General features: G+C 36.7%; 10 protein-coding genes, 2 long non-coding RNA genes and 1 other non-coding gene across 26 annotated transcripts in view; 8 read left to right on the forward strand and 5 right to left on the reverse strand.

Moving 5' to 3' along the window:
- Window positions 1-25, reverse strand: part of sftpbb (surfactant protein Bb) — a 9,017-nt gene extending 8,992 nt beyond the window's left edge. Inside the window, exon 1 of the mRNA XM_052556786.1 lies at window positions 1-25. This exon is cut by the window's left edge and continues 115 nt beyond it. The gene's annotated coding sequence lies outside the window, so the exon portion shown is untranslated.
- A 5,600-nt stretch (window positions 26-5,625) lies between these two features.
- Window positions 5,626-10,190, forward strand: spaw (southpaw). Its single transcript, XM_052557475.1, has 3 exons — window positions 5,626-6,183; window positions 8,812-9,596; window positions 9,740-10,190. The coding sequence occupies exons 1-3, from the start codon at window positions 5,907-5,909 to the stop codon at window positions 9,890-9,892; spliced, it is 1,215 nt and encodes a 404-aa protein (XP_052413435.1). The 5' UTR covers window positions 5,626-5,906; the 3' UTR covers window positions 9,893-10,190.
- Window positions 10,191-11,350: 1,160 nt separating this feature from the next.
- On the reverse strand, window positions 11,351-135,596 carry ank1a (ankyrin 1, erythrocytic a). 9 transcript variants are annotated; one of them, XM_052556628.1, is made up of 45 exons: window positions 135,371-135,596; window positions 84,414-84,506; window positions 70,064-70,165; window positions 67,029-67,127; window positions 65,867-65,965; window positions 65,527-65,625; window positions 64,586-64,771; window positions 63,176-63,274; window positions 63,001-63,099; window positions 62,822-62,920; window positions 61,480-61,677; window positions 61,273-61,371; window positions 60,773-60,871; window positions 60,486-60,584; window positions 59,396-59,593; window positions 59,199-59,297; window positions 57,033-57,131; window positions 56,713-56,910; window positions 55,902-56,000; window positions 55,698-55,796; window positions 55,473-55,571; window positions 55,288-55,380; window positions 55,108-55,180; window positions 54,978-54,998; window positions 53,525-53,621; window positions 53,191-53,269; window positions 52,209-52,321; window positions 51,858-52,082; window positions 51,623-51,777; window positions 49,027-49,238; window positions 46,160-46,364; window positions 44,605-44,701; window positions 44,239-44,467; window positions 43,509-43,637; window positions 42,685-42,804; window positions 42,493-42,577; window positions 42,274-42,348; window positions 41,110-41,241; window positions 37,217-37,378; window positions 27,564-28,215; window positions 24,261-24,600; window positions 20,112-20,195; window positions 19,250-19,387; window positions 17,435-17,532; window positions 11,351-15,148 (listed from the first exon to the last, which is right to left on the reverse strand). In XM_052556628.1, the coding sequence occupies exons 1-44, from the start codon at window positions 135,494-135,496 to the stop codon at window positions 17,458-17,460; spliced, it is 6,078 nt and encodes a 2,025-aa protein (XP_052412588.1). In that variant the 5' UTR covers window positions 135,497-135,596; the 3' UTR covers window positions 11,351-15,148; window positions 17,435-17,457. The 9 variants fall into 9 exon arrangements, with proteins under 9 accessions (XP_052412588.1, XP_052412581.1, XP_052412580.1 ...); XM_052556621.1 differs by lacking the exons at window positions 84,414-84,506; window positions 135,371-135,596 and adding an exon at window positions 75,673-75,837; XM_052556620.1 differs by lacking the exons at window positions 84,414-84,506; window positions 135,371-135,596 and adding an exon at window positions 75,673-75,837 and having other exon boundaries at window positions 52,209-52,324.
- Window positions 128,797-132,471, reverse strand: LOC127957926 (uncharacterized). 3 transcript variants are annotated; one of them, XR_008153894.1, is made up of 4 exons: window positions 132,257-132,471; window positions 130,690-130,858; window positions 130,254-130,407; window positions 128,797-130,035 (listed from the first exon to the last, which is right to left on the reverse strand). It is a non-coding gene; the product is annotated as an uncharacterized LOC127957926 (long non-coding RNA). The 3 variants fall into 3 exon arrangements; XR_008153896.1 differs by lacking the exon at window positions 132,257-132,471 and adding an exon at window positions 131,213-132,072; XR_008153895.1 differs by lacking the exon at window positions 132,257-132,471 and adding an exon at window positions 130,953-132,069.
- A 6,580-nt stretch (window positions 135,597-142,176) lies between the features above and the next one.
- LOC127957922 (cytochrome P450 2J2) lies at window positions 142,177-147,109 on the forward strand. 2 transcript variants are annotated; one of them, XM_052556637.1, is made up of 9 exons: window positions 142,177-142,405; window positions 143,136-143,298; window positions 143,432-143,581; window positions 143,739-143,896; window positions 144,084-144,260; window positions 144,627-144,768; window positions 145,317-145,504; window positions 146,569-146,710; window positions 146,805-147,109. In XM_052556637.1, the coding sequence occupies exons 1-9, from the start codon at window positions 142,181-142,183 to the stop codon at window positions 146,978-146,980; spliced, it is 1,521 nt and encodes a 506-aa protein (XP_052412597.1). In that variant the 5' UTR covers window positions 142,177-142,180; the 3' UTR covers window positions 146,981-147,109. The 2 variants fall into 2 exon arrangements, with proteins under 2 accessions (XP_052412597.1, XP_052412598.1); XM_052556638.1 differs by having other exon boundaries at window positions 145,317-145,426.
- A 386-nt stretch (window positions 147,110-147,495) lies between these two features.
- On the forward strand, window positions 147,496-159,103 carry LOC127957925 (solute carrier family 25 member 45). The gene is made up of 6 exons (XM_052556641.1): window positions 147,496-147,851; window positions 148,803-148,846; window positions 148,944-149,015; window positions 151,975-152,163; window positions 152,260-152,500; window positions 158,151-159,103. The coding sequence occupies exons 1-6, from the start codon at window positions 147,815-147,817 to the stop codon at window positions 158,432-158,434; spliced, it is 867 nt and encodes a 288-aa protein (XP_052412601.1). The 5' UTR covers window positions 147,496-147,814; the 3' UTR covers window positions 158,435-159,103.
- Window positions 159,104-167,828: 8,725 nt separating this feature from the next.
- ganaba (glucosidase II alpha subunit a) lies at window positions 167,829-197,742 on the reverse strand. 2 transcript variants are annotated; one of them, XM_052556629.1, is made up of 25 exons: window positions 197,614-197,742; window positions 197,194-197,283; window positions 196,558-196,666; window positions 196,136-196,263; window positions 193,639-193,818; window positions 192,045-192,110; window positions 188,433-188,490; window positions 188,181-188,262; window positions 187,995-188,091; window positions 186,844-187,024; window positions 186,479-186,632; window positions 185,163-185,398; window positions 184,654-184,780; window positions 184,491-184,570; window positions 184,233-184,373; window positions 173,901-173,997; window positions 173,713-173,814; window positions 172,986-173,229; window positions 172,518-172,582; window positions 172,364-172,440; window positions 172,187-172,261; window positions 171,879-171,992; window positions 170,656-170,768; window positions 170,440-170,540; window positions 167,829-168,321 (listed from the first exon to the last, which is right to left on the reverse strand). In XM_052556629.1, exons 1-25 carry the CDS (start codon window positions 197,631-197,633, stop codon window positions 168,212-168,214), a joined length of 2,847 nt encoding a protein of 948 aa, XP_052412589.1. In that variant the 5' UTR covers window positions 197,634-197,742; the 3' UTR covers window positions 167,829-168,211. The 2 variants fall into 2 exon arrangements, with proteins under 2 accessions (XP_052412589.1, XP_052412590.1); XM_052556630.1 differs by lacking the exon at window positions 192,045-192,110.
- LOC127957915 (uncharacterized) lies at window positions 176,594-184,096 on the forward strand. The gene is made up of 2 exons (XM_052556619.1): window positions 176,594-176,736; window positions 177,148-184,096. Exon 2 carries the CDS (start codon window positions 177,346-177,348, stop codon window positions 183,433-183,435), a length of 6,090 nt encoding a protein of 2,029 aa, XP_052412579.1. The 5' UTR covers window positions 176,594-176,736; window positions 177,148-177,345; the 3' UTR covers window positions 183,436-184,096.
- Window positions 197,743-198,206: 464 nt separating the features above from the next.
- Window positions 198,207-198,865, forward strand: LOC127957928 (uncharacterized). The gene is made up of 2 exons (XR_008153897.1): window positions 198,207-198,288; window positions 198,635-198,865. It is a non-coding gene; the product is annotated as an uncharacterized LOC127957928 (long non-coding RNA).
- Window positions 198,394-198,526, forward strand: LOC127958929 (small nucleolar RNA SNORA57). Its single transcript, XR_008154182.1, has one exon. It is a non-coding gene; the product is annotated as a small nucleolar RNA SNORA57 (small nucleolar RNA).
- Window positions 198,866-212,904: 14,039 nt separating the features above from the next.
- her7 (hairy and enhancer of split related-7) lies at window positions 212,905-214,300 on the reverse strand. Its single transcript, XM_052556640.1, has 3 exons — window positions 214,118-214,300; window positions 213,902-213,997; window positions 212,905-213,792 (listed from the first exon to the last, which is right to left on the reverse strand). Exons 1-3 carry the CDS (start codon window positions 214,160-214,162, stop codon window positions 213,295-213,297), a joined length of 639 nt encoding a protein of 212 aa, XP_052412600.1. The 5' UTR covers window positions 214,163-214,300; the 3' UTR covers window positions 212,905-213,294.
- A 7,673-nt stretch (window positions 214,301-221,973) lies between these two features.
- her1 (hairy-related 1) lies at window positions 221,974-224,238 on the forward strand. The gene is made up of 4 exons (XM_052556639.1): window positions 221,974-222,075; window positions 222,256-222,351; window positions 222,465-222,564; window positions 223,066-224,238. Exons 1-4 carry the CDS (start codon window positions 222,034-222,036, stop codon window positions 223,848-223,850), a joined length of 1,023 nt encoding a protein of 340 aa, XP_052412599.1. The 5' UTR covers window positions 221,974-222,033; the 3' UTR covers window positions 223,851-224,238.
- A 2,080-nt stretch (window positions 224,239-226,318) lies between these two features.
- mepcea (methylphosphate capping enzyme a) lies at window positions 226,319-233,066 on the forward strand. Of its 2 annotated transcripts, none has more exons than XM_052556635.1 (5): window positions 226,319-226,875; window positions 228,006-229,890; window positions 230,801-231,019; window positions 231,633-231,756; window positions 231,846-233,066. In XM_052556635.1, the coding sequence occupies exons 2-5, from the start codon at window positions 228,037-228,039 to the stop codon at window positions 231,896-231,898; spliced, it is 2,250 nt and encodes a 749-aa protein (XP_052412595.1). In that variant the 5' UTR covers window positions 226,319-226,875; window positions 228,006-228,036; the 3' UTR covers window positions 231,899-233,066. The 2 variants fall into 2 exon arrangements, with proteins under 2 accessions (XP_052412595.1, XP_052412596.1); XM_052556636.1 differs by having other exon boundaries at window positions 226,325-226,731.
- Window positions 233,067-236,262: the final 3,196 nt, after the last annotated feature.

Consider the following 236,262-nt stretch of genomic DNA (forward strand, 5'->3'; position numbering starts at 1 on the left):
CTCTGTGTTCAACTGATGAGCCGCCCACATCTTTTTATAGTATTTTGATGAGGAAGTAGCAAGTTTAATTGCCAGCCAACCAACAATCTTCCTGATTCGCTTGATTGGTCTATTTGCATAGGAAGCCTTACATGACATAAAAAAACATCTAGTTACAGTATGTGTGGTAAGAATAAGATATGCAATTTTTTTGTATTTTTTATTAATTACTAAATAGGGGCTCCATGAACAGAGGGAGGGGATAATTTTGGAAGTTACTGGCAATTTTATTTACAACAAACCCAGTACAACACTGACAACCACCGTCCACACGGTGGAGCTCCACCACCGGCGCTGTTCTACAAAAATTCTATTCATCAAAAAAATCTGAAAAATTCTACTCAGCTATTTTCAACATAATAATAATAAATGTTTTTGAGCAGCAAATCAGAATATCAGAATGATTTATGAAGGATCATGTGACTGGAGTAATGATGCTAAAAATTTAGCTCTAAAATCACAGGAATATTTTAAAATACATTTAAACAGAAAACATGCATTCACAAAAACATTTTATCTTACCACTAAGAGTTATCCTAAATAGCAGTAAAAGTTTTTAGCTAGGAGTTTCCTCTTAAAACCTATTCACAAAACTGACGAGACAAGCTTTTACTAAGGAATAGAGAGAAGTCTTAAGCTAAGAGTAGGCTAAGGGCGGGGTTGACCTCGTTGCTATGGATGATGTTAGCATGGTAACTATGCACACAGTGATTGGCAGGTAGTCTCACAGTAAAAGAAATGGACACAGCGACCCCATGGGATTCAACGGAGACAAGTGAAGTCAATTAGAAGCACACACTTCCTGGGGGTCGAGCTGCGTACTGCGCAGACTCAAACTGACCTTGATGACGTAGATGTCACGTGATCAACCTGTCTGACAATTGTAAGTCTTCTAATCGCTGTGCCAAGAGAAATCTGAATACAGATGTTGTTGAATAATTTTGTCCCATTGCTTTTATGGACTCTCTATGGGTTTCTCCCTTTTTCTTTATACCTCGACGTCCCCCCCGATAGTATCATAGACGTTAAAAGATTACCTGCGAGCTTCTCCTCCTGTCTATACAGTAATTTTTCTACTGTGAGCCTATTTTTACCAAAACTGCTTCTACGGGGCCACAATGTAAGATACAAGGTATTGGGGCCTTTTATACATTTTCGTGTTTCTTTAGAAATAATGAATGGACAAATGGAGTCTTTAAACGCCTCAGATGTAAAGTTATTCGCTGTCAAAGTGACGCAAAAATGAATGGGAGTCAATGGAATGCTAACAGTAGGTGGGGGTCTGCTAGCCAATGGCGGCGCCCAGGGATGCTTCAATAAAATATGAAACCCCGCCCCCCTGGGTAGTCTCTGTCAGAGATTTATTCATGAAAATATCGTAGAGCACAATATTATGTTGCTGTATTCAAATAAAGGTTTAAAAATAAAAAATGTTAATTGCCACATTCAAATAAAGAATTTAAAATGTGTCACTAATTAAAAAAGGATATGTTCATCTTATTGTCAGCCTCTTAAATAATTACTTCTCAAAAACAATTAGCAGATATGCATATAAACAGTCATTTAAGTAACAGAGTAGAATAATCATGGCTGATAAACAATTTTTTTTTGGATGCAACACCAGCTGTTACTTTATGCCCAAGTGGTTCATGAAAACAAGGATATACACAAAGGAAAATTAGCAGTTGTGGTAACTTCCAAAACCAAAGGTGATACCTTTATAAGAGGTCATTTTCATCAAATGTTTCAAAAGATTTTACATTCAGAGGATGATTGCCTTCAACAGCCTGTTTGTTGTTTGATCCGTTTCACTACTCCTAATGATTCACAGATTTAGGAGCTAGTTTTAGTGCTAAAAAGTTTTATGAAATACTCTTAGAGCAAAAATTGAGGAGTCCTTTATTTAATAATAATAATAATTATTATTATTATTATTTTCTCCTAAATCTGTGAGTTATAAGCTACATTTAGCCTTAAGATGTTTTGTGAATATGAGCCCAGTTTTTTAAATAGTAAAAATATTTACAATTTTACTGATTTGGATCAAATAAATGCAGACTTGGTGAGCAGAATAGACTTCTTTATAAAACATGAAAAATCTTACTGTGCAAAAAATTTTGACTGTTAGAGTGTTTGTGTTTGTGTGTTACGTCATCAAACACACACACATATAGTATGTATGTTATGTTTGTCTAATTTGTACAATTTCTAATTGTGGTCCCTCAGTAGGTCAGAAGAGAAGAGGGCCAGCCATGTGTCTGGTGGGCTGACACTCCATCACTCCAGCCTTAGCATCCTGCAGGGCAGGCCGGCATAGATTTTGTGTCGTGCCTTGACTTGAGGCACTAGATCACCCAGAGCTCCCTGTCAAGGCCATCCACAAGTTCTTCTCACTGCTGCTCCATTGGTTCCTGCCTCTGGCTTCTGGGTCCCAGAGATCTGTGTCATGGATAGATCAGAGGTTTCAGCCATGCCCACAGGGCTCCCTTTATTTTTTAGATATTGTCTGGGCCGCTCCAGAAATCACTGTTACCCCCCCCCCCCCACCCCCAGAGGTCGGAGAGAACAGAATCAAAAGAACCACAGAGGTTACTTAGTGCACATTTTCAGAGCCACCATGCTCTCAGAGCTTCTTGGCCTGGCCTGCATGTTCCTGCTGCTGCCAGCCCAGAACCTGCTGCATTTCCAGAGCTCCTCTCTCCTCTGGTCCCAGATGTTCAGTTCCAGAGCTACTCTCTCCTCTGGTCCCAGATGTTCAGTTCCAGAGCTACTCTCTCCTCTGGTCCCAGATGTTCAATTCCAGAGCTCCTCTCTCCCATGGTCCCAGATGTTCAGTTCCAGAGATACTCTCTCCCATGGTCCCAGATGTTCAGTTCCAGAGCTACTCTCTCCTCTGGTCCCAGATGTTCAATTCCAGAGCTACTCTCTCCTCTGGTCCCAGATGTTCAGTTCCAGAGCTACTCTCTCCTCTGGTCCCAGATGTTCAATTCCAGAGCTCCTCTCTCCCATGGTCCCAGATGTTCAGTTCCAGAGATACTCTCTCCCATGGTCCCAGATGTTCAGTTCCAGAGCTACTCTCTCCCATGGTCCCAGATGTTCAATTCCAGAGCTCCTCTCTCCTCTGGTCCCAGATGTTCAGTTCCAGAGCTACTCTCTCCCATGGTCCCAGATGTTCAGTTACAGAGCTACTCTCTCGTCTGGTCCCAGATGTTCAATTCCAGAGCTCCTCTCTCCACTGGTCCCAGATGTTCAGTTCCAGAGCTCCTCTCTCCCATGGTCCCAGATGTTCAATTCCAGAGCTCCTCTCTCCCATGGTCCCAGATGTTCAGTTCCAGAGCTACTCTCTCATCTGGTCCCAGATGTTCAATTCCAGAGCTCCTCTCTCCCATGGTCCCAGATGTTCAATTCCAGAGCTCCTCTCTCCTCTGGTCCCAGATGTTCAATTCCAGAGCTCCTCTCTCCTCTGGTCCCAGATGTTCAGTTCCAGAGCTCCTCTCTCCTCTGGTCCCAGATGTTCAGTTCCAGAGCTACTCTCTCCTGTGGTCCCAGATGTTCAATTCCAGAGCTCCTCTCTCCTCTGGTCCCAGATGTTCAATTCCAGAGCTCCTCTCTCCCATGGTCCCAGATGTTCAGTTCCAGAGCTACTCTCTCATCTGGTCCCAGATGTTCAATTCCAGAGCTCCTCTCTCCCATGGTCCCAGATGTTCAATTCCAGAGCTCCTCTCTCCTCTGGTCCCAGATGTTCAATTCCAGAGCTCCTCTCTCCTCTGGTCCCAGATGTTCAGTTCCAGAGCTCCTCTCTCCCATGGTCCCAGATGTTCAGTTACAGAGCTACTCTCTCATCTGGTCCCAGATGTTCAATTCCAGAGCTCCTCTCTCGTCTGGTCCCAGATGTTCAATTCCAGAGCTCCTCTCTCCTCTGGTCCCAGATGTTCAATTCCAGAGCTCCTCTCTCCTCTGGTCCCAGATGTTCAGTTCCAGAGCTCCTCTCTCCTCTGGTCCCAGATGTTCAATTCCAGAGCTACTCTCTCCTGTGGTCCCAGATGTTCAGTTCCAGAGCTCCTCTCTCCTGTGGTCCCAGATGTTCAATTCCAGAGCTCCTCTCTCCTCTGGTCCCAGATGTTCAGTTCCAGAGCTCCTCTCTCCTCTGGTCCCAGATGTTCAATTCCAGAGCTCCTCTCTCCTCTGGTCCCAGATGTTCAGTTCCAGAGCTCCTCTCTCCTCTGGTCCCAGATGTTCAATTCCAGAGCTCCTCTCTCCTCTGGTCCCAGATGTTCAGTTCCAGAGCTCCTCTCTCCTCTGGTCCCAGATTTTCAGTTCCAGAGCTACTCTCTCCTGTGGTCCCAGATGTTCAATTCCAGAGCTACTCTCTCCTGTGGTCCCAGATGTTCAATTCCAGAGCTCCTCTCTCCTCTGGTCCCAGATGTTCAGTTCCAGAGCTCCTCTCTCCTCTGGTCCTAGATGTTCCTGCTAAAGCTTCTCTGGTCCAAGGTGATTCTGTCAGAGCTTCATCACAGGATCCTCTCACAGCCCCATTGTTCACTGTCATAGGCATGATTCCATATTACACCCGTGTGCCACATTAAAAACACTTTGTGACTGTGAAAAAAAAAAAAAAAAAAAAATATATATATATATATATATATATATATATTATTTTAATAGGAAAACATCTGGAAACATTTTTATGCATCAGTTCTTGAGAGGTAAAGCCTTTTATTTGTATTTATAATTTGGAATATAAATTTTAATGATAAGGAAATATTTCTAAAGAAATAATAAAAAAAGGAAATTTCTATCATTCAGTTGTTCCGTTCAACATTTCTATCGTAAAACAGTTTAGCTGCAGTATACCTTGTACCTAGCATTCTTTCACCCTTAAAACTGCATCGCGCTGGTTATTCATGCCGGGTTTTGTAAAATAGAGGTTCTACTAATTTCTACTTTTTATATTTTTAAACTTTTTGTAGTCCTAAAAACATATAGATCCATGCTTTGCAGCGTGAAGAATATAAAATATTGGGAACGTGCCCCCCTTAATGTTTACAGTTATTGCGTTCATTTAAACAACCATCACACAACAATATCATTCATTGTCTTTTTATTCAATAGTTATATTCGCACTATTAACCTAACTACAACTTGTGTCTCAATAAACTACTAATTTGCTGCTTATTAATAGTAAAGTAGTTTATTTGGGATCAGGAGATCTAAAATATGGAAGAATAAGACATTATTATATGCTTTAAGTATAAACAGCCACTTCTAGTAATATGTTGGCCAAGCCTATGCTAGTTTAAATGAGAATTGGTCCTTAAAATAAACTGTTACCATTATTTTAATATAACAGAACACCTGATTGCCATTTAAAATATAAACAAATACCTAGCTAATTGTATTTCAAAGTAGTCACATTCGCTGTTAAAACATATTGCATAATAGGCTAATTCGTTTTATTTGATTTATTATTAGTTTCATTTATAATTTAATTTGGCCTGTACAGAATTCATATAAAAATTTGAATGAACATGATCGTCTAACTTTGGGTGGCCCAAAATCAAAGGATGTCGCTGGCACGTTAAAGAGCACGAGAGTGTCGCGCCTCGCGCACATAAACTGTCACTGCCTGTGTCTGCACAGTTTCGAGAAGCAGTGAACTTGACAGCTCTGCTCTCCTCTGATGTGCCTCCTGGATCAGAGGGATTCCGCGGAGACCACAGGATGACAGGGGTCATCAGGGGCCAGCTGCACACTTTAAAAGCACTGTCCACAGCTCGGACACCTCGATCACTCGGACCTCAGACGAGCCAGGAGGAGGAATCGGACGCGATCGATCGGTTCACAATTGAAAACTTTATTGATTCGCAATGGAAACCCAGCCAATCATATTGCTCGCTGTCTTGGTGGTTTCCTTGATGCACGCTGGATGCGGAAAGATCGATAATGACGGCGCACTCACGGGAGAACATCGTGAAGTTTTCATAGGTTCATATTCCGACTTAAGTCTCCAGTCGTATCCAAGATACCCGCTTTACATGATGCAGTTATACAGAGACTTCAGCGGTACGATGGCAACTACTCCAGCCAGTGTCGACAACCCAACTCTTCATCAGTCTGACTTCGTCCTAAGCATGATTGCACAAGGTAAAACACGCACTACAACACGCATTTTTCTCTAACCTGCCTAAATAATAGCCTATTTGTATGCAAACTTTACTCGATACAACCATGCAATTTAGACATGTGCTATCTTGGAAGCAGTCTTTCCTTTTTAATGCATGCAAATGGCACATGAAATAACTAATCATTCATCAGTACCATAGTTTGTTTAACATTAGCCTACATTTTTGTATGTATTTGGCAGACTATTTTATTCAAAGCGACTTAGATTGCATTCAAGGTACATTCTATCAGTAGCCTATACAATTAGGCCTACCAAAGTACCATGGTATTGCACCCGCCTACCAATCCTATAGGTAAGTTTGTAATTTGTCAAGAATAGCCTATATGTCCGAATACAAGCAAGCAAGATATTTTGTTAGTAACTAGCATGTAAATATCTTAGGTTTTAAATATTTTTTTTTAAAGGGAGTAAAAGCTACATCATCTGGGGTAGGACTGGGCTCATTATCAGGTCCGTCGCTCTCGTGCTATCTGACCCTTAGATTTTACAACTCAGTAGTGTCACAATGCTTATTCAACTTTAAAGAGCCGGCTGTTTTATGTACACGGGTGTGTGTATTAGCCCTTCAGACGTCTGTTTGAACGCGAGGTTCAATACACATCGCTTGTCAAGCAGCTCGTCCTTCCTGACAGTGTTGACATTTGGCCGCGCTGACAGAAACTGTTGTCGCGCTACTAAAGTTAATGGAAAGTAGAGTAAAACTTTATTAGCCTACAGTATAGGCTAATTGAGAAGATGTAAAGTTATGCTGGCACAATTCAAAAGTTAGACATTATACATTTAGGCTTATTTTGTAAAATGAAAATATAATTTATTAGACTATATTATTTATTTGAAATTTTGTCAATGACTTAGAGGACATGCACGCTAATAAAAGCAAATAGATGCAATGATCAAGTCTGATTTTTTTTAAGGAAGATAATAATTTTTTTTCTTTTCAGAAAATGTCACTTAATTAATATGTTAATAGCCTATTGTGTTTTTGAATTCATAATCTCTATTAAAAATTGTTTCAGTCGAACTGTAACATTCATCTGATTGCTTCTATCATGTGAAAATAGGGGAGAGCAGGGGCGAAAGTACCTTTTTTCAGATAAACATAATTGGAAAAGATAATGTTGTATACAGACATATATTTCTGCTGTGGTCAGTAACTCATAAGTGTGGTCTAACAATACCAGGTGGTAGTTTGTAGAAATGTAGAAAGACTTCAGTATAATTTCACTTTGAACATAAGTTGCACATTGTTACTTTCGACCCCATCGGTTGGGACGAAAGTAACACAACAATATAAGCTAGATTTTTTTCTGTTAGTCTTATTTTTCTTAAGTAGGCCTATACCTGATTGTGACCTTGTTAATATGTAACTGCAAACATATTTAGTCATTTATCTTTGCAAAAAATGATTAAATTACATGTTCATATTTTTATTTTAAATTTAAGTTTCATCAGATGTCTTAAAACCTGACTGTATTTTTTATTGTCAATTTCAATGTATTTTTATAAAACTTTTTTTCTACAGAATGCACAATATAAATATTTGATCACATTAGCATAATAAAAAAAAAACCTCGAAACATAATGTAACAGTAGGCCTGTTACATGTTTCCATCCAGTTGTTTTTATGTATAAATTGAAAAATGTGCATTAAAACGTCTGGAAACACTGCAAATTCATAGGTGGAGGTGTAAAGGCTAAGATATGACTAAAACCTAAATATAAATGTGATGTAGCAGCTGCCCAGAGAGTGATGTTCCTCTATGTCCAGAAACACCCTCTCAAAAACATCTGGATAAAACCAGACCTCTGTCTGTCTTTCTGACCCTCACTAGGACATATTCTTTTGGTATAATATGACATAAACATTTGTAAGAAATAATGCAAGACACAAAAATTCACATTATAGCTTGCACTGGAAAAAGAGAAATACTTTTTGTGACTGTAGCGGGACGAAAGTAACAATTGTTAATTTTGTCCCGCTTTTGTCCCGCTACAGGAACTCCTGACATTTAAACTCGATTTAATTTTATATATAAAAAAATTGAAAATGCAAACTTTAGGATGTGTTAAAGCACTAAATAACCTGTAGATTGATCATTACTGTGACACATGAAACAAGAAAAACAACATGACTAATAAAAAAAAAATTACTGCTTCAATAATTTACTTTTTGTACTCGAAAACAGTTTTACGGATCTAACTTCCGGAAACGATGAGGAAATCACATGATATTTCTCAGCTCCGTCAAGGATTGCATGCTGAATATGCTGTCATTATATATCATTGAATATGCTTGGAATGCAAATGCAGAAAGAGACTCGGAGAAAATCGCTTTGTTACTTTCGTCCCACGTTACTTTCGACCCCGCTCTCCCCTACTTTCAGTGTTCCAGGGCTTATTTTATTTTAATTGTGCCATGCAGCCTAATTCTTAAAATAGTTGGGAGCATTTAATTGTGCATCGTCAACCTTTGAAAGCAAGAAATTATCTTTTGTGTGAATGCTCAATTAATTTATATGATGCTAAGTAATTTATTTGATACTGTGTAGCTAAAGAGGTGACTCAAATATTTTCTGTTTATTTTCCAGACTGTCATCAAACTGGTGAGCGATGGTCGGTCACTTTCGACATGTCTTCCCTCTCAGCGAGAGACAGCATTCAACTTTCAGAGCTCCGCATCCGTCTGCCAGCGTTTTCTGCGTCCAGACGCGTTATTGTGGACATCTTCCACTTACATACACAGGATTGTGAGTTTTGTCACCATAAGCGACTTTTTATAGGCAGCATCAAGTCAGTGCCCGGCAGTTCAGCATCGTCCTGGAGAGTTTTCAATGTCACGGAGTTACTCGAGCAGTGGTTGAATCAGAGGACCGAGGCACCTGAACAGATCCCGACACCTGACGCCGGAGAGGACACCGGGAGCGGGGAAGACTTACCTGAACCTTTTACACGCAGCTGGCGAACAAAAATCCAGCATCCCACAGCAGAACGAGTTATGATTGTAGTGTTCTACAAAAACAAACTTTCCCACAGTGGCCAGCAGCGTGCCTCCAGCTTGATCAATACAGTGGCCCGCTCCAAATATGTCGTCCTGAACCGGGCAGCAGACACAGCTCAAGCTCGTCGCCACAAAAGGAACCGGGTCGAAAGGATGCGCGCTACGGATGATAGAAACGCGACGGGAGTAGTATCGCCTCGAGAGCAACATCAAGGATCACTTTGTCGTCGAGTTGATATGTGGGTGGATTTTGATCAGATTGGATGGGATGAATGGATCGTGCACCCTAAGCGTTATAATGCGTACCGCTGCGAAGGAGAATGTCCAAGTCCGTTGGATGAGTCTTTCAATCCAACAAACCATGCTTATATGCAGGTGAGATACTACTTAACAGTAGGCTACTTAATTCAATGTCAAAAAAAATAAAGAAAAGAAAAAAAAATATATATAGGCTATATATATGTGTATGTTAGTGGTACAAAATGGGTGCTAAAACATTGCTTTTTTTCTTTTTCCAGAGTTTGTTGAAGCTTTACCATCCGGAGCGCGTTACCTGTCCGTCATGTGTCCCGACGCGCCTCAGCTCACTCTCCATGTTGTACTATGAAGGCGATGGTTTGGTCATGCGGCACCACGAGGACATGATCGTGGAGGAGTGCGGATGTCATTAATGAAGTGTGTTTCTGTGTTGTCATAGAAGACGAATTTCAGTGTGCTACTCTGTTAACTCTTAAACGGTTTAATAACATTCCATTCCATTATGATGAACAAAAGTACGCGCTTTCAAATGAGAACCACTGAAATGCTGTGCAAAATATGAGAATATTTAATATTTAAAATAAATAAATGTAAATATTTTGTATTAGGAATTTTTAAGGAGTGTATATTTTTACTTAATGTACATAGGCTATACATATATTTCATTTAAAGAAATGCGATATATATTGTGATAAAATGTGATGTAAAATGTGTTCATGTTTTTTTATTTTCTTATCAGCAGGCTTGATAAAATTGTATATACTACATAAAAAAACCTAATAAAGAAAAAAAAATGTTTTCTTATTTTATTTAGTTGACTTTGCTCTTTGTAGTTTGTATAATCAGCATTTTTTATATATCCCTATATTATAACCAGGGAGATTAATTTGGAAAAATTTATCATTACATAATTTGCTTGCAAGTGGATCCTTTGCAGTGAATGGGTGCCGTTAGAATGAGGGTCCAAACAGCTGTTAAAAACTCAATAATCCACAAGTAATTAATTTCACACCACTCCAGTCCATCAATTAACATCTCATGAAGCGAAAGGCTGTCTTTATAAGAAACAAATCCATCAAGACATTTTTAATAGCTGTTGCTTCCAGCTAAACTATAAGTCCTCTATCCATAATATTCATTTTTCCAGTGGAAAAAGAAATGTAATCTGAATCAGGAGAGAAACATACACAGATATAGACAAAGACTATTAGAAATGCATAGTTCTAGACAGTGGGTGGATTTTGGACTTGGACTTTTTCATTGTAATTATGGATTATGAACTGGAATTTTGACCAGAAGTGAGAGTTTATTGTTAATATAATGATGATTTGTCAGCCTACAGATCCTCTCCACAAGGACGGGAGCTCTGGGAATGTGTACTAAATTGTGCCAAGAAGGAAAAGTATTTGAAAGGTGGGTGTTATTTAGAGGTGTCAGGATCGTCACATTGTATTTAGATGTCATTATTAGAGTTGGGTGGTCTGTGTCTGTGAGGTTGGTGTGCAATAAAGCTGCTGTTAGGCTTTGTTTTAGATTTAAGCATGCTTACATGTTTATGTCAAGTTGCTTCACTTAAAAGGGCTTCAGGATTATATATTAAAAAAAAAAACACACAAAAAAACAAAACAAGAGAAAACAAGTATTCAGCAGTTTGGACTCTCATTCTTGACAGCACCCATTCACAGCAGAGGATCCACTGGTAAGCAATTGATGCAATGCTCCATTTCTTCAAATCTGTTCACATGAAGAAACAAACTCATCTTGGATGGCCTGAGGTTGAGTAAAATGTAATGGGTGAACTATTCTTTTAATGCAATATATTGCAACTGAGAACAGCAAGTAAAAAACGAAAAGAGAAGGTGACCACAAAATTCAGTTTGTCAGTTTTTATTTCTTTATTAATTCTGTAAATGTATCTTCAGCTGGTGTACAGGGTTGAATATTTATATATATATATTTATATAGACATTTAAAATCTTGTCTAATTCAAAGACCTATAGTAGCAATAAAAATAAATACATAAATAAAATGAAAGAAACTTTAAAGAAGCACGATGCTTCTATATTCCCACAGGCATCCCCTTGTTTGATGCTAGAAGATGCTTAGATGCTATAAGTACATCCATGACATTAAAGTATTCCCAAGTTCCCAAATAGCAGATCATAAATTCCCATTTGCAAGTGCAAAGCATTCTAATTAAATATAATTATATATACGTACTAGAAGATGTATTAAAAACATCTTTTCTGTGCAAGTGTGCATTTTGCATTCCTTTCTCATAAGTAATATGCTGTTGTGTTTATATTGATTTCAAATCATTCGGTAGTAGATAGGAGTATAAATATTCTGTCATTTTGCAACAGTTCACATTTTTGCAAGAGGTTGGTTTAAACCAGTGCTTAGACATCAAACAATTGCCACAACTTTGCTGCCATACTGGAATAGTCCGGCCCAAATACGCAGCCACTGTAATCTGTGAAGGTTTGTTCAGGGATGGACTCGAAGGAGGACCCATCTCATGCCAGCAGAGTGGCTGCATTTATTTTTCCTAAAAATTCAACCTTAAGTACTGGAAATCTCAAACCACAGAAATGAGAATACCTGAAACTTAAAAAAAAAACTTAAAAAAAAAAAAACTTAAAAAAAAAAAAAAAAAAACACACACACAACTCCCCCTCTCCCACAAAAGCATATGAAGGATATGAATAAAGAGCTTGTTGAATTTTAAATGCAAGCTTAATAAAAATCTTTTAATAATGCATCTGTAAAATAGAAGATTAAAAAACAATATAATATAAAATAATACATTTTAATGGAAGACATTCATTTATTGTTTATGTATTTATTATTAATGTGCATCCTTATTTTAAATGATTTAATGAACAACATAAAAATGTTAAAAGTGATGCTTAAAAATTTAGATTTAGTTTTATTCATGTGACTTGAATGTGGTGCACAAATAACCTCAGACAATGCAGATTTAAATAACAATGCTACGGTATAAAATAAATGCTACAATAAATGGCCTATTTTTGGTATTATGCTCTCATGTTATCAGAATCTGAATTTTATTCCCATACATATGAGATGCTTGATTTGAGTCATCCTATAAATTCACAGGACACTTTCAGGCCGAAGTCTGTATTTTGTATAGTATAGTGTCCGTAGAGACGCCAACCAGTGCTGCAGTGATCACTGTTTGCATAATATAATATAATGAAGAGAGGTGCATACAATTACAGCTGTTGTTTCTAAAAACCTCCGGAAGAGAATATACGAGTGGTTGAAGTGCTGGCAAAGAATAACCTAAGTGCAGACCAGGTAATCCACATTATATTTAATTTGTGCATGTGTGTGTGCAAGTCAGCTCTGTTCTGTTGTGGGACAGTAAACAGTCTGATCACAGTGCTCAGTGGCTACGTGTCTTCATCAAGCTTAAGAAAGGCAAAGAATGTGTCTGGAGTGTTCACACCTTTTTGTCAAGCATGTGTAGAGTGTCTGAAAATTATTACACATCTAATTATATCAGTGAAAATGTTTGGCATCAAAAATGAGAACCAATACAGATTGTGTTGTTTTCCCCTAAAAGCAATATATAGTGCACACCATGAGTATTAGCATCATCTGTATAAATAAACAACAACAAAACAAATAAATAAATAAAAAATACTGTCAACAAATTTTATCTGTTATGCTCAAAATATGAGAAAAAAATCTAACCTTTCAGTAAAGTAAAAATATTGCTATTATTTACTATTATTATAAATATTATTATTTGTTTAACAAATTTCGCAAACCAAGCAATCTAATTGCCATTCGTTCATTCAAAGATTATTACAAATAGATATGGAATTAATATTGTGTAAGAGTATAGAAAAGACTAAGTATCCCGAGGAAGACTGGACATATGGCCTCAGAAAAGAGAAAACTGAATAGAAATCACTGGAAGGGCGATAACTGCAGGGATGGCTATAATTGTGACATGTCTAGGAAAAACAATGTTGATTTTTGGGCTCCCAGAGTTAGTGAGTTTAGTGCCATTGATTTTGAATATATAGAACTGGTTTCATTCTCCTCTAATGTTAAGTAGACTTGTTTTTAGTAATTTGAAGTTATCAATAAAAAATTTGGTAACACTTTACAACAAGTAAAGTCCTATTAGTTAACACTGATAATACATTAACTAACGCTGAATAATTTGTTACAATATTTATTAATTTTTTAATAACATGAATAAAAAAACTATTCATTGTGGACTCAAATATGTTAAATATTATGAAAAGATACAAGCTGTATCTTAATAAACTATTAGTAAATTGAAATTAACATATACTAATAAATGCTTAAGAAGTAGTTTTCATTATTTTATGTTAACTAATTCTTATTAACAGATGGAACATTATTATAAAGTGTTCCCAAAAATCTTCGGAACATAACTTTTTAGGTTTTTATAAGTTAATAATGAATATGCTGAATTATTACCTACAAAACAAACTACAAGTTTAGTTGTGAGTAATAACTTGAATCTACTGACAGCCTTTATCTACATTTTTACTACTAATGAAAGGTTAGACTTTTTAACTGTCATTTATAACAAGACAAATACAAATTATTGCTTTTTTGGTTTTAAGGATTCAGAAGAAAGTCTTCCCACTAGTGGTTATTTGGAATAAAGCAAATGCTGAAGGTGGATGATGCAAATGTTAATATAACGCTTGTAAGCTCCTCTGTGCATATCGAGTTATTAAGAGGAAGCTCAGGGTTTATATACACAGAGGTATGCAATGTATATAGAACAAAAACAAAAATTTTGCTGCAGCGCATCAAACGTGTACATACTAGAGCCGCACAGTGATTTTAAAATATGTCCAAAGTACTGTATCCCACTGAAAACATTTAAACTGCACAAATTGTAACCCTTGAGCCTAGTACATCTCAGGCAACACAGGACTTCAAAGCTCATTTGCTACACAATTATACCTTTACAATACACAAGACACATACTATTGGACTGAACAAGAATTCAGGAGCAAGTATTGAGACAGCAGCATAATCATCGCATAGATTGTTGTCTTTTTTTTCTTCTTTTTTTTTTGGCTGTGAAAAAGAACACACGCACACGGAGAGTGCATTCACATCATATCTGAGTGCATATTATGTATAATACCAGTACAAGAGGGTCAAACTCCTCCTAAGTGTGTTCTGGACTCGCTTGGAAGACAACATTTTGGGAAACTTGCTGGATTTGACTAAAACTTGTGTCCCATGTGCTCCACTTGCATGATGTTAAGTGCATGCATCCAGTTGGCCAAAGTCCTTCCTCCCACTATTTTACAGCCCTTGCAGTACGACAGTATTTTCTCTCCTCATAATTGCTTGCAGTCAGTGCTGTATGTAAAGGCAGGCCATGCGACAGCACTTTCACATGCTGATATTGAGATTACAGGAAGCACTTCTCAAATGCTTGCTTTTTTTCATTATTTGGTTTCATTTTATAGGAAATCATGCCTCTAGCCGCTAGTGTTTGCTTTGCTTGTTACAAAAAGTCTGAAAATCTCTTTTTGTAGTTGATATCCATCGCCTATCGCCCATGCTCGAACTCAATTTTCTTCTTTATTTGACACCCATCATGTGTCAGTGAAGGATGGTTTGGATGAAGGTGTCAAGTCCTGGGTTGGAAAAATAGAAAGGAAGGTTACAATGAATCTGCGACCTTACAAGAAGCATGACATTCAGACCAAAATAGCAGCTTGACATAGTGTTTTGCAGCATGGTAGCTGGTCCAAGTTGGTCTTCCAGCTCTTACCAGCATGATTTACCAGGTCAAGACTAGATCTACTACAGCTGGTTGTTCAACCAGATAGTTGGCATAAATGACCTTCCTGTATAAACTGTACCTTCATATTAGAACAAATACAGCATGCTTTTATACAGGTCTGAATGACACCAAATACCAGTTATCAAAACTTGAAGAAATGTGTACAGGATCTTTGAAAATCTGCAATAGTATAAAATATCTCAGCAGAAAATCAAAATTATTCTTTAGAAATTTAGGAAAAATGTGTTCTCTTATTCTTCTTAAGGTTCTTTATTGGTTTCAGTAGTTCCATGAACATCCATGGCAGGTCCTTAGTAGAAAAAGGTTCTTTAGATTATTAAAATATTCTTCACTAAGAAAGAAACTAGTTCTTTTAACAACTGCTCACTGAAAGGTTCTTTGAGGAACCAGAAATTCTTTAATGGCATTGCTGTGAAAACCCATTGTGGAACTCTTATTTTCAAGAAGGTAGCAAGACATTATTCCAAAACCAAAATAATTTTCATAAACATTAAATAACATCCAAAAAGAATTCAAATGTCAGTAATTTAAATATATGATTCATAGAGGATTCTTATTAGATCCCATAAGGATTCTAAATTCTGAGAGGACGGGAATATGATCCTGTATAAATTCCTTTATAGTTTTCCTTTTTTTTTCTGACCATATGAGTTATTCTGTAGCTAAAAGGGAGGGAGGGCAGACAAATGCTAACTGGACACTTTCATATATTAGTTGGAAATGGATAAGATGTCAGAGGAGTTCAGGAATTAATGGTGATAAGGGGATTTTTAATAAAGTACAACACTTAATAGCATAACTGAGGACACGCATTATACAAAATTAGTAGATGTAACTCTATGTTTGAATAGTTAATTTTTTTTTAAGTCCAGCTTTTACTACAGTCTCGCTCAATCAGCTGATTTATAGGCCCCCATTGCTTTCATTGTCCAATAAACTATCAGAGACATTGTTTCACTGAAACACATGGACTAGCTGTAAATAAAGTTATCGGTTATCTTATATTATTTAGAACTATTTATATATTTACAAAGTTGGATGTGATGGCTTCAATACTGCTGGATAATTAAATATTATGTTTTAGTTTTCTATATTTTGATTCATCTTCTAAGACATCTAAATTCAAACAACCTTAAACTAAAATATCTGGTTCATTCTCAAGAACAGTGCATTATGTTTCCATGACTTACTATTGATATTAACAAATATTCTTTAAATATTCTTTTATATCAGTGCATTTGTAATTTTTTTTAATCAAATTTATCAAACCTTGCAATCTACCAAAATTCTTCATTTAGTGAAATTATAATATTTTATATAAATAATTATAATAACTGATACTAAAATAATTTATATAGTTGTCTAAAGTATATCTTTATCTGTTTAGAGGTTTATGGATTCCATATTTTCAGCTAATGTACTGTAATTCAAAAGTTTATTTATTTATTTAATTCAGCAAATATGCATTAATTTGACATTTATAATGTTACAAAAGCGTTATTTTCAAATACTTGCTGTAACAAAAATGTACCATAGCTTCCAAAAAAAATTCAAATAAAAAATAGGAAGCTGAACAACTGTTTTCAACATTGATAATAATGTTTCTTAAGCAGCAAATCAAAATATTAGAATGATTTCTTAAGCATCATGTGACACTGAAGACTGGAGAAATGATTAAGAAAATTCAGCTTTCACATCACGGTAATAAATTACATTTTAAAATATATTCAAATTATAAATTTAAATAATTATCAAAATACATTTAATATTTATTTCACAAGATTACTGTTTTGATATGTGTTTATCAATCAAATGCAGCCTTGGTGAATTTAAGAATCTTTCAAAAACATAATAAAATCTTTAAACCCACAAACATTTGAACAGTAGTGTAGTACTTTAGGATAAGACTTAGTAATGATAAACAACTGTTGGTACTTAGGAAGACTCAAACTGCATTCAGGATTAAGATTAATGGTTTAAGAACCTTACACTGAAAAAAAAAACATATTTGTTGAACACTAATGACTGAGCTGGAAAAATATGATTTCATGAAATTGGATTGGATCCCGTTGGTTAGCAGGATTACATTAGCACAAAGTGCATCAATGTCCTGTACCTGCAGGGAGGAGTGAGTCAGACTCACTGCTTTACTCTCCGCAGACTCACACATTTGACTATTTGAGCACCTCCCCTCTTCACATTCACAACATCCGGCTACGACGGAGAGCAGGTGGGGCGGGAGAGGAGCAGCATCCAGGGGAGGACAGAGAAATGAAGGGACGGGAGTGTGAATGAGTAGAAACAAGGAGTAACGGAGCAGATGGAGAGGGCAAAGTGAAACAGTTAGGTGATGTGTTAATGGAAAAGACATCAAGTTCAATAAGCAGAACGTGCAATAACACAGAAAAAAGCATGGAAAAGGTGATGAATGAGAGACACGGTTCAGGGGAAAATAAATAGGAGAGGATAAAGAGAACAGGAGAGAGAGAGAAAAGCAAATAGCATCAGAAAAGGCCAACACAGAAGGACGGGCACAGTCTGGGCAAAGAGAAGTTTAATTCAAGTTGAGCGTATACAGGGAAACTTGACATCAACCATAGAGAAATGAATGATAATGAACATCAAATGAAGTTATCAATGAGGGTTAACTGGGACGCCCATAAAGAGGAATCACATATGAACCAACCTGGTGATGCAATTTCCTCTAAAAGATCTACAAGACACAAGATATACAGTGCATAGTGCTTACTACACTGTAAAAAGTGGTAACCTGCAATAATTACAACCTTATAAAAGAGATATTTCTGCCTGCTTTCAAATTGTTTGGCTGGTATAAATGTACATACGTTGCTTTAATGATGTTACAGAATATATCTGACTTTAATAAAACTGGTTATTTTAGATGTTACCACATTTAGGTTCCTATTTTTTTCAGTGTATTTTAAAAAAGTATGTAAAACAATATGATGTATTCTTTAACAGTAGTATGCAACACATGTAAAATTTATTTGAATAAATGATTTCTGCAAATGTCTCATCATTTGTCAGTCAGATTAAATAAATGGATACTTCTGTATACTGCCATTTTGGGCAGACGTAATAGGTCAGTATTCCGTGCACATAGATGTTTGCATAATGTGTACAGTACATACTGCAGAAATAGTAGTATGAGTAGAGTAGCATGAATATAGCATATTATATTTAGTCCAATTAAATGATACCACATTAGGCCTACGAAATGCAGCATTGATAACAATGAGCATCATTAATCCTGGTTCTGACTGATTCCTCTTTTTGGAACCAAAAGAAATTCAGGATATGAAAAAAGTCCCCAAAAGAAAGAATAATGATACACTGGGGTGAAATTAAGCACCATAATCAAATGATATGATTACCAGTTCTTCACAATCAATTAAAATCTGACTGGAGTGACATAAAGTGATACTAAGCCATCACTTTTTTTAATTAATAATATAAAGGACAATTATAATAAAGTCTTAAAATTCTAATATTAAGGACAATTTTAAATAAAGTTTCTAAAGTTTAAACTAAAGTGTATCTATTGTATACAGGCTTACTAGATCCTCACATCATCCAGAGCATATTTTGTCCTCCCAACACTTTCAGGACCTTGGGACATGCTATTTTTTTTCCTCAATAAGCTGAAGAACTCTTGTTGCATTTCTTAAAAGTGAAGTGTTTAATTTCCTTTAAAGGATTCATAGAACATTCTTGCAGATACATTATCTTCAGGCTGCATTTATAGGCTGCATCTTCTATAAGATCTAAAAAAAAATTAAAAAAAAAAAAAAAAACACGGAAAAGAGAGACAAAACTTTGGTGTTTCCTGGTCTAAGCCTTCAAGCATCTAGCAGTTTGCTTAATCTCCTTCAAAGCACACTCTTTCAGCCCAGCGAACTCAAAAGCCCACCTTGCTGTCATGGCCCAGGACGGCATATCTCATGAACAGTTCTCCATCAGCGTCTGCCTCATTGATATCCTGCCCTTCTATGATGAGCTCCTGACCCCCTTCATCCCCTTTTCCTCTCCGGACCACCTTCCTTACAATCTACATCATGGATGAATGAAAAGCAACGAAGGAGAGGAAATGAAGAGATGGAAAACAGTGTAAGATACATGCAAAAGTAATGTCTTCGGATGTTTGCCAGAAAGGAAATGTACTTTAAATTTGCTTGCACTTAAAGTTAAATTGCGCAAACCATCAACTCCGGATATGCTGAAGGTCTCAAAAGCATCTCAACATAACAGTGCATTTCCTTGTCAGTTATCATTAAAATTACACTGTTTAATTTTTAGGTCAAGTTGACTTTACGAACTGTTTCAAAACTTAGTGAGCTGTCTTGCTGTGTGCTATCTTCGCAGACACTGTCCTAACCCCATATATGACATATTTAGATCGCTTTACATATATATTTTCTCTTTAACTTTTAATAACTGCAAATGGTCTGTGAAAAGGGTCAATTCCTAGTTTCTCTCTGTGCCATCTTGGGTGGACTTTTACATTTTTTTAAATTTGTCATAATGTATTCTGGGATTGTCTTCTCCGAGAACAATATGTGAGATGCTTCCTTAGAATTTGGTCTAAATGAGGTAGCAAACTTTTGGCACAGCTGTTACATCATTTGAAATGCTGTCTATGTGGGCAGCTCATTAGGCTTTGAAACATAGCAACAAACCCAACCATTTGCACAGTTTAACAAAATGATTGTAGAGATGCATTTGAAATGGATTTCATGAGTGCTAAATGAAAAAAGCAGGATGAGACTGCTGACCTTTTTGGTGACGATGTTGCCATGCTCATCTGTAAATTGCTCCTCGCTCACTTGCTCTCCTGGAAGATCCTCTGCCTCATCACCCTAGGTGAGATATGACAACAGCAACTTGAAAAAGGTTCTGATTTGAACCTTCCTCCGATTTGACATGTTCGCAATCGTCCTGTCTATAGTCAAAAATGGTGACCAAAAGTCAAAATGATACGCGATCATGTAAAAGCTAAGAATTTGATGTAGAGACTTAGGTATCTATCACGAGTAGGATACCTCTCTTTTTACCAGTGTTTCCAGCTGGAATCGTGAATTTGTGATGCAGCGTGCTAGAAATGTCACAATTTAATGAATACATGTAGAAACATTATGTGAAAAATTATGTAAAAAAAAGTTTTACATATCTACAAAGTATTTTACCTTTGTTACTGTATTTTATTTTTTCAAGTATCTAAATATATATCAGAATATTTTTATTTTATAATTTACTACATTCCAAAGCATAATATTAAACTTTTTACTCCATTACATTTCATTAAAATATTAAAATACTCCTTAAATTGAGGAAACAGACAGCCACTCCCAGATAATGATAATGATGTAAAGAACTGATTCTTTTCAATGAACCCGCTGAACAGGTTCGCAAATCGCTATGAATGATTTATTTAGGAAAAGTGATCTGATTGCAGATGTTGTCGATGTAAATCAATTACATTCTTCCTAAACCGTTAACATATTTTGCCCCATGTTATATCTGTTTTTATATTGTCACCCCACAGTTCTTAATTTTAAAATAGTATATGGTTTATTTTCACTTATGGTTTTCACACTTGAATTGTAAGTAACTTAATTAGATATTATAATATACTGAAGATTAATGTATGTTTTGGTATTAAAATTTATTTATTATTTACAGTATTTATTGCAAAATTGCAAATCAATTCCACTAATGGCTTAGTGTCTTCTTCCACTAATCCTCCTTATTAAAATTTCCCCTAATAATCTAAAGAAATACATAAATAAACATTGTGCATCAATCAGTATGTTTTTCAGTATGTAACTGTACTTTTACACAAGTCTTTGATTTATGTACTTTGTCCAGCACTGACATGGTCTAAAGTGGCCTTGAGATGAGTAATGCATTTAGTATTAGGCTATTGGGAAGTTGTGGCCTAGTGGTTAGAGAGTTTGACTCCTAACCCTAGGGTTGTGGGTTCGAATCTTGGGTCGGCAATACCATGACAATACCCTTGAGCAATGCACCGAACCCCCAACTGTTCCCCGGGTGCTGCAGCATAAATGGAAGCCCACTGCTGTGTGTGTGTGCACTTTAGATGGGTTAAATGCAAAGCACGAATTATGAGTATGGGTCACCATACTTGGCTGAATGTCACATCATTTTTTTGTATTTTAAAAACAAAACAAAACAAACGTTTCAGACCTTTTTAGACAGGTTTTAAAGGAGACAATACTCCACAAGATATCATTATATTTTTGTGCCCAAAATTGCCAAATTTACAAATGAACCTCAAGACACATATTTAAAAAGCATGTCATGTCCCCTTTAAAAGTATGTCCTCCAGGAAGTCAGCAAACAGAAAAGGTTGGCAATCTCTGTATAAAACCAACCCTAATTTATAAAACAGTTGATGTAAAAAAAGCATAAGAATGTGTATGAGGAATGCAGGAATGCAACATGTGTCAATGACTAGACTAACCTCAAATACAGAGCTGGTAACATCCATTGTTTAGTACCATATGGCTGTTATGTGTTAATATTCATCCTAATATACCATAAGAACAATCTCATTTTTACTCACACCGAGCCAACAATAGTTGTTCACTGTACTACTGGTTTTACAGGCCACTGGAATTTCATGCTTGTTTGTAAGAGTGCACTCAACGAGGTCAAATGAATCTGAAACCAACCACCGAAGTATCACTGTAGTCCCATAGACTACAGCTGAAGTCTCTGCTATTTCCCTTTTATGGCACTGTCTTTAAGAAATATCCCAGATTATATTTCAAAAACAATTGTCTGTACCTTCAGTATAACTCTGCGGCGCACAACTCGAGTGGTGACGTTTTCCTCTTCATCAGCCACACCTTCATTCTCACCCAACTCACGATCCAGCTGAGTGTGAATGTAGGCCAGCACCGATCGGACAGAGCTGCTGGCAATATTCAAGACGTTTTGGCAGCTGATGACCATGAAGGCCAACAGCACGAAGCTGAACAGCAGCTCAGTCACCAGTGCCCACATAGTGTGGCAGTCGCTGACTCACAAGCACTCAGAAACCCACTCCAACAGCGAGAAGAGGTCCGGAGATTTGGGGAAGGATGTTATCTTCCCCTAGTTTCCGTCTTCCACTCTATCCACAGCTTTCATTTAAAGAAAGCAGGCAGTTCTTAATCTGAGCCTATTCCTTCCTCTGTCATTTCCACATTCAGAATGTGGTTGGCTTTAGCTTCCTTTTTTGACTGCACTCCCTCTCTCTCTCTCTTGCCCTCTCTCTCTCAACCTTCCAAAAACATCTCGCTTCTGTCTAGTGTCTGATTGCACATGTGTTCTGTAAGCTTTAAATACCCACAATGTGAGGACAACTCTCTTGTTGTAGCTCTTAGTTTGTGAGTGAACGAACAGCTGCTAACATTTCAACAACAGCGTTTTCACACCAGGTGCCTCCTTTGGTTTACCTGTAGTATTACACAATTTAACTAAGAAGATATTTGATTAATTCTATGGTATTCAGCAACTTGATACCAAATACCAAATTAATCTGTCAGGTATTCAAATAACTTGACTTTAACTCAAATATTCCTTATAAAATGTTCATCTCCCCAGACAAAATGTCATTGGTAAATCTTTGAGAAACCATTGTAGTTTATGACCTTACTGTCCATGCTTTCCAAATCCATATATAACGTTCCTCCCCCCAATGGCCAGTGCAGCAGGAGCAGCTCTTTGGATGAAAGAAGGAGACAAGATCTATTTTTAGAAACCAATGGGTTGTGTCCTTCTAGGGGCTGGCTATACTGTATGTGTGTGTGTGTGTGTGTGTGTGTGTGTGTGTATGTATACACCTGGTATTCCCTATGTTATGTCCTCACAAGGATCGTAATACCAGTAATTTTAGATTTTGTGTGTCCCAACAAGGAAACAACATAAATCATAAATCATACAGAATTAAGTTTTTTGAAAATCCAAAATTGGAAGAAAAAAAAATAATTGTGTGAGGGGTAGGTTTAATTGTGCATACTTGTAATATGGTCTGTCACAGATGGCATTTTGGGCTAGCTGGTGCTTGTTGTTAAAGTCATTATTCCTTGTTCTACCATTTCCTTTTACTTTTTTTACATGCACATTATTTTTCAAATCTAGTCACAGAATATTAAAACGACTGATGTAGGCTAGTAAATAATTCACCTGAAGTACACTATGCAATATTTTGTAATAGTAAACAACAAATCAAATCACACAAACAAAGCCTTCACTACGAAGGTGTAATACAGAATTTTTCTGAAGAAGCAAACGTTGGCTAGAACAGTGGTTCCCAACTACATTCTTTGAGGACCCCCAACACTGCACATTTTGCATCTCTCATTTGTCTTACACACCCATTTCAGGTCTTGGAGTCTCTACTAATGAGTTGATTAACTGAATCAGGTTTGTTTGTTTAAAGAGACATGTAAAACATGCAGTGTTGGGGGGCCTCTAGGATAGAATACCACGTAATGTAACTACAAATTACTTTTATGTTTGAAAATGCTTAGTTAACAATGCTATGTCAACTTTGTTTTTGTTTTTTTATGTGGAGATACCAACCTTCATGGCTCTTCCACTGGAGAAAGTGTAACTATCAACTTGGATAACATCTGCCTTGATAGCCAGTCTCATTATAGCCTTGAGTTCACTGAATTGCTGTCATAGTTGTATGACAGTCATTGTCATAGAATACCAAAACAATTTGTAAGAATTGTCATAACATAATCGATCCTGTAGAATTGTTTGTGACTTATGTCAACCTCATCTCATCCATAGGTCAAGGTGAAAACAAATAATCAATATTTGATAAAAAAAAAAATGTCCATGATATGTGACAACACAAATTAAATCAGATGAAATGAACCTGAATAAAGTTCCTTCCCAAATCTTACCTGTCTTCTAAGACTCATGTCCTCCCAAGCCCGAATGTTAGCTGCTCTGTGCGGGAAGCCTAGTCCTTTCTCAAAAGGTTGAGTTCCTTGATAATGCCCGTGGATGATCTCAGAATGCCCCATGTCCCGCACTGGTTCAATAAGGGCTTCCTGGGCTAGGCAAGACTGCTTAGAATCACTGTCCACTGTGGCTCGTACTGATGACATCATAGACTCCATTGCCAGTCTAGGAAGAAAGCACTGTAGAGATCCCACTATGTTCTGGTTTTGTTCTGGGGCAGAGTGCCAACCTGGAGTCCCCTGATCCTGTAGATAAGATAGGAAGGACCCACCACTTAACCTGAGAAATGAAACAGAAAATTAGAAAGACGAAATGACAATGTAGTTGGCAGTAATCACTATGAGTGGAAGTAACATTACTCTGTTCCAAAGAACCACATTAAATAATCACAGGCCATGCAATTTATCACTCATGTAAAGACTCTATAAAAAAGCTTGATGTACTGTATGCAGTAGTCTTTCCAGTGTTGCTGTACTTCCTATTGCAGGGGTGTCAAATCCTGCTCATGGGGGGGCCACTATCAGAGTTTAGATCTAAGCTGCTCCAAAACACCTACCTGGAATTTTATAGTTATCCTGGAGCCCTTGATTAACAGGTTTAGATGTGTATAATTAGGGTTGAAGTAAAACTATGGCAATCTGAACCTGGAAGGCCACTGGCCTGCTGAGTTTAGGTCCAACTATAATTAAACAGATAATCAAGGTCTTCAAACTCACTAGAACAGTGTTTTTCATTCCTGGTTCTGGGGACCCACTGCTTTGTACATTTTGTATGTCTCCATTATATAACACTGATTCAGATCACCAGCTCATTAGGTGAAAGCTCCATAAAATCAGCAGCGAGTGTCAAATAAGGGAAATGTTCAAAATGTGCAGAACAGTGGGATCCCAGGACTAGGATTAAACACCACTGCACTAGAAACTTCCAGGCAAGAGTGTTGTGGCTGGTTGGAGCTAAACTCTGCAGGACAATGGCCCTCCATGACACCCCTGTCCTATTGCAATATGAATAGGATCACTAGAAACGTCCAGGTAGGTGTGTTAGAAGTAAATTATGCAGGAATGTTCCCTCCAGGAGCAGAATTAGACACCCTTTGTATAGACCTAACAACTTTCAAAACTGTCTTGTCATTCTATAGGCCGAAACTTTTTATAGTGGGAGATCATTGGTCATTAATATTTTCAGCCCATTTTCCCAGAAGAGAAAGAAAAAAACTCTGTGGCACTATTAAAACATTGCACTGTTTGTTTGAGCATCTCTACCTGCCCAACTCAACAATGAGTCTGGAGAGAATTCGCTACTAGGGCTGGGGATTGTTCGAAATCTTTTGATCCAGTGCCAATTTCGATACCTCAGTTTCGATACCGGTTCATAACGATACTTTTTTCGATACCATATGTTTTAAAATCCATTTCAACATCAACACAAATAAATTAAACACAAAAAATTTTTTTTTTACCTTAATTAAAACAAATTCTGGTAACACTCAGGATAACATTATTAATACAACTGGTTGTGTTTTTTGGATAGGGGTTCCCCATTCAGAGGCGGACTGGGACCAAAAAGTTGCCCTGGACTTTCTGGCCCACAGCAGTTCACCACATCATAACGCAAACGCCCCTGTTTCGATGTAATTTATTAATTTAATATTTAAGTAAACAGGATTTTAACCAATACGGCAACTGATCCTCCGTTGAAAAAAAAAAAGAACAGCAGCTGTTCATTTAGCGACTCCTAGTGAGCGATACATGCTCATCAAGACACTAACATTCTTCTAGAACTCACAATTTGCATTCAGTTAGCAGATCCATACGAATCATGCATGAAATAGAAGTTTATAAACTCAAACGATAGCTTTATGTGCTTTACAGATGAACTTGAAATCTTCATTCATTAGAGATGTTCAATAATAGATAATCTTTGGCTCGGTAATACAAGTTCATGATCCGATTAGTGAACCAATGATTCTTTTGAGTCAATCTTTTAAAATAATAATTTATTTTGTTTAACGAAACCAGTGTGGAAACCAGTGTTTCACAAACTGGATATATCTGAGGTGCAGGGCTCGCAAAATCGTTAGCCCCACGTCCCGGGGCTATTGTGTTTTCCAGTCCGATGGGCTATCGTGTATAATGATGTAAAATTCCTAACTTGATTCACGTTGTTCACTCGCTTGAAGGGTTGATGATCGTAGAGGATCATTTGCAATTGTTTCTAAATATTGCTGATTCAAGCGTTTTAAACAATTTGCGTTCGTTCGGAGCTTGCACTCACTCATTCAAAGCACGCGCTGCAAGCAGCATTTCAGACAATGCGCGTACAGAGAATGAATTCATCTTTCACGCATCGTAACTTCTGAATGAACACATACACACAGAATTATATCAAAATAATTGTCTCTGCAAGTATTCTCGTAAACACAGTCGGTTATGTTTAAAGTGAACTTATACAGTGGCCTGATGCTTAGAGAAATTCGCTGTACCAGATTAAATCTGTCTCTCTCTCTCTGTTTTTTAGACGACGTGAAAGGGGGCATGTTTCTAGATATGCAAATGGAGTAGACCAAACTAAACCGGGAGGGAGGGCAAAACACTCATCCAAACAAACGCTTCATTAAATTGGTGGTATTGCCACCTTTGGTTGCAATACTATTATCACATATGTTGCACTTTGCTGACTCGGCATCCACTTTTATAAAGTGTAGCCACACTTTAGACCTCTTTGGCATTGTAAAACGGAAACATTTTGAGAAAAAACAACTACACTTGTGTTGTGTGACTGCGAGTATCTTCAGAAACCACGTGGTGGTGGACAGCCAATCATGGCGAATTAAGGTCCTTACATTCACGTATGCTACAAGCTCACACAAACACAGCCACTTGCCAAAAAAATAAAAGAAATGGCCGCTTGGCTTTTGGAACCGAAATTTGGCACCGAAAGATAAATCATTTTTCGATACTCATAGTATCTAAGTTTTTCGGTCGATACCATAAAGGCATCGAAGTTCAGAACCCAGCCCTATTAGCAACAGTGCAATTTTTTGCAATTACATTTGGTAATGCTTGTAGCATGTAAATGACACACATGAGGATGATGCATATTCCTGGTGGGCCCGTAAAAACATCTGCAAGAGTCTTTCAAATCAAGAGTTGAGAATGATTACCTGATGATACTTCCTGAGGTATATATAACAGAGTCCCTACTGGTCAACAAAGTAATTTAGAGTCTAATGGAAAACTCACCTGTCATCACCAGGATCTGCCCGTCTTCTTAGCACAGGTGACTCACTCAACTGAGCATAAACTCGCTGTTGCCCTGAAATGAGAGATATGCTATCTTCTACGTTTGTGTCATCACCTACTCCTTCTCCCAAACCTCCACTGGAATCATCTTTAATGTTGTTGACTTCTTGGCCTACAGCACCTTCTAACCTCTCCGACCCCTGACCTCTGTCCAGAGCATTGATGTTGACCCCTTCGCTCAGACACAGCATCCCAGCAGCACTGTAATCTGAATCCGCCCCAATGGATTGATCCTCAAGTAGCTCAATGGAACCACTTAACCCTCCCTGAGTAGCAAGTCCCACTGGTCCGTTTGCACCAGGAGTACCGCTCCTCGAGTGGCCCAGGCTCCTGTTCAGTAGCGCCTCGGAGTCATCAGCATTGCTGCACTCAAGTGAGGAGTCCTCTATGGCCACAATGGAAGGACTATTGCCTGAGGGCCAAACCTGTACCTCAGACATGTCCATGAGTGTGTCCTCTTCAGTGGTAGCGATTGGTGCACACTCCATGCTTGACACTTCCTGCCAGTATGGCTCATTGCCCAGTGGTGAAGGTAGACTGTACTGCATGGAGGCTGGTGAGACTAGTTCTTCCTGTACCACCAGCCCGTAACCTGGAGTGACAAAGAGAGAGGCACACTGATACAGGCCCCCCACTGCGCCCCCCCAACCAGCTCCCCACACAAGTGAGCCCTGGAGGGATGTGCTCCAGACCGGGGGTTAGGGAAGGGGGATTGGAGAGCAAGCTGCAAGATTGGAGATGGCCAAGACTGCTGTAAGCCATTTCTTGTCCCAAGTACCTGACAGATATCAATAAAATATGCCCTGAAGTTGTCTATGGGCACTTGAGTGCATCTTGCACACAGTAACCAATCAGAGAACATATTTCACATAGTTGAGTTGGCAGACATTGGATTTGCTGCTAACAGCAAATGCAGTGGTGCAGCATCATAAATATCTGGAGGAAGTAGGGAGGTCGGTTAGCATTGCTTACAGCAGTTTTGGGCCAGCAGCAAGAGCACAGGCAATTGTTGTAGCACCAAGTATGCAATTTTATAAGACTGTCACTGCCCCACTTCTTGTCACAAGAGATAAGGGGGGTTAAAGAGAACCTTTCAACTGTCACCAACCAGGAAGTAAAAGACACCCGTCAGAACTGTGGAGTTGGGGCAGAGCACCCTGTACACACATGCTTTATCTTCCATGCTCTCATTCAATGAGTCATGAAATTTTAGCCTCTTAGCCTCTATCAGACGAGCATGCATGCAAGCAACCAGCAAAGATCAATGACCATTGTTCTCATGAAGAAGGGTAATGTCTTACACATACACAGCTGTTTACAGTACTAAACACATACAGCAGAAATTAATTCATTACAATTCATGTAACTTTGATACAAGTCCTAAGTTATAACTTAGAAATTACACACGTCTCCTTTTTAGTAGTAGACATTGAGTGTGTTTTTATGTTAAGCCAACATTATGTAAGGTCATGTAAGCATCTTAGCTCTACTTTATTATTCATTGTCTGTTTTTATAAAAAGCTAATGGTCCCACTTTATATTAGGTGGCCTTAACTACTATGTAGTTACATAAAGAAATAAGTACAATGTACTTAATGTGTTCATATTGTATTGTAAAACACTTTTGCTGCTATTGAGGTGGGATAGGGGTAAGGTTAGGGAGAGGGTTGGAGGTATTGGTAAGTTTAAGGGTGGGTTAAGGTGTAAAGTATGGGTCAACAGTGTAATTATAAATGTAATTACAGAAATTACATACAGATGTAATTACATGTAGTTTTTTAAAAATATAAGTACAATGTAAAAACATGTATGTACACAATAAGTACATTGTACTAAATTATTAATTAAAATGTAAGTACATAGTAGTTAAGGCCACTTAATATAAAGTGGGTCCAAGCTTATTTTGGTCAAGTCACCTTTATTCATATAACGCTTTAAAGAAAAAAGATTGTGTCAAAGCAACTGAACAATTAGGAAAACAATAAGTGTGTCAGTAATGCAAAATGACAGTTAAAGGCAGTTCATTATTGAATTCAGTGATGTCATCATTTCAGTTCAGTTTAAATAGTATCTGTGCAATCATTTTGGTGGTCATAAGTGTTCTATTGGATGTGTAAACACATTCATTGAGACAAATATCAATAAACTCAAGTGACACTATACTCTAAAGAGAAAGATGTGTATTGTCAGAGAGAGAAAGTTATGTGTATTGTCCAAAATAACATTCTTACTCTGACATAAACAATGGACCTTATTGACTAGCCTGTTTCCTCTCCCCAGCTTACGACCCCCGTACAGATAAGACCTCTCCTACAGAGCTCACTACACACGCCAGAGAGATATATTAACCACATGGCACTGGAATGGGAGTTCAGAAGGTGGATAAACTCAATCATGTGACCTCATGCCTGCATAGTTTCTTTGAAAAAACCCAAACACTTTACAGTATGGTTCCATTTGTTAACATCACTTCACTACATTAGTTTATATGCCTTAACAATTAAAACTACTTCTAAAGCAACTATTAATCTTAGATAATTTTAATTTTAACATACTCATGAATCATTAAAATCAAAAGTTGTAATGGACCTGAGCTACTGTTGCAAATGTACTGCTAGTTGTTTCTTCATGCTAATTACTGCATTTACTAATGTTAATTTATGGGACCTTATTTATAGTTTACGAAAAATAATTTAAGGTTAAATGGATATTAGTTGATATTAGTTATTTAATAAATCCAAAATAAATAAATAAATAGAGATATATAGTGATCAATAAGTAAGTGCGGAAAACATTTAGTATGTTATTCAGCTAAAATATTATGTACAAAAGCCCTTAAAATTTAGTATGTACAGTCATGCCCAAAAATATGGACACCCTTGGTAAATATGATCAAAGAAGGCTGTGAAAATTAATCTGCATTGTTAATCCTTTTGATATTTTATTTCAAAAATTCACAAAAAAAAATCTAACCTTTCATTGGATAATAAGAATTTAAAATTTGGGGAAATATAATTATGAAATAAAAAATCTCTAATACACATTGGCCACAATTAAGGACACCCCTAGAAATTATTATGAGTAAAATAACTCTGAAGTATATTCCCATTCATATTCACAATTTTGAGTACTCCAGGGTGATTATGAACATGAAATTATCCAGCCATTGCTTCCTGTTTCACAGAAATATAAAGAGGAGGGAAAGCAAAGCCCAAAAGAGAAAAACCAAAGAATATATTTCTGATGTGCAGCAAAAGATAATTGAGCTTCACAAATGAGTGAAGTGGCTTTAAGAAAAGAGCTAGAGCAGTGAAAATTCCCATTTCCACCATCAGGACAATAATTAAGAATTTCCAATCAACATAAAATGTTATGAATCTGTCTGGAAGAGGACGTGTGTCTATATCATCCTAATGCACGGTGAAAAGGAGAGTTTGAGTGGCTTTCAAACTCTCAAAGACTCTCCAAGGATCACAATTGTAGAAGTGCAGAAAATAGTTGAGACTCGGGGTCAGAAAACCTTAAAACAGCACCTTTATCACCCCATGTTGTTTAGGAGGATTTCAAGAAAAATTCTCTTAGCTCATGCAAAAACAAAACTCCAGCATATTAATTTTTTTCAGACATGACTGGAACTTCAAATGGGACTGGCTTCTATGATCAGATGAAACTAAAGATGGGTTTGGTGAAAATAGGGATAAAAAGTACCCCATGTGTACAATGAAATATACAGCTGTATTTTTTATGTTGTGGGCCTATATTTCTGCTGGAGGTCCAGGAAGTCTTGTTTAGACACATGGCATTTTTGATTCTATCAAATACCAACAGATAAAAAATAAAAAAGTGACTGACTCTGTTAGAAATCTTATAATGGACCATGTTTGGATCATCCAACCGTACAATAATCCAAACACAATCCTCAAAAACAACACAAAAATGGGTCACTGGGCACAAAACCAAGCTTCTGCTATAGCTATTCCAGTCCTCTGACCTGAACCCAGTAGAAAATGAGAGGAGTGAACTGAAGAGGAGAAGCACCAACATGGAGATGGGAATCTAAAGGGTCTGGAGTTATTCTGGATGAAGGAATGGTCTCTGATCTCTTATCAGGTGTTCTCTAACCTCATCAGGCATTATAGGAGAACATTTAGACCTGTTTAACTGGCAGTTGGAGGTTTAAAGAATAATTCAATAAAAGGGTGTCCTTAATTGTGGCCAATGTGTATTAGAGAAAAACATTTATTTCATAATGATGTTTCCCCCCCATTTTACATTCTTATTATCCAATGAATTGTTCAAATAAAAGATCAAATGGATTTACAATGCAGATTTATTTTCACAGCCTTCTTTTATCATATTTACCAAGGGGTGTCCATATTTTTGGGCATGACCGTATACTATGAACAGGACAGCATCCATTTGAGTACATATATTTCAGTACTAAATTAGCTCTTGTGCATTTTGTGTGCATTAAATGCCTTTTATGATAGACGAAGAGTGGGAAACAGACATAGACATACAAAATACACTCACAAAAACACAAATGAATAATACACAATCACAAGCTTGTGAGGACAATAAAGTAGACACAAAAGAAAAAAACAACAGGAAAAAAAAACAAGCCAATCCATAACATGATATGTTTAAACAGAAACAACATCCAATATCACACAGAAGATGCATAATTGTGAACAAATAGAGAAAAATACTTATTTGTATAAGTATATATATTTATACTTATACAAATAAGTATTTTTTTAGTTTTATATATATAAAACTAAAAACTTATTTTGAGGAGTTTACCAGAACCCCTAAATTCACAGATAATAGACAGACATAAAGAAAATGACAACATTGAATATAAATAAGTGATTGTACAGTGACCAAGAAGGTTAAAAAGAAAGGTAACAAAGAAACAAACATAATACTGTGCTCCTCAAGCAAAGAGCTTCACAACTATCAAAGACTGAATAGCACCAGCAAAGACTTCATGCAGCATGCCATGCAAGTTCCATTGTTGGGCATCATGCCAAAAAGTGATATTTTATTTGAAGGGCATCACACAGGGAAGATAACCTATGCCATAAACACATTTTAGTGATAACAGAATAGAATTACTCCCTGAACTGGACTGGATGTGACTATTTTGTTTAACTTATCTTTATGGTAATGCATGCACCATGTGAATTGTCATTGTGTCCAGTTCCAGAATCTCCAAGGAGAAGCATTCATGCTTTATGCCCTCATGTGACACATGCAGGCAGGGTCCAAAATTAACCTAAGAGCCAACTGTGAGTATAACTGGATTTGGTGAATAAAAAGTCACTGACCAGCTTGTTGGATACCTAATGGTTTAAATATAATAATCAGAATTTTGCAAATATACATCATATAAGTCTGCGAAACAAAATATGTCTTGTAGTATATTAACGTTTTTTTCTCTATGCGGCAAAACATTTATAAAATAATGCTTGTATTATGTCACCAAAGTTAAAGTGGCTAAATAATTTGTCATATAGGGTCAAACAAATTTGAATGAAATTAATTTAATTTATAATAAAAAAGAGAAACATACAGTTTCATAAAGATGTATGGCCAAAACATTTTTATCAGCCACTGGCAGATGTTGCAGACAGTTACTTTTGGACCCTGCATGCAGAGATTATGGTATGAGGTACATCCAAGAAAGTGCCACAAGAGCATGTAAACAGGTCTCATAGCAGAAAGACAAGAAAGGGTTGTTTGGGTGAAAGGAGACAGATCGAGAGAAAGAGAGAGAGAGAGAGAGAGAGAGAGAGAGAGAGTCAGAAACACCTCCCTCCTGTAGGGGGTGCTAAGCATACGACTGATGATGGAGGGGGGTGATCACAGAACAGAGCAACAACTTTCCTTTTTTTAGGGGGTGAGGGGGTGGATTGGCTTGGGGTGAGTAGGGTGGGTGACACACGACTGGACAGATAAATGAGGGCCAGAGGTCAACATGATGGCTGTATGAGGTCAAAGGTCAGAGAGGAGGTGCACAAGAGGAGAAGGAGAAGGAGAGGAAGAAGGCTGGGCTGGGCTGCATGTGACATATCAAGAAAGGAAACAGGTTTAATCATCTACTGAATAAACAGAGAACTGCTATTTTACCCACTATTCCAAGACGTCACACCAAAAAAGCATGGTCGTCCCTTTTAAATTTACTAGGGTTTTGTGAACTATTCTTGATAGAGATAGAGACCATTAAAATTATGCTAATTTAAATTGCTTCTATTTTCAGTATCACACTATGGATACAAGCATTCATTGCATTCCACTGAAGCCCCTACTTCATCGATGCTTGTGTCTAGGAGTCACTCCACACCCCTGCATAACAATGAGTGTGTTCCACTTTGGTTTTAGGGTATGTTTACATTTTGAGTTCGGTTCTGTTGGTTTTGGTATGGACAAAAATGTTTATTCGCAATTCGCTTAGCGAAGTATTATTTTTAACTAATAATAACTAGCAAGTCTTTTAACTGGGTAAAGGAACTGTCAGGTTTAGCACGCCATTATATTATTGACCATCTTCACCAATACTTTACTCTGCTCATAACTAAAATCTAAAGGTGACCAAGCCTTTTCTGTGGTAGTCTGGATTTTTTTTCCTTACCATGTGAGGTAGGCTCAACCAAAATGATCCAAGATCCAAGGGAGATCCATGCTCTGGGTTAATGAGATACTCCACATTACCCAATAGGGCCTTTATTGAACAACTCAGGAGTACAGACTCCACAAGGTCTACATTCCCATCAAAAGCAAACAGTTTGCTCAACTAAATGGTCTTTCCAATGCATTTACTGTCTTTCAGGGACTTGAGCTCCACTTTATTGCTCACCAATTACCAATTATCTGGGACAACTACCATGCCAGAAAAGACACAGTAGGATCATGCAGTGAAACTGGTGGGTGTTGTTAAAGATGTCTTCCCCAGACTTTAGAGATGCACTGTGGCATGGAAAAAGACCAGAGCCTCACGGTCATAAAGGAGAAAAGGTGGCTGCTTAATCTCAGTCTATTACACAAAGGAAGAGTCCTGGATGTATCAGTGATCCCAGTGGGGATTTTCTGTACAGTTTTGATATAGATGCTGACACAATGTAAGGAATAAGAGGAATGACGAGGCTCTGCAGCAGCTCTGTCTACCAAGGAAGACACAATCTGTCCCTCCCACATCACCCTGCCAAACTGGTGTATAAGCGGCAATAAGCCATATGTATACTTGTTGGGTCAGAGTGGGATCCTATCCAAAGATCTGTATACTTGCTACACCACTGAGGGACAAACCAGGATAGAGGAGTGAGGAAAAAGAAGAAGGTAGCTGGCTGGGTTCCCTCTGCAGGGCAATAACCAAAAAAGACACGCAAATAGTGCACTCACAATGCCCACAGTTTCACAGTGTTTATCTTTAAAATAGAAAAAGCAAAAGAATCCAAACTGGCAAAACACGGGGAGAGCTACTGCTCCCTTTGAGCTGGTGAGTCACTCAATAGCTGTCCCAACACAGGCATTGTATGTTCATAGTGCAGTGCACAAACTCTCTTGCAGCTCCACCACTAGATGCCACCACAGTGCTGTGCATAAATAATGTTGCGCATGCATCAAGTCTCAGGCTACAGTCAGGTCTCTCTCTCAAATGCACAGGGAGTGGAAGCAATAGGTTTTACAGGGAATAAAACTGAGACTAATCTAACAGATTCAGAACCATTGGCCAAAGCCAAACATGGGGAAAATAACCACCAAGAATAAACTTTTGCACTGTATAGAGGAAGTGGTGGTCTTCCTTGCATATTTCAGAAGAGAAATGCATGGACACCCTAGCTTTCATAAGAGGTCTTATCTGGTTCAATGAGCATTTTCAACAAGGGAATGACTCCTTGAGCTCAGTTTCAGGGGTTGCATTATAGGATGGCTGTGCAGCGGCGTGGTGTTTACACAAAACAAGGCTTTTGAAGAATAAATCGAGGAAGAATAAATACAATGATGATAAACCCATTACTTAGAGGCAAGGGGGTCACTAGACACAAGCATTGTATTTGTGAGTAAAAGGGGCTGACGTAATGAAACTGGCAATTCACAGAAGGGGGATATAAAATAATGAAACACCTCATTACAGTAAAGTTCTCTCTATACACAGTTCATATATTGTGACATCAAATGAATGGATCAAGCGCATGACTGTGTAGTAGTATTGTGCAGAGGTGAAGTATTGTACTAAGGAAAGGGCAGGACAGGCACTACTATTTCTATCAAAGGTGCTTCATGCAGGATTTGTGTCTATTTGTGTTGTTTCTTATTTTTTTCCCCTTATGCTACTGAGTGATGATTTACCCCCTCAGCATCTGTAGAACTAACATGTTTTACTAAGGCTTTCTGTCGCAAAAGAAAAGTGCATCTCTCTGTACAAATAAAATATATGCATATGATAATGGTTCCACAAAAACACATGAAGAATGCTACTGAATAACTGATATCTGGAATTATGGTAAAAGGAACCAAATTACATCACATATCAGGTAGCCAATGCACAGAAATTATAACTAACAGACTATATAACTGGGGAAACAGTAAATACAACTTAAGCTGTATTAACAAGATCTGTTGCATGCTGTTGAAAATGTTTAATGGTCAAGTTATCTAAACTGTCATTGTGAGGTGGGACTACTTTTCTTTATGGACTTTGGATTACCTAAATTCTTCTGACGGGTGGAGCTTTTTTCCCATGTCAACATTATGGATAGTTTTATGGATAGTCAGACACTGTCTTCTGCTGTACAGTAGGTGAAATGTCTTGAAAACAGATTTCAGTAACAGGTGAAAAAAAGGTTGTTGTGCCTGATTGTACAGTAAGTGATTAAAGGAGATGCAACATATGCCATCATATGGTCTATGCAGATATCAAATAGCTACTGTCTGTAATAAAAATTGGGAATAGTTTCTATGATGTCAGGGACAGGGTATTTATATACTTGGTGAGTGTATACACTATATACACCACAGTGTTGGTAAGTGATTCCAACATATTTCATATTGTGGACATACACTATTTATATGTAAACATGCTTTCACTCTTTAGAAAACATGTATACTGCAAGCCACAGATACTGTCAGAGCCTGAGTTGTATTTTACCCATTAATATAAATATAACTGAATAGATAACTCAGAGTCAGTCAGTAGTGTGACAGCCTTCATGGTTTGTCTGATGCTAAATGTTCATTTAGACTTTAAATAATGTCTCCTTAATCTCAAAGATTTCCCAATTTCAGTGGGAAGAGAGGATCTTTGAGGAATTTTAAAACATTTCCCTGAAAATTAGTTAAAACATTACGACAGACTACATAGAATAGCGACATAACATAGTTCTGGAGGGGTGTCTTCAGTTCTGGTCCTGGTGACAGTAGAATTGGAAGAGGAAATGTTAGGTTCATGGCCAAAATATAGGTGGACAAGGGTTTGAGCAGAAAAAACTGGAGCAGATTATTAGCTGGATTAGAGGAAAAGCCAGCTCTTGGAAAAAAAGATTATAAGGAACAAGTGAGGAAAGTTTCACAAAGCAGTGTCTCTCACTTACCATTTGTGATGCCAGGAGATAGATGGTCTCTCTCATGATGCCTAGACCTGGAAGCATCTTGTTCCCAGCCTGCCTGCTGACCTGTTGGTGGTCCCTGGCCCTCCAACATGTTCACAATGTCCACTCGGTCGATGCTCTTGAGGGCCACGTACAGGCTGTCCACTACAGTGGTGAGAGACACACAGATGGTGGAGAAATGGAGAAGGGGAAGACAGGGTAGTTGGACATAAAGGATGAGGACAGAGACACACCACTGACAAAACCAAAGGATTTCAAGACACTATTAGGAAAGACATCCAAATAACAATAATTTCCAAACGACATTAGGGTTAAGTGTACAAATCTTTATTTACTCTTGAAATTCATATTTAGTAGATACTGTGCAAAAATCTGTCTCAGTCACGTCAACTTTTCTTTACAGCCACCATATTTACCACCATCATGTGGAAAGCAATGGCAGAGAATAAAAAAAAAATCCCACAAGCTGTATCAAGACATAGGGCCCTATTTTAAGGATCTAAATGCAAAGTGTAAAGCGCAGGGCGCAGGTGCACTCAGGGCATGTCCAAATCCACTTTTGCTATTTTAACGATGGAAAAAATGGTTTGTCTAAACTGGTTCCATTCGCTTTAAGAGCCAGTTGCGCTCATGCCATGACGGATTTGCTATTTACACAGTGGAATTTGGCAAGTGCAAAGACAGAACGCATCTCCGAGATAAAACAGAGCTGTTTGTGTGCGAGCAAATGGCCTAAGTAGGCATAAATATATATACAAAAAAAAAAAAAGCCTACAAAAACAAAAAAAAATCTTACGCATTGCAATCCTTTTATTTGGAATATTTGGCATGTTTGTGTGCTGCTGTGTGTCCCTGTGTTTAATAAGCAGCGTGTACGCTCCTTAAATAAAAAAATAAAAAACATTGCACCAGACTTTAGACCAGACTGAGTTGGTCTATGGCGCAGTCTATTTTCAGCTCCTTAAAATAGCAATGTGCCAGCAATGCGCCTGAACACACCTCTTTTTTAGACCAGGGCAAAATTGAAAGCAAATTCATTTGCTAATTAAACGGCATGGCGCTGGATGGGAAAATGCGAACAGTGCTGGGCTGAAACTAGCAAACACACTTGAGCTGTGCCTTATGTCGCATTGCGCGGTGTGTATTATAGGGCCCATAAAGTCAATGCTATATACAGTAGGAGAGTACAAAGTCATTTGACCAGTGAGTTTTTTCTAATTTTCACCTAACAACACTGGGAGCCCCACACCTGTATGAAGTTAGTCAGCAGCCCATTTTTCACTCTTAATTGTCTGTGTTTTTCTAGTTTCATTGAGAGTTGTTCTCTTTCAGGCAAGGTCTTTTTTTTTTTACAGTTTCAGCATTTTGCAAACCATGTAACCCCTCCAAGATAAACATTCAAAGGTAGGATGTGCACCAGTGTGGCAGTGATCAGTGTTCTTGCTTTGGGAAGTTTTACTTTGACAAAAACTTGTGAGGCTGATGGAATAGGGCCTAATATTTACCCAAAGAACTTTGGAAGTGGGAAGTAAGGGCAAGCTATCACTGGCTTCACTCCTCTTAATACACTGTAGGGAATGCCGATTGGGGGCTGTCTATACCCATAAGGTGGGGCTGAGGTGCGGAAGAATGGTGAGATGGCACTAGAAGTGTGCAACAGGCAGACTGTTGCCTGGATTTACCTGGTAGGTGCCTAGTGATAAGATAAGCTTTAAAGGAAAACATTTACCCAAAAATGAATATTTTGTCATTAATTACTCACTCTCAGGTTGTTCCAAACCCAAAGACCTTCATTCATCTTCAGAAAACAAATAAATATATTTTCAATGAAATCTGGGAGCTTTCTGACCCTCCATAGACAGCAACTACCACGTTCAATGTAAAGAAAGGTAGTAAGGACATCGTTAAAATAGTCCATGTGACATCAGTGTTTTAAGCTTAATTTTATGAAGCTTTGAGAATACTTTTTTGTGCACAAATGAAAACAAAAATAATGACTTTATTCAACAATTTATCTTCTGTGTCAGTCTTCAATGCACATTTACAAGAATACCACAATGCATGGTACGCAGGTCCAAGTATATGTTTTTTACACATTTGCTAACGTACGTGCACAGTTGTACACATAGCCTTTCAAAGTACACAAATGTAAGTGGTCCACATATGTGCTTTCCAGCATCTGCTCTATTTTTCTCCAGAAGTTATGACCTATCAAAATGTCTTTGTACTCTTTTAATATAAAATTGCAGCCCTCTCATAACCCTCTCACACAAGCACTTGTCAATGTAGGTATCCGTCTTTGTTGCAGTCCCCGCTATCCTGCTTGGACTGGGAAGGAATAAGGCATGGAAGAGTAAGCTGTGCATTTAATTTAGCTGACTGGGCCTAGTCCTCTACAACTGTCATTCGACTGGGGCAGTTAGGAGACTCATTGCACCACTTCTACACCACAAGCAATAGCAGTCTGGGTACATTGAATGATTCCCAAACTTGTTTTTGGATCCCTTCAACACTGCACATTTTGAATGTGTCATTTGTATAACACACTCAATTCAGGTCTTGGAGTGTCTTCTAATGAGCTGTACACAAGTACACAAATATCACAACTTTCTGGTAACTGAATGATTTCCTCAGTGCTTCCTCATTTTTTTATAAAAATTTTCCTTATACACTAGCAATCAAGAGCTTGAAGAGTGAGTCTTGAAGAGCGAAATTCTGAAGAAGAATCGGGATGCTGGCCAACTTTATATGGATATAGGCAATTCTCACTGCCTAAAGACATGCTTAAAGATCCTCAAGTACAGTCGTACAAAAACACAATACCCACAGACTGTCTGTATTGAAATTATTTGACTGACAGAACACTGACAATTACTGTCATGCTCTGATCTGAGCCTGGTTCCTCCTCAGGAAAACACACATATCACAAAAGCAGATCGTTCTTCATGGTGATTCTGTAACCAAGCATTTTTTGGTGGGATATCCTACCCAAATTATTAATAAAATCATTTTAGATTGAAATAAAACATTTTTCATTTCCTCAGCCTGAATCGAATAGTAACTGTTTCTCATGGGTACATAAGCAATTTCCAGCATTTACAGGGGTTAGTCTGTTATTTTATTGCCGTCTGAATCTAGAATGCAGATATTTTTCTTCCACAAACATTTTATTTACACTGGACAATAATGCGACTGACCACATGAGCAGCATGTTCCTGTGTTCACTGGATCACAGACTTCTTCTGCTGTGTATAAATCGCCATCCGAATCCATGAGTTTTATTACAGACGTCCACATGAGAAACAATTACCGTCCAAATGGGGCTATTGACATCAGACCTAATCACTGATATTTTAAGCAAAAACAATCAATCAATGTCACATTATTATCTCAACAAGTGGGGTGCAGCCATAAAGTGACATGAAACCCTCTTAATTCAACAACAGTTATTTCTACCTCTGATTTGAAAAGGGTTCAGATATGGGGGCATGGAAAGCGTTGGTAAGATGAGAAGGTAGAGCGTGGTTAGAGAGAGGAGACTGCATGATAAGAGGAAGGGGCCTAAAGCACAGCAAGACTGCTAATCTGCTAAAGTTTTATAAAGAGAAACAAAACTTTAGCTACCTTTGTTGAATACCATAGTACTGCACATTAAATGCTGATGCTGATACTTATAGCAACAAATATGGCAGCATGTTCATATAGTTACGTCACATGAGACAGATGAATACATTTAATTAAATTAAAATGTTAAATGTATGCATTTAGCAGACGCTTTTCTCCAAAGCGTATTAGAAGTAATATTAAGGTTCCATTTGCTCAAAAATAATCTAGGTATTCTTAAGATCATTGTGAATGGACATTATGTCACTTACTTTTGGCTTTCTTCCCCTCTCGTGTGGTCCACAGGTTGAGCAATGTTGAGCTCTGCTCTAAAAGGGAGTTGGGATTCTCCACACGGATCTTATTTATTTCATCTACATTAAACTGCAGTTCACGTCCCAGCTCTGCACAGGAATTAGATATGATGCATTATACCCCGGAATGAATTAATATGTTCCTTAATTACCATTAAATCACTAATTTTAGACTAAATTATAATTTGCTTAAGTATGAGGGCAATATTTGTGCCACTCAATAAAAGGCTATTATAATAACAAATTGACAAATCAATATCAATCAAATATGAATTATATAAATTGGTGAATACACAGATGCATAAAACAAAAAGTAAATGATTCAACAATCAAACTATGGATCAGCAATCCGATCCAGCAATCAAAATAAAAACAAGTAGACAAAGCGAACATTTTGAAAGCAGCGCGCATTTATTTTATTTTTTCCTCATAGATTCATGTTGTAGTGCTGTATTTATGCTCCACTTTTCTTGAATATGCAAGTTTAAAATATGTTCAAATTTGCATATGCAAATTAAGTGAAGGCAGGAGCGGGTTTATTGACAAAAACTGCAGGCAATGAAATTGCAGTCAAATAAGAAAAAGGTGCATTTATTTGCATTTATGATATAGAAGTATATGACATGATTTGACATGCCTCCTTCTAATTCTCTCATCATTGCAACATTTTGTATTTAGAATATATTTAGTTAATACACAGAATGTTAAATCTTCTTTAAATGTTAATTTATGTAACTACTCTGCAAAAGGATTGCAATAGATTTACTAATTTAATCAATGTATTGATATATCCATTAATTCATCACTTGGTTATTACGTTGCATGAATGGGCCTCCATATGAAGTCCCTAGTATGATAAAAGATAATAATATTTTTGTAAAGCCAAAAAAAATAAAAAATAAGTCAATGGTAGTCCGTATTTAATCTCATCTGCACATACTAGACATTGTGAAATGTTCTTGAGCTTTGGTAAATTTTGACCTTAAAGTAAATGACTTGTCAAAACATTTTGTATTCTATATATAGCAGAGAAATAACATTCAGATATGCCTTGACAAGACATGACCAGATAAGCATTCTGCTTGTTAAGCAAAAGAAGTGCATTCAAAACCTCACACTCACCAGCCCAGCTCAGGCCTAGCTGTTCAGCTATTAAAGCCATCTTTAACTCCATCCTTTCCATGGCGCTCAGTGATGCTGCAGAAACCAGACCATCATTGGCTCAAGAGTTCAGCAATCTGATGCTGCAGCTCACATCTTATTTAAAGCAGGGTCAGGCAAAGGTTGTATGAGATTTGGGGGCTTAACATGCAGGAGATGTCAGTGTGGGAGCAATCTTACCCATGGCTGGTTCATTTAGAGCACTGTATCTTTCCCTCAGAGCTAAAGGAGTCAGAGTTCTCCTTCGCTCATCACTTCCTATAATCTGTTATAAAGAAATAAACACTGTTAGAGAACAGCTGTAGATTTAACTATATATGTGAGTATCTTTTTGTGTAGGAAATGTAAACATATCAACATTTGACATGGTACCTTAATGCAAGGCGGCATGGTTACGTTGAGGTTGCACAACACATGTTGACTATCTTCGTATTTGGTTGATTTGCGCAAGAAAGACAACAAACCAGAGGGATCTTTACTGCTGTCCCTCACCTGGGGAAAGGAGAAAGAGGGTGATAAACCAAAATATATACCAACATATACCAAGACAACTATTTGTTCAGAAATATTAAAGAAAACTATTCATCACGCAGTGTCTCCTTTCTGGAAATATACTGTAGTCATGTTTTTTTTTTTTCATGATATAATTATTTTATTTTCATGACCTTGATATATATATATATATATATATATATATATATATATATATATATATATATATATCAAGGTCATGAAAATAAAATAATTTTCATGACCTTGATATATATATATATATACACAGTATATTTATACAGGTGCTGGCCATATAATTAGAATATCATCAAAAAGTTGATTTATTTCACTCATTCCATTCAAAAAGTGAAACTTGTATTTTATATTCATTCATTACACACAGACTGATATATTTCAAATGTTTATTTCTTTTAATTTTGATGATGATAACTGACAACTAAGGAAAATCCCAAATTCAGTGTCTCAGAAAATTATAACATAACTTAAGACTCAAGCTGTTTGGACTCTAATTCTAACGGCACCCATTCACTGCAGAGGATCCAGTGTTGAGCAAGTGATGTAATACTACATTTCTCCAAATTTAAAAAAGATAAACTAATCTAGATTCTAGTTCACTATCGGTGAAATAATATATTTTAGAGGAAATAAGGTAAAGGTACTGTAACTGGCTGTGAAGACTTTACCTTGACAGACACAGGCAGTCTGTTGTCCCTGAAGGCTTGGAAGCTGAAGCAGCGGGGCTGCTGTGCTGCCTTCCTTATGGGAAGCAAGTTTCCTGAACACTCCAAATACAGCGGCATTCCCTCCATCACCTACAGAACACACGGAACCAGAAGATGCAGCTTAAATTAAACATTTGATAATATCTAGCAAAGTCAGTGCGAAACATCATTAACAACACATTTGCTTCTGTAATGTTCTGTAATTTTTATATTTAAGAATATTCAAAGAGATAAAAAACAAAAACAAAAAACTGTTAGCTTGAATTTGACTGAATTATGAAAAACCTGTTTTAATTCCAGAAGGTGCAAGTTTGCGTATGGTTATGGAGAACTATTTTTTTTTTAAAATAATTCACAATTTCTGAAAGTAAATTGCTTCTGCATCCAAATTGAGTGAGTTACTATGTTTATATGATAAATTATTATTGTTAGTACTTTAGTTTGGAGTAAACAAATCACGTACAGAAAGACCAAGAATGTGAGTTGAAGTTAATAGGTTGCATTTTTATTTCACACTGACTTCAATTAAAATAGATTTCCCTGTTCTTTCAGATGCTGTTTTAGGTTTTAATTTAAAAAATAGTTTACTGTAGAAATAACAGCAGTTGCTATAAACACATGGACGAAAAAACAATAAATGCATTATTTTGTATCGTCTATATGAAGTCTGTAACACACTATATCATATGACCTCGATGTCTCTACTGCGAGCCACTTCAGTAAAGTTCTCGTGCTGCTCCAGGGTTTTGTCCATTTTGTCATCAGTCATGCAGTAACAGCGGAGTCGACCCTCCCGTGCTTCATTCATCTTTGCAAAAACTACAAACTTGGCCATGTACGGCACGGCTGACAGCTCACGGTACAGAAGGTTGGCAAAGGACACGGCCTCTGCAGTCCGAGGACAGTCTGCCAGCCAGAAACTGTGGGAGAGCAAAACAGATCTGAGTCACATTTTTAATATGACCAAGGTTGAATAATAACATACTGCTGTGAAGACCACACACATCGAGAACTTCTGAAATAACCTAACACGTGATGTACAGGTTATGATACTTACCGGGCAGAGACATTGGTGGTGAAACTGGCACAGCCATTGGCATAAATAAGTTTGGTGGTGCCAGTTATATCTTCCCACTGAGCTGGAGCAGTGCCACCTATGCAATGTAGAGAAATGCAATAGATTTTCAGTGTCTTTATTTTAAAGGTTTTTAAAAAAAGAACCTTGCTCAGGAGTATTTGATCATTCTGGGTAAATTATGATAAATTTATATTTTTTAACCTTGAAAACCTAATGCTTACATTGATCACTCTTGCACAATTGCTGAGCAGTGTAATTTCTTTAATAATGGAATTTCTTCCGAATGGACGGAATAGCAAAAAATTTTTTTTTCTTTGCTCAACATTTTCTAAGGAAGTCTCTTTTATTTCTTCATCTTGAAAACAAATATTTTAAAGCACCACATCCTCATTATTTAGTCTATGAACAGCTTCCTTAGTTGTATGCGCACATTATACTGGTATAAGAAATATATTAACATTAAAGCAAATAATTTCACCAATTTGAACTTGTTCCTATTTCCTATATATTTGTAATTATGATATAAACTAATTTTCCCAATCAGTATTTTTCTCGTTTGACAGTAAAAATATTTAAATATCCTAAAATGAGATTATCCAGAAGGAAAATTCTTATCGACTTACAATATTATTACTATTCATATAGAACTGTAGAATTTGTTACTATATATTATTAGTTATAGCATTATAGTATTTATTAATGTCAAATTTATTTTGTTAAATATATTTTTTAGATTTCAATTGATTTTAAGTTTTAGCATTTTTGTCATTTTTATTCCTTATTGTTTTTAATATGTATATTTAGATTTATTTGTATTGTAGTTTGAGTACTTGTTGAGTATTGTATTGAATTTTAGTACTAAAAATGTTATTTCAGTCATTTTCTAATTTTCATTTTCTTTTAGAGTTGTGTTTTTTTTCATGTAGTATTTACATTTTCTTTTATTTATCTTTTCCATGGACAAAAACTGTTTCCTAAATGTTTTAGTTAAAGCTGCGGTAGGTAACTTTTGACGCTCTAGCGGTTAATAAACAGAACTGCTTGCGTCTTGCGGAAGAACATCGTAGCCGGAACTACTTCTCTCTGTTTATGTCTATGAAGAATCACAAAGGTACTGGGTTACTCCGCCGCGGTATCCCCGAAGCAATCTAAAATAGTCAGAATATAAACACTTATTATAGGTGCACCCTAGTGATTCAGGACAAGCCAAAAACACGGTTTGGAAAATTGATTCATGGCGTACTCGCTTATTATATACATTTTGTATACTTTGAACAAAAAAATAAGTTACGGACCACAGCTCTGATTGGTTGTTTCTTACCGCTCCCTCAATGCAAGAGCATCAAAAGTTACCGACTGCATCTTTAAGAATAACACAATTGCATAAATCAGAAAAAAAGAAGAAAGATTTTCTATTTTCTAATAGGGCAAGAAAAATAAACTTAAAACACATTAACGTAAAGAAAATCTGCTTAAAGGATGATTCGATATTTTTACAAGAATTTTTTTTTTTCCCAATGTAATTTTTTTTTACCGATGACACTGCAGAGCAGGCGGAGGCTGGTGGTGTCGCCCTCGCCAGCGTCCCGTGGACTTTCCCTCCAGGAAGGAGGCAGTGGAATCCTCAGGCCGATGGGACGGTGAAACTTACGTCGACGAGGCTCTACAGTCACGACAGGACTGAATGTGGCTTGGTTCCCTAGAAGCTTGGCCACCAGCTCATCAGGGACGGGCTGTGCCTGAGTGCCGAGGATGGAGGAGGAGAAGAGACCACGACAGAGTGGTAGAGCACAAAGTAAAAGATAGGGGTGGGGAAGAGCAAAGGTGAGAGAGAAGAACATGGAATGAAAGTCAGAAGAAATAGATTTGGCAGCGTGAACAATGCATTCATATTTACATATGAATGAATGAGAGGGAGATTCAGCGTGGAAATGTGTACCAAACAAATTTTCATGAGAGAAATCAGGGAAAAGAAGAGACAGAAAAGATCTCAATATATTTCTGGTTTCTTATTATTGCAATTACTGCACAATGCAATTCAAGACACCAAATTTAACTTGTCAGTCAGTCTTATTTATTAACTGAAAATAGAGTTACAAACATTATTGAGTCAATGCTGGTGCAAAATTAATTTACTTGCAGTACAAGACACAGACACAACAAGTTGACCCTGTATTGTTGTAAAGCTTTTGAAGATCTTTGAGTGTGCAGTTCATTATAATAAATGTGTTATTTATTTATGCTCACCTTCAGGCCATCCAGTATATTATAGGTGCATTTTTTCATAAGAGGAACAGTAGATTTTTGATGAAACTGTGGTCCTTAGGGATTCATAAAATGTAATTTAGTGGCTGCCATCAATAAAAGCATATACAGGCAACACAAAATGAATACCCATGGCTCCTGATGATATATTGAGGTCTTATGGAGTGAAATGATTAATCTTTACAAGAAACTGAACCTTATTACCTGTAATCTGGAGCGTCAGGCACATGCTCCGAACAGTTTGCGGCTTGAAAAGCACAGATCTATGTTACTCAATAAAACTCACTTTTGGACGCCCCAGACTCACTCCGACTCGAAATTAGCTGAAATACTAGTGAATCTGATCGCATAATGCATTAACTCATTTAGTGCTCCACTTCCTCCAACAGTTACTGAATGCGAGAACAGTTAGCCTCGGGCCGTAGAACTCAGCCTTTGGTATGCACATGTGTGAACCAAGCACTCCAATGAAGGGGCAAAATGTAAGTTTTTATAGTTTCACTTTATGTAAAATGAGGGTTCACTGAAAATAATAGAATTTCCTCATTTGCCTGAGGTTATGGATTACAGGCAATAATGTTGTAAATAATGTTCTGTTTCTTACAAAGATGTTTACAAAAACGTTTTGCTTAATAAGACCTCAATATTTTGCCAGAAGCCACAAGCCACATTAATTCTGTGTTCTCTGATATGCTTTTATATTCTTAAATACGGGTAGCTGCAGGCTAGCATTTATTGAATCACTAATCACCATGGCAAAAATGTTTTTTTAAGACAAAAAGTCACTTACATCTTGAATGGCCTGAAGGTGAACAAATTAACAGCAAATTGTCATTTTGGGGAGAACTATTCCTTTCAGAACATATTTATTTCACACTGTCGGATCAGGAGAGGAGGAACTGAGCAACATTAGACAGAAAGTCTTTCTCATAGAGCTTGGTATATAGTGTATCATGGTCCAACATTTAAAGTTCTGTTAAGAATCAGTGGTCAGTGCCAGTCAGTGTCATTGAACCGACCTGAGAAATCTTCCAAGAATATGAGAAACATCTCAAAGAAAACTGAAAAATACTTCTGCACATTATTGCGGCAAAATATATGAACTATTAAGGTCAATTAAATGTTTTGCCACCTCAAAATAACTGACTTCCTGACATCCAGCGTTTTAAAAAACACAAAAATTATAAATGAACTGGTTAGAATTCAGCACAAGGGGAGTTTTCAATTATTAGGTCAATTATCAAAAAGAAGAAACAACAAAAATGAATAAAAAAAAAAGAATAATAATAAATGTAACAAATGACACAGATTATTAAACAAATGATAGGTTAAAAACAAGAAAAAAAATCAGCTTTGGTATGGGTTGTTACACTTGCAGGCCAAAGAAAACAGAAATAAACACATTCATGAGTCCTGCACAATCATTTCATTCTAAGTTCTAAGTTTTGACATTTAAAATATAAAACTGCATTTAAATTAAAAAAATATATGTTTGTGTAGCTAATAATGTTTAAAAAAATCGAATAAAAATTTAGTACAGTAATTCAGTAAGACAATTTGTCTTATGAAAGTTTGTGTTTATAAGGTGCTTCAGATATTTGTAATTGATAGAAAATGTTTTCTCAATTTTAATGAGCTTCAACCTCCATGTCTTTTATCCTCCTCAACTTACAATTTCTTCAATCAAAACCTGCAAATCTTTTATCAATTCTCAACTTTTGCTGTTTTCATGCACTACTTTTTACTGCACTGTAAACGTGTCTGTATATGTTCATCTGTAGAAATAAGCTATGTTTAATTTAAGCAGGAAGTAGAGCGATAGCATGCCATCACATACTATACCATATCTCATCATTCATTTTTACCATCATCAAGCTCAATCATAAAGATCTAAAAAACTTACAAAATTACATTCATTCACATACATTCCAAAGAAACAAGGTTAAATTAGCTGAGCCCATATTTCATTTTGAGAGATGAAAGATGAGATGTTTTGTCACGTTTGATGTGTCTCATGACCAGACAAGAAAAAAACAACAAAAACTAAAAGCTGTCAGATACATTATGATAATATGCAGGAGATAAGCTTCCTCCATTTTCCATCACATCTTCCTCCTCATCATCTTCCCATCTCACCTGGAGTCCGAGACGGACACGCTTGGTGACAGCTGTCTCAGGAAAACTGGCCTGGACCATGGGCACCAGCTTACTGGTGAGATAACCCCCTTCTGGGCCAATCAGATCATTCTCCTGCTGGATACGGGAAACCACGGCAAAGTAGAGCGGGAAGTCGGTCGAAATGATGCGCCTGATTCTTTTCTTCCCAAGTTCCTCCTGACTCTCAAGGTCTTAATAGAGAAAGACGTTATGAGACAAAATCATCACAATTCACTGAAAGTACATCATATGCACTGTACATTTGTGACCCTGGACCATAAAACCATAAGGGGATATTTTTCTAAACTGAGACTTTTACATCATCTGAAAGCAGAATAAATAAGCTTTCCATTGAATCATGGTTTATTAGGACACGACAATATTTGGCCGATATACAACTATTGCAATATATCTGGAATCTGATAATGTGAAAAAATTCTAAATATTGAAAAAAGAAATTGCCTTTAAAGCTGCTCAAATGAAGTCCTTAGCAATGCATATTACTTATCAAAAATTAAGTTTTGATATATTTATGGTAGGAAATGTACAAAATATCTTCATGGAACATGATCTTTACTTAATATCCTAATGATTTCTCGCATAAAAGAAAAATCAATAATTTTGAAGCATACAATGTATTTTTGGCTATTAATACAAATATACCTGTGCAACTTAAGACTGGTTTTGTGGTTCAGGGTCACAGGGACAATTTTTTTTTTAATCAGTTGTAAATGTACTCCTACTCTCAGGCCATCCAAGATATAGTTTGTTTCTTCATGGAAAGAAGACATGTAGCATTACATCATTTGCTCACCAATGAATCTTCTGTAGTGAATGGGTGCCATCAGAATGAGTCCAAACAGCTGATAAAAACATCACAATTATCCATGAGTAATCCGCACCACACTGGGCCGGGTTTCCCGATAACGATGTATCTTAGCTCTTAAGAGCGTTTTCTACGTGCAAACTAACGAACGCTCGCAGCAATTCCACGAGCGTTTCCCAAAAATGCACTTAACATGAACGCGCGAGAACGCGCTCTACGTGCTACTTACGAGTCGCTGTCCATTCGCGAAGTGCTGAAATTTAACCTTATATGGAATCGTATTCTGAACGTTTAACCTAATAATTGTCATCTGTTTTGGATTACCAATAAAGACAATCAAGTCTTTATAAAGCACCTACATACAGGCGGAGACACTGACAAAATGGCTGAACAAAAAACAAACAAGAAAAGATACCTTTCAAAAGGATGAAATTAATGTCCTCTTAGAGGAGATAGAGAAAAACAAAGATGTGATTTTAACCAGATTTAAAGGACACCATACTAATAAAGAAAAACAAAACATCTGGGAGGACATTGCTACCGAACTAACTGCAACCAGGGGTGTTCAAAGGTCAGGGAAGGAGGTCCGCAAGAAGTGGCAGGATTTTGCAAGCCTGGCAACAAGGAAGAGGGCACTGCAGAGGACTGCAATTTAAAAAACAGGTGGTGGACCCTAACTCAACCTGAGCCTGAGCCTGAACCTGAGTCAGGTCCTTCATGCTCAGAGGAACCATCAGTTTCATCTGCCATCTCCGAGCACCTACCATCTCCTAGTTCTCCAAAAAACCCTCCCAGGCCACAGCCTCCATCTTCAGTTCATTCAGTTCTTTTGTTCATTAATTTAATTTAGATGTGTTTTTTATCTTGTTTTCCCCTTTTTTTTATTTCATTTATAAATTCATGTAAACACAAAAACGAGTACAATAAAGTGTACAATAATACAATCAAAATATTATTATATTACTCGCGTTGCAGTGTGTTAAATCTAGATAAAAGTGTAATCTGCCGGTTGTCCTGCAGGTGTCCTCATAAATCTGTCTTTTTACGATGCACTTGGGAATGTACGATTACTCCAGAGCACTCGTAGATCTACGAAGATTTTCAAGTGCTACTTAAGCTACGATGCTTTTGGGAAACAGACCGTAATATTAAGATCAATCGTACGATCGTTTTTACGATCAACTTAGGCTTACGATGCTTTTGGGAAACGCAGCCCAGGTCGATAAATTATTATCTTGTGAGGAGAAAAGCTGCATGCTTATAAGAAACAAATCCATTTTTAAGATGAGATGACTTTTTCACTAGATGAACCAATACTATGGATAGAGGATTCATATTTTTTTTTTGCCAGAAGTAATAGTCTGAAGTAAAAAAAAAATGTCTTAATGGATTTCTTATAAACAAGCAGTGTTTAATTTTTACTAGATGTTAATCAATGGACTGTAGTCGTGTGGATTATTGTGATGTTTTTATCAGCAGTTTGGACTCTCATTCTGACGGCACCCATTCACTGCAGTGGATCCATTGATGAGTAAGTGATGAAATGCAAAATTTCTCCAAATCTGTTCTCATGAAGAAACCAAACTCATGTACATTTTGGATGGCCTGAGGGTGAGTACATTTTCAGCAAATTTACATTTTTGGGTAAACTATTGCTTATAGAGATCAAAATGAAACAAAATCTGCAACTGTCAATACAGTATAACCTAATCTATATAACTTCAAATTACAGCAAGAATGAGTACACACCTTCATCCATGCCATTGAGGATGGTCTCCAGGACCTCGTCACCATATCGATCACGATGCTCCTTCCAGACTGATCCGTCCTCACTCCTCAAGACGACTAGTTCATGATCTCCCCGACCAAGCGCGGCAAAATGGGGAATCTCTACAATCACAGGCCTTCAGGAGCAAAGGGAGTCATGTTAGTTTGCAGTCTCAGTTTAATAGATCTTGTTTTATTACAAAACTGCTTTCCTCACCCTAAGAACTGCATGCCAGCTGGACCAAGAGAGATGATACGGCTGGCGAGACCCTCAGCCTCCACCAGAGGAGGTGGTGTGGCAAGCTTCTGCGGCTTCACCAGGCGACAGGTGATGCGTGTTGGAGCGGCACAGGTACGAGGAGGAATGATGACACGCAGGCCGTTATGTCTGCTGCCTCTCATTGAGCCGCCACGAGCATCTACCATGAAGCTCACCAGGAATCTGCAGAACCACAAGGACAAAGACCATGCATCGTCAATCAATGAATTCATGATATTTCAATGTCATCTACTGTATCTAGTTCCTCAAAAATGTGCACAATATTTCAGGCAGAGGCAAGAAACTAACCCGGTGTGGATGGGACTTGCTACTGGACTGACATTGTCTGACGTCTCTGTGGCTGGACTGCTGGGGATCAGTGAATCTTCATCATACTCCTTGGCCAAAGGAAGTGGCGTGTGCTGCTGTACATGTGTAAAAAAAAAAAAAAAAAAAAAAAAAACATTTTAAATAGCTATTAAAAAGTGTTTTGGTGGACAGTAATGCCATTGTATCTAAACTCTTCTTTATGCAGTACAAACTATACTACCATGATAAAAGTAAAAACCAAAAAAAAAAAAAAAAAATTGTATAAGCATGGTATTATATGGTAATCCAGTGTACTTCAAAGAACGTTATGATGTGGAGCCTCTTTTATTTTAGGTGGCTGTAACTACTATGTTTTTACATAGGAACATATTTACATACACTACCATTCAAAAGTTTGGGCTTCGTAAGGTTTGTAATCGTCTTTGAAACGCTTCTGCTCAAAAAGGCTGCATTTATTTGATCAAATAGACAGTAAATACAGTAATATTGTAAGACATTCAAATTTAAAATAAAAGTTTTTTACTGTAATACATTTTAAAATATTCCCGTGATTAAAGTTGGATTTTCTCCATCGCTGGTCTAGTTAACATTGTCACCTGATCTTTGAGAAATTATTCTAATATGATGATTTGCTGTTCAAAAACCATTTCTTCATATTATCAGTGTAAAAAACAGTTGTGCTGCTTTATATTTTTGTGGAAACCGTGATGCATTTTGCAGATATCTATTTTAAATAAATGTTCTTTTGAACTTTCTGTTCATCAAAGAATCGATGAACAGAAAGTTCAAAAGAACATTTATTTAAAATAGATATCTGTTGTAACATTATAAATCTCTTTACCGTCACATTTGATCAATTTAATGGAATTGATATATATATATATATATATATATATATATATATATATATATATATATATATATATATATATATATATATATATATAATAAAAAAACTGACCTGCTCCAGTTCATGTTCTTTCAGCATGACTGTTTCAGGAGACACACAGGGGATCCTTGGAATAGCAGGAGAATGATTCCTAAGAAACACAAGTTAGAAATAAGTCTGACACAAAGGAATATGTAAATGACAGTTCCCCAGTCCCATTATTATTCATCACGGTGGACTTTCCTCAGTTTGGGCTCTGATCTTTTCTATTCAATCTAGTTTGAAACATTCTTGGTAATTTCTTCCAGCAACATTGTGAATTTGGCTCCCCTCTACTTTATACATGTGTCTCTTCTTGTTAAATCTGAACTATCTTCAACATCATTACTGCGACTCTCCCTCGTACTCTAGAACATTCTTGGGGGAAAGGAAATCCTCATCATGATCCTTTAAGTCCTCCATCTTCAAATACCTGGCACCTTCGTTCCCCAGCAGCTCCTCGCCTGCCGCAACGAGGGGATGAGAAAACAAAAGAGAAAAAATAAGATTTAGTTAAAAACATGCTGTCAACTGGAAATGAACACTGAATGAACACTGACTGGACAAAACGGAGAGGATACAAATGGACTGAGAGCTGTTGAGTGAGTGTAATATGTTATGACAGTGACAAAGAAGTACCATAGTACTAACACTGTTCTTTTTTTTTAAGGTAATGTAATCAGATTACCATTTCTTGTAATGAAGTGAGATAATAATTTTCAGTAATCACTGTCACAATTACTTTTGTTTTGTCATTACATTGCATTTACAATTTTAATGAACAATGATTAATTTATAACCTAAATGAACATTAAACTATAAATATTTATTTGAACAAAGTGATAACGATTCCTTTCAACTAGTTGAAAAACCTGTAAATGAAACAAATACAGAAGTGAAGGGACAATTTGGTAGGCCTTTGATCGTCCAAAAGTTGTTTAGAAGTTAACGTGACATGATTACTGTTCGAAAGTCTTTTGTTACAATGTTGAAAAAGCAATTAGCATGTAATAACTAATTACTTTTTGCAATAACCTCCCCAACACTGACTGCATATGAGTAAGAATGAAGAAAAGGGCAAGATTTGTGATGGACATGCTGCAACGAAACATACAGTATAACATCTTTAAAAACCTTTAAAATCCTTTGTTACACAAGAAGCTGAAATGCATTACCGTCCACAGTATAAAACCAGATTTTATATGACAAGTTGATTCTATATAAATACATATTTATTCTAAAAAATAAAAAAAAAATCACTGATTTAGCAAATTTAAATTCTGAAGAAACCTCAAATGCATACATATAATGTGTTAATGTTATATTTATATTCAATATTTCTGTCTTGTACATTTATTTCATAATCAAAATTGCACAAGATAACACTTTCAGAGACTATATCTCTAATTAAATTTGTTCTTAGGCAGTTTTGCTTCTCAAATAACTTTATAAATATGTTACTGGACAAAAAGACAAAAACACTATATTGTTCCCCAATACTGACCATGAACCACCACTCATTTATACCACAGAGCATGATAACTGTTTTACGGAGAGAACTAAACTAACTTGTGCTGCTTCACCAAAAAAAGGAAAAGGAGATGTAGCAGGTTAGTGGGACAGTTAAGTGTTCAGGAACAGTTAGATACATCAATGCACACATGCTAATGACACATCCATTATCATTTTCAAAGTGCACCAGAGAATGAGAGTGTTTGTTGTGTGTGTGTGTGTGTGTGTGTGTGTGTGTGTGTGCGTGTGCTTGAAATGAAGTCACTGACAATGGTCACCGCACAAAGAAGAAAGAGGAAAATTCATACCTAACGAAAGCTGTGCAATTCCTAGAAAAACCAAAAGCAGGATGCTCCTTAAATGCCCATTAATTTAAATAAATTATTATGCTAACAACTCTCAAACCAAGCATGACATTAAACCGATAGCTGTAGTTACCTTCATCTTCAGACACATCCAAGATCTCATCAACTGTCTCGGGGAAACTCATGCGATGCTTTTCTGTGGTGCTCTTAAAGGAAAATCTTCATTACAACACATTACACAACTTTCTACATAGTCTTTTTTATTTTACAGTAGCCACTGTATGAGATTAATTTTGTGAAAGCTGCAACTCACCATAGTACCTGTGTCTTCAGTGACCAGTTTGAGCACATCAATGACTGAGATGTATCCAAGGCGCTTCGCGATGGCAAGAGCTGACGTGCCATTCTGCAAGAAACGGAAATGTTGTTGCGTGCATTTGTCAGCGTCTAACATATTTTAAAATGATGGTAATCAGTTAAAAGAGGTTGGGCTCTTACAGACGTAATTTCATTTGGTTCTGCACCATGTTGCAGGAGAAGCGTCACAATGTCCGTATGGCCTTGCTGAGCAGCCTGATGTAGCGGCGTATATCCCATCTATCAGTCCCAAAAAGAGGACAGACTCAAGGAAAAACGTATTCCATGGTATAGCAGACATCTACAGTCATTTTAAAATGATACAATTTACAATGCTGAACAAAGCAAAACCAATCTTTCATTTACCCTGGTCTTGCAGTTTACATTGGCCTGTTGCTGTAAGAGGAACTTAACCATCTTGACATTGCCATAATGACAAGCCACATGAAGTGGAGTGTAACCCATCTGAAGAGAAATCAACCATGATTATCATCAATATTTATGTGCATCATTATGTACACTCTGTAGAAAATAACATTGTGTTTCATTGTAAGAGATGCAAGCTTTTACTCGTGTGGCAGCGTAGACAGACGCCCCATGTTTCACTAGTATTTCAGCAATGCCAACATGACCCTCCTGAGCCACGAGGTGAAGAGGAGTCAGTCCGCTCTGAGGAGAGACAAGAGACGTGTGTCAATATAATGCATTAACTACTTTAAGAAATTAATTTAAAAATTCATTACTATATTAACAAATTAACATTAAATACCGTTATATGAAGATGTTATTCATTAATATTAACAAATGCATGAACTAACGTTAACAAATACAATTGTGTGTGTTACCATAATGTCAATGCAATATTTGCATACTGACGTGTGATGTTTTGCATGTATTTTTCAAATTAATTGCCATTTTCTTTTTTAAGCTATCTTAGAGAGGTGCAAATTTTACAATCTGACACAGAAGCGCAATTAATTAATTTTTAGAATTTTTTTTTTTTTACCTCTCCATCCGTCAAAAGCTAAGAGCAGTAAATTAAGCCATTTCATTTTTCATTTGCCTTTCATTTATCAGTAGGCAGTGCATGAATCACTAAATAAGGTACAAAAGTGGACATTGTCAGCTTTTGTTCCCTTTTCTCTAATAGTGTACCTTACTTTATACGTCAAGTTCTTTTATCTGCACTGATCAAGAAAAAATTTGAATCTTTATGATTTGACTCCTTTAACTTTATCTTTTTTCTGCCATGCAAATACTCCCTTCGAAAAATATAAATTTGTTTTGTTGCTGCTCTTCTCATCAATGAAATTGCTTTTGGAAAGGGGGATAACTTTGATTTATAAAAGGATAAAAAAAAATCGAAGTGCAGTAATCTTACCTTATTTCCCAGATTTACATTGGCCTGCTTTGAGATAAGCAGCAGCACCATATCTGGTTGGCCCTCTTGCGAGGCTAGGTGTAACGGTGTGACCCCTTGCAATGACTCAGCATTGGGAGAAGCTCCATGCTGCAGTAAACTGCTCGCTACCTCCACCTGGTTCTGTTTGGAAGCAATGTGGAGCGGAGTGTAGCCATTCTGTGGAGAAAAAAAATTAGCTACAGGTTAATGCACTTTCTGGCTAGAAAAAATACCGCAAATAATGATTAAGACTGATAGTGTTTTCAGTGTGTGAAGCAGAGCGATAAATAGTGTCATACCCGAGCAGCGTTGTGTGGTGATCCGCCTTTGCTGAGAAAAAGATTGACCACATCGAGGTTGTTATGATGGACAGCCACGTGCAACGGTGTGAGTCCAACCTATAAAGATGGAGACGTCTTACTTCACTACCATCAATAGAATTAACTGAAAATGCAATAGATACAGTAAAATTAATAAAACAATCTTTACAATTTATATTATATTTGTATTTTTACATTTTAGAATTATATTTAATATATACTAATATACTAATAATAATATAATATTTAATACATACCTGTTTCAACAAAAATGACATTAAAGGATATTTTAATATACCATACATGCTTGTTAGTACATTCATCAGTACACTTGACCTTTATTTCAAAGACAATGGAAGTAGTTACTAAATTGTATATACATATGCCCTTAAGGGGTTTAAAAAGCCCTCAGCTGAACAAAAGGTCAGCTAACTGCATGTAACATAAATGTAAAATTTATTAAATGTTCTTTTTATTGCAATTAACATTCAATTAAGTGTCTACATTAATTTCACTCTTAAGTACATTATTTCCATATAACCGTATTTTCCGGACTATAAGTCACACTTTTTTTCATAGTTTGGCTGGTCCTGCGACTTATAGTCAGGTGCGACTTATTTATCAAAATTACTTTGACGAACCGAGAGAAATGAACTAAGAGAAAACATACCATCTACAGCCGCGAGAGGGCGCTCTATGCTGCCAGAGATGCTGCTCAATGCTCCTGTAGCCTACACTGAGCAGCATATAGCGCCCTCTCACGGCTGTAGATGGTAATGTTTTCTCTTGGTTCTAAAAAATTGCGACTTATATATGTATGGGTACCGAAACCCGGTATTAAACTGGCCCCGGGGCTAAATTATGAAAGACCGTAGAATCAGTAAAATCTGACGATATCGGTTCTGCTTTCGGTATTGGAGGGGAAAAAATTAGTGTACTATGTATTTTTGCTTAATAATGTTATCGTGCACATTTTATCTCACCAAACATTTCTAATGTGCGATCATATTAAGACGTTTGTCTGTGAGATCTGCGAGATCTGTCATGCGCTCTGCGGAGGCTGTCTATCAGTCACACACACACACAACAAGAACGAGCGTGGCGCACGCACATGCATAAGGTGCCGTTCACATATCACGCGCGCTCAAGTTCGTTATTTCAAATGTAGGCACGCGGTATGAGCGCTCACAATGGAAGCAATCCGGTGACAAGCTCGTTTTTTTTCCAGGCGCGTCTACAACACATCGAGTTAAAAACATCTTAACTTTTCAGAATGCCGCAAGCACACCACAGGTCATGTAACTTCCTCACCTTTTTCAGTAACAACATTGAAAGCTCAGCCAAGATGAAGGAACAGCTGATAGCTGTATGTGGATTTTTTTATTAATTTAGTAGCAGTGCTACTGAAAGCAGTTTTTAGTGCTGCAAATCCATTTATCCATTGCTGAAATTTTTAATACAAAGAGTGACGATGGCGGAGACAGCAAAACGTTCCAAAAGTGTGGTTATACTTCACTAGAGTTGATGCACATAATGCTGGTTGTCATAAGTGCAACAAAATTTTTGCATGTAAGGGCGGAAACACAAGCAATCTGTCAAAGCATCTTTCAAAAGTGCATTATGTGCAGACAGAGAAATGCAAAGTTTTCGACTGCCTAACACAACACAAAGTAACACAACACAAAGTACCGATAAGAATACCGTTAAAGTACTGGACCGTTAAGCAGTATCAGTAAGAGTAGTAATACCATTAAAACCTTAACGATACCCATCCCTAATCATGACGTATTTTTGACTGATGTGACTTATACTCAGGTGCGACTTATAGTCCAAAAAATACGGTAAGTATTCTTTTTAAAAGTATGCTAAAGCGTACTTTTTCACAAGGGTGGTGACATTTTAAAATGATTGGTTTCAAAATCAACCAACAGCCTCGTCAATGGACAGAGATAGAACTAATATTCTTAAGTCGCTAATATACGTGGTTATTATTGTAATTAGATTATAGTTGCCGACTTCATTTTAATTACTTGGTTGTGTGTGTTTACTCATTAGGTCAACCATTAATGCTAATAACATCTCATCAAACAGAATAACATTCTATGAATACATATAAACACATGCATGCGTGCAGCTGATTCATACTTTTCCTGCAGCGTTTGGGTTGGCTCCTCTCTCTAAAAGCAGCACTGCTACATCCAACTTTCCGTATTTGGCTGCTACATGAAGGGGGGTGAAGCCTTTCTGCATGGCACCAATCAAACAGCATTATGGTTTCAAGAGAGAGTTTCAACCATTTTAATACAATAAGCAGGTGATCTTGACTTTGGGTGGCACTGTACCTTGGTCATTTTGGTGAGCTGGGCGTTCATGTCCAGTAGGATGCTGGCGGTCTGTGTGTGTCCCTCACGAGAAGCGATGTGCAGTGGAGTGTGTCCTGCTGTTGTGGTGGAGTCGGGGTTTGCCTTGTGCTCCAGCAGTAGCTTCACCATCTCGTCGTGGCCCATGCGGGCGGCACAGTGTAGCGGCGTCTGGTCATCCTAAAGGAAGTACAGCTTGATATCATGTTTTCGATAAGTGATGCATTTCAAACAAACACACTTAAAAAAAAAAAGATTAATAAAAAAATTGAGAAAATGTTTATTGACATTGTTATAGTGTCGAATTTAAAGCAGGTAAAACCATCATAAATATTTTTTCCCTCATTGATATAATATTGTGTGGGTTAATCAAAATGATTTACTTTCCCAAAGACAAAAACATTTGTATAAACTTAAATTCATACAGAGTATGCTATATGGTCTTTATTTATTATAAAGAAATATGTTTAGATATATTTTCTGTAGTCATAAGCCACAATGTTACTTAATGTAGATCAATGCAATAGTTTGGGGCTTTTTACAAGTTAACTTCACAATAAACTACAGCGAAATTATATCTATAATATGAAAATAAAGAAGAAAACTCATAAAGCTCTTAATGTTTGTTGGGATGTCTTTTTGAATCATGCATCATATTTTCTGTTATGTAAGAAAAGGAGAAGAATATAACAACAATTTCTACGTTCAGTAAAGTTATCCAGTGTTTGTTTTGCACATCAACACCATGGTGTCAACTGGAAATACTATTTAAACAAAATTGTTTATTTTATTTTGTTCTATGGGGAGAAATATTTGCTTTTAGACATTTGAACAATAACAGATTTAAAATGGAAACAATGATTTTCAAATAGACTAAAATTAAAATGTACTTTAATAAATGCCATGGTTATTTTGCTGTTTTCTGTGTACTATTGTATTAATTAAACAGCATTGTTTTTCTCATTTTGCTTGGCTAAGCTTTAATTAAAGCCCATTTATACAGTAAAAACAAACCAACATTTCATTAAATGTTAAACTAAATTAAACAAACTGAAATGAAAATGAAATGCACCTTGGCTTTGGCGTCCACTGGAGCTGCATTCTGCAACAGGAACTCAGCAACTTCACAGTGACCAGCTCGAGATGCCATGTGCAGAGGTGTTTCGACTTTCTACAAATACACATTAACATACAGATATGTGATCACATACAGTAAGATTACAGTACAAGTACAGCTTGCAGAAAATAAAATTCAATCAGAAGTAAAAGAAAATGTTGCTTTCAAAACATGAAATGCAATGTTTTTTGTGGCCTCATGACATACTTCAGTTTGCATCTATAACTCTTGATATTGCTTACCACATTTGAGGCATGTGGTGAAGCTCCTTTTTCCATCAGTATCTTCACTATATTCAGATGACCCATGAAGGAGGACACATGCAGTGGGGTCAGTCCTGACTGTTGGACAGAAAGCAAACAGACGCAGAGAACTGAACATGTCAGAGCTTGAACTATGGCTGCATGAAATGTTTACATAGATCTCTATACTAGACCTTTTTCAAATTAAAAAGTAAATGCAACTTAAGGGAATATTTCGCCCCCCAAAAAAGAGCATTTGCTAAATTGTGTGGATTACTTATTGACATTTTTATCAGCTGTTTGGACTCTCTTCCTAATGGCACCCATTTCTTGAAATGGATCCACTGGTGAGTAAATTATATAATGCTACGTCTCTCCAATTGAAATGAATTGAAATGCAATCATAAATGACCACTGTATGTGTTTTATGTTTGGCCCACTTCTGATCCTTGTTTTTTGTCTTAATTTATGCTAGACTGTGAAATGATCCTATTGCTCACCTCGGTTACAGCCTCCAGGGATGCAGAATGCTTTAACAGTAGGTCCATCACACGCATGTGGTTCTTCTTACAGGCAATATGGAGTGGCGTGAAGCCATTCTAAGCATGTCATGAGATATTTATATGTAAGCAAACAGCTTATATGTATTTAAAAACAACAATATTATCATATACATTAGTTGTTTATGCTTTTAAATGTGTACTAACCAAAGCACGGGTGTTTGGTTTGGCTCCTTTATCCAGGAGCACCTTGGCCATGCGATGATGTCCACAGTGTGCTGCCACATGCAGCGGGGTCAGGTGGTCGAGAGTGATGTCATCAATCTCAGCATTGTACTGTAAGAGCTGTCTGATGCATTCCAAATGATCGCCCTGGGCTGCCATATGTATTGGAGAAAGACCATTCTGTGCAGTGAACATATGGGAACATTTAGAGCTGCCAGCGGTATTTTCTTTCAAATTCATGGCAGTCAGGTAGGGTTTTGGTTTTTTTCCAATCTTATTAGATGTCCTGTCTTACATAACCTTTTTGATGTATTTTAAGATTGTTGAATATTATTACCTCATTTGAGATTTATCCATTATTTTATTTGAATTACATCTAAAATATCCATCCATTTAGATTATACAGTTTAACATAAGCAAACGTATAATAGTGTAATGTATATTTTGCAATAAAACAGAAAGGAGATGGGTCAGAATTCTGTAGAAGTACTAATAAATTGCATGTATTTTAAATTCACAGTAACCAGATGAATATATTTTTTTGTCAATAAATGAATTTTCAATCTCAAATTTTAACTACAGTAACTGAATATTGATTGTTCCACAGCTAGCAATATTTTAACCACCTTTATACTTTTCTAACTATATAAATGTAGTTGGTTTCGTGATAAACACATTGATTAAAGTTCACATTGAACTGATTAAAGTAAATTGAAAAAAAAAAAGCATTTAAAAAATGTGATTATTAATATTAAACCATTTCTCACCTGTTTCATTGAAGCACATTTTGACTATAAACTGACAAATATGCATCACATTGAGTTTATTAGTTTGTTGAGGTTAAAACTGTGGAGTCCAAATAGATGGATATTTTATATGCAATTCAAATACATAAATCTTAATTTTAAGCCTAAATATTATTTTTCAAGTTGTTTTTAATTAATGCATTTGATTAAATTTGCAATGCTGACACAGTATATTGGGAACCACAGTTTCAGTAATAATTTCAGTCAATTTAAATTTTATTATCAGAACAAAAAGTCATTCAAGATATGTACAGTAACTCCTTTCAATTTCCTTCTCATTTAAAGCATTGATTTTTATAAAATAAAACACAATAAAGCCAAAAATGTCAGGTTTATAGAGAAATTCTTACTAAATAAAAGCCTCATAAGAACAATAGCTTAAACTTTATGTAATAGACCCATATGAACCAGAGGTTGATACACTACCAAATTCTTCTTCCAATTATTCAAAGTTGCTCAAGGTCTTTCTTTCTTTCTTTCTTTATTGTGGCTATATGTAATTTTGTGTGTATGCCTACTTTAGTCTTGGCCTGTATTGGGGCTCCTTGGTCCAGAAGGATCTCAATTATTCTCACATGGCCATTTCTGGCAGCACAGTGAAGAGGAGTCAACTCATCCTGTGATAAGAATGAAAGAACAACAATATATATACAAATTCTCTGTCATTAAAGCTTAGAATTGTAGCTTTAAAACATACTTTTGTCTTGGCATCAATCTTTGCTCCTCGGTCCAGCAGAAGTCTGACCATGATAACATTTCCTCTCCTGGATGCAATATGTAGAGGCGTGATCCCATTCTGAAAGAAGGCCACACTAGTTTGTGTTTAACTGTAAACAGCAGAGGTTCAGTGTAGAAATATTTAAAAGACAGACCTTGGGCGTGAAGTTCACATCAGCTCCTCTGTTTAGGAGTAGCTGGGCAACATTCAGGTTTTCATAGTGGGCTGCGATATGGAGCGGTGTGAAGCCTGTCTGCAGGGGATCATGGGAAACTGAGTTAGTAACTAGCACACTTTTCCTTGTAAAATACAGTTGATACTCTGATTGCTTTATCTTTGCAGAAATCCATCAACTGTATGCACTACTGTTCAAAAGTTTGCTCATGTTTTTGAAAAGAGTTTCTTCTGCATTTATTTGATTAAAAATACTGTAAAAATACAAAATATAATGAAACATTATGACAATTTGGAATAGCTACTTTCTATTTCAATATATTTTAAAACACAATTTATTCCTGTGACACAAAGCTGAATGTTCTGTATCACTACTCTTGTCACATGATTCCTTCAGAAATCATTCTGATATGCTGAGAAAAAAAAATCAAACAATAATATTGCAATCCTGAAAACAGTTAAAACAAGTTTAATCTTACCATATCCAAAAACTTGCTCGCTCTGCTGCTATTTTATAGATCAAATGCACTAGAATTTTACTGAATAGTACATGGAGATGTGGTTTTAATGAGAAAATTCATATTAATCATTTATTGACTTTTAATAGGCCTACACCTTATTTTGAAATGTACTGAAATATGTGCTTTCATATGTCCTTTAGTTACGATTATTTCATTTATTCACTATATTTATAATTAATATCTCACTTCAGTTTTAGTTTGGCTCTAGTTTTTTATTTATGCATATTTATATGAAAAGGTAATATAGCATGGATTAAAATTCATATACAGTGTAAATCCTTTTCATTGAACAGGTTAAAAATAAGTTTGGAAAGTTGCCGGAAGCATAGTGGCTGTGTTGTTGAAGGTGAGCATTTGGTTATAGCCTAAGTTTAGTTTTTTGTTGTTGTTGTTGTTATTTTTATGCCTTTTTATTCATATGGGACAGTATAGAGACAACAGGAAATTACTGGGAGGACAGAGGGGAGCCAGATCGGCAAAAGACCTCAAGGCGGGAATCAAACTTGGGTCACCGTTAGAGCAGTAGCACTATATGTCGCCGCACTATCCAAAGGGCTATTGGCACCGATAAGTTTAGCTTTTAAGTTCTGGCACTTTTATTTAGTTTTCAAAACTCATAAAAGTTATATTATTTTGTGAAGAATATCTTGATGAAAAAAAAAAAAAAAAACGTGTAAGTTTCATGAACTATGGTTGAACACAGAGCTTATTTTTTGCTATAACATATGGAAAAATCCTACTGGCTTTTTGTCGAGGGAACCAGTGTGATGCTAACAAACGATTGGCCTACAAAGTGACGTCATAGTAGAACCATAGATTGTATAATATGAAAATAACAATAAAAAGGTTTACCATCAGTTTTCACGAACCTTGCTTAAGACATCAGGATTTGGGTCATTCTGTAAAAGCACAGCGGCAGTCCGGGTGTCATCGTTTCGGGCAGCTATATGCAGTGCAGGAAGGCGGACCTTGCCCTTGGTACCGTGGTTGATGAGCAGGGCCACCACATTCTCATGGCCCTGCTGAAGAGCCACAGCAAGAGGGGTAAAGCCATCCTGCAAGAAAGACAAACACAAGACACATATTTTCAGATTTTTTTTTTTTTTATGTGAACATGCATATTTCTCTCAATAACCTGTGTGAAAATGCCAGGTTAAGGTGAAGTCTGCAATCTCTGTTGGCTTAATGTTAAAAGTTTATACATGACGTATGGTTTTAATAAACTGCAGTTAAGTGGCTAAAAACATTGCACTTCTAAGTACTTAAGTATTTAAAAGTATGCTTAAAGCTGCAGTAGGTAACTTTTGTAAAAATATATTTATTACGTATTTGTTAAACCTGTCATTATGTCCTGACAGTAGAATATGAGACAAATAATCTGTGTAAAAAATCAAGCTCCTCTGGCTCCTCCCAGTGGCCCTATTGCCATTTGCAGTTACAGACCGCTCCCGGTAAAAAATAACCAATCAGAGCTGCAGTCCGTAACTTTGTTTGTGTTCAAAATGTAGAAAAATGTATATAATAAGCGAGTACACCATGAATCCATTTTCCAAACCGTGTTTTTGGCTTGTCCTGAATCACTAGGGTGCACCTATAATAAGTGTTTATATTCAGACTATTTTAGATTGCTTCGGGGGTACCGCGGCGGAGTAACCCAGTACCTTTGTGATTCTTCATAGACATAAACAGAGAGAAGTAACACGCAAGCAGTTCTGTTTATTAACCGCTAGAGCGTCAAAAGTTACCGACTGCAGCTTTAAGTGTACTTTTTTTCTTTTTTCTTTTCTTTTTTTTACAAGGGCAGAATTACTTCAGTTGGAATGGTCTGATTGGCTCCGTTATCCAGGAGAAACTTCACAACCTCCAGATGATTCTCTTGTGCAGCCATGTAGAGAGGAGTGAAGCCCTTCTGTTGCACACAGACATAAACACACATATGCAGATACAATACCAAACTAACACAAGCACACAAATACACAGATGACAATACAAGCAGACAGATTTTAGTTTGGAGAGCTACACTATATACAGTCAAAATCACTGTATCATCCAACTGGGGAGAAGAAAACATACATTATGTTGCTTTGGGTCAACATTAGGTCAATACTTGCAGATATTAGAATACAGTAATCAACCCCTTGTTTGCCCACCTGAGACTGAGCATTGACATTAGCTCCATAGTTAACCAGCTCTGTGACCACCTGTTCCTGTCCAGCTAACGCAGCGATGTGAAGAGCAGTATTTCCTTTCTATGAGAGAAATATTTATTTAATGAAACAATTTTTTTTTTTAAATAAATAAATCATTTCCAGGTGAAAAAGTATGTGCTTAATTGAAATAAAGTTTAAGTATATTCTAGTTCACCATATGAACTAGATATGAACTTGTCAGTACAATCATATTTCAAAGACAACAGAATTATGAAATTACATAAAAAGATGTACATATATCCTACTAAAGTGGCTCCAAAAAGCACTCTAAAGTTCAGCTAATTGTATGAATTTAAACTATAATATAACTTTAATTAATCACAAATAACATGCAGTTAAGTGGCCAACAACAATGCTTTCCATTCACACTTAAAGTATATTAGATCATACTCTCTTTAAAAGTATGCTAAAATGTACTTCCTTTACATCATGTGTTTTTTAAGGTACATGTGATAAGATTAAGTTCTTGTAACTTCTTAACTGCTTCATGAATGTGAAAACTTGAATACTTGAACATCATACGTCATACTTGCAATAGATACATAAGATAAACTATCCCATTAGATAACTTAACTAAAATTAACTAAGTATGAGAAATACATATGTTGTTTGTAATGTTGGTTAATAAAAATACAATTGTTCCTGTTAGCTCAGGGTTATTACAAAATAGTTACAAAATTTGATTTAAAAAACATATTAGTACATGCTGAAATCAACATTAAGATTAATAAATGCTTTAACGCATTTAATTTTTCTTTAGTTCTTTTAGGCCGGTCAGTGTATGGTAAATAGTAAACTAATGTTAACAAATTATTGAAACGTGTTAAAACATCAAGTGGAAAAACAGCACAAGCACAATATTAAAAAAATTTAGGGAAATATATAACATATGAACATGTTCAAACTCAATGTGATGAATATATATTATGGTTACTCTGCTATGATACATGCACAAAATTGAGGGTGACTGACTTCACCTTCAGATCAGTTCGTTAAATGTAAATGTAAAACAACTCTGAAAATGTATTTATAGAATTATAATTTTTATTTATTTATATAACATTCAAATAGTTTTCATGGCCATCGCAGCTCTAACTCTTACCTTTGTGGATGTCTCAAGGACAATACCATGGTGCAGTAGTTCCAGCACCATTTTAACATGGCCTTCTTTCGAGGCCAAGTGCAGCCCATTGAGTCCATTCTGTAAAGGGAAAGAGACATCAGAGCAAACTCACTCTGAAGGTGATCTGATCTCAAACCAAATTGTCAGTACAGTCTTGTAATGTCACAAAGAGACAGGGGATGTGAGGGGATTGTAGATCACTCCGCCTTTCACAGAAGCATCATCAGATAACATCAACCAATGATGATGATGATAGTGGTGGTGGTGATTTAGATGGATGGCAGGCTGGTGGTCTCTCTGCTGGGAAGAATACGGGCCATGTGGGATAGGTCTAACCTCACACAGCCTTCCTTCAGCCTCACAGGACATGTGAGGTTGGACCTTTCTCACATTGCTGATATTATCCCCTCTGAGTGTAGAGACCACTCACCCCATCTCAATGTGACTCAAAGAAAGAAACGAAGGAACAAAAGAAGAAGAATGGATGGATGATGAAATTCCAAACAGTTATAAAGCAGCATCAGAATATCATACAACAGATGTATCATGAGATGTCAAACTCTGGGTTTCTGTCATTGGGAAAGGTGTGATGATCGATCAACTTGCATACCTTACACGGCCAGTCATACACATAAAGACACTGATTTCACTGAAATATGTGTTTTTTATATTAGTCAGTAAATAGTTAATGGAGATTTACATTATGTGTCTGATTTCACCTGCTACTGTAGTTTCCTGTAAATCAATATATTAAATACTGAGAGAACATTTTTTGGTCTCTTGGTTGGTACATACAGCTGAAATAAAATTAAATATAAATATTAGGTGAAAAACTAATGTCAAATTAAAATGAGAAAATTACATTAAAATTGCAAATTGGAAATAAATAAAAAGTAAACTGAACTAAATCTAAAATTTGAATAAAAAAGTAATAATAATAATAATAATGAAAAAACGAATATAATTTCTACAATTTTAAAATGTAAACTGAAAACTGAAAATACAAAACAAAAGCTAATTCAAAATATGAATAAAATCCATAATATTTTTGAAGAAAAAAAAGCAAGAATACAGTAGTTCTAAGCAGAATGCTATTGTGTTCTAATACAAACAAATGCAAATATAAAAAAATATATATATTTTCTTAATTAGTAAATAAAAAGATAAATGCATCCTTAATTTAATGGACAATTACATTAAGACAGAGAATATAGAAAGTATAAGTATACATATCTATGTACTGTTTGTTTGTTTTTCTTCCGAACTGACACATTTTTTTGTCAACAATTATTATTTTTTTAAATAGATTTTTGCTAAAAACAAGACAGCATTACATGAGACTGATATATTTACCAAAAACAAGTCTTTATATCACACACAATTTTGTTTGTCAAGTATATCTTGCTTTCAGAAGGTTTAGATATTTTAATTTAAGCCAAGATAATAATACTGTTTTTGCAGGATAGCCTACACGTGTCCTCGCTCCAGGGTTTTGTAGCAGGTTTTTGAAAGAGCTCAGAAGTGCATGTAGTCATGGTCACTCTCCAGAGAGCTCTGTGGACCTGTTCACATGTTTGCTTCAGTATGACGACTAAACTGTATAAAGTGCTGAAGTCTTCACTCGCAACACATGCAGTCATTAATCAAAGGGCATTATCATTTCAAATACCTCTGCTGTTCTGATGCATTCAGGCCCACCACACAGCAGAAAATGTCATTGTTCAAATAAGCTAAAGTGAAAAGAAGTGGACTTGATTGCATCTACTGCACACACACAATAAAGTCTGTGCACATGTCAGGCACAGAAACACAGAATTATTTTCCCCATTTTTCCCCAGAGGTCCACTAAGGTAAAGTAGGTACTTTAACACAGATATCAGGTGAAACCATCCGGCTTGCACCATGTATGCATACTCTTAGATGGCATGACATTTAAGTTGAACCAAAGATGTTCATCAAAGAACAGCAATTATGAAACCCTGAACACTTAGCTGCTCTCCATGAGCTGTACTCAAAAAACATTGTAAGGTTAAAAGTAGCTCCTATATCACCAGATTTTTGGAGAAACTCCAAAAATAGACATGTCAGTCCTAGAACCGGCTCCTAAATCTGTGAAAAGTTCAGGATTGTTCAATTCTACTGCTATTTAGGAGAACTCTTAAAACTCATTGTGCATATCTCTCCTCATCTTCATCACCCGAGAATAGCATTGATGGCATCAGTGTTTTTGTGGCGTTGAAAATCACTCGTAGGTTGGCCGGGAATAGCGTTCAGTACCAATCAGTTTCTCTCTGCCCAGCGCCTTACCATCTCTGGAACAAAATCCAGGAAAATATGGACCTTCTTCCCATTATAGGTGGTCCTTCTGCTCAGCAGATCTTCTGTACCCTCTTAAAAATAAAGGACCTTGGCATTGCTTCCATGAAGAACCTTTAACATCCGTGGAAGCTTTCCACTGTACAAAAGGTTTTTATAATAGAAAAGGCTTTTAAAATGTTCTTCACACTAAGGAAAAATAGTTATTTTAAGAATGGATCACTGAAAGGTTCTTTAAGGAAGCAAATATTTGGAGAACCAAAAGGAACCAAACTTTTGAAACATTTAAGGGTTGTGGAAGTTTTCCTTTCAAAAAGGTTGTTTATAGTGAAAAAGGGTTATTAAAAATATTCTTCACACTTAAAAAGTGAAAACATTGTTTGGGGAACCACAAATGGTTGTAAAATGGTCTTTCTGAGAAAATTCCCTTTTGGACACTTTATTTTTATGTGTTTAAAAATTGTTGTTGCATCACAGAAATAATGAAGTGTGTAAAGTGGCCCCATATGATCTGGCCCTGTGTGCTCTAGATGTATCTAGAAACTAGAAATAACACATCTTTCTAGAGCTCTGAGAGCACATTTTGTCTTTTAGAGATATGTCTATAAAAAGACTGACTTCTACAAACAGATATTTCACCTCTGAATAAAGCCTGGCTGGGACTCATTCAGACATGTTTATTCCTGAGAAAGTCTTACCTGATTGGCAGTGTTGATGTCGATGTCATTCTTGATGTGGTCTAGGACCTTTTCCAGATTACCTGAGCGAGCTGCACGGAGGAAACTGGTGGCAGCATCCGCCTGAGAAAAAACACAGGAGGTAATACAGGAGGATAGAATTGTAAAAATAAGACTTCGAATTTTTCATGACTTAATTGCATCGTGAGAAATATTTGCGTTTTGCCAACCATCTGTATATAATAGACTTGTAACTTCATATAATATCACATGTGAAGAGTGTTAAAAAAGATAACAAATTTGACAAAACGTTTGGTTAATAGTATATTTTTTTCTTTCTTTTTTCTTGTTTTTTTTTTTTTAAAAGACTGACATTGAAGTAAAATAACAACAACAAAAACAACAAAACTGAAAACACTGAAAATTAAAACAAATGAATGGACAAGCTTTTCAACATTAAATATATAGTTCATACGTATTTATAGCATGCATTCAAATTACCTCAAAGAACAGACACTGACTATATAATACTGCAAAAAGAAAGAATAAAAAGGATCTCACTCTAAAAAAAAATCAGACCCCGCCAACTAAAATGTTTCTATTGACTGATCACATCTACATTTTTCAGTTGGCCTTACTGAATTTGTGTGAATTGGTGATCTTATCTAAATATTTCAATTGGCCAAATTGAATTAGTGTGAATTTAATTTTAGAAATTCTATTAGGCCTATTGAAAAATTCACTAGAAATGTTTGAGTTGGAGAGGTTTTTATTTTATTTTTTTTTACAGTGAGCAGTGGTTAATTCATATTTTATCGACAGTTAAAACTAATTTGTTCAAATCAACCGATTCTCATTAAAACCAAAGTACAAAGACAGAAAGAGAAAAATGAAAGATGATTTTTTTTCGAATTCGATTTCTATTGCTGTGATCTTCCTAACTTTATCACATTCATCTAAATATAGAAAATGTCTTTCACTAAAAAGCAGAGAGTTTTTTTTTTCTCTCTCTCTCTTTTCAGAAGTGCATCTTCAAAATCTTGTTTAAAACATTTGGCATAAACTGTGAGAATTGAACCAAACGATGGTTTCTGAAAAACACACTCAGTGTAGAGAGGTTTACACACTTTCAGCCAAACATCAAATTATTTCTAAAAAGCCACTTTATATACAATATATAATTCCAGAGCAGCTCCCTTAGATTTTAATCCCACATCTGGATTCAATTGCTTCTGTGCTTTAAGTGCATTGAACAGGTTTCCACATCCTTAAGACTGAGATGTTTCTTTTAAATCAGTATAAGTTGATTGTATGTGTTGTGTTGTTGCTGTGGTGGAAGCACTGGGAATGTGTGAGAGTGTGAGAGTGTGTACCTTCACGAGCAGCAGGGATGGTTCACTGATCAAATATACTTGACAAGTACATGGAGACATGAGCACACTCAAAGTGTGAGTTGGGATGGGAAGACTTATGACCTCATAATTTTTCTCCCCCATGTCTTTGGCTGTGTCAGAGTTCACATACTACACTAAAGGGGTTTTGGGTCAGCAAGATGTTTTCTTTTTTTTATAAAAAAAATAAAAATAAATAATTATTCAGCAAGGATTAAATTAAATCGATAAAAAGTGACATTAAAACTTTTATAATGTTAAAAGATTTCTATTTCCAATAAATGCTGTTATTTCAAACTTTTCATTCATTGAAGAATCCTGAAAGCAAACTGTATCAGTTTCCACAAAAATGCTAAACTGTTTTCAACAAATCAGCATATTAGAATGATTTCCGAAGCATCATGTGACACTGAAGACTAGAGTAATGATTCTGAAAATTCAGCTTTGCATCACAGGAATAGATTAGATTTTAAAGTAGAATTTTAAGTAGAAAATAGTTATTTTAAATTACAGCCGAATAATATTTCACAACATTACTGTATTTTTGACTACATAAATGCAGCCTTGGTGAGCATACTGGTAAAACAATTATAGCCTGAAGTCGCTTTGGATAAAAGCGGCTGCTAAATGCATAGATGTAAATAAAAGATATTCAAAAATCTAAAGTAATCTTAGCAACCCCAAACTCTGAAACCATTAATGCACAATATCATAAAAAAGCATGGATTTTGCTGGACATGGGACACTCTATGTAGTAATAGTGTGAAGTGAGTGTAAGTTTTGCATATTTTTTTTGCATATTTTGTTTTGCATACACACACGCACATGCACACATAAACACATACATACACACTTATTTTATTTTTTACAGTTATTTATCCTAACACCACATGCTATTTTACACAGTCAAAGCAAAAGGGATGGCATCATAAAAAATGTATTATGTTTCAATATTTTAAAAATCTATTTTAAAACAATGTAAATGTTAAATAAATAAAAAAATAGAACAAAAATAATGTATTTAATCAAAATCATATGTAATTACTACCTGTTCAAGTAATACATTTTTAACCCTGAATTGAGTACCCAGTTTTGGAGTCCCCTACATGTGTAGAATGTGAGGTCACTGTACATGAGCGTGTGTTTGCAGCAGATAAGACGCTGGAGGCGAACATGTAGACCACACCTAATTCTTAGCCTCTGGCTTGCTAAATTCTCCACACCTCTTTGCAGTGAACCACTACATGTCAAGAGAACAAACAAAACATGGCAAAAGATGCTGTCTTGACCCTTCCAGTTCAAAAAGAAACCTGCCTTGGTAAAATAAAGCATAAATTAATAATGAAACATAAAATAAACCTCCTCATACTCAAATTATTAATATTGCATGATTCATAAACCAGACTCCCAGAACTGATAGGATTTCTTGGAAATTACATCAGGAAAGAAGTACATTAGAAACAAAATTATATTTTTGTCTTATACAGTCTCAAATGATATTTAAAGCAACAGTTAAAGAGAAACCCTTATAAAATGATATGAAAAAATATCAATAACCACTTCAGCACCCATCCCCAGCTTTCCTCCCCTCTCTAAGAGCAGAAGTACTGCAGCAGACAGGATGACATCATCTCTCAGACGCAACACTGCAGTGTGTGTGTTTATGACTGCATATTCAATTCACCTCTACTGAGAAACACACACAGAACAAAGAAAGGCAAACTCACAGAGAGAATGTGATCCATCACAATAACTGTGCTTGCACAGCAAACAACAGCCGCTCATACGAGACCAGGTGGTGATGCGTAATTCCCACGGAGGGAAAGTGAATGGGATTATACGTCACAACAACATAAAATTCAGCTCACACACATTAATGCGCAGCTATGTTCGTGTACACCATATATTCTAAATCTATACTTAAATCCTGTGTGACCATTTCCTTCTCCACATCAGAAGTTCAGATGATGCACAGGAAGCTTTTGTGATGTGATGTTGGTGTGTTTTGGACTGATTTAAAGAGCATGCATTGCTGTGGAGAGGTAAACTATCTCTCATCATAAATATTCAAATGCTAAGATATTTGCTAAATGCATAAGTATTTTCATGCATGCATGGGGACACAAAAAGAGAGGTTTCACTGACTATTCCTGCATTATATAAGATGGTGAACACATAAAAAGTGCAAATGTTATAAAAATTATGTTTGTGGCGATGTTTGCAACTGAATGTTAAAAGAAGTATAATCTGCTGGAAAAATAGCCAAAGTCCATTTAATTTTAAAATACAGTTAGCTGTAAGTCACATTTTAGCAATACTTGTGATTATTTGAATGTTTTGTTCCATAAGTTTAATTTTTACTAACAGTATAGTATGCATCATTTCAAGAAACTTAACACTAAAGCAAATCCGAACCCTAAACTTCGTTAATTACAGTAACTCAGTACTTTTTTTGTGTAGTTTCAGTAAGAAGGATATGATAAAATAACAGTGCTCCCAAAAAATTATATTTAAAATTAATCTAATCTGTAAGTCACATTGCATTATATCCAATATCAGATAAATATTAGATAAAATATCAAACCAAGTAGCATTTGTTTAAAAGATCAATATTACAAACAAACTTTACAAAAAAAGCATTTCACAAAATAAAAAGGCTGTACATTTTTAAATATTAAAAATAGGCAAATGTGCATGTTGTTGTTGTCCAACATTTGTGTTCATAGTGTGATGGAGTATACTGTAGCTGTAGTGAACTTGAAGGGAATCGATTTTATACATCCTCTAAAATCACTTTGACATCAGCTGAATAAAGTAATTGCAAAATGGCTCAGAAAAAAAAACATTTGTTTGGAGACACATTGTTTGAGATTTAGCAAATATTTGTAGGACCATTGAAATCTGCATCAAAAAACATATGTGATGTGAATTTCTTGTTATTCTTGTAAGAACGAAGGTGAAACTGTGAGTTCCTCCTTTAGAGGTTCCCTGTGCCCTATTAAGCAGTCTATAAACCAAGTGCAAAGATGTTTGTTCGTTCCAAAGCTACACAGATCACAAGCGTGAAAGTCTCCATTACTACCTTCTAACTTTTTTAATATCATGCATAAATGTGAATAATTTTATTCTTAGTCCTTTTTTTTCAGTGCTTTAACCTTCCTTGCACAGTATGTAAAGAAAGAAATCTTTATAGCATCTTTTGAGGGAACATTTTGCAACAATGCAGTTTCCTCTCTCTCTTGACTACAGTAAAATACATTTTAAATTTAGAGAAAATATGACTGCATATAATAGTTTGGGTTGGGACTCAAAGACCAGATTATCTACAAACGGGGCAAAGCCATTTTAAAATATAGCTGACTGGATGGCTGCTTTATAAATGTAGTCACATTTTTGTAAACAATTTGCCTATATTAATGTGTCTTGTTGCACAGGCTGCATGTATTTACTATAGTACAGTAAATGATGCATTATTTCAAGCAACTAATGTTAACACTTTAGTATAGGGACCAGTTCTCACTATTAACTAGTTGCTTACTAGCATACCTATTTTAAAATATTGACTGTTTATTAGTACTCATAAAGCACATATTCTGCATTTTAAACCCCTAATCCTACCAAATATCTGAATTGAACAACTACCCTGCTATCTAATAAGCAGCAAATTAAGAGCTTATTGAGGCAAAAGTTATAGTTAATGTTTTGTTCATAGCGAGAATTTGACCTTAAAATAAAATGTGACCCAACTAACACTAAAGAAAACTCTAACCTTAATGAATATTACGCAGTACTTTGTGTGTGTGTGAAATTACCGTATAATAAGGACACATTTAAATAATTGTTAGACTTTATTTTAGTGTCCTTGTTACAAAGTAATTATACATTTGTAATGAGTGATACATTTGTAACAAGTAATGAGTAATTATGAAGTAACTACATGTATTTACCACTGTATATGGTTAGGTTTAGTAATTAGTTTTTTTTTTTTTTTTTTTTTTTGCATGTGATAATGTATAATTTATTTCTATTACTAGTAAATACATGTAACACTGTAAAATAAAGTGTTTCCAAAATAGCAGAATATATTTAGTGGCCTAAAAACTTGTTTGCATGGAGTATTTTTAGGCATAAAAAAACAATCAACTGGAAACATGAGCAAGTTTCCACAATGTTCAATTTTGCAACATCTAACAAAAACAAGAAAGAAGTTGAAGGAATCTTCAGGAAAGTTGTACTTACTCCACAAATGATGGTCTTGGTTGGCATCCCAGTACACCCTTTCTCTTTCACTCTCTCTCTAGTTCTTTTGCCTCACTGCTTCCCAGTGTTACACTATCTGGGTGTAGGGGTCTAGTTCCCCCTGCACGCACACATACACACTTGTGAGGAGCTGGGTGGGGCTGGGGCCTTTGAGGTCAAAGGGGTTTATCTCCAGAGGAATGCTGTCAATATCGTCACACACACACTTCTACCCAAAACTAGATAATGGCATAAGTCTCTCTCCCCATTTTTCCATTCCGTCGAGTATTCTCGATCTGCGTAGACCTGTCTGATGCATTCTGACAAGCAAAGGGCCCTTCTGAATGAGCTTTTGGGAAAAGGACACATTATGTGTGTGTGTGTGATTGTGAGGTTTGGCACTGTTTCAGTCTGCAGAAGGACTTACAGTGACAAAGACGCTTGGAGGGCTGGGGTGGGGGGTACTTCAGGAGTACCAAGCCTGGTGACAATGGACCAGACACGGATGGGGAGGGCATGGTGTGTGTATGTGTGTGTGTGTGTGAGGGGGCCCAGTCTCTTTCAATAAAAGATCTGTCACTCCCAGCCTGAAAAAGCCCCTCCATCTTCTCTCTCCTAGGCCCATGCTGGGAAAAGCACATCTACGCCAGAGGTATTCACCCCAAATAATGTGCGTTGTAGAAGCGGATGGAGCAAAACTACATCTAGAGCTAGGAGAGTTTTCTAGTGAGCAGCTTGACATGGAGGAAGTGGGATTACTATTGTGATTCCCTCTCGAGGGGATTTATGGCAGAGGCAGTGAATCACACGGCCCTTTGAGGGAACTCAGGAATCAAGAGGTGATTCAAAGAAACTCTTTCAAAGAAATAACAAGAGCTATTCCCGTTCTGCAGTTATTTTTATGACCCATTAATACACTGTTGTTGTTGTTGATTTTTTTTCTTTACAAATCTAATTTAATAAAGCAAGTACATTAACAATAAAAAAGTTTTACAACAAAATACTACCCAAGTCTTTCAAATTCTAAATTTCACATTTCATTAAATGTGTTTTTGATTGTGAAATGTACTAGCAATTTCTAAGTAAAAACTGTTTCTATTTTTATTTTATTTTTTGTTATAAGCTGGTATACATTTTATTTTAAGGGGGTCCATTTTACAATGTAATTATACATTTAGGTACTAAGCCATATTAATTAACTACATGTACTTGGTTAGGGTTAGGATTAGCATTAGTGTTCAGTTTAGGGTTACTGAGGATAATAAGGGTTTTTAATTATGCATAATTCATTGTTATTATAATATTTAGTACATGTTATATGTAACAAGGACACCTTAAAATAAAGTGGTACCGTAAATAGCATAATATTGATGATATTTAGTTGCAGTTGCCTTCAGAATCCAGTCATTTCAATAGGAATCGATACAGTTTCACCTGAGAACCAAAGAGTTCCCATTTGAATCAATTTAGTCACTTGAAATTAATGTCCTGACCAACAGAAAGCTGCTTGATTTGAAATCGACTTCAGTGTGTGCTGTGCTTTACACTGCAATGCTATTGAAAACAGACAATATAAAATATTTCAAACTATCAATACTACAATTTAGGGGTCAATTTTATAAATGTACTGCTTTCGTTTGAGAGTTTGTGGTTCGTATGTTGTGTTTCTTAAGTTGAAATGTTTTCAACAAAATTATTTTCCCTATAACACCCCCCCCCCCATGTTTTGATATCACTTTCGATTACTTTTTGTTAAAAAAGTCAGTTGCTTAGATAATTTAAAGTTTAAATTTAATTTTTACATTTTTCCAATTTCAAAATTAACCATGTACTGTAATCTAACATTTTACATATATACTAGGAAGTTCAATCACAATCCCCACTGTGCAGTGGCTACCTTTTTTAGGCCCCATCCCTTACCCTGCATCCTGTTCAATTTATTTATTCATTTATTTTCATTTTTTTAAATAAATCAAATAATAATTAATAAAGTGTAGTATTCCAAAAATATAATGTTATACTTAATTATTTATATATAAATTACCAGCAAAGTTAACCAACCAGAAATGAGCTATACAAGAATGAAATCTGACTACCTTCAATGGGGTTTTTAGGATAACAACTATTTTAATAAAGTACATTTAATTATCACAATACATTAATTTAAGTTTGTAAACATGTCTTTGTTTTCTTTTAGTGTTAAAACTCACACTGGTAATGGGGTAGGTTGAAATATCTACTATTTGTGCCTGATTAATTATGCAGTTTTGTAGTTAATTCTAAATTACTGAATTAATTTGTCACATAATTATGGGAATATTATAATACAAATCTTGGTAATGCAAATGCACATGTAACTATAGTTTCTCACCTGTTTACCTGCAATGCCCCGAAATACCAGATTTATTTCATAATAAAACTTAAAATACTTGTTCACTCCATATTGAAAATTATGTAATTTTTAATTTGTAATTAGACTGTTGTTACTTAAATTGTATATTAATACAACAGCAAAAGGACACATAGCATAATATTGGTCAAATAAATAAATAAATGGAATAAAGACTTCGTAATATCAGCCACTAGAGGGCGCCGCATTTGTTATGTGTGGCTAGTGCAAGCAGAACTCGATGAGTATCCTGTGCTACATAGATGCAGCATTGTCCTCATGTGTTGTTTCAAATTCATCTCAAATCATACCCGTCAAGTAATTGACTGCAATGCTAGATACTTACATATTAATGTGAAAATAATACTCTTTGGTTGTCTTATCCATTATGTCTTAACGTGCATCACTTATAAACACGTCAATCAGAAATTGTTACATAATCATAAAAATATGATACAAATTGAATTATTTTCAACCCTCACATGTATATATCAGAAATGACTGCAATCCAGCTGCAATGTAATTATAGCATTCAGTCCCCAAATCATGAAAGTAGCCTACTTCTATAAAAGTGACTTGAATGCATTCTACTAGAACTATCAGCAGCATTGAACATTGTGAATTCTCCTTTTTACTACCGATGAAGTAGACATTACAGGCTCAGAACAGAACTAACCAGATACCATGAAAAGGATCTGCTTCATCTCTATACCAGCTTTGTGGTAGTACTTGGATCAAATGTACTCTGCCTTCACACCAAATCTCTTAGAGGAGTTATCACCTGGAAATGTATCTGTGCATGGATGGATAAATGCCCATCATCTGAAGTGGAATTTACTGAAAACCACTCTGCTGTTCATCCTAGCCACAAAACATCCTTGCCAGGACCTCGTCATAGACAACACAGTCATTTCCCAACATAAAGCCAAGAACCTTGGCACCACACTGGACAACGGTCTGTCATATGCATCCCACATACTATCCACATTCAGTGTGCAAAAACAACAGGGAACAACATCTCAGCAACAACTCATCACTGGGGCAGCACCCTCAAAAGGATTACATAAGGCCCATTCACACTGTGTAGCTCTAGAAACTTGTCAGCAGGGTTGTTCCTAGAGAACCAATTTCTCCCTCTGGCATTTTCCTGCTTGCATTTGCACTGACAGCAGGAACTCTGAAGTGGCTGACAGCAGCATCTTTATTCCTTTCGTATGCCTTTGAAATTAGCATACACTATGTCACTGTTAATTCCTATTGAACTGTTTTAGACCCTACTCTGAGGTATGAGCTAATTTAGTTCCCCTAAACATGCCAAAAAGCAGTAACTTACACCAACAGTTTGAAAACACCTTTACTTACCCCTAAAAGGTTCATAGCAGTACTTTAAGAATATATTTTACTTCTACAAACATGCAGATTTTGAGGGCAGATAAGGTACAAAGTTATAGGTCCTACCCCAGTGACAAGCTGTTTTACCTCTAAAGGTAAAAATTTTGCAACAAAAAAAAATTCTGGCGTTGTGCAGTCAGTACAGAGTCAGAACGTTCTAGACACTACTGCTAAGCCCTAGTCTAAGGTGTTATCTCTTTTACTTTTAGATAATTTTCTGAATTGCTGTTGAGAACAATTATCTTACATACAGTACAGTATGAAGCTAAAGAATAGAAATCATCAGCCACTATGTCAACATGCTCTGAGGTCCTGGTAAGGAGTTAAAAGCGGTTGATAAGACTTCCTCCATGTTCATCCTTACGCCAGGAAGATCATACAAAAGAGTTTAGGTGGAGTTTGCTTGGTGGAAACACCCAGAATACAACGTTTGATCAGTTTAATCCTCCTTGGAATTGTCTGGTGTCTTCAAAGTTGCAAAAAACAAGCAAAAATCAAAACTATCTTCATGTTTTCAGCTTATAGATCAGCATTTTTGTTTTTTATATTCCACTTTCTTCAGCTGAGTGTCTCAATCAGCTGTTGGTAGTTTAACCCAGGGGTTTCCATACTGGTCCTGTAGGTTCTTGTCCCAACATACCTGCCTTGAAGTTTTTTAGTAATCCTGAAGACCTTGTGTGTGTAATTGCGTTTGGAACTAAACTCTGCAGATCAAAAGCAGGAACGGGCAAGCCTGACCGAACCCCTCTTGAGGGGTTTTTTTTTTCACCACTTGTCCTCCCCATTCAATATTGATACACTGTTTCTTAAATGAGTGGTATTTCCATCTTTGGGACACGTATACAGCAAAATATCGTCCAGATTTTGAGCCCACTTGGAGTAATGAAAGGTTTGGGTTGACAAGAATGTTGGAAATGTAGTGCACTTGCTCCTTTCAGGTACTCTGAGGACATCTTGATCCATCTCTTCAGAGGAGGCATGTTCTGAACATAGTCTTCTATTCCAAGACAGTAAAGGGTTCAGATGAGGAACCAGCCTGAAGTTTAAGCAAGGCTAAACGTAAAAAAAATCAAGAGAGGCATGAAATCCTCATTGGTCCTGCTGTCATCTCATCCTTTATTTACTTTGTTTTGACATTTTACCACATGCAGTTCTAAAATACAACTACCATCACATACTCCTTAACATTGAACTACAGCAACAACTTTAACATTACCTACAGTAGCTTACCCCGGGAGAGATTCTGTAGAATAAAAGCAGAAAAATATGTAACCATTGCACAAACAAACATCATGGGAGTTTCATGCATGGCAACCACCCCTTTGTAGTATCCTGTTAGTTAACATCCAGTCCATGGAAGGCAAATGGTGCATATTTCAAACCAGGGTTAAATAATAGGATATTAAAGACCGAAGCATTGACTCCCTGATCATGGTTGACTTCCTTAATCTGGCTCCCTTGATGTTGGATTTCAGGTAGAACATGGATCCTGGATCAGCCAACTTTGCTTCTCTTGGTGCAAGTATTACCATTATTTATTGTAGCCATTTTACTCAATTAAAACCTCCAAAACAACCTCTAACCTCAACACATATATTAACCCTGACATCGAAAAGCCATCTGGTTTCAAGACATAAAAAGATAATAATATAGGAATACTTATGTTTGGCCTAGACCACACAATATAGTATTTGTCAGTTGATTCATTCTGTGTTCATCACTAGAGCTAAATTAAACAAAATGAATATAAGAGGCCTTTTTCTTAGCAGTTAGTGTGACAATACAAATATCACTTGCCCAACCTGGTGTGCTGAAACCCGTGTCTTCTCTGAATCTTCCCTGAATTTTATCTTTCTGTCCTTCCTCAGCTGTCCTTGTGAAATCTATCCATGGATTTGCTCATCCATCAATTCATCTGGCCGACTGATTTCCCGTTTCTCCATCTATCGTCTATCTATCACAATATCTGTGCATTTTATAACAGTCCTTAGATTCTACACATGCAAATTTTGCCATTTCTATTGCCTATATTTCTAATTCAAACTAAACTTCAAATGAATCAGGAGTTTTAGTAATTGTAGAGAGGAATGTTGAGCACAATATTCTTTAAATATAAAAAAAATCATCAGTGAGGTTTTTGACTTGGCTAATAACATTGTAGAAAAGAAGTACACTTGAATGCACACTTGTAATGTACTAAATTGAGAACACTTTAAAAAGCGCACTTTGAAATATTGTAAAATAACTTTTTTCTTCAAAGTATTTTTTAATTAATTATGTATTAATTATCCTTTGAGTACTTGAACGTACAGTAGTACACTTATTTTAATATGTCGACTAGCATACGAAAAGCAAATGTAAAGCACTTGATTTGATTTAAAGTTCATAGCAACTTTTTAACAAATGTGTAATTACTAATGCCTTTAAATACATTACACACAAGATTAGAATGAAGTGTACTTGTTTTCCACAAGAGGACTCAATCACACATTTTGTAATTTAAAATGTAGCTCTTGTTGTAGATATTTGTACATTTATAAATGGTACTTAGGCATAAGCATAAATGTGACGTGAGTCAATCAGTACTCATAATACACAAGTATCAAAGAACTTTTGTAGTTTTGAAATTTAACACTGACTTTGATAAATCTTCCTTATGTTTGTGTTAGAACACAGCTAACAAAGAAACACATGAAAACACAGAGCAGTTTCATATTTGTACAGAATTAAACCATTGGAAGTGGCCAACATTTGATCATGTTGCTATAAAACATCTTGGGAGGCTGTACATAACTTCAGTCACTAACCAGAGACTAGCTGTGAGCTTAAGACTAAACCTGGCAACAAAAAAATGGGTGATTTTTTTTATTTATAGAACAATTATTATTTTTTAACAAAAATTTTGTCCATCAGCTGCAAGCAGGTAGTTGACACACTTTTGAGAAGTCGACACATAATATGTAATGCATCTAAAACTATTTTAAACAGTTTATTGATAATTATTTTATAGTTATTATAAATTATATGCAGCTTCTATGATTATCAATATATTAATTCACAGACTGTATGGAATATTTGAAAATTACTTCCACAGAACTATTGTGAATGGCTTTTTTGGTAATAATGGATGTCCAGAGTAGACCTCTTTCAGCCTCTAAAACGTGTCGCTCACACTATTTTGAATTTTGTGTATTGTGCTTGTTTGGATGGATAATTGAAGACTAAAATTGAGAAGAGTGGGGTAAGATGTGCCACTTTTTTTTGGCAAATTTCTTCTAAGCAAGGAAAAATGAGAGGTAAAATGGGTCACAATTTATTTCAGGGTCCAAAACTTGCTATTAACAAACTATTAACTTTTACTCAATAAAATCCTAATTAGCTGCTTCTTAATAGTTAGTGAGATCATTGTTACGTTTAGGTATTGGGTAGGATTATGGATATAGAATATGGTCATGTAGAACATGTACTAATATGAATAAGTAATAATAAACAGCAAATACTGTGTTAATAATAGGCATGCTTATTAACTATAACTGGTGAGAATTTGTCCCTATTCTAAAGAGTTAACGTAAAATGAATACACCTCTATACATTTTAGGACGTCTGTTATAAACTGAAATAATAAAGATTGAGCCTAAAAAAAAAGAAGAAAAAATAATAATAAACATCCTAGTCTTCTTTTTCTGCACATTATTCACATTTCCTGTCAAAATCAGTCTGAATATTTGAATACAGTCATATAAATGTATTTAGTATTTAGTATTTCTTTTATTAATTCTAAATCTATTTCTAGTACCGCATTTAGAGGCTATGGAGACCCTGAGGGAACAAGATGATAAAAAAAAAAAAAAGAGATGCACTTTTGTCATGTGCAAAACATCCAGCAGTGACACATCTTACCCCACTCTCAACAACCTTGAGCTCATGACCACAATAAAAACAAAACTATTCTAACATCTCAGCAGGGTTTAGAATTAAGATTAGAAGATGTCTTGAAAATCTGTCTCAATCTTCCTTTCATTCAGAGAAATATATAGAAAAACTGGAGACTTACCTGAGTCCCAGATGGTCAAAGCATTCTTTAAATAGAAACACTAACACTACACTAAACATCCAATCCACAACACAGCACACACACTATGAGATGAGCACCATCACAACACAAGAACACGTACAGCACAAACACAGAAGCACAGATGAAACAAACTGAACCTCACTCACCACACAGATTCAGCTCTCACGGCCCAACACGGACAGATGTGGATAGTGTATAAACATCAACACACGTCAGTGCATGCAGAGGTGTCTGAATACAAATGTGTTCACATGGTCAAGTGTTTGTGAGTAACACATGTGCAAAGTACACTTAAGAACCCACAGGTAAAATAGCTTTGTTTGACTTCATCCTTATTGTATCCTACTCATACTGTGCATGTAATTTATGTTATGTTAAAGTGATGTGTTGGTAATTTTTAATAATTTTTTTTTTTGCCCGTGGATGCCCGTTATGATGTGAGTACACTGATAAATGCAAAAATAATCCACACATCACAAAACAGAACTCAAAATCTGAACGCAACCAAAAAAATCTCAGAAAACGACCAGGTGAAACAAACAATAAACAAAGAAACCAACAACAACAACAACAAACTTGTCCAGCCTGGACCACTACCACATCTACCATTACTTAAAAAACAAAGCCAGCTCAACACCAAACAGTAATACGAAACTCTCAAATAAAACCACAGTTTTGTTAAACTGAATCTTACATAAAAATGTTATGGTGCCAAAATCAAATTCACAAGAAAAAGAATGCAGATGAAATTAGAACCACTACACCAAAAACACTAACAACAATGACAGAAGCATATCCAGTGACAGATAATGTCCATATACAATATGTATATGTTTATAAATATATGTGAGAATAAAAATTTAGATATATGTTGCAGATATTTACTGTTTCATCATAGTGCCACACTCCCTGGCCATCCGGCAGCTCAGAGCTCACACTATTGTCCTGATCGATTAGCCAGCGATGAACGACGTGGGCCTAAAAGGACACACGACATAAAACACAAGAAGCAATTAAACCTTCGCACTCTTGAGGTAAAGAGAGAGAACGAGAGACAGATACAGACAGAGCAACAGAAAGAGACAGAGTTGGAAGAGAAAAGAGTCCCATCTATTGCTTTATATGAATGAAAGAGCGTACGCTTGAATTAGTCAGGTCATATAATGAGAGAAGGCAGACAAACGTGAAAAAGAGAGGCAAAATGAGAGGAAAGTGCGGGAGAATAAAGGGGCACAAACAAACCCGGGGGAAATTGATAGCTTAAAGGAAATTTCAAATTTTCTCCAGTAGGTGTCGGTTAAATATTAACGGTTTCTATCACAAAAAATTCCTTAGAAAAAAAAAAATTCTATGAGAAAGAGTTGAGACCTGAATTGTGTTTTTCTGCTATAGGGATATAAATTATAATCATCTTCCTACTGTTGTGTAAACTGGATATAAAGATTTTTGCTATGGAAACTAACAGACAACACATTCACACCAGTGAGATAGTGAACATGTTGACAAGCACTTGTGTAACTCACTGACCCAATATAATCTCATTTGAGAATTTGCATGGATTTTATAAAATACATATGTAAAGCTTTCAAAATGTAATACAAATACATTTATGATAAAATAAAATTTATGATATTTTACATTTCTATTAAATATAATATAACTGTAAGATGCTACCAGTACATTTACAATGTCATCAGAATTTCAGAATGTACCCAAATGTACAAAAAAGTAATTTGTTTTACCTTTAAATGTTACATACACTGTTAAGCAATGAGATCAGGCTGACTGTGTGTCTGTGTCTCCATGGGGTTACTTGCCATTTAGCAGATGCTTTTCATTTGCAGTGGTTTAGTTAACATTTAAATTAAGTAAGGTTCTATCTGTAGCTGACTGAACCTTGTACGTTAATTTACCCAAATGTTTTCTTAATAGTGGTAAACGAACCCCTTAAATTAAGAAAACCATAGAACATAGTGTACAGTACATAATAGAAATGATGCCCTTGTAATTTTTAAAAGTGTTAATATTTGTGTGAACAGAAAGGTTTTTTTTTTGTTAAGTTTGGGCGATTCTGTCCAGCAATGGCAAACTTCATGATTGAGTGTTGCAAAACATGGAAGAAGCTCCAGAGATGAACAAAAAAACAACAACAACAGCAAAAAAACACCTTTAGATCACCTGATTTTACAAATAACAGAAAGCTTGGGTAAGTAGATGACAATATATTTTAATATTTAGGCAAAGTTTAAATGCAAACTTCTTAAATGAGTTGATAACAGCCCCAGAGTGACATCATGGGATTGAGAATAAAAGTACATAGGGTGACATTTTTTTTTTTTTTGAAAAAGAGATTTCTAAAGCCTTTAAATAACTCGAAAAGTGCATATTTAGTTTCTGCTTAGCCTAATGAAGGCTCCACAAAACTCTTTCGTAACCTTTAGGGACATTATGTTCATGATATGCAACACAGTCACACACAAAACATTCCTCAACAGAAAATTACTCAAAATACCAAAATTCTCTCACACTGCAGACTTCAGCAAAGGACAGTCACAGTCAGCCAATAAGGTCAATGAGAGAACAGAACACGAGGATGAGATAGCTGAAACAGCTGCAATAAAGGACGGTGGCAGCTTCTCATTCAAATATTATCTAAAGAGTATAAAAATAATAGCTCTAAATAAAGCAATAGCTAAATATCTCAAAATCCTGGTAGCCCCAAATTCACACCATTGGTTGAGTCAGAAGTTGAGATGTCAGACTGTTTAAACAGTCTTAAATTCAACAAATGTTATCTCCGATGGAAAAGAAGAAAGCACTTGACTGAAAACACTGAAATAAAAAGTTTCTTCTGATACACTTTTTAAATGTTTAATTCAATTATTTTGTCTAGATAAAATGACAGTGTAAAAACTGCATAAATTTTGTCAAAAAGTGCAGCTTTAATATTGATCAGGTTCAGTCAGGTGGTGTGCTTTGTCTGTATAAATTTTCAAAAACAAACATTATTTAAACTATATATATATATATATATATATATATATATATATATATATATATATAGTTGAAATAATGTTTATTTTATATATATATATATATATATATATATATATATATATATATATATATATATATATATATATATATATATATATATATATATATATATATATATATATATATATATATATATATATATATATATACATACATGCAGTTACAATGATGGACTACTAGAGCCTTCAAAAAGGATGCAAAAGCAGCATAATGTTATCATTAAAATGGTCCAAATGACTTGTACATTGTTCCAGGTCTTCAGAAATATCAGTAGCAGTTTATTTAGAGCCCTGTTCCGTGTGTGTATACAATGTACTTGTTATACCAATTACAATAACTGGTTAATAACTGGGTATTAACCCCAAACCTACCCCTAAGCTAACTTTGTAACTAATCTTTTATTTCAATTACACTTTAAGCTGTCAGTGATTTTTTTGGGTAGGGTCCACCACTTTATATAAACCTCACATGTGAATGACAATGTACCACTGCAGAAGAATATGTATAAGACCTAGTATTTTGAAGTTCGTCCTATCATATATACATATATGCATTTAAAAGAAAGTACAGTACAGATGCCTTCTATATATATTTTTTAACAATACTAGTAAAAGAGTTAATGAAGATGCAAAAGGTTTAAAATAAGAAGATGGGGGAGGGACTTCACAGATTTCCATGCAGTCTTGCTGCATCAGCAAACAGTTCAGAGGTACGGCAAGCTCACAAACAGACAGTGAAGAGAGAGAAGGGAGAGCTAATATAAGTTTGCCTTTAGATATTCAAACTTACAAAAGACTTCAAGTAGAGCCCCATCTGACCAGAGGTTCTTAAGTCAAAAATTATATTATTTGACATCACTGAGTGATACAGTGATGTATGCCAGCAAAACTAATTTGGTAACACTTTAGATTAGGGAAAACGTATTCACGATTAACAATGAATTTTCTCTCAACGCATTTCTAATTTGCTGCTTGTTTATAGTAAGTTAGTTGTAAGGTAGTTGGGATTTAAAATATGGTAATGCAGAATAAGGCATTGATATGTGCTTTATAAGTACTATTACTATTACTATTATAAGTACTAATTAGCAACTATTTAGTCGTGAATAGTGTTTCCTAATCTATTTTTATATATTGCATAGAAATATCTCTTTGAAGTAACAGTTGCAAGTTACCACTGTTTATAGGACAGTAAACTAAATGCAAGTTTTTATTCATTCATTGCTTAATTTTCTTTAAAATTATGTTATCATGCATTGAACGAGGTACACTATTTTCGTGAAAAGCCACTTAGTCTTTAGTGTGAAGAGGGGCTAATGAAATTTATATTGTGGAAATGATCATGTCCACATTTAAATTAACTGTCTATAAACTTGTGTTTAACAGTCAAAAACAAAATATTGTAGGCTATAGTATACTGTAAATCAGATATTCATGGAATTATTTCATGTCTATTGGCCAACATCAAATGACATTGCCCTGTTTTCATATAACAAAAGTAGAGAATAACACTAATTCTTGGCCATTTCTTTTAGGGCCATTTTTACTAAATAAGGCAAATTAGCAGGTGATTTACTAACAATGCGCAAATTAAAGAACACAAACTCAACATCTCTTTACATCAACGCAATATACCCTCAACACTCCTAGTTGAGGGTTCCAAGTCTTCTTTTATTTCCTGAAGCAAATTAAAAATAACATGACTTGGCAAACTATATTTTCCTGTTCTTCTTGCATTCCAAATAATTTACATGTGGGAAAAAATCCTCTCCCTTCTCTTTCATCCATGCGTTGCCTCCTCCTAGCAACACATTGCAACAATTTAAAGTGCAAAATAGTTTTAAGACATGCTTTTTTGGGCATTAAATAATGGCGCAAATACCAGTAATCTTAAGAGTGCAAATATTAGTAAAACACGTTGCGTGATTCATTTGAATACTCTCCTCCAACAGATTTTGTGTCTGAAAGGGAAATTTTTTGAAATGCATATTCAATAAGATCAGGCACAAAAATAACTGTCCACACTTTTTCAATGCTAATTCTTCACTGCGTGTCTTTAGTAAAACCTATACTATTCTAACACCAAAAGACAGTTTGTGCTGGCGCAAGCTGTTAATAAAACTGTCCCAAAGTCTGCAGTTGGATCCTGAGAACTGAACCAACAGATCAGTCTGATTCCTGAGTGGTTTATTGGAAAGATCTGTCACAAAAGAAAGATTCGTACACAAATCAGATTGATCCAACTCACTGACCAATGGCTTACTGGAGGAAAGATAATCAGTGGACAAAGCTATCACACAAAGCAATCGTTTATATAGCAAAGTCATAAGGTACTTTTTTTTATCTTTATTGATTTCTTAAAGATGAAAGTGCTAAAACCATGCAAGTAATGAAACCTAAAGGAATGGATGTTGACAAACGGGATTGCTGAATACAGAACTTGAGTTTAGCCATATCCACTGAGGATATAACTGTTATGCTGGTCTGAGCTATTCTTTTTAGAGAGTGTCAATGGCAGCAATGTTTTTAACGCAATCCTTTTATTATCCTAAATTTAGTAAAACAAATATAAAAATAGACTTTATGCACAGTTAAAAAGTTTGGGGTCATTACGATCAAGACTCATTAGACCAGGCAAAATTTCTCTAGTCTTCAACTGTCCAATTTTGGTGAGCTCATGCAAATTGTAGCCTCTTTTTACTATTTGTTGTGGAGATGAGTGGTACCCTGTGGGATATGTATTTATGTAGGGGTTAGGGTTAACCCTGCAATTAAGCACTGCAAATTATCATATTTATATATTTATTTATATATATATATATATATATATATATATATATATATATATATATATATATATATATATATAGGGCCTACTATAACATACTGTATATATAAAAGGTTTTTACCCTGAATTAGCTGTATAATCCAAATGGAGCAGATGGTTCTGTTAGAAGAAAAAAAGAGTTGCTGACAGAGGATGAGAGGAATTTCTTACAGCAGTTGTTTATGATTTATCTGTGACTTACAGAGGCGCGCTTACCCTCCCTGACACTCTAATCGAGTTCTCAGGCTCTTTTTTTCAATTATTATTATTTATTTTTTTACATGAAGGAAACCCGTCTTTCCCAGACTATTTTTATCAGGCAGGGCATTAGCATGATAAAACATTGGCAGAAGAATAGACAGTAACAAAGAACCAATGCACAGAATTTCAGAGCATCTTTCCTCCCATTTAGCATGAGAGGCCTGGGTATTATTCCTGTCAGAGCATCATAATTGCCTTTCAGACCACCTCTTTTGTGCTTGCTCTTGAGTCTTAGCAAATGCCTTTTCAGTCTCTCTCTCTCTCTCTCTCTCTCTCACACACACACACACACACACACACACACACACACTCACTACTACTTCTTTTATTTTCACATATACACACGTAGCACACACACACACACACACACACACACACACACACACACACACACACACATACACACACACACACATTTATACACATCTTTACACACATCTTTTATAAATGTTTTTATTAACTCCATAAAATACTTTTTTTTAATTGTATGGTTGAGTGGTGGATGTGACTTACATTTTAGTAGGTCTGAAAAAGAAGTGTTTAATTGTATTTTTAACACTTGTTGTGTACTTCAAATCTTACAAGTGCTTTTAAAAAACTGTACTTGCATTTAATATAATACTGATGAAAAAAAGACACTTTCACTAAGTTTCTTTACACACTTTAAAAAGCGCATTTCTTAAATCCGTGAAATGAAAAGTATTACCTTAACAGACATTTCAAATAGTTATATTTTAATAATCTTTTATTAATATTTAATATAAATTAGCCATGCTTTAAAAAGTACACTTATTTTGATGTATTGACTAACATACTATATGTATGTAAAATACTGGATGATTTACTATGATTTTGATTTCATACTACAGGCCTGTTGAATGCTTCAGTGTGATTGGTTGATGAACATTCTAATGTGTGCATATCTCTTTGAAGTAACAGTTGCAAGTTACCACTGTTTATAGGACGGTATAATTGTTTTCATGTATTGAAGAATGTACTGTACAGTATCTTCCTGAAAAAGCCATTTAGTTTTTAGTGTGAATAGGGGCTAATGAGATTTATATTGTGTAAATCATCATGTCCACATTTAAATTAACTGTCTACAAACTTCAGGACTACAAGTGTGTTTAACAGCCAAAAACAAAATATTGTAGGCTACTGTATACTGTACATCAGATTTTCAGGAAATTATTTCATGTCTATTGGCCAACATCAAATGACATTGCCCTGTTTTCATATAACAAAAGTAGTGAATAACACTAAATCTTTTCCATTTCTTTTAGGGCCAGTTTTATTTAATAGGCCAAATTAGCAGGTGATTTACTAACAATGCGCAAATTAGAGAACACAGACGCATCATCTCTTTACATATCGTCCAATGCAATATACCAAGTGCAGCACAAATATTTTGAGTGAAATGCATAGCTAAAGTAGTTCCAGGCAGGCCTTAACCACATTACATGTCCATATCACTTTACCAAATGATTTCTGTTATTTAAAATGTCCTTACAGCTTACAACAGCAAAATAACCAAATCCCACAATGACACTGACAAAGCAAAGAAAAATAGACAAAGAATTTTTTTTTTGAGGTACTGTAAGTTGATCTAACATTTTTATTTTGTTTTATAATTGCATATTTAATTTCATGGCAAATAAAGTACACAGTGGACCCAAACTGCACTGCATTGATCACAACTGAGATTCAGCTACCAGATCAAACATTGTATAGATTTAAAAATCTTGCTTATTACTTATAAAGCCCTGAATGGTTTGGCACCTCAGTATTTGAATGAGCTCTTATTGCACTGTAGTCCTCCACGTCTGATGTGTTCTCAAAACTCTGGCAATTTGTAATATCTAGAATATCAAAATCAACTGCAGGCGGCAGATCTTTTTCCTATTTAGCGCCCAAACTCTGGAATAACCTACCTAACACTGTTCGGAAGGCAGACACACTCTGTCAGTTTAAATCTAGATTGAAACCCCCCCCCTCTTTAACCTGGCTTACACATAACACATTAACACATTTCTAATATCCAAATCCGTTAAAGGATTCTTAAGCAGCATTAATAAGGAAATCCAGAACCGGGAACACTTCCCATAATACACAATGTACTTGCTATATAGTTAGAAGAAAGGCATCTATGCCATTAGTCTGTTTCTCTCTTATTCTGAGATCACCTTAGCACCAGATCCAGTCTGTATCCAGATCAGAGGGTCACTGCAGTCACCCGGATCCAGTACGTATCCAGAACAGATGGTGTATCAGAACCTAGAGAGGACCGCTACATCCCTGAAAGACAGCGGAGACCAGAACAACTACAGGTGCATCTAAAAACAAATGAATTTTTTGTAATTTAATTTAAAAAAGCAAACTTTCCTATATTATAGATTTATTGCACACAAACTAAAGTATTTCAAGAGTTTTTTGTTTTAAAGGTCCCGTTATTCACGCTTTTTTGAAGCTTTGATTGTGTTTACAGTGTCCAATATAACATGTGCTCATGTTTCGCGTGTAAAAAAACAGTATTTTTCACACAATTCACCTATCTGTATACCTCTGTTTTCACTGTCATAAAAATGGGCAGATGAATTCCTTGTTCTATAAAGTCCCTCCTTCAGAAATACGTAACGAGTTCTGATTGGGCCAGTGGTTCCTGTGTTGTGATTCGACAGCAGCTGAGCGCACGCGGCCCTCCTGCTAACGTGATTGGAATAGAATGCACATGCTGAGATATACTTATAATCACAGGACCGTTTTTACTGAAGAGATGCGCATGAAATCGCATTTGTTTTTTTGCACAGCCCTAACATCTAGTTAACAAAGCTAAACAGCGTTGCCCTTTGTGTAATAAGTTACAGAAACTGTTAAACGCACCAACTTAAATAATAAAATACACTTACCGGTTGTGGTCCATAAGCAACGCCTTCTCCAGACAAAGAGGGAACTGCTCCATCTTTCAAGAATAATCTTTGTGCTAATCCGGCATTAAACTGATTGAGATTGAGGAAGTTGTCCTCAGCAAGCTGTCCTCAGAAAAATGTGCTGCACATAGTTTTACATGTGGATTATAACTTTCAGGAACCGAGTTAAACATAAATTGTAACCATTAATATCCAAGTACAGCGTCCCTGGGAAGCCCAAACAAAGATGATTGGACTCAGAGATAAAAATAACAGCGTTTCAACGACATGGCAAACAAAAACGCAGCTCTTCCTTCTTTGTCGGAGCGCAACAAGACCGCACCCCCCTTTTTGTGAATTCATGTGGGAGGAGGTTAGTCAAAAAACTGTTCTAGTGACGTCATTACTGCAGGAACTAGAGGGATGTAGTCCAAACGTTTTTTCTAGGCGAATTCTGTTAAATAAAATATCTTGCTTGGCATTGAACTTTGAGCTTTAGAATTTTACAGATAATATTTATACTCTAACAACAACATTACACACTAACTAAAGTTTAAAACATGGGATCACGAATAAGGGGACCTTTAATTCTGATGGTTATGGCTTACAGCTTAGGAAAATAAAAAATTCAGTATCTCAAAAAAATAGAATATTCCATTTTGAGCTTGATTAGTTTGATTAATTTTGAAAAAATTTATTAATTGAGTATAAATACTGGGTACCTCTTGGGCTAGTTTAGAACATGCAACCACAATTATGGGAAAGATTACTGACTTGACAGTTGTCCAGAAGACAATCATCAACACCCTCCACAAGGAGGGTAAGCCACAGAAGGTCACTGCTGAAAGTGCTGGCTGTGCACAGAGTGCTGTATCAAAATATATTCCAGTCCCTCCAGAAAAACGTGATTATGCGATCGCCTGATTTAATGCATAATCAGCCAAGGGCCGCATATTTATGCGGGGGTTGCATTTTTTCAAATACGCCGCATTTTTGCCGCATAAATTGCCGATTTCAGGAAGCAAAATATGCGGGGGTAGCATGATTTCATAATCCCTGTATTTTCGTTGCAAAAAAAGTCACATATATCTTAGCAGAAAGTTGAAAAATGTTGTGTTTACTTTACACGAGTAAATCGCCATTATTTCCCAATGGGAACCTTATGAAGTGACATAATTACGCAACGTGAACATCATCTGCGAACCCTGCGGTGAAACCAGGGTGAAGCACGCAAATCACTCTCATTTGCCAACAAAAATAAGTGCCAAAGACCACGCAAAGCAGTTAACCGGTATGTTACATGACAGTGGGGGCAAATTATTTTGAGAGAGGGATGAGGATGAAGATGGCGAATGATAGGCCAGTGTTAGAGGCTACGCAGTTAGTTTCCATTTTCACAGTGGACTGTTGTAGTTTCGTTCAAAAGTTGATTCACCTCTACAGTTGTAAGATTGCACTTTTTTTGTTACAGAATAGTACCAAAACTTTACAGTTGTAAGTATATTAGTAGTATGTAAAATAATTTACTTTGCAGTAAGAGATTGCACTTTGCAATTCCTGTAAAACAGCATTTTTTAAATATTTTATTTAGTCATTTGTACAGAAGTTGTTGAATATTCCTTTTGTAAAGCTAGAGAAATTGTTTGACTCAATGTTTTGTAAGTTTGAGCAGAGACTGTCTCTGGTCATGTGTTAATTGAGGTCTGAAATAAAATAGAATGAGATCTTAAATATTTTGTTATCTAGTATGCTTGCTTATCATATTTAGTCATAAGTAATGACTCTTTACATTAAAGTAGTAGTGAAAACAGGGTGTTGGGGGGATCACCTTTTTTTCTTTTTTTCATCAAACCGCAGTTTTTGCAAGTTCCTGCAATTACATTGCATTAAGAAAACCTGCCGCAAAATCAAGGATTTTTGCCCGCAACAATCACAAAAAAATCCGCGTTATTCTGGAGGGACAGATATTCATAGAAAGTTGACTGGAAGGAAAAGGTGCACAAACAACAGGGATGCCCACAGTTTTGGGTAAATTGTCAGGAAAAGCAGATTCAAGAATTTGGGAGCGCTTCACAAGGAGTGGACTGAAGCCGGAGTCACCACACTAAGATGTTTTTAAGAAAATGGTTACAGCTGTCACATTTCTAGAACCAAGCCACTCCTGAACCAGAAAAAAAAAAAGCAAAAAGCATTAAGGAGAAAGTAAGGAGAAAAAGAACTGGACTGTTGCTCAGTGGTCCACAGTCCTCTTTTCAGATGAAAGTAAATTTATTTGGAAATCAAGGTCTGGAGTCTGGAGGAAGACTGGATAGGCACAGAATCCAAAGTGCAGTGTGAAGTTTCCGAAGTCAGAGATGACTTGGGTGCTGTGATGTCTGCTAGTGTTGGTTCATTGTGTTATATCAAGTCCAAAGTCAATACAGCCACCTACCAGGAGATTCTGGAGCACTTTATGCTTCCATCTGCTGACAAGATTTATGGAGATGCTGATTTCATTTTGCAGCAGGACTTTAGCACATGCCCACAGTGTCAAAACCACTTCCAAGTGGTTTGATGACCATGATATTACTGTGCTTGATTGGCCAGCCAACTCACCTGACCTGAACCTCACAGAGAATCTATGGGGGATTGTAAAGAGGAAGATAAGTAACATCTGACAAACAATACAGAGGAGCTGAAGGCCGCTATCAAAGCAACCTGGGCTTCAATATCGCCTCAACAGGGCCACAGGCTGATCACTTCAATGCCACGCTCCACTGAAACAGTTATTCATGCTGAAAGGAGCCCCAACCAAGTATCGACTGCATAATTAAACCTGCTTGGAGATCTTGAACATTTCTGTTTTGTAAATCTTTTTTTGATTGATTTTTGAGAAAATATTCAATTTTTTATTTTATTTTAATTTTCTCCCTAAGTCATAACCATCAGAATTGAAACAAAAATATTGTGTGCAATTAATCTAGAATATAAAAAAGTTTGCTTTTTTAAATTAAATTACAAAAAATAAATAACTTTTCCATGATATTCAAATTTTTTGAGATGCACCTGTAGATGACCCCCAGAGACAGATCCAGTCAAAACCTAGCCTCCTAGATGGCCATCTGGACAAGACCACAGGAAACAGATGATTCTTCTGCACAATCTGACTTTGCTGCAGCCTGGAACTGAACTGATGGTTTCGTCTGGTCAGAGGAGAGTTGGCCCCCCGACTGAGCCTGGATTCTCCCAAGGTTTTTTCTCCATTCTGTCACTGATGGGATTTTGGTTCCTTGCCGCTGTCGCCTCTGGCTTGCTTAGTTGGGGTCACTTCATTTCCAGCGATTTTGTCGACTTGATTGCACAGATACTATTTAAACTGATCTGAGCTGAGCTGGATGATGACATCATTGAATTCAATGATGAACTGCCTTTTTGCCTTACTAACACATTATTTTCCTATTTAATGCTGTTCAGTTGCTTTGTTACAATATGTACTGTTAAAAGCACTATATAAATAAAGGTGACTTGACCAAATTTGCTTGGACTACTGTAACTCAAACATGTATAACTTTAACTTACTAAAAGCAGAAGAATGCAGAAGTTCATATGAAATGCAGTTATTAAATATGATATGTGGGTGCTAGGGTGTTCCAGGTGGCTGTTACTGGTTCAAATCCAAAATGCCCATTCCAATCTCAGTGATACTTTAATCTATATGGATCATACCCATCCTTCAGTGCACATTTATGAGATTTTGTCTCACACCAAGTGTAAATTCTGAGTGCTTAATAGCATAGTTGGTCTTTGTAGAAGACAGATGATATATGTGTTACACCATAGTATACACATTCTGTATTCAAGATAAGCAGCGACACAGACAGAAATACTTGCATATTAGGTATAATAATGCAAATTACTTCTCTCTAAATAACACTGTTCAGCCAAACACATCTCTATCTAAGCATTTCCCGCAGTTCTTTTGACCTTGCTGACATGGCCTGCATGTATATGAAGAGCATTTCTAGCCATCCTAAAGCCCATCCATCAGCTGCTCTCCTCTTACAGTTATACCCTCCATGGATTACACACTCAACACATGCTGAAATGCACACACACATACAAACACACACAGACACACACCCATTCACAACACATAGCACCCCACCAAAGACACAAATAATCAGTGAGGAACTCATAACTCAACAAAAAACAATGAGAAAACATGCTCAAGTAAACTTGAAACAGAACATATCAATATTATTATTTTAAATTTGATTATTTATAATTATTAATTATTAGTAGTCTTTTTTGACAGTTCTGCAGCTATCGCCCTGGATGGGATGAAATTTGATTATTTATTATTATTATTTATTATTATTATTTTTAATTAATTTGCGTAAATAGGACTACTTTATTATGTAATTATTTGTTGTAATTATTTTGATCTAAATAATGTAGCTTTTGTTATCTTTTTTAAATGCTAAATTGTATATGACATATATGATTATTCATTATGTATATTTTTATGAGTAATATAAATGATAAAATTAAAAAATAGGGTCTAACATTAATTATAATATATTCATTCATCTGTCTAATCATGTCTAAAGAATATAATAATTAAGTCTACCAAGCTCTGATAATGTATGGAATATTACATTACCAGACTATCAACTTTTTGATAAAACAATAGGCCAATTTAGAAGCATGGATGTGCCTGTTACTTAAGATATGGTTCACCCCAAAATAAAGACTCTGTCATAATTTACCCAGGCTGTTCTAAATCTGCATAAAGATATTTCTTCTGTTGAAGAACAACAACAACAAAACCTTGGTTACTATAGTTAAACCATGGCAACCACAAATTAACCATTGTTATGCAACACTAAACATAGTTTAACCATGGTATTTGTAGTAAAACAAATGTTAGTCAATATGGCAAACAAATGCCAAAACACACAACAAAAACAGCTCCAATCATGGCGTACTCCCTTCATCGTTTGTTGATTATGTAAATGCCACAAATAAAGATGCACTGTCGGCCGTTTCAAAGTTCCTGCTGTCGGTGTGAATACAACCAGGAAAACGGCACGAGGGAGTAATTGGTTCTCTAGGAACCACCCTGCTGGCTAGTTGGTGTAAAAACTACTTGGTGTAAAAGTTTAAGAGTCAGCATTCTGCAGACTCATAAATAAATAGAAGATGGGAATAATCTGGATTTAGAAGTTGTTCTGAAGCAGATACAGTAGTGCATGGAGTCACAGACATACTCTCGTTACATACAGCATATTGAGGCATATTCATGTCCTTTGTGCTGCAGCTATTTTAGACCCCTGCAGTGAACACAAACTCCATACATCCTTATCAGCATTTTCTGATCACCACTGAGACCATTGTCACACAGATACTCACACACATGTGTGTTAAACACTCTACACACCTGCATACAATACAGTACCGATGAATATTGACTTCCTGATATATCGAACCGTTCATGGAGCCAGAGGGATGGATCTGATTACCATGCTGACAAACACAATCAGCAACTTTCAGTGAGCAGCCTCCCCTACCACACACACACACACACACACACACTGCAGATAAAATTCTTGGTCCAATGTGACTTCAGATCCGTAGATACTGTAGAAACTAAGCTTGTTCTTCGGTAGGCATTTCTGATTGGCCTAACACCTTTTACCCAAGTAACCATAAATGATCTTAAATAAGGAATTATACAAACTAGTTTTTGCAATGTGATTTATTCTCCATTTGTGATCTGTTATGTACTCCTTTGTATATAAATGTATACTCTCAGTGAAGTCTGCACTTGTGACAATTAAGCTGATTTCCTTCTGAAATTCTCATTACTGTAATACATACTCTTTGTTAACACACCTAATTCAGATAATCAGTTCATTAGAAGTGAGGTCCGTTCATGAACTGTCTTCAGGTTGACATGGTCTCTACACAGTGTTCATTGCTCCCTTCTCCCTGAGCAGGGGAAATCTGTTGAAGTTTACCTCGCTTCGGAAAATTAATTCATGGATTTGCGCTGCACAACGTCTTCACACACGGACAAGTGTGACATCATATACCTTGGTAAATAAATACAATTTAAATTCACTTCTCACACAACTTCTGCTCTACACTACTCAAAACTCGCGTTTGAATCATCAGTGGCAAATACTTTACATATGTATACCTACTAGCAGACTGTTAGTCAGAACAGCCGGCATTGTAGTCTTCTCTCCCAGGATCAGGAAACAGTTTTCCATATAATGTGCTGCACACACTCAAATGTTTTTGTTGAATTGTTCTGGAACAGTGTTGTAAATACAACTTAACCACTGATTTCACCTTCTTTCTTTGCGTGAACATTTGGCAGGCGTTATGCAAATCTTCCCACATCGTGATGTAGACGTGGGGGCATTTAGACAAACTGTTTTAGGGGGTGTGGGTGTGGTACAGATCTTCTTTATGCACCAAGAGCTTGTAACACTTCAAAGAGAAATGAAAACTTGAAATCGCATCATATGACCGCTTTAAAGATGAGACTACCTTGATGACACTGTAGTGTTCAGATGACCAGCGCTGTCAGCTTTAAAGGAGGAACTGCTGACAGTGTTGAAGTCTAGGTGAAGTAAGTGAGGAAGTACACTGTGAGTGAGTTTAGCTATGAATTAATAATAAATAAGCACTATCGCTGTCCTTTTCCTCCTTCTCAAACAAGATGTCTTAAAAATTCATGTACCAGTCAGGTTCACTTAGATACTGCAGATTTACACTGAACACGGTCACAGTCTGTTTTTTCTCAAATCAAAACTACACTAATTTTAATTTCAGATTAATTAGATTAATATTCAGTTGTAAAAAAATATTAAATTAATACAGTATACATTTTTAATTAATTAATTAATTTATGCATTTAGCAGATGCTTTTATCTAAACCGACTTACATTGCATTCAGGCTAACAATTTTCTCCCAACATGTGTTTAGCACTTGAGCTACAGGAACACAACTGAATATAAATTAATTTGTAATTTGTATGAAATGGATACAAATTTTCAATCTGTTTAGGAAAATTACAATAACAAAGTATTCCGATCACTGTGTTAACTGTTTTGAGAACAGTGACCTGAGTTTGGAGAAATGTGTTAAATCGCTTAAGAAAAACTCTAACAGAATAATGATGAAAAAAATGCATTAATAGATTTTTTTTTTTTTTTTACTATTTTGTCATAACTTGTGTTGTAGAAATTGGGCGATAGATTTCAGCTTTGCACACTTTGAATCAATTTTCAATCAGAAATGGATAGTAAATACCACAAATATTTACAAAGAAATTACATTTTTAAAATGAAGATTGAAATAGTATATACTTGTAAAACAGACATTGAACAACTCAATTTTTTAATAGTGCATAGGACCAGATGAGGAGAATACATGTTGAAATTAAGTATATTTTAATTTTAATGATTATATTTTAATGCTGTTACATGTAACATTTAAAAGAGTTTCTGTTATGTTGAAGTTTTTATCATTTAGGTAATGACTGCTTAATGCAAATGACAAGTACCGGTAATATCTTAATCGTTCATTAAATTTTCAAGGTAATTAAGTTCCTCATCTGCTATGCTAGCTGTTAATTTTGAACTGAAATAGATAAGATTAATTGTTTCTGGGGTCACCACTCCACTTACGAGTAAGCTATGAGTGAATTTTTGATTGTTGGTTGTTGTCAAAATCTCCAACTAAACCATTACCTGACGACCCACTGGACTTGTAAACAATCACACAAGTACACTTCCTATCTAATGTCACAGATATTGACTAAAAAAAGCCAAATAATTTTTGTGTTGTCAACATCTTACTCATTTGCCGACATTCAGGGCTGTTGATGGTGTATTGAATAGCTGCCAATACTGTGAGCCACGGCGCCCAGACGCCAGATAGATCTGCCTCACTTCTCCTTCTGTTCTTCCATATGCATTGCTGCTTTTTCTAATTAATATACACCTATTCCTTTGGGGATGATAGCTTTGTAAATCATTACATACTTTCCTAGGTCCACCTTTTTCACTCTCGTGTCAGATGCCAGAGGTTAACATTTCTGCCAAATCTCCAGGTGCACTTTGCCAGCTATCAATCATCATCAGATAGGGTTGGGTTAATATACATATCCAAATAGAGTGTTAATTTTTAACCACTGTGCAGCAACTTAATAAAAATACACAGAAGTCCTTAGAAGACAATAATAACCAATAATATTTTTTTGGAAATAATTATTTTTAAAAATATTTTTATATACTTAAGTCTACAGAATATAAAAAGTATTTATTTATTTATTTATTTATGTTTTAAGCTACAGAAGCTAAGAATGGGCCATGGATGGATCTTTATGCAGGATGAAAGAGGTATGCCAATAATCTGTGACACGTTCAGAATACTGTCCATCTGTTTGAGCTTTTTTGAGGGTTTATCTTTACATTACAACACTCCATTTGAGATCATGTCAGAGATAAGCCTCTTTAGTTCTACAATCTCCTGACATTTGATGGAATGCATGGTGCTTAATAATGCTGCCTTCAAGAATTAGGAGAATATATTTTTATTAGTTCATAGCTTGAAATGTTAATATTGTGCTACTTATTTGTCCCATATTTGGTATTAATAACCAAAAAGTATTCTAAAGTGTTACTGTGTTACTGTGTTTTGTTATCACATGGCTCATAATATAACAGAATACAGCAAGTAAAACAATCTTTTAATTTGCTTATAATTTATTTTCATACACTGGCACAAACGGAAATGAGATGAAATTAAGAAACTAAAAAAACATATCATTTTCCACCTTGCCTTCAACCCTCCTCCTCTGTTTTCACTCTAAATGAATAGAGAAATCCATAACTCTACATAATTTATGGCACTGCATAAGATGATTGCAGTTTTGATCACTGAAATAGAGGGAAATAGTTAAGCATTAAATAATTGCTTAACTGCTTAACAATATTTTGAGAAATCATCTCTTTCACTTATTCTCATCTGCAAAATTCACATTCACTGGTCAAAATTCAAAGGAAAAGTGCGACATAAAATGGCATTTTTTTGTTAAACACGAAACTAAAGTCTAAAATCTAAATTTACCAAAATACATTAGCACTAATCTTAATTTTCATTTTAATTTCATTGTTTTTTTTAGATAATTAATTTAGATAATTTTTTGAGAACACACACACACACACACACCTAATGGCAGTTTTAGTTTATTATTTAGAGTGTAATTTCATTAAAGAAATAATTTTATAATTTCATCGTAATAATAATAAAATTATTCGGCTAGTTCACCCAACCAAAAATGACAATTGTCATAATACTCACATGGTCCAAAAGAGTATATGTAATAAATTGTATCAAACAAAATATATCTAGCTGAACCTACTTTCTGTAATCTTAGTTTGATGCTTTGCACAACAATGACTATAAATTATCTTTTCAGAGTAATTTCTCCAAATTTGATGTGCGATTAATTTGCTTAATTAATCACCACATCAGGAAATTAATCAGATTAAAAATTGTAATCGCTTACAAACCCTTATATAATATATATTATTATTATTATTCTTTTTTTTTTTTTTTCAGTGTACAAGCCCAGTAAGTTCAGGTTGATTTGGACCCTCTTAAAAGTTCAGCACTTTGCAAAGCATTGCACTTTCACTGACTGCATTATATTTAGGATCTAGAAACACTGTTTTTTTATTAGCTTCATTGAATCTTCATAAAAACAAAAACACAAATCAACTGCATATAACCAAAAGTATGTGATAGTTATATGGTCTGGCGATTGCAGTAATATCATTAAAGTTGAATGCTACACAATAAAATAACATCTGAAATATTGTGTGCATTACACTTTTTTGCAACAGCTCCTATAGGAAGGGGTTTTGTTGCAGAATCTTTTGTTCAATATTTGAACGTCGCTGAATGTTATAGTATTCTAATGTTTGTCAAACCAATTAATAGAAATGGTTGCCCAAATACTTTCAGTGCTCTCGTCACACTGTTGGTTCTACTGTATGTTTAACTCATTGAACCAGACAGGACTGCATGCCATAAGAAGAGGTTTTGGCTTTTCTTTATATATTGTTCCTCCTCAATAAGTAACTGTACACATCAAGTACACATATGACCATTCATCTGTGATCAACGGTGCTCTCACGCAGTTCATTGCTCAAAATTTGCACTTAATATGTGCAAAGTTTCATTTTCTCATTGTAAGCTGTTCCTGATGTCCTATGTGGGCAAGTAACTAAAGTAACTCAAATGCATTTTTTCTAATAAATAATCTCCCCAAAAGCAACCACAGCCTGATAGAAAGTTAATATAAAGCGAGGAAGCAAACTTTAGAATTCAGAGGTCCACAGAGGAAAAGTCTGAATAAAAAGGAACTGTTTGGTTAAAGGAATATTTTCTCCATGCTTTCAAACAATCAAGTTTATAATGAATAGATTGGATAATAAAATGTCACATGACTGTATTATTAAACTGGGTCTACTACACTATTAATGTGACAAACTAGACTGTTTTCTTTGTTTGCATTGCACGTGAGAGTGATAAAAGAGCAGAGTCAGATAGAAATCAAGAATAATTGTGGGAAACAGTGTATTGTATATTCGAATGGAATGGAATGGAATAATTAACAAATCTCATAAACTTATATTTTATTCACAATAGCATATAGATAACATATCAAATGTTGAAAGTGAGACATTTTGAAATGTCATGCCAAATATTGGCTCATTTTGGATTTTATGAGATCTACACATTACAAAAAAGTTGGGACAGGCAGCAATAAGAGGCCAGAAAAGTTACATTTACATATAAGGAACAGCTGGAGGATCAATTTGCAACTTATTAGGTCAATTGGCAACATGTATAAAAAGAGCTCTCATAGTGACAGTGTCTCTCAGAAGTCAAGATGGGCAGAGGATCACCAATTCCCCCAATGCTGCGGTGAAAATAGTGGAACAATATCACAAAGGAGTTTTTCAGAGAAAAATTGCAAAGAGTTTGAAGTTATCATCATCTACAATGCATATTATCATCCTGAAGATTCAGAGAATCTGGAACAATCTCTGTGCGTAAGGGTCAAGGCCGGACAACCATATTGGACGCACGTGACCTTCGGGCCCTTAGATGGCACTGCATCACATACAGGAATGCTACTGTAATGGAAATCACAACATGGGCTCAGGAATACTTCAAGAAAACATTGTCGGTGAACACAATCCACTGTGCCACTGGCTAAAACTCTATAGGTCAAAAAAGAAGCCATATCTAAACATGATCCAGAAGCGCAGGCATTTTCTCTGGGCCAAGGTTCATTTAAAATGGACTGTGGCAAAGTAAAAAACTGTTCTGTGGTCAGACAAATCAAAATTTTAAGTTCTTTTTGGAAAACTGGGACCCCATGCACACTTCCGGACTAAAGAGGACAAGGACAACCCAAGTTGTTCTCAGCGCTCAGTTCAGAAGCCTGCATCTCTGATGGTATGGGGTTGCATGAGTGCGTGTGGCATGGGCAGCTTACACATCTCGAAAGGCACCATCAATGCTGAAAGGCATATCCAAGTTCTAGAACAACATATGCTCCCATCCAGATGTCGTCTCTTTCAGGAAAGACCTTGCATTTTCCAACATGACAATGCCAGACCACATATGTGACCCGTCACGGAAACCAGTGACACAAGTCGGCAGCACAACTTTCGAGCAAAATGAGAAAGAAGCGGGTTTTTTTTCAAAATTGGTGATTTTCGTTTTTTTGCAGAATCTGTTAGTTGATATCACAAAGAAGCCTCTCCGTGTTTGAGATAGCAGTATTGGTATATTTTTATATTTACATTTTGAGGTTGAAATCAGCTAGTTTGTCGGAGATTCTAGAACGTAGTAGGGGCGTTTCATTGTCTGTGTATTTCCATACTGGATAAGCTGGATTTTGTTTCTTTTGTTATTGCCCCCGCCCTCCGAGGGAAGCATGGCTACTTAATATGCAGCGCTCTGGTCGGCTGTAGCTGATATCAAAATTCAATGAAGATGGACGCCGCAAAGATGAACGCAGACGAGCTGAACCGTGGCCGTTACACCGAAAATGTTTTGAAGTATAAACATTTGCTTATAAACAAGCGCTCACTGATTCTGAAGATGATCTGAGCGACGATGAAAGCGGCATAATAAGACTGTATAATATCCCTAATCTACAACTGAGCGAAGATGATGACGAGGAAGAATGTATTGGACTGGCGTCAGACGAGTTGGACAGTAAGATATCAGAGGCTATATCGATAGTAACATTTGATGGGGATAGAGACAGAGAAATGGGGAAAATCCATAACATTTAGAGGCAAACAGACGCACAGTGCAAACTTCGGAGATGGTTATATCCACAAAGAAGACCCCGACAAAGAGAAAGTGTGCCCGAACGACTTTTTTTATTGGAGGCATCGAGATCTGCGAGAATATTTTTCTGTTTCTTATGGGGTGAGTTTCCATAAACATCAAAGTTTGTCGTTTTGTGTTCATTCTAAGAACACGTACACGTTATCTCATGTTTAGTCCATGTTTAGACCTTCCCATATCTACCTATTGTTATTAGCTAGCTCATAGCTCATCGGTTATCACAGAATCCTGTTAAAAAAATCCTAATGCTACACAATGAAATCAATTCACCAAGTTTTATGTAGAAAACCAGCAAATAACAAATAAAATTAGCATCAATATGTACTTTTTGTTTACATAAACATTAAAATAATAACATTAAAAATGATGGCCACATTTGAAAGATTAAAGATATTTAATAAAAAGATAAAACTCACATATTTCAGCCTCTAAATCAATTTTAAAAAAGTCAAAAAAGATAAATTACTGACATTTACAATGCACATTCTCCTTTATTATTAATAGTATGCTGTCCGATTTTTCCTGTTGTGTCTGTCGTTGCTATGCAGGGGGAATGGCCCTTTTGTCACTCGCAGCAGTGAGAACTGCACAATCTTCACAGGCTATTTCTGCTTTTTGAGCTTTTTTGAGTGCCTACCTTCAAATGGCCACAACTTCTCCAAATATTATCAGATTTCCATGTGTTACACATCGTTGGAAAGCTTGGAGACAACACATTCAGAATCTGTGAATAACTCAAAATGCCCCAGAACCGACTTGTGTCCCTACTTTCCGTGATTGGTCACATATTGCATCAATTAAAACATCATGGCTGGGTAGAAGAAGGATCCGGGTACTAAAATGGCCAGCCTGCAGTCCAGATCTTTCATCCATAGAAAACATTTGGTGCATCATAAAGAGGAAGATGAGACAAAGCAGACCCAAGACAGTTGAGCAACTAGAAGCCTGTATTAGACAAGAATGGGACAACATTCCTATTCCTAAACTTGAGCAACTTGTCTCCTCAGTCCCCAGACGTTTGCAGACTGTTATAAAAAGAAGAGAGGATGCCACACCGTGGTAAACATTGCCTTGTCCCAACTTTTTGGAGATGTGTTGATGCCATGAAATTTAAAATCAACTTATTTTTCCCTTAAAATTATAAATTTTCTCAGTTTAAACATTTGATATGTCATCTATGTTGTATTGTGAATAAAATATTGAAATTTGAAACTTCCACATCATTGCATTCTGTTTATACAATAATTTTCAATAAGTGAAATGACATCCACTTTAAAATCTGCACTGATAAGTTAAACCTGTAACAGGAACAAGTTACTAAGAGAGGAAGGCAGAAAAAGAGTGAAGAGGATGGAGATAAAGTTGATCACATTTCAGCGATTCAGCAGAAAATGGAATCACATAGAGCCAGCAAAAATGAAGATGAAGGGAGGGGAGCTGGGGGAGAGAAAGAAGGAAAAGGAAGAAAAACAGCCTAATATGGACACTGCATATGTTCGGTTTATAGTTAGAATCAAATGTAATTCTCAATACCTGCAGTTTCAATGTTACCATTTTTGAGTGTAGTAGCCAAAAACTCCAGCATGAACAGGAAAGCCTTGTTTAATTTCTGTAAGCAGCATCAGAAAGTTGCACAGAATAAGTTGCACCAATTTCATTTTCACTTAAAAAAATAAAAATAAATAGGAAAAGCACCAACACATACACAGAAATACTCTAACCTTCATGCAGGTTAATGTTCATGCTGAGCCAGATGCTCAGTCTGAGGGGGTGAATACCAGCTTGTCATGGTACAAGGACAAAGAAGGACATTTACAGATCCTAATGCATAAAAATATATTGTCTTTAAAAGCCACAGTGTAGACTGAGAATATATCAAGTCTGAGATCGAGTCAATAGATTAAACGTTAACACACATACTTTACAAGTACAAGCATGCAACAAGAAACAGATCCATCAAGTTGCATCTCCTCTCCATCTCCAGCATGAATCCACCTGTGAGGCAGCAGCGCGCCTGACGTAAGCAAGTGCCTTGCACCGATCAAAAGCAGTGTGAGGCACAGAGATATCACCAGGACCATCTGGAGACAAATCTACTACTCCTATAAATGTACACAGAAGATTTGTAGGGATAGAGCTGGTTCATTTGCCAAGGCAAGATGTCCTAAAATATACCAGCAGAAAATCAAAGAATGTGGGGCTATAGCCATACAATTAAGAACCTGGAACTGCTAAAGGGAATAAAATGACAGTTCTGAATGTTATCTTAATATTAGTTCACACTGTTAATCATTAGTGGTTTTTGTTGTTGCACATTCTTAGAGTTGGCAATTTAAACTTAATCCAAATTACAAAACTTTGGCATGTAACTAACCCTACAGTATGTTCTTGACATATATCTGATATACATACCTGCAGTTGTATGCAGGGCTGTTAAATATTTTATATTGAAATCATAAAAAAAGTATTATTTAAAAGTTCAAAATGTATTTCGTATAATATATAGAGGCCTAATGGTTAGAGAGTTGGACTCCCAATCGAAAGGTTGTGAGTTCGAGTCCCGGGCTGGCAGGAATTGTGGGTGGGGGGAGTGCATGTACAGTTCTTTCTCCACCTTCAATACCACGACTGAGGTGCCCTTGAGCAAGGCATCAAACCCCCAACTGCTCCCTGGGCGCCGCAGCATAAATGGCTGCCCACTGCTCCGGGTGTGTGTGTGTTCACTGCTCTGTGTGTGTGCATTTTGGGTGGGTTAAATGCAGAGCACAAATTCTGAGTATGGGTCACCGTACTTGACTTTCACTTTTTCACTTCTGTTTTAAATAAATGCTGTTCTTTTGATCATTTATATTATATTTTAACAAATATATTCATTTTCATGAATATTTTAATCACTGATAATAATACAACTTTTCCTTGAGTATGTTTCTTCTGAAGGATTATGTGACACTGAAAACTAGAGTAATGATGCTAAAAATACACCTTTGCATTGTACAAATAAATTAATCCTTAAAACATATTCATATAGAAAATTATTTAAAATTTTAACAATATTTCACAAAATTACAGTTTTAATTTATTTTTGGTCACATAAATGCAGTCTTGGTGAGCAGAAAATCAAACTTAAAATCATTACAAAAAAGCATATACAGTACAATCATGGGGAATCAAAGGTACAGAGACGTAGTGAGTGGCCATTAAGCCCAACCCAGCAATCATTCAGTACACCCTAAAAATCGCATAGCAACATCTAAAAAACAATGCTCAGAACAAACTTCATAGAAACACCCTGGCAACCACCCAGAACACACTGGCATTGTGCACAGGCAAGCACACATTTTGTTTAGAACACACAAAAACCTAGGTATTGTTTTTCTTTCATTTTAAATCACCTAGTACATTTTGTTGATGTATATTGCTGTTTGGTGTATTTTGATGTTAATTAAGAGTATTCTGCCTTAAATACATCTAAAGCTTTATGGCAAAGTAATTTTGAGCCTACTTCTGTGCATAAGTTGAAAATTGATGTGACGTGGAAGACACATTGCCAGTTTAACCCATATTTTAACACACAGCAGGAGACAGATTTGTTAAGTGCCAACCTCATGTACAAGCAGCAGATCAATTTCACTGCAGACACGGCAGCTGGAGAGGAAAGCACTGCGTTTACCTTGAGGGAACTCATTATCTGCACCATATGTTAGGATAAGGCAGGGTGGAAAAATCTGAGAGAATTCAATTTGGCACTAGCATGAATCAAAATCTTTTGCCTTAATGGTTTTGGTAGATTCTGCCATCTTGACAGAGGTGTTGAGAACACTGAAGGAGCTTCACTATTTCGTCTACAGAAACATCAACAAAAGGAAAATGTATATGTGTGTCTTTGTGTGTGCTGTGTTTTATTTAACTTGAAAAGTTTCCAACTTTCTACTCATAAAATTGAATGCACTTCCAACTTTCCCTGAAAATATCAAACTTCACTGTTCTGAGATTAGTTTGTAGGATGGTGCCATCATGGTTATGGTTATTGATGTTCTCTAACTTTTTTGAAAAAAAAATAATTAAACAATGAGGCAAAATTTTATTGTTAAATTATAAACAGTTTGCATCAGATATCAGGGAGCTATCAAGGAGAATATGCTTAAATCATGATAGAAATAGTTTCATTTCACAAGGCAATATATCACAATTTATTTACGATTTTTTTTATGCTATATATTGAAACAATTAAAAAAATTCAGAATTCATTGATCAATTTCAATTTGACATAAAATTAAGAGGCCTGAATAATACAAGTAAAAACAAACAAAAATCCTGAACTTACTTTAATCTTAAGTTTACAATCTGAGAAAATAAATAAATAAATGTGGAAAAACTCCAAGCACCAGAAAAATTATTTGCTACTTAAAAAATATTGTTCACGGTGTAAATTAAATATATATTTATTTCTATTGAAGTTAAAAAGTGATTTAGGTGAGAGCAGCAAGGTTTTCTGTCTTTTGTTGTTTATTTTGATTAACATTAATGACACAGACAACACCAAGTTTATTAGGCTTCGGTCACTTTAAGACTGAATGCACAGATCTAATACTAATACAATGCACTCTCCTTCTGAACTGTTTACATTCACTTAAACTTTGTTTACGAGGAGACAGCAATTTGGCATATACAGTAAGTGTGTATATTTGACAGTTCAAGCCCCAAAAGAACTCAGTTCAATACTCAGATGCTGCTGTGAAGCTTTATGTTTAATATTTTACGTGTTTAAGGTGTGTGCGCTCATATTTTAGAAATCATTATATTTTAGCTTTGTTTTGCTTGGCCTTATCAAACAATAACAAATAAACAAATAACATGAAAAACTAAAAAGTAAAATGAACTATACAAAAATATTACTGAAAGTTCATTGTACTTAAAAGAATAGGTTGCACAAACTCATAACTAATTATATTAAACTGAACTGAAATGGAACGAGTTGTGGCAGCATCTTTCAAGGGAACTCACACTGCATCCTCTAGAAATTGCTATTGGGAACGCCAGCAGCATGACTGGTGTCTGAGGCCGGACATTATGACGTCACAACCAATGTGACCAAAATATAAAATGTATGCACCAGAAGAGCACATCATCCTCTTCTTTGTAATCAAAAGAATGTTTGCTTGTGTACATGCTAAGAATGTGACTACTATGAAACACCCAGCCAGTTGGCCAACTGGCCTCCTCTATTTTGGTCCATTTTTCCATTAAGTTGTAAGGCTCTTTGTAAGCCTCATTGTTGGAGGGCCCTAAGTTGAGTTTAGCTAGTACTTATTAACTCTTAGGTGTGCTGTTCCCTGGGGCTAGGAGCTTGATTGTACTCCCTTCTTGCTCCTGGGGGTTGTTTGTGAGTACTTCACTATCCAGAATGGTGCTACGGTTACTCTATTCGGTTGTTAAGTGATGAGGTAAGAAGCGCTGCTTCCGGGTCCAAGCCTCAACTCGCTTCACTTGAGAATACTACCCCAGCAGCCGTTTATGAGCACTGTTTATTCATATTAATCATTTAAGCTAAACGCTTTCAAACTTACAGTATACACTACAGTCTCCGTGCTCACAGCGTCCCAAACACAAATAATTTATATATATATATTTTTTGTATTTATATTTTCATTGTCTGGCTATCTGGGACTTCAGTATGGAGTTAAAGGTTAAGATTATAACTTTTTCGCTAGTATTCTATCACATTGTGAGTTTATATTAGCACCTTTTGTTGTTTTCTCGTGCTAACTGATAGAGCGTTTGGACACGGAAGCGCTGCTACGTAACGTCAGACTTAACAAGCGAATAGAGTTCTTTTTTTGTGGAGGACAGGCTGCTAGCTCTTTACTTAGCCTCTCTGTCTTCCTGAAGCTTGGACATGGCAGCAGTTTGATGAGTTGTTAGGCTCTTATTGAGGTCTTATTGCAGGTTGAGTGTGGTAGTCCCCTTGTGTTATCTCCATGCTATCAAGTTAAATGATTCTTTGTGAAGCCTCCTTGATTAGCAAACCTCTGTCTATTAACGTTGGAAGGTATTCCAATGTCACTAGCAATGACAAGGGAACATCTCAGGTTACGCATGTAACCATGATTTCCTGAGAGGGAACAAGACACTGTTTCCCATTGCCATGCCTCTTGGATACCTGCTTTGTTTACTTTAACCCTCTGAGGTCTAAGGGTATTTTTGGGGCCTGGAGAAGTTTTGTCATGCGCTGACATTGGTGCTTTTTTCAGTTTCTTATAAATATCTAAATGGATAAAGTCTAATATCACTGTAATCAGCACAAACTGGGCCATGTTTTTGAGAAAAAAATGTTAATGCGTGGATAGTGAAAAAATAAAAATTGTAAATCACTTGAATAAAGCCATAAAACACATACAGAACATTGGTTCCCGGGACTTTTGAGAACTGGAGCTTGTAGCCTAGAATTCTTTCTAAATAATGTGAAAATCATCTTGTTTACTCACTCACAGAAAACAATATATTGATTTAAATTTTCTAAGACACTGTTATTAAAAGTCATATGCGAGTAGGCGTCAACTATCATGAATATCATTGTGATTTACACTTCAGAAGACAAAGGCATGCATAATGAGCCGTTCAGTCAGGTTTGTATCTGAGAAGGAAGAGTTACAAGAAAGAATGTGAGGACAAAATAAATGTATATAATTGTATGTTTGTAGGTTATTTAGAACATATTTAATAGGGCCGGGACTTTAACGTGTTAATTGAGATTAATTAATTACACAAAAAATATAGCGTTAACTAAGATTAATTAATTACAGAAAAAAAAATTCCCGCATTTTTAATAACTTATTTTTGCACCGCGGAACGTTTCTCACTGGATTTGTTTCGGCGGACCGATTATACTGAAGCACCAACTAGAGTTCGCATATCACCGCAGCAGCACATCGAGCCCCAAGTATCACCTCAACGCAAAACATATAGCAGTTAGCGTGGACTTTACACTTTATGTTGAACTATGTATTATTTTGTTGGTGCAACAGTTTATGTTGAGCTCTTTATTGTTTTGGCCAAGGGTATTGAGAGTTGGACTTAGTATGTTATGGCCTCTGAAGCAACAGAGAGATGTTTTCTAATAGTCAGTGTTTCCAATGTTCTGAATGTAATTGACAGTATTGTGTTTTACTTAAAAACACTTTACAGAAGGTTCCAGCACCTATAAGCTTCCTGAATTTCTGAAATGTACTATTTCTAAATTGTTTCTAAATATGCTATTGCTACACTTCATGGCAAAAATTGCACTAGTCTGCTAGACTTGGTTAAACAATATTTTGTAGCTTAAGGTCATTATTTAATGGTATACTATAAATTCATGTGAAAAAAAAATTACTTCTCACTGTTCTCAGGTCAAATATTTATATGCGATTAATTTCGATTAATTAATTACAAAGCCTTTAATTAATTAGATTAATTTTTTTAATCGAGTCCCGGCCCTAATATTTAATTATCGCACATAATAATGTAATATTCACTTGGGAGTGCAGTTAAACAGTTTATTAGGAACAATCAAAGCTGACTTTCAAAGCTGAATTTTTAGCATCATTGCCCCAGTCACACAATCCTTCATATATATATATATATATATATATATATATATATATATATATATATATATATATATATATATATATATATATATATATATATATATATATATATATATATGAAGAATTGTGAAGTGGTCAGTTGGATTGTGGATGATGATTTTAATTGCCCTCTGAAAGCAAAATCAGGTGTGAGATGGATGTTTAGAAGGCTGTTAATCTTATTACTTTATAGAGAATGGGCAGATGATACAGCAGATTCTCTTTTTTTTCAGTCATAAGGGGTCAGATTAAGTTGCATGTGGTGTCAGCGCTGTGGTTAATACAACAACAAATGCTACTGTGGAAGGTCAGGATCGTACATTTGTCAGATTAATCCTCACCATCTCTTACCACAATACATTCACAATAATACATTCAGAATCTCAGTTGAAGAATGAATATTGTTGAAACCACAAAATAGAAATTATGTCTGTTATCATTGCTAGAAAAAAATTACCAGTCAGTCAAGCTAGTTAGAGCTAGCAACAAACCAACAAGCATTATACCATGAACAGGGTTGCCAACTCTCACGCATCTGGCGTGACACTCACGCTTGGACTTGGACGTGAGATTGATACTGAAAGCGTGAGTGTCACGCCAGATGCGTGAGAGTCGGCAACCCTGCCATAAACCATCTTACCCTGGTAAGACTTGTTCAGCAGGGTTGAAGTGACTAATGGTGAATTACTGAAATGACACAACAATCACAATAGTAATAGTAATATATAACTCAATAAAGCCAAAAGCAAACAGTTTTACCTCTGATGCAAATTTCATTATTATCATAGCCCGTGTCGTGTGCAGTCAGATTTTTTACGAATGTTGAAGGCTGATACGGCCAAAAGTATTAAAACGGAATATCATAGAGCGCCCTCTCGCGGCTGTAGACGGTAATGTTTTCTCTTGGTTCTTGGTTCTAAATAAATGCGACTTATAGTCCAGTGCGACTTATTTATATTTTTTTCCTCATCATGACGTATTTTTGGACTGATGCGACTTATTCTCAGGTGCGACTTATAGTCTGAAAAATACTGTACAAATACATTTTTTTCATCAGCTATATCTTCTGGAGAGAAATACTACAGACACCAAATAAAGATTCAACTTGCTAATGCTCATTGAGCACTTTTGTTCACACCATGTGTGCCTCGCATTTCCTGAAATGTGAAGCCAAAACATTTTGATCACCCTCTGGTGACTGGCTACAGATTAGGTGATAAACTTTGGATGTAAACAAATGGGACATAAACCAACCTACAAAAATCTAATTACACTTCAGAAACTTTTTTCTCAAATATGGTTTCTGTCATTGTAGGTAGTTCTTTTCACACTGATGTATATTCAAGTTTATGTTATACAGTATATGTTCAAGTGGACCCACTTCATGTTAATGGACAGATTTACTATTTTATTGCAATTTAGCATGAGAGTGCAATTAAATATAAGTGTTGATAGGAGGGTAAAGTTCTGCTGGTTATTACTTACAAAGCCAAATCTTTTCTATAATGACCAACACAATCTAAAACATGCTTTTTTGGCATTAAACAATGATACAAATACTAATAAATTAACTACTGCAAAACTTTTATAAATTGCATTATTCATTTAAATAATCTCCCCCAGCAGCTGGTTCCTGCACATTATCAAATGCAATATATTTTGAAACTCCGCTAGTTCAGCTGTATGCAAGTGCTTAGTGTTCGCATCAAAACTGAAGTCTACTTTGGGTTTTACAGTAAAGCAAATGTTTAAATGTTTTATGTTAATCATGTTTCTAAAATATTTCAGTATATTAACAAAAATGTCTGTAAATACAGCAGTGTGACCTTGAACACACATGGTCAGATGAAAGCTGATGCTGAAGAAACTGCTAAATGATGAATTCTTCACACCGGTCATAGTATTATTCTCCACTCCCCTCCTCCACCATGCATGATGTCTCCTGTTAGCGACAGATCCATGACGATCTGTTTTGGTCAGTCTAATCTCTGTGTTCTTAATGCGGAGCTTTTTGAAAGGACTGTAATATCAGAATACCATTTCTAAGGAGGGATTATCATCGCCTGGCAGATGGAGTCAGAGGGGGTTGAGAGGGAGACTGATACAAGACGACATGGGTGAAATTGTCATGATGTACAATATAAAAGTGGATTCAGACAATGTTAATGAAGCCAAGCTAGCTACTCATAAGTAGCTGTTCTTTTAAAAACGCAGATTTTAAATGACAAGCTGACAAGTTTAAATGAAAAGTAGCTCTCTACACTAAAGGTAATTGGTTCACCCCAAAATTGTAATTTTATCATAATTTTCTCACTTTCATTTCATTCTAAACCTTTAAGATTTTCATTAATCTTCGAAACACATATTAAGTATTTTTGTAAAATATATTTGTGGCCCTCCATTGAAATTCCATTATAATAATATGCGTTCATGCTTTAAATAGTTCATAAAAACATTAGTCTTGTAAAAATAATCCATAGGTTGGCTGTTTAAAGTTATGAGATGTTCAAATGTGCTTGAGAACTACTATTCTCTTTATATTCTTTTATTTATTATTATAGGTTTATTCTCTTGAGTCAAACAAGTATGGATGATATTTGCTTTACCATATTTGATGTTCTCTGTGTCCAACATCTACATCAATGTTTAAAATGAAAGCAAATCTGTTCATCATATAAAGGGATTGTGTCCCTTCAGAAGAGTTGAATTAAACTGATGGATTCATATGGGCTTCCTTTACTTTACTGTTTTCCTTTACCTTTATGAACATCAAAGATTTGGTATACAAATTTTTTAATGAAGGTACTGAAATCTTTCAAGTTTCAATTAAGTTTCATTAAAGTAAAATATTTTCATTTTTGTTTAAATAATCAAAGATGATCTTATGGGCTTAAAATGACATAAGGTGAGTAATTAAATTACTCACAAATAACTTTCAATTTTTTGGAGGGGGGGGGGGGGGGTTGTTGGGTCATCAGTTTGAAGATAAGGTATGGAATTTTTCACCACTGGTGTCACAAACTAGACAAAAAAATAATAACTGTTTTAAACAAGTTTCCATTTGGTTAGTTATGTGAAGACTAGGCTGGAACAAATATAATGTATTAATAATAATATCAATAAAAAGTTAATTAAAATAAAAGCTGAATCATATTTTGTCAAATCAATTCTGAAGTGCATTAAGGCCTTCCAGAGGAAAGTATGGCACCAAAAAAACAATAATCATATGTGACGCCGAGATCAGATCCAAGTAATCAGAGAAACTGTTTTCCCCTGACAGCTGTCATACTGAGCTTTGATTACATTACTCTTGATATTTTATTGACTCAGTATGATGGTGTGTGTTTTGAACAAGGGAACTGCATTTTTTTAAAGGTATAGTTCACCTAAATATGAAGACCTGTCACCAATCCTTTCATAAGATAGATTAGTAAGAGAAACAGACCAAAGTAGTTTTTTACCGATAATATTGTCTTGCCTGGAATTCTCAATAAAAAATCTTAATAAAGAATGAGATTTGTTGCATTTATGCCACCTCCATATTCAAAAGTGTGCAAATCTTTGTATTCAAACCACAATTTTAGCATGTTGTGAATATACTGTATGCTGAATGCACAGAGAGTAGAAGGCAAGATGACAATTTATTTAAAAAAAAAAAATTCTAAATTTTTTTTTCAGATCTAATTCCTATTTTGCTATGTTCATGCCTTTTTGAGTAAACATTCTAAAGCATTTATTCATTTTATTGTTAATTTCAATATCCACTAATAAATTATTTTAAAAAGCTTATATCTAAATGACAAACATAAACTAAGAATGAGCAAGTTAATTTACTGTGAACTTACATGAACAAACACTGAACAGTTGTATTTTTAACAAACATTAACAAAGATTAATAAATAGTGTAATAAATGTATTGTTCATTGTTCGTTCATATTAGTACATTAACTAATAACAAATGGCACCTTACTGAAAAATGGTACCCATTAACTAATGAGACATTAAAGTGTTTTTCCCGTTTTTCGTGCTTTTTTGAAGCTTTGATTGCGTTTACAGTGTGCAATATAACGTGTTCATGTTTTGTGTATAAAAAAACAGTTTTTTTCACACAATTCACTTATTTGTATACTGCTGTTTTCACTGTCATAAAAACGGGCTGATGCCTTCCTTGTTCTATGAAGTCCCTCCTTCAAAAATACGTAACGAGTTCTGATTGTGCCAGCGATTCCTGTGTTGTGATTCGATAGCAGCTTAGAGCAGGCTGACCTCCTGGAAACGCGATTGGGCTAGTTTTGGATTAGTTTTGAGAAGCAAGTGGGCAGGATTTGTTTTGAAAACCTGGCAATCCTTATCTGAACACACATGCTGGAGATTTACTTCTAATCACAGAACACCTTTACTGACGAGATGCGTATGAAAATTGCATCCGATTTTTTGCACAGCCCTGTCACGCTGTCTGGTCTGTGTTTCCCTGAGTCTCCACTAGTGGTCTCACTTCCCCAGGCACTATAATTCCCACAAAGCATTGTCACTTCAGTAATTTCACTCCTATTAATTGCACTCAGATGTCTTCACTTGATAGTCATTACCCTGCATATATTAACCGGTCTTTTTCTGTTTGTCTTCATGGAGTCCTTTCATTTCATCACCCAGTTTCCTTGCCTTCCGAGTTTCCTCGTCTTCAGAGTTTCCTGTTCCAGTTCCTATTCCTGTTCCTATCCCTATTGTTTGTTAGTTTGGATTGATTTCTGGTTTTGACCCCTGCTTGTTGGATTCTGATTTGGATTACCCATTAAACCACACTGCGTTTGGATCTCTCGTCTCCTGTGTTTCCCTGGGTTCCGATCGTAACATAAGGACTCCATCAATGTCGAGATGCAGCTGTGTGTGACTTCATTCCCGCTCCCCAGCCAGTATGGTGGAGCAGAGGGCAAAATTCTTAAGATTAACCACCCTCCGCCAAGAGGGGAATGAGGTGGGTGCTATGGCACAAATGTTCTGGACCCTGGCAGATGGTATGGGATATAATGATGCGACCCTAAAGGACATTTTCAACACCAGGCTGGATGACTAGGTTCCTAGAAATTAAATGGATCAGTTGGACGCTTTTAATTTCTGGGAATTTGTGTTCTACCCACAACATCTGTCTCCGTGGAATACCCCAGCCACACCTGTCTCTCCCGGTGGGATGGCAGATTCTAGACCGGGGTCTACAAACAGGATGACCGCCAGCCCAGCACCACTGTACAGTATGGTCGCCAGACCAGTGCCACAGCACAAGGTGGTCACCAGCCCAGCGCCACAGCACAAATTGGCCGCCGGCCTAGCGCCACTGCACAAGATAGCCGCAAGCCCAGCGCCACTGCACAAGGTGGCCGCCAGTCCAGCACCTCTGCACAAGATGGCCGCAAGCCCAGCGCCACTGCCCAAGATGACCGCCGGCCCAGCGCCACTGCCCAAGATGACCCCCGGCCCAGCGCCACTGCCCCAGATGGCTGCCGGTCCAGAGTCATGGCACAAGATGGCCGCTTGTCCAGCGCCTCTGCACAAGATAACAGCCACAGTTGACCCTCCAGAGTCAAGTCAGGTTCCCGTTGACCCTCCAGAGTAAGGTCAGGCCACCGTTGACCCTCCAGAGTCAGGTCAAGTCACCATTGAGCCTCCAGAGTCAGGTCAAGTCACCATTGACCCTCCAGAGTCAGGGCAAGTCACCGTTGACACTCCAGAGTCAGGGCAAGTCACTGGTTTTCTTCATGGGCAAAGGCAAGTCACTATTGATATTCATGGACAAAGGCAAGTCACCATTGATCTTCATGAACAAATGCAAGTCACCATTGATCTTCATGAGCAGAGTCAGGTCACCAATTATCTTCATGAGCAGAGTCAAGTCACCAATGATCTTCATGAGCAGAGTCAAGTCACCATTGATCTTCCTGAATCCAACCTAAACACCACGGAATTACCAGAGTCTTTCCACGTCTCTGCTGAACTACCAGAGCCTCTCCCCGCCTCTGTTGAACTACCAGAGCCTCTGTCTCGACCACAAGGATGTGGTGGTCTTCTGGGCTGCTTTGGTGGGCCTCTGCCTCGACCTCACGGAATTGGTGGTCTTCTGCGCCACCCTGGTTGGCTTCTGTCTCGACCGCATGGATGTGGTTGTCTTCTGCGCTGCCCGGGTGGGCTTCTGTCTCGACCGCACGGATGTTGTGGTCTTCTGCGCCACCCCGGTGGGGTTCTGTCTCAACCGCACGGATGTTGTGGTCTTCTGCGCCACCCCGGTGGGCTTCTGTCTCGACTGCACGGATGAGGTGGTCTTCTGCGCCGCCCTGGTGGGCTTCTGTCTCGACCGCATGGCTCCAATTCCACCTTGCTCCTCTCTGGATTCCTGCCCAGTCGGTTCGGCCCTGGGCCACTGAACGTTATGTTCCTTCCTGGACTTGTGTTTTGTTTTAGTTTTTTGCTCTTCTTCTCTCTGTTTCCCTCTATGGACCTGGCCCTCCGTCCCTGCCCCTGATCCTCCGCCGGTCCCCCTCCCTCCTTATTAAATAATAAAATAAACTTAACGATTGTGGTCCATAAACACCTTCTCCAGACAAAGAGGGAACTGCTCCATCTTTCAACAATAATCTTTGTGCGAATCCGGCATTAAACTGATTGAGATTGAGGAAGCTGTCCTCAGCAAAATGTGCTGCACATAGTTTTACATGTGGATTATAGTTTTCGGGAACCGAGTTAAACATAAATTGTAACCATTGATCTCTAAGTACAGCGTCCCTGGGAAGGCCAAACAAAGATGATTGGACTCCGAGATGAAAATAACAGTATTTTGACAACATGGCGACAAACACAAACGCAACTCTTCCTCTTCTCTATCGGAGCGCAACAAGACCACGACCCCTTCTTTGTGAATTCATGTGGGCGGAGGTAGTCAAAAAACTGTTCTAGTGACGTCATTACTGCAGGAACTGGAGGGATGTAGACCAAACGGGTCGTTCAATGTAGGCGAATTCTGTTAAATAAAATATCTTGCTTGGCATTGAACTTTCAGCTTTAGAATTTTACAGATATTATTTATACTCTAACATTACACACTAACTAAAGTTTGATAAATGGGATCATGAAGAATGGGCCCTTTAATGAAAACAACATTAATTAATACATTAACTAACAATGCCTAATATATTTTTACAGCATGTTTTACCCTTTGTTAATTTTGATTAATACAATGTTCATGTTCATGTTAGTTCACAGTGCATTAACTAACGTTAACAGATACAACATTTGATTTGAAAAATTTAGTAAATGTTGAGATTAACTAAGATTAATAAAAGCTACAGATGTATTGTTCAGTACTAGTTTAAGTGAACTAATGCAGTTAACTTAAACACTGTCAACAAATTAAATATCGAAACACTTTTTAGGCACCGATTCTAGCATATTGGCTATATATTAGAACTTATAAAGCACAAATTAATGCCTTGTTTGGCATAAAATATTTTAGAACACTTAATCCACCCAGTACCTAAACTTAAAAACTACTTAACTACTATTAATAAGCAGCAAATTAGGTGTTTATTTAGGCAAAAGTCATAATAGTCAATAGTGAGAATAAGACCTTAATCTGAAGCTTATTGTACTGTTACCTCTTTTCTAAGTGCATGAACACAATCTCCTCCATTTCCATTCCAATACATTTATTCAAAGTCAGCTTTCCCTTTCTCATAAATACACACATTCGTACAACACACACACACACACACACTTCACTCAATTAGAAAGGTTGGTAAAGGTGGAGTTTGAAAGAGGGCTACTCTCAGCTATAAATATGAGTGATTCCCACAATGTGCTGAGTCATGTGTCTGCAGGCTGAGCACAAATCCCACTTGACCACTAACAGAGTGACAGAACCTTGCAATCAACACTGATATATACTGAAGTGTGCACCATTCAGAAAATATGACTATCTATCTATCTATCTATCTATCTATCTATCTATCTTGAGGAGAATGTGAGGCCGTCTGTATAAAAGTTGAAAATTAACCTAAAAATGCAATATTTAATATTGACAACTATCAAGTTGAAATGGGTACTTTAATTCAAATTCAAAATACTGGAGAAAGTTGTTTCTTCTGCCCTCTCCTCCTCAGACTCAACTCTCATACAGGTTGCCAGACTGAGGACTTGCAACATGAACAGAACAGAAGGTGACAAGCCTTGCATTTTAAGTTGATGAGATTTATCTGCATTTTTTCCAAAAACAAAAACAGACATTCTGAAACGGAACACACATTTCAAAGCACAGTTACTGTGCTGTTTTCTGGAGAAACAAATAAGTGAACTTAACTTGTTTCCTCAATATCTGCAAAAATATTTGAGTACTTTTATGCTTTAGTACGGTCAAATTATATACAGCATTTTTAAGTGGGCTTTTCAACATGAAAATGACCCAAAACTTGCAAACAAATCAACACAGGAAAGGTTTAGAACATCACATATTGAGTGGTGCATAAACATAGCCACTACGTTAAGACCATTTCTTAAGAATAAGTCTGATTAGTCTTTTCAGATTCAAACTAGACCAATTTAACTAACAATGTAACTGACATAAAGAAGTTAAAAAAAGAAAACCAGACAATGACAATGATAATCTCAGGTACTGATTAAATGCTTTATTTAAAGGGGTCCTTGGATGCCAATTTTGACAAAAAAGTTTATATGATTCTTTAGGGTCTTAATAAAAAGTCTGTAACATAGTTTGGTTAAAATTTCTCAATGGTGGTGTAAAACAACAATGTTTTTACCTTGTCAAAAACAGCTCTGTCTACAGCAAGCTGTTGTTTTGCATGTCACTGGAGGGGCCTGTCTGTGTAATGTAGTAAGATCTGAGTAAAAGTGCATGTTGCATCTGATGACCCCTTTAATGTAGGATGTGTCTGTTGTCTAATGTGAGTTTGAATATCATTTTGTGTGATCTTTGTAGCTATACTGAAAATGAATGATTAACCTCTTCTGGCAGAGGCAGAGACTGGATTTTTTCGAACTGTGTACAAGTGATTTCAAAACATTTCAGCTGGTGTATATATATCGTGGATATATTATTTACCTGATATAAGATGCATTTGGTTTTGAGTCAAATGCTTCATTGTAGTACTACGGTGATACCTCTTCAGCGCACAGCGCGGGCAGGACAAACTACAATGCAGAATATTATTACCTATGAATGGGACTGTTATATACACAATATCATAATGAGAAGACCATTATACTAAAATGCTGTGAATTTTTAGTTTAGCTGCCGTGTTTCTGCACATTGTTTTTGATTGTTGGAGTTCAATCAGAGCCCGCAGATGTGTTCATGTGCATTCTGACCCTTTTTGCAGATAGCCTATAAGTTTTAATATTAACCTTATGTTGTATAAATAACGAACCGTATTCTATATGAAATTATTAGTTGAATCCATTGATTAAAACTTGCTATCAAATGCTTACTCTACTGGTCATCTTCAGCGCATGCAGCAAAAAAAAACAGAAATGCAGTACATCTGCTAACGTTTTAGACTAATGTTATAATGAGAGTACTATTGTAAAAAAATGTATAAAAATAAAATTGTTAATTGTAATGATTTAGCCGATGTTTTGTGTTAGCTATCTGTTCATCAAAACATAAAACATTATTTACCTCGTTTATATCTGCAAGGTGTTTGTTACAATTTCCCTGTATGTTAACATCAGTAATTAGTCAAATGTCTGACTTGACTCTTGTTAATGTATTCTGCCCCGCCTTATATGATTCGACTATCAGTCGAATATCGGCAAGATTTGAAAATTCCGATTCGACTTTGAAAATCCTTAGTCGGGGACACCATTAATTTTTACATGATTTTTTTCCAGTTAATGAAAACATTGTTGACCAATCACAATCCATCTTGCTTAGAATTAGCTCCAGCATGTAAAGTGGAAAATTATAAAACTGCAGATTGATTATAATAAACAGAATGTTATAATGCATTAATGTGCATGCTAATATAGTTATCATTACAGTTATCTTCATAGTTATCATTCTTGGTGAATGGGCCATTAGAGTCACGTTGGAACCATGATTCATTCCTAGTATGTAGTATGTAAAAAACACTGTCCAAATATGTAGTACTGATAAAACAGTATAGGTGAAAGGCATACAGATGACCTAGTGCTTCTGTTAAAACTCTGAAGTGTGCATCTGATGGACACTTTACTATCCCATGAGGTCAGTGAGGGCAGTGAAGCAATGACAATGTCAACATGACAAATGTAGTACATAGAGATTACTACAGTACATGAAGTTTGCACCTTGATAGATAATGATAAGAAATGCCTACAATAAGTTATTTCTGCCAAAGAGGGCAATACCGGCTTCTAAATGCAGTGTATTTTGTCATTGTTATTTAAATCATATCACCATCACCCATCAATACTGTCCAAATAAAATATTTTATAGCACTGTATGCTATTATTCAGTTTGCTTGTCTATCCATGACAGGAAAACAGGCTAGATTCAATAGCGGATTACACTGAGCTTTATTTAAAGCAGAGGAGACAAAGCAGGTGAATGATCGTTCCACAGTCAGCTCGTATGGACGAGGAATACCGTCACCCGAGCGAGAGATGAGAAGAGGACGGCGGGTCGGATCGCTACATCGAGCAACAGTTTGCTCGTTAACCGAGACCAGAGGGATGAGAGCTGGAGGACTTCTTAAGACAGTGCGTGCACGAGACAGGAGGCAGAGAATAACAGCTAAAAGCACGGGAGCCTGATGACAAGACAAGACACGACACGACTTGGTGACACTGACCGATTTGGAGATCTGAGCTATTGGTACGAATAACAACAGTCTGACAACGGACAGAGAAACACAGGGAACTATATAGGGAAGGTATTAGCAGAAACAGGGACCAGGTGGCAAACAATCTATGTAACAAGTGGAGAAACAAGAAGGGTGGGGGGAATCAATCAAACAGACAGACGTGGTGAGCTGTCAAACCATCTAAACACAAAACACACACATCAAAACACTCAACCACAACCCCAAAAGGCAGGTGATTAGCCCAGCGACCCGACAATCCATCCATCTATCCAGGTATAATAATCAGCAGATGATGTAGTATTTAAGCTACATATTATTGACAAGTCCATCAGCTTCAGTAAGCATTATCTGCTTCAGAATTGATTATCGTGATGCTTAGCTCAGCACCGAGGTCTTCTGGAATTGTCTATAAACGCAGAGAAGGCTGAGGTGAGGAACACTGCAATGTAAATAATCAGTCAAACATTCCAAAGGTCAAAAATCTCTTAAGATGTAAAACGTGACTTGCCTGGAAAATATGGAAACACTAGGGACTAGACTTTTACTTGAGTTGCAATTTTTAATGCGCAGAGACAACTGTAAGTATGCCATTGATACACAGAAAAAAGGTACAAAAGCTGTCACTGGGCCGGTAACCTTACTAAAGATACTAATATGTACCATTTGGATAATAATATGTACACTGCAGGCAATAAAATATACACTTAAATTACCAAAATACATTATTTATGGTAAATTATGGTACAAAGGTACCACTCGCACAGCTTTTACACTTTTTTTTTTCTTCTGTATATTGATTCTTGAACATTTCGAGCACTGTAACTCTGTGACACTTTCAAAGCATTGCTCTATTTAATTGTGCTGTTCAATTTGTCTGCTCAACTAATGGTGTGAGTTTGAGATTGTTTGGAAGACTTTTAATTATGTTTTAATTACATTCAAAAGCTCAGGTGTGTTCCCAAGACATTGTAGAGATATACCTGGAGATATACCAAATAATGAAAACAATATAGTTAAATCCAAATCCGGGGGATAATTTATTTCATTCTTGTACATCGCCATATACAGCCCTAAAATGTTCTCCCTTGAAGCATTAAGTCATTATAAACATAACAGTATGACGTTCTGTAAAGTTTTATGTAAAGCACTAAAATAAATTTTACTTTGATTCTGAGAAACCTATTGAAAGTCATTCATTTTGGTGTCACTTGTGACATAAAAATTTAACACTTTGTGTGTCAGCAAGCAGCAACTACTGTATGCAAGAATGTGCCCAGATGTTAAAGAAAACAACAGTGTATTTATTCAAGCTGGATCTGTCCCAAAGACAACTGCCTTCAATTTCAAAGAGCTGCCCTCTTTTCTGCAAAAATATTACTTAACGAAACTTACACTTAATTTGTGGCAAACCACAAAGCTATTTTTTTTTTTTTTTTTTGAAAATAGAAACTTTCTTCAAATTTTGTGCAATGTTCACTCTAAGCTGAAAGGACATTATATGTTTGTAACATTGAAAACAGCAGCCTGCAAAGACCTGAGAAACACTTCATATACAGCAAAGCACTCAAATGCACAGCCCGTTGCAACATCTGACTTCATACATCATTTACAAACCTAAAGTTCTATCAAGCTAATTGTTACCTTGCAACTGTCAAAAATGAAATGTTATCAACAGTACTGTGAGAAACAAGCTGGCTAGCTGGACTCATCCATACTGGTTCATAAAGAAATTGTGTCAACAAATGCAATCGAAAAAATTTATAATAAATAACACTGGCAATATTTTGATTTCAAAACTTGAATGCCTATCATCCTAAACCACAAAAAAATCTAAATAAAAAGCATATTAAAAACATGCATGTTTGCATTAGTCCATTTCACAGTATTGCTTTATGTTTGATTCTTTTTGGTGTGAATTACGTTGCAATAAAATATGCACCACTGTTGGTGGAAGATTATAGAGGAACAGTGTATTCAGTGATAGACAAGACAAATAGATGGTGAAAATGTCTTGCCCAAGGGAAGCACAAAGCAATAATTCTCCATCACTTAGCAAATAAATCATGCTTAAGTAGCATGGAAAGAAAATCTCAAAAATAAGACCAAATACAAGACAAGCTTTGAATATATCTGAATACAATACATAATATATGTGTATTTTTGTGAGGGAGTGAATGTATCATTGCAATATTGTATCTAGGTTTTTGAAACACAATATTATAACAAACTGCATTGAACTTCAAAGAACAGTAGTATACTGGGTTTGAAGACTATGATCTCACCTAGCTGTGGGAAAATTGACGTTTAAAAGCCCCTTTGAAGGCATTTCTCCCAGTTACAGTTTAATTGTAGATATTGCATCAGTGTACAAGCTGCTTTAAATACATAGATCCTCGAGTCAATCATAATGTTAAGAAAGAGTTGTGGCTTTGTCCAGAGTGGGAGTGGGAGACTGTATACAAGTGCAATTAATGAAACACAATCCACTAGGGAGGAAAGATGTGTGAACTTTAAGTGTGTATGTGTGTGTGTGTGTGTGTGTTTCTGTGTACCAGAGTATGAGAAAGAATAGTGCAGAGTATTTCGATAGCCTTGTTTAAGAAGAATTTGCTGGGAAGTTATGTATAAATAACACAAGGTATCCTCAAAACTGTGCAAACACTGCAATACAGTCCTTGATGAGACTTCATTTTGATGAAGACAGCCCACTAACACCCTTTGGAAGACCTTGCATTTTATTGCTGCTATTCAAAATGACTTTTAAGGCATCCTTCAAGGCTCTGAGCTGGAATGAGATACTACTGACCATAAATATTAAAATGATGCAAGGAAAAGAAATATGTGTGTGGCAGAACGCTCTACACACTTTGCATTCTATCCCATAAAGTACAGATTGGCTAAATGTATATGGCTGGAAATCATGAAAACAATTTGACAGAATGTTAAATACTTGTTATTAAGAGATTATGTATTAAAATATGAGCAATATTTTTGTTTTTCATCAGGAACAAATCACTTAGCCTGTAGATATTTTCCTTAAAATTCCTATATACATTTTTTTATTTTTAGCATACAACTCAAAATGAAACTAATAATCATTATAAGTGATTTCTACATTAAACACATGGAGAAATCAAAGGAGAAAGAGGGGTTACTGATATCCCACCGCAGATCCGGGCACACAAGCACCCTCATCAGCAAGGTGCTGTAATATGAAACTCTGCAGTGAAAATGGTTTAGAAAAGTTTCAGAGCTAAACAGCAGTGCATCTCCATGCAGATAAGCAAAATGAAACAAACTCTACTGACATAAACACCTTTTGCTGTACCACACCAGTGTAAAATGCTTCTAGTGAAGCACTGTTTGATTTTAAGAGAGAAAACCTTTAATCCTTTGTTTCTATACACATGTAATTTGTTCAAATAAACTGGTTTCTTGCTCTTCTGTGTGAGTGAACAAGGCTACCAATGCTGTATGTGCATTACTTTTAATATGCGGCGCATTTTATTTAGTGCATTACATTTAATACAACCATATTTACATCTATTTCATTTAGCGCTTAATTTAACTTAAATTAATTTAACTTGATATCATATGCTATTTTTAAATAAATATAAGCTATAATGAATTCCATAATTTTGATGCAAAAACATTTTGTATACATATAAGATTCTTACAGAAGACCTTTTTTTTGTGCTTGTATGCATGTGGATATGAGCACTATTGTACTATTTGTACAACTCAAAACTGTTCTTAGCGATACATTATTACACATTTCTGACACATTATAGTTTAATGGATTGAATATAATTTGAATTATATAATATACATTAAACGATTCTAATTTAAATGAATTAATTGTTTTTTGTATTTTTCTATGAATAAAATATAATAATTTTAAAGTAAATATAATACAAAATATATTTTGTAAACAGGTGATTATAACAAGTCTTGTTTTGTAAGAACTATCCCTTTAAGTCAGCAAGGTCGCTTTGTTTGAATGTAGGTGTATTACAGATCTGCATCTAGGGCCATCACTACTGGGGTGTAAGGTGGTGACGATTATAAGGGCCCACAGATGTGGGGGGCCCCAGGCGTTCTCAACCGACTGGCTAAGGCCAACCTAAAAAGATGCTCAGGTCAGGTGATGGGCCACAGCTGTGCATCATGATGAAAGCTTATAATTTGCATGTGTTTTTAAGCCTTGCCGATTTAAACATTTAAAAGTTTAAAGCATTCAAACACAAAGATGCGGAAAAACTCAACTGAGTACTCATGCGCTGTTTTCAGTGCGCACGCAGAAAGACCGAGTCTCACGGACAGCAACACCGAACTGAGCTCTCCTTCGCATCCTCCTGCAGCTGAATGAACAAATACAAATCGCAGTTCAAACATGCAAACAGAAAAAGATGTGAAAGAGCCCAATTCAGCACCCACGCGTGGTGTTCTGTGTGCACAGGGCGCACGCAGAGAGAAGTATCTCAAAGCACTTTAACACTGAATTTGTCTCTTCTTGCTCTGGTACCGACAAATACATACTAAATTATGTCGAAATACCCATCTTGGAGAGTATACTCAAAAAAACTGTTGGTTATGTCTTAAGTGAAAGTAAACAGTGGAGAAAGGAATCGGATGTGTATCATTATAATGGATGCATTGCTTCATAAAGTGACTGTGCATAATTTACTAGCTGCTGTAATGTTAATCCAAGAAAAGAAAAGAAAGAAAAACGCTCACTGCTCTTCACTGTTAAAAAATTACTGTAAATTTTACAGTAAAATACTGGCAGCAGGGTTGCCAGCCAGGTACTGTAAATTTTACAGTAGTCGTACTGTAATTTAATTTACAGATTTTTCCTGTATTCTCAATTACAGTAAAATTCTGTAAATTAAATTACAGTAAGACTACTGTAAAATTTACAGTAATTGGCTGGCAACCCTGCTGCCAGTATTTTACTGTAAAATTTACAGTAATTTTTTTATTTTTTTGTATACTGCATTTTTACAAAAAAATATATTATATACTGCATTTTTAATACATTGTATATGGCATTTAACAATTATTTAAATAGCAAATGCACACTTTCAAGTAGTTTACTGTGCAAAGCAATTCTTTGAAAAAAAGCATATGTGTATTTGCTATATTTAAAGTATGTAAAATGATAGCATACAATATATTTTCCCTATTGCTGACTTAACTTTAACTGCATAAAGTGTTATATAATGCATAACTTAATTCACCATTAAAATCTAAAAAAAAACAGGTCAAAATGTTATATATCACTTTCAAATTTACATAAAAAAATGACATAAAAAGTATATTATTTTGAACTCATTTTTATTTATTTTAAAATTATTTCATTTTTTTTTAAATGGATATGAAATTTTGGCATGATTTCTTTTTTATTACTTGGAACATAATGGCCATCATGGACCTTGACACAAAGAAATATTCAAACTGCGTTATAACCGAAACATGACCAACATGGTCATATTAAAACAGTTCACCCAAAAGTGAAAATTCTGTCATTTCTCACCCTCATGTCATTCCACACCCTTAAAACCTTTGTTCATCTTCACAACACACATTAAGATATTTTTTATAAAACCTGATGGCCCAGTGATGCCTACATTGATAGCAAGATCATTTCCCTTTCCAATGCCCAGAAAGGTACTAAAAACATATTTAAAACAGTTTATGTGACTACAGTGGTTCAACCTTAGTGTAATGAAGCAATGAAAATACTTTTTGTGTGCCAAAAAACTAAATAATGACTATTCAACAGTATCTCGTGATGGATGACACTGCTTCATGAAGCTTCAAAGCTTTATTAATCTTTCAGTTCAAATCAGAGCATATCAAACTGCCAAAGTCACATGATTTCAGTAAATGAGGCTTCGTTACGTCATAAGTGTTTTGAAATTTCAATGGTTCGTGTGACTTTTGCAGTTTGATACACGTTCTGAGCAAATGATTTGAAACAAAAGATTCGTAAAGCTTCTAAGCTTCATGAAGCAGTGTTTTGAGATCGCCCATCACTAGATATAGTTGAATAAAATCGTTGTTTTGGGAGATGGGGGTGGGGGGGGGGGGGGGGTTTGGCAAAAAAAGTATTCTCGTCGCTTTATAATATTTAGGTTGAACAACTGTAGTCACATGAATTGTTTTAAATGTTTTAGAGGCTTTCTGGGCATTGAAAAAAAGAAATGATCTTGCTAGAAATGCACGCTTCACTGAGCCACATCTTATTATGTGTTGTGAGGATGAACGAAGATCTTACGGGTGTGAAACGACATAAGTAATTATTGACTTAATTTTCATTTTTGGGTGAACTAATCCTTTAAAAACCACAAAGACATTTTCAGATAGCTATCATCATTAAGGAATAGACCAATATTGCCAAACAAGTCATACAAAAAAAAGTGATGCATGACTGACCGGAAGGAGCCGCGGACTTGCAGAAGTCATACAAACTTTCCATCAAACAGATAAAAATCAACCAAATAACAATTATGCTCCAGATGAAGTTCCATCCCAGGATTCAAAGTGTGACTAGAAATATTGAAAAGAGTAAAGAGGACAATACATTAGATATATTACAAAACATAATAATACTTTCAGAAACAAATAGGGGGAGGACAGATACAGTCAGAGACAGATACAGGGATGAGAGGTACAGTCAGAGAGAGACAGAGGGATGAGAGGTACAGTCAAAGGCAGATAGAGAACAATAAAAGGAAGACGCAATCTTGGTGTGTGTGTATCCTTACATTTCAGAAATTCCATTGGAATTTGCACAGAAGAGTGGCAACATGTGGGTTGACTGCCACACATTTTCTTCTGTATCACTTGTCCTGTTTTTATTTCGATGGCACTTTTCCCTTGGCTTTGGGTCCTCTCTCTGGATTTATGCCCACAAAGCACCTAAAGGGTCATGAAACAGACAATATGTAATTAAGAGCGGTTTTAGGACCTCCAAGAAAGTTGGAGATGTCCACTAATAATAAAAAAAAAACATATTTAACTCAATAGCTTGCTGGTGTTAAATAGGGAGACAAATATATTCTCTTCTCGAGTTAAGACACATTGTTTTAAAGGCATCAACAGAAATAACACTGATAACATAACATTATTAAAAGGAATGTTCTGATATAACTTATAAAATATAAAATGCTGGTTCTGAAGTTGTTAGAATTCAACCATTACCTTTGAATGAACTCCAAGGTACACACTGCTTCCTCCTGATACTCAAGATTAAACTAGTAATAAGCAGCAAACAGAGTGGCAAGGCCGGACAGGAAACTGGGCTGAGTGCCCTCACACACCACCTCGCCTTCAATACTCAGCATCCAGTGCCCACTTGTCAAAGTGTCTCCTAAAACAATCAATATCACAATAGTAATTAATACCTATACCATTTTTTTTTTTTTTTTTTTTGTATTTCAGATTTTTACATTTACATTACATACTATATTTAGTAGGGGTGGGATAAAAATGTGATTCTTAAATGTATCGCAATGCATAAGCAGACGATTCTGAACTGATTCACAAATGTCAAAAATAAATTTTCTAAACGTTAATTAATGTAATGTTGACGGAAAGTAAAAGGCGGATCTCTGAAACGCGGAAGTGCATGCCCAGACAGTCTGTGACATGCACATATTTCTTTTACTGTCTATGGTGTGTATCCACTGGCGCAGAGCAAGCGTTTTGAGACCTATAACGTTACTTGAGCGTTTTCAGTCCATTTAATGGAAGTTGAGCTTCCATAGTTGTATATGGTTTGTGGTGGATCGATTATGCAGCAAAATGCCTCCTAATGTGAAACAGACTGCAAGCACTTTGTTTTTTTCTTCCTGAACCTTCTGGTTGTTCGTTCATTTGAAATGACTCGAAAAAAGATTCGTTCATTTTGCTGAACGAGACTCAAAAGTCCGATTCGGTAAAATGATCCGAACTTCCCATCACTACAACTGATGATAAGATTCAAGTCATAGACGCAATAAAACAACTCGTTTGTTTATTGGTCAGTGTCGCGCATGATCAGTTCATTTGTTCAAGTGTCACCGCACTGATAAGGAGCATTTGTGCACCCTGTGCCAAAATACACACAAGATTTGCCGGCCGACATAAATATAGACACATATATATAAATAGCATATTTAATAATTTCAAGGAAAACGTATTTGGTCGCCCTAAGGTAATAAATTAGGCTAACTATACAAAGCAGACTTTATATCAAACAGATTTGTTAAAGTTTTCACATTAACGTTACCTGAAGTTAGCAAATGCTCAAAAAAAATCTACATCTCACTGGTTACGTTAACCTCTTAGAAAAGCACCACTGAGAATTTATATGACACACACATCCTCCGTGAGCGACCCTGACTGACCGCGAGGCTTTAGAAACGCGTTTTATTTCGGCGCCCGTGTTAACAGATGACTGCATGTGCAAAGTTGTTTTACATCATAAAATAATCACGACGAAGTGTGCTGATAAACACTAAGTTACAGTGAATATAAACTATTAGCACTGAAACATGTCATTCATAACGAAGGATTCCAGAGATTTTCTTTCCATGGCTGCTATAGCGCCGGGGGATGTGTGAAATCCTACCGCGACCGCGCTACTGAAACCCCGCGCAATTCTGCCTCGCGCCCCGCGGACGGATGATGCTTGAATCTGGGGTTACCAATATAATCCGCGAATGTAGATGCATTCATATAATATAAACTACCAAACAAGAAATATAAAAAAACTGAAGTCACTTACCACAGTTGTGAATCACTCCTCTTGTCTTTAACGTTAATCTCCTCGACCGTTGACGATGCGGCTCCGAAGATTTGAAATTTACAGCAAAATTCTGTAAATTTGAGTCAGACCTACACGTGACCCCAGAATGCATTGCAGTTTACAGCAATATGCTGTATTATTAAAAAACAGTCCGCGGCTGTAAAATAATGCTGTAATTTTTACAGCAATTCATTACAGTGTTGACTGAATTACTTTGTAGTTTTAACAAGAATTAATCCACAGTCAAACCAAAAATTATTCATACACCAGATATAATTTTATTTTATTTTTTACTAGTGGGTGCAGGACACTATAGTTCATTTATGTAAGTGAGTATAGCAAAATAAAGTAAACTATGACATATTATAATTTATTTATACAGTGGACTACCAGTAAAATTATTCGGACACATTGACCTTACCGTATCCTTAAGTTTTTTTTCTTTAATCGTTAATGTGACCTTTTTACACTACAAACTGAACAAAATTAAGCATTGCTTGGTAATTGGTCAATAAAGTATTGATAGCTGTGTATTTAATAATATTGTCATACTAACAGCTGTCTGAAATTTTCAAGATGAATTTGTTCTGACACAGAGTTCTTATCATATTTTATTACCATTTTCTAAACTATAGGGAATTACATGTGATAATGTGAGACATGTTGAAGGTATCTGAATAAATTTGGTTTTGACTGTATATTTAATTTTTACAGTTAAGACTATGCAGTGCTATTTATTTGATTATTCGGTTTCTGTACCTGAACACCTACAAGCTTGAAAAAACTTAAATTGTGTAAATACCACAAATAAATAAATAGATTTAACATACAAATTAAGCCTTTTTTAAACAGGGGCCCACCAATACAACCTGTACCGGGGTCCCACAAACCCCAGCTACGGCCATGTCTGTTTCTTCTCTTTTTTTTTCATGCCCATCAGTGTGTGTAAAATAAATGCAGTTTCAATTATTTCTTCTCAACTTATTTTAATTTAACATAATTTTATATGAAAATATTCAAACTATAATAATATAAAACATGAACACCATTGCTGGGATAATTCCAACAGACTCTCGTGTTGGGCCGTTTTGTGCCAGCGGACCCTCACGAGGGGAGCACCTCACCTGTACATGCACGTGTAAACAGCAGCGGATGCCTGGCCCTGCGTGTTCTGTTGCTATCCCATCATTAATATCTCAGTGCCGTCCCCCTCCCTTCATCCGCTGTCAACTTATCTCTCTTCCAGTGTTAATTTCGTTGACTAAATATTTTCGTCATTATTTTCGTCACGAATATATTTTTGCCGACGAAAACGAAACGAAAACTAAAATAGAAGGCACTGATGGAGACTAAAACTATGACTAAATTGATTGACATTATCGTCAACGAATAAAGGACGAGACGAAAATAGACTGTGACGAAAATCAAATCAGCAGACGGGAGAGATGCGAGGAATGAGCAAAAGAACCGGCAAAACAGAACAGACTGCATGAGAGAAGAGAACCAATCAGAGCCTGACTTATTGAGACGTGAAGCGAAGGTTTTCAGTTTTTATGAGCTCCCGGGAAGTCGGCATTCGAAGAGGTGATAGGGACTTTAAGCAACAGCCTCTGGTGGAACGGCAACGCCATTCTGGCGTTGTATTGCGCCTGCGCGAATTTAACTGCTACTTTGTGACGTTCTAATTTAACGGTCTACTACGGGAGAACAGCTGATTTGCCGGAGTCGCTACAACGTGAGAGGTTAGGTAAATAAATGTTATGTTTTTAGACTTATTTACATCATACGATATTAAAAACTCCTCTTCTGACAAAAGATTGTCATTTAACGCCAAAAGCAATCCTTCTCTTGCTTTTTTAAATTATATATTTTTTGGGATCTCAATAAATGAATTAATGCTGCGTTGCGCTGTTCTGTTTTACCGTTGCTTAGTGACTTTTACGTTCTTGGCTACAGCGGTGTGACGGCAAACTTCCGGTCGCTGTAGCCGTTCCATTCGCAGCTGTTGCTTAAAGTCCCTACTGTCTAAAAGAGCGACAAAATGTCCACAGCTCACTTCACGTTTGACGACGAACAAAACAAAACAAAGTGTAAAGCACGCAGAGCGCTCATTCGTGGCAAGAACACAACCAATTTGAAAAGACATTTACAGACGAGCCACCCGGACATTTTCTCAAATGTAATTTCACAACGATGTTCTTTTGTTTATTGAGCTAAGCAAAATTGGAATAGTGCAGTGCGTAGATGTTGTAGCATTAAATATTACGAACTGAAAAGTACTGTAAAATAGCCCCTTCTTCAAATTAGATGCGAGCACAATACTAATACGTAATATCATGATAAATACATTTGATTAATACTAATGTTTAGTATATTTTATAATGTTCTACTTGTTGACAATATCACAAATATTTCTATATTAGTCATGTGAAACATGAATGTTCACATCCTATCATTATACATACAAATCTAGCAATATTGTAGTATTTAAAACATACAATATTGCTAGACAAATGAATACCTTATAAAATCTTGTTACTTTTTTTATCCACCCAACTTATTAAATATTTACTTTAAATGTATGCACTTATTGTTCAGCTCAGCTGTAAGCTTTAAGGTCCTGGACCTAACGTTATTTTTCTTTTATTGATGGTCAATTGGCAGCTAGTTATTGTTTACATTATCATGACAGTGTTTGTTGCTGCATAAAAGCTTTTGAATCAAAATAAAGACACAGTTGTGTTGAAATAAAGTTGAATTTGTGTTTTATATATTTTGGTTAAGTTTGTTTCCTATACCAGCTGTAAAAAATTGTCTAGTAAATCTGTTATTGATTTTAGTCTTATTTTAGTCGACTAAAATACCAAGCAATTTTAGTCGACTAAAATACCAAGCAATTTTAGTCGACTAAAATACCAAGCAATTTTAGTCGACTAAAATACCAAGCAATTTTAGTCGACTAAAATAAGACTAAAATTAAAACAAATCAGATGACTAAAACTTGACTAAAACTAAAAAGAATTATAGTCAAAAGACTAAGACTAAAACTAAATTAAAATTTCGTGTCAAAATTAACACTGCTCTCTTCCCTACCTTGCGCTTTTTATCCCGCGAGCGGCTTCTTTTCTTCGCCTTCTCTTCCTCTTTCTCCTTCCGCTCCTGTTCGGCGAGCGCCTCTAAATCCTTATTCTTGCGCAGATGTTTGGCGGCTTGTGCCATAGTGCTGTTAACAGCTGGCGAGCGCCGTGACGGGCTGAGATGGCTCTGTAGCTCTGGTGATGGATGCTGCTGGTGTGGATATTATCTCAGTTCCTCTGATCCAGTCCTGCAGCACTGAAGTGAGCGTGTGCGCCGCGTCTCTCTCTCTCTCTCTCTCTCTCTCTCTCTCTCCTCCGCTGCAGCACTAGTTAGTCAGACAGACAGACCTGAGAAGGCTTCATTGAGAGGGATACTGCTGCAGTACTGCGCACCCCTCTCTGTTTCTCTCTCGCGCTAATATTCTCTTTACGTCGTTCTCTCACTCTCGCGCCATTCCTCCTTTGGAATTCATGCATGCACTGTCTGTGTTATATCATCGCTGGCGTCCTATCTGCAGCAATTAACAAACCAATAGAACGACAAACACAGAAGGTTTCTGGTGGGGTGCATCCAATTTTGGGACATTCATACATCAATTCTGACAGCAGCAAATCTACATGCCATTACGGGACACCCATGGAGCAGCTTACTTACTCTAGAGGGTTTGGAATCGACTTTTACAAATTAACTGGATACATCATTTAATCTAACTTTCTTTCCATATAGTTTCTTTTTCACAGAGATGCTAAGAATGAAGATTTTCCTTTACGCAAATATCATTTTATTAATCTAAAGATTTTTTTCTCCCTCTTTACCCTTATATTGCAATCTACTAATGTACAAGACTTCCAGTTCATTAGCCACTAGGGGTGTCCCCGACTAAGGATTTTCATAGTCGAATAGGAATTTTCGAATCTTGCTTATATTCGACTCGAGTCATATATTTGGGGGCGGGCAAAATACATTAAGAAGAGTCAAGTCAGACATTAGACTAACATAATTACTGATGTTAACATGCAGATATAAATGGGGTAAATAATGTTTTATGTTTTGATGAACAGATAGCTAACACTTAACATCGGTGAAACCATAACAATTAACAATGTTTTATTTATTTATTTACAATAGGGCTCTCTCATTATAATGTTAGCCTAAAACGTTAGCAGTTAATTATCAAAGCATCGATTCATCGACTATTCGGGGTCACCCCTATTAGGCTGATAATATGCACAAGCTGATTGGTTCATGTTCCATACTGTGCTTGCTTAAATGGCCGGTTAACATTCAATAGAGCATTCAGTGCACTTTCAGAGTTCCTCTGAAACCTTCATTTTCCCCAGCTCAACTTGTATAGATCTGCTAATGGTTATTTTATTCATTTGTCCAACAGCAATATGTCTTAAATACTCACAGCACCATATTAGTGTATGTATGTATTGGCAGGAGTAAGTTCCTGTCTACATCAAGAGCAATAACCAACAGCAGCAGCAATTTAGGAGCATAAGAGATCTATTCTGATCTATATCCATTACCATGCTAAAATCTTCAGAGATAAAACAAAAATTAACAAAGTGCAGAAAAGGGTAAAACTATTTGTGCTACAAAGCAGTGTGTTTATAATTACGATAATACAAGTAATATGATAACAAATACCAGTTTGCATTATTAAGCCATACAAGTTTTGTTCAGCTAAAATAAATGGATGCGAATGACACCGGAAGTCATATGTGCATTCTCAAATGACCTTACATTAAAATAAGATCTTACATTAAAAATAAGGTGTATAAAGAATCTTTTGTGCAATCGATTGGTTTCATGGACGTTAAAGATTATTCATGGAACCATAGATGTCAATAAATAACCATTATTTTAAAGACTGCACTATATGTTGGTGCATATTATGTAACTAAATAACATTTGACTGTTGGACATTTATTTTGATAACTGCCTGCAAGAAGAGGATGGGATTTTCCCAGCTTATTCTGGTTCTTTAAATATTTTCAGTTTTTCCTTGTCATAGTCTCCTCAGCTTGCTCTAAGGCATTATTTTGAGTTTGAAACCATATGTTTTTTGAATAACAAAACAGTCCTGACATGATAAATATTGTAGACATTGAAGCAACCTTATTCTCCACACTCTCCAGTTTCTAAAAAATAATGAGAAAAAGCATGTTTAAGACACACACATCAAAGAACACTCTCTCATTCCTGCCACTTCCTTTTATCCAATAATACAGTGAGAAGGAACCATGTGGAGCCTATGTGGACAGGGAGGATTTATGTGTGTGTATGCAGACACGGACATTGTGTGCCGAATTGGAACAAAACCATGTTGAAGGACTCAATACACAGAGCTGTAACCTGGAGTAAAGGTTTCCTTTGCGATAGTTGTGTGGGGAGGGGAGGGAGCTTCTTTTGTTTTTCAATTTCAGAGAGCATCTGTAGTGTGTATCCTGGAAAACCTGCACCTGTTCGTTCCTTACTCTCTCTCCCATAAAATAGCTCTACATCTCTCTCCAATCCTACTGCAGTCTTGCTGATGCAAGCAAAAATAGTCTTTAATGACCCACATCCCCTTCCAAATGTTCAACACTCTTAAATACATAAAGAATATAATCAAAACCACAAATCTGACTGTACTGTATCTACACCTTCTCTGTTTTTCTTGGGTCCAGTATAGATTGAACACATATATATATATATATATATATATATATATATATATATATATATATATATATATATATATATATATATATATATATATATATATATATATATATATATATATATATATATATGGATTGCTGACATGACATAGTTTTGCATGTTCAATAATGTAACATGCTGAATTTTGCATGTTCAATAATGTAACATGCTGAACTTTAAAAAAATAAAAAATAAAATTTAAACGCACTTTGCTCACTTTTTTAAATAAATATAATGTATGAAGCTCTTATGACCTCATATTAAAGCAACTGTATGTAGTTTTGTGTAATTTTGCAAATTGGAGCCCATATGTGACTGTAATTGTCTCGTAAACACACACCACTGTCCTACAATGGATAGCTGTTACATATGCATTTGTTCCTGCCTTAAAGCAATCTGTCCTTTTAGTGGAATTTTGTACCCACTTACCAAATGTACATTCTCAACGAACAAGCAATAGTGGGGAAAAAAACACAGAAACCATTCACCTTATTAGAATAAGTCAGTATACGATCAAATTGAATTTGAAACTGATATTTTACATGTAAAATGGTTTTAACTGAAGAACACTCCACTAGACTATTCAGGATGAAAGCACAAGGGTGATGAAAATTGTTTAATTTTAACCAAACCTGTAATATTTTTGTATTAATTCTGCAAAAGGAGAAGTAACTGGCAAAAAAATCAGAGTACACTGACCACTACAGGGCAGTGCAAATAGGGTCAAACTATATCCTTGGCTCATTCTTGGGACCAAGGGAAGGGTTAAAGGTTTTTCAGATTGCATAGCCACTTTAACCCCTACTGGTAGATACAGTAACTACATGTAGCTAGCAAAACGCTTCCTTTCTTATCATTCAGAAATAATAATTCGTCATTAATATCATTCCAGTGTATTTTTTTTTCTAGATTTTTATTTGAATTACAAGTCAAATCAAGTCACGTTAATTTATATAGTGCTCTTAACAATACAGCTTGTGTCAAAGCAACTTTACAGTATCAAATAGGAAAATAGTGTGCGTATTCAAAAGAACAATAGAAAACATTAAATGTTTTGTTAAGGGCAGTTCATCATTGAATTCGGTTATGTCGTCATCATTGCTTAGTTCAGTTTAAATAGTATCTGTGCAATCAAATTGAAAATATTGCTGGAAATGAAGTGTCCCCAACTAAGCAAGCCAGAGGCGACAGCGGCAAGGAACCAAAACTCCATCATTGACAGAATGGAGAAAATAACCTTTTGGGAGAACAATCAATTTTTTTATAATTTTCAAAGTTTTTGAAATCCTTGTTTTATTTTTGTGATTTTTTTTTCATGATTATTTTACTTTCTGTTATGTAAAGCACTTTGAATTACCATTGTGTATGAAATGTGCTATATAAATAAACTTGCTTTGCCTTGCCAAGACTGGATACAGACTGGATCCGGGTGTACTGAGTAATAGAAATGTGTAAGTATGTTATGTGTAAGCCAGGTTAAAGAGATGGATGCTTAATCTAGATTTAAACTGATAGAATGTGTCTGCCTCCTGAACAATGTTAGGTAGGTTATTCCAGAGTTTGGGTGCTAAATAGGAAAAGGATCTGCTGCCTGCAGTTGATTTTGATATTCTAGGTATTATCAAATTGCCAGAGTTTTGAGAGCACAGCAGAGGTGGAGGACTATAATACTATAAGAGCTTGCTCAAGTTCTGTGGTGCTAAACCATTCAGGGCTTTACAGGTAAATATCAGTATTTAAAATCTATACAATGTTTAATAGGGAGCCAATTCAGTGTTGACAGAACCAGGCTAATATGGTCATACTTCCTGGTTCTAGTAAGAACTCTAAATGCTGCATTTTGGACCAGAGTTTGTTTATTAGGCATGCAATACCCAATAAAGCATTACAATTATCTAACCTTGAGGTCATGAACCCATGAATTAACATTTCTGCATTTGACATTGTCACATTGAGAGAATAGGTCACAATTTATATATATTTTTGAAATGAAAAAATGCAGTTTTACAAATGCTAGAAACAGGCTTTCGAAGGAAAGATTGCTATACCTAGCTATCATTTCCTAACTGATGACAAAGAATTGAAAGAGCAGTCATCAAGTGTAAGAGAGTGTTCTAGGTTATTACATATGAAGGCATTCCGTCAGTTTTTTAAAATTGGTATGTTTCAACAGGCTGTGAAGAAATATAGAGCTTAGTGTCAACAGCATAACAGTGGAATCTATAGGTTTGTTTCCTGATGATATCTCCCAAGTGTAAGATATAAAGCATAAAAAGCATCAGTCCTAGTACTGAGCCTTGTGGAACTCCATACTGCACTTGTGATCGATATGATAACACTTCATCCACTGCTATGAACTGATGGTGGTCAGATAAGTATGATTCGAACAATGCTAATGCTCTTCCACTAATGCCAACAAAGTTTTCTAGTCTATCCAAAAGAATTTTGTGATCGATAGTGTTAAATGCAGCACTAAGATCCAGTAGCACTAATAGAGAGATACAACCATGATCAAATGACAAAGTCATTAGCAAGTATTTAATTTCATTATATTATATACTGTATGTTTTTTTATTATTATTATTTTATTTCAAGCATACAATGAAAAAGTGTACAGTATGTACAACATAAGACAATAATTGATAGAAAACTGATGATCAAACAATTCACCACTGCTTGATGAAGTTTAACACTTGTTAATTCCCACCCACTCTTTCAAACTCTTAATACATTAGTTTACTTCCTTTGGTATTATCCACTTTTTTCCAAAACACAAACATATATATCTTCATACATTTATACAGTCTGTTAGCAACAAAATTTCTAGCTTAACCAACTCATTTCCCTTCTTCTATATAACGTTCAAAAATCATTTCTTTAAATCTTTTCCTGAATTGTTTTATAATGTGCCATTACTATTGTCTTGCATCCTATTCCTTTGAAATATAACAGAGAACAAACAAGAAACTGAACTATCAAACAAACAGAAAACATGGACTTCCAATAAGAAGATTAAAGTGCATTCATGCAGCCCTGGAAGACAATTCATCCTCTATTTATTCATAAACCTGGTCAAATTTTCATTAACCAAGTTTTTATTTATTTATTTTTTATTCATGTTATGACCATTTAAATGCATTAACTTATGCATGATACAGTACGTGAAAGTATCTCAAAAGGGCTGTGATGCAATGATTTGAAATGTATTCTCTTCACACTGATCAAACTCCCAAACAAATACTGTTCATAGAGCGTATGTTTAAAAATTCAAGTTGCCTTTAACACTGATTATCTTTCAAGAAATGTTAAAACATTCCAGGAAATATTATGAATAATACATGAAGTGGATCATGTTTGTAAAGTATCTTAATTGTTTTTAAAATCAGTAATGCTTCCTAGATTTCAACAAGTACACTACAGACTTTTACAAGTAATGCTCATTAAGGCTGTTTATGTGTATATTGATCAAAAATACCTTGAAATAAATGTGTTCTATTGTATTATGTTTTAATGAAATGTATTCTTGTAATCCAAAAAGTTTTCGGCTCCCATTTACTCCAGTCTTCAGTTTCACATGATGCTTCATAAATGACCAGATTACCAGAGATATATAATTTTTTATATTACAAGAATGTAGAATTTATAATTAATTTAATACATTCTTTAAAAATAAAATAAAATTTTACTGATACTAAGCTATTGAACAGAAGTGTAACTAACCTTAATATTAAATTAACCTGGAAGATGTTAAAACAATCTACAACATATCTAACAACTGTAAATTGATGTTTATATTTAAATGTTACTGTTTTGGTAACTTAATACTAATTATTTTATATTGTGCCCAGCATTTCTTATTGCTGTGCAGTCTGGTCTGTATCAACAACCCCACATTTAATGCTTTACATTATACTCTATATTGCTCTATTTTCTAATGAGATTTAATTATAATGTAAGTTATGTAAGTTTACTGAAAATGAAAAAATGAAGAAAAAAAATATATATAAATATTTTTAATCAAAGATCAAAATTTACGTATTATTTTAAATGGCTTACGTTTTATTTATTTGACTGCGTATGTGATGATGATATGCAGATAGTGACACGTGAGCTCGAATGGACTTTGGAAGCAAACTCTGCGCAGAGCAGAGCAGCACCATGCTTTTGATGTCTTTACTGAATGATTTGGATGTCAAGAGTTGTTTGGGACTTCTTCTTATAGCGTTACTAGTTTTTGATTTTTGGAAAAGTAAAAATGCGCCGAACTTTCCACCAGGACCATGGAGTTTTCCGTTTCTTGGCAACGTTTTCGTCGGTTTCGACTGTCGTGTGATGGATGAGGTATACGTTTTATTTCCTTCACACACGTTAAAGAAGAGCTCACAGAGATGCTTTGTGAAGCAATGATGATAATATATTCTTAATGTCCGACTGGCACAATGGAACCGTGGGAACAGAAACGCACGAGCTCTTGCAGTTGCGCTGGAAACAACTGTCTACAGTGAAAACACTGATATATATATCTTTATCTTTCAGTTAGTTTGTTAAGTTGACTTCACAAGTTTTTTTGAAGTTATCATATAGGCAAATAGGCCTACTTAGAATCTTAAACTGTAAAAATAATATAATATGAATTTAAATGAAAGGCCACAGAAGTGTACTTCCAGTAAATTACATGTTTAAGTAGACTTTTAAAAAGTACACGTCAAATGAATGCATGTCTTAATCTTTTGTTTAAAGTACACTTATTTTGATGTCTAGACTAACATAACCACAACACCCAAAAAAAAATTTCAAATTTGGAACAAAAGATATGTATACATGGGATAATGATAACTAAACTAGACACGTGGTGAAATAAAAAATTATGAAAACAAAGTAGCTAAAACGTGAAATTATTTAATAGGAAACCAATAGAGCTATTAACTGAGATATTAAATTCTATTTTAGTTTACTATAAAGGCTTCTCAGTACACATTATTCATATTTTAAAACAATAGAAGTCAATGGAAGTTATTTTAAAATGACATGTATAAATGTATGTAACGGATGTAATTTGCTGGTCATGCAGGTGGCTGCAAAATTTGGCAATGTTTTCAGCCTCAGAGTGGGTTACGACAAGATTGTGCTAGTGTCTGGATATGAATGGGTAAAGGAGGTTTTGGTGACACAAGGAGACTACTTTCTGGACCGGATCATATCTCTTCCTTTTAAAGAAGTAGTTCAAGGAAATGGTATGCCTAGTTTTTCTTGTGTGTCAGAATTCTTGATAAGAACTACAAAAAATTTACCTGAATCTCTGTCATCAAACCCAGTCACGTCGTGAACAAGAATTAGCAAATTGTTTAAATTAACTATTTTGTGCAGGCATTTCACTGAGCAGTGGATACAAGTGGAGGAAGCAGCGTAATTTTACTGCCGTTCACCTGAAGGCCTTTGCAGAGGGCAAAAATGCTTTGGAGCATCACATTCAACAAGAATGCATCAATCTGTGTCAGAGCTTTGAGGAAGAGACAGGTGCGGTGCTGCATTTAGCCCTGTCTCTGGTAGTTTGCCAAATCCACTACTCAGTGCTGCATATTTAAACTTTAAATTCAATTTCATTACTTACTTCATCATATATTGTTCCTAACCCCATTTTTTTGCTTAAAGTAACAATAATATTACTTGACAGGAAGCCCCTTCAACCCTCTTGACATCCTAAACAATGCCACCGTTAATGTAATTGGATGTTTTGTGTTTGGGAAGCGTTTTGATGACAACTTCACTGACTTCCAGAACCTTCTTCTCAATTCAGATTCCATGTTCATAGAAAATATTCCACAAATTCAGGTAATTTTTTCACTTTTTCCTTCAGTGAAATATAGAGGTTATGCTTTCCCAAATATACTTATCTGAACTAATCTTTCGTAAATAAGTTGACATGGTATACGGAAGGCTATAACGTTTACCATTTCTTACCAGATTATGTGAAATAAGATGATGTTAATGCAAAATTTCTGTTTTAATATATTTTTAGTTTTACAATGCATTTCCTGGGATTGTCAAACGTTTCTATGGACCACATAAGACAGCTTTATTAAACTATGCAAAGCTATCAGCCTTCATTAAGAAACAAATTGAGAAACATAAGAAGGATTGGGATCCTTTTGATCATCGTGATTTCATCGATGCCTACATTGGAGAGATAGATAAGGTAAGGCAGTGAAGACTCTTTAACTGATTATTTATTGATTCCTAAAGTACTCTGTGGCAAGCGTTATAATATCAAAGATTTTTTGCATCTAAAGTCAACACGAAATGCTATTCACAACCAATTTTAGGGCTTGAAATTAGAGAAATGTAAAACAAAGCTATATGTTGCAATATAAAAGTTATGTTTTTGATAAGACAAACATTTTCTTTCTTTAGTTCACAATGAAAACAGGAACATGCATTGAGAGATAATTTTGATTTAATGTTGCCTTTAAATGAGTATGGATATCAATCATAGATCTGCTATGCTTTGACAGAATGAGTTTTAAATCTGGTCCAGTCTGTCTGAATCATGGTTTTGTTTTAGAGACGGAAGGATACAGAGGCTGCTTTCACTGGGGATAACCTTGTCTGTATCACTGTGGAGCTGCTTAAGACTGGGACGCAAGCCATCACTGACACCCTACGATGGGCTTTACTTCTAATGATCAAGTACCCCGACGTCCAAAGTAAGTGAACTCGAAAACATCTATTCTATGAAAACACTATATAAATTCATAGTAATAGACTTATTTACTGAAAAGTTTAATGAATAGAAATTTACATTTGCTCGAAATTGATTTACCCTTAGGCCATCCAATTTTTTTTTTAGAACAAATTTGGAGAAATGTAGCATTACATCACTTGCTCATCGCTGGATCCTCTGCAGTGAATGGGTGCCATCAGAATTAAAAGTCCAAACAGCTGATAAAAACATCTTGTGAAGTGGTTCCCTACACACTGCTGTGTGTGCACTTGCATGGGTTAAATGCAGAGCACCATAACACACTTGGCAAATGTCATGACTTTTTTCATTCTGACAGCAGAGGATCCATTGGAGAGCAAATGATGTAATGCTAAATTTTTCCAAATTTGTTCTGATGAAGAAAAATATTCATCTTCATCTTTGGATGGCCTGAGGATGAGTGCATCTTCAGAATGTTTGAGTCACAATAACCTGTACTATATGTTTTTGCTAAAAACCACTAAATTGTATGATTGCTGTAATTTTTTACAGAGAAAGTTCAAGATGAGATCGACCGTGTAATTGGGAAGTGGCGCCAGCCGTGTTTGGTAGACCGAGCCAGTATGCCTTACACAGATGCAGCTCTTCATGAAACTCAGAGAGTGAGCAACATCTTACCTCTGACAGCGCCCCGTCTGACAAGTCGAGACTCAATACTGGCTGGATACTTCATTCCTAAAGTACTTGTGCTCTAGTCTTGTACTGTTGTTGTGCTAAAGAAATTAGCCATGGAATCACTTCTTGGATTGTTTTCTCCTTCGGGTTAATTGCTTTTGCTTGTATTTAATTGCTTTGGGTAATTTGTAAATTGCACTGGGTACGTACAGTATTGCAAACTTGAACAACGTTTGTAAGGAAAAGTTGTAAGATTTTGTTAATGAGCCTGATCAAATTAATTGATTTATATTAATATTGGTAATAAGTGGATTAAATATACTAGTTTAATACCCCTTATGAAAAAGAAGTGCACTTAATTGTGTTTAACCTGCACTTATAGAAGTAGTCAAACCTTAAAAGTTATTTTTCAAGAATTTCACTTGCAGATAATATAATATTAATTAAATAAAAGGCCAGTTAAGTTAACTTAAAGAGAAACTTTAACGATTGTTTCTAAACACACGTAAGTACACTTAAAAGACACTTTAAATCATTGTTTTAGTAATTGTTCCATCTTTAAAGGAGATGTAATGACTAACATAGAGAATATGTATAGTACTGATTATAATTTTAACTGCAGTGTTTTATACAGCATTACATTTGAAGTTAATATATGTTAAATGTACTGATTTGCAACTTCACCTTTGCAAAATATGTAACTGCAAACATATTTAAATATCAGACATATGCGTTGAAATAGAAATTACATCAGTTTACATAAATACTTGTCAGTATATTCGGCAGTACACTTTAACCATATTTCAAAGACAATAATATTGAGTATAAAATATATAATTAACATCATTTTCATTAATTGTAAATAACGTGCAAACAACATTCATGTGTCTAAAAACATCACATTCAGATCACACTTAATTATGTTCTTTTAAAATACATTATTTCCGCAATAAGTACTCATGGTAAAAGTATGCTAAAGTATACTTTTTTTCACAAAGGGACTTATTTCATAGATATGGACACTTGGCCTTGCGCTGATCAAAATACAAACTCTGCAGACTCTGGCATTCTATTACAGTATATATGTGACTATAATTATATGAGTATTCTCCGTTTCCTTTCACACAAGGGCACACTGGTCATCTGTAATCTCTCATCTGTGCTAAAGGATCCATCACAATGGGAAAACCCAGATCAGTTTTATCCTGAACACTTCCTAGATGACCAAAGGAATTTTAGGAAACGGGAAGCATTTTATCCATTTTCGGCAGGTAGACTTTCATTGTATTTCACTCACACTTACGATTGATGTTTTAATGTAAGATGACATTTGCATACATGGGTCCTGCCTTTACATTTGTCCAGGGAAAAGGTCATGTCTGGGTGAGCAGCTGGCACGAAATGCACTCTTCCTGTTCTTCACTTCCCTCCTCCAGAGGTTCTCATTCTCAGCTCCTGAAGAACTAGGACCTCGCTTTAAGGTCCAGGAACAGGTCAAGACATCCAAAGAACCCTCCCAGATCTTTGTGTCATTACGTTGATAGAAACCATGGGACTCACATCTTAACTGATACAGAGTTCTATTAATAAATGGATGTTATGTTAATACATGCAGTAAAATGCAGTCAACATGCAGTGTTTCGATTAAATAATATATCTTTGCATATAAATATCTCTTAGTCTCCCTTTCTCTATCTATCATCTGTCTGATTCTGTTCTATATCAAAAGATTTATTTTGGTAGTGATAAAGTATATGCATGGACATATGCATTATTAATGTAATAATTTTTATGTTTAGACTGCAAAATGTTAATGCAATGCAAATGTGAAAATTATGGTAAATTGTAGCATGGATTTGTAAGAACCATTTTATTCCCCAGAAAAAAAGAATGAAAAAATACCCCGTTGACTTATACACAGTAGATAATTTCCGGTATTTCAGTGATACTGTACAATTGCTATATAATTTGAAAATGATCATTTTAACAATGACACTAGGTTAGCCCAGCATTATATGACAAGGTACATTATCACCACCAGATGGTAGTAGAGCAGCTCTTTAGACCGAACAAACTCTTAAAGACCCCCTCTTTCTCGATTTACTTTTTAGCAACAGTAAGTTTCTTCTAAAAATGCAGATTCGTTGTGTTGTCAAAAGGCCATTGCAGTCATTGCATTCGCCTTCGTGATAATACAGTACACTGAAGCAAGATTATTTCTGCTCAAATTGGACACAATCATGTTTTTTCGTGAAATCCGAGTTTTTGCTTGAAAAATATTCGAGAGGCATCCAGCTGCAGCCCCGCAGCTATTGAAATATTCTATAGAACCGACTTATATTATTGGTGTATTTTACAAGTTTAATGAATGTGCCATGCCGTTTGTGGAGTTCGTCGCAGGCTGGATTTCAGGTAATTCTTTACTTTGGCTTTGGAATTGTAAACATGTCTGGTTGAAATATCTGGGAAAAACATAGCTAATAGATGACTTTGAATCAGCTCGGTTTTATCAGCCATTAACTGAGAAGTTATGAACATCCCGGTAGTATCATGATATTCTTTACGACGTCACTCGTACCGCTTATACTTGTAAAAACCATAGTTTATGAATATGTAAACGTTGGTAGCCTATATATAGCAGTGAATATTAGCTACTGGTACCTCAAAAGCATTAATGCAAGACAACAATAGATTTTACCTTAGGCTACTTTCCCCTGTTGATATCCTTAGAATTGCTAGTTATCCGAAATGTTATGATTATGAAAATGTGACATAATGTAATTAAATATGAACTAACTTCTATACATACATTTTGGACCATCGGATAAAGCCAGATACAGCTTTTTTGGTTCATTTTGATTATATAAATAATAACAATGATGGTAAAAGTCAAAAAATAAAAATCACTGTATTTTGTGAACTTTCGCCAATTCATCCCTTTGTAAAATCCTTTGGAACAGATAGAAATAAACTGTTAAGTTAGGTGTATGCAAGGGGAGGGGGGCTTTTAAGATGTATTGTAAAGAGTAACAGACACAAATAGATAAAGTGTTATAAAATAATCACTTAAATATGTTTTTTCCACAAGTCTTAAAAAAAAAAAAAAAACTAGATGTTTTTGGATGAAAATATGGATCCCAAAATTTCAAAGTTGACCAGTGCATGAAAAACCAATGGTTTTGTCTGTAGTATAATGCCTTAACATCTAATGTGATTAATTCACAAATGGTACAGCTGCAGTACTCTTTGTACAAGGTTACAAGAAATATAGTCATTATACTGTTACTCTTTTCTAAAGGTTTGATAATATCAGACTGTAAACTCTTCAATGATTCACAAATGGTTAATCATGTGTGGTGTCAGGTGCTGTTGGTTTAGTTGTTGGCCACCCTTTGGACACCGTAAAGGTGAGTTTCTTTGATAACAGATTTGAAGTATGTGTGATATTCTGGTTTTCAGTCACTAACACTAATAATGCAGCTGATGCCTTTATTATATTCATAGGTACGCTTGCAGACCCAGGCTGTGTATAGAGGGATATTTGATTGTGTGGCCAAAACATACAAACATGAAGGAGTAAGTTATCAATACTGCATTGTACATATACTGAATATACAGTACATATACAAAGTTTTGCTCAAAATGATTCATACTTTCATCAAATGTGACTGTGAAAATAAATCTGCATTGTAAATGTTGTATCTTTTATTTTAAAAAATGTAAACTCACTATTCATTGCAGAATAAGAATTTGAAATGAAATAAATGTTTTTCTCTAATACACATTGGCCACAATTAATCATTCCCTTTTATCCAGTACATTTTGCAACCTCCTTTTGCAAAGATAACAGCTTTGAGTCTTAACCTCTAATGCCTGATAAAATTAAAGAACATCTGACAACCAGACTAGGGTTGTGAATCTTTGGGTATATGCAGTGATTCGGTTCGACACGATTCATAGTTCTTCGATTCGATTCAAGAATAATTTTTGCAAATTTAGAAAGATATGATTCACGATTCAATTCGATTCAATTATAATGATTAAATTCTGCATTCTTTAAGTGCATTCACAGGATTATTTAAATGCTTCCCCTAAATTCTATAAATGCTTAGTCAGGGGGCAAATTACACAGCAGCCTTTATGGTTAGAGAAAAAAACCCTAAAAAATTGTCCATTGTTAGATGCTAGTTTAATGATGCTATGGCATGACATGCATACATAAAAATGTATGTATTATGTATTAGTATTATGTATAAGCTAACATTTTGTCATTTCTGTGATCATTTCTGCTCCATCCATGCAATAAAATCCGCAGCTTTCGACTGCTCAGGTAACGCAGTTGGTACGATGCAGAGAGCCATTGAAAAATGACAGAAAAGTAAAGCTACTTCACTTTATTACTGGCCACGAGTCATAAGGAGAGATCAAACATCAGCTGCATCAGAGACAAACAGAGCGCAAGCGCAATCCTGTGACAGTCTCGGGCAGTAATAGTGGAGCGCGTGAAGTAGAGATGCGAGGCGAACACTGTTCAAGGTCTCCATTAATTTGTGCTTGTAGCAATTTAATGTGTATATATTTTGAAAGAATTGAATCGCTATAGAAATTGTGATTCATTTGATTCTTAGCGTTTTAAATCCATGATCAGCTATTCATGTTTCAAAAATCATGTTTCAAGGTGCATATGCATCGTCAGGGTTTGTAATCGATGCATCGAGAAAATGAGTGAATCGTTGCACCCCTACTTCCAGACCTCCAGAGATTTCCAGGTCCATGTTGCTGCTTCTCCTCTTCAGTTCACCTCACTCATTTTACACAGGGTTCAGGTCAGGGAACTGGGATGGCCATGGAAGAAGCTTGGTTTTGTACCCATTTTTGTTTTGATTTTAATGTTTATTTTTGGATCATTATTCTGTTGGAAGATCCAACATTAGTCCATTATAAGGTTTCTGAGGCAGTAATATTTATATTTTATATCCATTGGTATAGAATCCATATAAGTATTGGCATAGAATATATGATGCCATGTATCCGAACAAGGTCTTCGACAGAAAAATAGGCCCACAACTTTAAAATACCAGCATTATATTTTATTGTGCGCATGGAGTACTTTTTTTTTTTATCCCTTTGCACACCAAACCTATCCTGAGTGTAAATTTCATTTTACCATAAAGATTTTTTGTTCCAGTAGTGTCTATCAAATTAATATGCTGGAGTTTGTTTTTGGATGACAGCATTTTTTTCCTCCCAAACAACGTGGTACTGTTTGATAATTTTTTTGAGCCTTTATGACTCTGCAATTCTCCAGCTGTGATCCTTGGAGAGTCTTTGGCCACTCAAACTATCCTCCTTACCTTGATAAAGTTGTTGGTTATTGATGTTTGTACGTCACGTGTGCTGGTTAGGAAGTGGTGGCCTAGTGGTTAGAGAGTCCTAACCCTAAGGTTGTGGGTTTGAATCTCGGGCCGGCAATACCAAAACTGTTTACAAAACTTTCAAAGTAAGAGCTCTTAGTACTGCTCTTGTAAAGCTACATTTTATGTCTATTTACCAATAGACATAGTACACTCATTATTATACTCAAAGCTTTACACCCCCTTGTTTACAAATGTTGTGTTACCTCATTGAGCATCAGTGAATCTTTGCACCTTTTGTCAGTTGCATATGAGAAAAGATGTATTTCTACATCATATAGACAGTTTGTTTTAAAGAGCTCAGATGTGCAGAGGATGCTGGTAAAGGCAAGAATGTGCAGGTCCTGGATTTTTCTAATGAACAGGGCAGCGTCACTACTCACTGATTAAGACAAAAAAAAGAGACTTTTGAGCAACTATCACAAAAAGGTGCAAACATTCATCCAGGAACCAACATAGCATAAGAACCAAGGTCGTGCAAACTTATGAACAAAATACTTTGTGTATTGTATCATTTTGTGGCATAAATCCGAAACATCAGGACAATAAAAAAAAAAATCAGCTTTGCTATGTAGGGATAAATTAAATTATAAATATTTAAAAAAGAAAGTGGTTATTTCATATTTTAATAATTTATAATATTATTACAAATGAATGCAGCCTTGGTGAGCTACGTGGTACATGGAGCAAGGTTATTTTTTTATAGAACAAATAAAAAGAAAACAGAAAAAGAATAGAGCAAAATCGTTTTAGAGGCCTTTTTTTGCTATTGTTAAATGTACAATAAATAAAAAGAAAATATAAGGTAGTGTTCATTTTTCTTTTCTTTAAAAAAAATAAGCAGTTAGTAAATTAATAGAGTGCAATTCTAAAAGGGGCACGTTTTTTAAAGAAAAGAACTAGAATAGAGAGTGCTAGAGTTAGAGGGTTAAATAAAGATGGACAAGATGTGTTTTTAGCTAATTCTTGAAGATGGCTAAGGATTCAGCTGCTTGGATTGAGTTGGGCAGATCATTCCACTAATAAACGCTTATGTTTGTTGGAAAAAAATGTATAAGTTAGCCCTGTTTCTACGAAACAATCACTTGAATGACATATCTTCTTTTTGTCTTTTTCCCCAGTTTCGTGGATTTTTTAAAGGCATGTCATTTCCTGTCGTCTCTGTAGCCATTAGCAACGCCGTGACTTTTGGTTCATACACTAATGCACTGGATTACCTTACTGGGTCGGGTCACAACAACTCTGACCAAAGCAAGCAGTCATCACTCACTACTGTGTTCGTGGCCGGGTGTTTTTCAGGGATAGCTCAGGCAAGTCTGCGCATCAAGCCAGTAAAGTTCGAAACAATCTGAAGCAACACATTGCATGTTTGTGCTAATTTGTGCTAATTTGATTCACTCTCACAGTTGTTTGTTTCAGCGCCAATAGACCTGGTTAAAGTGCGCCTGCAGAACCAGACAAAGTCAGGTGGGAATAAGTACAGAGGTCCCATACATTGTATTGCTGTGATTTTAAGAGAGGACGGGGTCAAAGGCCTTTTCAGAGGAATTTGGGCTCTGGCCCTGCGGGACGTGCCTTGTCTTGGACTTTACTTCCTGCCATATGAGCTGATCTGCAGGATGCTGACTGAGAAAGGGAAGCAGCCAGGTAATTGTGCATAAATAAATATGTTAGTATATTGTAATTGTAAGTTTCTATTTATGGGTGTATATTATATACAATACCATATAGATTTTGTATATTATATATTACTATATAAAGATTTCTAAGTTTATTTTTGTGTTATATTGATTTATGAAATATTCTTAAATATTTTGTAACACTCTACTATAATGTCCCATTAGGTTACGTTAATTTAATACAGTGGTTCCCAACCCTGGTCCTAGAGGCACCCCAACACATTTTGCATGTCAAGTCAAGTCACCTTTATTTATATAGTGCTTTAAACAAAATACATTGCATCAAAGCAACTGAACAACATTAATTAGGAAAACTGTGTGTCAATGACGCAAAATAACAGTTAATCATTGAATTCAGTGATGTCATCTCACTTCAGTTTAAATAGTGTCTGTGCAATCATTTGCAATCAAGTCAATGATATCGCTGTAGATGAAGTGTCCCCCAACTAAGCAAGCCAGAGGTGACAGCGGCAATGAACCAAAACTCCATCAGTGACAGAATGGAGAAAAACCTTGGGAGAAACCAGGCTCAGTCAGGGGGCCAGTTCTCCTCTGATCAGATGAAACCATCAGTTAAATTCCAGGCTGCAGCAAAGTCAAATTGTGCAGAAGAATCTTCTGTTTCTTGTGGTCTTGTCCTGGTGGTTGTTTTAGACAAGGTCTTTACAGGGGATCTGTGTCTGGGGCTCTAGTTGTCCTGGTCTCCGCTGTCTTTCAGGGATGTAGAGGTCCTCTCTGGGTGCTGATACACCATCTGGTATGGATACGTACTGGATCCGGGTGACTGCAGTGATCCTCTGATCTGGATACAGACTTGATCTAGTGGCTACAGTGTCCTCGGAAAAAAAGAGAGAAACCGACTAATATTTGCGTAGATGCCAGTCTTCTACTGATGTAGCAAGTACATCGGGTCGTATTATCAAATTGAAGTTTCAGTTTCAGATATTGCCCTGTGTTTAGTTCGGAAGGGCTTATCCCTTGTGACCTAATCCTTTCAAAGGGTTTACTGTCCGGAGTGAGAGCTTTGAAGAGTTGAAGGGTGTAGCGCCATCATCATGCAAAGGATCATGGGAGCCCAAAGTGTCATTCATACCCCCTGACTATGTAAGCGCTTTGAGTGTCTAGAAAAGCTCTATATAAATGTAAGGAATTATTATTCAGTTGTACCCGTCAAAACACTTTAAAGGGGGGGTGAAATGCTATTCCATGCATACTGAGTTTTTTACACTGTTAAAGAGTTGGATTCCCATGCTAAACATGGACACAGTTTCAAAAATTAAGTTGTATGATTGAAGGAGTATTTCTGTTCCAAAAATACTACTTCCGGTTTGTCACAAGTTTCGGAAAGTTTTTTTCGAGTATGGCTCTGTGTGACGTTAGATGGAGCGGAATTTCCTTATATGGGTCCTGAGGGCGCGTCTGCCGGAAGAGCGCGCGCTCCCTTATTGCACAGCACTGAGAGCACAACAGACTTCACTGATCAAAGCAAGAGCGTCGCGAAATGTCACAAAAGGAGTGTGTTTTTGGTTGCCAGGGCAAGACAACCCTGCACAGATTACCTAAAGAGAAACAGCATTAAGGGACCAGTGGATGGAGTTTATTTTTACAGAGCATCGACGGAGTTGTGCAAGTGTTTGTGTTTGTTCCCTGCATTTCGAAGATGCTTGTTTTACAAACAAGGCCCAGTTTGACGACGGATTTGCACATCGTTTATTTCTTAAGGATAATGCAGTCCCAACGAAAAAGGGTCACAATCGTGTGTTGGAACCGCATGCGGTGAGTGAAACAGCTTCAAATATCTCTGTGTTGTTAACTTAGCTGTCGGCATGTAAGCACATCAAGTAAACAACATGTGATGTTGTCATCAAACTGCATGAGTAAAACTGCTTCAAATACTGTATCTCTTTGTTGTTAACTTAGCTATTGGCGCGTAAGCACATCAAGTAAACAACATGCGATGTTGTCATCAAACTGCACTTTCCACATGTACAGCTTAAAAAAAAAAAAAAAACGACAAAGTGGAACTTAATCATTTTCCAAAACCGCTAAGCAAATATATATACAGTTTCAGTACATACCACATAGAGCCGCTGTTGTTGCTGCTGCTCTTGTTAAATTTCAGCCTCTGGATCATAAATATACGCTGAATCTGACTGTTAGAAATGGTTTGTTTTGGTTGGTTTTGTCCTCGGGTAATGTCACTACTTCCAAACGCTATCAGCGCAAAAGCCTACTGGCTCTCGTGATTCTTTAGCTCCGCCCACACTTCACGCCTACAGACGCTCGTGTTTTTCCGGAAAAAATCGGTACAGACTATCTTTCTCTTATGAATATAATAAAACTAAAGACTTTTTGGAGTTATGAAGGATGCAGTACTACTCTATAGGTACTCAAGATTAACAGGATATTGAGTGAAAACGAGCATTTCACCCCCCCCCTTTAATCTGATGGGCCCTATTGAAGTGGCCAATTTTGAGCACTTCAGTTTGGAATGACCCTTCAATATGGCAGCCATGATCGTTTTCATTCTGAAAAACGGAGGGCATCTTATCCCATTTGGAACACACCATTGGAGTCTCTACTAATGAGTTGATGACCTAAATGCAGTGTTGGGGTGCCTCCAGGACCAGTGTTGGGAACCACTGAATTACTAATGAAAAACTTATTTTGGAAAAGGGTCTCACCTCAGTCATGGTACTGAGGGTGGAGAGAGCGCTGGATATTCACTCCCCCACATACAATCCCTGCCGGATCTGAGACTCAAACTAGAGGTCTACACGGGTTCAAAAATTTGTACCCGAACCTGAAGAAACCTGTTAATGGGCTACACTGAACCGACCCTGACCCATCTATTATTTTGAAAGTTGGACCCGGGCACGTACATAACCAATAAATGTCAAAGATGTACTACCTGGAACTGATGCAGATTGTCAGTTATTTGAAGGCTGGACCCAAACCCCACCAGGAAGATACAGAACCAGTTGGTCCCAATCGGCACATATTCCACAGCAAATTGCTATTAACAAGACAATAAACAAGTTGTGTAAATAAAACTTTTTGTCTAACCCAATGCAAGAAGCCTTCTCTCCCTTGTACATGACTATGATTCACACAATCCTCTTCGCCAAGAAAGTTCCATCTATCTTATTCTGCTCTTGCCAGTTGAAATGCTTAATCTACTCATTATTCCAGCTTCAAAAGTCCACTTGATGTCACGGTGATGGATGACAAATGCGACACTGCAGTTTTGCATTTTTTTGTATCTCGAGTCAACTTGTATAATAATTTAGACTGTTTGCCCATTTGGATTATAAAAACAATTGGTCATCCTGTGCCATAGCTGCTGACGTTAGCTTTACTTATTTGCTATCATCAAGGTACTCTCTGAGCCAGGTCTGAACAAAAATGTTAGATATAACAAGATAGATATAACTTCATTTACATTTAGTCATTTTGCAGATGCTTTTATCCTAAGCAACAATTGGGGGATACTTGAAGCTTTAGACATTGTTCAAATAAGTACAAACTAGAAAATGAAGGAATTAATAAAGAGAAACATTATATATTTATAACTTTATATATATATATATATATATATATATATATATATATATATATATATATATACGCGTTCATATGTAATATTATTATAAAAATTGGAGAAAACACAAAGCGGGGTATGGCAGAATAAGTCTTTTTTCACCTTATTTCAAATTACATACTCACACTTTTCTCATCCTAATTTTACAAGTTGAAAGTTACAAAACAACACATACACACAGCACTGACTGACTGTGATAATGGGTATTAAACCCAATGTTAAACAGACACAGGACCCGAAAAATGGATTAGGACCTGACCCGGACCCGGCTGACCACTTAAAATATAGCCCTGTACCCCGGGTTGGGTCTCGGATACTCCGTGTAGACCTCTAACACAAACCTGTGACCTTTGCATTTCACTCTCCTATCCATTAGGCCATGACTGCCCCAATATAAAGTTGCACCACAAAAGACACAGACCACAATCTCCAGGTCAAGTGCCCGTCGTCCATCTTGTTGGCACTGGAAAGACAACTTATTTTAACTAACAATCATAAAAACATTTGTAACAGTAACATTCTTTCTTACCGTTATATAACTCTTTATTGTTAGTTCGTGCCAGTTCCAGTCCATTAAATAATACAAAAAAAAACTTTAGATTTTAATAAAGCATTAGTATTAACAGTGCATAGAATGTGCATAGTCGGTATTATCAGTGTTGGGGAAAGTTACTTTTAAAAGTAATGCATTACAATATTGCGTTACTCCATAAAAAAAATTCTAATTACTTCACTTATTTAATTTTTATGGAAAGTAATGTACTACATTACTTTTGTGTTACTTTTTAAATCTGGACAGGTCGAGCTTGTTTTTAAAATAAAAAAGTTATATTTTTGGCAAAAATAAAAGCCTTTTCACAGTAAAAAAAAGTGAAATGAATACACCTCAGTCGGAAAGTAAATTTATGTCCGTACAATAGAATGCAGAAGAATAAAGTTCAACACACTGCGATAAAAAAAAAAGACACAATGTTTGTCTAGTAATTTTTGCTTATTAGTATGGTTGAACTGGATCATCGAAGATCAGAAGCAAAAACATTGGTTTATAGAATGGGTTTAAATACATAATGGATATCTGAGTTGAACATTTAATTACTGCAGCTTTGCATCAAATTCTATGTTACATTATTTTTGTTAATTTTAAGTAATACTGAATCTCTATGTTTTTTGTGAGATTAATTATTGCATGTTCATATTTATTTTAGAACTACAGTAACAGATTTCTCTCATCATGGGGACAGGAAAGCTGTCAATCAATAAATTGGGAAAAAAAAGTAACTTGAAAAAGTAATATATTCTCTTGTAAATTAAAAAGTAATGCGTTAAATTAAATTAAATTAATGCATTTAGCAGAGCGTTACTTTACTAGTTATTTGAAAAACTTAATCTGATTACGTAACTCGAGTTAACTTGTAATACGTTTCCCCCAACACTGATTGTAAGTAATTAGTAATTAGTAATGTTAAAATTAACATTAACTAAGATAAGATAAACGCATTTAAATTTAAAATAGGTTTTAAAAATGCATTTATATTTATGTTATATTAAATTGACCTATAATAGAGTAGTTTATACACAGTATTTATCAATTTATATGCTTGTGATTATGGCTGTATGTTATATTAAATTTATGCATTTAGCAGACTCTCTTATGCAAAGCGACTTACAGTGTATTCAGGCTATCAATTTTTACCTATCATGTGTTCCCGGGGAATCGAACCCCCAACCTTGCGTTAGCTTGCTTGCTAACGCAACACTCTACCTATCTATATCAGGAACACTGTATAATGAAAACACATATTATATGTTATAATGTTATTTATTTTGTGTATTATATGTATAGCATAGTATATATTAGTATATTTGTTCGTTTATATTTATAGCTGTATATTCTTACATGTATGAATACAGCTCTTCATTCATTATGATTATTTAGCAAAGTTACTAAATAATTAGCAAAATGCATGTTCAGGAGCCGCACACATTCTGCATAGTAATATGAAGATCTGGTCTTCAGGTAACACTGCTGTACTGTTGGCCGGTGGTGTTGCTGGAGTGGTCACATGGGCCTGTGCCACCCCCATGGACGTGGTGAAGGCTCGACTGCAGATGTGTGGCGGTGGTGGTCGCATGTACAGTGGTGTGCTGAACTGCATTACTGTGAGTGTGCGTGAGGAGGGCATGCGGGTCTTCTTCAAAGGCCTTCTTCTGAACAGCGTGAGAGCATTCCCTGTGAACGCCGTGACCTTCCTCAGCTTTGAGATGCTGCTGAGAGCCATGACCAACTTACCTAAGGACTGAAGGACAGCTGCAGGATGATGGATTTTTGTAGGCCAAAACCCAGAAACAAGTTTGCAAATTAGCATTTCCATTGGTTCCATCATTCTTTTAATGGAGCATTGGTTAAATGGCTGAAATAAGGTCTATGGTGAACACAAGCTCAATATATCTTAAAGGGTTAGTTCACCCAAAAATGAAAATTAGCCCATTAATTACTCACCCTTTGTGGTGAACAACGGCCTCCTGTAGCCAATCCATGTGTTTATGTAAGAAAAATATCTGTCCTAAAAACATAAAAATCACTTTAATGTAGCTTGCAACAACATGGAAGCAGCTCCGGGCGGATGAGGTCGCCGTTGTGCATGCGCCGGTGAGTCTCTTGAAAACTAACATTTGTTTACAGGAGTAAAGGAAGCAAAGTTCCTTACTTTAGCAAAGGAAAACCAGTCTCCTTTTGGCCTATATTGAAATCCTCCAACATTCTTCTTTACAAATCCTCGATTTGTACTTCTAATTCGTAACTGTTGTTTTGTTTTGATCTCTCCGCTGCGCTTCCATGTTCGTCACTTCAGAGCGGCGCATGCACAAAGCCAACCTCATAGGTCATCTGCCCGCTGACTGCCATTAAACAGCTTGGAAGATCAAACTCTGGACTCGTCCAAAAAAAGAAAGTAGGTAACACTTTATAATAACGTTCTGTTATAAGTCATTTATAAATTATTAGTTAATGATGAACGAATCATTTACAAAACATGACTATGTTCATAAATGATTAAGGAGTTAACATTTTATTAAGGTGTTATTCAGTTAAAAGTCACTTATAAGTTAGTGGTTAATGATGAATGAATCATTTATAAAACATGACTATGTTCATGATTAATGAGTGGTATGCCAACAATTTACAAATGTGTTGTAAGTTATCTTGGTAACACTTTAGAATAGGTAACACCGGTTAACTGTTAACTACGACATTTCTCTCAATACATTCTTAATTTGCTGCTTATTAATAGTTAGTAAGGTAGTTGTTAGGTTTAGGTATTGGGTAAGATTAGGGTCAAGTAGAATAAGGCATTAATATGTTCTTAATTAGCACTAATATATGGCTAATATTCTAGTAATATGCATGCTAATAAGCAACTAATAGGTGTAACCTATTCTAAAGTGTTGCCGTTATCTTTAAAAAAGTTGAAACGAAATAAACTGATTATTATTAGATGGTTTTTAAGTTATTAGTTGATACATTATCACTTATAAACAACTGAAGTATTCATGTCAAAATTGTTTTGTATAATTATCTCTATAAACAATTGTTAATCATGAACAAATGTTGCCACACACTCCACAAGTCTGTGCTGATGTGTGAAAGAATTTAACACAACCCACTGGAATCACCTGACAAAGGCATTTATAAATGTTTATCCAATTCAACACAAATGAGTTACTCTTCTTAAAAATAGTGCTTTAGCATACCTGCATGTTTGTGCTTTTGAACACAGTCCAGCTAACAAATTGGTAAGCCAAATTTACTAATGGTTTGTTCATGATTAAGAATTGTTTATAGAGATAATTATACAAAACAATTGACATATTTGACATAAATACTTCAATCATTTATAAATGATAATGTATCAACCAATAACTTAGAAACCATGTACTAATGAAAAGTTTGATTTATTTCATGATTTCAACATTTTTTAAAGATAACTTACAACACATTTGTAAATGGTCAGCATACCACTCATTAATCATTAATGGCTCTTTCATCATTAACTAATAACTTATTTGACTTATAACTGAATTAATAAAATGTTAACTTATTACTTATTAATAATTTATAAAAGTCTAGTCATGTTTTGTAAATGATTAGTTCATCATTAACTAATAATTTATAAATAACTTATAACAGAAAGTTATTATAAAGTGTTTCCAGAAAGTCATATACACCTAGGATGCATTGAGGGTGAGTAATTCATGGGGTAATTGAAATTTTTTTGTGAACTAACCCTTTAATGGTTCATTCTAGGACCTCCTTCCTCAAATCGTACCCTGGAGGTCCAATGCACTGCAGAGTTTAGCTCCAACCCTGATTAAAGTCACCTGTCTGCAATTTTCGAATGATCCCAAAGACATTGATTGACACTGATTAGCATGCTCAGGTGTGTTTGATTAGGGTTAGCGCTAAACTCTGCAGGAAAGTGGATCTCGAGGTCCAGATTTGAGGATCGCTGTTCTAAGACATAAAATAGGACAATCACTTCTGATTGTTTTAGAAGGATTCACTTGTCTTGAAAAAGGTGGTTGCTAATACTAGTCACTTTCACAGCTGCATTGAGTTTATAATCTCAACGCTTTTCTTGCAAACTCAAACTTTTAGGGATAATGGGTTTTAAATACAGACTGAAAGAGTTGTCTGAAGTTAAGATCAAATGGTTACCGGTCTAACAAACTAGGAAAAAAAAGTTCTAACGATTAGTATCACCATTTCAAATTTGAATTATTATTAAAACTGTCTTTTTTTATTGTAATGCAAAAACTCACAGTAAACACTTCTCAGCATTCTGTAACATGCTTCGTGTGAAAACATGACAAAAAGCAGAGTAAAAAAAAAAAAAGAGAGAGCATTGTACAGGTGCCTCTCAAATTAGAATGTCGTGGAAAAGTAATTTTTTTTCAGTAATTACTTACATTGTGAAACTTGTGTATTAAATAAATTCAGTGCACACAGACTGAAGCAGTTTGAGTCTTTGATTCTTTTAATTGTAATGATTTTGGCTCACATTTAACAAAGACCCACCAATTCTCAAATTAGAATACTTCATAAGACCCCCCCAAAAAAAGTGAATAGTTGGCCTTCTGGAAAGTATGTTCATTTACGGTACATGTACTCAACACTTGGAAGGGGCATCTTTTGATTTAACTACTGCCTCAATTCGACGTGGCATGGAGGTGATCAGTTTGTGGCACTGCTGAGGTGGTATGGAAGCCCAGGTTTCTTTGACTGTGGCCTTTAGCTCATATGAATTGTTTGGTCTGTTGTTTCTCATTTTCCTCCTGACAGGTGAGTTTTCCTCAGGTCTGGTAAGTTTGCAGGTCAGTCGAGCACAATAACAACACCATGGTCATTTGGCAAACTTTTGGTGCTTTTGGCAGTGTGGGCAGGTGCCAAATACTCCTGGAAAATTAAATCAGCATCTTCAAAAATCTGGTCAGCAGAAAGAAGCATGAAGTGCAACAAAATTTCTTAGTACACGGGTGCAGTGACTGAGTTTTCAAAAAACACAATGGACCAACACCAGCAGATGACATTGCATCCCAAATCATCACAGACTTTGGAAACTTAACACTGGACTTCAAGCAGCTTGGGCTATGAACTTCTCCACCCTTCCTCCAGACTCTAGGACCTTGGTTTCCAAGTGAAATACAAAACTTCTATTTCTAATTCTAATCTAAAAAGAGGACTTTGGACCACTGGGCAACAGTCCAGTTCTTCTTCTCCTTAGCCCAGGTAAGATGCCTCTGACATTGTCTGTGGTTCAGTAAATTCCTTGACATGTCTGTGTGTGGTGGCTTTTGATGCCTTAACCCCAGCCTCAGTCCATTCCTTGTGAAGTTCACTCATATTCATACTCATATAGTTTCCCTGTAGTTCAATTGATCAATCATTGCACTATCAAGCGCAAGGTTGGGGGGTTCATTTCCCAGGAACACATGATAGGTAAAAATTGATAGCCTGAATGCACTATTAGTCGCTTTGGATAAAAGTGTCTGCTAAATCCATACATTTAATTTTAATATTCTTGAATCGATTTTGCTTGACAATGCTCATAAGGCTTCAGTTCTCTCGGTTCATAGTTCATCTTTATAGTTCACACTTTTTCCTCCCACTCAACTTTCTGTGAACATGCTTGAATACAGCACTCTGTGAACAGCCAGCTTCTTTTGGCAATGAATGTTTGTGGCCTACCCTCCTTGTGAAGGGCGTCAATGATTGTCTTCTGGACAACTGTAAGATCAGCAGTCTTTCTTTGATTGTGTAGCGTAGTGAACCAAACTGAGAGACCATTTTGAAGGCTCAGGAAACATTTGCAGGTGTTTTGATCTGATTAGCATGTCGCCATATTCTAATTTATTGAGATGAATTGGTGGGTTTTTGATAAATGTGAGCCAAAATCATCACAATTAAAAGAACCAAAGACTTAAACTACTTTGGTTTGTGTGCATTTAATTTATTTAATTCACAAGTTTCACAATTTGAGTTTAATTACCGAAATAAATTAATTTTTCCACGACATTCTAATTTATTGATGGAACTTTTTTGATCTGACTGTCTTCAAGAAAGGTTTGATGTAATTTTCTTTTCATTTTCCCTCCATGCAATGCCCAATAAACAAAACTAGTGTTTGCAAGTGCAGCTTTGCTTTGTTTACAGAGGTTATTTCGGTTGTTCCATTAGCACCACCTGCTGCCTTTTGGATTTATATTTTAATTTAGCCTGTCAGTTATAACATGTTTAAATCAACCAGCCAATAGTTTTTGTTTGATTAAAACATTGAAGTCATTCAAATGTGGTGTAGTTCACCACATTTTTATATTTAGGCTTCAAAATTAATAAAAGTTTATATTTTGGCAATCATCAAAACATGTAAGACTTTTGTTGGTCACAGATCATACAGTATTTTTAGCAGTAATCCAAAAGCTAATGGAAAAATCCTATTGTGCTTTTTTTGAAAGAATCAGAATGATACGAACTGACAAGTTGGCCTACAAAAACACATCATCACTGTGCGCCGCTATTGGTGCTTATAAATAAGCTGTGCTGATTTTGATTTATCCAGTGACTTGAATAGTTTTGATTCTGTTCTTCAAAATGTTTTGCACATGGATTCTTTCAGTGACTCTTTCTGTAGGTTACATCATTACACTTAAAGCTAGTGACCAGAGAGTGTCATCTTATTATATACATAGCACTTTTAATGATGCTCAGCAATGACTTTGTGGGGCAAATCCAGTCACTTCACTAAGGATCCAAACTATTGTGAGTTTCAGTGAGGGGGAAAGGATCCACACTCAGATTTCTTTCATGTTCAAACTATTTTATTTTATTTTAATGTTCTTTGATTTTGAGTGTTTATTGGGGGGGGGGGGGGGGGGGGTGAAATGCTATTTCATGCATACTGAGATTTTTACACTGTTAAAGAGTTGGATTCCCATGCTAAACATGGACAAAGTTTCAAAAATTAAGTTGTACGTTTGAAGGAGTATTTTTGTTCCAAAAATACTCCTTCCGGTTTGTCACAAGTTTCGGAAAGTTGTTTTCGAGTATGGCTCTGTGTGATGTTAGATGGAGCGGAATTTCCTTATATGGGTCCTAAGGGCACTTCTGCCGGAAGAGCGCGCGCTCCCGTATAGCAGAGCACTGAGAGCAGAGACATTCACTGATCAGAGCGAGAGCGTCACGAAATGTCACAAAAGGAGTGTGTTTTTGGTTGCCAGGGCAAGACAACCCTGCACAGATTACCAAAAAAAAAAAAAAAAAACAGCATTAAAGGACCAGTGGATGGAGTTTATTTTTAAAGAGCATCGACGGAGTTGTGCAAGTGTTTTTGTTTGTTCCATGCATTTCGAAGATGCTTGTTTTACAAACAAGGCCCATTTTGACGCCGGATTTGCACATCGTTTATTTCTTAAGGATAATGCAGTCCCAACGAAAAAGGGTCACGATCGTGTGTTGGAACCGCAGGCGGTGAGTAAAACTGCTTCAAATATCTCTGTTGTTAACTTAGCTGTCGGCATGTAAGCACATCAAGTAAACAACATGCGATGTTGTCATCAAACTGCACTTTCCACATTACAGCTTAAAAAAAAAAAAAAAAAAAGACGACAAAGTGGAACTTAGTCATTTTCCAAAACCGCTAAGCAAATATATACAGTTTCAGTACATACCACATAGAGACGTCGTTGCTGATGCTGCTCTTGTTAAATTTCAGCCTCTGGATCTGATTCTGGATCATAAATATACGCTGAATCTGACTGTTAGCCATGGTTTGTTTTGGATGTTTTTTCCTCACGGTAATGTCACAGCTTCCAAACGCTCTCAACGTAAAAGCCTAATCGCGCTCGTGATTCTTTAGCTCCGCCCACACGTCATGCACACAGACGCTCGTGTTTTTCCGGGAAAAATCGGTACAGACTATCTTTCTCTTATGAATATAATAAAACTAAAGACTTTTTGGAGTTATGAAGGATGCAGTACTACTCTATAGGTACTCAAGATTAACAGGATATTGAGTGAAAACGAGCATTTCACCCCCCCCTTTAAGGTTTTATGCTCACCCATGCTGCATTTATTTGATCAGAAATACAGTAATAAAAAAAACTTAACATTGTGATATAGTATGACAATTTAAAAATTGTTTTCTATATTTAGTAAATGCTGTGAACGAAGCTGAATTTTCAGCATCATTACTCCAGTCTTCAGTGTCACATGATCTTCCAGAAATCATTCTGATAATGTTGATTTGCTGCTCAAGATACATTTCTGATTATTATCAAAAGTTGTGCTACTTCATATTTTTGTGGAAACCATGATATGATACAATTTATGTTTGGGCTGAGAAATTAGTATTATTCTGCAAGTTTATAATGTTACAAAAGCATTTTAGAATGTTTTCTGAATGATCATGTGTCATTAAATAATAGTAGACCTAAATCCTATTCATATTTTTGGCTTTGAAAAGTTAATGTTTTAACAAAAATACAAATTGCACACTTCTGCTTTTATACCCCATGAATACTGTAGATCTTATATGGTCTGTTCTCTGTCAGGAAAAGCATACAACTTACCAACTTTTTTTTGTATTATTATTATTAGGGGCCAAGCACCGAAGGTGCGATGCACCTATTGTTTCTGTTGGCGTTATTATTATTCTGCTTCTTCTTCTTCTTCTTCTTCTTCTTCTTCCGCCGCAAGTCTATGGCAGCCCATAGAACCGATTGCGGGAAAGTTGTATAATTTGGCACACTGATAGAGGACAGTCCCAACATTAACTATAGCAAATTTGAAGTCTCTAACTCCAACTCTCTAGCGCCACCACTTGTCCAAACTTTCAATGTTTATATGCTAATAACTTTTGAACCGTAAGCCAGAAAATGGACATTCTTTTTTCCTCTGAATCCTTGGCTTAAGCCAAGTCGAATGAATCCCGAAATTCAAAAATCGCAAGGTTTAGTTTTTTCGTTATTTTCAATTATTCGAAAAACCTACTTTTTCGAACTCGTCCTAGACGGTTAGTCCGATTGCCATGAAAATTGTCTCAGATCATCTTCAGACCAGGCCGGCAAAAAGTTATGGAATTCAAGTTGATTCGTCCAACCGTTGTCGAATGACACGTAAACAAATTTGACGAAAAGCACACAAAAATGCACGTGAGGCTATATCTCGGCAACGGTTTGGCATATTGAGGCCAAACTTGGTGTGTGTTATAACAAGCATGAACTGAGACGACCTGCAGTGTTTCGACACAGCGCCACCTAGTGGTCAGGAGATATGAAAAATGCATATTTTGGCTTATAACTTCTGAATGGTTTGGCCAAAAATCACACAACTGGTCTCTTTAGATTCAGTGAGTCATGTCGAGTCGAATGATATCCAATTTTCCTGTGTCGGCCATTTTAGGCGTCGGCCATTTTGAATTATATTTTAAAATGCTGTATTTTTTGAACGCAGCATCGTATCGTTTCGCAAATAATTACAAAAATATTCGGCTCCATGCCCTGAAGGTACTCAAAAAGTTAGGTGGCAGCGCCACCTTGTGGCCAATAGTTATAACGAAATATCACATAAATGCTAATAACTTTTGAATAAATTAGACTATTAAAATTAAAATGGTCTCACTACATTCTGTTGTTCAAGCCGAGAGCGTTGATACAAATTATGCGAAAATTGGCCATACTTCCTGTCCGCCATTTTGCTTAATGTTGAAAACCTACTTTTTCGAACTCCTCCTAGACCGTTAGCCCAATTTTCACCAAATTTGACGTGAATCATCTTCAAACCATGCTGGCAAAAAGTTATGGATTTCGTGTCGATATACGTAACGGTTCTCATTTAGCGCATCAACGAATTTGCTGGAAGGGTGCCAAAATGCATTTGAGGCTGTATCTCTGCAACACTTTGACATATTTGCACCAAACTTTGTATGTGTCATCGCCACCTCACACTGACCATGCCACATAAATTTGGTAACAGCGCCACCTATTGGTCAAGAGTAATAAACCATTCATTAACCATGAGTAATTACACTTTTTAAAATGCTAATAACTTTTTATTGCATTAGCCTATTTGAAGGAAACTGGGCTCAAAATATTCCCTGGCTTATGCCGATAACATAGATACCAAATATACCACGGTAAGCTGAACTTCCGGTCCGCCATTTTGATTTATGTTGAAAACATACTTTTTCGAACTCCTCATCAACCGTATGTCCGATTTTCACCAAATTCGAATCAAATGATCTTCAGACTATACTGATTCAAAGTTATGGATTTTGAGTCGATAGACAAAACCGTTTTCGCATACCACATCGACGAATTTGAGGCACAATGAGAAAATGACACTTGAGGCTGTATCCCTGGAATGCTTTGGCATATTGACACCAAACTTTGTGTGTGTCATTGAAAAGTCACACAGAGTACACCAAATTGATTTTATAACAGTGCCACCTATTGGTCAAGCTTGATAAGCCAAGTTATCATGCTACTAGAGGTGGTATTGTTTTATTTTTTTATTTTTTGCCATTTCAAATACAATAATTCCAAAATTGCAGTTATTGCTCATTAATGTATTTGGTGTGATGCTTCATGCGATGCTTAGCTCCTACATTTGCCGTTGGAATGCTTGGCCCCGTAATTGCTGCTTGCAGCTATATTTATTATTATTATTATTATCATCATCATCATCATCTCAAATAGAAAAGAACCTAGAACATTACTTAAAATATAAATATAAAACTTCATAAAGTACCTGCCTGGTTATTGTTACTACAGGAGCTGGTTTCAACCACAGAAAGATAACTCATTTAAATTTAGAATTACTATTTTATTTACCATTATATTATTATATTTCATAATTTCTTAAAAACACTATTGCAGCTTAATGTGCACTTAAGTAAAACATTTATAGATACAGAAATGATAAATCTTGTTGCTCTATCAAAGACATTGTTTGGTCTTTAATATAACCTTTTAAAAATACATTTCTTTAGATTTTGGATTGAAATACTTGTTTCATAAGATTTGCCCATTAATCAGGATGTGTTGTTGTTCAATGTCAAAATATGAAATATTTTTGACTATTAATAATTTTAACAAACTATTGCCCAGTGAATGAAAAAAAAAAAAAAACATCAGTACACGATTTTTCATTTCTGAATTTTAACATTTATTTTTTAATGCCAAAACACTTCCTGAGACAGAAAATAAAAAAATCTTTAGTCTATAAATCAACACTATCTATATTTTTGTTCTAACTTTCAACCAATTATTAATTTAATATGAATGTCAAATGTGTCTTTAATCTCATCAAACACCTCTCTTAATATGCAGGTTCTGTACTTCACTGATGGCTTGCCAACATTTGTTTGCATTCATATATAAATATTGTCTTAAAAACATCTGATTTCTCAATTCTTCCATGCATTTTCCCATTCTCAGTTTGGTCTCTCATGTTGTATTGTTTGTGTCTGGTCATGTGCTATTAAGTGCTGATCTTTTCTCTGTTGTTTGCATGTCATCCTTGTGTTACCGCAAGACTATGGTCCAGTCTGCTGCTGCGTTGACCCCTGGCTTACGTAGAGTCAAAACTGCAAGTGTAGAGTCAAACTCAAACTCTAAAGCAGACTCTGTACCATCTGAAAAAGAGACAAAAAAATAACTCCATATGTTGTGCAAAATCATTGGTTTCCAGGGTCTTACTTGAATATTTTTATTACTATCTGCTGTAAATACAAGTACAACTGTCTAAGTGTTTGGTTTCTACATTTGTCAGCATCCAATAAATCAAATGAATACAGTTGACTGAAATGGATACAGTCAACGGTTACCAACATACTTTCAAATATTTTCTTTTGTGTTCAGCAGAAGAAATAAATTCACACAGGTCTAAAAACAACTTGAGTGTGAGTAAATGACAGAATTTTTATTTTTGGGTGTACTATCCCTTTAAACAGTCTGGGTTATATTTTCCTGTATATAAGCTGTGAATGCTCTGCATACCTGGCCCATTTGAGAAAGTAAGTTGACTGGGTTATTAACATACACATGATTATAAGTTGATCCCTTGTCATTTAAAATGTAACTTAAAGCTTAAAGAGTTAGGAATAAGCTCGCAAAGTAGCACGTAATGGTAGTAATTTTCTTTAAATCTACGTCGGTGACCGGAGCTTATGGTTAAGTGGATTCTCTGCAGCTTTAGCACCTCCACTCGGTCACTGTAGGTGCGTCCCAAATAGTGTACTTATGCACTATTCTATGATGTTATATTTTACAAGCAGTGCGAGTAGTGTGTTTACACCATACAGTCGATGGTTCACACTGAAAATTCCAAAAAGAAAAGCACTTTAAATTCCCGGATGATGCATTTAAATAACTGAAAACAACTAAATGTGGAATGTTCAAAACGTCAAGCACTTAGTCAGCTTCGTCAACGTAGTGAAGGGGGAGGGACTACCAGACTCCGTTTATGAATATAACCTTATCTAATTCATTCACTAAATGTTTGAGTACATAGTGCATAAGTACTAGTGTATAAGTGAAGAATGTACAGTGCATCATTTGGGACGCAGCTTGTGATTCGTCAGGATTTTAGCATGTTCTCTGAAAAATGCACTGTTGCTGTCAGAAAAAACATTGTGTTTGATGCAAACCCAACTTGACAATAAAAAATTAAAAAAGTTTATTTTTATGTTTTCTCAAGCAAAGCAAATTTTAAAAGTCCTCTGAAAACATATCTTCTTATATTTTTGGTCATAGACAAATGTATGTTGAAGATTGTCAATGTGGTAAAAAAAAAAAAATGTATAAAGACGTGGGCTATATAAAATGTTAATAATTACAAGCAGGTAAAGAAAGAAACAATCTTCTGACCATTTTGACCAATAAGATGTTACTGTTCCCTTTGTTTTGCGTATGCTTGTGTCACTTGCGGTTAAAGTCCTTGTCTGATTTTATTGTTGTTTGCAAAGTTAAAACTTGGAAATCATTTAAATGTATTATTAATTTGGGTACTCTACATATTGGAGTAGTGTCACCCTTGTGGGAGTTTTAACTCTTAATCACTGGGGAAAAAAAATAATTAAGTCGATGCAGAGACATATAGAATGGGAGAATATAGACCCGCCCCCCTGAATATTACGTATCATAACGTAACTACGTGTAAATGTTATTTATTTGCCTATTTTTACTTGGAAAACCAGCAATTTTTTTTTCTAGCATTCGAATAACAAACACTGAAACAAAAGAAAAAGGATTTGGAGATGAATGCGCATGACAGCATTTTCACAAAATGTAATTTTCATAGTATTCACAGAAACAAAAACGGAATCATTATAAACTTATACTTAAACTTAAATAAACTTAAATAGAAACCGTTTTTTTTAAATTTTAAACTAAACTTTTACATTTTCAGCTCCTCAAAATGCCATTGTTGAGTAAATGAATGATCAAAATGCATTTAATATTTTCCCCATTACATTTTCTTGTGAACACCCCTAAAAAAAACTAAAATATATGGAGATCATTTTCTCCCTTTTTTAGTAAGTCTATTATTTTTCTATTATTTGAACTGTTGCTTATCCGATTGTTGGATAAGAACCTGCATGGTAGAAGCTTGTAAGAATGCCAAAGCAGATTGCATGTCATTAGCAGATATTTTACCCATATAAACCTATGGAAAATCATAAGTAATTTATCATCATACGCAAGCAAACGATATTAGCAGTTAACCACTATAATATAACAGTGACACTGACCTGCATTTTTCAGTGTGGCAGAGGACGGTTGACTCCCTCCAAAGATCACAATCCTTTCTATCCAAGAGGCAGTGGAAAACTGGGAGTCTGGGGCCAGATTTCTGAGGAAACAAAAATTTAAAAAAGACCAAATGATAAGAAACAGCATGGCATTGCTGTTTTCCCATCAACATTTTACACCAAAATTAGCTATAAAGAAAAAGAGAGCAGACCGACCTGGAAGACAGCGTGTTGGCAGAGAAAGACAGACGTCTGTGGACAAACTGCTTTGCTTCTTCAAAGCTGAAGGTATGGAAGTCATCGATGTACAGCTCTCCTTCAGCAGAACCCTGAAGCACAAGACAGCAGGGAATGTAAAGTGCTACTAAACACAGACCAAAACAATATCCATGTATGTCAAATATGAGAAGTTGATTTCTGTTTGGATTTCAGAACTGAATACATGTGTATAAGAGTCCAAATTTGCGACAGGGAACCAGAGTTTTAAAAAGTGATTTTCACTATTATTTACAACAGCATCTGCATTTTCATGCGTTTAAATATGATTTTTGTTAAGAAGCAAAACAACTGTGCATCAGAAGTTAAAGTATTTGTGACGGGTGAATATAACATTTTTGACAAGCCAAAGCTGTCAGTTTCTGAGTATTATGCAATATATTTAAGCCATAAAATAAAGCCACAAACCCCACTTTGAACGTCTTCATGTTTTATAATTACCGAGAAATCAAATATTTTTAGCCCGTACGCTCGTCATATCTTTAATCAAAAACTTGTTGACTGTCAGTTGGAATATTATAAATTACAACATCGACATAACACACTCATGGGCATCACTCATTTCACTGAATATCTACCAACTAAGAAATATTTATTACCAATCCATTGGTTCTCAAATGACGTTATTTGAACATCGCAGCAACAATGTCTGTCAAAACATAACGTGCACAATACACAGTAATATGTACCATTAAGTGGGAGAAAAAGCAGCTTAAGCGTCTTCAACATGCTGTTTGTTAAATAACATGCAGAATACATAAAACACAAGTGTATTTCTTTGTGAAATTGAATCGGATTGATCAGGGAATTGAGTGAAATGCTTCACTGAATGTTAAAGAGAATAAATGCCAATCCAATTGATTCTAGAATAGTCAACATTGTTCAACACGTGTTGGGTTTGACAGACATTTTTTTAAAGCTTAACCACACATTCTGATTCTGACATTCATGATTTCAATATTTTGATTATAATATACAAGCCTAGATTCTGGAACTTGACAGGAGATTTCTATAAACTGTAGTTTTAATATTATTTTCTTAGTTTAAAATATTAAGGTAATTATTAAAGTTTGATAAAAGGTTGAAACCTTACATGATTTGTAAAATTTAATTACTCCTTAGCAGATTTTGACTCCTATACATACTAGGATATATTGAATCACCTGAGAACTGAGTGCAACATATAGTGTGTATGGGTCATTCTCCATACAGGATGAAGATCTCCGAACACGGTCTTTCCTGCAAATAATGGACCCTCCTCGTTGGAAAACTGGGATCTGGGACACAAAACCAAAAAAGTAGAGATACAACACAGAAAAGCGGGATTTAGCTGACAAAAACTGAAACAAAAAATATTAATTATAATTATAGAAAACATTGAAATAAGTCGGAAAGTAAAAATCCATTTGACCTGTTATGAAAATCATCTGAGAACAAATTTGAGTAGCATTAAAAAAATGTCTAGACTCACAGAGCTCATGGTGACAGGAATGTAGAGGCTCTGATCTCCATCATGCTTCTGGAAAGTGTGAACATCATACCAGACCTACAAGAGAAACCCGGAGAAAGTGTTTGAGACTTTAGAGACACTTGGAAGAGATAAAACTCCATTCAGTCTGTGCCGGTCAAGTGTTGAAAAACACATTACCTCGTCTTTCCCAGGCAGATAGGCTGTAACACCAGTAGCGCCCTCATCAGTGACGGGATGCACCAGCAAATCCTTTCCTATGAAGAGAAATAATCCATTTAGCCTTCTCTGCAACATTTATTTGGGCTTTTATAATTAATGTATAAAAACTCACCAATCAAATACTCATCCTCGGTTGAGAAAGTGGTGACATCATCAGGATACTCTACCCATAAAGGTCTGTAAAAAGTTAGAGAATCAATTAAATGAACCCCTAATTAACACTGTATGAGATCTGCTATTTTCAAAATATAGTAACACATCTAATAAAAAAAATTATAATATTAGTTCTTACAAAGTTGATTCACAAGCACATCTGAGTGCAGAACTGATCTGTTGAGTGTATGGACTGAACAAAACACTGGCATTTTCAGATAACTAATCTAAAAGCTTCTCCATTCATGTGCTTAACAGAAACATGTGCGATTGATTATAATTCTTAATGCAAATCTGAGGCAACATGAGTAGATATAAATGTAGTGTTCACATTTCAATTTAATCATGAAAGCCATAATTTTTTTCCCTTTGATAGCATTTTTCCCCAATCCCCCACTATTTCCACACTTATCTTGGGCTGACTCACCTCATAACAGGCTGTCCGGTGCGGTGTGAGTTGTAGAAAAGCTGGTACCAGTAAGGCAGGAGAGCATATCGCTGGCGTATCGCCTCCCGGATGAGGGCGGTATTCTCGGGTCCAAACAGCCAGGGTTCCCTGCGGGGGGTGTCTATGTGCGCATGTGCACGGAAAAACGGCTGGTAAGCTCCCGCCTGGTACCATCGCACCAACAGTTCAGCACTGGGATGTTTAAAGAAACCACCAACATCAGCTGAGGAAGACAGATACAGCATAAGAAGTTACCGGCAGAAAATCAACAGGCAATCCTCACATTATTATTATTATTAGGGTAATAGACACTACTGGTCAACAATTTGGAAAAATACATATTTTTTAAATATTTTCCGGTCATTCTCATTTATGGACAAAAAAATATATTATTGACTGAACCGTAATGTTACGTTTTTCGTGTAGAATGACACAATTGGCCTTTAGTTCATTTATGCCATTTATGGCTTAACAAAAAGTATTTTTCTTGCTGAGTATCAAATATTATATTGCATCACTATTTCCTTGTGCTTGAGTATGAACATCCTTTCTGTATATTCAGTTATCATACACTAAAATGCAATAGCGATGTGCAAATGGCACAGAGTAAAAAAAAAAGTAATGTATTCACGTTTGTACTGCATAATTTGAGTGAAACATTTTAAATCAGTGTGCATACTAAAGGTCAGCACCTCTCATCACTTACCTCCACAGAAAGAGATGCCCACTAAGCCCAGACTCAAGCACATGGGGATAGAGATCTTCAGATGACCCCATTCAGCAGCGTTATCTCCCGTCCACACAGCACCTGAGCCACAGAGACAGGAATCTGTCACTAAACGTACCGGTACAAACACAAACAAGGCTTGCGTGCGACGTGAATGTGCCTCTCACCGTAACGCTGGGATCCAGCAAAAAATGCTCGGGTCAGAACGAAAGGTCTCTGCACTCCTTCTGAACGCTGAATCAGGCCATCGGCGGTCGCCTTTTGCTGTTACACAAAAGCATTGTTAAGAAAGAAACCACAGCCACTTCAGTCTTTCCCAGCCCTTCATTTCCATTATCTGTAATCACACAAATCTCTTAATACTGAGAGTCTCCTTTTCAACATTTTATCCATACCAATTTATACATGTATATTAGGGCTACCCTCGACTAAAGATTTTTCTGGTCAACTAGTCTTCATTCATTTTAAGTGACTAATCTCATGTTTACATTAAGAAACAATATAATCCATTAAAATTAGCATTTTGTTGCCTTTAGCCTATCAACTCTCAACCGCATGCATAAAGTTTGCAACAGCACAAAAAAGCACAGGCGAAAAAGTAAAGATTAATGCATCAGAAAAAATAAATTTGCCTTAACATTATAATAATTATTCGATAAGCATTTTCTGTATTTCCACAGTGGATGTGCACATTTTATACGGATTACATTAGGGCTGGGCAATATATCAAATATTAGCGATAATATTGCAATAATTTTGATGACGATGTAAAATTTTAAAATATTGTGTATATTGAATATTTCAAATTCAAGCATACTTTCCCAAAAAAATGCACCGAACGTCCAAAAACGGATCATGTAACAGTGGACTGCTCAATACGACTCTACTATCTACAACACAAGCTCTCATGAGTGCGGTTGCCAGATAACAAGAGTTCAAATCCCCGAATCAGAGCTTCGCTGTTACATGGATACATTTTCTTCCTGTTGTTTTGCTTATTTTAAAAATAAAAAAACTGTGGCATTAATCACTTACTGCCATTTCATTCCAAACCCGTAAAAGCACAATTTAAGATATTTTGGAAGAAAATCGGTAGGCTTGAGACTGTCCCATAGACTGCCAAATAAATATTAGTGTCAAGCTCCAGGAAAGTATGAAAAGCATCGTCAGAATAGTCCATCTGCCATCCGTGATTCAACCGTAACGTTATGAAGCGACGAGAATACTTTTTTATTCAACAATTCCTCTCCTCTCTGTCTCTGTGTCCACCGGTTTTAATCCAAAATATCTTAAATTGTGTTCCAAAGAGGAACAAAGCTATTATGGCTTTGGAATGACACTGGGGTAATTGAATAATGAAAATTTTAAAGTTTGGGATGGAGTCTCCATTTAAGCAATCTGGCAACCATGCACACGAAAGAATCATGAAAGAATGATTCAGCCGATCTGTGTTCTGACATGAGATATCGACTGTATTGTTTGCAATTGTGGTCGCTGTATAAATGCAAAAACTCAATCGCTGCTGTATGAATAGAGAAACAAAGGCTATGGTAATGTGGAATTACTAATAAGAATTTCACTGTTATAATATTTTCCATTCCTTGTACCAGTTTTCTTAATATAGGTATTAATATACAGTATGTGTGTGTAATAATATATATGTGCTTCAGCAAATAGCTCCCCATATGAGAGGGTTTTTAGTTTCAGTATGAACATAGTTTTAAGCCACAGAGCTTCTCTTAAACAAGAGACTGTAGACAGGCAGACTTGTGTTCTTAGCTACAGTAAAAACTTGTAAAAAATACTTACCAGTTTAATTATTTCCCTTAGTTGCACAGTGTAAATTGTTAATTGCATGCACTAAAAAAAGTTGACAGAATGCACTTTCTGTACTAGTTTTACACTGCTTCAGTAACTTTTAGGTCATTATCACTTGGATACACCGAGATATATATTGAATATCGTAAATAATTTTGACAGTATATCAAAATATATTTTTATATATCGCCCAGCCCTAGATTAAATAAGCTAAAAATATTTGTTTTCCATTTGAATAGATTCATTTAAAATAAAAATGTTCTATAAATATAGACTAGCTGTTAATGATCCGTCAATCATGGACTACATGACTTTTTTCTGCCATTAAGCGACTAATGAAATTTTGATTGACTATTTTAATTTTGATTGGCCAGCCCTAATATTATATATACTGACAGATACAAAATCATAATAAAATGTATTCTGTCAACAGCTGTTTGGTAAATATAGAGAACAAGAGTTATCTATAATAAATGTAGATTTTAACCATAAAACTTTCTCTCTCCAAGATATATCAGGTCTGATTAACCTGTTACACTGATAGCAGGACAAGTTGTCACATGACAATTTACCCTGTGATTCAGTAATCGTTCTTTGGAAAGTATCCAACTGCAGTGAATTTGCGAAAACATGCTCTTTTGAACTTTTTACGTGAGCCTGGCTGTAAAGAATAAAACACCTTTTTATCTCACACTTTGATATCTTATCAAATATATATCTTTATTTCTCTTTTTTTTCTGCGTGGGTGAATCTTTAATTCTTTTGAGAATGTGATAAACACCATTGCCCAGACACAAGTGAGAATTTTACTAATATTAAAATACTTTAAGCAAAATTAAACTTACATATTCAATAATAATTGGTGACACTAACCTAATTGGATTATATCATAATGATAATCATAAATAAACCCCACAATTATTTAAAGGTATGTGATATGTGTGACATATGCAAGATTAAATGTCTTTTGGAATAAAGAATTTATGTGGCTATTAAAAAAAAAAAGAAATGAATAAAAATACAATAAAATGAATAATGTCAGAAAGCCTATTCAGGAACTAGGAACCGAAGTTCAATTCACGTTTCCTAGAGGGACATTTTATTACCGTTACCTGCCAGTGAAGATCGCTGTCTGTCTTTGTTTATGCTGCTGCTATGTTTCTGTAATGTGTTCATATAATACAAGTAAGTCCGAACAATATTGTATCTAATAGTCATATGTTATGCATGCTTTTGCTATTTCTGATGTTTATACTGTTCGCGGTGTCCCGTTTTATCGGTTATTTGCGGCCGCGATTTGCCGCGATTGTTTTGCTGAGTCATATATATTGTCAGCTACATGTAGCCTTCACGAAAGTATTTACTTATATAATTATGTATACAAGCGGGCATTTCTCAGTCCCTTATTGTGTTGGTGTTGATCATATTATCACTTACAGACATTTCTGTAAATTATATTTGGGTTACAAATGCATATTTGCTGTTAAATTCCATTGTGGTGCTATGCTATTATATTATGTCAGTAGATGTTATAGGCAATTTATACATTTGTTAATAGTGAGTAATTTGTAATTATTTTCCTTTGTTTCTTTGTAGAACACATCTAAATTCATAGCAGATGCATATATTGGATTAAATAAATGTCTCAATCTAAAGACTTCTCCTGCTCTCCTGATTCTCTGACCGGAATCTGGTCCATACTTGGCCGCCTCAACCAGTTGTAATTTGAATGTAGTAAGGTTTACTACATTAGTTTGGTCCTTCGAGCCGGATTGAGAGCAACATCAAACCAGTATGGACCCAACAGTAAGTGACACAGAGACAATGGAAAGACCTCGCCGCAGGACAAATCTTCCGCCTCACCTGGATGATTATGAGCTTGGCTACCGGCCCGCAGAGGACCATCCTCCTAAAGTTTCTACTCCCTGTCCCAGTCAACGTAGAAGCAGCTCGAGGAAAACGTCCCACAGCAGTACCAGCTCTCATTCTAGGACCAGCAGGCGTTCCATTACCTCCACTGGCGTTTATCTTCCACCAGAACTCTCTAATGTCCAGACTGCTGTTTTAGAGGAGAAGATTAAGCAGAGACAGTTTGACAGTCTCCGGCAGCAGGTACAGGAGGACTCACTCGCTGACATGGAATATCAGCGGCTGCAGACACAAGCAAAGGAAGCTCAGCGCATTCAGGAAGAGGCTCTTGCAGCTAAGGAGGCTTTGTCCAAGCATCTAGAGAGACAGCGCAAGCTGCAACAAGCAGAGACGGAACTTGAGGTAGCAAAGCTTGTATCTACCATGCTCATTGAAGACTCTGGTTCAGCCACTCCTGTGCCTCCAGGCTCACCGGCCAGCCCTTTGCCTCCACCTCAACCTAATCAGAGTAGTCCAGCCATGAGTCCACAGTCTCCCTCGTTGTCTCAGCAGCTCTTTACTCAGTCACCAGCCGTGACATCATCTGTACACCCTTCGTCAGGTGATCAAATCATGCTGGACGACACATCACAGCTGACACTCAGGCCACAGGCGCCGACACTACCTACCACTGAAACCGTGACTGTTTCTTTTCCTAAACCATTCCACTTGTCACAAGCAGTTTCATCACCAGTCTCTACAGTATCTCAGACTGCCCCTATAACTGCACCATTACGCACAGTGATGTCAGCATCGTATGCAGTACCTCAGCCTTCCTCATTAGCCACAGTTATGTCCACTGCTGCACACTCCATGAATATGTCCATGCCGTCTATGCCACAGCTGTCTACAAGTCCATATGTGATACATCAATCATTGAACCCTCCAGTGAGCACACATCATCTGCAACCTCCAGTTACTAGCCAGCATGCATCAGCTATGCCACCTAATGCTAACTTTGCTCAGCGACCCTCATTCCAGCACTTCCCCCAAACACAGTCTGCATACCCTGGTACAGAGCTACTATATGCCTCAGCTTATGGCATCCCACAGCCTAAGCTACCAGTGTTTGAAAGTGGTAATGAGAGTGACTTTGCCCTGTTAAAATTGGCATTGGACAATTTGTTAAGTCATCACAGCTATCTCAGTGAGCAGTACAAATACCACGTCCTATTAAGCCATTTGAAGCTTCCCAGTGCTCAGCAGCTAGCTAAAGCCTACATGTATCATTCGCATCCATATTCAGCTGCACTGCAAGCGCTTCAGGATAAGTATGGGCAGTCAAGACAACTTGTGCAGTCCGAGCTAGGTGCCATCATGAACAGTCCGCCACTTAGACTGGGCGATGCTAATGCTTTTGACTCCTTTGCCTTATCAGTTCAATCATTGGTGGGCATGTTGAGGACTCTTGAAGGTCAGAATGGTTTCGAGCTCTTGTGTGGCTCTCATGTGGATCGTCTGCTCAGCAAGTTGCCAGCTGCCTATCGTGATAGCTTTGTTGAATACTGCCTGAGTAAGGGTATTCTCCAGACAGGCACAGACAAAACCTATACACTCCCCGATCTGGCTACTTGGTTGGAGATTAAGTCCCAGGCTAAACGCATTTCCAACCGAGCAGCAGCCTTGTTTCAGAGCGACTTACCCAAGTCCTATGGTAAACCTACAACATCTACTCGTCCCAAGGAGCGATTTACACCTGTTCTCTTGACCAGTGAGAGAGCCATGAAAGGTCCTGATGCTGCAGCACAGAAATCTAGCTCAAAGCCAAAGCCCAGGCCATATTGTCCTCATTGTGATAGCAGGGAGCATTACCTCAATGCCTGTGACCAGTTTAAGAAACTAACTACAGCTCAAATTATCACTTGGATTAAAGAGGGTAAGCGCTGCTGGAGGTGTGGCCGAACTCATGCAGTGGAGGTCTGCAACCTCAAGCGAACATGTGGCGTTTGTAAAGAGTTACATCTCACAGTTCTGCATGATTCTGTTGATGATACTTCCAGGGCTGTTCTCATGGTCAGTTTGCCACCTACCAGGATTTACCTTGATCATCCAAACCATTCACCCAAGGTCATGCTGAAAGTGGTTAAAGTCCTTCTACACAATGGTCAACAAACTATGGAAACTCATGCAGTTCTTGATGACGGGTCAGAGAGAACATTAGTGCTTCAGCCAGTGGTGCAGCAGCTTAAATTATCTGGTACCCCTGAATTGCTCCCCTTACAGACAATCCACCAGTGTCACACTGAACTTGCAGGATCATCTGTGTCCTTTGAGGTGTCTTCAGTATCCAAGCCTGAGAGGAAGTTTGCTATACACAATGCGTTCACTGCTACGGACCTGTGTCTAGCAGAACACAACTACCCAGTGGCTGCTCTCCAGAAGGCCTATCGACACCTGCAGGACCTGCCACTGCCTCCTATGGACAGAGTGAAACCACTGCTGCTTATTGGGTCAGACATGCCTCATCTCCTGACACCTGTTCAGCCCATATGCAAAGGCCCAGTAGGGGGACCCATTGCTGTTCATACACAACTTGGATGGTCTCTCCAAGGCCCGATGAGTCCCATGCAGCCCTCAAGGGGAAATCAGCAGTGCCTCCACATAATGACATCTCCAAACCGTGATGACCTGATTCAACATGTGGAAAGACTCTGGCAAGTTGACACACTCCCATACAATACTAAGATGATTACACGGTCCAAACAGGACAAAGAGGCTTACACCTTGCTTCAAAATGCCACTATAAGAGTGACAGTGGACCATGTACAACGATATGCTACCCCATTGCTGAGAAGAACCCCCCTGAGCTTACTCCATGCAGACAAAACTGCAGTTCTCCCCAGTTTACGCCGCACAGAGCGCAGACTGTCACGGGATCCCGAAAAGGCTAAAGTTTACTGCAGTGAGATCCGTAAGTTGGAGTCAGCGGGTTATGTGGCAAAGATAAGTGCAGAGGAAGCGGATCAAAGTACAGAGTCTTGGTTCATTCCGCACCACATGGTGCACCACAATGGTAAAGACAGAATTGTTTTCAACTGCTCCTTCCAACATCAAGGACAGTCTTTGAATGATCAGCTGCTGCCAGGGCCAACTTTGGGACCATCCTTACTAGGTGTCCTCCTGAGATTCCGCCAGCACACTGTTGCTATCAGTGGGGACATCAAAGGTATGTTCCACCAAGTCCGCTTGCTGCCTGGGGACAAACCAATACTGCGTTTCCTTTGGAGAGACATGAACAGGGAAGCAGAACCTGAGATATACGAGTGGCAAGTGCTTCCATTTGGCACTACATGCAGCCCCTGTTGTGCCATCCATGCCCTCCAACAACATGTCCAAGGGCACAAAGATGATATGGCTGACTTAGTTGATATTGTGGAACATTCATTCTATGTCGACAACTGCCTTCACAGTGTACCAACGACAAGTGAGGCTAAAGAGAAAGTGGATGGGCTGCGCCAGATCCTTTCTGAAGGGGGCTTTGAGATTAGACAGTGGGCATGTAATGTGCCATCTGTAACCCAACACCTACCTCCAGAGGCCAGGTCTGCAAACAGTGAGCGCTGGTTAACACAAAGCAGCATGGATCTTCAGGAACTCACTCTTGGTCTGCGGTGGGATTGCATAAGTGACACTCTGGGGTACAACTTGCGTTCTGTGGAGACTGCTGAGCCTACAATGAGGAATATATATAAAACATTGGCAAGTCAGTATGACCCTTTGGGGTTCATTATCCCATTCACAACCAGGGCCAAAGTCATTATTCAAGACCTCTGGAAGCACAATCTTGGTTGGGACGACCCCATAGAGCTGTTGCATTTGAGAGAAAGTTGGCTCACCTGGGTAGGAGAGCTCCCAATTCTTCCCAAGTTGCAGTTCCCTCGAGCATACACCCCAGCCTCTGCCGACAACCCATCGGCCACCCGAGAGCTTCATGTCTTTAGTGATGCATCGGAAAGGGCCTACGGTTCAGTGGCATACCTACGCACCACAGATGATCAAGGACAGGTTACTCTTACCTTTGTCTTGGCCAGGTCTAGAGTAGCACCTCGCAAATGCCTGTCAATACCTCGTTTGGAGCTCTGTGCTGCCCTTACCGGCGCCCAGTTGGGCAAGGTGATCCAAACTGAGTTGACCATACCTGTCCACAAAGTCACTTTCTGGTCTGACTCTACCACTGTGTTGTACTGGTTGACATCTGAATCATGCCGCTACAAAGTGTTTGTAGGGACACGTGTGGCAGAGATACAGACTTTAACAGAGATGTCTGAATGGAGGTACGTGGACTCAAATCACAACCCAGCCGACCACATCACACGAGGTCTTAGACTGACAGAATTAACAGGCCCTCATCAGTGGAAGTCAGGTCCAGCCTTCCTAAATCAGTCACCTGATAAGTGGCCGTCAATGCCCAAAACTGAAGAAGAGCCTGACTGCAATGAATTAAAGAAATCTGCCTTTATTGGCGCTGTTTCATCACTTAGACATTCTCTTCCAGATCCAAGCCAATTCCACTCATGGCAAGAGCTCGTCCAGGCTACTGTTAGATCCCTGCATGGGGCGGCTACCACTGACACTGACCATCCTACAGAGGCTTCTGAATATATTGAAGCTGAAAAGCTACTTCTTGCACAGGCTCAAATGGACTCCTTCCCTACTGATGTTAGACATTTAAAGGTCGGACATCCTATTCCACAAACCAGTCGCTTAGGCTCACTTGCCCCTGAATATGATAACGGCACTGGTCTCATTAGAGTGGGCGGACGGCTACGGCGTGCTAGTGACCTTGACCCAGAGGCCATACACCCAATTGTATTAGACCCTAGCCATCCTATCACCAAGCTGATAATTAAGGAGACAGATCAACGACTCCTTCACCCTGGCTCAGAAAGGGTTCTAGCAGAGCTGCGCCGCCAGTATTGGATACTTCGAGGCCGAGAAGCAGTTCGTAAACACCAGCACAGCTGTCGAGACTGTCAGTACTGGCGTGCCAAACCTCAAATCCCACGTCTGGCAGATCTTCCTCCCTGCAGATTAAATCTGTATAAGCCACCCTTCTATTCTACCGGCGTCGACTGCTTTGGCCCATTCGCAGTCAAAATTGGGCGCCGTCAAGAGAAACGGTGGGGGATTATTTACAAATGCTTAACGACACGTTGTGTGCATCTGGATCTGTTGGAGCATATGGACAGTGATGCTTTTCTGCTCTCCCTGCGCCGTTTCATAGCCCGACGCGGTAAGCCTATGGAGCTGTTGTGCGACAATGGCACCAACTTCGTTGGAGGTGATCGGGAGTTACGGGAATCCTTTGAAGCCATGTCACCAAAGCTACAGGAACAGCTGGCAGAGCAGAAAATTAGGTTTCGCCATAACCCCCCAAATGCTCCTCACTTTGGGGGAACCTGGGAGCGCGAAATAAAATCAGTTAAGGCAGCACTCCGTGTGATCCTCAGAGAGCAGTCGGTGCCGGAACCAGTACTGCAAACCCTTCTGGTAGAAATTGAAAGCATCCTGAACTCCAAGCCCCTCGGCTATGTATCCTCGGATATTGCGGATGTGGACCCTGTGACTCCAAATCTACTACTTATGGGTCGTCGAGATGCATCGCTGCCTCAGGTCTTGTATGACTCTAACAACCTGCTTGGAAAACGAAGGTGGAGACATAGCCAAGTGCTGGCTGATTGTTTCTGGGCTGCCTTTATCCGCCGATACCTCCCAGACATGCAGGGACGTCAAAAGTGGACCGCCGAGGGCAGGGAACTGACAGTAGGGCAGGTCGTACTTGTTGCAGATCCACAACTACCACGCTCACTCTGGCCTGTAGGAACCATAACAGAGACCTTACCTGGAGCTGATGGTAGAATTCGTGTTGTCAGAGTCCAGGTTAAAGACAAAACTTACACTCGTCCAGTTGTGCGATTAATCCCTCTTCCTCATCTTGAGGATAATGACACGAGCACCCCCGATAGACTTTCTTAAAGTGTTTAATTATCTTGCCAGATAATTGGGGCGGCTGTGTCAGAAAGCCTATTCAGGAACTAGGAACCGAAGTTCAATTCACGTTTCCTAGAGGGACATTTTATTACCGTTACCTGCCAGTGAAGATCGCTGTCTGTCTTTGTTTATGCTGCTGCTATGTTTCTGTAATGTGTTCATATAATACAAGTAAGTCCGAACAATATTGTATCTAATAGTCATATGTTATGCATGCTTTTGCTATTTCTGATGTTTATACTGTTCGCGGTGTCCCGTTTTATCGGTTATTTGCGGCCGCGATTTGCCGCGATTGTTTTGCTGAGTCATATATATTGTCAGCTACATGTAGCCTTCACGAAAGTATTTACTTATATAATTATGTATACAAGCGGGCATTTCTCAGTCCCTTATTGTGTTGGTGTTGATCATATTATCACTTACAGACATTTCTGTAAATTATATTTGGGTTACAAATGCATATTTGCTGTTAAATTCCATTGTGGTGCTATGCTATTATATTATGTCAGTAGATGTTATAGGCAATTTATACATTTGTTAATAGTGAGTAATTTGTAATTATTTTCCTTTGTTTCTTTGTAGAACACATCTAAATTCATAGCAGATGCATATATTGGATTAAATAAATGTCTCAATCTAAAGACTTCTCCTGCTCTCCTGATTCTCTGACCGGAATCTGGTCCATACTTGGCCGCCTCAACCAGTTGTAATTTGAATGTAGTAAGGTTTACTACAAATAAGCAGACAAACACACAAACATATCACAAAAAAAGTTCTCTCACCACATAGAGCCCATAAAGGTTGTGGACATCTCTGTGCTCCCAGACACCATGAAGTGCATCTTTGTGCATGGTGACCTCTGGCCCATTAAACACAGACGGCTCGTTCATGTCATTCCAGATGTACTGATTCTCCATGGAACCCTGGACAAAGACAACAATTCATAAACATACAATACTAAAATTATAAATGCCAACATTTTAATTTTGAAAGACAATCTCATCAAGAGCAAGTGGAAGCAGCAGATCAGAAACCCTCACCTCATACTGGTCATATGCAAACTGGCTGGCCCACCATGCTCTCATCTCAGGGTTTGTGAAGTCTGGATAGCCCGCATTACCTTCGGCAAAGAAAACAATGCATTCAGAGCTCTGAAGAGTTTGTCACATTGATTCGAAGACGGCTGGATGAGTAGCTACGCACCTGGCCAACACCAGCCTTCATAGTCTCCTCCATCTTTGTTTTTGACATAAAAGTTTTTGGAGCGAATCTCATTGTGAATCTTGTAGCCGCTGTCCACCCTGATGTGAGGATCTACAATGGCCACTAACTGAGGAGCCCGAAGAAACAATTTCATAAATGTATCAAAGCCTTTACTAGTTAAAATCATTTTGGATTCTTTGATATTCATTATATATTCACAGTCAGTTTGCTAGCAATACAATTATAAGCTACATTTAACTGAACGTACAAATATTTGTACAAAATATTTGTATACACTTTTTTTTGGATGGGGGGGGGACTTAATGGTTAATAAAGTGGAAATGGACTTCATGCATCATTTTTCCTATATAACAGGATAACAGTCGTAGTGAAACAGAACATTTAGACTTATTGTGAAGACAGTTATTTAAAAAGGAAAACAAAAGCAGGATGGGACTTTATTTTATCCAATAGTTGATTGGATATAAGATATAATTTCAGACACTCACTTTGCGTCTTTTGTCCATCAAGCCCTGAAGCATTTCTTTAGGTTGGGGGAACTTGCTGGGATCCCAGGTGAAGTAGCGCTTTCCATCTGCATGTTCAATGTCCAGCCAAATGAAGTCATATGGGATGTCATGCTCATCAAAGCCCTGGTCGACAGTCTTTACATCCTCCTGATCATTATAGTTCCAGCGGCATTGATGATACGCCAGCGCAGAGAGAGGAGGAAACGACTGAGTGCCTAAGAGAGAGAGGGTTATGTTTAGGAGGAGGATAAATATAACGCTTTCAAACTATCTTATGAACACAGAATTATGGACATTATACCACTAATAATGATTCAAAATCTGTATATGATTTATGGATCCCAATGGCCATTTGAACCTAGTAAAATGTAATCTTATATAAAGTCATATCTTATTATTTTTCAACTAAACCTTATTGCATTTGATTAATAACTTTTATTTAATTAGCATACAATTTATTACTCCATTTATCTCTTTTTTGTCAATAAAAAAAAATAGACGTTCTTTGAAATTAAAAGTTATGCATTATGAAAGATAAAAATGATAAAATTCTGTTTGAATATATTATGTGAAACTTTTAAAAACATATAATCTGAGAATTACTAACATTATTCACTGATCAAAAACAGCCTGGATTTATTAAATCTACATATTCATTTTCTAAAAAAAAAAAAAAAATATATTATGGAGTAACAGAATACATTCAATCAATTTGTCATGTTGCAATGGTTCATAAATAGCCATGCATATTGATGTTTATCAACAAAATTCAGTTCAAGTGTGTGTGTGTGTGTGTGTGAGATACGATATATTTTACAAAATTATTTTTGAGACAAATCAAACTCAAAGTCAGGTTTGTTAGTCTTGGTTAATTTGCAAAGTTTGGTTCCCCTACTAAACCCTACGCAGTTGTTAAACATTTGTACATTTCTCTTCCAGCTCAACATGGAACCAAATGCAATATTTGATAACGGTAGAGTAATATTCCAGGTTATTTTCAACCTACATACTACATACTGTCATAATTTTGTCATTTGTTTTTATGGGTCTCCCAACTGAAAAATGAAAAGCATGAATGAAATCTGAGATCTAAAGGCAGCCAGCAATATTATGCAAATAACTTCTTCAAAATGTCATTCTGTTTTTAAAAAAAATATGAGGGGGACTAATATGATGTATAATGACAGACTGAGTGAACTGTACATTTAAGTTAAAAACCAACATGAAATCCTTTACAAAAAAGTTCAGCATTTAAAGTTAAAGGTGGAGCTTCCTTTTCTTGTGTGTTTGTGTACCTGTAAGCGAGGCATACTGAGTGAAGACATCCGCAGGTTTTGGCCCCAGCATGATAAAGACATCAATAATACCGCTCTCAGATATCCAGCGTACATCTGTCTGAGGAGCTTCACTAGAAACTTGTACGAAGTCCAGTATTTTTCCAACCATTGTCTGAAAAATGGACACATTTAAAGGAACTGTTATAAAACATTTAAATATATGCACTGATACCAAAACTAATACACCTAATCAAACAAATTGTTAACATCAGGCAATATTGCAAGGCTCTCTGATATATTGTGCTTCCCTAATTTGATTCCCTAAAATAAAAATAAAAACCTTACAAAAACACCTAAAGAAAGAGCAGGTTGCTCACTCTCACCGTTCCTGCTGTATTTGAGCTGATGTCCACCCATGTCTCTGCTGCATTGAGCCAGAAGATGCCCATGGTGCGGTCAGTGCTATGAGATATGAGGACAGGAACTGCCCCATAAAGGGCCATTGGGTTGTGAAGCTCATACTGAAAAACATCCAAGTTGTACAGCCGATACGGGTCTGATCCACTATGAAAAACGACAATACAATGGTTTAGGGGAACACTACCATTTATGTGATTTTGTGCCAAAATGATAAGCTAAAAAAAAAATCTAATAAATGATAAGCTGGGGTCACATAATTTTTCATAACAATGGATCTTCATTTAAATATATTCAATATTCAGTATAGACTTGGCTGGTGGCAGCATGGCTAATAGCAAAACCAGCACTAGCCAGCAATATTTACATTTAAATTAATATCTGCATATGAAAAAAACTTTTTTGGTTAAAGGAATAGTTCACCTAAAAATGAAAGCCTGCTGAAATCTACTTCATGCCATCGAAGGTGCAGGTGAGTTTGATTCTTCATTGGATCAAATTTGGATAAAAGGATATTCCTCAGTGAATGGGTGCCATCAGAATGAGAGTCCAAACAGCTGAAAAAACCCCACAAAACTCCACAACACTCCAGTCTATCAATTAATGGCTTGTCAAGCAAAATGCATCATGTTTAGAAGAAACAAATCCAACATTAAGGGGTTTCAACTTGCTTTCCCTAAAATATGAGTCCATAATATTGCATTATCCAGAGGAAAAAAATGGTCTCGTCTGAATCAGCAGAGAAATATGCACAGATCAAAAGATCTGTTTTTTTTTTTTAATGGACTCATATTTTAGCTGGAATCAAGTTAATACATCATAATGCTGGATTTGTTCCTCACAAACACACAGATTTTGAATTCACAAGATTTTTATTGATGGACTAAAGTCATATGGATCACTTCTGGACCAGTGTGATGTTTTTATCAGCTATTTGGACTCTCATTATGATGGTACCCATTCACTGCATAGGACCCATCTGTAATCAAGTAAAGTAATGCTAAATTTCTCTTAATTCAAAGAAGCAAAATCATCTTGGATGGCCTAACAGAGAGTACATTCAGCTTTGGGTCGCTTGTGTCGTTTGCATCAATCTCATGAAAGTGTAAAAACTCACTCCGTGTTTTTCAGTTTGAGTGTGTCTGCGTGTTCCGGAATGCCATAGACGTGTTCCACACCAGGTAGAGAAAAATCCAAACTAATAGACGATGGGCCTGAGTTGAAACAAACAAACAAACTTGACTAGAATTATCTCACCAATATTCCACTGAATATGTTCGATATGTTCCACATTTCAATATACCATTGGGCTTTGAATCAGCATGAGATTTAAATGTTTCCTCCCACATGCCCGGTTTATCCTCTTCTTCTTTTATCTGTCCATCCTAAACAAAAAAAGAGAGAGAGATAAAGAAAAAAGTCAACAGGTAAAGTACGTATGGAAAAAAGGAAAACATTTAAATTTTTGCAGTCTAAAATGTTGTACTATCTAGGTATTGTTAAACAAATACAACAGAGTAAGAGAAGTCTAGTTGTTGAAAACAAATACACGTACCTCATCGGTTTGCTGCTCAACATTCTCCTGTTCTGTCGCTTGCTCCGACTCACTTTTACTGCAAAGCAGCCAAAGTTTCTCTTAATACAAATATGTACTGGTACAACTAAACAGGTTTAAACTACGTTAAGGAGGGTGAATTAGAGGTGCACCTATGACTCATTGGCTGCGTTTACACTTGGCATTAGCACGCAATCACTGTGATCCGATCTAGCAGATCAGATCCTCAGTCAATCAGAACACGGTGCGTTTACACTTCGACATCAAATGACTTTTCTATCTGGATAACCGTTCAGATCTGTCTTTCCCACGCAATATTTAAATAAGTCTGCAGAGAATGGCCCGGTGCAAAGTCAACCTGAAGTGGTGGGTTTTCTTTGAAAAGCATTTTCATTTGTGGGACATTTTACAAATCAAAGATAAGTGTAGGAGTCTTATTAGTGCACCACACAGGTGTCCTTTTTTTTTTTTGTTGTTTTTTTGACACCTCGTGAGAGAGGGGGCGGTGTTTTCCGTTATGTCGACCTGCGAATGCAGACACAATGTCTGGATTGCATTTACATTACACTGAGATCCAATCACAACGTGTCCTCGATTACCTCTGGATCAAGACACGCTGATCAGATAACATTCAGATCAGAAGTGAGTTTACAATGTGTAAGTGGACAACATCCGCATACAGGTTGCATTTGAATGCCAAGTGTAAAAGCAGCCATTGAGAATCAGACCAATACAATACCTGTTCTTGATAACATTTTGCAGTTAAGCATAAATGCATGGTGATTCCACAACAAAAAGATTAGTTGATTTTTGTTACAAAAATTACAAGTTTGCTTTGACTAGCCATTGCTATTAAATGTTAAAGGGGTCATATGATGCGATTTCAAGTTTTCCTTTCTCTTTGGAGTGTTACAAACTCTTGCATAAAGAAGATCTGTAAAGCTGCAAAGTCTCAAACCCAAAGAGATATTTTTTATAAAAGTTAAGACTTGTCCACACCCTCCCTAAAACGGCTCGTTCAGACACGCCCCACATCAATTTGTCACTACGTGGGAAGATTTGCATTACGCCGACCAAATGTTCAAGCAAAAAAGAAGGCATAACCTTTGATTCTCACCATTTCCGCAGGTACAAAATACTTCGTTTCCCTTCCAAAAGAGTACACTACAAGAAATCAGTGGTTTAGTTGTTTTTACAACACTGTTCAAGAACAGTTCAACCCAAATATTCGAGTGCATGCAGCACACTTTATGGAGGACCGTTTCATGTTCCTTGGAGAATACTACAATGCTGGCTGTTCTGACTCACAGTCTGTTAGTACATTTACATATGTAAAGGACTTGCCACTGATGATTTGTTTTGAGCAGTGGTTCTCAAATCCATTCCTCACGCCCCTGCTCTGCACATTGTGTATGTTTCTCTTATGACTTTAGACATTTGTTCCATTCAATTGTAAGTGCCCTGCGATAGTGGACATCACAGCAGGGTTTCCCATACATTGATTTTTTTGTGGCGGGCCGCCACAATATCAAAATTGACCGCCACAAATAGATTTTCCAAAAGGCTTTGACTTTGTTGAATAAACATGAGCACTGCAAGTTTCAAATTCAAAAACCGCCACCGATGTGTTTAATATCACTGTATTTCAAAAGAAAAAACAACTGTTTTCAGAAAATTTCAAGTAATGCCTGATAAATCAGTGTTCATGAGCAAGACGAGAGAAACCTATATCTCTCCCTCTCTAATAGCACCTCCTGTTGGCAGAAAAATAATTTGCATATTTATATATGGGGGCGGGGGAGTACTGCCACTAATAGAGGCTGTGGGAAACACCGCACAGGATATTCCGCCATGATTCCAGTTTAAAGCGGACATATTCAAAGTGCAAGACTTGAATTTAAATAGTATTTACAGAAGTATACAATGTCACACTTGTCCGTGTGTGAAGATGTTGTGCAGCTCAAATCCATAAATGAATGCTCCAAAGTGAGGCAAACTATAACAGATTACTCCTGCTCAGGGAGAAGGGAGCAATGAACACTGTGTAGGGACCATGTCAGTGGGAACACAGTTCATGCACGGAGCTCACAGCGAATGAGCTGATTATCTGAATCAGGTGTGTTAACAAAGAGAGACATGCAAAATATGCAGAGTGGGGGGCAGGACTGGAAAAGAGAACCGCTGGTGTAGAGTATCGCTTGTCGTTTGTCATTTCTCTGATCACCAATGAAGACATGGTTTTATGTTTACGTGGCGCGATGCAACGCAACAGTACAAGTCATTATAATCCGTAATTATGTCCCTACTGGATGCAACCAATGGCTCATTTGTAATGGGTATTATTGTCTTTGTCTCGTCACATGGGGGTTCTGAATGGGACACGGCATCATAGCATGGCAAGGGGCACAACATTTCAGTCACACACGTTTGGCATTCGGCCAATCACAAAGCACTGGATAGGTGGCCAATCAGAGCACAGCCCGCTTTTCAGGCCAATGAGCTTTGTAAAAAAAACGACGCGTTTCAGAAAGGTGGGGCATAGAGGAGATACAATAACGTACAGTATGTGAAAAATAACGTGTTTTTTTTTTTTTTTTACCTTAAACCGCATAACCAATTCATTACACCAAATACACATAATAATGTTATTTTTAGCAACATAATATGACCCCACTAAACTGAACATGTGTCATCCTAGTAAATACTACTTTTCAAATAATATTCTGGATGAACGCAATTGTGTAGTTGTTTAACAATGATTTTATTAAACTATCTAAGATATCAATGGTAGAAGGAATTAATGAAACTGCGTTTGTCAAGAAGGTTGGCTATTTGCACAGTTTAAGAGGACAAATCAAAAGCTATGTATCACCTGTAAAAACAGTATAATGCACCTCTGGAGTGAATGAATCTCAAAAAAGAAAATCACTCTTCTCTTCACAAATGTTATTTTCATCTATTAATACAATCAATAAGCACAAATAATGTTGTTGAGTTGCACGGTCATGTTTAAAAGATCATTTTGGACCCTTGTCGTTCAATACAGTGTGTAAATATAATTACACACGTTTCAAAATTAACATTTATCAAAGGCAGAAAACTTTTTGTTGTTATTTTTGTTTTAACCAAATACAGTTTAATGGTCAGTAAATGCTTATGGTAAACAACAACTGGCAGGTGCCACAAAAGGTAAAGTTTGAACACAGTTTATGACTATACATGAAAATAATACAAAACTAATGGCCGTAATATTATAATCAAATCTAAACAATGATTATTGGTACACTAATGATTTTAGGTACTAGATTACTAGATTATTACTTCAATCTAGAACACATATAATTTAATTCTAATTCAAAAGCAAACAGTACACTTCTGGATCAAGGGTGCATGCAAAATTTGGGTTAGTGCAGATATTTAATCTACTATTGATTAAAACAACTATGATAATTAACCAGTTTAAAGCAATAGTTGACCCAAAAATGAAGATTTCATGATTATTATTTCCTGAGAATGGATAAATATTGGGAAAGTTTCATTTTGGGGGGGGAACTATTCCTTTACATAAAATTATTTTTTTTACAGTCAAAAAACTAGACAAATGGATGTTACCTAGAGAACATGCTCTTGAACGAGTCCCACATGCTACCAACTGTGCTACTTATTTTATGAGAGATACTGCTGAGCGGGACAGAAGAGAGGAAAGTTGAGAAAAAGAGGGGAAGGAAAATAGAATGTGATGAGAATTTCAGTTAATACATTTACAAACGTATTTCTGAATGAAATGTCTGAAATTTAAGAATCCAGTAATGAAAAAAAAAAAAAAAAAAAAAGTGTCATTATAACCTGATGGCAATTATGCTGTGAAAATTTTTATTCTCAGAATAAAATAAGATTAGACAGTCACATTACGCTTTCAACAGCATAAAAACCACAAACCAACCCAAATGGTGATCATTTAGACTCCAACAGTAGGGTTTTATTCATTCCATTCAAAATTATTGACATTTGTGCTGTGTGTATATAATGCTTATACTGTACATGCTTCTGTCGAACTAGTAAATCAATTCAGCTCCTGTTTAAAATGAAGTTTTTATGTATAACTAGTTTAGTTGTAGTTTTGAATAAAAATCTAAGTATATTTTTATTGCTTTAATCAAACGGAGGCTTCAATTTCACATGGTTTCATTGTTTTCATCCACAGAGATGGTTTTAATACTGTGATTCATCTCAGAAATCATCTCAGAAAGTCTTTATTGAAGACTTTTAGGAAATTCCCAAGACGACGATGAAAGGGTAAACCAGAGGAAAAAAATGGACGATCACTGTCTGATGTGCTTAACTGGGCTTAGATGAAAGCAGACTTGCTTTAACAGAGTTAGTGCAGACAGGGATAGCCAGAAATTAAGAAAGTAGAAAGTGAGAGATTAATCCTCAGATTTTAATTAAATTCAGATTTTATTTGTGTAAAATTATATCTTTGTTTTTGCAAGTGAAATATGACCAATAAGGCTGCATTTACACACAAAAATAATAATTTTTACTTGCATGTGATGTAGATCCGATACACACACACATAATCACAAAAATCTGCACAAAATCCTATTTTTCACATCTGTTCTGAGCACCATCCAATAGTGGTTTTAAAGTAGATACATCATCTAAACATTTAAATCCAATTCCCATTGGAATTCCAGGGGAGGCACATTTTCCCATAAAGATAACTCCACATAATGTCAAATTATGAAGCAGATGTTGCCTGCATGCTAGTGATGCAATCATGGAGTTTATATAAGTATTTTTGATTCTTAGGAAAAAAAAAAATCGAATTTAGTCAAAAGATTGGATCTGTGCATTAAGCCTTGTAGTGTATACGCAGCCTAAATGTATTGGCCTTGCACACTGCAGTGTGTGCTTCTTAGACACAGAACACCACTGTGCATTTGTGTGGATGCATACATATAGTCATAGGTTAGGATTTTGTTATTGCTCTTGGTGTGGAGACTGTGTGTCTATGAAAGGTAGAAAGCGTGAAAAAAATAAATAATCAGAAATACAGCCCAGGAAAGCAGTGCTAAATTTTTCGTATTAAGTATTATTTATTGAATATTATTTAAGGATGAAACTTTTTCAGATTTATATAATGTGGGTATTATCGGTTATGAACTTCCTGATTGTGATGCCCTGCTTGTGTTGTTGGACTCACGTGTCCTTGCGTGCTCGGAGGTGCTCGAAAGCCAACAGGCCACGGGAGTTGAGAGACATGAGCACTTGAGGACCCTCGACGATGTCCAGCCGAAATGGCTGAGCACTTATGATGAGCCGCTGATCTTTGCCACCCAGAGACAGCACCAGACTATTCTCATCCTGAGACACCACTGAGAGCCTGCAGACAGACACAAGACATTCACCCGTTTATGTTAGCTCAATGATGATCATTTTTATAAAGATGACGAATTGTTCCAAATTATGATATGCAAAATGGAACCTTCTCTAAACAGATAAGAAAACACATTACAAAACACAAGAAGCTTTTAATGGATAATATTTGAGATTTTTTTAAATATCAGTATTGGCCGATAAGTTGTTCTGTTTGGCCAATAAGTTTTGTAAGCGACAATACTTTTATTTTGACAGCACTAAGAATGATATTGCTTGAGCGCTTTAAATACTTGATTTCAAACTGTGCTGCACTATAGTCTCAGCCTCAGACGTCACACCCATGGACCGTTGGCTAAACGTCTGATGCATATGTACATTTTACATAATACATAAATCTTCACATTCATTTTACAATTATTTCTAATGTAGTCAATATGTAAAATAAAAGTGTTATTGCAGCAAATGTTATGAACATTAGTTCAGTTAAAGAGGTCATATGATGCTGCTAAAAAGAACATTATTTCGTGTATTTGGTGTAATGAAATGTGTTTATGCAGTTTAAGGTATAAAAAAACAACAAAAAAAAACAAACAAACACATTTTCCACATACTGTACATTATTGTTTCTCCTTTATGCCCCGCCTTCCAAAAAGCATATGCCCCTTAAAATGTTATGCCCCTTAACATATTGTGCTGCCCTGTCCGGCCAGAGCGACGAGACAAAACATAAAACCCATTGTAAACGTGATATAAACATGATTTCTAGCCCTCTTTTGGAAGGCCGAACAAAGTAGTTTCTCTTTCTCAACGAAACAGCGCCACACACTGTGGCCTTGAGTGAGCGGAGGCCGGCTTGTGTGAGCAGAGGTGGGCCGGCTTGAGAACGGCACGGTCGGCGGATTCAATGCATCTGCTGGGCTTATGGTAACCACATGTGATGACCACGGGCTGGACCACGCTTTGTCAACAGTGAAAGCCAATTCAGCAATCCACAGAGCAAAGTTAATGTGACAAGCGACAAGCACGGATCAGCTCCAGGCATGATGAAGTGAATATCGTCCTCTTTTGGAAGGCCAAACAAAGTGGTTTCGCTTACACAGTAGAGCTGCAACTAACGATTATTTTATCTGTAGACTAATCTAACGATTATTTTTTCGATTAATCGACTAATCTAACGATTATTTTTATTACCATAAATAATCGAATGTTCTTTTTTTTAATTAGCTAGTGAATCCTTTGGATAACTTTACATAAAAAATATAAGTACAACTTCCAATATAATATTTCAAGTTCGTTATTTCCAATGTAGGCGCTCGCGCATCGCAGTTGTGCTGCCGTGGTACACCATATCAGTTTTGCAAAGGGAACAAGGGGACATTTTATTTGTCCTCGGTTTAATGTATTCCCATACTTTAGATAACAGTGGTCTCTGTTTTTGTGATAGAATGCAACTTTCTCCATTCCCAGTATGCCATTACGTGAGATGTAAACAAACAGTGTGACGCGTCGACGTGCGTTTTGTAGTTGCAGCACTATTTCACAGTGAAACACACAGCGTCTATACGACATGGCGGTAGCAACAACAATGAGAATAAAAGGTATGCCTTCTTTCCATGCGTGAACATCTTGGTGGCATTATGTAAATCTTCCCACATACTGACGTAGATATGTAGGAGTGTCTGAATGAGCCGTTTTAGTGGGGTGTGGATGAGTCTTAACTTTTATAAAGAATATCTCTTTGGATTTGAGTCTTTATTCTTTGCAACTTTACAGATCTTCTTTATTCACCAAGAGCTTGTAACACTCCAAAGAGAAAGGAAAAATTAAAAAAAGGCATCATATTACCCCTTTAAATAGTGTAATATATCAGAAACCCTTCCTCTAAATGCTTTGCAGACTTTTTTTTTTACATGATTTACAGACTAGTCATAAATCTATTTACTAAGGTCACGCTAGTTACCAAAAGCTAGAGGCAGCGCAGATTTGAGTCGACAGATTTCTAAAAATTTTATAAAATCATAGTGTATGATGGTCACCCTATGCTTTATTTTTGCTTCAGACTTTTATTTCATTCAGTTAGAAGAGATCAAATGTTTGATACTTTGATTTACAAAGTCATCAAGTAAATGATTTTAGATTTTTAAAATCATGTAGTGTATTCCAGCCTTAAGATATACAGGCCATCAAAAAACCCACACCAGTCAACCACTAGGATCTTAGGTTAATTTTAAAAATGACAAAGGACCTGACACGGTTTACAGATGTCTAGCTGTTTCATCTGTATAAAATCAGTTCTGATGGAATAAGTAGTCTTGACTCACTCTTCAGTAATGGGATCAGAGATGAGTACATCCGGAACCTCGTAACGAGGCTTAAGTGGTTTGAGTTCATTAATCTTCACCCGAGTCATGTTGCCATGCAGTCTGTACAGCTCAAGCAACAAGCGAACCTACAAAACAAATGCAAAGAGTCTCAGTTCTTCCACACTTTGGAGCACAAAATTGACCAGAAACTTTTTCAGCATTTGGAAACATTTTTTGCCATCCAATTCATTTTTTTTATATATATAAATTAAATTACATGCATGGACAAATCCTTTAAAATAAATGTTGCAGTTATTTTGAATAGTCATTAAAAAACTTGTTTATCATTTTGATTTCACTGTGACTTTATCCCAAACAGCCAACTTTGAGAAGAATCACAACATTTGTTGTGAAGCATCTATTTTTGTATATTTTGTGACCTTGTTGTTGTCATTGATGAGCTGCAGGGTGAGTCTGGAGTCGCTCAGCTCCAGCGTGTCCAGCAGAGCTCTGTACGGAGACCGACCCGCCGTCAGCTCCCTCTGACGCCTACAAACATCCAGAAATCATTCATATACAACAAAAAATCAGACATTTCACATGTGTGCACCAATCTGAATGTGGATAAACACGGTATCTGATAAAAAAGGGTTTAAAAAAAAATGGTTACTTCACTTTTACTATAAAAATACCATGGTTAATTTTCGTAAAGTAAGGATCCATGTCATTTTGGAGCACTGGACAATGGACAGCAACTGTTGTCTAATTTCATTAACTAGTCTTCCTACAGGGGGCGCATGTTGGCTCAGTAAATTAAATCTTCTGTTGAACAATACGCCGTTGTCTTAGCTTAAATATTAAAAACATTTGTAAACTACACTACACGCATATATTAATTCCAAGCTCGATAAAAAAAAAATTGGCATTTCCCTCAACTACAAACCACTGTGATTAGATAATCCTGAGCTGCACTTATCACATGACAGCACACATACATCTTCGGATACCCTTTGATTTATGTTAATTTATTCAGGTTGATCAGCTTATACATAATATAGTGTACATATCATACTCACTTGCAGAAGGCGCTTTGTTCGCATGTTTTAAAATTACTGCGGTCCACAGCCTGCGCGCTCAGACACAATAGCAGAACCAGCGGCAACAAACTGAAAGACAATACGATACGACATAACTTACTTCTCAAAATTAGCAACCTGTGCACACACTATTACTTAAGCTATTTAGAACCACGAGTGTACGTGATTGTGGTAACTTTTTAGTATCATGCCATTCCATTTTACCGCGCCAGTTCTCTTTTGTGAGGTAAATCATAGCAAATATTTCTGAAACCGTGAGGAATAAACTCACAGGCTGTAAGATCAATTAGGTATTTAATGAGCATACCGAATAGATAAAGTTAAAAGAGCTTTTCAAATGTGGGAGTCTTCCATTTTATTTATATATAATCCTATTACCCTGCCTGAGCGATGCATTACCTTTCACAGGAAGCCGCCATCTTGACTATGTGTGAACTTTGCCCTCCGCTAGCGTCCAGTCAGTTCAAATGTGTCGTGGACGTTTTCAAGAAAGAAAGGAAATACGCGTGTGTGCGTTCGGCTTTTACGTCATCAATCTCGAAAAAAATATGCGTTAGTTTTCATTTGCACATGGCGTGACAGCAACTAATTAACTGTAAAAAAAAAAAATCGCGCCATAGGTAGACAGGGCTTCACTATTTCATTAGTGGTCTGGATCAAAGAACATTGAGAAACTTTATTTTACCTTGATATAGTCACGAAATTGATAACTTATTAACCGAATTAAACCAGAAACTTGTTGATATTGATTTAAAGTGTGTATTTGCTTACTAGTGAATTATAAAACAAACTTGATACCATTACTTGATAAAACTTTTAGTAATAATAATAGCTATAATAATTAACGATTACTTAATCATTATTACGTAATTATTATTATTATTAATAATAATAATAATAATAATAATACAAAATATATATTTTTAAACCAACACCTCCGTCGTTACTTGAAGTCGTCATTGATTGGATGCTTTCACGTGACGCTAAAATGACGAGATCGCTAGTATAAAACAAGGCGAGCGGCCATACTTCTTTCTTTCAGTCTACTGCAACACTGAGGAAACATGTTCGATGGTATGTGACGTACAGAAGTCATGTTTTGTTTTTAGAGATTAAATATTTTTGTTAATATGTTTAAATGAGATTAAAGCGCCTTTTATGTGATCTTTTGAGTGTAATCCTCCTTCTTGGCATACTCGTGGTTTTTTGTACCCTTGTGTGTATGTGTGGAGGAATAATAGAGCCAGTGCAATGTCTTCGGTACCAGCATGTTTCCCATCAGCTGGTTCTATCCTCAATCACTGGAACACATTTTCTTTATGGTTCATTTTAATGCCAGTATCCGATTGTTGCTTTGTAGTAATGCATGCTTCATTTCACCACTTGGTTTCTAACTTGTAAATTTGTCCTTATTTCAAAGGCTTCATGATGCTGAAGTAAAGCCGCCTTCTGAAGTTCTGGGAATGGCTGTTCTGTTAACCCCGGCTTTAGTGTAGGTGCTCAACAAATTGCATCCTTTTGTATGTTAAATGAGACTTGATCAAAACATGAATATAATTTAGTTTTATTGATATGTCTTTGTTAGCATACGAGTCCTCTGTATCTTGTAACTTCTGTGTTGAGAACAAGTTCCAATAAACTGTGACCCTAATCTCTGGCCTGGGTTTTTTTTTTTTTTTTTTTTACTTTTTTTTTCCATGTTAACTTTGTGGTGACCGCTGGGGTCACCATTATTGCATTGCACATTTGTCTAAGAAACTTGTTTAACAGCCATGCTATACTGAAGTTGCATAAAACAATGTATTTGTATTGATGTTCTTCGGTTATTGGAAAAACTAATGATTCTCAGAGAGGCTGCTTGGAATTAATGAGAAGTAGGCTACCAGACTCGTAGGTCTTGACTTCACACTGGTTTATATCCCCATTAATTTGTTCGATAGGGGAAGTGGTCAGACTTTTTTTGGTCCTAAACTATTTTATGATTTTGAACGTTTCTTTTAAGAGGTAGCGACCTGAAATGGGATTTGTGCTTTTTGCCCTAGTTATAGCCCCCAAAAGTCTAAATTGTACACCGGTCTCCTTAACAGCTGATAAGGAATTAAATGGAAAGCCAAGTTATTTCACAATACCCATCTTTATCTTGTCTGTGTATACATAGTTTTTTGCTTTGTGGTGTGTTTTGCCACAGCTTGCATCTTCTAAGCATAGTTTATAACCACAAAATGATTCTAAAACTGTACTGACATTTGTCTTTCCAGGAACCCATGGGCTTCCTTGTGCAAATTTAAGTTGCGCTTTTTATCTAAGATACAAACAAGAATGACTACATAAATGGCAGGAAATCATGAAACTATCAGACGGACACGAATAATGTGCTTCTGACATCATGGTAACTTGTATTAGTAGGCTACTAGAAGCACAATTACTAGATGTAAGGAACCTTTTAAAATCGCATCTATTCAAACTTTATGTTGGTTGTAATTGTAAATGTTACTGGATTAGTTAACGTGTAGGCCTTTGTAGTATGACAATAGAGCCACAAGGTGGTGCCAAGCATCTTGCCACCGAAAGTAGCGTACAGTAAATTCTGGGTCTTTATTAAAATAGGTTTAAAGTGAAGTATAGATCTCAGTCAAACTGCAGTTGGGTGCTTTTGATAAGGTACAAAATTAAGCTAGATAAATAATTACATCTAATACAACAAAACCATAACATACAAAAAATAAAATAAAAACCTGAGTTATCTTTTTTTGCAAAATAAACTCTTCATATGACTTTCTTCTTTCAGACGAATACAATCGTCAGCCAAGCTTTATAATGACAGTGAATGGGGTTTAATCTGAATCAGAAAGAGCTTTATTGCCAAGGGAGCTTTCAGTACAGATGGAGGTTTAATGAGTTATTTACAAATGTACAGTAGTGAGGTGTTATGTGTTGTTCAGGTGCTATAAGACCTGGGGGGGGGGGGGTATTCTTATGTATGGCTGTTCTGGTGGTCAGTGCTTTGTAGCGCTGGCTAGAGGGCAATAGTTCAAAGAGAGAGTGGGCTTGGTGTGAGGGGTCCAGAGTGATTAGCTTAGCCCTTTTCCTCCCTCTGGAGATGTAAAGATTTTGAAGGCTGGGCAGAGGGGCACCAATAATCTTCTCAGAAGTCCTGACTGTCCGCTAAATGAACACAGGACGGATTTAAGAATGGCAGAGTAGAAATGTTTCAGCAGCTCCTGTGGCTGGTTGAACTTCCTTACAGCCTCTGCTGGGCCTTTTTAACAATGGAGTCTGTGAGTGTCCCACTTCAGGTCCTGAGAGATAGTGTTGCCCAGGAGTCTGAATGACTCCCCTGCAGCCACAGTTACTGCACTGATGACTGTTGTCTGCAAACTATAGAAGCTTGACAAAGGGGTTCTCTAAAGTGAAGTCATTCATTAAGATTTTGAAGTTAAGTAAAAGTGCATAAATTCATCATGCAACGTGCTCCACACAGCTCTGGGGGATTAATAAAGGCCTTTTGTAAGAAAAATATCCATATTTAAAACTTTATAAAACACAATCTCTATCTTCAGCTGACTGTCATAGACAAATACACAATAAAGTGGCATTTCCAGAAGTAGATCACAGATGTGTGATCCTTTTGAATGTACAAAGCCTATCCTGCTCATTCCCACTGCTCCCACACCAGCTTGCCAAAATTATTATAATGGTTCATCCCTCCACTCCCACAAAAGGGGCACAGCTAAGGGCCCCCTTAGTGCCAAGGCCAAACACAAATCCATCACAGAGCCACAGCCACAGCCTAGGTCTGCCTCAACGCCACAGTATAGGTCAACCTCCAGTTTTTGGCCAGTGTTGTGAAGAATTGGGCTACTGTAATGTTTTTGGGTATTTTTTTTTTTTTTTTTGGTCCACAGGTTAAAGTGAAACCCACCCATCCACTGGAACATGATTTAAACTGAGGTTGAACCCCCTGGAAGGAGGTTTTGACCCAACTGGAACATCATTATGGAGCAATTTTGATAGCAATTGTTCTTGTTTTGAGTATCAAATGGGCTGGTTTTGTTATGCAGACCTGGCAACCCTGTGGCCCAGGTCTGCTGTGCCCATAATCTCATGATAGAAATAAGACATTAACACACAGTAAAAAATAATGACATAATCAAAGTAAACAAAACATGCTTCATGTGCAATATTTCAGCCTACACTGCTTTATTATGGAAATGCAGGGATGTGGTCAGACTTTATTTTTATTAACTTGAAGATGTATTGGGAGAGTAAAAACAGTTGAATTCATTCTGAAACTCATGTCATATTTACATAATTTTTACTTTTTAAATGTTATTGCATCTTCACTGTTTATTGTGTTGTACTTTAAAACCCAAATGTCATTTTCTTGTGGTTGCAAAACATTCTTACAATGACAAAAGATTAATCCACAGTTGTGAGTAAAACTCATAAAATAATCTCAGCAAACGGACATAGGCCTAACTGTAATGTATTTTAGATGTAGTGGTGTTAAAACAGACAGATGCTTTAGATGATACATTTGTGATCTCCTGAAGCAGTTCTTTCACAGCCTTCTGCAGATTCACCAGCTTATTAACCTTGTCTTCAAACAGCTTTTAATATTTTATTTCAGGTCGATTTGATTGAGTGAATTTCATCTAATGTTTTGAGTACATACTAACTAATTTTAAGAGCAATGACACATTAGGTAAAGTTTATCTAATATGTGTTGTTGCATTACTGAACTGAGTAATATCATCCCTTAAATGTTACTGTACATTTAAAAGAGTTTTTTGAAGCTAGTATAGCAGATGTTTGCAATGGTGTAGTAAGAAGTTACTGTACACTCCACTGACAGTACAGTAAGTACAGGTATTGCTCACTGAATTAAGCATCATTCACTATAAAGACTTCATTCGTATAAAGCCAACCACAAATTAACCACAAGCTGTACTCTTCAGCAAAACGGTAAAAGCCTCAACACTAAACTATTTTAAAATGTCAAACATCGAACATTAAACACTAGCAGGTCTTTCCCTTTGATCAAAAAACGCAATATTTTCTGCAATAATTCTCCTGATCCAGCCCATGCAAAGCATATCGGTACTAAATCTTCAACTTTTTACTGAAACAAAAGCTATCAACAGTGGTGGGTATACCACAACAAAAAAAGTCAATGTCTTAATAACTTGTCATGTGTCTTTGGGCATCAATTACAGCTTGACAACAACATCTCATGCTGTACAAGTCGACTTATTGTCTTCTGAGGCATGCCATTCCACTCTTCTTGAAGGGCCGCCCTCGACTCATTGAGTTTCTGAGGTGCAGCATTATACTATCCTCTAGACTGCATTTTCGGTTTAGAATAAACAGATGGTTCTCTAAAATTCTTTCTAGATAGGCAGCACGGTATGTTTATAGACTTGCTAAGTCTCAAAATAGTGCATCAAAGGAATCGCACAGTACATAATTGACAAGATATTAAACATGTGTATAAACTCTGAAAACAAGATCACAAACACTTAGAAAGTCACAATGTTTATTACACAATTGTTTATTAAAGTGAGACAAAAGGTTAAACATGGTTGGTCATCATTGCTTAACAATAGTGAATGAAATCATGTTATTTTATACTATACACATAGCACTTAAAATACTTCGATAAACACATTCCATTTTATTTAATTTAATTTAAGATACACTTTCTCATCAAATCTGTTCCTTCTCATTTGTTCCTTCTTTCTGACCATATTAATATATTGCATCTCTGTCCTGAGTATTCTTCTTCACACCTGTAAGGAGCACCAGCCAAAAGATCAAAATTAGTTCAAGTGCACAAGAGGGGAATCATATCAAGAGACCAAATCAGTTCATTTAGATTAAACTCTTACTCTTTTGAAAGCAATAATTCGATTACTGTATCTCTAAATGTTTTACTTTTTTTGTTGCTCTAATTTTGATCTGCTATTCAAACGGTATATTCTGAAAGTCTTGATATATGGAAGGACTTTATATTATTAACTGCTTGTATTTTTCCCTCATTTGTAAGCTGCTTTGGCAAAGGTTTAGCCTAGAACAAAAGATGTCCTTAATTTGTTGAACAAAAACTACATGAAACTCACACACAAAAAAGCCTGTCCAACTCTTTCAGATGCTGACACACTCCATGGATGCAGTAATCTTTGTATTCCTTCAGACAGGGGTTCTTCTTTCTTCCCTTCCCTTTTCCTTTTTTCTTCTTCTCAGTAGTGGGAATTGCTGACAGATGTTTGGGTTTGGTGGAGAATACCACTGTCGAACAAGAAAGAGCGATGTTGTCAGTCCGCGATGATCTAATATCGTATAATACACTCTTATATATTCACATGTTCGCTAGCATTTCCTGTGCAAGCATGCAACACTTAATTTGATTATTTCTAATAATATATTTCTAATAAATTGGTTTAATGCAAATAGTCATTCTACCAAGTGTGGAATGTTCATTTTTTCAGTTACAATTTTTATAAAAGTATATTATAAAGTATATATTCTATTTATTATACAATATTATATTTTTGGAGTACATGTGTAAAATGTGTGTTTTTATTCAGAAGACATCTGTGTCAGCATTGGCTGACCACTTTTACAAATTGCATTTAGAGAAATGAAGCAAGTCTACCTCTTGGTTGGTTTGAGTCATAATGTCATGATTCTGCCCTCGTGTCCTTGATTTTTCCTAGTCTTGAGGCAGGATCATGACAGACCCGTGTTTTGTGTACAAGCGCATGGCCTTGTCTTTGGGCCATGTGCTTGTGTTGTCTCGTTCCCTTGCCCCGCCCCCCTTGTTAACCTAGTCGTGTCTTGATTGTCCTATCTGTAACACCTGTCGTGTCTTGATTGTTTCCCCTATTTAGGTCTCCTAGTGTGCTCTGTCTTGCGTCGGTTCATTGTCATTGTGATTGTACCTGTGATTGTTCCACTCTGTGATTGTTCCTTAAGAAGTGTTTGTATTACCGTGAGTGTTTGTTTATAGTTAGTATTTAGAGTCCTTGTTTATCTTGTTAGTCCAGTCCTGTTTTAGTTATTTAGTCTTTACCTTGCTCCGTGTTTTCCCCCTCGTGGGTTTTGTTTTCCCCTTTTGTTGTAATAAACCCTTTGTTTGAGAATCCCTGTCTGCACCTGAGTTCCTCCCTTGCCAAAACCCTGACAGAATGAACCGACCACAATGGAACTCAGCAGACAGGAGGCAATGCTGGATGCCCGTGCCAGCAGCGTCGAGAGCTGGCGTGCCCGTGCCAGCAGCGTCGAGAGCTGGCGTGCCCGTGCCAGCAGCGTCGAGAGCTGGCGTGCCCGTGCCAGCAGCGTCGAGAGCTGGGGTGCCCGTGCCAGCAGCGTCGAGAGCTGGGGTGCCCGTGCCAGCAGCGTCGAGAGCTGGCGTGCACGAGCCAGCAGCGTCGAGAGCTGGCGTGCCCGAGCCAGCAGCGGTGGGCGTGCCCGAGCCAGCAGCGTCGAGCGGTGAGCGTGCCCGAGCCAGCAGCGTCGAGAGCTGGCGTGCCCGAGCCAGCAGCGTCGAGAGCTGGCGTGCCCGAGCCAGCAGCGTCGAGAGCTGGCGTGCCCGAGCCAGCAGCGTCGAGAGCTGGCGTGCCCGAGCCAGCAGCGTCGAGAGCTGGCGTGCCCGAGCCAGCAGCGTCGAGAGCTGGCGTGCCCGAGCCAGCAGCGTCGAGAGCTGGCGTGCCCGAGCCAGCAGCGTCGAGAGCTGGCGTGCCCGAGCCAGCAGCGGTGAGCGCTGGCGTGCCCGAGCCGGCAAGGAAGAGAGCCGTATTCAAGTCTGCAGTCGTGAGAGCGGAGGAGAGAGCCGCGGCCGACTCTGCAGCAAAGACTCTTGTACAGTCTGTCTCATCTCGTAAGGAGATGCCAATTGTCCTGGCTGCTAAAGCCTTTTCTGATTATTTGTCCCGTCTTGTCCAAATCCTAGAAGTCCCCGTCAGTCCTGTTTTGTCCCCTGACCCTGTCCCCAGAAGTCCTAAGTGTCCAGCCGTTGTCGCCCCGTGTCCTGTTGATGTGGCCCCGTGTCCTGTTGATGTGGCCCCGTGTCCCGTAGATGTCGTCTCCCCGTGTCCCGTGAGTGTTGCCCCGTGTCTTGCTGATGTAGTCATGTGTCCCGTTGATGTGGCCCCGTGTCCCGTTGATGTGGCCCCGTGTCCCGTTGATGTGGCCCCGTGTCCCGTTGATGTGGCCCCCCCGTCCCGTTGATGTGGCCCCCCCGTGTCCCGTGAGTGTAGCCCCGTGTCCCGTGAGTGTAGCCCCGTGTCCCGCTGATGTAGTCATGTGTCCCGTGGATGTGGCCCCGTGTCCAGTGATATTGCCTGAAGATATTAAACATGTGTATAAACTCTGAAAACAAGATCACAAACACTTAGAAAGTCACAATGTTTATTACACAATTGTTTATTAAAGTGAGACAAAAGGTTAAACATGGTTGGTCATCATTGCTTAACAATAGTGAATGAAATCATGTTATTTTATACTATACACATAGCACTTAAAATACTTCGATAAACACATTCCATTTTATTTAATTTAAGATACACTTTCTCATCAAATCTGTTCCTTCTCATTTGTTCCTCCTTTCTGACCATATTAATATATTGCATCTCTGTCCTGAGTATTCTTCTTCACACCTGTAAGGAGCACCAGCCAAAAGATCAAAATTAGTTCAAGTGCACAAGAGGGGAATCATATCAAGAGACCAAATCAGTTCATTTAGATTAAACTCTTACTCTTTTGAAAGCAATAATTCGATTACTGTATCTCTAAATGTTTTACTTTTTTTGTTGCTCTAATTTTGATCTGCTATTCAAACGGTATATTCTGAAAGTCTTGATATATGGAAGGACTTTATATTATTAACTGCTTGTATTTTTCCCTCATTTGTAAGCTGCTTTGGCAAAGGTTTAGCCTAGAACAAAAGATGTCCTTAATTTGTTGAACAAAAACTACATGAAACTCACACACAAAAAAGCCTGTCCAACTCTTTCAGATGCTGACACACTCCATGGATGCAGTAATCTTTGTATTCCTTCAGACAGGGGTTCTTCTTTCTTCCCTTCCCTTTTCCTTTTTTCTTCTTCTCAGTAGTGGGAATTGCTGACAGATGTTTGGGTTTGGTGGAGAATGCCACTGTCGAACAAGAAAGAGCGATGATGTCAGTCCGCGATGATCTAATATCGTATAATACACTCTTATATATTCACATGTTCGCTAGCATTTCCTGTGCAAGCATGCAACACTTAATTTGATTATTTCTAATAATATATTTCTAATAAATTGGTTTAATGCAAATAGTCATTCTACCAAGTGTGGAATGTTCATTTTTTCAGTTACAATTTTTATAAAAGTATATTATAAAGTATATATTCTATTTATTATACAATATTATATTTTTGGAGTACATGTGTAAAATGTGTGTTTTTATTCAGAAGACATCTGTGTCAGCATTGGCTGACCACTTTTACAAATTGCATTTAGAGAAATGAAGCAAGTCTACCTCTTGGTTGGTTTGAGTCATAATGTCATGATTCTGCCCTCGTGTCCTTGATTTTTCCTAGTCTTGAGGCAGGATCATGACAGACCCGTGTTTTGTGTACAAGCGCATGGCCTTGTCTTTGGGCCATGTGCTTGTGTTGTCTCGTTCCCTTGCCCCGCCCCCCTTGTTAACCTAGTCGTGTCTTGATTGTCCTATCTGTAACACCTGTCGTGTCTTGATTGTTTCCCCTATTTAGGTCTCCTAGTGTGCTCTGTCTTGCGTCGGTTCATTGTCATTGTGATTGTACCTGTGATTGTTCCACTCTGTGATTGTTCCTTAAGAAGTGTTTGTATTACCGTGAGTGTTTGTTTATAGTTAGTATTTAGAGTCCTTGTTTATCTTGTTAGTCCAGTCCTGTTTTAGTTATTTAGTCTTTACCTTGCTCCGTGTTTTCCCCCTCGTGGGTTTTGTTTTCCCCTTTTGTTGTAATAAACCCTTTGTTTGAGAATCCCTGTCTGAGCCAGCAGCGTCGAGAGCTGGCGTGCCCGAGCCAGCAGCGTCGAGAGCTGGCGTGCCCGAGCCAGCAGCGTCGAGAGCTGGCGTGCCCGAGCCAGCAGCGGTGAGCGTGCCCGAGCCAGCAGCGGTGAGCGCTGGCGTGCCCGAGCCGGCAAGGAAGAGAGCCGTATTCAAGTCTGCAGTCGTGAGAGCGGAGGAGAGAGCCGCGGCCGACTCTGCAGCAAAGACTCTTGTACAGTCTGTCTCATCTCGTAAGGAGATGCCAATTGTCCTGGCTGCTAAAGCCTTTTCTGATTATTTGTCCCGTCTTGTCCAAATCCTAGAAGTCCCCGTCAGTCCTGTTTTGTCCCCTGACCCTGTCCCCAGAAGTCCTAAGTGTCCAGCCGTTGTCGCCCCGTGTCCCGTTGATGTGGCCCCGTGTCCCGTTGATGTGGCCCCGTGTCCCGTTGATGTGGCCCCGTGTCCCGTTGATGTGGCCCCGTGTCCCGTTGATGTGGTCTCCCCGTGTCCCGTGAGTGTAGCCCCGTGTCCCGCTGATGTAGTCATGTGTCCCGTGGATGTGGCCCCGTGTCCCGTGGATGTGGCCCCGTGTCCCGTGGATGTGGCCCCGTGTCCCGTTGATGTTGCCCCGTGTCCAGTAGATGTTGCCCCGTGTCCAGTAGATGTTGCCCCGTGTCCAGTAGATGTTGTTGCCCCGCGTCCCTTGTCTGCTCCTGTCATGTCCCCCGTCAGTAGTCCCGAGACCCCTCACCACCCAGACCTGCCCGTACCCCCCATCGTCAGCCTTCGTCCTACCCTCCTAAGATTCCTACCCCTCCCACCCGCCCTGGTCTGTCCCCCATGAACTTTGTGGTCCCGCCCCCTCCCCTTCCCTGTTTGTTTTTTTTGATTTGTCACCCCAACCCTGCTGTTGTGTACTCTTGTTTGCCGTTGTTATTATTTGTCATGTCTTGTTGGTTTGTGTCGGTGTCCCAGTCTGTCATGTCAGTCGTGTCCCGTGTTTGATGTTCCCTTGAGGAGCGTCTGGAAGCCGCTCCTTAAGGGAGGGGTTCTGTCATGATTCTGCCCTCGTGTCCTTGATTTTTCCTAGTCTTGAGGCAGGATCATGACAGACCCGTGTTTTGTGTACAAGCGCATGGCCTTGTCTTTGGGCCATGTGCTTGTGTTGTCTCGTTCCCTTGCCCCGCCCCCCTTGTTAACCTAGTCGTGTCTTGATTGTCCTATCTGTAACACCTGTCGTGTCTTGATTGTTTCCCCTATTTAGGTCTCCTAGTGTGCTCTGTCTTGCGTCGGTTCATTGTCATTGTGATTGTACCTGTGATTGTTCCACTCTGTGATTGTTCCTTAAGAAGTGTTTGTATTACCGTGAGTGTTTGTTTATAGTTAGTATTTAGAGTCCTTGTTTATCTTGTTAGTCCAGTCCTGTTTCAGTTATTTAGTCTTTACCTTGCTCCGTGTTTTCCCCCTCGTGGGTTTTGTTTTCCCCTTTTGTTGTAATAAACCCTTTGTTTGAGAATCCCTGTCTGCACCTGAGTTCCTCCCTTGCCAAAACCCTGACACATAATCCACAGAAAGATCATAATCTTCATCATCATACTTTTCACACACATTCCCTCTGTCCACCTGGTGCCCTGTTGTCTTTGTTTTCTCTAGTGTGTGAAAGAGGATAACCATTGTTGTTCTGGGTTTGGCGCGCTCATACCGGTCCACAGAGGTGCCAGTGTACACCTGGAGTAGCACTGGAACAGAACAAGACACTTTATAGATAGATAAAACACATACTCTGTGAATCTTGCACAGTCGATATGTAAAAGAAAAGTTGTGTTGCGTGCATATATATATATATATATACACATATATATATATATATATATACCACATGAGCTACAGAGTCCACATGATATACTTATCTTTTTAGAAACATTCACATGCTGCTGCATGTTATATTATTATTATAGCTGTCATCCTTTCGCCTGGACTTTTGCTTTATTTGTCATGTAGTTTTTATTTGTGAACAATGTACATCCATGACCCCCCCCCCCCCCTCCACGTTTTGTGTGAAGTTATGTATTGACAGTTTGAGAAAGCTGTGCTGGAAGTTTGTAAGTGGTCTTAAATTGTGAAAGGACTGATGTTCAATCTTGCAGAAAATTTTTAATCACAGTTTCCACAAAAATACTTTGATAGTAAGAAATGAATGAAGGATCATGTGACAATGAAGACCAGAGTAATGGCTTCTAAAAATGCAGCAGGAATAAATGATCAAAAAATAAATTGAAATAGAGTTTTAATTGTAATAATATTTCATAATATTACAATTTAACTGTCATTTTGTTAAATAAATTCATCCTTAACGTGAACCATAAAAAAAATTACAATTACAATACAATATTTTCCCATACCACATAATTTACTCATACATATAATTATTACAACATTTCTTTATTTTAATGACAGCTTGCTCACTGTTAAGATGTGAGCAATAGTTTATAGTTTATAATGTAAAACAAACATTGAACATAATAAAGATTATAATAGTAAAATAATTAACAAGCTGAAGAAAGCATCTCTCTGACATGAAACAGCACAAGCACTTAGTACATTGCAGTACACTTTGTTCTATTGTCATTGTTCAAATGTTTATTACTACAGGTATATTAAGTATACAGTCCGTAATGAAATTATGACACTGCTGGTGCTTGCAAAATTACCAACCAAATACAAAATTGACCATATTTGGTGCTGAATGGGTGTTCATTTCAGATCCTCTGTGTAACGCTAGCGTACTGCTATGCAGCACATCATCAGTCACAAAGTGAACAAACGCATTCAGACAAAGTTCACATGCTTCTCACTGATGTCATTGTTAAAGAGAGAGTGAAAAGGCAGCTGTGCAGGAAGAAATTCATGTGCGTGTGTGTGACCACCTGTAGCCTCATGGGTGGTCCTGCTTTCTGATCAGAGGCCTTCTGTGTCAAACAGCTACAAGACGACTCAACTGATCCCATAGGTTTTCTTTGGGATTCAGGTCTGGAGAATATGCAGGCCTCTCAATTTGAAGTACCCCAGCCTCCAGCAGCCATTCCCTGATGATGCAACCTTTATGAGCTGGGGCATTGTTGTCTATGAAGATCAAATCAGGCCTGTAGAGGCACAATGATTGGATTAATAATGTTATTCTTTTCACAAGGGCAGTTCTGTACTGACTAGACAGACCTGCCCAGACTGTAACAACAGACAACAGTGGCTGATGCATAGAATTCTCTTTGACATCTCTAAAGAGCAGTCTGAATTTTCACCTGAAAGTCAAATATCCCTAACTTTGTGTGAGTAGTCTATCTAATAACTTTCACATTATTTAGATTATTCTGATACAGAATGAGATGTCACACAGTTACAACAGGAAACTAAAACTTTCTACAATTAAATGTGAAATGTGCCATGTAGCTCTTGCCAGTTCATAACTCATCATGACCTGGTATTGAAACTATTAGGTATTAAATATGAATGTCCCATATCCCCCTTTCTATTATTTGGCTGCAAGGTTATTGTATTCTTAAGTTGTGTATTGCTCTGGTATTGATGATGGTGGGAACACATTACTCAGTTAACTATAACACATGCATTGTTTTGAGGTATCAATCATTCAAAATGTGCATCCCAGATTACACAGTGCTAAAATGATTTTAAACTTTTGGCTATACCCTAGATGAAATTTCTCACTCTGTTTATCCTGCAACATATCTACATATCTGTATGTTGAATTTAGCACATGTAGATATGTTTTAAATTCATGTGGAAAATGTATCGAATAGGCTACAAAATATTTCCTAAATGCAGAGAGAGGTTTAAATGTGTGTGCAAAAGCAGTATGATTTTGGATTCCTAATATGGTTTTTAAGGAGTATTTATATGGAAATGTAAACAATCCACCTCATATTATTTGGAGCAACTGACATATTTTGGTCATAAATAAAGGGACTTGCTATAACAGTGCTACTAGAGAAGAGTACATCCAAATACAAAATATTATTCCTTCTAATTTGTTGTTATTGATTTTTTTTTTCCTAAGACCTCTCTGTTTTACTTTTGTGTATATGCTAACCATTTCTGTTGTTATTTAACAGCTTCTTTTTTATGTAATTGTATCAGTTTGTGAATATTTCAGTCACTGGAGTTAGTTTAAACATTATCTTTATGCTTTATACTCATATTGATAAAGCAAGTCATACATTTAACCCCAATCCTAAACTGTTTACATTAGGATTACACATTTTGTTACCTTCTTCTAGAATAAAACACCATATTATTAATCTCTAATATTAATCTCTAGTAATATTATATGTATTTATAGGTATTTATTTGTTAACAGAAGAAAGAAAAAGAAAATAACTAACCAGTTAATGGTTTGCAATGCCAGTAGATACACAAAGATGATTTCTATGAAGATGCTTACATTTCTGAAGGTGCCTGTTTTACATCTGGCCTAAATTTATTCACTAAGTAGACTCTTTTATTCCAAACGATTTAAAAATAAGGATTACAGTGATTCATAATAAATTTTGAGAGTAAGAAATCCTTGCGAATTAGCAAAAACAACATTGAGCAGGCAACATATTTAAATTTTTCGACATCAATATTTTTTTTTTTAGCTTTAGTATATTTACACAATTCTTAGTCTAAACAATAATCAAACCTGTGGACAGTGTGAAACATTATAACAACCAACAACACTAGGACTCACCATTCCACTTCCACTTTTTATTTATTCATTTATTTTTAATTTTTTCTATTTTTTGTGAATTATTAACAACCTGAAAGTGTGGGAAAGACATCTGACCTTCATTCCCTGGCACATTACAGTTTATTGCGTAAAGAAATTCACGCTTCTTTGATTCAAAGGGATGGAAATGCGCGTGCCAGTCGTTGAGGCATGTGTTCTTGACACTTGCAAAAAGAATTGCGGGAAACGATGTGTTAAACCAGGTAACAGTTTAGCCTTTTGTCTTCATTAGCATATCTCTGATGTCTAGCAGTCTTTCCCAAGAGTTCAAAAAACAGCGAAGGAGAATCGATTTTGAAGTTGCACAGTGTCCAAACAGTAGATATTTAATCCTAGACTTCCCTTTGCATGCGCTCACAAGAAGTGTTCTCACTAAAGACATTATTTTATTGATTATATATCAAATGGACACACTGGGATCTGAGACATAATGTAGCAAACAGAGTCAAAAGTTAACCACAGCCGTTGGTCACTCACTCTTCATAGGCATGTCAATATCTTTGTAAAGGAGGATGTCTCCAAGGTGCCAGGGCACGTGGCGCCTTTTCGCACTTTTTATTTATTAGCATGAGCAGACAAATGAGCAGAGGAAGCCGGAGGTGTCAGAACAGAAGTCGTGTGGAAGTGTGCCGGCGATTTGGCGCCTCAAAAACTAACACTTGCGCGTCACATTTGGTCGCGCGCATTTCAAAGGGTTTGATGATCAAAATAGACTGTGAATGTTCGGCGCGTGCTGAAAGCGATGTTAAATGTTTGATCTTAAATCTTCATGAAATCATAGATTAAGATATATAAGATAAATGTATATATATATATATATATATATATATATATATATATATATATATATTCAAAAGTAGGCATAATAATAAACAAATACACAAGAATATTTCATTTTTAAATTTTAATGATGGAATGTATGTTTCAATCCCCCAAATATACAGCTATAAAAAGGGAATGTCATGAATAAATAAATGTGCAAAATAGAAGAATACATACATCGGCTATGTATTACAAATGATCATACACCCAGTACATATCATGCAAAAAAAGAAAAAAAAAAGACCAAAAAAAAATCTGTGTAAAAAATATATTGCATAATTTATCATACACTATTTACACATTTTACAATTTCAACGTGATGCCAAATGATAAAATCATTAAACAACATTTTTGGAAATAAACATGTCTCTCTGCGGCCTATAATTTAAAAGAGATGAACCATGTTTAATGATTACACAAGCCCAGTATATTGAGTCCATTTCTCTGTAAATGTGTCTCAAGGCCAAGGCCTCCAGACTGTCTGGCTGACTGGTGTCTGGTGTTGAGAGGATGGTGGAGCTGTGTGCAGTGTGTTGGAGTCTGTGCTTCTGAATGGAATCCTGTTCAGATGTGGCAAAACATTTCTGCAAGCTGTTGGAAGTCCTTGTTTGCAGACAGAGTTCTGCTGCAGATGATGCTGTGCATTTGAATCTGGAACCTGCTTGCTGGATGAGTTCTGGATTCTGACAGGCACTCGGAAGGTGGATGACACACATGGCTGGCTCAGACGCTGACACAGTATAGCAGTTACTGAACCATCCAGTCCACGGGCCTTACCTTCATCTGACAGGAAGCTGGCCGCGTTCTGAAGACACGATGAAAAGCCGTCCATAAACTGACACTTTTCTCCTCCTTTTACATCTATTGCTTTCTTGGCCTGAGCGACAGAGTTTTGCAAAAACAGGACGGTGTATTCCAGGATCTCTGCTTTCTCTATTCTCCTTTGAGTGGGACTCTGCAAAAATATGAGAGGAGGATTTAGAAAATCAATCTTAGCTCGGAACATAGATCTATAACTAAAAGATGACATTATGCAGAGAAATTAAAAAGTATGTTATTATTACATTATGCTCAGGGCCTTGCAGAAGCAGTGTTCTCAGGCTCTCCAGACTCCGATTCATCCTTTCTCTTCTTTGTCTTTCTACCTGAGGTTTTAACAGCTGCAGGAAACAAAAAAGACCAATGTCAGTGGACAGGTCAGGTTATATTATAATACACATGCCAGTCAGCTGAGTGTGACCTCTGTTTGTTAGAATGCACGGAAAAAGATATATATTTACCTTTCTGTCCATTTTAATGGTCTGAGTATCTCTGAGGATTTTCATTCCACGTTTACTCCAAACAGTAGTAGAGATGATACAATCCTTTAAAGGTCCAAGTTGTCTTCTATAAAGTATGCTGGAAAAGAACTATCTTCAACGCGCACTGACAAGTGTGAGATGCCATGCTGAAGCTGAGCGCACGTATTTATAAGCCTTCGGCGCGTGGTTGACAAGCCACGCCCACTCTCTGTCACAGACCAATCATAGAGGCGCAGTGCTTTAATGCACAACTTGTTCACAGCTAAAAACCTAAGAACGAAACACTAAAAATATATAGGGTATAATATTGAAAGTCATTATAATATTAAAGCTCATATATTTGGGTACATTTAATATTAGAGACGGACAGAAGTTTAAGACATTAGATCGAGGTCATTAAAACATGTTTGCATTAGGGCTAGGGATCTAGTGTGTTGGCCTTACATATTTATTTGAAATAGGCATACTTATTTTTTTTTCCAATTACGTTTGTGCAGTTGACTGTAGTTAGCTAACATATAATCTGCACTAAGACATTAAGGGCAGCCTTAGATCAAAAGGACTGATGGAGCACGCTCACTGACACCTAGACTTCCGTAGGCACGTGTGTGCATGAGAAAATAAGTGTCATGCTGACAGTAGACGTGAATATCAATAGCCCACGCGCCGCTGGACAGACATGAGCTACTTTCTTTTACTTTTCAAATTCTTATTTCCACTGTTGCATTATATGTGCGTCTAGCTGTGCATCAGCTTGGTTCGAAATTTTGGCTATTTGGCATAGGCTACTTTATATTTCACATTCCTAAGAAGTCGACATGTGCCAAATATGTAAAGCAGCTTGAAACAGCTCAACAACAAATAAAGCTTATGTCACAGTGATTTTATTTTTTATGTTTACGGTGCTTTTAATGAATAAAAAATAAAAAATAAAATTAAATGACCCTTTATTATTGGTAGTAATGTTCAAGATTCAAACGCGCCTTATTTAAAAGGATTTTAAAATCGAGAAAAGAACAGGGCAAGTGCGTAATAAAAGGAGCAATTGTATTTTCATACTGTCAGTCTTGTGACTGCACTTTTGTAAATAATATGTGTGTTTTGCTCAAGGACTTAAAGTTGTAGCATATGGGTGTGAATCATTAGGGGGTCGCAAGGAAACGTGTGCTCACACCTCTTTATAATTCAGGTGGGCGCGTGCCGCGTGGCAACTTCACACCTGTGAACAACGCAAGAGTGAGTGAATTTGAAACGTGTGCATTTTTAAGAGCACGCATGTGAAATGCAAGCAACCCTGGTTTCTTGATTATTCATGGCACTGAAATCACTAGCATATGTGAATCTTGTTAATTAATTTTCTGAAGATACATCTCTTCTTCTTATCGCCAAAAAATTCGCGCTCAACGCCCTCGAAACTGCAAGGATTGATTTAACAAGACAGAACGTGTCTACCCTGATGGTTCCCGTAGAAATTTACGGCCGTTTGTTCACTGGACAGCCCAGTTGGCTATTAGGTTCTTGGACATGACCAGCAAGAGAGAAGAAATGGTCACTTAACCACTTGGTCAGTCCAATCAGCGGCCATCCTTGCTGTCCATGTCCTTTGGTAATGTCATTGCATGACCCAAGACCACTGATAATCACTCATGATTATTTTATTGATATTTCTTTTGGGGATATGCGTTTCAAAGAAAGGAAAAATTAAAGATAAAACAAAGACATTTACCTGTGATCACATGAACTTCATCTCCAAAAGGCTAACTAAGTTATAGCAGTAAGTTAATGAACTGATGCAGAGACGCAAGTTATATGGCAAAACACTCAATATTAAGACTATGCGAACGCTGTCTGCTTTTCTCATGCACTTACATGCCTACTAAAGAGTAGCGTGGGAACCTTCTCTTTGTCTGCTGATAATGTACAAATTCTAACAGGTAATAAAAAAGGACTGAGGTGTTTCTCCGTGTTACTAGGTGAGATGTAAGTTGTTCGTGTTACTAAGAGAGCGTGGCTAGAAGCTTGTTCCCATCGTAGCACTTTTGAAATGATTGCCTGTTGGTTATGGGCGAATTTTAAATATTTACACAATTGCACGACCTTTGGATGCCCTTTGTGCGACATCCCTGTAATAAAAGCCTAACCGAATTAAAGTTACTCTCAGATCGGGGAAACCTCACTATATGCACGTTGTGACATTTTCTATCATTGGAACATTGGCAAATAATTTTCTTGGGGTTCTTCATTGCAAACGAGACAGCAAGAGTGTCCACTATTAGTAGTCTAACGCAAGCCAGCCGACCCAAAGACTACCGATACACCATAGTATCCTCGTCTCGTCTGCTCTTTTCTCATGTGCGAGCAAACACATCGACCCTCGCACTTTAATGGCCCTGCACGTGCCATTTGCTTTAATCTTCAACTTGTGTATGCAAAGGTTTAATGAGAGTCGCTGAGTACAATCTGAAGAAAACCATGGAGAAAAAACTTTTTAACAGTCTTATAGGAAAGAATATCACCGTGAAACTTACACAATATCACACTAAATTCATGACCTGGTGGACGGCAATTTACAAATGGCTGATCGCAAACACCCGACGTGATGAAAATGACGACTATATGTGAACACAGTCTGCTCTAGAGTTCTCGTGGAATGAAGCGTGGGAACTGGGAATCATCTCTGTGCTCAGAGAAAATGTACAAATTCTGACAGGTAATAAAAAGAGTCGAGGTGCCTGCAGTCCGTGTTACTGAGAGCGTGGTTAATAGCTGGTTCCCATCATAACACTCTGACAAATAGGCCTACCTCTTGTTTATCAAGTTTTAAATATTTACACACGCGCCCAAAAAAATAATCCAGTTCTGTTAAAAATAAACTTTCCAAAAGGGGTTTTTTATATTGATTTTGGAAACATTTTGGGTCCCATATATGGAACCTTTCAGAAATAATTTAACTAGGCTAAGCGAATAACATTTTAATAAGAACACTTAGAATAGATTAGACTTTATTGTAAATCTTCACTTTGAAATTACAGGCGTAATTTTTACTGTTACGTTCACACAATACAGTTAGGCCTATTTACGGGGGTGACATCTATTTTCAGGACACGCGCTGTATGAACTGGATAACTTGTACAGTGCGAGAAAGCCGCTCATGTGTGGTTTCACTCTGAGTTAAAACGATTGAAAAATAAGCTGTGCGTCATCTGAAGGTTTTATATCCAGACACTGCACTGGAGCAGATTCCATCAGTTTTGTGTTCTGCACAGGACTCAAATTCAGTGTCGCGAGATGCGGAAAAGGAAGCGATTGTTGCATATGGGCTTTACTCTCTGCACGTTTATACAGACAGTATTCGAGACATACTGTACAGTAAGCTGCTTTTTGAACTGGATATTTTTTAATTAGTTTATTTGCTATTGAATATACAAATGCGGAGTTTTGCGCGTCGAGTGTGTTTGAGTATGCGCGTTTGAGAGAGAGACGTTCAAACAGTGGAGTCATCTGTCTTATAAGTCCATGGCTTGTGTAGGCCTACTGCAAACAGGGGCGCTGGACTGGGGATAAAACCAGTAGCCTACTGATTACCAGGGCCCCAAAGGAAAAGAGTGCCCTTGAAAAGTCTGGAATATATATTTTCAAGGGGAGGGGGGCCCATTAGGACTTCCTATGCATAGGGCCCGGGATCTTGTGCAGCGCCCCTGACTGTAAACACATATGAGCTTCATCACTGTCACGTGACTCTGTTCCCCTCTCGTCTTGAACCAATGGTAGAACTAAGGAAATTATTAACTGTCTTTACATTTATTTTGAAAGATGAAGCTCGCGATTATTGAAATTGGCGTTTTTCATTAAATTCCATGTTCTTCATGGAATCCAAATAAACAAATGCATTCCCAGAACAGCCTGTCACCCACGCTTCATACAATCAAAGCAGCAATATGGAAATTTTAGCCTATATTTATGATTTTTTATATATCTCGATCAAGTAGCGATGATGTTTCGTTTTTCCAGAACACAGGTTCACCGACGCACATTTGGTATTAAGAAGATGTGTTAAAGGAACCAGAATAAGAATAGCTTCACACAGAGAAGGACGTGTGGTCTTTCACTTCTAAACGAACTGGTCACAGTTTCCCACGGGAATCGCACTCCCAGTAAACTGTGCCTCAAATCATTAAGCGCATAAGCAATAAAATAAATAAATAGGCTAAACATAAACGTTTTCATAATTACTAAATAATTTGTTAAAATGTGTGTTTTATTTCTGAGAAATTTTCTCTCGAACAAAACGGGAAAACGTAGGCTATATGTAGCCTACTTCGGTTTATGCAAAATGCCAAAATTATTAATGCAAAAAAGGTTCTATATTTTGGTTCTTTATTCCCCTTTTTTCCCCCAAAGTCACGTAGCTTAATTTTTTTTTCGACTTTTAAAAAGTTTTAATAAATGTAACACCTGCCAATAAATTACACCATACCCACTATACCATAAAGGACTTTAACTGGAACTTGATCTTTATTATCTATTTTGTGTTTCTGTCTTGTGTTTTACTTCATAATTTATTTACATCAATATTGAGTTATAATTGTTGTTAAAGCCTTGTCATTTTTGCTGATTACCCATATCAGTAGCCTAATAAAAAATACCTAATTGACACAATATGGTTATTTAGGGTTTAGTAAGCTCAGGCAGAAAGAGGGGCAAAAGCAACATAATATTAGGCTAATTGATCATATTTTAAAATAGCCTATACTAATATGAAATCAAGATTTTAAAAAAAAAAAGTTCTTTATAGCCCCAAAAGGCTCTGTTGGACACTAATCTGGTGTTTACAACCATTTTTATGAATAGTGACAAACTTACCTTATTTCATTGGCTCAATAGCACATATTCAGATATTTTTATTGACTTTTTATTGTCTTTGAAATAGTTTTAATTTAGTAGGTTTTATTTTCGGAAAAGTCACATTTATTATACATTTTCATAAAGACCACGTGTATTTTACCTATTAATATCTTAATACATATGAGATCAAAGTGCTTCTTTAGAGCGAAATCGGAACGTTCGGCATTACTGATTTGTATAATATTACAAACCTAAGGCGGATCTTTATCAACATATGAGCTAGGCCTATCTTGCAGCACAAAGGGAAGTTTACTGATGTCCCCTAGTGGGCAACCCCTGACACACACAAACAAACGCGCGTGCACACACACACACACACACACACACACATATATAGGAATATATACTTGTGTTTAAACATCTCTGGGTTCACGTAGAGGCTACTATAGTGTTTCTTTATATCGATACAGAACTAAAGGTCTATTTGCCATCCAGCACTAGGTCAAGTGGTCACTAACATCAGCCTCTTAATGATCCTCATCGCGTGTCATTACATGTTTTTCTTTTATAACTGAATAGTCCTTATAATTCTGAGCATTTATGAATCCATGCATTTTTCAAAATGTAACATTTTCAAATTTTTAATTTTCAGATTTTACGCAATTTTCATGTTGGTGGGACAAACTCCTAGACATGTCGGCAAAATTTCAACCAAGTTCAACTGGTTGAGCTGATCGTTCCCTGATAAATTATATTTAAGAATTCTTCTTAATGCTACTCCTCCATCAGCCGGGTCCATTTTAATATTCTCTCTGTTAGGCTATGGGTCATTGTACTAGAATTTTTGATCACGTTTACTTGCCCGGGGCTTGTCCATTCAGACGACACGTGCTCACAGCATGCCTGAAAGCGTGGCTAATTCACACCTCTATTGAACAGGCGTTCAGGTGCCAAAAGTTTCCACGTGCCCGTTTGCTCTGTTATCCAGTATGGTCCAGCAGGTGACCGTGCGCTAACTGGTCGACGGCCATCAGACTGTGCGGACGTAGGCTATCAGGAACCAACATGGTTTCTTAATGGTTTTGCATTGAAAAAGGTGAAATGATTCTATACTGCAACACTTTGTATATTGAATATACAAAGTGTTGCAGTATAGAATCATTTCTATGCATAGAAAAAACAACTTCATATTGAGGCGACCTAAAAGCCAATTTATAATTGTTTTATTAGTTTTGTAAGCTTGCCCATTTCACGCCATGTCTTGACCATGTTCTGATTAGGCTACAATTATTCTCGCCAGCGCCAAATTGACTGTTAAACAGACTTGTCAAAAGAATCATAATAATCATAATGGAATTATGAGCAAAGGTGCCACCACTCTGCTCTACCAAACATTAAACTTTCCCACGGGATATTCCTTAAGGTTGGTCATGATGCCCATGCAGGGGTCAAAAATGTATACAGGCCAATAATTTATACAGGCAAAATTGTCAATTTATGAAGAGCATCATGTCTTCGATTTGACATTGTTTTTAATTGTAGGCAATGCCAAAAGTTATCAAGTGGCTTTTTGCAACATCGATTGTTTTTCTCCTTGAGAAATATTTGTCAATATTTATTTTATATACTTTAGAATTATTAAATATTTTATTGTTGAAAGAACACTCACAATACAATACATCACTGATTTTGTTCTGTCATAACTTTCTACAAGCAAAGTGATCACACAAACAATCACATCACTTTCAAAACCTTATTATAGAACATTAACAGCATGGTAAATTAAAAAATTAACACTCACAATACAATAGCCTACATCACAATAAACAGCGGAAACTCGGAACGAGCCAGCATAATAAAGCTTTAGACTAACAATTATGAACATAGTTAGCTTACAGGCTCTATGCATATAAAGTATACATACTGAATTACGCATTTTAAGTTCAGACCAGTTACCTAGGCTATGTTTATTTGGCGTTTATTCGTTTTTGCACTGCATCGATACGAGTGTCGATCCGCTTCAGGTGTGAAGGCAATGCACGAAAATCGTTGAGCATCTAATGAAATTCTAAGCGTTTCCGAGATGTTTGAGTAGTCTGGCGGTGTTGGTGTGAGTGTGTTCGTTTTTACACATCTGTTGTGCCAAAATATTCTGTTCCCACGAGAAAAATCTGAAGTGTCCCATAGCACATACACAGGGTTTTTGGTTATACGAAAATACGCTTTAAAACAAAACAAATAGTGTGAGAATAGAGCAACATTAGCTATCTGTCATGTAGGTCACTGAACAAAATATAGCCTAGACTATGGCATCTGAATCTAAAAGTAATAAAAAAAAATAAAAAAAAATAAAAGAAATAATAATGATAATAATAATAATAATAATAATAATAATAATAATAATAATAATAATAATATAATATATATATATATATATTATATCAACTTTTATCGTCAAGAATTATATCAAAACACAAGCTTTCAGGAAAAGTGAAACATATATGTTTGTAAACCATATAGTTATATCTGGTGGGCTTGAGGTGGTAATCTGTGAAAGGGAGGAGCGTGTTGGCAAACTGAGTGTCAAGTTTGCTTTCAAAATACACTGAAATGGCTTTGTATTGACTTATTGGCGCAATAAAACGAACAAACGAGTCCATGAAATCATAAGCGTTCTATGACTACATTACTGGTTATTCTAAGCAATCTTCTAATGACAGTAGAGATATATGCAGTTTTCATTGTGTTAATATCCACACATAAAGCTTCATATAAGACAGAACTGTTGTAATATTTCACTGTTAAATAAGTTCGCTGGAACAAAATGTGTGGTAACTGTCAACTTAATGGATTTATAGTTTCTTATCTTGGAATATATTAATACGACCATAAGGGGGATCCGACCATACGGTTAGAAACGTCATTGACACCTTGTCACCAATGACAAGCCAGCATCCCCAATAAAAGGAGAGTTTGCGAGGACATTTACCACAGTAGAATAATTTTCTTGAGAAACACAGACCAAGGGGAATATACGTTTTCAGCAGATCATGGTTACTCCAAAAATGGCAAGTCGACGACCAACGAAAAGAGTGAGTAGTTAAATGCATGGTTTCTCTGTTATAGGCCTTATTCTTTCTCAATGGACATTTTCATAATATCGTGGGATTTTGTATTTTAATATTACTAAATTGTTTTTTTTTTCTTTCAAACTAAAGTTTCATGGCTTTCCATTTAAAATGTAAATTAAATATGTAATGGAATTCGTCTAGATCTTGAAGCCGGTTATAGAGAAGAAACGGAGAGACCGGATAAATCAGCGTTTAGATGAGCTGCGACAGCTTCTCCTGGATAACACTCTAGACACGGTAAGAATTATATATATATAATTTAAATCCATCTCTTCCTTTTAATACATATATAATTAAACATTAAGCGTAATGAAATGTTTCAGTAACGTAATGAATAATCACTTTTACAGCGACTTCAAAACCCTAAACTGGAGAAGGCTGAAATTCTGGAATTAACTGTTGAATACATTCGGACAAAAGTCACAGTTGCGAGAGAGAGGCCCAGTCAAGGTAAGTTTTCTGTCTATAATCGAGTAATTTTTCAAAACTGGGCTTGCTTTATACCCCTATTTTATAAACACTATTATTGTGTTAATCGATTTGAGTTGCACATAATGCCTCTAAGTTTGATGATTCTAATTGATTGTGTCTGTCTTTTTCTCTCTCCCCTCCTGTTTTTATTATTCTCAATTCCTAAATCTAACCCAAAATAACTCCATATACTTCACTCTCTGACTTCTAATTTTTACAATCAATAAACTAAACCCATCTTTTTTCTCTTAAAATCCTCCTTTAACTCCTTTAACTTAAATTTTTGATCTATATCTTGATTCTGTTCTCAAACGTTCCTTTGAATGAATTTTCAATAACAACCCTAAACCTACGACTAAATCAACATCTCATGTTTTTCTATCTCACCTGAACACTCCACTTTACCCCCCCCCCCCCCTCCCCACACACCTTTCTATACCTTCATACCTCGGCTCTCCTTAACCTCACCCTCTGCCTCAGGCAACTCCAACAAAGACTCAGACCCACATGATGCTAACGCTCCGACTCTGTTCTTGAGAACACCCCATATTCCCTTCGCTTCAGTCCCCGAGCCCATCAATGTCCAGAAGCAGATGCCCTCCAATCCTATCTACAAAGCCGGTTTTAAGGAGTGTATCTCCCGTTTGGCCAGCTTCATCGAATGTGTAGAGCCTTCCCAGCGAGACAGCTTCGTTCAAGGCCTGTGTCACCACCTTGACTCCTACAGCAGTACTCTTTCCCAGTGTATAGTTTCCAGCCAAGCTGCCCACCGTCCATGGAACCCAAATGCGGAGATGACATGCAGGACGGACGTCCATGCGATAGGACCCATGAGAACCAGCACAGAGCCATTTTCCTACACCAGTAGTTTGTATCCTCAGTCTTTTATGCTTCATCCCACTGGACAGGCCATGACACATCCCTACCTCTCCCCTCCATACTCCCTCTCTCCTCCACCCTCTCCTTGTTACACAAGTAGCTCTCCGCCCTTCTCCAGCTCTCCCACATACCTCTCTGTCCCCTGCCATTTCCCTTTCCCTCCCACCATCTCTCCACTCTCTAGTGACTCTTCATCTTCATCATCATCATCCTCTATCAGTTTCTCAGTCACTGCTCTGCCTGTAGCCCCGAGACCTCATGTTCAGGCCTCGGTGGGCTCCCCCACTCCAGTGCAACCCACTGGCTCGTCTCCCTCCTGCCAACCCCAGAGTCTGAGAAGATCTCTGTTCCAGAACCAGCCACAGTCTTTGTGGAGGCCCTGGTGAGCAAAACTCAAAACACTTAGTGACTCAAAGCAACAGCTTACCATCAGAGTTCAGCAGGAGTTGAGGATGCTTGTGAAGAGGCTGGGCTTCACATGGAAAAGACATGGAAGCGAGTATCCTGGGCATGTGTACATTAGTAGCTCTGTGATAATCGCACATGACTTATTGTATACAAATTGTTTAATATATTTATTTGTTCCCTATTGTACATTTTAAATTAATTGTACTTTTTTCACGAAATATATATATATATATAATTTTGTTAATCTATCTATCTATCTATCTATCTATCTATCTATCTATCTATCTATCTATCTATCTATCTATCTATCTATCTATCTATCTATCTATCTATCTATCTATCTATCTATCTATCTATCTATCCACTACAGGAAATAAACAGAGCCTAATAATTCGTAATGTCAAGTTTTATTTATGTTTTATTTGAATGATCTCATACTCACATATAACCTGTAACACGATTTCAACAACAACAACAACAAAAAATTAAGTTAAAAATTATTTTACCAATTTTTTTGAATGGTTTTCAACATTCATAATATGAATATTAATAACCAAGTACCAATAATAACTGATGACAATAATAACTTCAGCTTTGCATCACAAGAATAAGCTACATTTTAAAATACATTCAAATATAAAACATATTATATTATATTATATTATATTATATTATATTATATTATATTATATTATATTATATTATATTATATTATATTATATTATATTCCTCAGATTATGGGCATTTCAAGGAGCAAGAAACAAACAAACAAATAAACACACAAACAAACCTGTATCATTCTGCAGGACACTGCTATCACTGCATGACATTTCACCAAACAATAAATTCATCTGCAGAAAACATCTGTTAGTGTACAGATGGCACAGAACGACTGGTCCTAGTTGTCAAGCAAAGTAACTATTGTGAGTCAAAAGTCCATTAACAAATTGTGTTTCATCTTGCAGGATTTTTTATTTTGCTTTCAAAAATGAATACAAACCCCAATTGCATGCACTTTGCCAATCAATTATGTATAAAGGTTTATTTTTCTTAGTACAAATACATATTTCATAAACATCCAGGGCAAATGAATGCATTTATGAATATATAAAATTATTAATGAAAATATTTGTAGGCCATGTTTTCTTCTTCTTCTTCTTCCAATTTTTTTTGGCATGCATCCTGTTTACCCAGGACATAGCATAACTTATGAATGAAATATATATATTTTTTTACATTATTTTTAATGCTCTAAAAATGTTAAGACATGAAAAAAAAAACATGTTTTTGATTTTCCTATTCTTACACATTTATTCACACAAATATTCCTACTTAATTATTCGATGCTCCATTTTTTCCTTCTCCCCAGGATCCACCTGGCGCTGCGTGTTCAGCTCCTAAATATCATTCGCTGTTTTATGAACAGCTCTATTATTTGAAGGCCTATTACAACGTGCCCCAGTAATGTGTCATGTGTCTACTATAAGTATTTTTGCCCTCTGCTGGTCAAAGAGACTTACTGTAATAATGTATCCAACTCCTACAAAGTTCAAACGGAAAATGCATCAAAACTGTCACGTTATAGCTACAACAATAGGAACAAGAACTCGCTTGATATATTATTTACCTTATAGCATTTCGGGAAATCTTGAAGACATAGCAAGTACATTTATATTTTTTATGACTACTGGAGCTGCTACCTAAGCAGGATTAACTGTTTGTGATGGTAAATGTCTATGATTTTGTTTCTGAGTTGTTTAAACAATTATAGAAGTTTCTTTTTTCATTTACATACGTTCTTCTTGAGGACTACACAAATATGCGCCAGTAAGCGCACTAGGACTACAAATCCCAGTCACTCAAATATGCCTTGCACAGCAACCACACGCGGGGGCGGGAACCACAATGCTTCTGCTTATAGCCTAATCATAGTCAAATACAAGCAACCGCCGTCGTAAAGCGAGTAGTGCTGCATAAATAATTAGTCTTCAGTTGCAGAGTGTGCATTTTAGGTTACTGCCTGTCAATCAACTATCAAAAATGTCGTTTATTTACATGCTGGATAGAAAAGCTATAGGTCATCTTGTGCTTGCCTGTGAGGAAGTGTACAGTGTGTAAACAACAGCCCAAAACACACATGAACAAAACCCCTATCTTATTATAATGCACAAAAAAATTAACATGCGTAATATACGGGAGATTTAACGAGGTTGCCGCACAATTCGTGAGGCAATGAAGCCAGTTTAGTGACGTTGACTTTTATGAGCAGGCACATACTTAGGGCGTCTAAAAAGTAGAATCTAGGCTAATCCCTCCCTACATATTCCATGATTGGACAGTGGAACGAGAGTGTCTGGAACACGCGTGTACTATTGGCCGGTTCAGCTGCTCATCGCGACGTCATCAGGCGCTCGCGATATATAAAGCACTGAAAGCCCCGTTCCTCATAGCGAGGTTCTGCAGCTCATTAGAAAGTTCAGTCGAGTAAGAGCAGTAGTTTAACCGATCAGTTAGGGGCTAGAATCATAAATAGAATACGAGCATTGTGATCAGTACCTCCACACAGCCTGCCGATATTCTAAAATAGAGTTCGTTTGTATTTCACTAAGCTTTATTTTAAGGGGTGTGTCCTGAATGCATTATTTTGATTGTGAACCTGACATCAGCGGACAGCTGTGCGTACTGGCGCTTTGAGTGCAGGATGTGCAAGGACAGCAGTCGCTACACTGACCAGGCTGTTGTGGGGTTTTACTCGTCCGCTGGAGAGGGAGGCAGGCACTGGGCTGTGTTCCTTTAAGAGAGGGCGGAGAGAGTTAGAGCCTCGGGCTGTGTGTTGAGCGCAGCATTGAGCCTGTTTAGGTATCTCTACGTTTTCTCTCTTCTGTTTTCTTCTTGGAAATTTGACTGTTATGTATTATTCATGAATGACGCTTGGAAGGCGGGGTTTGTAAAAAGTATCAATAATAACAGCAGTGTCGAGTAGGCGGGACGCTGCCACTGAAGGTGGGTGGACGTTTTGCGAATGCAGCCCTAACATTTACTTTCTTTATGCACACTGACACTAAAGCGTCTGGCAATGTTAAGTTCTGTGTATATGTGCAAATGCCATTTTCTCTGTTCAGTAGGGCTGCACGATTATGATAAATAATTGTCGATTATTCCCTTGAAATTGTAATTGCGATTATTCATTAACATTATCACAATTTATAATGAACAATGTTTATATCATTGTTTGATGCCACTGCATGCCGTATTTTATGTGAAAACACTAAGTTAACTGAAAAACTTTCAGTGCTTTTATATAGTATTAAGCATCAAATATGATAAATATGAATGGTATTACATTGTTATACTAAAACTAAAGTTAAAACTATGGAAAAACCCTTGAGGTAACACGTAGAAAGTAAAAAAAAACATCGTAAGCGTGCAGAATAACATAAGTGGACTTGTTGAAAGATTAATTTGTAGCTTTGAACGATTAACGTTAAGTAATTATGCCATCCATAAATGTAATCGCGATTAGTAATTCGATTAATTGTGCAGCTGTATTGTTCAGTGTAATTAGTCTTTTATAACGGTATTTCTACATGGATTTATAAACATGATTTTATAACTATATAAACGTGTGTGTATATATGTATAAATGTGTTTAATATTGTTATGAGCAGAGCACTGTTTTTATTTTTTGTTACTGGATAGTAAAATGAAATTACAAGCTTTTTTTCAATTTGGAAATCAAAATTGTCCTCTTGGAAACTTTAAAGATCTATTTCTTTCTTTCTTTCTTTCTTTCTTTCTTTCTTTCTTTCTTTCTTTCTTTCTTATATTTTATTATATTATATTATATTATATGAGATATAACAATGTAATTTGCAGAAGATTATCACATACATACATAGGACCGGACACTACATAGAATCAATTCAGTTTATTTAATAAAAATTATAATAGATAAAAAAATAAAACAACAAATATAAAATAAAAAGGCTTTTAGGCTTTGCTCTAAATGGTAAATTCTAGCTGGATGCAGCTTGCAGTAGCCTACCATGTTTTAAGTAGTATAGTAATGATCTAGTGAATCCTCTTTTGTGTGTTTTTGCTTTGTGGATGATTGCTTGTTGATTTCATTTCAGATCCATGTGTCCTCCAGCGTCAACCTGAAATATGATCGAGATGTCATTTGACAAAGAAACTGTTTTATCTTGTGAGGGGCAAACAGACCCCACTTCCCAACAGTACTCAGAACTTACTAGAAACGATACCAGTGTTCCCCATCTGTCTGGGAACAGCACAGTTATAAACCTCAGCAAAGAGACTGGGGAAGAGGCAGGAAGTGAGACATCACTGAAACACAGAGAGAAAACCGCTTCCCCAGATAACAATACTCCAAGTGACAGAGGGGTTGTTGGGGTGGAATCGTCTACAGAAGCTCAAAATGGCACCCAGCAGCCCAAACCTCAACAACAGAAAGTCAATAAGCGCCGCAGCACGATGAGCGCTGGTTTCAAACACCCTGGTTATGGTAAACGACGACGGCGTGCCAACTCTGAGAGCGAGTCTGTCCTGCCTACCAATTTCCTGCTGGGCGGGAACATTTTTGACCCGCTCAACCTTAACAGTCTTTTGGATGAAGAGGTGAACAGGGCTCTCAACGCAGAGACGCCCAAATCCTCACCATTGCCAGCCAAAAGCAGAGACCCTGTAGAGATCCTGATACCCAGAGATATCACAGACCCCCTGAATCTCAACTGCCCCAGTGCAGGGGACAGTAGTCTGTTGGTGTCTCCCCTGAAAAGTGGCAGGCGAAGACATCGGAACAAGCACCATGGAGCGAGCACTGGAAGAGTTTCAGGTGAAGGAATAGTCACACAGATGGATTTACCAGAGTCTAATGGCTGTGCAGCAGGACAAGATGAGGGAACAACAACGGTCTCTTTAACGCATTCGCACCCAGGAGCTGTAGCAAACAAACTTGTTCCTGAGGACCAACCGCTATTGGACTCTAATCTTGAGGCGCAGTGTTCAAATAAGCCTAATTTAGCCACAAATGGCAGTGAGGTGAAGGAGAAAACCATTGATATATCAACCGCACCTTCATCTACAAACCCCACCAACCCTCCATCAAGCAGGCAGCGGAAACGCAGGCGCGCCGGAAACAAATTGGAGAATGCAGACAGTTCTAATAGCATGAGAAATTGGGGCCCGAGATCTGGGAGGCATTTTCAGCCCTCTCACACCCCAGGAATGGGCTCTCATAGCGGAGCTGCTGAAAGGCCTCAACAGCATCAAAACCATTGGAGGTCACAAAGCAACAGCAACCAGATTCCACAACAGACTAAAAAGAAGTTCCAGTATGGCAACTATAACAAATACTATGGTTATAGGAACCCAGGGCTGAGCGAGGATCCTCGTATCCGTGTTATGGATCCCGAGTGGTTTAGAGGGAAGGAGGTATTAGATCTGGGTTGCAACACCGGCCACCTGACTCTATCAGTCGCCAAAAATTGTCGACCGGCGCGGATTGTGGGCTTGGATATCGACGCAGCGCTGATACATGCTGCTTGGCAAAATATACGCCACTACCTCTCCGAGGTTCGCACACAGCAGGCCCGGCGTTCTGGGGAAAATGGGGAGGGGAATCGAGGGGAAGGGAAGGAGAGGATTGAGGGGGATTTAGTGGAAGAAAAGAGTCAGAGGAAAGACGAAGAGAGTTTTGTTGTAAAAGAGGAGAGGGATGAGAACAAAACAAAGCATGTGGACAAAGCGAATGAATGCATGGTGGGAAAAGCAATGGAAGTTGATCGAGAAGAAAGGGAGAATAAAACCACAGAGGCTGATCAGCGAGAGAGGAGTTGGAAAATGGAAGAAGAACCATCGGCAGGTCTCCCTGATGGAAAGCGTTCATTCCCTGTCTCCCTCCGGATCTCAAGAGGACCCATAGCTGGCCCCCCTTTGCCTGAGATGATCACAAACAGTCTCCCTCCTGGAGATTTCCCTGCCAACGTGACCTTTGTCAAGGTAAGATGTTTTTTTTTTTGCTGCTGTTTTTTATTTTATTTGTAATTCATGTTTACTGGACATGTATGTTTTGCTCCAAATCAAATTGCTGTATCAAGTATGCCTGATTTGATCATCTTTATGTATAAAATCAGCATTGAGCTGAATAAAAACACCGTTGTCTTTTGTAAAGCTGCTTCTCAGCTGAAAATGAATTTGTTTCATAACTGATGAATTTTGCAATGGTTTATTCATGTAAAGCTGCTTTCTAACAATCTGTGTTGTATGAAGTGTTGTATAAATGGGTCTTAAAATGTAATGTACATAATATAATATACAATAAACTATACAATACAACATAAAATGTTCATACATCATACATGCACTCATATTTGAGCAGAATGGCATCGCAGCAGTAAATCATACTAGCTGAGTAGTGAAAAACAATGAATTCAAGAAATGTTCTGCGCTACACAGCAGATACATGCAAGCCTGTTGTTTATAATAGTTTTAGCTATTAATTAGACTTTTTTTTTTTATAAAGCCTTATCTGTTTAAAGCGCACACTTGTGTCAAGAAGTAATGATAATATTTATTTTAATAGCTCCACCTTTAAATAAAGTACATCCAGAAAGTAATTGTGCAGCATAGCTAAAGATGTACTGGTGTGATCTAGGTCTTTAATCTGTTGTCTGGTTATGCTTTTATGAGTGCATGCATATACGTTCTTATCCAATAACATTAAAGCCTTTAGCTTGAAAACACTTTGAACCAATTAGAGACCAAACAGCATTGCTAAGGCAACCGCTTTGCACCTTAGCATCTTGGAGGTAACTTATGAATAGGTGTGACATGGTAACTGTTGATGTGTTAGGCATGCAGCACCTGTCTGTCCGTTTTCATAATCCTCTGTCTGTCTTGACCTGCACAGGGGAACTATGTTCTGGAAAATGATATGTTGCTGCAGACACAAACAGAAGAGTACGATGTGATCCTGTGTTTGAGTGTGACCAAATGGGTCCACTTGAACTGGGGTGATGCAGGACTCAAACGGCTCTTCAAGAGAGTATACAAGCACCTGCGGCCAGGAGGACTCTTCATTTTGGAGCCCCAGCCCTGGAACTCCTATGGCAAGAGAAAGAAACTCACTGTAAGTTCAAACATTGTGTTAACATGTTTCTCAAACGTGTGTCCTGTGAGCAAAATAGGTATCTGATTTTGTTAAAAGGAATGATCTGTGATACATATGCACTATTATTACAATTGCATACTGTTTTAATATATTCTATTTTATATAAAATGAAACTTAAAGGAATAATCTCATGATTTACTCACCCTCAGGCCATTGGAGGTGTATATGATTTTCTTCTTTCAGATGAATACAATTGAAGTTATATAAAAAAATGTCCTGGCTTTTCCAAGCTTTATAATGGCAGTGAATGAGGTTTTTCCAAAACGCTGCGTCCATGCATCATAAAAAGAGCTCCACATTGATCCAGGGGGTTAACGAAGTCTTTCTTGAAACAAATCAATGCGTTTTTGTAACTAAAGTGACTATTTAATACTTTGTAAACCTTAATCTCTAGCTTCCGCTAGTTGTCCTAGGCACAATAGCAATTACGGCTTGCATTATGGAATTTAAAGCTGGAACATACAGTTTTAAAAGTGTAATTAAGCCTTTTGTCATACATTGGACCATTTTCAGGTTAGGTACTTGTTGTTTAACCACATGCATTTTATTGTATTATCGTTTAATTTCTCAGGAGACCATCTTTAAGAATTACCACAGCATCCGGTTAAAACCCGACCATTTCTCCTCCTACCTGACTACTGAAGTGGGCTTCTCCAGTTATGAGCTCATTGGAACATCACAAAATTATTCTAGAGGTCCGTGCTTTTTGAAAAGCCTTTAGTTCCTCCCTATGATATTCTGATATAATGTAAATATTCCTAACCCTCAGTCTGTCTTCTCCTAGGCTTTCAGAGACCAATCTACCTTTTTCACAAAGGACCCTCACCTCAAAAGTGACGCTACCATTTTAACCCCCAACTTTGAGAAGAAAACGCAAGACTGGATTGGATTTGGAAAACGACCAGCATTTGAAGCCACTGAAACTTCAAGCATTTTTATTTGATGGTAGACATTCCATATTTTGAACTCTTAAATGGAATCTCATTGGTGCTGAATAAGAGAAATTGTTCCCTTAGCCGTTCAGAATAAAGGAAAACCCATCGCAATTTTCTTTTTTCAAAGACTCTACTGAAGAATTACAGATGCAAATCAGAGTTTTCCCTACTGAAGCAAGATGTTTTTACCCCTCATAAAGAATGGTCTTGTGAACAAGCACAATGTTGAATCCAAGCAAATCACAAAAAAGGAATTCCTAATTCATTTGGAATGAAATTCCTAAAATAAGAAATCCTGAGCAACCCTGGCTTCCTCTCTAGCACACAAAACTGGTAAACGGCCATCTCAAATTAAAATGTTTGGTGGTTGGGCATGTGACCATTTTTCTTTTCTGAAAAGGAAATATTAGAGCATGTTACCAGATGTTGGGTTTCCAGATTTTTGCTGTTTTGTTGTTGTTGCACTGTTGTATACTAATTTTTTTTTCTTTACCTTTTGAACAAAGCATCACTATTAACTGTTCTAGCATCTGTCTGCCCATCAGCTATTTTGCAGCCTGCATGGCTGCCACTTATTAACAAATACCAATGGCTTAATTTTAAGTCCATCAATTATATTGCCTGGTCTAACATGGTCGTAATTTTGTCCTTGGCAGTTTTGAAGCTGCAGGTTAGCTGATATGCTATGATAAAAGTGTTTACCGATCTAATGTCCATAATAAAAATCCAGAAGGATGTGATTCCTTGTCGGTGTGGTGGCTCATAGAGAATGATGTTTAAACATTTTTATTCTTTGAATCAGTTTTGTTCTGATTCTCCAACTGTTGAAGTTTAACAAAAACCGAGGTACATTTTGTAAATTGTTTGTCCAGAGTGCTTGTCACAGCTGAGGTAACCTTGTTGTTGTTCATTTTATTCCTATTGAAAGGTTTGCACTAAAATGAGAGAATAAATTTGTCTCATGCATTTGTATTTTCCTGTGCAAATATAAAGTTGGTGTATCTCTGAAAAGGGTTCTTTTCATTCAAAGGACTCCTAAAGGTTGACAAATAAACTTCAAAATAACATGACTTCGTAACTGTTTATATATATATAATTTCAATACTTATTTCTTGACCTAGTTTATAATTATGGAAATTCACAAGCAGAGCTGTTGTGTTAAAATTATGCTGTTCCTTCCTGGTTTATTAAAGTTCAAAATTGTATAGGATAATTCAACGCAGTATGCAAATTAACACTGTGTGATCTCATGCAACACATCTCAAATTGCATGAAATTGCATTAATCATCAAGGTCTACCAAAATGGGGTTCATAAAGTCACTGTAGGAGGTTTAAAAAAAAAAAGCTAATAATTAAATCATAAAAATGTCAAATTTTAATAATTTTAATGTAACCACAATCAACACAAAATATTTCATAAAAAGAATGAACTATTTTATTGTTTTCCTGCATCCCATGTGACCATAGAGAACTTTGAACATGATATAATATGATAATATTTTAATAATTAAATAATAATAATAATGAATGTGTTGATCAGTAGCAATGTTGAAATGTTATATCTAGTTATCAAATGCTGTGTAATTATAAGTACACGACTAGTGACTGGTCTTTGTGTGAAATGTCCACAAGACTGGAAGATTTTTGTAATGTACATCTAGGCTTTTTCAGAAAGATGAAAAGGAAAAATTAATAAATTATGAATTATTTATTGCTATTTCGTCAATATCATGTAAGAAATAAAAAAGTAACTGTAGTCTACGTATTTTAAAAAACACAAATTACTTAATTTTTGGAATCTGATATAATCCCAGCACCCAGTACTGGAATATTATTATTCAAAACGCTGTTGAAGCTGATGGATTTGTCATGTGCTATCTGCTACTTTTCTCATCGCTGGATATCCAGAACGACAGCTGTTTATGACTACCATTGTTATTCTTCGATTCATTTCATAAAGCTTCCATGGAAGAGTTCCATTTGTATAAGTACGAGACTAAAAGAAATGTTGGATTGAAACTATCAAGCAAGTGTGTACAATAACAAAAAACGCCTTGAGTTATGAATGCAGATCGAAAGTTATTAAACTACATTTATCTCGTAAGTAAAAGTTATTACCCACAACATTAATCACACAAGCAATGCATAGTGAGCAGTGACACTTCACAGTATGTTGACCTGAGCCTGTTAAACGTAATATTATTACTGAAAATGTCACGTTATTTTCCGTATCGTTTCCGTAAAATGTTGCAATATCCCAAATGACCACATGATGGAGCAATTTTACAAAAAACAAGATGTTTTTGTAACAAAATCGGGAAATTGCTTTATCTTGCCATTCTACATCACAAACGTTACCAAACATAGTAAAATATGCACAATTGTAACATTTAAGTCTACTGTATAAACCAGTCTTACCGTAGCCTATTACTTTCAGATTCATGTGAGTGTGTGAATATATGTAAAAATGCTTCTGTACGAATTAGCTCGTCTGTCCACAGCCAGGCAATGTGTGAACACACATTTCTGACTGCAGATATGTGTGTGTTAAATATGAATGCCCCAAGCCTACCCAACACGTGTTATGTCTGTATGTGAATGTCATTTTAAGACAAGCTCAATGTTGCTACAGGCAACTCTCCTTTATAAAAAACTTCATAGCCTATATTAAAACCCAGATGAGACTCGACATCACTGCTCTTCTCTACAGCCACTGTCTCTGCCTCTCTCACACAAGCAGCGACACACCAATCCATATACAATTACAACTATACATCAAAGCATAAATGCACAATAAAGCAAATGAGTATGTGCACATTGACACACACATTTCAACAGACACACACTTGCACTTATGTAACAGTGATGATGTATGGTCCGGTCAGATTTGAATTAAACCAATAAAAACACTCCTCTGTGTTCATTGTCTTCTTTATGTTTTAACAACACTCAATTAAAGCAAGCATATTGTCTATTGCTTTCTCTCTCTCTCCTAGAACAGTCCTCACATGAAAGTCATAGCAGCTCCATACAAAACACTATTGTACTTCAAGAACTCAAGTGCCATGGATTCTGCATGGCAGATACAGATGGTTTGGATTAACTTCAGATAAAACATTAGCAACTAAACACTGTTTAAATAAAACAGTCTGAATTATGATGTGTTTTTATCCGTAGTTGTATAAAAATACACACCACCCTGGGGAATGAAAATGTGACAACCGATTTATTGCACAACCATTAACTCTTGACTGGGTGTAGATGCTGATTGAAAGAAAGGCTTTGAAGCCATACACATTGACTGACTTTAATGGTACAGTCCACTCTCTTAAAGACAAAGTGATACTTGAAAAAAAAAGTCTTGCACAACATAAAACTCAGTGTGTTTTTGCTAAAATGGCCATTAATCTGTCTCATTCTCATCTAACTGTTCAGCACTGGATGGATATGAACATGTATATGGGAAAAAGATTGAAATGTTGTTAACACAAAGGCATAAAAAGAAGCAAATAAGATGACTGTGTCACTAAAAATAGCCTCATCTTCTCTCCTCTCCAATCTCTCACCCTCGTTTTCTCTCTCACCACCCATCTATCTCTCTAGTCTTTTATTTCAGAGAGAAAATAAAATTTAGTGCCTTGTTACTTTCCTCTTTCGGTCTCACTTTTTTCTTCAGGAATAGCATAGTAGTTATACTATTCATGCAGTACACAGTATATATACTATGCAAATTTCCAGTGAATGACATACTTGTACACTATTCACTATATAAACGCACTAGTGGATTACTGCATGACACAATACTGCATTCAGCCTACTTTTAAAATCAGTATATATATACGGAATAATGCAGTGAGCATATTTGTCACATGAACTATCATGGCCTTCCACCCAGAGTGCCACATCAGCAGGGGGCGCTGATGAGATGCAAAACACTGCTTTTCATTGTTTCTTTTCTTTTCTTTTATAACATCACTTTTCACATGATTAGTTGACGGTTATTATTAATTACAATAGATAATGCCTGTAAAGTTGAGGAAAAATGTATGTAAAATTAAAAAAATTATGTGACGAACCTATGACGAAAAGTAGTTTCAAGCATGAACACCATTAACAACTAATAGCTACAGCTTCTTTTGTACATAATATTTTAGCTTTATTGTTTCTTAGCAAAAAAATATAATACATTTGTTGGCTAAACAAAATATTTACAGAAAAATTTAATTCAGTGTAACAATTTGGCAAAATAATAATAATAATAAACT

Source organism: Carassius gibelio, chromosome B5, assembly GCF_023724105.1.
Source record: "Carassius gibelio isolate Cgi1373 ecotype wild population from Czech Republic chromosome B5, carGib1.2-hapl.c, whole genome shotgun sequence".
In the NCBI taxonomy this organism is placed as follows: Eukaryota; Metazoa; Chordata; class Actinopteri; order Cypriniformes; family Cyprinidae; genus Carassius; species Carassius gibelio.

Bases quoted from the DNA above. Each gene is read 5' to 3' on its own strand.
- spaw (XM_052557475.1), top strand. From the start codon at position 5,907: ATGGAAACCCAGCCAATCATATTGCTCGCTGTCTTGGTGGTTTCCTTG. The intron at 6,184-8,811 runs GTAAAACACGCA...TTTATTTTCCAG, and splicing joins CCTAAGCATGATTGCACAAG to ACTGTCATCAAACTGGTGAG. The intron at 9,597-9,739 runs GTGAGATACTAC...TTCTTTTTCCAG, and splicing joins CAAACCATGCTTATATGCAG to AGTTTGTTGAAGCTTTACCA.
- her7 (XM_052556640.1), bottom strand. From the start codon at position 214,162: ATGAAAATCCTCAGAGATACTCAGACCATTAAAATGGACAGAAAG. The intron at 213,998-214,117 runs GTAAATATATAT...TGTTTCCTGCAG, and splicing joins CCATTAAAATGGACAGAAAG to CTGTTAAAACCTCAGGTAGA. The intron at 213,793-213,901 runs GTAATAATAACA...ATATTTTTGCAG, and splicing joins TGCAAGGCCCTGAGCATAAT to AGTCCCACTCAAAGGAGAAT.
- ank1a (XM_052556628.1), bottom strand. From the start codon at position 135,496: ATGGCACAAGCCGCCAAACATCTGCGCAAGAATAAGGATTTAGAGGCG. The intron at 70,166-84,413 runs GTAAATATCTGC...GTTTTTTCTCAG, and splicing joins TGTGGCACTATGATGAAACA to GCGGATGCTGCCACCAGTTT. The intron at 62,921-63,000 runs GTATGTTTTAAA...TTCTTATCACAG, and splicing joins AGATTGATGCCAAGACAAAA to GATGAGTTGACTCCTCTTCA.
- ganaba (XM_052556629.1), bottom strand. From the start codon at position 197,633: ATGGCGGCTTCCTGTGAAAG. The intron at 173,998-184,232 runs GTGAGAGAACTT...TTTGTGTAACAG, and splicing joins ACCTTTATGGGCTCTATGTG to CAAAAGGCGACCGCCGATGG. The intron at 168,322-170,439 runs GTCAGTGTCACT...TCTCTTTTTCAG, and splicing joins TGCCACACTGAAAAATGCAG to ATGGTACAGAGTCTGCTTTA.
- mepcea (XM_052556635.1), top strand. From the start codon at position 228,037: ATGATCGAGATGTCATTTGACAAAGAAACTGTTTTATCTTGTGAGGGG. The intron at 231,020-231,632 runs GTAAGTTCAAAC...TTAATTTCTCAG, and splicing joins GCAAGAGAAAGAAACTCACT to GAGACCATCTTTAAGAATTA. The intron at 231,757-231,845 runs GTCCGTGCTTTT...GTCTTCTCCTAG, and splicing joins ATCACAAAATTATTCTAGAG to GCTTTCAGAGACCAATCTAC.
- LOC127957922 (XM_052556637.1), top strand. From the start codon at position 142,181: ATGGACTTTGGAAGCAAACTCTGCGCAGAGCAGAGCAGCACCATGCTT. The intron at 144,261-144,626 runs GTAAGGCAGTGA...GTTTTGTTTTAG, and splicing joins ACATTGGAGAGATAGATAAG to AGACGGAAGGATACAGAGGC. The intron at 145,505-146,568 runs GTACTTGTGCTC...CTTTCACACAAG, and splicing joins CTGGATACTTCATTCCTAAA to GGCACACTGGTCATCTGTAA.
- LOC127957925 (XM_052556641.1), top strand. From the start codon at position 147,815: ATGCCGTTTGTGGAGTTCGTCGCAGGCTGGATTTCAG. The intron at 149,016-151,974 runs GTAAGTTATCAA...CTTTTTCCCCAG, and splicing joins AAACATACAAACATGAAGGA to TTTCGTGGATTTTTTAAAGG. The intron at 152,164-152,259 runs GCAAGTCTGCGC...TCACTCTCACAG, and splicing joins GTTTTTCAGGGATAGCTCAG to TTGTTTGTTTCAGCGCCAAT.
- her1 (XM_052556639.1), top strand. From the start codon at position 222,034: ATGGTTACTCCAAAAATGGCAAGTCGACGACCAACGAAAAGA. The intron at 222,076-222,255 runs GTGAGTAGTTAA...GAATTCGTCTAG, and splicing joins GTCGACGACCAACGAAAAGA to ATCTTGAAGCCGGTTATAGA. The intron at 222,352-222,464 runs GTAAGAATTATA...TCACTTTTACAG, and splicing joins TGGATAACACTCTAGACACG to CGACTTCAAAACCCTAAACT.
- LOC127957915 (XM_052556619.1), top strand. From the start codon at position 177,346: ATGGACCCAACAGTAAGTGACACAGAGACAATGGAAAGACCTCGCCGC.